Raw genomic sequence first — 209,557 nt, forward strand, 5'->3', positions numbered from 1 at the left:
GCTTAAGCAACCACTCTCCATTCTCTAGCCTCATTTTATATCCTGGTAAACTATATTCTGGATTTTATGCCCATGAGTTTACAGTTGCTAATTAGTATATATCAGTGAGATCATACAATATTTGTCCTTTTGTGTATGACTTATTTCACTTAACATAATGTTGTCATGTGGCTCAGGACTTCATTCCTTCTTGCTGCTGAATAATTTTCCATTGTATGCATATACCACATTTTGTTTATCCACTCATTGGTTTATGGACACTTGCGTTGTGTCCATCTTTTGGCAAGTGTGAATAATGCTGCTATGAACTTGAATCCCTTTTTAAAATGCCAATTTGAAGCAGAACTGTTCATTAAACCAAACAATTCACTGAAGACTTCCCCTCACCTATTCTAATAAAGATACCCAAAATGACTAGGTTTCTGGGGTATAAGAGGTTTCACAGATAAATTTCACTTCCACAACTTTATTGGATTGGCAAATGAGCAATATCTTGGAGCCAAATATAAATCTGGATGGTGAGTGGCTAGTCCTTGGTCACCATCGAGAAACCTGATGAAAGAACTTGTATGCCAGAGCTCAAATAAGTGGCTTGGAGTTAAGCTTTCGCTAAATATCAGGCCTCAAAGTTTCATTGGATGAAAATATCAATGACCACCATGTTTCTGGCCTTTTAAATAATTTAATTAATTATAGTAATAAATTGAAAGTCATTGAAATGTCCAATGTGCTCTACAAAAGCTAGGTGGGGTGTTTCCTTTCTAATTAAAAAGAAATTTACAGTTTTTTGACCTTTGGTATGGGAACGTCAAGGACTGTCAGCCTCATGGGTATATCCCTTGTGCATTCAAACAAAGCCTCACAGTTGGTTTAATGCTTTGCTATTGACATCTTGAAGTTCATAATAATTTTTGAACACGAGACTCCTCACTTTCATTTTGCACTGGGACTCTTAAATTATGTCACTGTTCCTGACATCACGTACCATGACACCACCCTATGAATTAAACCCATGCGTATAGAAGCGTACAATAATCAGAGGCAACTACTAAGACTAAAGGTCAAATGTCTCTTTGAGAACACTTTATAATAGTTCATATTTGAGTTCAACACTCCACACACACACTCAAATTGTCAAATGTCTTCATTTTAATGAATCAATCACTGCCCAGAAAAGGAGTGTCTTTATACAGGTGAGTGAAGAGGAAATACCTTTCTGGGACTGCCAGTTAACAGGCACCCTCCAGCCTGCACAGCATGACAAGTCCTAGAATGTCCTCATAGGCACTCAGGCACTTCAGGTCTGATGTAAGCTGGCTGATTTGGCCAATACAAATCACGGCCTAGAGGAAGGAAAAACCAGTTGAGAGGAAGGAAAAACCCAGGTTCCTGGGCTCCTCTTGCTTCACAGCAGGATTTTAGAGGTGTGGCTTCCAAAGAAGTCCGTGTACTTTCAGAGGAAACTTTCTGGCCCCAGGAAAGGAAGTAAACAAAGGAAATTATAGCAAAAGGCTAAAGGACTTGGGGAGGGGAAGGTAGGTATGGAGACAGCTAAACACTATAATGTCCTGCTCCACTATGTGCATTTAGGATGTGGGTGACTAATTTCTATTGGATACTTGATGCTTTACAAAGAATACACACTTGATTTTTACAACTTTCCTGATAGCAAAGTATGATTCCCACTTTGCAGATGAGGAAACTGAGGCTTAAAGTTGAAAATCAGTGAGGATCAGCTGAATATCTTTCTTATTCAGAGATTGTAGTCTTATTATGTATAAAACATGGTGCATGATCAAGCAATGTCCTCAAAGCAAGGAAATGCCCAACACTGAATGGAAAGGTAAAGATTTGGAGGCATATTGATGTACATATTACTTTAATGTTAGCCTGTGCCTCCTGGACATCTACCAAATGCCCACCCTACCACTGCAGGGGCTGACCACCACTCTCTGACTCCCACTTGGTCTAGGGATCCCAACTTTCCCCCTTTTAGTAGATAGAAATGACTTTAAAATTACCTTCAGATCCATATTTTCATACCTGAAACAAAGGCACCTGAGCAACACTCCCACAATCCCTGGACTCCTGATTTTTGTTTTTGACAGTTTTATCCAGTCCATCCTGCTGCTGCTTGCCACTGCAAAGTCTTTCCAAAAAGGATATAAAGATTGATTAAATCTTTGATGTTAAAATTCCAAGACCCGGTATCTTTGAAATTAGAAAATTCTAAAAATGTCAGTGTCCCTCTAACAGTAGTACCCACCATGTATAAGAGGAACACAAGTAAGGATTGGAAAAAAAGTCACCACCTATTTAAAGGACTAGGTTGTAAAAACAGGGTCTCAACCATGGAGTTAGTCAGCAGTGCCCAGGGAGTGCCCCGAATGGCAGTTCCTATTTCTAGAGACTCAGGGCAGGAGTTCTGACACCCTCTTCAACAATGCCACAGCTGACAAGAGGAGGGTGCTGCCCTCTATTTAATACCTGTCCCCTCACACAACATAAGGATAACCTTATTCACCTAGATGGTATTGACAATTGGTTCCAATTGAATTATTTTCATGTTAGAGGCCCACAGGCTGACCAGTAGTTGACTGTTTCCATCACAGGTCCTGAAGGAGATGAAGAGTATACAAATCTGCAAGGAGACTTGCCAGGGGGCAGAGACCCTAGAACCACTGCAGGAAAAGCACATAATTTGGAAACTCATATAAGGTGGGTGGCTGGGGAAAACTTCCTTTCCTTTATCCAGAAGAACTTCTGAAATTGTTGGTGTAGTCATGGCACCCAATCATGCAGCTTGGGCAAGGTAGGCCAAAAGAGTGAAAGATAATGGAATACAGGGACTGCATGAATCACACACACCACAGGATCAGAAAAGACTGCTACTCAAAGGCTTGACTGAACCTTCAAAATGAATCACAGTTCATTCTGCTTTAATTGATTATCATAGGGGAATTAATAAATATTACACTGAGAGGCATTGCCACTTATTTGCTAAAAGGGGAATTTCAAAGAAATCTGTGTTTTTCTCTTTGGTAACAAGGCAACTGACTCATATAAAACTATTTTTAGCAAACTTTGGAATAGGCTTTGTTTTCTCCTTCCTGCTACCCACTACTGACACCAATATGGCATGAATTTCACATAAAAAACTGGATTTTATGGTATATTAGTCTCAGTAATCGGTAACATAGTACATTGGAAACATCAAAAACAAGCTAATAACATTCAGAACAATTTCATGAAGGATTCTATATGTTAAATGGCATTGCTACCATCTGACAAGGAGCATCAGGTCTTGGAGGAGAAAACAATGGATGAAATTTGACAGCTGCTAATATAATATTGGATTTGTAGAATTTGCTCTTAATTAGCAAATATGCACCTAGGATTCATGGGCAAGGAGGATGGAGTAAAAGTGCCTTCAGACCTGATGTCTGGAACTAAATTCCACAGTTAGAAACTACTCAGGGTTTAGGGCACTGGCTGAAAAGTCAGGACTTGTGAAGCTAGACAATATCCCAATCCCTAAAATTCAGGTAATATGGATTACCAAGGACACAGGTAATTTACAATCTAGGTATACCAGCAATCCAACTTTTTATCTTCTAACTGTAATCCAAGAGGGTGATATTTGGAGAACACCAATGTTTCTTCAATAAAGAACTCATTGAGTCATTCTGACATGACATAATATATATAAAGCAAGTCAATATCAATAACAACCAGACAATAGACTAATAGGCAAACTCAAATAGCACAATTATAAAAGAGAATAATTTTTCTTTCATCTTAAAGCAAGTGTCAGGTTACTGTGAGTGATTATGATGACCAGGAGTTTGAAAGAAACAACTGGGAGTTTTCCTTCATTTTTATTTTCCCCTTGACTACACAATAGTTGTTGCACAATGGAGGCATGAATATACATAAGCTGGTACTGCTAATTTCTTATAGCAATATACTTATGCTTGAGGCCTTATGGCACAGTAAGCATTAGTTGCCAAAGGGACAGGCAACACACTCTGTGATATAGGAGGGGAGTGTATTTCCGCCAACTTGTCCTGACCAGCCTGACCTTGGACCACTCCTGTCCTTCTTGTTTATAAATAGAAACTTTCACACATCACTATGACCCATTAAATTTTACTCAACTTTGACCACAAGAAATAAAATAAAATTCCTTTTCTGTGAACCTTCTACAACTTTCTACATCTAGTCAGGATTTGTCCTGCGTTTCCTCTTTCATATTCTGTACCAACCAGTCATTTTATTTTAGGACAAAACTACACTTTTCCTTAATAAAAACACGTCCCGTATACCTTACATACTCTAGTTACCAAAATGATTCAAGCTGACATCACACAAAATACAATTACTGTCAAAATAAAACTTGTTAGAATAATGACTCTATTTGGTTAAATGTAAATTTATGTATATATATTTACACACACACACACACACATATACATATATTCTGTACCGAACATTGATAATTCAGAAGGCATAATTTTCTCTTAAATTAACAATTTTAAATTAGTATATAAAGGACTTGACAAAATACAAAGATATAAAATTCACTCATTTATGTAAAAGGGCTGACTTTCTGTCCCTGCCCCACTTTATATTTTCATTTTAAATATTTAGTAGATATAATACCAGCTTATTTGATTAGTAAATGTTCTGGTTTGCTAATGCTGCCGTTTCTCAAAACACCAGAAATAGATTGGCTTTTATAAAGGGGGTTTATTTGGTTACAAAGTTACAGTCTTAAGGCCAAGATAAGGCCTCAGCAATAGGGTACCTCCACTGAAGGATGGCCATTAGAGCCTGGAAAACCTCTGTTACCTTGGAAGGCACGTGACTTGTGTCTGCTTGCTCCCAGGTTGCGTTTTAAAATGGCATTCTCCAAAATGTTGCTGTTGGGGCGGTTTGTCCTCTCTTAGCTGCAGCTCCTCTTCAAAATGTCACTCTCAGTTGCTCTGAGGTCCTTCTGTCTGTGAACTCCTTTATAGGATTCCAGTGGTCCAATTAACACCCACCCTGAATGGGTGGGGTAACACCTCCATGGAAATTATCCAATCAAATGTTTCACTCACAGTTGATTGAGTCACATCTCCACGGAAACACTCAAAGGATTCCAATCTAATCAACACTAATACATCAGCCCCCACAAGACTGCATCAAAGAACATGGCATTTTGGGGGACATAATACATCCAAACTGGCACAATAAACTTGTATAAGTTAAAGAAGAACATTTCTAAAAATGCAAGCTTTTTACCAAAAAAGGATAATTTCATTTTTAATGTCCCTCTTGCTTGCAATATAAACAGTTATTGTCTTTTATATTTTTTTCCCTTGGAAGTGCCTCTATTTTTGTATGTATTGTTATTAAAAGGAGCCATTGAGAACTCTTTTTTCTTTTTTATTTTTTTGGGCTCTGCATATTTTTTTCCTTGTTTTTTTTTTAACTTTTTTTTTAAATCAACTGTATAAAAAATAAAAAAAATAAAAAAAAAATTTTAAAAACATACAATAAAAGAACATTTCAAAGAGACCATAACAAGGGGGTAAGAAAAAGACAACTAACCTAAGATAACTACTTTACTTCCAACATGTTCCTACTCTACCCCAAGAAAGTAACCTAATACAGCAACATTTCTGTGAACTTGTTCCTACTATACCCATCAGAAATTAACAGACCATAGTGATTCCTGGGCATGCCCAGAATGTTAAATTTACCCACAATAGCTTATCTGTTCTTATTGGATTATTGTTCCCCTTTCCTTAATTGCTCTCTATCGCTAGTTCCCCTGCATTCTACATTATAAACCATTTGTTTTACATTTTTTCAAAGTTCACATTAGTGGTAGCATATAATATTTCTCTTTTTGTGCCTGGCTTATTTCGCTCAGCATTATGTCTTCAAGGTTCATCCATGTTGTCATATGTTTCACGAGATCGTTCCTTCTTACTGCCGCGTAGTATTCCATCGTGTGTATATATCACATTTTATTTATCCACTCATCTGTTGAAGGACATTTGGGTTGTTTCCATCTCTTGGCAATTGTGAATAATGCTGCTATGAACATTGGCATACAGATATCTGTTCGTGTCACTGCTTTCAGATCTTCCGGGTATATAACAAGAAGTGCAATCGCTGGATCGAAGGGTAACTCTGTATCTAGTTTTCTAAGGAACTGCCAGACTGACTTCCAGAGTGGCTGAACCATTATACAGTCCCACCAACAATGAATAAGAGTTCCAATTTCTCCACATCCCCTCCAGCATTTGTAGTTTCCTGTTTGTTTAATGGCAGCCATTCTAATCGGTGTTAGAAGGTATATCATTGTGGTCTTAATTTGCATCTCTCTAATAGCTAGTGAAGCTGAACATTTTTTCCTGGGTTTCTTGGCCATTTGTATTTCCTCTTCAGAGAACTGTCTTTTCATATCTTTTGCCCATTTTATAATTGGGCTGTCTGTACTACTGTCATTGAGTTGTAGGATTTCTTTATATATGCAAGATATCAGTCTTTTGTCAGATACATGGTTTCCAAAAATTTTTTCCCATTGAGTTGGCTGCCTCTTTACCTTTTTGACAAATTCCTTTGAGGTACATGAGAACTGTTTTACAATTTTTATTTCACCCTTTTGGAGTTGCTGTAATTGTAAAGCTATGATTTTATTTGTTTAAAATTTTTTTTTATCTTGATTTAGAGTTCTCAGCTAGTTTAAAAAGTTTATTTAAAGGAGTGGCTTTCCACTCAAGTCTATGTGGTTTTTTTAACTAACTTTCCAAGATTAGGTTTAAGGTCATTGACAAACAAGGAGGGCAGTGTCCCTTTAAATAAGTCAGCAGACGATGAAAGACCTGAACAAGCACCAAAGGTCTGAGACAATTTTTTTTTAATTCAGATTGATTATCTTTTTGTTTGTTTATACATTTGGATTATTGACTGATCAGTTTTGGTTTTGGTTTTGGTTTTTTGAAGAAAAGCCTTTGGTATGGTACTTAATAAATCCTTAGCAATTTGGCATGCCTTTTTGGGAGCATCCCTACCTGTAACATTTGTAAAGCCCCTTGTATAAGTTATCTGTAAGGAATTTTTTAAGGAAGCAATTTTGGAATTCAATATTCTTTTGGCTGATTTGACATGTCAATTAAAGAATGCATTCCACTGTGTGCTGGTTTGGATGTATTGTGTCCCCCAAAACACAGTGTTCTTTGATGCAGTCTTGTGGGGGCAGACATATCAGTGTTGATTAGGTTGGAACCTATTGACTGAGTGTTTCCATGGTGATGTGACGCAATCAACTGTGGGCAAGACCTTTGATTGGATAATTTCCATGGAGGTGTTACCACACCCATTCGAGGTGGGTCTTAATTAAATCACTGGAGCTATATAAAAGAACTGACAAACAGAAGGAACTTAGTGCTGCAGCTGAGAGACACATTTTGAAGATGGCCATTGAAAGCTGGCACTGACATTTTGGAGGGCACCAGTTTGAAATGCAACCTGGGAGCAAGCAGATGCCAGATATGTGTCCTCCAAGCTAACAGAGGTTTTCTGGATGCCATTGGCCCATCCTTCAGTGGAGGTACCCTATTGTTGATGCCTTACCTTGGACACTTTAGGGCCTTAAGACTGTAACTTTGTAACCAAATAAACCCCCTTTATAAAAGCCAATCCATTTCTGGTGTTTTGCATAATGGCAGCATTAGGAAACCATAACACTGTTTCTGGGGGATCCTCAGTAGGGATTTCCTTAGTTATGGCTTTTAGCTTAGCTTCAGTGCAAGGAGTATAGGTGATAAACGCAGTTTTTGAGCCTCTTCTATTAGGTTTGAGTTTAAAAGGGACTAAGAGTGGTGGGTTGAAGGAACTTCAGGGCCCTCTTGGCAATGCCAAGAGGTTAAGATGAATAGGAGGACAGGAAGGCAGAGGAGGAACTGAGGCAGCCTCGGAAAATTTAGAGGTTTCAGACAGTTTTTCAAGTTTAATTATGTGTTTAGATAACTCTTTGTTTTGTTAATTTGGTAGTTGTTTTTTGAAGAGAGGTTATTTTGGAGTTTTTATTGCATTTGGAAGCTTTTAAGTATCAATTAAAGAGGTATCCTGTTCAGGTTTTTGATCTTATAGCCCCTATTCTCTGTGCACCCAAATACATTAATTTAGTTGTATTAAAAGAGCTTTACTATGGCCACTGTAATTTACGATCGTTTCTAGTATGCCAGATTCAGCGAGACAAGGATTTGCATGAGGCAGGATCATCATTTTTGTACATGAAACCAGCTGGTGTCTAGATATCAGTGCACCATTAGAATTTTTTTTTGAAGAATTAGAACCCATTGTTTCTGACTGACAGCAATCCTGAAGCGTAAAAACCTGACAGGATATGTTTTAGGGTTGGGTTAATGAGATATTTGACAATATGCTTTATATGGGATTCTTTTTTAAACTGCTTGGCAGCCTGTGCTTCTGGTTGTCTGATCTGTGATCAGGTGACCCTAGCTGCATGGAAATTGTCTTGAGGGTGGCAGGTGACCTATCGTCAATTTTGCCCATAATTTCTCTCAGTGATTTCTCTCAGTCAGGACAAAGGTCAATTAAAATGTTCAGGAGGCATCCCTTCATATAATATCAGAGAAAGAGAGAAGAGTCCAAATATTTGAGTACTCCCCAAACAGGAGAAATTCCTGTAAACCAAAAGGGCAACCGGAAGTACTGCTACCAGCAGTCCAAAACAAAAGCACAAAGTTCAAAATGCCCTTAACTAGGAGACACCCAAAGGCCAGAACCTTAACCAAAGGAACCACCAACAGAAACCTGGGGCCATTGAGGAGAAGATAGGGTACAATGGGCTCTAGCAGGTAAAATGCTCGAATCCAACGACATCCAATTCCTCCGGAGTTGAGGCAGCAGGCACTTTGAATTTCACTTCTCACACCATGTAATGTTGACCAAGAAATAACAAACTGAGCTGTAAAGCAATGAAATAATTTATTTGGGGTCGAAGAACTGCAATTCGGGAAGCCCAGTTTCAGGTGGCAATCTAAATTGTGTGTAAAGTTGGGGGCTGTCAGGCAAGTGTTCTTAAAAGAAAAAAGAGAAAGAAAAAAAAGAAGTTGGTTAGGGCAAGGTTCTTAGAATTAGGTGTCGGTTGCGGTCGCAGTTGATTCGTCTGGGGGGGGGGGTGGCGGCCGGTTGCTAAATCCTAGGCTCTCAGGATTGCTTGGAGGGTACCGGCAGCGGGGGCTCTTTCCCGGAGGCGAGGGCGAGGCGGGGGACTTGGCCAGGTCCCCGGCGGGGTGGCGTGCAAAGTATGGAGGGCGGCGAGAAAGGAACAGGCGGGACACGATTCTTTTAGGGTGAAGAAACCAAGAGAGAGAGAGTTTATTAGGGGAGAGTACAAGCTTATATCGGGCGTTTAGAGGGCGGGGTAGCTGTAGAGGTTAAAGGCTTGGATTGGTTCTGAGAGGGCGCGGAGGTTGATTGAAAAGGGGCGAGAGTTGCTCCGGTAACGGTGTCTGGCAACAATGTATGCGCACTGGTGGTAATGGGAGTTGCACTGGCAACGGGGAGTGTCCGGGCAAGATAAGGGGGTGGGGAAAAGGCGGTTCCCTCCGGCAAGCCTCCCCTAACAGTGTTATTTTGGGTGAGGAAATGGGGCCTGCCTCCGGCCTCACTTTCCCAGGCCCGGGGGGCTGCGGAGGGCGCTGTCGCCCGTGCCCACCACCCTCCCCAGGGGCTGATCAGGTCCCCCAGCCCAGGCCCGCCAAGTTGAAGCACGTAATCAGTGTCCCGCATTTCCCCCTTCTTTTCTAATTATAGGAAGAAGCTTACCGGAGAGGCCCGCTAAGGGATGAGGGAAGGGGGAGGCCGGGGAGGGGAAAAAGGGGTTGACGGTGGCTCAGCGAGGCTGGAGCTCGGCGTTGGTGTGGCGCCCGGGCGCTCGACAGGGGCCTTGCTGCTTGCGGGATGGACGAGGGTGGGGGGTTTAAAGTTGGAGGTTCAGAGAAGCTGGAGCTCGAGGTTGGTGCGATGTTCAGGCGATCGAGAAGGGCCTCGCGGTCGGCGGGTTGACCGGTGGCGGTGAGGTCGCGGAGGGTTGGTTGTCATCTCGGAGTAGGGAGCGTCAGAGGTGGCGAGTCGCTGGTACTGGACTTGCACGAACGAGGAGAAAATAGCATCCGTTTGTTTCCTTACAAGCTGGACAATTCTTTCGAGCGCAGGTTTCTTCGACTCTGGAGACAAAGGTGGCGAAAGGCTTACTCGGCTCCTGGAAGAGCTTGGTGAATTTATTAGGCCGACAGGCAGAGCAGTTGGCAAACGCTCGTAAGGCGATTCCCCAAAGGATAGGCCAAAAGGTGGCAGGCGCATTAATATAGGCGGATGCATTTATAAACGCTCCCGTGCCCAGATAGGCTTCGGGGTGATGATAGACTCCAGTGGCTGCGTCTTGCTCACTTTGCTTAGCTGCTTTCGCCTGGAAGTGAGCACGCCAATCAACAAACTGGCCGGGGTTAAGAATGGAACGGGCAAGCGAGGCCCAGTCTTGGGGGATGCAAAAGTCCATGCTGAGATCCTGCAGTATTTGGGAAGCGTATGGGCTACCTAACCCGTCCTCCTTGACGGCCCTGCGAAGCTGCTTAATAGTATCAGAGTCAATGGGATACCAGTCGTACGGTTTCTGTGGTGTGGGGGTAAGGTTAAGAGGAAAGCAGCGAAAAGCACGAGAGAAAGGAGGACGCGCTTGCAGAGGGCTTGGCGCGGGAGTGGGGGTAGGGGGAGCGTTGTCCCAAGGGTTGCCTTGAGGTGTAGAAGGCAGCCAGGGGTTGTTAGTCGGCAGGGTGGGAGGAGCGGCGGCAGCTGCCGGTAGCGGCTCCGAGGGGGAGCTCGCCGGAGGGGGAGGCGGAAGTGGGAGGCCCCAAGCGTCGCAAGACGGCGGCGCGGTGGGAGTGGCTAAGGCATAAGATGGTGGACTAGCTCCGCCCTGTGAAAGGGTGGGGTAAAGCGCTTGCGGTTTCCGGCCCAGCTTAGGGCTGACGTCATCGCCGGAGCACTTCCTCCCCTCGATGGAAGAAGAAGGAGGAGGAGGAAGTTCGCCATCTTGGCGAGGCTCAGTGTTATTTTGTTTTTTGGGAGTCACTTCGAGCGCGTTGTTAATCTGCTCGACTAAGGACTCTGTGTCCGAATCGTGGTCTACATTAGTATCGCTGTCTGAATCTGTTGACTGGGTTGATAGGGCCTCCTTGGATTTAATGGGGCCTCGATCAGGGGGGAGGGAGCCTTGAAGGCAGGAGCGGACGGTTATTAAGGTGGGGAGCAAGCCGGGAGGGAAGCGCTTGCTCTCATGTTCCATGGCGTTGGTGACCCGATCAATAAGGCGATCATAAGTAACAGGGTCCCAAAGATGGCAAGTGGTGAGCCATGGGTTAAAGGGCAGCAGGAGGTCCCAGTATACTTGCAGCTGCCGGACAGATACCTTACAGCGATGTGTGTCTAGGAGACCAGCCAGAGCACGAACTTGGGGTGCTTGGCGTGCAGATAGACGATTACCCATAGCGGAGTGAGAAAAGAAAAAGGGGAGTTGATTATTGAGTAAAGAAAATGAGGTAAACCGTGGTCGCGAGGCCGAAGGAGACGGCGAGAATAGAAGGCAGGAGCCTCTAGTAGCCAGAGCAGTTTGGGGGGGGCGGTCGCAAAGAGGCACACCGCGCGAAACAAAGAAACAAAGACACAAAGGACCACAGCAAAGTAATGGAGGGGAAGAGGGAAAGCTACTGGAGGAAGAGTGTTAGGAGTAATGGGGGGGACATAGGAAGAGAAGACGAAAGGTAGTCGGGGGCAAGAGCCAGGTTAATGCGGGAAAGGAAGAGCGGCCCGGGCGCGGAGCGGCGTGGGAGAGGCGGCTCCGGACGTGGAGCGGCGAGGGAGAGGCGGCTCCGCGGGGCGGCGAGGGAGAGGCGGCCCTTACCTTGCAGGCGAGGAGAAGGGGAGTGGGAGAGGCGTCCGGGCGAGCGGGTGGTTTTACTGGACCACTGCGTGGAGAGGACTTTTAATCCCAGGGTCGTGGGTTCGAGCCCCACGTTGGGCGCCAGTTGCGGTCGCAGTTGATTCATCTGGGGGGGGGGGGTGGCGGCCGGTTGCTAAATCCTAGGCTCTCAGGATTGCTTGGAGGGTACCGGCGGCGGGGGCTCTTTCCCGGAGGCGAGGGCGAGGCAGGGGACTTGGCCAGGTCCCCGGCGGGGTGGCGTGCAAAGTATGGAGGGCGGCGAGAAAGGAACAGGCGGGACACGATTCTTTTAGGGTGAAGAAACCAAGAGAGAGAGAGTTTATTAGGGGAGAGTACAAGCTTATATCGGGCGTTTAGAGGGCGGGGTAGCTGTAGAGGTTAAAGGCTTGGATTGGTTCTGAGAGGGCGTGGAGGTTGATTGAAAAGGGGCGAGAGTTGCTCCGGTAACGGTGTCTGGCAACAATGTATGCGCACTGGTGGTAATGGGAGTTGCACTGGCAACGGGGAGTGTCCGGGCAAGATAAGGGGGTGGGGAAAAGGCGGTTCCCTCCGGCAAGCCTCCCCTAACAGTGTTATTTTGGGTGAGGAAATGGGGCCTGCCTCCGGCCTCACTTTCCCAGGCCCGGGGGGCTGCGGAGGGCGCTGTCGCCCGTGCCCACCACCCTCCCCAGGGGCTGATCAGGTCCCCCAGCCCAGGCCCGCCAAGTTGAAGCACGTAATCAGTGTCCCGCAGTCGGTTTTTCTGAAAGGGAATGGTTTTATTAGCTGCTTAGGTTGCGCTTCTAACAGCCAGTTTTGGGGTTTCAGTGTGGTGTAAGGGCCTTTCTGTATGCACTGCTCTCTAACTCCATTTTAAGTCTCTTAGCCTGTTATTTCATTTCATTTTATTTCCTTTCACAAAAGATTTCTATTTCTTTACAGTCACTAGTAATATCTCTGCTCTCATTTCTTATTTTGGCAAATTGAGTCTTCTCACTTTTTTCTTAGTCAATCTAGCTAAAAGTTTGTCAATTTTGTTGATCATTTTCAAAGAATGAACTTTTGGTTTCATTGATTCTCTCTATTGTCTTTCTAGTCTCTATTTCATTTATCTCCACTCTAAAATTTATGATTTCCTTCTGCTGTCTTTGGATTTAATTTGCTCTTTTTTTCCAGTTTCTTAAGGCATGTAATATAATTTTCCTTTAGATGCTAATTGCCCTGAGGCCATGTACCTGATAACTCGGGACAGCCCATATAGCCCAATCCCACTGAAAATTTTCAAATGAGCCAATCCACAGCCCTCAAAACCTAGTAAACCTCACTTCATTTTACCATGCTTAAGCTACCTCCTCACGTTACCTGCTGTTACCCTGTCCCTGGCTACAATTCCCTTTGTGGTCTTCCTTGGCAGCCTTCTCTCATTTATAAGGGAGAATGGACATGGTGAAGTTCTGGTTTGGGGTTGGTCTTTGAATATAGGACCATCCTTTAAGCATTTTTGTCCTTTTGGCAGGGTTTCGGTTCTGAGTCTTCTGTCCTTTACATGCCCAAAGCTAACTACTACTTAAACTTGCAATAGGGAAATATTTGGGAATGTGAGTCCAATATCATCTTTACCATAATCATTATAGCTGTCCATGAGGCCTCCCCCCATTGAAGCTGAGGCATAGACTTTTACAGAAGAATGGTGGAAAACAGCTTCCAGTCAAAGTGAGGCTTCGGATTTCTGAAATAGGATCTGAAAGCCCACTGCATAGACTGAGAAAAGGAAGGCTTTCATTTGCAGAAGCAAGGCTTTATCAAAAGAAAAAAGCCCAAGGGGATCTTAGGGAGTCAAAGCTTGGAGGTCTGAGTCTGGACATTTGCATTTTAAGCAATAGATAAGGAGGAGGCCAGATAGGACACAAGTGCTGATTTCTGATCTGTAGAAGGTAATAGGGCTCTTCTAGAGCTGTGCAAAGGGAAGCAAGAGAGGGGCTGGACACAGGGTCAATATGTATGGTTATGCAGGCTATGCACTACACAACTCCAAGGTGCATCACATGTTAGTGGATCACCTCCAGTTGCAGACTGCACAACCTGTTCAACTGTATGCAGTGACCCTGGAGGAAAAAGGGGGAGCTTTGCGAGGTTTGGAAAGGAAGGTGAAGGTATTGAGACAGAAATCATGAACAGAGACCCAAGAAAGGCTGGGAATCCCAGAGCAGAATGGCACCTGGCTCTACATCCTATCTGGACCACTGAGAGGGAGACCTCTTCTCAGTGCCCCATACTAACAGGAGAAAGTAACAGAAGGTCAGAAATGACAGCTTGGCATTCCTAAAAGAGAGGTCCTCTGGTTTCCCATGGCTTATTTGTGGCATGGATGAGTTTCAGCTGCAGGACCCAGTGGGCGACTCCATGTGAGTGCTGAGGGGGCTGGTAAACAAGGCAAGGACTGGTACTTGGAAGAGGATGGCCCAGAGTGTGCAGATATCCTGATTGCGGCCATGGCATGAGCTTTGTCTTACTCCAATCCCTCATCTATGGAGATGGGAGGGAGAGAAGGAGTATATCCCCACTGGGGAGGTGAATTTCAAAGGGACTAAATATATATCCAACAGAGATTGTTAAAGCAGAAGAGGTTTGCTGAGATGGCCACAGTGATAAATTCTAAGATCATCTTAGCACTCGTTCCCTGTATGCCAATTACTGTTCTGAGTGTTTTAGTAGTGTCGTCTCATTTAATTTTCACAAACACCCACAAGGGGAAGTGCTATCATTATCCTCACTTTATGGGGGAGGGGAATGCTGAGGATCAGAGAGGTTAAGGGACTTGCCTAATGTCACACAGAGCTGGGATTGGAAACCAGACAGCTTGTCTCTTTACCCTGTGCTCCTAATTACTTCCATATGCAACATTATTTTACTAAGTTGCACAAATGACAGTCCCCCGCACCACCATTACCCAGTGGAGCTGGGGTTCATCAAGTCAATTTATTCTGTGATGGCAGAAAAGGATGCTACATTATTGTATTAGTTAGGGTTCTCTAGGAAAACAGAACCAACAGAAGATATCTGTAAATATGAGATTTATAAAAATGTGTCATGCAACTGTGGAGATGCATGAGTCCAAATTCTGTAGGGCAAGATGCACGAGTCCAAATTCCGTAGAGTAGGCTGTGAGCTAACAACTCTGATGAAAGTATTTGATGAACTCCCCAGGAGAGGCTGTCTGTCTGAAGAGGAAGTGAAAGTTCTCTCTTCTCCCTTAAAAGTCTTCAACTGATTGGATTAAATTCAACTGATTGTATTCTCTCATTGTGTAAGACACTCCCTTAGTTAATCATAGATGTAATCAGTCACAGATGCAATCAATTGACTGATGATTTAATAAGGCAGCCTTCCTCTTTATTAACCAGCCATGAAATGTCCTTGCAGTAATGTTTAGGCCAATGTTTGCTCGACCAGATAACTGAGCACCATCACCTGGCCAAGTTGACACATGAACCTAACCTTCAACATTTATCTAGTTGTATCTGAATGTTTTACCCCCCAAATCACTGGAGTTACTTTGAGCATCCACAATTCCTGTAGGATTAGTGATTGGTCTGGAAGAGAGAGCAATGAGGAAGTGGAAAAATTCCCTCCCTTCCTGTGTCCTTCTCGCTTTCCCTTAGTCCCAGGGCCCTACTGATTAAACACCAAGAGGAATCACGGTGACTCATAATGGTCCTCAGAACCTTGTGGCCACACTGAAGGTGATATCCCAACACTGAACACCACCTCCTGGGTTGCTTCTAGTTTGGGGCTAAATAAGGTGAGTGGGAAGTGCTGGAAGATATGGTAGATATTACACATGGATAAGTACCATCTCCTTAGCTGTTTCCTGGACACTCATCTGTCTTTTCCTTAGAGCTCTTTGGTGTCTTGCGCAAAATCCCTCTACTAAAACATCTCCTGTTGAAGGAGTTACCAAATGTCTTAACCATGTCCATTATATTTCAACAGGTCCACTGGGCAAAGGTCAACAATTTTGGCCTCAAGAGCTAATCACTCAGAGAAAGCTGCAAAGGAACTCAGTTCCAGGTAGGATTCTCTAATTCTCCCTCAATTTCTCTATCCAGTTGTGGCCATGGCTCTGAACTTATTACTCTTATTACTTTTTATTCCTTTCCATGTCAGTACGCAGAGAACCCTTCATCTTTTTCAATAGCTGCCTTCTATTTCATATTGACATACCAAAATGTATTAACATAAGGAAGTTGGAAAATATTGCCTTTGTCTTCCTAAGTGATAGTCTTTTTAGTAAAACCAAGTCAATCACTTAGATATTTGACAAAAAAGTAAAATGGATACAGGGTAAAGACATGGAAGAAGATATTGGATACCTCTCTAATAATAAATTATGAAATAGTAGAAATAATATATCCAGTTCACTGGCCACAAAACACATATGAATACGAATTTTAAAAATAGAGGAAAATACACATGAAACTTTTCATGAGTTTCCTGTTTCAACACTAAAAATACCATTTTTTTTCTGGGCAGTAAAATTAATTGTTCTAATTGTATCAATTCTTCCCCAAATTAATCTTTGAATTCAGTGCAATCTCAGTTATGAACCTCAATGGGATTTTGTCATGAAACAAAATGAGCTGCTTATTCAGTTAATCAGAAGAGAACATATTTGGGCATTTACATGGGAGGGAGTTTTTGCCACAAGGTATGAAAACCTACACCCTATATTTATCAATTGAAACATACTGAAAATAATGGAACGGAGAAGAGATTCTAGACATACACCCATGTATATGACAGAATCTAAGAAATGATGATGTTGGCATTTCAGATCAGCTGATGCCCCAAAACAGACTCTTCAGACTACTGCTGGTAACAAGTGTGTGTGTGTGTGTGTGTGTGTGTGTGTGTGTGTGTGTAATAGGGGTGTGGAATGGGGAAGAGGCACCTGGGTCCATCTGATTATCTGGGTTTCATCCTATTTTTCAGATTTTCTTTGATGTGCTGTCTTCCTGAAGCCTTCTGTGAAGTCATCCATTAATGAGTAAAAGACGCTCTGAAGTCAATCCCAGCACATCCACACCAGGCATGAAGAGGAAGGCAGATGAATAGTTAAAACCCAACCTGGGCTCTAAAAACATACTAAACTTTTTACTTGGTAGGCAACTGGGGAGTCACAGAAATGATGTCAACCTGAAAAATTGGCTGTGGGCACTAACACAAGAAGCACCAGGGTGGAGTTGGGTTTTACCAAAGCATCATGTGTCTTACCTGCTTATGCCTGCCCAGAATTATGAACAAGCCAAAAAAGGGGGTTTATAACAACAAACTCCTCTTCTGTTTGAATCATTAATATAGAAGCTGAACTCTCACTCCTTTTGGTTTGGTATGTTTTTGTTGATAGAGCCTTGTTACATTACACCAGACAGGGGATTCTATTCATTCTAAGCATTCTATGCAGGAGCTCTCGGATACACAAGAGATGGTGGGATCATGCTGCATGTCAGAACTCATCCAACGTGAACCTGGAAAAAGTGTGAGGGAATAGTTCTGTCATACATGGCCATTCAAGGACCCCAAACTCCTCTCTCTAGCATTTGGAGAAACATCCCATTGTATTCCCCTCTAAAACCTAACTGCTTTCCCTGGTTAAAGGACATTGTTTAAGAAAGAGCAGGCCATGAGGTAGGTGGGGAATTTAGGATACCTTGTTATGTTGATGACACAGAAAGCACCATCCAGAAGCTACAGAGTTGTGTCTTTGTTGGCTGCATTTAATATAAAAAAAAAATCAGAATACAAGGCATTTTAATATCGGGGATATCATGCCCCTAGAGCATTCTAAAAGTAATTGCTCTGCTCATTTCCCCAAAATGTGGACTGTCCAGGTCATCATTTTTTTCTGCATGTGAAATCAACCTATTCAGGCCACTGTTGATGGAACAGAATTCACTTGACTGAAGTGATGTCAGCCTGTTGGCCAACAAGACCAATAGACTCCCACTAAAAAAGCTCCCCAAAGGAAAGTGCTGGGAAAGTCAGATACTCACTCCAAGAAATTTGAACTGGGAACTGTGTAGAAAATTGGACATTCAGTAGAGAGAATTAAAGCTGAATCGAAGAATAGAGTCAAGGGTCAGGACCTGAAGGGATATGAGCAAGCTAACGTTTATGAGTAAAAGTAAGTTAAAATAAGATGAAATATTGACAACAGTCATAAATTCCAATTATTACTCTTATCCTTTAAAGGGACTTCCAAAATGAAACTCCCAGGAATCCTTCTCTTATTCCCTTTCCTCTCCTTCTCAATTTCCTGTAAGCATACACCTTCTAGAGCATTTCTCCTACACCATTCCTGTCTTTCCTTCTCCGCTTCCATCTAAGGAGCTATTACTCTCTCCCCCCTTAGCCCAGTCTTTTCCAGCTCTTTATTATGTAGAACTATCTAACTCATCTATGTGCTTTTCCTCCTCCTCTGTTTCCTTTGTTGTCCATGCTAAGATTGAGAATTGCTTAAATACACTGGTCTTCTCTCAAAGGATGCAGATGGGCTGTAAGATGGTGTGGGAAGGGCTGAGAAGATCTATCAGGTAGAGGGTTCTCCTTGGTGGGCTGTTTGACGGAAATGTGGCTGAACACTCTTAGGTTGATTACTATTATCTTGCCATACGTGATCAAACAGAGGCTGTGAGATAGAGAAAAGGTGTACTGCTGAGGCTGAAGCAGCAGCATGTAGGGCAAGAAGGATACATACCCACAGGAGCAGAAACTGATATATCCAACTTCCTACAGTCCTTTGCCATAAAAGGAAAGAGCTAAAATTAAGGAAGTAGAGCTACATGTACCAACATGAATAAATCTCACAGCCATAATACTGAGTGAAGAAGGCAAGTTGCAGAGAAGTGGGTTCCAAATGGTAACTAAAAGGTGCCAGGCATTACTTGGATATATACCTAGATTGTACAGATACTCAAGACAGCATGGCAGGATGGTCAAGTGGAACTCTATATAGTCTCAGACTTGTCTGATGCTCCAGAACAATCAGTGCTGACTACTCAGTATCTCATGGGGAGCTTCCTGATAATCCATAGATGACTGGTAAAGAAGGCAATCACAAAAAAATGATGTAAATTCTGACGACTCATCCTCCTAATGGTGTGTACCGACATTGGGGGGTGATATGCAAACTAGAGAGGTTGGATGGTGTGCTGAGTTTAACAAAAGGAAAATCCCTTACACCTCAGACTTACTGCAGGGATGGAGCCTCAAATGAGCCACCAGGAGTTAATTGAACTCCTCCAAAAGCATGCAGTCCTCCTCTCCCTCAGTCCAAGCCACAGTACCTGAGCAGATGAGATAAGAGTACTCCATTCTTCTGCATCTCTTGGGGAAGGGGTCATGAAGGAAGGGACATGGCACCCTGTTCTCTCACCTGTGGATCTCAGGATCCTTCTAGCAGCCACCATCAAAGGATCAAAATTGCATCCACTTTCCCAAATACTTCCTCTAGGGATGTGATGTCTAACATAGTAAGCACTAGCCATAAAGTAGCTATTTAAATTTAACATACTTAAAATTAAATTAAATTAAAAATTCAGTTCCTCAGTTGCACTAGATACATTTCAAGTTCTCAGTCGTGACATGCGCGAGTGAAAAGATCCATGAAAAATTTAGTTTTATATATATATATAGCAAATGTTGTATAGTAATGGACATCTGAAGTGAAGGGAGCTAATATTAGTGGTGGGGCAGGCAGGGGACAGACATGCTTTCCTGGATCCTTACATAGGGTGAAATCCTAATTTTATAGTGTATAGAAAGTGAATCCCAGATTGACCAAAATTTTTATACATAAATATAAATATATGTGTGCCTATATATATATATATATATCTCAGATATATTCCAGTGTTGGTTAAGGATGAGTTTAGAGAGTTTAAAGATGGTTAAGCAGTGTACTCTCATACAATAGTTGTGGGACTAAAACTTAGCACAGCCTTTTTGGAGGGCAATTTCACAGTATCTATTACTATTGACAATGCACTTTCCCTTGTTTATAGCAATTCTACTTCCAGATTTCTGTAACAGTCAGGATAGACTGGGTTATTCTGTTAATACCACCCAGTGTATTTTTTTTTTTTTTTTTTTTTTTTTTTTTCATTTCAGATGTTTTCATCTCTGAAAGTTCAATTTGGGTCTTTAAAAAAATATTCTGTCTTCCATGTCAAAAGTATCTCAATAACGCTGACAGCAGGTTACTGAGGTCTCTGAGTGATGTATCTTAGGGGGAAAACGGGTAGTAGGTGGTCAGAGTGGTCTGGAGGAAAGGTATCTGGAGACAAGGGACTCTGGGAACCAGCTGGGAAGACATCCTTGAAATGGAGGACGAGGAAGGAATGTTGCAGAGTCTGGGCTTCAGAGGATGGGGATCACAGATAGGCAAGTGCTCTCATCCCCAGGACACCTCCAAGGGTCTGGAACCTCCGCCAGACAGGGCTTCCCAGAGACAGGGCCTAAGCTGTGCCCAAAGGTGGTTGGTGATTGGTAGGACTCGATACGCAGAAGGCAAACTATGGTTTGGGAAATTGCCTGGGGTGCAAGGTCGGGGTGCCAGTGAGTAAAAGGGACAGCGAGGCTGATTCAGAGGTCTGTCTTAGATTCCAAGAATATGGGGAGCCTTGACAGGCCAAGGTCTCATTGAAAGAATAATTTGCCCTTAATTGTCTGTTTGGGGGTGTTGATGAAGTGGGTTCCCTGGCTGTAACAGCATTTCTCTACTTTGAGGGCACATTGGAGTCACACCAGAGAGTGTCATGTCAATGGCCGCTAGTGTGACCTGAATTGAACATGGGGATTCTTAAAGCTACATAAATGTTTTAGAAACAGATTTTTGGTAAGTGGTTCATTAAAGACAACCAAATTCATCATTTAATGTCCTTATTGTGACCAGGTTTGCAAACAGAAGGCTCAAGTCCCAGAAGTAAACACGTCACACAGTCTAAACTCCCCACTGGTGCTGCATCACCTGTTCCCCTCTATACCTTCATCTCCAGATCAATTTGATGAAGAAATGCCTATTTTGACTTGGCTTAGATAAGTCATTCTTAACTCAGGACCACAAGGAATGCTTTGCTATAAAGTCACAGTAGGCCTGTGCTTCCAAGCAGAACTAGGCCCACCCAGCCTGTGTTTTGAGGCCACAGCAGATGTGAAAGCTTGGCTTTTCCATAATATCTATGGTAGCATCTAACACTACACAGAAATCCCTTACTTAGAGCTATCTGCACTGAACTCTCTGCGCTGGGGAGCGGAGTGCTCTGAGTTAAAGAGGGAAAAAAGGACACTGAGGCAGTGAGGTGTGGGGGCTGAACACCTGGGACCACGGGCTTGGCCCTGTTTCCCGCCATGGGGCTGGTTGCTGACCCCTTCTCTTCCAGGCCAGGTACCCAGTCCTCCTGGCAAACCCCAAAGAAGGGCACCTGTACCCCCAGACGGGCACACAAGAGTTTCTACTGGAAGAAGTTTCCTGGGAACCACCGCATTTCAGCCCTCGACTGTAGTGGGAGGAACTACGACGTCCCGCCCACCAACTCACGGCGCCTCAGTGGCCGCTGCTGCATGCACTTCACTCCTATTGGCTGGACAGTGCCGGGAGGCAGGCGTAAGCGCAGGTACGCACACAGGGGCAGGCAACACACCCCAGTTCCTCGGGTAGTCCCGCGGCGGCTCTTGTGAGGGCTGCTGACTAGCCGTTGAACTGTGAAGAAGCCAAAGCGAAGAAGTAGGAGGAACTGTCCCTGAGGGACTGTTGTGATCAGAGGGCGGCCGGGAGCGGCTGCTGTGACTGAGGCGGTCTCGCACCTCGTCTCCGTCTCGCGCAGTGCCCTGGCCGGCCTTGACAACGCACCATGTTGCGCTGTTTGACTAGGGCTCTGGCCTTCTTAAGGAAGAGGGTTGGCACCTTGCAGGAGGCACCATGACAGCCAAGTCTCTCAGAAGGTACCCACTGCATCCTCTTTCTGCCTCCAGGCGCCTTCCTGTAGGAGTGCTCCCTACTCTGGGTCAGGCCATGAGGGCTAGGAGAGGTCCCGAGGGCTGGGCCGGGGCGGGCGCCATTTTGATGTCGCGAGTGGGGCGGCGCCATTTTGTGATGAGGTGGGGCGTCCCCTAGTCACCGAGTTCCCCAGAGGTCAGCTGCATGAAGCCACTCCTTGAACTCTCCTGTCCAAAGTGGCAATGCCGTCGGTGCCCCACCCCTGCTTTTCTCCAGATGCCTTTGGAGCGTAACTGGTGCAGATGTCAGGCAAATGTGTAAAAGATGCCTTTTTATATTTCCGGTAGCAGTGGATCTTCCTGAATTGAGGGTGAATTTGATTTTGTTTCTGAAATGGGCAGGTCTTTTGCAGTCGAGTGGGCGAGTGGTGTACCTGTCGCCCAGCAACAACCAGCAGCCAGGTTTAACTTGCTCACCTTGGTATCCTGAAAGCCTCCCCCAGAATCTGGCTGGTACCGAACGGATGCTCGGTGGCTACTTGTGAAGGCATGCGTTTTGTTGGCGGGAGTCCGTCAAAACATGACGAGGTTTTCTCGAATGGATCATTTCCCTGCATTGAATAACACTAATGTCTGATATGTGTTGAGTGCTTCCGGTTGCCAAGCACTGAGCCAAGGGCCTTATGGGCATGCGTGTCATTTAATCCTCACAAAACAGCCAACGAAGGCTGTGGTAGTATTGTAAAGTTCATTTTACAGCCAAACCAGGGAGAATCCGCCAGGTTAACGAGGGCACACAGCTAGTATGTGACTGTCCCGGCCCGCGGGAATGTATCCGAAGACAGCACCAGGCACAGATTGAAACATGAATTTTATTCGGGGGAACTTAACTACAGGAGAAATCAAACAGTTCAGAGAGTAGGAGAAGCGCACCGCGGTTAAGCAGGGGTCAGCAGGGCCAATTATAGAGGCCCCCAAAACAGACATTGTAGCGAGTCTTGCAGCATTTAGATTAGCTACATGCTAAGAAGGGAGTAACAATTTCGGTTCCCGAAACTGGTGGACCTTGGACAAGTTTAATTAATATGTCACAGAATGGAGAATTGAATATCTGCACGAGCTGGTTACATTTTGATTAACTGCCCTGGTCACATAGGCTGCTGCCTGCTTAAGTTTCACAGAATCTTAGGGAGAGGCCCGGGCCCTGGGCTTCCACAGTGGCGGAGCAGAATTCATATTCTTAACCTCTATTCTCCCCCAGCCTCTGGAGGCAGTTCTTTTTATGAGAATAAATTTGCAGTGAATTCAGAATGGCACTTTAGAAGTGACTTTTGGTCAACATTTCAGCAGGGGCATCTGCTTGCCTGGTGCATGAATCTCCCTGCAGGTTCTCTTCTAGCCAGTTAAAACCCTCTCCAAAGCTGTCTAAATCTTAGCTCAACTTCGTCTTAGAAGGCTGTTGAGGTTTTAGCTGAAATCTCTCATTATAGCATCTATTAACCAGCCCAATTTTTACAAAGGGAGCCCACAGAAGAGTCTTTGACAGGTTTTCATGTGTCTGAGTGACAGCTCTCTTCCTTGTCCCTTACATTTTCTTCTGTGATATGATTTCAACTGACACATTTTATCCATTTTTTCACTTTGGCAAGATTTTCTTAGTTTCTGATTCCATAATATGATATAATCAAGATTTCTGTCAGCCATCCTGTCAATTCACTCAAGTTTTGGGGGAGGCAATTTTGGCATTGAGGTTCAGGCAAGCTGCCTTGGTTCAGATCTCAGACTGTCCCTTATTAGCTGTGCTTGTTTAGAAGCAAAACTTCCCTGTGTGATTCTGATGTGGTTTGGGTCTAGACTTACCCCCCCCACACCCCCAGATCTCTTTTAGAGCTTTGGTAGATGTTTAAGAATCTCCAGATGTTGCTGCTGATGACGATAATATAGTAATATAACAACACTGGATACTTAAAGACTCTCCACATGCAGATAGGTTGATAACAACAGCAAGGAACATTTTCACTCTAACCTGTGTAAAACACTTGCAGTTCCAAACAGTTCACAAGTATGTCAGTTAATTTTCATAGCAACCCTATTAGGCAGACATTGTTATTGTCCCTGGTTTTATGGATGAAAAAGGTTCAGCGAGTTTAAGAAATATGCCCATGGTTACACATTTGGTAATTGGAAGAGCTATGATTCAAACCCAGGCAGTCTGACTCCAGACTCAGTGCTCTTAACCACATTACTCCACTGCTTTGGGCATGGAGCCACTGTGTTATAAAGAGAAATGGTAGAAACAGTATTTGAACCTGGGCTTTCTGCCTCCAGAGTCCTGCACACTTAACCACTATGCTATCCGATAAGTGTCATCTGTGTCTCAAATCCAGCCCATTTATTTCAGATTTAGATCATTGTCTACCATATCTTCCTGTCCTAGGGCTTATTTGTAGTGTGTTTGCTTTTGAGATTAATTAATGTAACTTTTTGTTTACCCATCTCATAGGTGCTGCCCAGTTGAAAACTGTCCATGGAGTTGTGACAAGGTTCTGTGGTGATTATGGCTTGATTAATGAGTTGATCTACTTTAGTAGTGATGTTGTGACTGGCAATTTGCTTCTGAAAGTTGGACAAAAAGTGACTGCACTTGTGGAAGAAGACAAAACATTGCACAGAATGAAAGCAGTCAAAGTAAGGTTTGCATGAATTTGGGGACAGTCAGTATTTGTGGTGGGGTTCAAGCCTTGCTTTTCTGGTATTCATTCATCCTCTCTGATGTGACCTGGTATAGTGGGCATAGAGTGGAACGTGAAGTCCCACTTGCTTGATAGTGCAGTGCTTTTGTTGTTATAACTGTAGTCTTTTCTGTTAATAAAAGTATAAAATTTATATCTTTCCTTCTAGCATTTAAGATATGGTTAACTATAATTATTGGACTCTACTGTCTTACAAATTCCTTTTCCACATAAAAAATGAATTTCTGTGGTATGCATTCATAGAAGTGGAAATGGTAGGTCAAAGGGTATGTATTTATGTGTTTCGAGCATTTTTTTAAAACAGCTTTACTGACATACATACCACAAAATTCTCCTGGTTTAAGAGTGCAATTCAGTGACTTCTGTAAATTTACAGGGCTGTGCAACCGTCACGTCAGTCCAGACATTTACCATTTGAATGGGTATCAACAAATTATCTTTTAGCTGTGTTATACTTATTTATACTTTCAGCAGCAAGTTGTGAGACTGCCTGTTTGCTCATATTGGCAAAGATGTATGTATTGATTGTCTTGAAATCTTTGCCAATCTGAAAAATGAAAAGCGGTCACATAATTTTATTTTGCATTTCTTTAAATGTTAGTGAAAGTAGAGAAACTTTTTTTTTATTAGAGCATTTCATATATTCGGGACATTAGAAATAAAATTAGTTCTTTTTAAGGGAAATTATCATATGAAAGTGTTTCCAAATATTTCCTCCAAGACAGTCTTTTGACTGTTTTATGAGTGCAAATTTATATACTACAGTTATATTCATTTTGTTTATGTGGCTTTTGGGTTCAGTAAGATTCCTTAGAGAGGCTTATTCTACTTTATAATTCACACAAATATTCACTTAGGTTTTCCTCTGAAAGATGCTTATTCACATCTAATCATTCAGTCTGTCTGGAATTGATTTAGATGTACAGACTGACCAAAGGATCCAGAGCTTGTTTTGCTAATGGCTACCAAGTGTTCCCCATATGCTTAATTGAATAATACACCACCCCTGCTGAGTCTAAATGGCATCTCTATCAAACACTATATTATCACTCAAAAGCATTTTCATTTATTGGGACTCCCTGTTGTGTTCCATTGATTGTCTTGCTTTGGTGATATAATCAAAAGGTTTGAGTTTGAATTACTGAAGCATAATGACACATTTCAGTGTTTTGTAGCCTAGTATTCCCTCTCAAATTGTTTTGTTACTTAACTTTTTGGCATTTTCCTGGCCATTCTCACATATTGGTTTTTCTTGAATGAATTTTAGAATCATTCTGTTAAGTCTGTCTCCCCCAGAAATAACAAAACTTGTTGAGATTTTATATTGGAATGACAGTGAGTTCAGAGATTTAATTTAGAGAGAATTGATATATTGGCAACAATCTTTCCGCAACAAAGCATACCTCTCCTCTTATATCCTTCTGAACTGTTTTATAGTTTTCTTCAGTGGTTCTGTACATTTCTTGTTAAGTTTATTTCCTATAGTTATTGGACTCTATTGTCTTACAAATGTTTTTTTAATGTTTTTGTTCCATTATAATAATGTTGCTCTGTATTTTCAGACTAGTTTTTCCTTTCTATATAGAAAAATATTGATTTTTGTTATATAATTTGATAAATGGCAAAATTCTACTTTTGTAAATGGTTGAAAAGTATTATTATTTAGATAGCATTTGTCAACTGAATGCTTAATATCAACTTTCTTTTAAAAGTTATCTACCATAAAACTTTATATATAAATATCATACATAAAATCATACATAAATAATTCAAACTCTAGAAAGTTATAAAATTTAAGTAAAAAATCTCCCTCCCTGTCCTCCATCCTAACTTTCATTCTTAAGACATGGTAGTTTTCATGGTTTCTATTTTACCTCTTCTGGTAGGCACCTGGGTAACTTGAGTAATATGTTTATACCTTTCTTAAGTCAGCAATATTAGACAGTGTTTATTGACTTTGCATCATGAAAGAAGTGGAATTTGGCTCAATTACATTACCTTCTTTTCTTTTCCCATTTATCAGCATTGTATTAATTTATACATGCACATGCACAATCTTTGTAGTTCTTCTATACGTTGCTTTTGTAGCTTCAAAATAAATGATTGCCAATTTTTTTGACATGTAGTATAATAAATATCATGATTTCCAAGTCTTAAAAGGGGGTCTTAGAATCTGCAAAATACAGTATTTATGCTTATTCCACACTGACTTACCTTTCAGAACATTTTCTCCTCAGTTCAACACTCCCAACAATTTCAAGGCACACCGTTAATTTAATAATGAAAATCTAAAGTATACATAGCTTATGATTATCATTTTTATTTCATAAATGTTAAAATGTGAAAAGCAGTAACAGTAGGCATGTTGAATTACAAGAAAGACTGGTTAGGAACCTTATCCGGTTCCTGTTTTTTTGGAAATGCATAATACTGGCACTTGTTTAGAAATACCTGTGTTGGTTATGGTAATGAAATGTTTGTACCATGTTACTAGATTTTTTTTTTTTTAAGTTCAGTTTTATTGAAATATATTCACATACCATACAATCATCCATGGTATACAATCAACTGTTCACAGTATGATCATATAGTTATGCGTTCATCACCACAATCTATTTCTGAACATTTTCCTTACATCAGAAAGAATCAGAATAAGAATAAAAAATAAAAGTGAAAAAAGAACACCCAAACCATCCCCCCATCCTACCCTATTTGTCATTTAGTTTTTATCCCCATTTTTCTACTCATCCATCCATACACTAGATAAAGGGGGTGTGATCCACAAGGTCTTCACAATCACACTGTCACCCCTTGTAATCTACATTATTATATAATTGTCTTCAGGAGTCCAGACTGCTGGGTTGGAGTTTGGTAGTTTCAGGTATTTACCTCTAGCTATTCCAATACATTAAAACCTAAGAGGTGTTATCTATATAATGCATAAGAATGTCCACCCGAGTGACCTCTCAACTCCATTTGAAATCTCTCAGCCACTGAAACTATTTCATCTCATTTTGCATCCCCCTTTTGGTCAAGAAGATACTCTCAGTCCCACGATGCCGGGTCCACATTCATCCCCGGGAGTCATATCCTGCATTGCCAGGGAGATTTACACCCCTGGGAGTCGGGTCCCACGTAGCGGGGAGGGCAGTGGCTCAGTTAGAGAGAGAGAGGGCCACATCTGAGCAACAAAGAGGTACTCAGGGGGAGACTCTTAGGCACAATTATATGCAAGTTTAGCCTCTCCTTTGCAGTAACGAGCTTCATAAGGGCAAGTCCCATGATTGAGGGCTCAGCACATCAAACCACCAGTCCCAATGTTTGTGACAACATCAACACCAGTCCAGGTGAGGAAGTCCAACACTTCTGCACCTTCCCCCAGCTCCTCGGGGCTGGTGGGGGGAGGCTGTAAATATATTCTTTATTATCTGCCCAAATTACTTTGGGATGTATCGCTATTTCACTCTAGCCTATACTAACCTACCGTATCTCACTTCCTATTCAAAGTTCCATGTAATTGTGGTGTTTGAACAAACGAACTGTAGAGTTGTACTGTTTAGAAAATACAGATCCTGTACCAAATAGACATCTCTTCCCTTGGTCTCATATGGAAGTTGAAGTTTTAAAACACAGTCAGTTTCAGCCTTTACCCTTTGGCCCGGTTTGCCCTGGTCTTAACCAGACCTGCTTCATTCATATCACTAATTGAAGTCTGGGCTCTTTTTCAGCTTTTTTTTCTTTTTTTAACAGTGGCTGTATGCACTAATACTGACATTCATATCTGCCGAGCTCCAGCTCTGAGTTTCAGGTGTCTCAGAGATACGCATTGTTCCAGAGACCAATCAGGTTATACGCTAAGGGATCAGCATCTCAAAGTTTAGAGATAGGCATTACAATTCAGGAATAGAGTTAACTGCTGTAAGAGCTTACAATCTAGGGACTATTAAAATAATTATGTCCATGTTAGGCTATGTTCTAAGATTCAATTCTGAGTTTACACATTGTAGTTAGTCCATATTGGTGAGGCATTAAAGTGTTTGCCTTTATTTCTGGTGTACTTCACTCAAATACTGTGTACAGGATCCATTCACCTCATTGTGTGTCTCACAGCTTCACTCTTTCTTGTAGTTGCTCAGTGTTCCACTGTATGTGTACACCACAATACACCATTCCGTTCTTCAGTCAGTGTACCCTTAGGTCATCTCCACCCTTTGCAAATCATGATTACTGCCTCCATGAACACCAGTTTGCAAATGTCCATTCATGTCTCTGCTCTCAGATCTTCAAATGACATACCCCATAATGAGGTTGCAGGACCTTATGGTCCCCACATACTTAACTTTTTGTGGAACAACCACACTGACCTTCAGAAAGGCTACACCATTCTACCTGTTCATCAACAGTAGATAGGTACATCCCTCTCACCATGTTTTCTCCAACACTTTTACTCCTATATATATATATTTTCCTACAGTTTTATAGAGTTATATTCACATACCATACAGTTATCCACAGTGTACAATCAGTTGTTCATGGTATCATCATAAAGTTGTGCATTTATCACCACAATCAGCACTTGAACATATTGATTACTACAAGAAAAAAAATTTTTTTTTTAGCAATAATGAATGATAAAAAGAAAAATAACATGTCTTACAATGCAATATAATAGTAAGGACAGCAAATAACACCACTACCAAGAATCCCATATTCCTCCCCTATATCCCCCTCTCATATACACTTAGCATTGGCATATTGCCTTTGTTACATTTAATGGAGGTATATTACAATGTTACTGTTAACCATAGACTCCAGTTTGCTTTGATTATGTTTTTTCCCAAATACCATCCCTTTTTCAACTCTCTACATGGTTGACATTCATTTGCTTTCCCACATGCAAAAACATTCCAGTTTTTGCCAAGTTATACTAGATTTTTAAAAAATCAGACATGATGGACTTTTCAAATGTTTTTCAGCATCCTCAAGATCTTAATTCTTCATGCAGTTTTTTTCTTTAAACTATTTAATATGAAGAAAAATATGAGTCATTATCCTAATGTTGAGCCATTCTTACTTTGTGGAAATGATCCCCATTTGGTTATGATGTGCAGTTCTTCCAAAGTACTGTTGGATTTGTTTGCTTGTTTTTTAATTTAGATGTTTTTGCATCTCTATAAATGGAATCAGTCTACTGTTGTCTTTATGCTTGCTTTGTCAGTTTTTTAATGCAGTTTTGTTGAGATATATTCACATAACATACAATCATCCAAAGTGTACAATCAGTTGTTCACAGTATCATCATATAGTTGTGCATTCATGACCACAATTTTTGAACATTTTCATTACTCCAAAAAATAAAAATAAAAATAAGAATAAAAATAAAAGTAAAAAAAGAATACCCAAAATATCCCACACACCCCTATTATTCATTTACTTTTTGTCCCTATTTTTCTATTCATCTGTCCATACACTGGATTAAGGGAGGTTGAGCCACAAGGTTTTCACAATCACATGGTCACACCATATAAGCTATATAGTTATATGATTGTCTTCAAGAATCAAGGATACTGGATTGCAGTTCAACAGTTCCAGGTATTTCCTTCTAGCTGTTCTAATACACCAAAAACTGAAAGGAATATCTATATAATGTATAAGAATAACCTCCAGAATAATCTCTCGACTCCATTTGAAATCTCTTAGCCACTGAAACTTTAATTTGTTTCATTTCTCTTCCCCCTTCTGGTTCAGAAGGCTTTCTCATTCCTACAATGCTGGGTCCAGGCTTATCTCTGGGAGTTGTGTCTCACGTTGCCAGGGAGATTTGCACCCCTGGGAGTCATGTCCCACATAGGGGGATGGCAGCAAGTCCACCTGCCGAGTTGGCTTAAAGAGATAAGAGGTTCTCTGGGGGTGACTCTTAGTCGATTATAAGTAGGCTTAGCCTCTCCTTTGCAGTAACAAGCTTCATAAAGGCCAGACCCAAAATTGAGGGCTGGTCCTACTAAACTGGTAGTCCCCAATGCTTGTGAGAATATCAGGAATTCCCCAGGTGGGGACATTTAATATTTCCACATTTTTCCCCAGTCCCTCAAGGGGACTTTGTAAATACTTTTTATTCTCTGCTCAAATTACTCTGGGATGTATCGGGGATTCATACTAACCCGTACAAACCAACCAGATCTCACTCCCTATTCAAGGTTCAATATAATTATGGCACTTGAATAAACTCACCATACAAGTTAAATCATGTAGTGTGCTGCAAAAAATACAGATTTTGCACCAAATAAACATCTCTTCCTTTGGTCTCACACAGAAGCTGAAGTTTTAAAACACAGTCAATATTGTCCTTTACCCTTTAGTCTGATTTACCTTAGTCCTAACCAAGTCCATTTCGTTCATATCTCTAAGTGAACTCTGATCTCTTTTTCAGCTTTTTTAACAGTTACTGTATGGGGTAATGCTGACATTCATAGCTGCAAACTCTGGCTTTGAGTCTCAGGTGTAACACAGATACCTGAAGATCCAGAGACCGACCAGGTTATACACAAACAGCTCAGCCTCTCAATTTAGAAATAACTGTAACAACTCAGGAGTAGATGTAACTGCTGTAAGAGCTTACAATCTAGGAATCTTTACAATATGCCTTCCTCTGATAACCCATGCGCTCAGATTCAATTCTCAGAGTTTGCACATTAGAGTTAGTCCATATAAGTGAGGTGTTATAATGTTTGTCTTTTTGTTTCTGGCTTGTTTCACTCAACATACTGTCCTCAAGGTCCATTCACCTAGTTGCATATCTCACAACTTCATTCCTCCTTGCTGCCATTCAATATTCCATTGCATGTATACACCGCAGTTCGCCATTCCATTTATTAGTTGATGTAGCCTTAGGCCACCTCCATCCATTGAAAATCATGAATACTGCCGTCATAAACATCAGTGTGCAAACATCCATTCATGTCCCTGCTCTCAGTTCTTCCCAGTATATGCCTAATAACAGGGTTGGAGGACTATATGGCAACCCTATACTTAGCTTCCTGTGGAAACACCCCACTGCCCTCCAGATGGGCTGCACCATTCTACTTCTCCACCAACAGTGCATAGGTACATCCCTCAATCCACATTTTCTCTAGCACTTGTATCCCTCTGTTTATTTTTTAAACATTTTATTCACATACCATGCAATCCATCCTAAGTAAACAATCAGTGATTCTGGTATAATCACATAGTTATGCATCCCCTACCACAATCTATATGAGGACATTTCCATTTCTTCTGCAAAGAGGAAGAGGAGGAAAAAAACGAAGAATAAAAAAAAGATAGAAGAAAAATAAAGATAAAATAAAATACAATGAAAAGATCAGACAACAACAACAATACCAAGAATCCCCTACCCCTCTGTTATATCCCCTTCTTATAGACATTTAGCTTTGGTATATTGCCTTTTTACAATTAATGGAAGCATATTACAGTGTTACTGTTAACTATAGACTCTGATTTGCATTGCTTGTATTTTTCCCCTATGCCATCCAATTTTCAGCACCTTGCAATGTTGACAAGCATTTATTCTCCCTTATGTAAAAACATTCTTATATTTGTACATTTAATCACCATCATTGACCACTCGAGGTTTTGCTATGTTATAAAATCCCAGTCTTTATCTTCTATCTTTCCTTTTGGTGTCCCACATTCCCCTAGCCTTCCTCTTTCAACTGTACTCACAGTCATCTTGGTTCAGAGTACTTACAGTATTGTGCTACCATCACACAGTGTTGTGCTGTCCTTTTTTGGATCTATACAGTCAATCCTGTGGAACATTCTGTACTCCTTCAGCATCAAATGCCTGATCTTTATCCTCTTTCTATCTCCTGATAACCTGTGTTCTCAACTTTAGCTCGCAAAGTTGGCTCATTAATGATAGTTCACATTAGTGAGACCATGCAGTGTTTGTCCTTTTGTTTCTGGCTAATTTCACTCAATGTAATGTCTACTGTCTATCATTTGTCTTTTGGATTTTATATATCATATCTTATTTTATTTTTATTTTTCTCTCTCTCTTTACTCTTATTGATAGTCTTCATTTCTACACTCTTCTCCAAACCTCTCTCACCTGTCTATTCCTATCTACCTGTAGTGCTCCCTTTAGTATTTTTTGTAGGGCAGGTATCTTGTTCACAATCTCTCTCAGTGTCTATTTGTCTGAAAATATTTTTAACTCTCCCTCATTTTCAGAATTACTTATGACTTTATTTGGGGTGGGTAATCATCTAATATTAACTTTATATTCACCATTATTAGTGATTCATTGGTTTTGAAGTACACTTTTTAAAAATTTGTCTATTATTGGCTTATTACCAAGACTTGAACCTTTTAACTTTCTACTTCTTCTCAAGCGCTGTACAGAAATAAATACTCACTTTAAAGATTTTAAGATGAGTGCCCATGACAAAGCAGTTCCTATTTCAGACAGTTTTACTGTGGGTTAATCTTTCATCTGATGAGGTACTTTGTCCTGGTTAATCTAAATAGAATATTACTATATTAATAAACAAATCAGTCAAATCAAGACATTGGATAAATTTGTTTTGAGCCTTTTAATTTACAAAATGAGGTAAAAGGAAAATCAGTTCTCCTTAACCAACATTTTACACAGCTGTAGTAAAATATTTTAGTCTTTAGGGATTTGTAAGGGATTTGTACATTTCTCAAAAGTTGGGGACCAACTAAAGAAGTTTAACTCCTTGAGTTTTCCTGTTGGCTCTTCCCTTATACACAATAGCAGCCAGCTCGAACTTAATTACGTAAATTTCTTCAAGGCCAAGTTTCATCATTGCTGATGTTTTTATGTTTGAAGCATTGATATTTCAATTAATATCCACTAATGCACTTCAAAAATGAGTTTTGCATTTGGTGGAATTTTGGCATCAGGCTGTCCTTTCTTTCCATGAGCCCATTCTGGTTCAATCTCCAATCGAGCGTTTTCTCCTTTAGTCAGTCAAGAGTGCTTCATCCCATCCTCTGATAACTTTGCCTACTCCAACCTTAAAACTTAAGGGCTTGCAGACTTCAATTAGAGATATGAATGAAGCAGATCTGGTTAAGACTAGGGCAAATCGGGCCAAAGGGTAAAGGTCGAAACTGACTGTGTTTTAAAACTTCAACTTCCATGTGAGACCAAGGGAAGAGATGTTATTTGGTGCAGGATCTATTTTTTCTAAACAATGTAATTTCTACAGTCAGTTTGTTCAAACACCATAATTACATGGAACTTTGAATAGGAAGTGAGATATGGTAGATTTGTATAGGTTAGAGTGAAATAGCAACATATCCCAAAGAAATTTGGGCAGAGAATAAAAATATTTATGCAGGGCCACCCTGAGGAACTGGGGGAAGATGCAGAAGTGTTGGGCTTCCTCACCTGGATTGTTGCTAATGTTCTCACAAACATTGAGGACTGGTGGTTTGATGTGCTGACCCCTGTATCTTGGGGCTTGCCCTTATGAAGCTCGTTACTGTAAAGGAGAGGCTAAACCTGCTTATAATTGTACCTAAGAGTCTCCCTCTGTGTACGTCTTTGTTGCTCAGATGTGGCCCTCTCTCTCTAGCTAAGCCACCTTGGCAGGTGATCACTGCCCTCCCCGCTACGTGGGACCTGACTCCCAGGGTTGTAAATCTCCCTGACCACGCAGGATATGACTCCCAGGGATGAATCTGGACCCAGCATCATGGGATTGAGAACATCTTCTTGACCAAAAGGGGGATGTGAAATGAAATAAAGTTTCACTGGCTGAGAGATTCCAAATGGAGTTGAGAGGTCACTCTCGTGGACATTCTTAACGCACTATATAGATAACCATGTTAGGTTTTCATGTATTAGAATAGCTAGAAGTAAATACCTGAAACCATCAAACTCCAACCCAGTAGCTTTGATTCTTGAAGATGATTGTGTAGCAATGTAGCTTACAATGGGTGACAGTGTGATTGTGAAAACCTTGTGGATCACACTCCCTTTATCCATTGTATGGATGGATGAGTAGAAAAATGGGGACAAAAACTAAATGAAAAATAGGGTGGGATGGGGGGGATGATTTGAGTGTTCTTTTTTACTTTTATTTTTTATTCTTTCTGGTGTAAGAAAAATGTTCAAAAATAGATGGGGGTGATGAATGCATAACTATATGATGGTACTATGAACAGTTGATTGTACACCATGGATGATTGTATGGTATGTGAACATATCTCAATAAAATTGAATTTAATTTAAAAAAAACTTAAGGGCTTGACATTTTTCGTCGTCTTTGAACTTGTTTGAATATTAGTATCAAAAACAGCCCCATCCTGTAGTGTTCCTGTATACCAGCAGTCAACAACATCTGCCTTTTTGGGAAAGTTGGTTTTAGCTCTCTTTTTAAGAACAGGTTTTGTGTATTTTGGTGGACCCTCATCCAGAGTCCCTTCATACTTGGTTTCTTTGGGTTTGTCTTCATTAAGCTTCACATTTTTCACCTGCTCTGACACTTTGCTTATACTTTTGGTACCTTTGAAACGCTTACTTTCAAAAAGATGATTATAGGCTGTAACCAAATGGTCCTTGTTAGCAGTTTTGGCCACATTTTTAATGTTTCCTAATAGTTTATGTTCTGTAAGAAATGAATCTGAACCTTTGTCCTGCAGAAACTTGATAATGTCCTTGGAGAGCTGATCACCACGCTGCTGCTCCACGGTCCACAGCTGTTGCCATCTTTTCCCCCTGCACTCCCTCATTTTTGAAGGACAGTTTTGCCAGATACAGAATTCTTGATTGGCAGTTTTTCTCTTTCAGTATCTTAAATATATCATCCCACTGCCTTCTCACTTCACTGGTTTCTACTGAGACATCTGCACATGGTCTTATCGAGTTTCCCTTGTATGTGATGGAGATTAGAGAACTTACTTATCAAACTGTCTTAAGTGTGTCTTTCCTTGGAGGCAGGTGTTGGGTGGATTGGGGTAGTTTTTCATTTCTACCCAAAACTATTAATTTTTAGGTCTTTGCTTGTTTTAACAACAAAGCCTGAAAATATACCCATGTCTTCACCTAGCCTCTCCTCCTGCCCTCCCCTTAGAACGGAAAAGTTATCCTTCTTCCTAAGGCTAACCCTCTGCACTTGTGTTTTGGATCCCATTCCCTTTGCTTCTCAGAACCCTTTCTCACACTACTGTCTCTTTTCTTTCTGTCTCCTTAGCTTCTCTCCCTTTAAGGGGTAATATCCGTCAGTGTTTGAACATGCCCAAATCTTAGCTCATGAAAAACAACTCCTAGCCTTCAAAATTGCTTTTCCCTCCAGTTGTCTACCTTCCCTTTGTAGGCAGGCAACTGGAAAGAGTTGTCTGTCTCCATTGCGTTTCCTTCCAGTCATGTGTTGTCCCTCTGGTGCATGACTTCTCCATCTACCTACGTACCATGAGCCCCAAATTATCCTTGACTCAGGTATTCCTAAATCATTTTTCAGGAAATGTGAAAGCTGAGTCTCAGGCTTTGCCTATTTTTACCCCACTGTAGCTCCTTACACAGAGGAGTATGCCAGAGGCTGCTCCTCAGTCCACCTTGGATGGCTTGTTCTCCTGTGTCTGAGTGTCAAGTCAGGGCTCTTGGATGCAGGGGATGTGGTTTTGACATCAGAGTTAGATTTTAGGCATATTGAAAAGAATAGGATGCCACCCTATTGTAGATAAATTAAAGCCCTAATTTTACTTGTCTTTTTAGAACCCTTCCCATTTTGAGATTATTTTTCCAAGTTTATCTCATGCTTCTGTCCTCCCAGAGTTCTGATCATGAGCCTTAATTTGAGATTATTTTCCCAACTTTGTCTCATGCCTCTGTTCCCCCAGAGTTCTGATTGTGAGCCTTAATGGTTTTTCTCCCTCTTCCTCTGACTTGTATTTTGCCTCCTCCCTGTCTCCCTGCCTCCGCCCCCTCCCCATCCCACTCCCATTGCCAGTTAAAAAAGCCTTCTCTTGTTTCACAGCCCGTGTCAAATCCCACTGGCTCTGAGAAATTTCCCTATAGTTCTTCATTCTGAAATTCTCTCCCTCCTGGGATTCCTAGAAGCCAATTTTGAAATTTTGTTTTATATTATTTATCACAGCTTACTTTTCATTAGTTTGTTTTGGCTGTTGCCCCCATGTAGTTGTGAATTCTTAGAGGGCAGAGGCAGTATATCTTTTGTCTTTGAATCTAATACTATCAGGGCATAAAACTTGGTGTACAATTGATGTTTTTAGACACATAAGAATATATGAAGTTCAGGCATAAAATTTCCCATTATCTCATGTCTATGATGTATTTGTCATCTAAGATATAGTCACTATTTTGAGTATAAATAATTTGTTGAACAATAGTGACTTAAATGTTTTCCCATTTTTAAACTTTAATGTTTGAAGTAACTGCTTCATTATTTTATAGGTGGATGCTTTCTCTGGTAGTCGTGATGATGATGGACAGGCAGACTCCGGTGCCAGCCTTTTATTTGATTGTGTTACTTCTGTAATGAAAGATGGTGGCTATATTGATAAAACAATTTACTTCTCTCTAGACATTGTTTGTAAAGGTATGTTTTATGTTTTTTAAAATTAAAAAATGGTTTTTTAACCTATCCTTAAAATTATACAAAACTTTACAAATGCCAGATGATTACAGACATTATTTCTAGAGTCAAATTAGGGCATGCTTAATTTTTTGAGAGGACTGTAGTACTAGAATTACTTCTAAAATGTACTCTGCTTCACTTAGTGGCTCTTTATGTTTGAGGTGGACCTTTGCATTTGAAGATAATTTACAGCATAGGGGCAAGCACAATGTTTTTAAAGACTCATGCTGTCATTAAATTTATTGTATATTCATTTGTTGAATGTAGTCACTAATATCCATATAATTATATATTGTACACAATTTTGTTTATTCTATTTGAGTTTAATTTGGCCATCATGTAGCTTGAGTACAAAAGGAGAGATTAGGTCATCCTGAGCAGTCTGGTTGCTATTTTATGTTTCATGGATGTAAAAGCCATGTCTCTGACATAATTATCTTTTAAAATGTTCAGTCTGCCTGCTTTGTTGAGATGAGACCGTATGGGACAAGGGTGGAATCAGGAAGACCACTTAGGAGTTCGTTGTGTAGTCCTGGTGAGAGATAATGAAGACTTGGATGAGGGTAGTAGAGGTGGAGGCTGTAAGGAGTGGTTTGATTCTGGGTATAATTTGAAGGTAAAGATGAATGTATTGGCTGATAGATTGGACCTTTGGTATGAAGTAAGGAGGTATAAAAGATTACTCCAAAGTTTTGATTTGAGCAATGATATGAGTGGAGCTGCAAATTTTGAGATGCAGAAAACTGTAAGGAACAAAATTGGGTGCATGGGAAGAAGAGCAAGAGTTCAACTTTAGACATGTTTAGTGTGAGGAGGCAACTGGATATGTGAATCTAATGTTGTTTAGAGCTGGAGAGCTGGAGGTATGTGCATTTTGGGGTTATCACCTATGAATATTATATAAGTCCACAACAATTAAGTATACAGAGGAGAAAGAGTGGGAAAAGGTTGAAAACCTGTGGCTTGTGTCATTCTAAAATTTGGTTGTAATGAAATGAGGAGGAACAAAGAAAAGACTGTGAAGGACTAGGAAATGCTGGGTTATAGGGTAAAAAAAAATGTTTAAATTTAGCAGATAGTGCCAGTTTCCTGAAGTGGTTGTACCAATTTGTACTTCCACTTGCAGTGTTTGAGATTTCTAGTTGTTCCAAATCCATGCTAATACCGTTGTATTCTGTGACTTACTTTTTTTTCTTTTTTTAATTCAATTTTATTGAGATATATTCGCATACCCATACAGTCATCCAAACTGTACAATCAGTTGTTCACTGTACCATCATATAGTTGTGCATTCATCACCCCAATCTATTTTTTGAACATTTTCCTTGTAGCAGAAAAAGTGAAAATAAGAATAAAAAATAGAAGTAAAGAAGAACATCCAAAACACCCCCACCCCATTTTTCTGCTCATCCATCCATACACTGGATAAAGGGAGTGTGATCCATAAGGCTTTCACAATCACACTGTCGCCTCTTGTAGTCTACATTGCTATACAGTCATCTTCAAGAGTCAAGGCTACTGGGTTGCAGATTGATAGTTTTAGGTATTTACTTCTAGCTATTCCAATACATTAAAATCTAAAAAAGGTTATCTATATAGTGCCCACCAGAGTGACCTCTTGACTCCATTTGGAATCTCTCAGCCAGTGAAACTTTATTTTATTTCATTTCGCATCCCCCTTTTGGTCAAGAAGATGTTCTCAATCCCATGATGCCGGGTCCAGATTCATCCCCTAGAGTCTTATCCTGCGTTGCCAGGGAGATTTACGCACCTGGGAGTCAGATCCCAGTAGTGGGGAGGGCATTGTGTTGCCGGGGGCGATGCAGAAATTAAGATTAGAGACAAAAATATCTCTTGGAGACTGGGAGCAGGGGACACACTGCCTGTCGGGCGAGTGTGTGAGTCCCGTTTCCAAGACCCTTATTTATTATGCTTTTAGGGTAGAGTAATGCTTTACTGTGCACGTAGACGTTTTCCCCTGGTTGTTTACATCTGTCTGCAAAATGGGTCTTATCTTATTTTCAAGGGCAATAACAGAAGAACAGTTCCCCAGCCACATTCTCAGGTCCACACATACTTTAACGAGGTGTGCCTCGATAGTGTTCCATCTCAGCAGGGGCCTAGTGTTCCAGGCCCCCACCTCAAGCATGCGGGAAGGAGAGGAGAAACTTCAGGCCCTGTTTCCCACACAGTGAGTTCACCTGCAGAGTTGGCTTAGCTAGAGACAGAGGGCCACATCTGAGCAACCGAGGTACCCAGGGGGAGACTCTTAGATACAATTATAAGCAGGTTTAGCGTCTCCTTTGCAGTAATGAGCTTCATAAGGGCAAGTCCTGTGATAGAGAGCTCAGCACATCAAACCGCCAGTCCTCAATGTTTGTGAGAACATCAGCAACAATCCAGGTGAGGAAGCCCAACACCTCTGCATTTTTCCCCAGCTCCTCAGGGCGGCCATGCATAAATATTTTTATTTTCTGTCCAGATTACTTTGGGATGTGTTGCTATTTCACACTAACCTATGCAAACCTACCAGGTCTCATTTCCTATTAAAAGTTCCATGTAATTATGGTATTTGAATGAACTGTGTGAGTTAAATTGTTTAGGAAATATAGATCTTGCACCAACTAAACATCTCTTCCCTTGGTCTCACATGGAATTTGAAGTTTTAAAATGCAGTCAGTATTGTCCTTTACCCTTTGGCCCGATTTGCCCTACTCCTAACCACATCTGCTTCATTCTTATCTCTAGTTGAAGTCTGGATTCTTTTTCAGCTTTTTTAACCGTTGTTATATGTACTAATACTGACATTCATATCTGCCAAGTTCTAGCTCTGAGTTTCAGGTGTTACACAGATACCCAAAGTTCCAGGGATTTATCAGGTTATGCACAAAGGGAACAGCCTCTTGGAATCTGGAGATAGCCATTACAATTTAGGAATAGATGTGGCTGCTGTAAGAACTTACAATCTGGGGACCGTTATAATAAGCATTCCTCTGATAAACTGTGCTCTAAGGTTCAATTCTGAGTTTACACATTGTAGTTAATCCTTATTGGTGAGGCGTTATAGTGTTTGCCTTTGTTTCTGGCATATGATCACTCAAAATACTGTCTACAGGTTCCATTCACCTCGTTGCATGTCTCACAGCTTCACTCCTTCTCACAGTAGTTCAGTATTTCATTGTATGTGCACACCACAGTTCATCATTCTGTTCCTCAGTCGATGTACCCTTAGCCACCTCCACCTATTGCAAATCATGCATACTTTCTCCATAAACACCAGTGTGCAAATGTCCATTCACATGCCTGCTCGCAGATCCTACAAGTAAATGCCCCCTAATGAGGTTGCAGGACCTTATGGCACCCACATGCTTAGCTTCGTGTGAAACTACCCCACTGTCCTCCAGAAAGGCTATACAATTCTGCCTCCTAACCAATAGTCAATACGTAAATCCCTCTCTCCATGATTTCTCCAGCACTTTTATCCCTGTTTACGTTTTTCCACACACTTTTATAGAGCTATATTCACATGCCATATAATTATCCACAGTGTACAATCAGTTTTTCATGGTATCATCATAGAGCTGTGCATTTATCACCACAAGTCAGCACTTGAACATAATTGATTACTGTGAAAAAAAAGTTTTTTTTAATGAATAATAAAAAAGAATAAAAAGAAAAATAAAATATCATACAGTACAATATAATAGTAGGGTCAGACAACACCACTACCAAGAATCCCATATTCCTCCCTTATATCCCCCTTTCATATTTATTTAGCTTTGGTATATTGCCTTTGTTACATTTAATGGAAGCATATTACAATGTTACTGTTGACCATAGACTCCAGGTTGCTTTGATATTTTTTCCCCAATACTCTTTCCAGTACTCGGCATGATTGACATTCATTTGTTCTCCCACATGCAAGAACAGTTTTATATTTGTACATTTAGTCACAATCATTGACCACTCCATTTTTTGCTAGGTTAAGCAGTCCCAGTCTTTATCTTCTATTTTTACTTCAGGTGTCGTACATGCTCCTAGCCCACCTCTTTCAGCTTTACTCATGGACATTTTTGTTCAGTATAGTTACAATATTGTGCCACCATCACACAGTATTATGCTATCTATTTCTGGGTCTATACAGTGAAGCCTGCTGAACATTCTGTAGTCCTTCGGCATCAAATGCCCAATCTCTACCCTCTTTCTATCTCCTGATAGCCTGTGTTATATCAACTTTCAACTCTCAAAGTTTGCTCATTAATGTTAGTTCATAGAAGTGAGACTATACAGTATTTGTCCTTTTGTTTCTGGCTAACTTCACTCAACATAATGTCCTCAGGATTCATCCATGTTATTATATGTTCCGTGTCTTTGTCTGTCTTACAGCTACATAATATTCCATCGTGTGTATGTACCAAAGTTTGTTGATCCACTCGTCCATTGATGGACATTTGACTGTTTCCATCTCTTGGCTATTGTGAATAATGCCATGATAAACATTCATCTACAAATGTCTGTTTGTGTCTTAACTTTCAGTTCCTCTGAGTAATTACCTAGTAATGGAATAGCTGGGTCATATGGAAAATCTATACTTAGCTTCCTGAGGAACTGCCACACTGTCTTCCAGAGTGGTTGTGCCATTCTACATTCCCACCAATAGTGAATAAGTGTGCCTCTTTCTCCACATCCTCTCCAGCACTTGTAATTTTCTGCTTTTTGATAATGGCCATTCTGGTAGGTATGAGATGATATCTCATTGTGGTTTTGATTTGCATTTCCCTAATAGCCAGTGAAGTTGAGCGTTTTTTCATATGTTTTTGAGCCATTTGTATTTCCTCTTCAGAAAAGTGTCTGTCTGTCCGTGTCTTTTGCCCATTTTTTGATTGGGTTGTTTGTCTTTCTGTTGTTGAGTTGTAGGATTACTTTATATATTCGGGACATTAAACCCTTATCGGAAATGTAGTTTCCAAATATTGTCTTCCATTGTGTAGGATGCCTTTTTACTCTTCTGACAAAGTCCTTTGATGTACAAAAGTATTTGATTTTGAGGAGGTCCCATTTGTCTGTTTGTTCTTTGGTTGCTTGCGCTTCGGGTGTAAGGTCTAGGAAACCACCTCCTATCACAAGATCTTTTTTGCCCTACATTTTCTTCTAAGATTCTTAGGGTCTTAGCACTAATGTTTAGGTCTTTGATCCATTTTGAGTTAATTTTTATATAAGGTGTGAGAGAGGGGTCTTCTTTTATTCTTTTGGAAATGGATATCCAGTTCTCCAAACACCATTTGTTGAAGAGGCTGCTCTGTCCCAGTTGCTTTGGCTTGACTGCCTTATCAAAGATCAATTGTCCGTAGATGTGAGAGTTATTTCTGAACACTCAATTCAATTCCATTGGTCAGTGTATCTGTCCTTATGCCAGTACCATGGTTTTTTTGAGCACGGTAGCTTTGTAATATGCTTCAGAGTCAGGTAGTGTGAGACCTTTCAGTTCGTTCTTCTTTCTCAAGATATTTTTGGCTACTCAGGACACCTTGCCCTTCCAAATTTGGTTATTGGTTTTTCTTTTCCTGCAAAGTAAGTTGTTGGGATTTTAATTGATATTGCATTGAATCTATAAATCAGTTTAGGTAGAATTGACATCTCAATTATATTTAGTCTTCCAATCCATGAACACAGGAGGTTCTTCCATTTTTTTAGATCTTGTTCAATTTCTTTTATCAGTTTCTTGTAGTTTTCTTTGTATAGGTCTTTTGTGGCCTTCGTTAATTTTATTCCTAAATACTTGATGCTTTTGGTTGTTGTTGTAAATGAAATTTTTTTCTTGATTTCTTCCTCTTGTTGCACATTACTTGTGTGTAAGAACACTACAGATTTTTGCGTGTTGGTCATGTAGCCTGCCACTTTGCCGTATTCATTGATTAGTTTTAATAGATTTGCTGTAGATTTTTCTGGATTCTCTACATATAGAATCATGTCATCTGCAAAGAGTGAAAGTTTTGCTTCTTCCTCTCCAGTTTGGATGTCCTTTATTTCTCTTTCTTGCCTGATTGCTCTAGCTAGAACTTCCAGCAAAGTGTTGAATAACAATGGTTACAGTGGGCATCCCTGTCTTTTTCCTGATCTTAGAGGGAAAGCTTTCAGTCTCTCCCCATTGAGTATGATGTTAGCTGTGGGTTTTTCATATATTGCCTTTATTATATTGGAAAAATTCCCTTCTATTCCTATCCTTTGAAATGTTTTCATCAAGAAAGGATGTTGAATTTTTTCAAATGCCTTTTCTGCATCGATCGAGATGATCATGTGGTTCTTCTGCTTTGATTTATTGATGTGATATTTTACAATTGATTTTCTTGTGTTGAACCAGCCTTGCATACCTGGAATAAACCCCACTTGGTTGTGGTGTATAATTCTTTTAATATGCTGCTGGATTTGATTTGCAAGTATTTTGTTGAGGATTTTTGCATGTGTATTCATTAAAGAGATTGGTCTATAATTTTCTGTTTTTGTAGTGTCTCGGTCTGATTTTGGTATTAGGGTGATGCTGGCTTCATAGAATATGTTGGGTAGCTTTCCCTCCTCTTCATTTTTTTGGAGAGTTTGAGCAGGACTGGTATTAATTCTTTCTTGAATGCTTGGTAGAATTCACCTGTGAAGCCTTCTGGTCCTGGGCTTTTCTTTTTGGGAGCTTTTTGATGACTGACTCAATCTCTTTACTTGTGATTGTTTTGCTGAGGTCGTCTATTTTTTCTTGGGTCAATGTTGGTTGTTTATGCTTTCCTAGGAAGTTGTCCATTTCGTGTAAATTGTCTAGTTTATTAGCATATAGTTGCTTATAGTATCTTCTCATTATCTCCTTTATTTCTGCAGGATTGGTAGTTATGTTTCCTTTCTTGTTTCTGATTGCATTTATTTGCATCCGTTCTCTCTCTCTCTCACTTCTTTTTTTTTTTTGTTAGCCTAGCTAGGGGTCCATCAATTTTGTTGATTTTCTCAAGGAACCAACTTCTGGTTTTGTTGATTCTCTCTATTGTTTTCCTGTTCTCAATTTCATTTATTTCTACTCTAATCTGTGTTATTTTTTTCCTTCTGTTTGCTTTGGGGTTAGTTTGCTGTTCTTTCTCTAGTTCCTCCAGGTGAACAGTTAATTCCTCAATTTTTGCGCTCTCTTCTCTTTTAATAAAGGTGTTTAGGGCAATAAATTTTCCTCTCAGCACTACCTTTGCTGCATCCCATAAGTTTTGATATTTTATATTTTCATTGTCATTTTCCTCAAGGTATTTACTAATTTCTCTTGTAATTTATTCCTTTACCCACTGGTTTTCTGAGAGTGTGTTGTTTAACCTCCATATATTTGTGAATTTTACAATCTTTTGCCTGTTATTTATTTCCAACTTCATTCCTTTATGATCCCAGAAAGTGTTTTTTATAATATCAGTATTTTAAAATTTGTTGAGATTTGCTTTGTGACCCAACATGTGGTCTATCCTAGAGACTGTTCCATGAGCATTTGAGAAAAATGTGTATCCTGCTGTTGTGGGGTGTAATGTTCTATAAATGTCTGTCAAGTCCAGTTCATTTATCATACAATTCAACATCTCTGTGTCCTTATTGATCGTCTGTCTAGGTGTTCTATCCATTGATGAAAGTGGTGTACTGAAGCCTCCAGCTATTATTGTAGAGATATCTATGTCTCCTTTCAGTGTTCTCAGTGTTTGCCTCATGAATTTTGGGGCACTCTGGCTTGGTGCATAAATATTTACAATTGTTATTTCTTCTTGATGAATTGACCCTTTTATTAATATATAGTGTCCTCCTTTGTCTCTTGTAATTGTTTTACTTTCGAAGTCTAATTTGTGTGATATTAAAATAGCTTCTCCCACTTTTTTCTGATTGCCGTTTGCATGAAATACCTTTTTCCCAACCTTTCACTTTCAGCCTATTTTTGTCCTTGTGTCTAAACTGAGTTTCTTGTAGACAGCATATAGATGGGTCCTGTTTTTTTAATCCATTCTGCCAGTCTGCGTCTTTTTACTGGGGAATTTAATCCATTAACATTTAGTGTTATTACTCAAAGGGCAGTACTTTCTTCTACCATTTTGCCTTTTGGATTTTATTTGACACGTCTTATTTTTTCCTCTCTCTCCTTTTACCCTTCCTGATAATCTTCATTTCTACACTCTTCTCCAAACCTCTCTCTAGTGTATTTTCCTATCAGCCTGTAGCACTTGTAGCGCTGGTCTATTATTCACAAACTCAGTGTCTCTTTGTCTGAAAATATTTTAATCTCCCCCTCATTTTTGAAGGACATTTTTGCCAGATATAGAATTCTGGTTGGCAGTTCTCTTTCAGTATCTTAAATATATCATGCCACTGCCTTCTTGCAGCCATGATTTCTGCGGAGAAATCTGTACGTAGTCTTATTGAGCTTCCCTTGTATATGATGGATTGCATTTCTCTTGCTGCTTTCAGAATTCTCTCTTTGTCTTTGACATTGGACAATGTGATCAGTAAGTGTCTTGGAGTAGGTCTGTTGGGATATGTTCTGTTTGGGGTAAGCTGTCCTTCTTGAATCTGTAATTTTCTGTCTTTCATAAGAGTTGGGAAATTTTCAGTGACTATTTCTTCTATTATTCTTTCTGCCTCTTTTCCCCTCTCTTCTCCCTCTGGGACACTCATAACATATACTCGTGTGCTTCATGTTGTCACTTAGCTCCCTAAGACTCTGCTTGTATTTTTCCATTCTTTTCACCGTCTGTTCTTTTGTGTGTATGAATTCAAATGTCCTGTCTTCCAATTCACTGATCCTTTCTTCTGCCTGTTCAAATCTACTATTGTATCCCTCCATTGTCTTTTTAATCTCTTCCATTATGCCCTTCATTCCCATAAGTTCTGCCATTTGTTTTTTCAAGTTTATGAATTCTTCATGTTCATCCAGTGTCTTCCTTATATCCTTCATCTCTTTTGCTATATCTTCCCTCAGTTCATTGACTTGATTTTTGTATTGAGTTAGGAGATTTGTTTGAACATCTTTAATTAGTTCTTCCTTCAGTTCATTGAATTGATTTAGCATTAGTTGCCTCAACTCCTGTATCTCGGTTGAACTATTAGTTTGTTTCCTTGGTTGGTGCATATTTTTGTGTTTCCTAGTATGGCTCATTATTTTAAGCTGTCTAGGCATCTGACTTTCTTGTTTAGTTTATTCTGGAGCTTGTTTTCACTCTTTGACCTAGGATTTTCTTGTTGGTTGGCTTTGTTCTCTAACCTTTATTGTTTAGTTCAGCTTATTCTAGGCCTCTAACTTAGGTTCTATTTAGTTGATTGGAGTTTTTCACCTCTTGTTTTTCTGTTTCTTGCCCTGCCTCTATGTAGCCTTTTTGTGTGAGGGTCTCCTCAGATATGGTCAACCCCAGTCAGGATTTCCCAGTCCACAGAAGCCCAGGTCTCGGGAGGAAGGTATGGCATTTCCTTGAGAATCATATCCTCCTGTGAGTCCTTTAGACTCTGTGCTTTTCCTAGGCTGTCCAGCAGGTGGCACTTGCCAACCCGCAGCGCCCCGCCCCGCCCCCCCCCCCCATGTGTGGACGTATGGAGCCTTTAGTTCTCCTGGTGACCTTGACCCTGTTGTGGGCACGGCTGACCGAAGCTGGTTTCTGAATTCCAGCCCCTATGGTCTGAGTTCCCCAAAGGAGGGCTCGGTGGAGCTGGGCCACACCCTCCTTTTCTTGGGGATGTTATAGTCGTTAGCAAATTTTCTCCACCACTAGACTTGTTGCTTTGTCTCACTGAGCTGTCTTAGCTCTGCTCTTGCCTGGGCCCAAATTGCAAGTGTTTGAGGCTTTCTGTAATGGGCTACTTAGAATAGTTATTAAAAAAAAAAAAGAGAGAGAGAGAAAGATAAAAAATAGAAAAAAGAAAAAGAAGGGCCCAGTATAGACTATTTAAAGAAAAGCACTTTGACTCAGTCCTTGCAGTTCTGATGGGCTACTGAAATACAAAAAGACAAGGAGTTGGAAGCAATTGAGGAACAATCAAGAAACCAGAAAAACCAACTTTTCAGAGAAGGGCCCTGGCCTCCTGGGTTTGCATATGTGCCTGATTCTGTTTGAGCCCATCCCTTCTCTGTATTATGTTCACCCCCAACTCCATAAGTCTCTGTTTTTATTTTTGTTTTGTATTTTTTTTTTTTTTTTTTTTTTTTTTTGCTGTTTTTGCTAGCCCTGTCTCCTCTCTGCCAGGCTGGCTGCTCCCAGATTCTCCAGTGTCTGTTCTCAGTTTATCTATGGTTGGAGTTTTGTTCAGCAGTCTGAGTTTGTTAATCAGTTCTGTAACTGCAGCTTTCCCTCCTGGTTCCCAGCACCAACAGCCCCTCCTCCCTTGGGATTGTGCCTGGCAGGGAGGGGCGTGGGCCCCCTGACTACGAGAACTTATAGATTTCGCTGATCTCAGCTGCTCCATGCACTTAAGAGTGTTGTATGACGTGTGTCCAAACTCAAATTCATCTGCGGTGTCCAGTCCGCACAGTTCCTGGCTATCTACCAGCTTCCCCAGAGGAGTAACTAAAACCCATACCTCACCACTCTGCCATCTTGCCCCTCCACCCCTCTGTGACTTCATTTTAACTTACTTTGAAAGCCTGTGTGTACTACTTGTTCACAACTGTAAAATGTAAGATTTATATCTTGGAGGTTATCAGCTAACTAAAAAGACGGGGGAGATTGATTCATTATTACAATAACAAAGTATCCTACTGCTATTGCTCCACTAATAGCAATCAACATTTATTTGATAGTAGTTATAATTATGTGCCAGGGACTATTCTATGAGTTTTACATGTATTGATTACTTATCCCCACAACTCTATGTGGTAAGTACTGTTATTGTACTTCTTGTTTTATAAAGAAACCAAGTCACAGAAAGGTTAAGTATTTTGACCAGGGTTGCAAACCACATGACCATGTCAAGATTTGAATGCAGGAATCCAGGTTCAAACTTGAACTCTTACTTATGTGCTTTACTGCCTTTCCTGAAGGAGTTGTGAATGTGAACAAAGTTTTATGAAATCCTGTGCTACTCCCAAAATGATTTGCCTGTGAATATTAAGGTGCCATGTTCTGCTTTTTTTGATTCTGTTAAATCAGTAGAGGACAACCAATGCCTACAGGATTATAAACTTTCTTTCTGACAGAAACACTTATAAGATACATTTTTAAATATTCAAAATATATCTTATACCTAGCAGAAACTATTTTAATGTATTGCAGCTTCAGAGTAACTTGTGAAATATACTGCCAGAATTAACAGAATTACAACTGAGTTTTTTCCATGACTGTTTTAGGTTTCGAGCCTTATAAGGGAGACTGGGTGGAAGCTGAGTATTCTGTCCAGCCAGACACATCAAACATTAATATAATGTCAGTGAAGCCTGTGAACTGTAAGCACATGGATGAGGTAATTCATTTATACATTGCACTTGTTATTTGTTTCTACTAAACCGTACATTGGTGATAATTTTCACTGCCCAGGATTCTGTTGGGTCTGCTGGGAAATCTAGAAAAGTAAGAGGTAATACATTTTTTTGCCAAAGAGGAGCCTAATCTTGTTGAAAAGCCTGTACTTATGAAAGGAAACAATTAGAGAATAATATAGAACACACATATAATTAAGTTCTAAATTATGTAGTATATTTGGCAAGTATTAGAATGTTCTGAGAAGAACAGGGATAAAACAATTCATGTGGCAGAGAGTAGTTGGGGAGGAATGAATTAAATGTGTCATGGGACTTGAGCATACCAGTAAAAGCTGGGTATGATTTGGGTAGTGGTGACTGAAAATACGTAGAAAATTCAGTTTGCACAAAGAGTCCATATGAAGGAGTGAGCATGGAATGTGACAGAGGAAGTAGGGAAGAAATTATGGTTAACTTACTACCACATTCCGTTCTTTCTTAACCCCTTTCATTCTCTCAACTTTAGCATTAGAGGTTAATGAACATTTCATGTAATATTTAGAGAACTTTTTCTTATCTAAGATCAGGGTCTCATCTGATTTAATTGGTCTGAGATGGGGTCTGGCATGGGTATTTTACAAAGCACCCCTGGTATTTCGCAAAGCATCCCTGATATTTCAAATATGCCACTCAGGTTTGGAATCACTGCTTTGAAGTGATCTTCAGGGTGAGTAGGTGCATACTTTGTAACGATATATGCTTTTAAATAAATATTTTCATTTCTTATATTTCCAGGTCTGCGTTACTAGCCTCTGTGGAAAAAATGGGGTGATAGATGATAGTATCTTTTTCACATTGGATTCTCTGAAACTTCCTGATGGATATGAACCTCAAAGATCTGATGTCGTCAGTGTGGTTGTGGTGGAAAGCACACAGTCATGCTATATTTGGAGAGCGATTTCTATGACCCTAGTGAAAAGGTAGTAATAAGAAAACAACACTTTTATTCCCTGTGCAGCATTTTTCTTATGGTGTGCAAGGGCCCGGTTTAAATGTGTTTTGAAAAACTTTAAAACTAAACAATTATTTCTAAAAAGAGTGTTATGTGGAGGCTGTTAACAGTTTTCATGGTGGATTAATGAGATTGTCCCCTGAATCCTTTCTAATAATCTTAGTTTGGTGCTTTTCACATTTTAGCGGATCCTTTTTAAAATTAATATTCGTTCTTTGATTTTTTTTCTATTGGAATATGTTTAGAACACATAGTACATCATAGGTTCTTAAAATTCTTGGATTTCCTTTATCAGTATTAGTTTTCTCGGGGCCTAAGTGAGAAACTACTTCCTGCACAGGTGTTTTAAAACCATTATCAAACATTCTCTGGCAATTGCATTTAACATTGCTTTCCTTCAACCCTGCTGCTCATTGTGTCTGCTGCTTTATTTTTTCTTCCTAGCACTTAACACCATCTAGTTTATTATATATTTTCCTTAGTTATTTTCTTTTTTCTATCTCTCTTCTCATGATAATGTAAGTTCCATGAGGGAAAGAACTTTCTTTCTCTTGTCTCCTGTTGTATTTCTATGCCTGGCATGTGGTAAGCCAATATAACTTAAATGATTAGTATGTGTCAAGAGCAGTGAGTAACAAACAATATGTTTGCTTATTTATCCCTGTTTTATAGGTGAGAAAACTGAGAGTCAAAGGGCTCAATTAGCTAGTTCAGTGTTATAGAAGGGTATGGGTGTGGGTGGGCACCAGAAGTAGTTAGGTATTGCTGAAGCATAAAGTACTTGACAGAAAAAGGTGTGCTGGAGTCTTTCATGCTAGAATATTCAAATTTATATTGTTGTAATAGAATATTGTGTTTCTTTGGCCACCCAGCATCCGTTTCCTAGTTAGACCCTCATTTCACATTGGGAATCCCCTATGCCCATGACATAGTCATGGAGTCACACTAAATTGTAGTAGTCAGATACTTTCTTTCACCATACTAGTTCATCCAAGAGCTAAGCATGTGATCTATTTTCAGCCTACTCACATTTCCTCTAGGACTTTGATTTACAAATGTAGTGATACAAGAATGGAAGACACTGCTAGAATTTATTTATACCAGTATCTGTACCACAGCAGTTGAGTAGCTCCTCTTTGAATTAAGTCTGGCTCTCTAGGCTTCATGTCAATTTTTTGTAAGCTCCCCAGGAGACTGAAAGCTGAGTTTCTTTGATTATAACCAAGAATCCTAATTGATGAAGAGATTGGTATGCTAGGGTTGGTTGTAAGCCACAGCCCCTCAGGAAAAAGGTAAAATTGGCTGTCTAGGAGACGTGGGGCAGAAAGCTGTAAAGTTCCCATTCCTAGTAAGACAGGCGTGGCAATTTGTGGCCCTTGGGCTAAATATAGCCTGCTGGGATTTTTTTTTTCTTTTTAACAGTTTTACTGAGTTATAATTCACATAGCATGCAGTTCACCCATTTAAAGTGTGCAATTCAATGTTTTTTAGTATATTCACAATGCTATGCAACCATCACCACAGGTAGAACTTTTGTTCCATGTAAAAGAAACCCACTACTCCATTAACTGTCACTCCCCATTCCTTTTGCCTGTTTTGTAAAGAAACTTTATTGTTAAACAGCTATGCTCATTTGCCAATGGCTTCATTAGCACTACAATGGCAAACTGAGTAATGGCAACAGAGGCCATAGGGCTTGCAAATCTGAAAAGATTTATTATCTGGCCATTTACAGAGAGAGTTTGTCAATCCCTACTCTTGAGCAGTGCTCTGCAGACTTTAACATGTATATAAATCACTTGGGGATCTTGTTAAACTGAAGATTCTGTTTTGGTAGGTCTGGGATGGGGACCCAGACTCTGCATTTCTAACAAATTCCATGTCGATGAGTAAGCTGTCATTTACAGAGCATACCTTGTGCAGCAGTGGTCTAGACTTGGGAGTAATTGTTTGTAGGGGTGTATTATTTTACTAAGGTGGTCAAGGATGGCTTTTTTGACAAGGTTAACATTAGAGCTGAGACGTAGTAATGTCAAGGAGACAGTTTTGTGAAGATTTGGAGGAAGAATGTTCCAGGCCTAGAGAATAACTGGAGCGAAGGATAGGTAATGACAACTTGATTTCTGCCTGCTCAAGTTTTAATTATGCAGTAATTTTCCAACTCTATGGAACATTTCTTGATGAACAATTATTTACCTGTGAGACCCATTTTGGACTTCTGACCTCCAGAACTATAAGACAATAACATTTTGTTGTTTTAAACCACAGAGTTTGTGGTAATTTGTTATAGCTACAATAGCAAACTAATGCAGCCTTCTTTGCAAAATTCTTCCCACCTTCTTTGGTCTTTAAATGTTGGAGCATTCCAGGCCTCTTCTCCATATGTGCTTATTTACTAGGTGAACTGATCCAGTCTCGTGGCTTTAAATACCACCTCTGTGCTAATGACTCCAAACTTTTTGTTTCTAGTTTGTGAACTCTTTTTATTTCTAGCCTGGGACTAAATATATCACTGCCTATTTGATAATCCACTTGAATATCTAAAAATTAATATTAAAATGTTCAAAACTGAGCTTCTCCCCACATCCAACTCTTCCTACAGCCTTCCTCATTTGGATAAATGGCAACTCCATTCTTTAAGTGACTTATGGCAAAAACGCGGGGGTCATTCTTGACTCCTTTCTTTCTTTTATATCCTCAACCCATCCATCAGCAAATGCTGTTGTCTGTCTGCAAAATATATCCAAATATGCAAAATGTGACTGCTTCCTCTACTTCTCCTGATGCTGCCACCCTGGCCTAAGTAGGGAAAATGCAGCATTGAAGTGTGCAGAGGAGTGATTGGGAGGGGAGAAATGGAGATCATTTTGTTGAAAGTTTTAGCTGAGAAGGGAAAAGTGGTAAATACTTGGAAGAGGGAAGGTGTTTTTAAGACAGGAAGAATTTGAATATGTAGAGTATGGGCAGGAGCTGGTTGAGAAGGGGGATGGTTAAACTTCAGGGTATAGGAGAGGTGAGGTTGAGAATGTCAATATGTTTTTGGACAGGGAGCCAGGATTTTTTTTTTCTTTTTTTACAATAGCCACTATTTTATTACTGTAGCTAACTTCTTTTTTTACATTTTTTATTGTGAAATATAACATATATACAGAAAAGTGATAACTTTGAAAGTACGATTTAACAAGTAGTTAGCAAATTTCAAAGAATGTTATGGGTTATAATTCCACAATTTCAGGTATTTCCTTATTGTGAAGTATAACATATATACAGAAATGTGATAACTTTCCAAGTATGGTTTAGCTATAGAGAAAATTTCAAAGCATGTTATATGTTACGGTTCCACCATGTCAGTTATTTCCTTCTAGTGTTCTAGTACTCTAGAAACTAAAAAAGTACACATTTATATAAAGATTCAGTATTTGTAATCCTTTGTTAAATCCTATTTTGTCAGTTGCCACCCCTCTCTCTCTGGTTTGATCGCTTTCTCAATCTACAGAGATATTGGGGCAGTGAACACCCAAACATGTTCATATTAAAAAGGGATGTGGATATTATGGGGAAGGGAGATGTATCTGGTTGATGTTCTTGGAGAGGCTGTTGCCTCTGGTATTTGGGACTTATCTGGCATAGGAACAGTCTGAGGGATTTAAGTTTCTGAAAAGTAAACTTAGTGAAACTTTTATAAAGAGAGTCTCAGATAGGGAAGGTATTCTTTAGTATTTTTGGACTACTGTTGATTAGGGCTTGGCATACTGTGGGCATTTGGAATATCTAGCTGGAGCTTGGATAAGAGTAACCTCCATGATAGCCTCTTGACTGTATTTGAAATCTCTTAGCCACCAAAACCTTATTTTGTTACCTTTCTTTTCCCCCTTTTGGTCAAAAAGGCATTCTCAGTCCCTCTATGCCAGGGCCAGGCTCATTCCTAGGAGTCGTGTTCCACATCGCCAGAGGGATTCACTCCCCTGGAAGTCATGTTCCACCATAGCGGGGAGGGTAATGAATTTATTTGAAGAGTTAGGCTTAGAGAGAGGGGAGCCAGGAGTTTAAGGGAGCTTGTTTGTTGAACGCCCCTATTTTCTTAGTGCTGTTGGAGGGCGGTCTGTTTCTGTTTAATGAAGTGGAGGCGTATGACCTGATCAGATTACTTTTTGGAAGGATCTCTATGGATAGGTGGTGAGTAGAATAAAACCTCTGTTTTCATCGGTCACCTGCTACAGTAATAGAACAGTAATATTAATAGAATATTGAGAAATAGGCAGAACTGTTGTGAGCAGAGAACAACATTTTCTTTTTTTTTTTTCAAAAGAAAAACTCGTCATGCAATTTTGAAATATTTTTAAGCAGCAAAACTGTCCCTTCAAATGAAACCTTCAGTGGAACACCAATATACAGAGAGATAATTGGAGATAACTGTTTTTGACATATTCCCAGTTGGCCTTATACCTCTAACTGTTATTTATCCTTTGAGGCAGCCATAGAGAATATAGTCTGCAAACCACTGCTATGACATTTCTCCTGAGAAATGGAGATTATCTTACCTCATTCTCATATTATGAATGTCTTTTCAGGAAAACTCCCAACTTGTGGAGACAAGTCCAGCTAATGTTCTCCAATCAGCACCTCTTTTGAGATGTCATCAGTGTGTCACATCCTTTTCTTTTGATTTTATGGAATTTTAATTTTTTTACTTTAGATGACTTGCAGGAATTTTTATAATATCTGAAATTGTTTGGAAACCTGTGGTTATTTACTCATATCTAAGGGGGCTTGTTGTTGTTTTATAATCCAAAACATCTAGCACATTGCCATGTCCCTCAGTTTTGTAGATGAAGAAAAGAGTGGAAGTCTAAGGAAGTAGTATTGCCATAGGAATGTTTTTACTAAAATAATAATATACTTTATTTGGTTGCTTTCCTCAGAGACCCTTCTACCTTTACTGAACACGTTGATGAATCATTTGGAACCCTGTTACTGGAAAACAAAGGCAATATTGAAGTTACAAGGATGACAAATTTTGGAACCTTAAGTGAAGGAGAAAGTAAAACTATAGTTATCTGGATTGAGTAAGTTTGCCACAAAAAAAATTTCAAATAGAATTACATCAATAGTTTATTAAACCACGATTAAAAAATTTTTACACAAGTAAGTTTACTTTGCCCATTTACTGTTTTTCCGCTTTGTTGAAATGCTTTCATTATTTTAATCCCAAAGTAGCCTTTTCCCCTCTATTTATATAAGCATTTCAGATCACCATTCATTAGAGTTCTATGCCTTATGCCCCTAATTCATGGTAATTAAATGCATTAGAGTTAAAAATACTATCTGTATTCATTATTAATTCTCATTTTCCAGGAATAAAGGAAAATTTCCTCAAAACTTAGTCAAATGCCAATTTGCCAACTGGGAAAAAACTAAACAATTCAAATTTCAAATGTCTGAAGAAAGCCAAAAGCACTCTGCATTATCTCATGTTCTTGCTGGTCCTAGGAAGGAGAAGCAATTTTTAAAAGGGAATATTAGTTCATTAAATTGCAACAGAAAAGACATAACCTCTCAAGCATTGGTGGACAACAGAGAATTCTTTCCAGGTATGCATTGAAACTATTACCATATTATTTACAATTGAGTTTTGGTTTGATGCCTGTCTCAGTTTCCCAGGGCTGCTGAAACAAAGTACCTCAGACTAGTTGTTTTCAGCAACAGAAATCTATTGTTTCATAGTTCTGGAGGTAGAAGTCCAAAATCAAAGGTCATGCTTCCTCTTAAAAGGGACAGTATATTCCATGCCTCTCTCCTGGCTTCTTGTCGATGACCAGCAAGCCATGGCATTCGTTAAGTTGTGGTAAAAGTCATTCTCTGCCTGTGTCACATGGCTGTTTCTCTCCTGTTAATTATGTCCAAATTTCGTCTCCGTAAGACACCAGCTATGTGAGATTAAGGTCTCACCCTAATCAAGTTTGGTGTCTATATCTAATAACACATTCAAATATGCTAAATAAGTTCACATTCTGAGGTACTAGGGATTTGTACTTGGACATATCTTTTTGGGGTTCACAACTCGATCCATAACGATGCTTGTACCCCTGTAAGACTTCAGTTTAGTTTGTTCTCTTAAATAGAACAAAAGCTCCTTATCTTCAGTTTGTGTTTGGGAAGAAGTATGTAGCTGTGTGCCGGATGAAGCCCAGCTATTGCTCTTTATGCTCTGTACTGTTTCTGAAGACCCATTATTCTTGCCCTACTCCTTTTAATGTTTTCAGGAGCTTGACCCCTACCAAGAATTGCTTCTGATTTTGACAGCCTTAAGAGAGTGCTTCTAACTGAGAAAAGGCTGCCAAGGAGTGTTCCAGGTTGTCATCATGTTGTCATTGTTCCTTCTCCCCCAGTGATGTGGGAGATTTTTATAGTTATATCTCTGTTCCTGTTTCTTATTGACATATTTTAATGGGCTACCATCCTGATGCTGTAGTCAGTTTTTTTTTGTATCTGATAAATGTGTATATAAGTGTGGGTATTTGTTTCTATTAAGCATGTGACCACTGTTGAAATCCTTTTGGTCTAATTTGGAACTTAAACTTCATTGGATTAGATGAAAGTACCTCTCAAGGAGAAAACACTGTCTCCTGGAGTCAGGTTACAGAGGCTGAACCTAGTGAACAAGGATTAATCCCTCCAGGTGGAAAAACCTTTATTACAGTTACCTGTGACGCCAGGTATGTGACTTGGGGGATTTGGAATGAGTTTATTTTGGGGGCATATGTACATTTTTCTTTTTAAGTTTCAGCTGTGATACCTTTAGGCTATATGTTATTAAAGGCATTCACAGACTGTTTCGATGTGACAAAATTATATGAAAAAGCATTGGTCCAGATACTCCCTTAAGTATTTGGCTAATATAAATTTTACCTACTTGAGGCAGTGGATCCTCAAGATTTTAACAACTTCTAACACTACATGTTTCATTCTCAGCAGCTGATCTAAGTTCCTCCTTTATAAAGAAAATATATATTCAGGTTTGACCTCTGCATTTCTTTTGCATTCCATTTTTGAAATTACTTGCCTCTATCCATTTTCACTGCTCCCTTATGTTTTTTTATAGCTCATTGATGACTAACTCATTCCTGATACCTTTATCCCATCCACCCACATACCCATCCATCTGTCCAGCCATCCAACCATCCACTCATACATGCATGCATCCAATCATCCAGCCATCTAACTGAGAAACAAATAAGCAGACCTTTATGATTACAGTGTGATAAAGGCTATGATTAGGGAAGTGTGGAGACCCAGGATTGGGGCATCTAGGTCCTGCTTTATTATTCCTTGATACTTTACATATGTTTTTGTCATGGCACTGTGAGTTCCTTGATCACAGGAGTGGTGTACTGTTTGCATGTATACCCCTGACATTGTACAGAGTACCTGGTTGGGAAGCATGAATGGACTTATAGAGTGAGAGGAAGGGGAGCTTGCAAATGCATGAGGTAACAGATATTTAGAGCATGATTCCAACAAGATTCCCATGAAGTCAATGGAGAAAGCTTCGGGTCATAGGATTCTCACTTATCTACTAAAAACCAGACCCTGAGACATAGCTGGAGAGCATAGGTCCAATCTTCCAGGAGCTCTTAGGGGGCAGGGGATGCAGACTGGTAAATCAGCAGTTCCTGTCCAGCTTGGCATGAGGATAAAGGGGCTCCTGGGGGATTTAATAAGTAAATGATATTTTTAAAACATTTATGACAGCATAAAAACATACTTTTTGAAGTAAGTGAAAAAGAAAAACAAATTGTAACAAATTGTTTATATTGTATGGTCACAGTTAAAGCAAAAGCAAGAAATCACGAAATATTTAAAACAGCTTGTATTTTTTTGTCATGCTACATGCGTCTACTTTAGACTTGGGGATATTAAAGCTCTCTTTTGTTCATAAGTTTTGAATTACAGAAAAGACAACTTTAGGTGCCTAATTTTATCTTGGGGAAATATCAGTTACTTATTTAGGAAAATCTGTATTTCACCTGTAAAATGAATGACCAAATGCTGCTCATAATCACTGTTTGTAAGCTATGTGACTTTTCCTGTATGTTCCTATGTGAAATTATGTTGACTCTATTTTATTTATGATTAAAGATAAATTTTATTCCTTTGCTTTTCCAAGAAATCTTGGCCACTGCAAGGAGCTTCTTTTGCTTCATTTTTCTAATTTCACAATTGGGCGATACGTTGAAGTAAATGTAGTAAGTGCTGAAGAATCACTTATAGCTGTCGCAGAACCATATTCTTGGAAAAGGTATGAAAGTTCCCAGGCATTACTTCCCATAAAATCTATTGTACTTGGAACCAGACCAAGAAGGTATTGTAACTAAAATAAGACAGTAAATGTAAATTAAGAGTGTATCTTTCTTGGTATGTCATCTGTATGCATGGCTGTTTTCTTTGTTATAAAGAAACTGACCTGTAATGAGCATTTGCCCCATGGTGGGCAGTGAACTCTGCCTTCACCCATTATTACCCAACACACTCCTGGGGAGTGGGATATATGGTTAAAAAGCTTAGCACCTGAGGGCTAAAACATGGTGGAGCTGGGATTTGAGTCTTTTCTGTTATTGCTCACTTTTTCCTGGTGTATATTTTTTGACATATAATTTATTAAGTGCCCATATCTGCCAGGCACTGTTAGAGATTGTGTAGAGAATAAGACAGTCCTATGGGCTGGTTGTTAAAATATTGTGATGAAGCTGAAATTAGAATGGGTCCTGGACTACACCTCTTGCTTGTCAAATTTTAGTGTGATTGGCTAGTACAAGTGTTGATATCTCTAGGGACTAGAGGGATAAAATCTGACACCTGTCCTCTCTTGCTTCACCCATTCGTGCACTCTACAGCTAGCTTATCTTCTCTGAGAGAAGGGGCTAGCTCTAACCTGTCTTTGTATCTCATCTAACGAAGTGCCTCACACACAGTAGAAACCAAATAAATGTTGGATGCGTGATATGCTACAGCTTTGTCTTTAGTGATCAGATGAGACATTTTTAGTGCAGCTTTTGTTCAGAACAAGAGCAAGATAACTTGGTTGTTGAAGGCTATTTGAAGATTTGTTTACCCATTAAGAATATAATTTTTTAAAACCACATTTATCCATTAAAAATGAAAACTTTTTTAAAGGTACAATTATTTTAGGTAAAATCTGTCAGTGCTGTGACTAAATCAGTGGCTTGGGAATTTGGAGGCCATCTAGATTTTTCTTGGGATGTAAACACAAGACAGTTCACTTTTCCTGAAATACAAATTAAAGAAAACTTTCCCAATGTCACACTGCTAACTAGTGGAAGCACTGTGGGATTCGAACTGCAAAGCTTTACTCTAAACCAGGACAAAATCCATTCCTTCAGACTGGAACTGAATACGGGTCAATAAGCCCTTATCCAAACCACTGGGGAAAGACATGTTATGGCATCCAGAAAAGTAGTACATAACTCTCTCTACATGGGACCTTGGGCACAATTCCACACTCAAACGTATCAATATTAATACAACCAATGCATGGATTTTCTCACACTAAATGGGATAAATCATGTGTACAGGCACCCTCAAATCCTGTCATATAAGTGTTCTTTTTTTTTTTTTCCAGGTGCAGAACCAGAACTGCTCTGGTTCTGCTTAGGTGGCACACTGAGCAACTCCTAGTTTCCACGTGGCTTACATAGAGGGAGGGAGAATATACAGATCAGCAACCACAAGTATTTTATTCCCTATTGTCAGTCATTTCCCTTTGATGATTAATGCAGTGTCACTCTATAGGTGTGTCTGTGAAAGAAGAGATATTGGCTTCCTGCCAATCCATATCTTGACCCAAAGTACCTGATCCTAGTTTCCTCAGAGTATACATAAATCACAGAATTTCTTGACCTTCCAAGCCAAGATTCTGGACTTTGGTGATCTAAGCATGTTGGCAATGCAACCATGGTTCAACCCTTGGTGGGTCCTGATATTTCAACCATCTATCCCTAATCAACCACGTTTCTCAGTCCTTGTTCCCTTCTTCTAAAAATGTGTTTGTTTACTCAATTAGCAGATATTTACTGAGCACCCTCCTTATGCTAGAACCCGAGTCAGCTGTCCTAAGCCACAAGCAATGAGACATGTTTCAGTAAGATAATTGGGTTATCTGTATTTTTTAAAGACCACACGGTAAGGTTGGATTTTCAGGCCAGCTAACCAAATGTGTGTGGAAGTCGTCATTGTTTGCCTTTATTCCTGTTGTGCCCTCCGCTTTTCACATATGCTTTATATATGCTAACAATCCTTCAGCACAAGCCTAAGCAGTGGATATCGGCATTTTCTCCCATTTTTCAGGTAAATAGGTTCAGAGAGTTTGGATAGACCTTTCCCCGTGCTGCTACATAGTGGAATTGGGGTTCATCCCAGATATTTCTGGCCGCAAAGCCTTTTCTGTATTCAGTTTTCTTATTCAAAGATGGAATAAAGGAACCCAGCTCTCTCCGTTGTCTCCCAAATATGAGATGACAATTTATGGTATAAGGATATTGGGAAAAAACACTTTCTCCTCATTCCCATTTAGAGATAAAAGTAGAAGGAGGAGTTAGAAGGGAATAAGGGAACACGGTCACATACTTTTCTTCATGTTGCTTGATTTAGCTGCAGACAGTCTCTAACTCTAGACCACTGGAAGGGTTGTTTGCCAGACCTCACTCTTTGGTGGTTTTTAACCTCCTTTTTTTCCACACCCTCTTTTCTCCCAATTTTTCATTTTCCCAAAACTCTTATTGATACATTAGAGTTGCCTATAGTAACTTATGATAATCTCTATCTCGCTGATAGCAAAGATGTTGCAGATTTCTCACATAATCCTTTCTAGGGATGGCCCAGATTCTTGCGTTTGAAACTCGTCAGCCTTCCCAGAGAATTGCAGGATGACAAGCAAAAGGGAAGGCAAGGCCCATGCAGAGAAAACTTTACTAAATGTGTTCTTGTTTGCTGTGACAACAACATGGATATAATTTCTGATCTTCATCTATCATTGTTAAAAATACTGTGCTAAGAATTTAGTTAATTAACAGCTTGAAGACAGTTGTTTTCCAACTCATGAGGTGCCTAGAGATTCCAGCCCTTTTCTCCTATTTATTGCCACCACCTTTATCTTCTTTATATAGTATTAGAGAACCAAATAAGATCTTGTTTGAAAGGTTTTTTTGCCAGACTAAAATAAAAGTTCCAGTAGTACTGAGTTATATCAGCAGTTGATACATATGAGTTGCTTTGTGGTTAGTGAATAAAATTGGGACTTTAAAATATGGGAAAGATGTTTAAATAAATTGTCTGGTATGAAACAATAGTTCTTGACAATTCAGAATTTCTTTGAAGTTCTCTTTGTTTGTTTGTTTTTTAAAGGCATTCAAGACGAGCACTTCCAAATTTCCTTCCACATTATCCCATCCCAGAGACACTTAAAAAGTGCGTGGAACAAAACTTTGACATACTGACTTTTCAGCCATTACTTGCAGAGGTAGGGAAATTGTGTGTTATTGCATGTGAATAAAACATTTGACTTCTCTTTTTAAGTCTTGTTTTCTGATCTGTCAAAAGTAGGGATGCCTGCCTTCTCAGACTGAGATCTTATTTGGTTTATTTTTATGATAGTTAACTAGGAACTGGAAGAAAAAGGTAAAAACTGGCAAAAGGAGTTTGTTTATGCCTTTGAAATTACATGCTCATGTATTTTTCACACTACTCTAGCCTGAAGACATACCAGGAAGTGTATGTCATCAGTGACCTTCACTGGGTCTTTTGAAGGCTGGTGATACAGGGAAAGAGTAGGAGGTACCTTTTGCCTTTAACCTAGTCACTCTCAGCTAGACCAGAGAGTCATTTAAGCTTTTTTGAGATATAAATTACATATCATTAAATTCACCCATATAAGGTGGGCAATTTTTTTTTTAGTAAATTTTCAGAGCATGCACCTATCTCCGCAATCCTGTTTTAGAACCTTTCCATTACCCCAGTAATATCCTTCATGGCCATTTATTCAATCTGTGTTCTTGCCCTTAGCTCCAGAAAACCAGTAATATGCTTTCTATCTCTATAGATTTGCCTTTTGTGGACATTTTGTATAAGAGGAATTATATAATATGTAGTCTTTTGTGCCTGACTTCTTTGACTTAGCATAAAGTTTTTGAGGTTCATCCATGTTGTAGCATTTAGTTTGTTTCTTTTTATTTTATGCCCAATTTTATTTATCCATTGATCAGTTGATCTGTATGTAGGTTGTTTCCACTTTTGGGTTATTATGGATAATGCTGTTAAAATCACTCATGTACAAGTCTTTGTGCCCATATGTTTTCATTTCTTCTGGGCAGATACCAAGGAGTGGAATTGCTCAGCTGCATGAAAAATTTATGTTTAACTCTTGAAGAAACTGCCAAATTGTTTACCCAAGTAGCCGCAAAATTTTACATTCCCACCGGTAATGTATGAGTGTTCCAGTTTCTTCACATCCTGACAAACACTTGTTACAGTCCGTCTTGTTGATGATAGCCATTCTAGTAGGTTAGAAGTAGTATCTTCTAGTGGATTTAATTTGCATTTCCATAATAATTAATAATATTGAGCACCTGTCCATGTGCTTATTAACCATGTGTGTATCTTCTTTGGAGAAATGTCTATGCAGATCTTTTGTCTTTTTAGAAAAATTGGTTGTTTGCCTTTTTATAATTGAGTTGTAATAGTTCTTTATTTGTTCTTCATATGTTCTGGATGTAAGTCCTTCAATCTGTCTGTTTTTTTCTTTTGTGCATTGTGCTTTTGGATGTCATGTCTTGGAAACAATTGCCTAATCCAAGGTCATGAAGATTTATGCCTATGATTTTTTTCCCAAGAGTTTTATAGTTTTAGCACTTACGTTTAGGTCTGTCATCCATTTTGAATTAATTTATGTGTATGGTGTAAGCAAGGTATCCAGTTTCATTCTTTTTTGGATGAGTATCCAGTTGTCCCAGCACCATTTGTTAAAAATCCTATTAACTTGTCTTGGCAGGTTTGTTGAAAATCATTTATAATGTAACCATTTTTTGTGGACTCTTATTTCTGTTTCTATATATCTATTCTTATGTCAGCACCACCCTCTCTTAATTACTTTAGCTTTGTGGTAAGTTTTGAAATCAAGAAGTATAAGTTCTCCAGTTTGATTCTTCTTTTTCAAGATTGTTTTGGCTATTCTGGGCCATTTGCCTTTCCATATGAATGTTATGCTCAGCCTTTGGTGCAAAATAGCCTTCTGGTATTTTGATAGGGATTGCATTGAATGAATTAGGCAGCCACTTTTGAGTGGGAAGTGTTCTGAGCCCTCAGTTGCTCCCCTCAGGACAGGTGCTATCCTGTCATTGCTCTTAGTTCATTGAGGGGAAGTATAATATGGTCAAACACCTAACAATTCCTTACTCTCCTCATCACAATACCTTGGGGGAAGGTTTTTTCTATTCCTAAGTAGACGTTAAAAGTTAAGGAGCTCCACAATAATTGTGGGAGACTTCAACACATCACTCTCTCCTATAGATAGATCAACCAGTCAGAAGACCAACAAGGAAATTGAAAACCTAAACAATCTGATAAATGAATTGGATTTAACAAACATATATAGAACATTACATCCCAAATTACCAGGATACACATTCTTCTCTAGTGCTCACGGAACTTTCTCCAGAATAGATCATATGCTGGGACATAAAACAAGCCTCAGTAAATTAAAAAAATAATTGAAATTATTCAAAGCACATTCTCTGACCACAATGGAATACAATTACAAGTCAATAACCATTGGAGACTTAGAAAATTCACAAATACCTGGAAATTAAACAACACACTCCTGACCAATCAGTGGGTTAAAGAATAAATAGCAAGAGAAATAGCTAATTATATAGAGATGAATGAAAATGAGAACATAACATATCAAAACTTATGGGATGCAGCAAAAGCGGTACTGAGGGGGAAGTTTATAGCACTAAACACATATATTGAAAAGGAAGAAAGAAGTAAAATCAGAGAACTAATGGAGCAACTGAAGAAGCTAGAAAATGAACAGCAAACCAATCCTAAACCAAGTAGAAGAAAAGAAATAAAAAGGATTAAAGCAGAAATAAATGACATAGAGAACAAAAAAAAATTGAATAAATAACGCCAAAAGTTGGTTCTTTGAGAAGATCAACAAGATTGACAAGCCCCTAGGTAGACTGACAAAATAAAAAAGAGAGAAGACCCATATAAACAAAATAATGAATGAGAAAGGTGACATTATTACGGATCCTGAAGAAATTAAAAAAAAATTATAAGAGGAAACTATGAACAACTGTATGCCAACAAACTGGATAATGTAGAGGAAATGGACAACGTCCTGGAAACATATGAACAACGTAGACTGACCAGAGAAGAAATAGAAGACCTCAACCAACCAATCACAAGCAAAGAGATCCAATCAGTCATCAAAAATCTTCCCACAAATAAATGCCCAGGGCCAGATTGCTTCACAGGGGAATTTAACCAAACTTCCCAAAAAGAACTGACACCAATCTTACTTAAACTCTTTCAAAACATCAAAGAAAATGGAACACTATCTAACTCATTTTATGAAGCTAACATCAATCTAATACCAAAACCAGGCAAAGATGCTATAAAAAAGGAAAACTATAGGCCAATCTCCCTAATGAATATAGATGCAAAAATCCTCAACAAAATACTTGCAAATAGAATCCAAAGACACATTAAAAAAGTCATACACCATGACCAAGTGGGGTTCATTCCAGGCATGCAAGGATGGTTCAATGTAAGAAAATCAATCAATGTACTACAGCACATTAACAAAACAAAACAAAAAAAATCAAATGGTCATCTCAGTAGATGCTGAAAAAGCATTCAACAAAATCCAACATCCCTTTTTGATAAAAACCCTTCAAAAGGTAGGAATTGAAGGAAACTTCCTCAATATGATAAAGAGCATATATGAAAAACCCACAGCCAGCATAGTACTCAATGGTGAGAGACTGAAAGCCTTCCCTCTAAGATCAGGAACAAGACAAGGATGCCCGCTATCACCACTGTTATTCAACATTGTGCTGGAAGTGCTAGCCAGGGCAATCTGGCAAGACAAAGAAATAAAAGGCATCCAAATTGGAAAGGAAGAAGTAAAACTGTCATTATTTGCAGATGATATGATCTTATATCTGGAAAACCCTGAGGAATTGACGATACAGCTACTAGAGCTATTAAACAAATTAAGCAAAGTAGCGGGGTACAAAAGTAATGCACATAAGTCAATAGTATTTCTATATACTAGAAATGAACAAAGTGAAAAGACACTCAAGAAAAAGATACCGTTTTCAATAGCAACTAAAAAATCAAGTACCTAGGAATAAATTTAACCAAAGATGTAAAAGTCCTATACAAAGAAAACTACATAACTCTACTAAAAGAAATAGAAGGGGACCTTAAAAGATGGAAAAATATTCCATGTTCATGGATAAGAAGGCTAAATGTCATTATTAAGATGTCAATTCTACCCAACCTCATCTACAGATTCAATGCAATCCCAATCAAAATTCCAACAACCTACTTTGCAGACTTGGAAAAGCTAGTTATCAAATTTATTTGGAAAGGGAAGATGCCTCGAATTGCTAAAAACACTGTAAAAAGAAAAACGAAGTGGGAGGACTTATACTGCCTGACTTTGAACCTTGTTATAAAGCCACAGTAGTCAAAACAGCATGGTACTGGCACAAAGATAGACATATTGATCGATGGAACTGAATTGAGAATTTGGAGATAGACCCCCAGATCTACGGCTGACTGATCTTTGATAAGGCCCCCAAAGCCACCGAACTGGGACATAACAGTCTTTTCAACTAATGGGGCTGGGAGAGTTGGGTATCCATATCCAAAAGAATGAAAGAGGGCCCCTACCTCACACCCCACGCAAAAATTAACTCAGGGATCTCAATATAAAAGACAGTGCCATAAAACTCCTAGAAGATAATGTAGGAAAACATCTTCAAGACCTTGTATTAGGTGGCCACTTCCTAGACCTTACACCCAAAGCACAAGCAACAAAAGGAAAAATAGATAAATGGGAACTCCTCAAGCTTAGAAGTTTCTGTACCTCAAAGGAATTTGTCAAAAAGGTGAAGACGCAGCCAACTCAACGGGAAAAAAAATTTTGGAAACCATGTATCTGACAAAAGACTGATATCTTGCATATATAAAGAAATCCTACAACTCAATGACAGTAGTACAGACAGCCCAATTATAAAATGGGCAAAAGATATGAAAAGACAGTTCTCTGAAGAGGAAATACAAATGGCCAAGAAACACATGAAAAAATGTTCAGCTTCACTAGCTATTAGAGAGATGCAAATTAAGACCACAATGAGATACCATCTCACACCAATTAGAATGGCTGCCATTAAACAGACAGGAAGCTACAAATGCTGAGGAGGATGTGGAGAAATTGGATCTCTTATTCACTGTTGGTGGGAGTGTATAATGGTTTAGCCACTCTGGAAGTCAGTCTGACAGTTCCTTAGAAAACTAGATACAGAGTTACCTTTTGATCCAGCGATTGTACTTCTCGGTATATACCCGGAAGATCTGAAAGCAGTGACACGAACAGATATCTGCACGCCAATGTTCAGAGCGGCATTATTCACAATTGCCAAGGGATAGAAACAACCCAAATGTCCTTCAACAGGTAAGTGGATAAATAAAATGTGGTACATACACACGGATGGAATACTACACGGCAGTAAGAAGGAACGATGTCGTGAAACATATGACAACATGGATGAACCTTGAAGATATAATGCTGAGCGAAATAAGCCAGGCACCAAAAGAGAAATATTATATGCTACCACTAATGTGAACATTGAAAAATGTAAAATAAATGGTTTCTAATGTAGAATGTAGGGGAACTAGCAATAGAGAGCAATTAATGGAGGGGAAATGATAACCCAATAAGAACAGATAAGCCATCGTGGGTGAATTTAACATTCTGGGAATGCCCAGAGATGACTATGGTTCAATTTCTGATGGGTATGGTGGGAACGAGTTCACAGAAATGTTGCTATATTAGTTTACTTTCATGGAGTAGAGTAGGAACATGTTGGAAGTAAAGTAGTTATTTTAGGTTAGTTGTCTTTTTCTTACTCCCTTGTTATGTTATGGTTTGTTTGAAATGTTTTTTTACTGGTTGTTTTTTTTAAAAATTTTTGGTATAGTTAATTTAAAAAAAAAGGTTAATTAAAAAATAAAAATGAAAAAAATATGTAGAGCCCCCTTGCGGAGCTGGTGGAGAATGCACGGGTGTTGGGCTTCCCCACCTCGATGGTTGCTGATGTGCTCGCAGACATAGGGGACTGGTGGTTTAATGGGCTGAGCCCTCTACCACAGGACTTGCCCTTGGCAAGACTGTTGCTGCAACGGAGAGGCTAGGCCTCCCTATAATTGTGCCTAAGAGCCTCCTCCCGAATGCCTCTTTGTTGCTGAGATGTGGCCCTCTCTCTCTAGCTAAGCCAACTTGGCAGGTGAAATCACTGCCTGCCCCCCTATGTGGGATCTGACACCCAGGGGAGTGATTCTCCCTGGCAACATGGAATATGACTCCTGGGGAAGAATCTAGACCCAGCATCATGGGATGAACTTCTTCTTGACCAAAAGGGGGATGTGAAATGAAATGAATTAAGGTTCAGTGGCTGAGAGATTCCAAAAGGAGCCGAGAGGTCACTCGGGTGGGCACTCTTATGCACAATATAGACAACCCTGTTTAGGTTCTAATGAACTGGAATAGCTAGCAGTAAATACCTGAAACTATCAAACTACAACCCAGAACCCTTGAATCTTGAAGACGATTGTATAAAAATGTAGCTTATGAGGGGTGACAATGTGATTGGGAAAGCCATATGGACCACACTCCCCTTTCTCCAGTGTATGGATGAATGAGTAGAAAAATGGGGGAAAAAAAGGCACCCAGTGTTCTTTTTTACTTTAATTGTTCTTTTTGACTTTAATTTTTATTCTTATTATTTTTGTGTGTGTGGTAATGAAAATGTTCAAAAATTAATTTTGGTGATGAACGCACAACTATATAATGGTACCGTGAACAATTGAACGTACGCTTTGTATGACTGCATGGTATGTGAATATATCTCAGTAAAAATGAATTAAAGAAAAAAAGTCTGCCCTCCACAGAGTTCCTGACACACAGTAGGTACACATAAGTATTTGTTGAATTAATGCTGGAATGAATGGGTTATTGGATATATTGTAATCTTTTGACCTAGACATAGGAAGAGAATATTTTGGACAGACTATTGGGGTAAAAGGAATTCCAAATAGAGTGGATGTACTCCAGAGCCCTGATCTTGGGGACTAGGAGAAAGTGCTTAGGACTGTACATCTGGTGAAGCTTGCTGGCCTCAGTAACCCATTGCTTACAGGGACATGGAAAATATCTTTAAAAGTATCGCTGCAACCTCTCCAAAGACAGGCAAGTTGAGTATCAAAATGTCAAGACACTGTAGTCATGTTAGAAAAATAACAGCAGAGGCACACGCCTGATTTTCAGTTCCACTTGCATAATAAGAAAGAAAGGAAAGAAGAAAGGAAGGAAGGAAAGGAGGGAAGGAGAGAGGGATGGAGGGAAGAAGGGGGAAAAGAAGCTTTTACTTTTCATAAGGTTATTTTCTGCTTTTCAAATTCCTGACATATGTAAAATATGGACTGGAACTGTTTGCTCAGTCTGATGCTAAATTTTAACTGAAATTCTATTTGGTTCTTTATGAAAAACCATCACAGATAAATAAAATGTAAAAAAATTTGTAAAAAAAATATTATCTCACATTTCTATACGAAGGTATAATTTAAAATGGTATTTTAAATAAACATATTAAGATTATTTAAGGTCTTATATTAGACACTTGCATATCTAATCTGATGAAAGAATAAAATACAAGTTAGCATTTTGTTCAAATTCATTTTAGATTAGTCAGATACTATACTATATTTTTATATAAATTAGAATCCCCAAAATTTATCTTAGAGTGGAAGTTGAAGAATTAGGGGTAATTCTTTAAACCAGCCAACTTTATACTTCGTTATGTGAAGTCAGGCAGTGGTAAGAAAGTGGAACAATCCTTGAGATGCCAAGCTGGCCCATTTGCCACCAAACCTAGACTTTTACCTAGAAGAATTACATGCTTATACATGTTGCTATTGAGACCATGCTAAACATTCACCTCTAGAAAAACTTCAGTGCAAAAGACATACAAGAGTTTGAAAACTCACTGCTGAACAAATCAATTTCTTCCTTTTCCTTCTTTCTCTAAGGATATCCCAAATGAATGTATGCTTAATACCAAACCAATTTTTAAATACACATTACTTACAGAAATAGTTTTAAGATTTGGTCAAATAATTCATATGTGATTAGACTCCCCAGTTACAGTAAACCATTTCTGCTTGTTAGTTGTGACTTTTGAACCCCTGCTCTTGACTTGTAGAGTAAAGAAGACCCTGGAAATGGTTTTGAAGAGGTGGTACCCTAAACTGTCACTCATCCTATTGATAATCTTATGGCCTTTCAAATAATTTTCTTGGGGTAACCAGAAAATGCAGCTTTGCCAGAAAGACTATTTGCCTTTTGTGCTGGTTTGCATGTATTATGTCCCACAGAAAAAGCCATGTTCTTTAATGCAATCTTGTGGGGACAGACTGATTAATCTTTTTGATTATGGTGTGACCTTTTGATTGGATGTTTCCATGGAGAGTTGACCCCGCCCATTCAGGATAGGTCTAGATTAGTTTACTGTAGTCCTTTAAAGAGAGCTTTCACAGAGCAGCTGAGAGGGACATTGTGGAGAGAAGCTAAGAGCTGACACTGATGCTGACGCTTAGAAGTGCTTGGAGATGCAGACAGAAGGACGTTTAGCTAAGAGATGAAGCCCAGAGTTTGCCCTGGGATATGCTAAGGCAGGACACCCAGGCGCTTAGAAAGAAACATCCTGGGAGAAAGAACCAAGAACACGCTGCAGCTGAGAGAGACATTTTGGAGACAGCCATTGAAAGCAGACTTCTGTTGACTCTTTGGACATGCTAGCCCAGAATTTGCTCGGGAGAAGCTAAGAGAGGACTAAACACCCCAAGAGCAACATTTTGAAGACTGTGCAGGAGCTGAGATTGGAGCTAGAACACAACCTGGGATCAGCAGTTGCCAGACACATGCCTTCCCAGCTAACAGAGGTTTTCTGGATGCCATTGGCCTTCCTTTGGTGAAGGTATTACTTATGTTGATGCCTTAATTTGGACATTTTCATGGCCTTCAGACTGTAAATTTGTAACCGAATAAACCCCCTTTATAAAAGCCAGTCCATTTCTGGTATTTTGCATAACAGCAGCATTAGCAAACCGGAACACCTTCCAATAAATCTTCACGTTAAAATTGCAATGATGTCTTTTCCACCAGTGACATTTGTTTGCTTACTTATCTAGTGTAATGGATCAGCAGAAGCTAAAACGAGTTGGAGTCTTTTGTGGTTTTGGATGTTGTATGTTGTAGTTGTAACTGATGTTTTATTTTGTTTAACCTTTACCACTATCATTCTTGTCAAAATAATATATTTTCAAGTTTAAACAATCAAGTTGCTTGAGATGTTCATAATGAGAAACAGCAGTTTGATACATCTGCCCTCCTTCAAGTAGCAGTTCTGCTCACCAGTGAAAACAACATTCAGCTGCTTGGGCTCTTCTGGACTTTACCTTCCATTTTCATTCTTGATTTTTCTCAATTTTATAAATTATTAGTAACCCACTTTATGAAACATGAGGATTTAATTCTCTTATGCCACCATAATTTATATGGTCAAATGACTATTTTTAGAGACATCAGTTAACTCTGTTTATATGAAGATGATTATACATTATTATTCACAGAAATGCCAAGTGATATACTCGGATTTCTTCCTTTTATTTTCTTTTAACTGGTATTACTAAATTCCTCATTTCTCCACTTTATATAGTCCTGTGTAAGACTATATAAATGATCTTAATTTTTACCCTATACTCCACCAAATCTACACTCCCTGTCCTAGTTTGCTAATGCTGCAGAATGCAAAACACCAGAGATGGATAGGCTTTTATAAAACGGGGGTTTATTTCACTACACAGTTACAGTCTTAAGGCCACAAAGTGTCCAAGGTAACACCCCGGCAATCGGGTACCTTCACCGGAGGATGGCCAATGGCGTCCGGAAAACCTCTGTTAGCTGGGAAGGCAGCTGGCGTCTGCTCCAAAGCTCCGGCCTCAAAACGGCTTTCTCCTAGGACGTTCCTCTCTAGCAAGCTTGCTCCTCTTCAAAACATCACTCCCAGCTGCACTCAGTCCCCCCCCCCCCCCCCCCCCCCCCCCCCCCCCCCCCCCCCCCCCCCCGTCAGCTCATTTATATAGTTCCACCGATCAAGGCCCACCCTGAATGGGCGGGGCCACACCTCCATGGGAACATCTCATCAGAATCATTACCCACAGCTGGGTGGGGCACATTCCAAGCAAATCCAACCATCACCAAAAGGTCTGCCCCACAAAACTACAAAGACAGTGGCATTTGGGGGACACAATACATTCAAACCGGCACACTCCCTTTGTCCTAACTTCTTTTTTAGCTAAATGGTCTACCATAACAGATCAGATTATTGTGTCACCTTTTTCCTCCTAGAAACCTTTCCCTAGAACTCTTCTATCCACTAGCTCCCTAGGCCTTGTTTGAGCTGCCTTCCAAAGATTTCCCTTTTACCTCTCTCTTGAGATGGATTTACTGTTTCCTAGACACCACAAATTCCTCTTTCTTTATTCCCTATTTGCTACTTTTCCGGCAGCATTTTCTCCATACAATACTAGGAAAAGGTACATGAAAAGAAACTTTTTGTGACCTTGCATGGATATGACTTCATTCTATACTTATATTTGGTTGGTGGCTTATTTGCATATGGCATCCAACATTGAAAATACTTTTCCCTCCAAATTGTAAAGATATGTTGCCTTTATCTTTTGTTGCTGTAGAGAAGTATGATACCATTATGATTCTTGATATTTTATGTATGACTTCCTTGTTTGTTATCAGTTTATTTCTCTTTAAAAGCTTTTATGATTTACTCTATTTCTGAGGGTTCTGAATTTTTATTCCGATGTTCCTTGATATGAGTCTTTCTGGGAAATGTTATCATATTATTTATTTTACCATATCATCCCCTCAAAAATTCTGTTCTCTTTTTGTGGAACTCATATTAATAAGATAGTGGACTTTCAAAAAAAAAAAAGTTAAGGAGCATACTTTCTAGACAAAGGAACTTCTCACAGGAAATTCAGATTCTTCTTTTGTTGCCCATATGTAGTCTGTCTGCTGGGAGGACACACGCAGATTTCCTGAGAGAGAGAAATTTGAGCCTTTTATAGGGAGGGGGGTTGCTGATGGCATGAGTGAGTAGAGGGAGAAGTTAAAATACAACAGAGAAAAGGAAGAAGGCTCAGAAGGAAACTGAAGTAGAAGGGTATCTAGCACTGTCAGAGTATTGTCTTTAAACCTGCTGAGGGGTATGCACCTCACTCTGTGCAAATGATAGTGATGTCTGTGTGTGCAGCTTTTCCCAGCTGCTAAGTACTGGGGTTACAGAGATGGATGACTGAGAGCCAGCACTGGATCCAAAGGGACATTGGAGGAGGATGGGAATATGATGCTGTACATTGTGGTAGGTTCTGTAATAGCAGAGATTGAAGGAATAAAGGAGGGGGATGGTCAACTCCCCAAGGCTTGTTGACATTCTTGAAGAAGAGTAAAAGTTGGCCAGTGAGACTAAGACGGGAGACTATGTTGCATGCAAAGGGAATATCATGTACAGATAAAGAGAGAGGTGTTGAGGGGCATGACATTTTGGGGAACTAGAAGTAGTGTGTTGTTGGATTTGGACTCAAGTGTAAAATCATAGACCTGGAAGGATGTGAGACTGAAAAGATGGAGGCAACCAAATCTTTAAAGAGCCTGGAAACAGTGCAAAGGAGTTTGAATGTGTTTCAGATGCTTCATCTCCTAGGATAGTAACACTGTCAGGTTTTTATGGTGGAAGAATCGCTGTGGGGGAAGGCAGCAGTGAGGAGAAATTATAGGGAAGGGTCTGGCACATCTCATGGCAGGGAGATGTGATAATTGTTCTTCCGGTAGTCTTGAGGAGTGATTTTAGATCCTGATCTGAGATCACAACAAAAGACTGTTAGTAAATAACTCCAAGACCAATGATGTCTCATTTTCCTCACCTGTAAAATGGGGACGATCATACTTACCCCGAGTTAACATGTGTCTGGCCCTCAGTAAGCACTCAGTAAATGTTAACTACTATAATAATGATAAAGATGATGATGATGATGATGTCACCTGGAAGATCTTTCCTCATGAATGTAGAAATCACTGAGGTCTGATACTGGTAGAATTAACTGGAAGAAATAAACATAGTCCTTGCCTGGCAGTAATGCTGATGATATTTTTTTTTACATTTTTTTATTTTGAATTATAACATATATACAGAAAAGTGATAACTTTTCAGAATACAATTTAACAAGTAGTTAGAAAGCAACTTTCAAAGAATGCTATGGTTTATGGTTCCAAAATTTCAGTTATTTATTTATTGTGAAGTATAGCATATATACAGAAATGTGATAACTTTCAAAGTACGATTTAACAAGTAGCTATAGAGAAAATTTCAAAGCATATTATATGTTACAGTTCCACCATGTCAGTTATTTCCTTCTAGCTATTCTAGTACCCTGCAAACCAAAAAAAAAAAAATATTTATATAAAGATTCAGTATTTGTAATCCTTTGTTAAATCCTATCTTGTCAGTTGCGACCCCTCTCTCTGGTTTGATCACTGTCTCAATCTTCAGGGATATCTGAGCAGTGACCACCCTAACAAGTTCAAATTGAAAAGAGGTGTTAACGTTATGGTGGAAGAGAGATGCATCTGGTTGATGTTCTTGGAGAGGCTGTTGCCTCTGGGTTTTAGGATTTATCTGGCATAGGAACAGTCTGGGGGATTCAAGTTTCTGAAAAGTAAACTTAGTGAAACTTTTATAGAGTCTCAGATAGGGATCTAGGTATTCTTTAGTATTTTCATGACTACTATTGATTAGGGCTTAGCATACTGTGGGCATTTAGATTATCTAGCTGGATCTTGAATAAGAGTAACCTCCAGGATAGCCTCTCAACTCTATTTGAACTCTCTTAGCCACTAAAACCTTATTTTATTGCCTTTCTTTTCCCCCTTGTTGGTCAAAAAGGCACTTTCAATCCCTCGATGCCAGGGGCAGGCTCATTCCTGGAATCCATGTCCCACATCGCCGGGAAGGCTCATTCATCTTGGGGGTCCTGTCCCATGTCGGGGAGAGGGTGATGAATTTATTTGCAGAGTTAAGCTTAGAGAGAGAAAGTCCACATTTAAGCAACAAAAGAGGTTCTCTGGAGGTGACTCCTAGGCATAATTATGGGTAGGCTTAGCCTCTCTTTTAAAACCGCAAGTTTCATCCGAGCAAGCCTCAATATTGAGGGCTTAACTTATAAAGCAGGGGGTTCCTAAGTTCACATAGCATATGTTATGTCCATGATAATCCATTCATATCTCACATTATTATCACTTAGCTGTACAATCCTCATCACTCTCCATTTTAAACAATTCTCATGACACAAAACATCTCATAGCTCTTGTCAGCCCTCAATTATTTGTCCCTAGTATTTGCATAATATTAGTATGGTATTCTTATCAATTATAGTCCCTACTATGCAATATGTATATTTTTCCCATATACCCTTCTGTTGTCAACTCTCTGCACTAGTGTCATACCTTAGAAGTATATGATGCAAGCACCTATCTATATTTGTGGTGCTGATTGTGGGAAACATGCCTTTAAACAGCCCCTTTCAATCCTATTCGCCTTCAATACAGCTCTGATACTTATAATCCCATTAACAAACAATCCTCACCCCTATCCATTCCCATACCTTTGAATTCACCATCATTAACATATCTGAACATATTAGATTATCATTCCCCCCTCATGAGCTACTATCACTAGTTCCCCAATATTCTACATTGTAAGACATTGATTTACATTGTTCATGGAGTTCATAGAAGTGGTAACATACAATATCTCTCCTTGTTGCGTCTTACTGCTGCATAGCATTCCATCGTGTGTATATACCACATTTTGTTGAGCCACTCATCTGTTGATGGACACTTGGATTGTTTCCATCTCTTGGCAGTTGTGAACAATGCTGCTATGAACATCAGTGTACAAATGTCTGTTCGTGTCACTGCTTTCAAATATTCTGGGTATATATCAAGAAGTGGAATTTCTAGATCATAGGTTGACTTGATATGTAGTTTCTGATAAACCGCCAAACTGTCTTCCAGAGTGGCTGTACCATTGTACAGTCCCACCAGAAATGAGTAAGAGTTCCAATTTCTCCACATCCTCTCCAGCATTTGTAGTTTCCTGTTTGTTTAATGGCAGCCATTCTTATTGGTGTGAGATGATATCTAATTTTGATCTTGATTTGCATCTCCCTAATACCTAATGAAGATAAGCATTTGTATTTCCTCTTTGGAGAAATGTCTTTTCATAACTTTTGCCCACTTTATAATTGGGCTGTTTGTACTATTGTCTGAGTTGTTGGATTTCTTTATATATACAATATATTAGTCTCTTATCAGATACATGTTTTCCAAAAATTTTCTCCCGTTGCGTTGGCTGCCTCATCACCTTATTGAAAAATTCTTTTGAGGTACGGAAGCTTTTGATTTTGAGGAATTCCCATTTATCTGTTTTTTCTTTTGTATCTTGTGTTTTGGCTGTAAGGTCTGAAAAGTGACCTCCTTATACTAGGTCTTGAAGGTGTTTCCCTACATTATTCTAGGAATTTTATTGTGCTGTCTCTTATATTAAGGTCTTTGATCGACTTGGAGTTGATTTTTGTATAGGGTGTGAGGTAGAGGTCCTCTTTCATTCTTTTTGTTATGGCTATTCAGTTCTCCCAGCCCCATTTGTGGAACAGACTGTTCTGTCCCAGTTCAGTGGATTTGGGGACCTTATCAAATATCATTCCACCATAGATCTGGGGGTCTCGTTCCAAACTCTAGATTTGATTCCATTGATCAATATTTCTAACTTTGTGCCAGTACCATGCTGTTTTGACCTTGACCACTGTTGCTAAATAGTAGACTTTAAAGACAGGAAGTTCAGTCCTCCCACTTTGTTCTTTTTTAGAATGTTTTGTGCAATTTGAGGCCCCTGTCCCTTCCAAACAAATTTGATAACTAGCTTTTCCAAGTCTGCAAAGTATGTTGTTGTAATTTTCATTGAAATTGTGTTGAATCTGTAGAACGGTTTGGGTAGAACTGACATCTTAATGACATTTAGCCATCTTATCCATGGACAGGGAATATCTTTCCACTTATTTAGGTCCTCTTTGGTTTCTTTTAGTAAAATTTTGTAATTTTCTGTGTAGAGGTCTCTTATGGCCTTGGTTAAGTTTATTCCTAGGTACTTGACTTTTTTAGTTGCCATTGTGAATGGAATTTTTTTCTTGAGTGTCTCTTCAGTTAGGTCATTTCTAATATAAAGGAACATTACTAACTTTTATTCATTAATCTTGTATCCCTCCACTTTGCTGAATATTGTGTTAGCTCAAGTGGTTTTACTGTTGATTTCTTGGGATTTTCCAAATATAACACTGTATCATCTGTAAATAATGACAGTTTTACTTCTTTCCAATTTAGATGCCTTTTTTTTCTTTGAATTTTTTTTTTATTAAATTCAGTTTTATTGAAATACATTCACACACCATACAATCATCCATGGTATACAATCCACTGTCCACAGTATGATAACATAGTTATGCGTTCATCACCACAATCTATCTCTGAACATTTCCCTTACGTCAGAAAGAACCAGAGCAAGAATAAAAAATAAAAGTGAAAAAAGAACACCCAAATCATCCCCCCATCCCACCCCATTTGTCCTTTAGTTTTTATCCCCATTTTTCTACTCATCCATGCACTAGATAAAGGGGGTGTGATCCACAAGGTCTTCACAATCACACTGTCACCCCTTGTAAGCTACATTATTATATAATTGTCTTCAGGAGTCCAGACTGCTGGGTTGGAGTTTGGTAGTTTCAGGTATTTACTTCTAGCTATTCCAATACATTAAAACCTAAGAGGTGTTATCTATATAGTGCATAAGAATGTCCACCAGAGTGACCCCTCGACTCCATTTGAAATCTCTCAGCCACTGAAACTATTTCATCTCATTTTGCATCCCCCTTTTGGTCAAGAAGATACTCTCAGTCCCACGATGCCGGGTCCACATTCATCCCCGGGAGTCATATTCTGCATTGCCAGGGAGATTTACACCCCTGGGAGTCGGGTCCCACGTAGTGGGGAGGGCAGTGAGTTCACCTGTCGAGATGGCTCAGTTAGAGAGAGAGGGCCACATCTGAGCACCAAAGAGGTACTCAGGGGGAGACTCTTAGGCACAATTACATGCAAGTTTAGACTCTCCTTTACAGTAACGAGCTTCATAGGGGCAAGTCCCATGATCGAGGGCTCAGCACGTCAAACCACCAGTCCCAATGTTTGTGACAACGTCAACACCAGTCCAGGTGAGGATGTCCAACACATCCGCACCTTCCCCGAGATCCTCGGGGCTGGGGAGGGGGAGGCTGTAAATATATTTTTTATTATCTGCCCAAATTACTCTGGGATGTGTCACTATTTCACTCCAGCCTATACTAACCTACCGTATCTCACTTCCTATTCAAAGTTCCGTGAAATTGTGGTGTTTGAACAAATCGACTGTAGAGTTTTACCGTTTAGAAAATTTAGATCCTGTACCAAATAGATATCTCTTCCCTTGGTCTCATATGGAAGTTGAAGTTTTAAAACACAATCAGTTTCAACCTTTACCCTTTGGCCTGGCTTGCCCTGGTCTTAACCGGACCTGCTTCATTCATATCACTAATTGAAGTCTGGGCTCTTTTTCAGTTTTTTTTTTTTTTTTTTTTGACTGTGGCTGTATGCACTAATACTGACATTCATATCTGCCAAGCTCTAGCTCTGAGTTTCAGGTGTCTCAGAGATATGCATTCTTCCAGAGACCAATCAGGTTATACGCCAGGGGATCAGCATCTCAAAGTTTAGAGATAGGCCTTACAATACAGGGATAGAGTTAACTGCTGTAAGAGCTTACAATCTAGGGACTATCACAATTATTATGTCCACGTTAGACTATGTTCTAAGATTCAATTCTGAGTTTACACATTGTAGTTAGTCCATATTGGTGAGGCATCATCCCTCTCACCATGTTTTCTGCAACACTTTTACTCCTATATATATATTTTCCTACAATTTTATGGAATTATATTCACATACCATACATTTATCCACAGTGTACAATCAGTTGTTCATGGTATCATCATAAAGTTGTACATTTATCACCACAATCAGCACTTGAACATATTGAGTACTACAAGAAAAAATGTTTTTTTTTTAGCAATAAGAAGAAAAATGATGAAAAGAAAAATAACATCATACAATACAATATACTACTAAGGACAGCAAATAACACCACTACCAAGAATCCCATATTCCTCCCCTGTATCCCCCTCTCATATACATTTAGCATTGGCATATTGCCTTTGTTACATTTAATGGAGGTATATTACAATGTTACTGTTGACCATAGACTCCAGTTTGCTTAGATTATGGTTTTTCCTGAATACCATCCCTTTTTCAAATTTCTACATGGTTGACATTCATTTGCTTTCCCACATGCAAAAACATTTTTATATTTGTATATTTAGTAACAGTCATTGGCCTCTCCAGTTTTTGCCACGTTATACAGTCCCAGTCTTTATCATCTATCTTTACCTCTGGTGTCATACATTCTCCCATCCCACCTCTTTCAGCTTTACTCACAGACATCTTTGTTCAGTGTACTTACAATACCGTGCTACCATCACACAGTATTATGCTATCTATTTCTGGTTCTATGCAATCAATCCTAAACATTCTGTAGTCCTTCAGCATCAAATGGCTGATCTCTGCCCTCTTTCTATCTCCTGGTCACCTGTGTTGTCAGCTTTTAACTCCCAAAGTTTGTTCATTAATGTCTGTTCATATTAGTGAGACCATACAGAATCTGTCCTTTTGTTTCTGGCTAACTTCACTCAACATAATGTCCTCAAGGTTCATCCACATTATTACATGATCCATGTCTTTGTTCTGTCTTACAGCTGCATAATATTCCATCATGTGTATATACCACAGTTTGTTTATCCACTCGTCCTTTGATGGACATTTGGGCTGTTTCCATCTCTTGGCAATTGTGAATAATGCTGCAATAAACATTGGTTTACAAATGTCTGTTTGTGTCTCAAGTTTCAGTTCCTCTGAGTATATACCTAGCAATGGAATAGCTGGGTCATATGGCAAATCTATATTTAGCTTCCTGAGGAACCTGCACACTGTCTTCCAGAGTGGTTGCACCATTCTACATTCCCACCAACAATGAATAAGTGTGCCTCTTTCTCCATATCCTCTCTAGCACTTGTCATTTTCTGTTTTTTTGGATAATGGCCATTCTCATAGGTGTGAGATGATATCTCATTGTGGTTTTGATTTGCATTTCCTTAATAGCCAGTGAAGTTGAGCATTTTTTCATGTTTTTGAGCCATTTGTATTTCCTCTTCAGAAAAATGTCTGTTCATGTCTTTTGCCCATTTTTTAATTGGATTGTTTGTCTTTCTGTTATTGAGATGCAGGATTCCTTTATATATTTGGGATATTAAACCCTTATCTGATATGTGGTTTCCAAATATCATCTCCCATTGTGTAGGTTGCCTTTTTACTTTTCTGACAAAGTCCTTTGATGTACAAAAGTGTTTAATTTCGAGGAGATCCCATTTGTCTATTTGTTCTTTGGTTGCTCGCGCCTTGGGTGTGAGGTCTAAGAAACCACCTCCTATCACAAGATCTTTAAGATATTGCCCAACGTTTTCTTCTAAGAGTTTTATGGTCTTGGTGCTAATGTTTAGGTCTTTGATCCACTTTGAGTTAATTTTGGTATAAGGTGTGAGATGGACATACTCTTTCATTCTTTTGGAAATGGATATCCAGTTCTCCAAACACCGTTTATTGAACAGGCTGCTCTTTCCCAGTTGCTTCAGCTTCACTGCCTTATCAAAGATCAGTTTTCCGCAGAGGCGAGGGTCTGCTTCTGAACACTCAATTCGATTCCATTGATCAGTATATCTGTCCTTATGCCTGTACCATGCTGTTTTGAGCACTGTAGCTTTGTAATATGCTTCAAAGTCAGGTAGTGTGAGACCACCCACTTCATTCCTCTTTCTCAAGATATTTTTGGCTATTCGGGGCACCTTACCCTTCCAAATAAATTTAGTTATTGGTTTTTCTCTTTCTGTAAAGTAAGTTGTTGGGATTTGAATTGGTATTGCATTGAATCTGTAAATCAGTTTAGGTAAAATTGCCATCTTAACTATATTTAGTCTTCCAATCCATGAACATGGTATGTTCTTCCATTTTTTCAGGTCTTGTTCAATTTCTTTTAGCAGTTTCTTATAGTTTTCTATGTAAAGGTCTTTTGTGTCCTTGGTTAAGTTTATTCCTAAATACTTGATTCTTTTGGTTGCTATTGTAAATGGGATTTTTTTCTTGATTTCCTCCTCTTGTTGCACATTACTTGTTTATAGGAACACTACAGATTTTTGCGTGTTGATCTTGTAGCCTGCTACTTTGCTGTATTCATTGACTAGTTCTAGTAGCTTTGCTGTAGATTTTTCTGGATTTCCTACATATAGAATCATGTCATCTGCAAATAGTGAAAGTTTTATTTCTTCCTCTCCAATTTGGGTGCCTTTTATTTCTTTTTCTTGCCTAATTGCTCTAGCTAGAGCTTCCAGCACAATGTTGAATAACAATGGTGATAGTGGGCATCCCTGTCTTGTTCCTGATCTTAGAGGAAAAGCTTTCAGTCTCTCCCCATTGAGTGTGATGTTAGCTGTGGGTTTTTCATATATTGCCTTGATCATATTGAAAAAGTTCCCTTCTATTCCTATCCTTTGAAGTGTTTTCATCAGGAAAGGATGTTGAATTTTGTCAAATGCCTTTTCTGCATCAATCGAGATGATCATGTGGTTCTTCTGCTTTGATTTATTGATGTGATATTTTACAATTGATTTTCTTGTGTTGAACCAGCCTTGCATACCTGGAATAAACCCCACTTGGTTGTGGTATATAATTCTTTTAATGTGCTGCTGGATTCGATTTCCGAGTATTTTGTTGAGGATTTTTGCGTCTATATTCATTAAAGAAATTGGTCTATAATTTTTTTTTTTTGTAGTATCTTTGGTTTTGGTATTAGGGTGATGTTGGCTTCATAGAAAGAGTTAGGTAGCTTTCCCTCTTCTTCAGTTTTTTTTGAAGAGTTTGAGCAGGATTGGTACTAATTCATTCTTGAATGCTTGGTAGAATTCACATGTGAAACCATCTGGTCCTGGGCTTTTCCTTTTTGGGAGCCTTTTGATGACTGACTCAATCTCTTTACTTGTGATTGGTTTGTTGAGGTCATCTATTTCTTCTTGAGTTAATGTTGGTTGTTTATGCTTTTCTAGGAAGTTGGCCATTTCATCTAAGTTGTCTAGTTTATTAGCATATAATTGCTCATAGTATCTTCTCATTATCTCCTTAATTTCTGCAGGGTCGGTAGTTATATTTCCTTTCCCATTTCTGATTGCGTTTATTTGCATCTGCTCTCTCTTTTTTTTTTATTAGTCTAGCCAGTGGTCCATCGATTTTATTGATTTTCTCAAAGAACCAACTTCTGGTTTTGTTGATTCTCTCTATTGTTTTCCTGTTCTCAATTGCATTTATTTCTGCTCTAATCTTTGTTATTTCTTCCCTTCTGCTTGCTTTGGGGTTAGTTTGCTGTTCTTACTCTAATTCCTCCAGGTGAGCAGTTAACTCTTCAGTTTTTGCTCTCTCTTCTCTTTTAATATGGGCATTTAGGGCAATAAATTTCCCTCAGCACCGCCAGGCATTTAGGGCAATAAATTTCCCACAGCACCGCCTTTGCTGCATCCCATAAGTTTTGATAAGTTGTGTTTTCATTGTCATTTGCCTCGAGGTATTTACTAATTTCTCTTGTAATTTCTTCCTTTACCCACTGGTTTTCTAAGAGGGTGTTGTTTAGCCTCCATATGTTTGTGAATTTTATGACCTTCTGCCTTTTATTTATTTCCAACTTCATTCCGTTGTGGTCTGAGAAAGTGTTTTGTATAATATCAGTATTTTTAAATTTGTTGAGACTTGCTTTGTGACCCAACATGTGGTCTATCCTAGAGAATATTCCATGAGCAATTGAGAAAAAAGTGTATCCTGCTGTTGTTGGATGTAGTGTTCTATAAATGTCTGTCAAGTCTAGTTCATTTGTCATACAATTCAACATCTCTGTTTCTTTAGTGATCCTCTGTCTAGATGTTCTATCCATTGATGAGAGTGGTGTATTGAAGTCTCCAACTATTATTGTAGAGGTATCTGTTTCTCCTTTCAGTGATCGCAGTGTTTGCCTCATGAATTTTGGGGCATTCTGGTTTGGTGCATAAATATTTATGACTGTTATGTTTTCTTGATGAATTGACCCTTTTGTTAATACATAGTGTCCTTCTTTGTCTCTTTTAATTGGTTCGCTTTTGAAGTCTAACTTGTCTGATATTAATATAGCTACTCCCGCTTTTTTCTGGTTGTTGTTTGCATGAAATATCTTTTTCCAACCTTTCACTTTCAGTCTATGTTTGTCCTTGTGTCTAAAGTGAGTTTCTTGTAGACAGCATATAGATGGGTCCTGTTTTTTAATCCATTCTGCCAGTCTGTGTCTTTTTATTCGGGAGTTTAATCCATTTACATTTAGTGTTATTACTGTAAGGGCAGTACTTTCTACTACCATTTTCTTTTTTGGAATTTATATGTCATATCTTATTTTTATCTCTCCTTTTACCTTTCCTGATAATCTTCATTTCTGCACTCTTCTCCAACTCTCTCTCTCCTGTCTTTTCCTATCAGCCTGTAGCACTCCCTTTAGTATTTCTTGTAGTGCCGGTCTCTTTTTCACAAACTCTCTCAGTGTCTGTTTGTCTGAAAATGTTTTAATCTCTCCCTCATTTTTGAAGGAAAGTTTTCCTGGATATAGAATTCTTGGTTGGCAATTTTTCTCTTTCAGTATCTTAAATATATCATGCCACTGTCTTCTTGCCTCCATGGTTTCGGCAGAGAAATCTGTACATAGTCTTATTGACCTTCCCTTGTATGTGATGGATCGCTTTTCTCTTGCTGTTTTCAGAATCCTCTCTTTGTCTTTGACATTGGACAATCTGACCAGTAAGTGTCTTGGAGTAGGTCTATTGGGATCTATTCTATTTGGGGTACGTTGTACTTCTTGAATCTCTAATTTTCTGTCTTTTATAAGAGTTGGGAAATTTTCAGTGAATATGTGTTGTATTACTCTTTCTGCCCCTTTTCCCCTCTCTTCTCCTTCTGGGATACCCATAACACGTATATTTGTGCGTTTCATGTTGTCACTCAGCTCCCTAAGACCCTGCTCATATTTTTCCATTTTTTTCACCATCTGTTCTTTTTTATGTATGAATTCGAATGACCTGTCTTCCAGTTCACTGATCCTTTCTTCTGCCCGTTGAAATCTACTGTTGTGTCCCTCCATTGTGTTTTTCATCTCCTCCATTGTGGCCTTCATTCCCATGAGTTCTGCCATTTGTTTTTTTAAGTTTATGAATTCTTCTTTGTGGTCATCCAGTGTCTTCTTTATATCCTTCAGCTCTTTTGCTATATCTTCCTTCATTTCATCCAATTTATTTAGCATTAGTTGCCTCCACTCCTGTGTCTCAGCTGAGCTATTAGTTTGTTCCTTTGGCTGGTCCATGTTTTCATGTTTCCTGGTATGGCTTGTTATCTTAAGTTGTCTAGGCATCTGATTTTCTTGGTTAGTTTATTTTGGAGCTTGTTTTCTGTCTTTTACCTAGTGGTTTTCTTGTTGGTTGGCTTTGTTCTCTGGCCTCTGTTATCCAGTTCAACTTATTCTAGACCTCTAACTTAGGTTCTATTTAGTTGATCAGAATTTTTCCCCTCTTGTTTTTTCTGTTTCTTGCTCTGCCTCTATGTAACCTTTTTGTGAGTGGGTCTCCTCAGATATGGTCGACCCTAGTCAGATTTTCCCAGTCTAGTGAGGCCCAGGTCTCATTGGGAGAGTATGGAGTTTTCCTGAGAATGAGACCCTCCTATTTGGCCTTTAGAATTGGTGCTTTTCCTCTCCTGTCCAGCAGGTGGTGCTTGCCAGCCCACAGCTCCCCCACCAGTGTAAGGAGGTATGTAGACTTTAGTTCTCCTGGTGACTCTGATCCTGTCGGGGGCGTGGCTGACTGAAGCCGGAATCTGAATTCCAGCCCCTGGGGTCTGAGTTCCCAGAAGGAGGCCTGCCAGTTGAGCTGGACCTCCCTCCACTCTCCCAATCCTCAGAACTCCAGTTGTCTCTCAGGGGCACTATTCCCTTCTCCCCTCTCCTCTTTGGGGCCTCTCCAGGTAGATTCCTTGGTCAGCAATGTTCGCTGCGATCTCAGCTTTTCCTCCAATTCCAAACTTGCGTCCGATGTGTGACTGGTTACTAGAGACCCCGAAAACACTGTTTCATATAGTTCTTGGGTAATTGCCAGCTGCTCTAGGGGAGAGACGAAATTCTGCTCCTCACCACTCCGCCATCTTGCCCCACCCTCTAGATGCCTTTTATTTCTTTGTCTTGCTGGATTGCTCTGGCCAGAACTTCTAACACAGTGTTGAATAATAGTGGTGATAGTGGGCATCCTTGTCTCATTCCTGCTCTTAGAGGGAAGGCTTGCAGTCTCTCACCATTGAGTAGTATGCTGGCTGTGGGTTTTTCATATATGTCCTTTATCATATTGAAGAGTTTTCCTTCAATTCCTACCTTTTGAAGTGATTTCATCAAAAAAGGAAGCTGAATTTTGTAGAATGCTTTTTCAGCATCTATTAAGATGACCACTTAATTTTTCCCTTTTGATTTTTTAATGTGTTGTATTACATTGATTGATTTCCTTTTGTGGAACCACAGTTGCATGCCTGGAATGAACCCCACTTGGTCGTGGTGTGTGATTCTTTCTGTGTGTCTTTCGATTCACTTTGCAAGTATTTTGTTGAGAATTTTTGTATATGTATTCATTAGGAAGAGTGGCCTATAGTTTTCCCTTTTTTATAGTGTCTTTATCTAGTTTTGGTATCAGAGTGATATTAGTTTCATAAAATGAGTTAGGTAATGTTCCTTTTTCTTCAATTTTTTTAAATAGTTTGAACAGGAATGGTGTCACTTCTTTTTGGAAAGCTTGGTAAAATTCCCCTGTGAAGGAAGCTTTTTATGGCCAATTGGATCTCTTGTTATTGGTTTGTTCAGGTCTTCTGTTTCTTCTTGGGTCACCATAGGTTGTTCATTTGTTTTCAGGAAATTATCCATTTCCTCTATAAATTTTCTAGTTTGTTGGTGTACAGTTGTTCATGGTATCCGCTTATGATTTTTTAAATTTCGGGATCCACAGTAATGTCCTCCCTCTCATTTCTGATTTTGTTTATTTGGGTCTTCTCTCTTTTTACCTTTATCAGTCTAGCTAAAGGTTTGTCATTCTTGTTGATCTTCTCAAAGAACCAACTTTTGGTGTTGTGTATTCTCTCTATTGTTTTTGTTGTTGTTCTTGTCCTCCATATCACTTATTTCTGCTTTAATCCTTGTTCTTTCTTTCCTTCTACTTGCTTTAGGGTTAGTTTGCTGATCATTCTCTAGCTTCTTCAGTTGTTCAGTTAGGTCTTTGGTTGGAGCTCTTTCTTCCTTTTTGATGTACACATTTAGCGGTATAAACTTCCCCCTCAGCACCACCTTCGCTGCATCCCATAGGTTTTGATACGTTGTGTTTTTTTTTCTCATTTGTCTCTAGATATTTACTGATTTCTTTTGCAATTTCTTCTTTGACCCACTGATTGTTTAGGAGTGTGTTGTTTAACCACCACATATTTGTGAATGTTCTGGTTTTTTAGTGGTTATTGATTTCTGGTTGCATTTCATTATTCCCAGAGAATGTGCTTTGAATAATTTCAATCTTTTTAAGTTTATTGAGGCTTGTTTTACGCCCCAGCATATGATCTATCCTGCAGAATGTTCCATGAGTGCTAGAGAAGAATGTATATCTTGGTAATTTGGAACATAACACTCTATATTTGTCTGTTAAGTCTAATTCATTTATCACATTGTTAAGGTTCTCAGTTTCCTTATTGGTCCTCTGTCTGGATGTTCTTTCTATAGAAGAAAGTGGGGTATTGAGGTTTCCCACTATTACTGTAGAAACATCTATTGCTCCCTTTAGTTTTGACAATTTTTGTTTCATGTACTTTGAAGCACCTTGATTGGGTGCATAAACATTTATGATTGTTATTTCTTCTTAGTGAATTGTCCCTTTTATTAATATATAGTACACTTCTTTGTCTCTTTTGGCATCTTTGCATTTGAAGTCTATTTTATCTGATACTAGTATTGCTACTTCTGCTTTCTTTTGGCTGCAGCTTGCATGGAATATTTCTTTCACCTTAAACCTCTTTGAGTTGCTGGGTCTCAGATGAGTCTCTTGTAAACAACATATTGATGGATCATATTTTTTAATCCATTCTTCAAATATGTATCTTTTAATTGGCAAGCTTAATCTATTCACATACACATTCAGCATTATTACTGTGAAGGCAACTCTTGAACCAACCAACTTTTCCTTTGGTTTTATTTTGTCAGATCTATTCCCCCCTCCTTTTTTTTTTCCTTTGAAATACCCTTATTATTACTCTTCAGTTCTGTGCCCTTCTCCATACCTCTCTCTCCTTTCTTTTTTCTCAGCCAGTATAACTCCCTTTAATATTTCCTGCAGGGCAGGTCTCTTATTAACAGATTCTCTCAGTATTTGTTTGTCTGTGAAAATTTTAAGCTCTCCCTCAATTTTGTAGGAGAGCTTTGCTGGATAAAGATTTCTTGGCTGGTAATTTTTCCCTTTCAGAATCTTAAATATGTCATACCACTGCCTTCTTGCCTCCATGGTGCCTGCTGAGTAGTCAATACTTAGTCCTATGTGGTTTCCCTTGTATGTAGTGAATTGCTTCTCTCTTTCTGCTTTCAGAATTTTCTCTTTCTCTTCAGCATTTAACATTCTGATTTGTATATGTCTTGGAGTGGGTTTATTTGGACTTATTCTATTTGGAGTCTGTTGGGCATCTTTGATTTGCATATTTATGTCATTTAGAATGGTTGGGAAGTTTTCCCTAACTGTGTCTTAAAGTACGCTTCCTAACCCTTTACTCTTCTCCTATTGGGACACTAATGATTCTTATCTTTGTGCGCTTCATGTTGTCCATCATTTCCCTGAGATCCATTCAAAATTTTTCAATGTTTTTCATCATTTGTTCTTTTGTGTGTTTGCATTCAATTGCCTTGTCCTCTAGTACATTTATTCTTTCTTCTGCTTCTTCACATCTGCTGTTGTGTGTCTCTAGTATATTTTATTTTGATCAGCAGTACCTTTCATTTCCATAAAGATCTGCTATTTTTTATTTACTGTTTCAAATTCTTCTTTATGCTCTTCTTTAGTTTTCTTGATGTCCTTTATGTCTTTAGCCAATCTGTTGAAGTTGTTTTGGAGATTTGAGTGTATTTCTTTTGTTAAATTGCTCAAAATTCTGCATCTCCTCCGGATTTTTATTTGGTTGTTTGGCTTGTCCAGATCTTCGTGAGTTTTTATGTGCTTTGTGATTTTCTGTTGACTTCAGGGCATTTGCTTATCTTGATAAGTTTTTTGGGGGGAATCGTAAGATTATATGAACATTTATATTTATATATATATTTGGCAGAGCCACAGCTTGCTGGAGTGCATTTTCCCTGTCTTTCCAGCAGATGGAGCTCTTGAGCCACCTCTCACCCTCAAGTCAGCTTTACCCCACCTTTGCCTGTGTGCCGGGCAGTGTCCAATCCAAGTGGAAATCCAATCAGTGCACCAGTTTTCCATGTATACTTGGGACTGCCACCCTGGTGGTGCAGTGTTGGCCCTGTGTAGTTTGACAGGGAGTCCACTTAAGGGCACCATGGGTCTGGTGATTCCCGGGCCTCTGAGTGGATCACTCTCAGGCTGTGGGGCTACACGTCTCACCCTCCAGCTCAAATGTGCCCTGCTCCCTGCCTGCTGTGCGCCCACGAACGAGCCTGTGGGGTGTGGGAGAGGCTCCTGGTGCTTCCGTGTGGTACCCTTGCCTATCCCCACGTCTCCCATGCACACCATGGATCTCTGTGGAGGGAGAGTAAATGCGGTGAAGGTCCGCTATTTCCCGGGTTCCCTCATGGGAGCTCCTGACCTTGTTGCTGCAGAAAATTATCTCCACAGCTAATTGTTGAGATGGTTGCATGGGAGTGGATAGCTGCTCCCTCCCCTGCTCAGTAGCCATCTCACCACTCCCAGCCCCTGTCAGTGGTCCTGACTGAATAATCTCACCCTGTCCTTTGAGACACAGTTTCTTTGCTTTTTCATCCAAGTCCCCACCATGTATTGTAGAAGTCCCTCTCTGACTGCCTGTACCCTGAAACCACTGTCCTGGGTGTTCTCTGCCTTTTCTCTAGTTTCTTCCATGGAGGAGAAGTTTGTTCTGCTTCACCTATTCCACCGTCTTCTAAGAAGTTGCTGATGATATTTAAAAAACAACTTAATGTTAGTATAAAACTCAAGATTCCAAAGTATGTCCTCCTTTGTTACTCATTTAATTCACATAACTAGCCTGTGAGGTATACAGGTCATGTGGTACTGTCCTTTTTATGGATGCTTTTAAAAGTGAAGCTTTCCCCTTCCTGACTGAGCTTGGACAACCAGAATAAAAAACAAAATAGTAAGGACAGTGTAGTATAGGGACCGGTGATATAGATAAAGGCATGGCTGGCCATTTAAGGTTAGGGAAAATATAAACCTCCCAGCTTGAGGAATATGGGGCACTTTTTGCAAATAAGGCAGAGTTCGTATACCCCCACAGCTCCTGGCACCATTGAATTATGGCATAATAGAGAAATTTTGATATTGAGCACATAAATGATGATGTTAATTTGCCTAAATGGTGCTGGTGATTGGGATTATGTATAGCAAATGAAATAAGTTAAAATTTCTTTATTTAGAACTGCCTACTCCATAAATTTGGCACATCATTGACATGTTATTCTACTTTCACTGACTTCCTAATGTTATGTTTTCAGCTTTTGAACATGTTAAACTACAAAGAGAGATTTTCAACATTGCTGTGGCTTGAGGAGATTCATGAAGAAATGGAAATGAAACAGTTCAGTATGAGTGGAGTTATTTTAAAAAAGAATGGGAATTTCTTGGTTTTGGAGATCCCAGGATTGTCTGAGAATAGGCTATCTCTGCATCCAGGTTTGTTTGTTACTTCACGTGTTAACTTAGTAGATAGAATATCAGAAATTATATTACAGGCATGAAAATTAAGTTTTTTCTTTTATTTAGTTAGATTCACACTTAACATTTTTTCAGCATATTTCTCTTGTCACATTTGTATTTAAGCAGTTGATCCCAAGAAAATTTTTGTCTGATTTCCAGTCCTTCAAAACATTTGATTTTATAGTACAATAGCAGGATCTGAGATTCTGCAGTAATTTTATATGTGGTGATTTTTTTAACTAGGTGATAAAGCAATTTTAAGAAGTCAGGCGTACAGCGAACATGTGGTTGAGTACAATGTCTGTGTTCATGAGGTAAGCGGATATTCTATTAATAATTTAGTTATATTTAGTGAATCAGGATAATCAAAAGGTGAGAAATCATGTTAACTGTTCTTTCTGTTGAAAGTTGCAAGATATGGGGGAAAATTTTGCTAGTTTTTTATGTCTAGGCATACAGACATAGATAAGTGAGCTCCCATTAGGCATTTGCCTCTTTTAGAAAATTTTGGTATAAAGTGAAATTTTGAATAATTTTCATGCATAAAGGGAATTTGATATCTAAGAAATCCTATAAAACAGATTCATATTTGTTAAATATTGATATATAATTGAAGTACAATAAATTGCTCATATTTAAAATGTACGATGTGATCAGTTTTGACATGTGTATACCCATAAAACAATCCCTACAGATTCCTTGTATCCCTTTGAAATATTTCCCTCTCTCCACTCCTATTCCCAGGGAATCACTGATCTACTTTCTGTTGCTATAGATTACATTACATTTTCTAGAATTTTATATAAATAAAATTCTAATGTATGTACTTTGTTATGATTTTGAGATTCATCAATGTTGTATATGTATCAATAATTCAATTATTTTTATTGCTGAGTGGTGTCCCATAGATAGATATACCACAATTTACTTACCTATTCACTTGTTCATGGGCATTCGTTTGTTTTATTTTTTGGCTATTCAAAATTAAGCTTCCATGAATATTTGTGTACAGGCCTTTGTGAGGACAAATGATTTCATTTAATTTCTGTAAATACCTGGGAGAAAGATGGCTGATTTGGACTTATTTTCACAGTTTGTCTGCTTATATACTGGCAAGGAGGAGGACAGATTATTTTAATGCAATTTTGTTGAGATATATTCACATACCAGATAATCATCAAAACTGTACAAAAGTTCACAGTATCATCATATAGTTGTGCACTCATCACCACAATCAATTTTTGAACATTTTTATTACTCCAAAAAGAAATTAAAATAAGAATGAAAATAAAAGTTAAGAAGAAGACCCAAAACACCCCATACCCCTTAACCCCCCTATTATTTATTTATTTATTGACTTTATTTTCTTACTCATCTGTCCGTACACTGGATCAAGGGAGTGTCAGTCACACAGTTTTCACAATTGCAAAGTAAACCGTAAAAGCTATATAGTTAATACAATCATCTTCAAGAACCAAGACTACTGGGTTGCAGTTCAACAGTTTCAGGTATTTCCTTCTAGCGATTGTAATACACTAAAAACTAAAAAGGGATATCTATATAACTCATAAAATTAACCTCCAGAATGACCTCTCAACTCTATTTGAAATCTCTCAGCCACTGAAACTTTGTTCCATTTCTCTTCCCCCTTTTGGTCCAGGAATGCTTTCTCAATCCCACAATGCCAGGGCCAGGCTCATCCCTGGGAGTCATGCCACACATTGCCAGGGAGATTTACACCCCTGGAAGTCATAACCCACATAGTGGGGGAGGGCAGTAAGTTTACCTGCAGAGTTGGCTTAGAGAGAGAGGCCACATCTAAGCAACAGAAGAAGTTCTCTGGGGGTGACTCTTAGGCATAATTATAAGTAGGCTTAGCTTCTCCTTTGCAGGAATATATTTCATAAGGGCAAACCCCAAGATGGAGGGCTTGGCCTATTTAATCGGTATTCCCCAATGCTTGTGAGAATACCAGCAGTTCCCCAGGCGGGGGAGGTTAATATTTCCACATTTTTCTCCAGTCCCTCAAGGGGGCCTTGCAAATACTTTTATATTCTGTGCCCAGATTACTCTGGGATGTGTCCAGACATCACATTAACCTGTACAAATCAACGAGCTCTCACTCCCTATTCAAGCTTTCATATAATTATGGTGTATGAATAAACTAACCATACAAGTTAAATTACATGGTGTGCTGCAGAAAATGTAGATTTTGCACAAAATAAACATCTTCCTTTGGTGTCACACAGAAGTTGAAGTTTAAAGCACAGTCAGTATTTTCCTTTACCCTTTAGTCTGATTTGCCTTAGTCCTAACCAGATCAACTTCATTCATATCTCTAATTGAAGTCTGATCTCTTTTTCAGCTTTTTAAACAGTTGCTGTATGGTGTAATGCTGACTTTCATAGCTGCAGAACTCTAGCTCTGAGTCTCAAGTTGTCTGGCACCTGAAGTTCCAGACAACAACCAGGTTATACTAAAAGAGGTTGGCATCTCAGAATTTAGAAATAACTGTAACGAATCAGGAATAACTTTGAATGCTGTAATAGCTTACCATCTAGGTACATATAAGACCTCCCCCGATAACCTGTGCTCTCAAATTAATTCTCAGAATTTGCACATTATATTTAGTCCATATTAGTGAGGCATTATAATGTTTGTCTTTTTGTTTCTGGTTTATTTCACTCATCATACTGTCCTAACGTTTCATTCACCCAGCTGCATGCCTCACAACTTCATTCCTTCTTGCACCCACTCAATATTCCATTGTATGTATACACCACAGTTCGCCCTTCTGTTCATCAGTTGATGTACCCTTAGGCCACCTCCGTCCATTGCAAATCATGAATACTGCTGCCACAAACACCAGTGTACAAATGTCCATTCATGTGCCTGCTTTAAAGTTCTTCTAAGTATGTACTTAAAAACGAGGTTGCAGGATCATATGACAATCCTATACTTAGCCTCCTGTGGAACCACCACACTGCCCTTCAGAGGGGCTGCACCATTCTACTTCCCCACCAACAGTAAATAGGTACATCCCTCTCTCTACATTTTCTCCAACAGTTGTATATTTCTGTTTATTTTCTAAACAGTTTTATTCACACACCATACAGTCCATCATAAGTAAACAATTAATGGTTCCTGGTATAATCACATAGTTATGCATTCACCATGACAATCTATATGAGGACATTTTCATTTCTTTTGCAAAGGAAGAAGAAGAGGGAAAAAAAGAATAGAAAATTAAAAACAAAATGAAATAAAATAAAAAGAAACAATACTAATGTCAATAATCCCATACCCCTCTCTTATATCCCCTCTTATTAATGTTTAGCTTTTTGTTACATTTTATGGAAGTATATTACAATGCTACTGTTAACTATAGACTCTAATTTGCATTGATTGTGTTTTCCAAATAGCATCCCATTTTCAACACATGCAATATTGACATTCATTTGTTCTCTTTCATGTAAAAACATTCTTATATTTGTTCATTTAGTCACCATCATTGTCCACTCTAGATTTCGTGTTATACATTCCTAGTCCTTATTTTCTGTCTTTCCTTTTGTGCTCATACATGCCCCTAGCCTTCTTCTTTCATCCATCCTCACACTCAGTTTTGTTCAATATACTTACAATATTGTGCTACCATCAGGTAGTACTGTGCTATCCATTTGTGTATCTTTACAATCAATCCTGTTGAACGTTCTTTACTCCTTCAGCATGAAATGCAAAATCTCTACCCTCTTTCTATATCCTGGTAACCTGTGTTCTCAACTTTAACTCTCAAAGTTCAGTCATTAATGACAGTTCATATTAGTGAGACCACACAGTATTTCTCCTTTTGTTTCTGGACATTATTTCAACATAATGTCCTCAAGTTTTATCCACATTGTTATATACTTCATGACTTTCTTCCGTCTTACAGCTTCGCAATATTCCATCGTATGTATATATCACAGTTTGTTCATCTACTCATCCACTGATGGATATTTGAGCTGTTTCCATCTTTTGGCAATCATGAATAATGCCAATATAAACATGGATGTGCAAATATCCTTTTGTGTCCCTGCCTACAGTTCCTCTGAATATATACCCTAGTAATGGGATTGCTGAATCATATGGCAAATCTGTACTTAGCTTCCTGAGGAACCACCACACTGCCTTCCAGAGTGGTTGCACCATTTTTCATTCCCACCAACAGTGAATAAGTGTGCCTCTTTCTCCACATCCTCTCCAGCACTTGTAGTTTTCTGTTTTTTTTTTTTATAATGGCCATTCTACTAGATGTGAGATGATATCACATTGTGGTTTTGATTTGCATCCCTAATAGTGAAGTTGAGCATCTTTTCATATGTTTTTGAACCATTTGTATTCCTCTTTAGAAAAATGTCTGTCCATGTCTTTTGCCCATTTTTTAATTGGGTTGTTTGTGTTTTTGTTGTTGACTTGTAGGATCTCTCTATATATTCTGGATACTAAACCCTTATCTGATATATGGTTTCCAAATATTGCCCCCCATTGCATGGGCTTCCTTTTTCCTTTTCTAACAAAGACCTTTGATGTACAAAAGTGTTCAATTTTGAGGAGATCCCATTTATCTGTTTATTCTTTCACTGCTCGTGCTTTGGGTACACCTCCTATCACAAGATCCTTAAGATATTTCCCTACATTTTCTTCTAAAACTTTTATGTTTGTAGCTCTAAAGTTTAGGTCTTTGATCCATTTTGAGTTAATTTTTGGGTAAGGTGTGAGATAGGGGTCGTCTTTCATTCTTTAGGATATGGATATCCAGTTCTCCAAGCACCATTTGTTGAAGAGGCTGCTCTGTTCCAGTTGAGTTGACTTGATTGCCTTATCAAAGAACAATTGTCTGTAGATGAGAGGGTCTACTTCTGAACACTCAATTCTATTCCAAAGTTCAGTACATCTATCTTTATGCCAATACCATGCTGTTTTGACCACTGTAGCTTTGCAATATGCTTTAAAGTCAGCTTTTGTGAGACTTCCCACTTTATTCTCTTTCTCAAGATACTTTTAGCTATTTGGGGCACCCTGCCCTTCCAAATAAATTTGGTTATTGGTTTTTCTATTTCTGCAGAATAAGTTGTTGGGATTTTGATTGATATTGCATGAATCTATAAATCAATTTGGGTAGAATGGACAACTATGGCCTTCCAATCCATGTGCATTGCATATCATTCCATTTATTTAGGTCTTCTTTGATTTCTTTTAGCATTTATTTTTTGTAGTTTTCTGTGTATAGTTCTTTTGTGGCCGTGGTTAAATTTATTTCTAAGTATTTAATTCTTTTGGTTGCTATTGTAAGTGGAATTTTTTTCTTTATTTTCTCCTCAGATTGCTCTATACTAGTGTTTAGAAACACTACTGATTTTTGCATGTTGCTCTTGTGCACTGCCACTTTGCTGGACTCATTTACAATTAGCACTAGTAGCTTTTCTGTAGGTTTTTTTTTGGATTTTCTACATAGGATCATGTCATCTGCAAACAGTGAAAGTTTAATTCTCCCTTTCCAATTTGGATGCCTTTTATTTCTTTTTCTTACCTAGTTGCTCTAGTTAGAACTCCCAGCACAATGTTGAATAACAGTGGTGAAAATGGGCATCCTTGTCTTGTTCCTGATCTTAGAGGGAAAGACTTAAGTATTTCTCCATTGAGTATGATGTTAGTTGTGGGTTTTTCATATATTCCATTTATCATGTTGAGGAAGTTCCCTTCTAATTCCTATCCTTTGAAGTGTCTTCATCAAGAAAGGATGTTGAATTTTGTCAAATGCTTTTTCTGTATCAATCGAGATGATCATGTGCTTTTTCACCTTTGATGTATTGATGTGATATATTGCATTAACTGGTTTTCTTCTGTTGAACCAGCCTTGCATACCTGGAATAAATCCCACTTGGTCATGGTGTATAATTCTTTTAATGTGCTTTGCAAATATTTTGTTGAGAATTTTTGCATCTATATTCATTAAAGAGATTGGTCTGTCATTTTCTTTTCTTGTAGTATCCTTGTCTGGCTTTGGTATTAGAGTGATGTTGGCTTCATAGAATAAGTTAGGTAGCTTTCTGTCCTCTTCAATTATTTTGAGGAGTTTGAGCAGGATTGGTACTAACTCTTGAGTGCTTGGTGGAATTCACATGTGAAGCCTTTGGTCCTGGACTTTTCTTTTCTGACATCTTTTTGATAACTGTGATTGATTTTTTGAGGTCATCTATATCTTCTCGAATCATTGTTGGTTGTTCATGCTTCTCTAGGAAGTTGTCCATTTCATCTTCCTTGTCTAGTTTATTAGCATATAGTTGCTCATAGTATCCTCTCATTATTTCTTTTATTTCTGCAGGGTCAGTAGTTATGTCCCCTCTCCTATTTCTGATTTTATTTATTTGCATCCCCTCTCTTTTTTTGTTAGCCTAGCTAAGGGTCCATAGATTTTATTGTTTCTCAAAGAACCAACTTCTTATTTTGTTGATTCTCTCTATTGTTTTCTTGTTCTCAATTTCACTTATTTCTGCTTTAATCTTTGTTATTTCTTTCCTTCTGTTTGCTTTGGGGTTAGTTTGCTGTGCTTTCTCTGGTTCTTCCAGGTGAAGAGTTAATTCCTTGATTTTTGCTCTTCTCTTTTAATACAGGCATTTAGGGCAATAAATTTCCCTCTCAGCACTGCCTATGCTGCATCACATCAGTTTTTATATGTTGTGTTCTCATTTTCATTTGCCTCGAGATATTTACTGATTTCTCTTGTAATTTCTTCCTTAACTAACTAAATTGCCATCTAACTAATTGCCATCTTGCCCCCTAATGTAGGGCAGGTTGGATTGAATCTGTGCAAATAACCATCTTGCCATGAAAATCATGAAACACAGTAAAAATATTTGTTTCAGAATTCTGAGGGATCAGAGAGAATTAGATACCACTTAAAACCTTTCATTTCAAGTTACGTAAGCATAGTAAACTAAATTGTGGATTAGAGGTGTAATAAGAAGAAAGAACAAGGACTTCCTCATACACTCTTCAGAAAATAAGTTCAAAAAGCAGTAGCAACAATATTCCAAAATAAATGACTTCAATTAAATTTCTCTCAGCAATTCATTCAGTCCTGTTATTATTGTCTATTTTGTTGAGTTTCACGTCAATTGTCTGCTTGTTCCAGTTTGCTAATGCTGCCAGAATGCAAAATACCAGAAATGGATTGGCTTTTATAAAGGAGTTGATTTGGTTACAAATTTAGTCTTAAGGCCATAAAAGTGTCCAAGCTAAGGCATCAACCATAGAGTACCTTCACAGAAGAATGGCCAATGGTGTCTAGAAAACCTCTGTTGGCTCAGAAGGCACCTGGCTCGCACCGCTTGCTCTTAGGTTGCATTTCAAAATGACATTCTCCAAAATGTTGCTCTTGGGACATTTTGTCCTCTCTTAGCTGCAGCTCCTCTTCAAAATGTCACTCTCAGTTGCTCTGAGGTCCTTCTGTCTGTGAATTCCTTTATACGACTCCAGTGATCCAATTAACACCCACCATGAATGGGCAGGGTAACACCTCCATGGAAATTACCCAATCAAACGTTTCATAGTTGATTGAGTCACGTCTCCATGGGAACACTCAATCAAAGGTTCCAACTTAATCAACACTAATACGTTTGCCCCCACAAGATTGCATCAAAGAACATGGCTTTTTCTGGGGGACATAATATATACAAACTGGCACACTGCTTTCATGAAGAGTCTTAGAAATTCTGATTCAGTCCACTTTTTAACAGTTTGGCAGTTGTCTAAGTGTTGTCTGTTTTAAGCTCTGAACCCTGTACTTACAGGTCTAGTACTTGGAATATCAGTAGTTAACAGTATCTGGTATAGTGCTTTCCACAAGACTCTGACAATGTCCCCATTTTTGGAGCCTGTGAACAGTGAATGGTTGTAGCTTAACTATATATTGATGAAAATGAAAATTCAGTCTTTTAAAGTACACATAGAAGAGGGTAATACAATTGTCTTAACTCTTTGAGAAGTGAGGAACTTTTCTTGTTTGTTTTCAACAATCAACATCGTAACAGAGTCAGCACAAAGTATAGAAAGATATAGCATAATAGACTTGGCCAGAAACAAAATTTGGGGCCTTGTTGTTTAGTTGCATATATATTATAATTGTTATATCTTCATGTTGAATTGACCATTTTACCAATACATAATGCCTTTCTTTGTCTCTTGTAACAATTTTTAACTTACAGTCCATTTTGTCTGGTATTAGCATAACCACATCAGCTCACATTTGGTTACTATTTTCATGGATATATTTTTCCATCCTTTCACTTTAAACCTTTTTGTAACTGAATCTAAAGTGAGACTCTTGTAGACAGTTCATAGTTGGATCATGTTTTATTTTCCATTCTATCTCTGCCTTTTAATTAGAAAGTTTATTCCTTTTACATTTAATTATCTTAATTGATATACATATAAGGTAATTATTGTTGTGGAAGCTATTTTGCTGTTTGTTCTCTGTAGGTCTTATATTTTCTTTGTTACTCATTTTTTACATTATTGATTATTGCCTTCTTTTTCTTTGCATTTCATTATTTATTTAGATGTTTAAGCTCTCGCACTGGGTTTTTCACAAGCTGGTGAACAATGACAAATTATTTCTCCCACAGAACTATAACCATACATTCCCAGACAGTATAACTATATAGTTGAACTAACATTAATACACATCACCATTTTATCAATTACATAGTAAATTATCAAGTATCAAAATATTAAGTTACACAGCTCAGAAGGCATATAAAATATTAGATGTCTGCTGAATCATTAGCAGAAACATTCTTTTTTTGCAAGAGAGGTTGGGCCGAGAAGAAAAAAAAAATCACACTTCTTCGAACAAAAATAATGGTTGGTAAACAACTTCTAATAGATATGGAGAAAATTATAAGAATTTCAGAAATTTTGATTAAGAATTATTGTAGCTACCCTAACAAAGCATCTCTGCCTTTTAAGAAAACATTTACTAAATTAAATTGCACATTCTACATGTTCTGCACAAGAAAAAAGCAGCATTTTACTAAAATATTTAATAGCCCCCCTCCCATTCATTTGTCAGGCCCTCCCCGTTGAGTTGTACCCCAAAGTGCAAACATTAAATTAACTATAAGGCTTTTTTGTCTGGTGACATTGAAGACATATGCTTCTCTACATTATAGATTTTCAAAATGGAGATTTTCTCTAATGTCACAAAATGAGATTTATAGATAAGACATTAAAATCCAACAAAATTCAATGGATGAGCAAACTGGTGTATACTGGTACGAATGTGGGAGATGTGAACAAAGTGACCAGGCAAATAACTACATAGGCCCTACTTTCATGTTTGAAATGACTGAAGGAATAAACCACATAAGGTCTAGAGTGTTCATAGTTCCTGGGATTTTAAGTTCTGTATGATACTAAAAATATAATACAAGTATTGTGCTGGGTATTTTGGCACCTAATCTTTCTAAATTTCATATATATTGATAAGATTCTGGCATGGGAAGAGATTTAAAGAAGACTTATAACTCAAATACTGCATGATTTCAGGAAAGGTCAATTGTTGCAAATGATCAGCCCATTTTAAATTCTGACCAGCAAGAATCTTTTGCTAAGTGTCCAAATGGGCTGATTGTAACCCGAATATAGAGGTTGCAATTCTGTCAAACTTGTAGCATGGTAAAACTGCTTTTCAGTACTTCTATGGAAGCTTCATTAGACTTATTCACCAACATGTTGGCTAATACGTATGACAAATTAGATCCATCCTCTCTCAAGTTTCACTTCCAAGGCAATAGCATCAGGCACCCTAGTTTTATTGAATGGAACAGTTGTTTCTGTGACCATTGGAGTCTTTGAAGCACAGCCACATTTTAGGACGATACTTCTCCAAATACAAAAGTTGCTTGCTGTTAAAAACTCCACACCACTTTTGTCTTATGAACTGTACTGCATCTTCATATTTCATTCCACCTTCAATCAGTGCTAGGGCAACAAGCACTGGAGCTCTTCCAAGACCTGCAACACAATGAAAAGCAATGCAGCAACCAGATTCTTCATGAAACTTGATTTTTACAAGATTTAACCAATCATTAACTATCTGATTGGATGGTGGTGCACTATCATCCAAAGGCCCATCAAGAACCTGGATGCCTTCTTTCTCCACAAGAGCAGTGTTGTAAGTTGCTTCACATACTGTTACTATTGTGGTAACTCCATACTTCTTAAGTTCCTCTATAAATTTGCTTAAGGTTCATTGGTTGGATTGTGTGTAATAAGAAATCTCATGTTCTTGTATGTGACTTTCACAGGAGGTGGGGAGTTCATTTGAGCCATGTTAATTTAGTTAAAAAAAAAAACACTCGAAAGGATTATGAAAGAATTTTAAAAATTGAATGCAGAAATGATGTAAAGAAACTGAAGTCTACTTCAGTATATTCCACTTCAAGTTCTCAGTGCTTTGAGTATGAAGTTGGGAGTAATGGGAAATGAAATGAACTTCCCAACAAGAAGCAGTGATTCTTCAATCCCGGAATACTGAGGCAATATAAAGAAGTGCACAGAGGCTTACCCCATCCAGGTCAGAACTCTTGTAAAACGCTCTGCGGATTTCAATGCAACACTTCTGTGTCCAGGTTAACCACTCTTATGGGAGTTTCTTGGTGGAGTAATAATGAGTTGCTGCAGTTCACTTGCCTGCAGAGAGGTCGTGCTGTGCCTGGCAGTAATCTCCACAGCCCTTCAGAAACTCCATAAATGTGTGACCAAGAACATCACAGAACTGAGGAATATGTTAACTCACTGAAGACTGTGGCCTAATCATACTGCCGGTCCCAAGGCAGCAGCAAAACATGTGGCGGTGGTGGCAATGGCTACAGGGCAGGGGGCGGTGGTGGTCGTCGCAAGGCAATGGCAAAGCAGGAGGCGGCAGTGGCACCAGGCTCTATCATGCAGTGAGCTGCTCCAAGCAAACGTGTCGCTGAGCTGGCCCTCAGCCGAGGGAGCCAGTACATGCGCTGAGGCCTATTGCCTTCTTTTTGACAGTGTTTTTACTTTTTATTTTGAAGTACTTTTGAAATGTACAGTTACAAAAATAATACAAACCCCATATATAGAACTCCATCATATCCCTCAGATACCTAGATATACCAGTTTTAACATGTTTGCCACATTTACCATGTCATTCCATCTATCCATTCATCTATCTATAAGTCCATTTTCTGAACACTTGAGTGTAGGTTGAATATATCGTGCTTTTTGAACACTTAATACTGCCTTGCACATATCTTAAGAAAAAGGATATTCACTTATGTAACTAACTACCTTAAGAGCAGTTATCAAGTTCAAGAAATTTAACATTGATATAAAACTTAGTCTATATACCAATTTTTTCGTATATCCCATTAAAGTCCCTTCGAGCCTTTTCTACTCCCTTGCTTAATTCCATCAGGATCATGTATTGCATTTAATTGTCATTTAATAGTTGCTTCTTCCTGTTTTTCTGATTGTGGGAACATATATACAGCATAAACTTTCCCATCTCAACCACTCCTAAGCATCACATTCAGTGGGATTAATCACACTCACAGTATAGTGGTACCCTCACCACCTCCCAAATCTAAAAGTTACCCTTCTCCCCAAACAGAAACCCTACACCAATTATGCATTAACTCCCCATTTTCCCTGCTTCCCTTCCTTTGGCAAGGTCTACTCAAATTTGTCTCTATGAACTTGCATGTTCTCTGTTATTTTCTTTGTACTTTCTATGGGATTTGAATTTAATATCCTAAATCTGTAACAGTCTTGTTTGGTTTGATAACAACTTAACTTCAAAAGCATGCCAAACTATGTTCCTCTGACCCTCTGCCCCCCCCCCACATTTATTATAGTTCTTGTCACAATTTACATGTTTATACATTATGAGTCTCAAACCACTGATTTATCATTACAGTTTATGCATTTGCCTTTTAGATCCTGTAGGAAGTAAAAATTGGAGTTATAATCCAAAAATACAGTACTGGCATTTATATTACCCATGTCATTTTCCTCTCTTGAAATCTTTATTTCTTAATGCAGTTCCAATCTATTGTCTATTGTCCTTTCCTTTCACCTTGTAGAACTCTTTAGCATTTCTTGTAGGGCCAGTGTAGTGGTGATGAATTCCCTCAACTTTTGTTTCTGTGACTGTCTTAATTTCTCTCTTGTTTTTGAAAGACAGTTTTGCTGGATATAGAATTCTTGGTTGGCAATATTTTGAAATCAGCACTTTAAATATATCATCCCACTTCCTCTTGCCTCCATGGTTGCTAGTGAAAAATTGTTACTGAATCTTACTGAGGATCGCTTGTACAGGGCATGTTGCTTCTGTCTTGTGGCTTGCAGAGTTCTCTCTTTATCTTTGACATTCCACACTTTGATTATAATATGCTGTGACATTGTTCTATTTGGGTTTACTCTGCATGGAGTTCAGTGAGTATCTTGGATGTGTATTCATGTCTTTCATTAAATTTGGGAAATTTTCAGCCATTATTTCTTAGAATATTCTCTCTGCCCCTTTCTCTCTTTTTTCTCCTTCTGGGACTCCCACAATGCATATATTGGTATGCTTGATGGTGTACCACAGTTTCCTCAGGCTGTGTTCACTTTTCTTCATTCTTTCTTGTTTCTGCTCCTCAGACTGAAAGATTTCAGTTGTCTTTGTTTCAAGTTCTCAGATTCTTTCTTCTGCTACCTCCAATCTGCTGTTGAACCATCCAAGGAATTTTAATTTCTGTTATTGTGGTCTTCAACTCTGTTTGGTTCCTTTTCCTGATTCCGTCTCTCTATTGATAGTCTCTTTGTATTCATTTATCATTTTCCTGAATTCTTTTAGTTCTTTGTTGATGTTATCCTTTATCTTTTGAGCATATTTAGGACCATTTTTTTAAGTCATAGGTATGTCTCAGATCTGGTCCACCTCACTGGTGGTTTCTAATGCTTTAATCTTTTCCTTTGCCTGAACCATCACTTCTTGTTTTATTGTATGTTTTGTGGTCTTTTGTTGAAACTGAGGATTTTGATATTGAATTATTATCTTTGGAATTTAGACTCTGAGGCATCTGTTCCTTAAGCTTGTATCCAGCTTGTGTTATGACAGCGCTTTCCGTGAATGCCAGGATCTAACAACAAAAAAAAAAAGGTGAAAAGAAAACACCTCTTCCAGTCTTCGCGGGTTGTCCTGTGCAAGTGCTCTCCTTCAGGGCTCATTCATGCAATATGTTTGGAGAATAGCTCCAGGCCAAAGCATCAGGCGTCCCTGATTCTTTCTTGCAGGCTTCTTGTCTTGGGCATGCTTGCGTGGCCCTAAGAATTCCCCCTTTTCACAATTACAGATGCCCTCTCTTCCCTAGGAAACAGTTTACTCACAGTCCCAGGCACTACACTCTATGTTCTGTAGCCAGCAATCCCTTCCCCTCAGCAGCCACTTGACTGCTGTCCAATAGCATTCTGAAGGAGAGCTCAGCGAGCCACCTTCTACGCACAGGGCAAGTTCTGGTACAGCAAATCCCTCCCTCATGCCACCACCAGACAGATTGGGCCAGACATACATGCTCCCAAAATGTACATCAGGGTCACTGTGCTCCTTCTAGACCTGGGACCAGGCATCCTTGCACTGGAAGCATGGGCCAACTCCATAATGAACTGGCGAAGTGTGGAGGAGGGGCAGCCAGGCACCAGGAGATTCCTACCACTTTTAAAAAGTGTAATTTTCTTAATTTGGCACTTGCCCTATTACTGTAGTCCTTTAAATGTTTTCTAGAGCTTCAGGAAAGATGTTTCTGTGAGCTCTTGCTGGTTGTTCAAAGCTCCCATGGGGGGACAGAGATCTGAATCATCTCACTCTGTTATCTTGTTTGGGGCAAGCACTGTTTATTTTTTAGCTATTCTGTTTGTGGTTACTCTGGGGATTATATTTAACCTTTTAAACATATAACAATCTAGTTTGAATTGATACCAATTTAGCTTCAGTTATATATAATGCCATCTCTCTTACATAGCCCTGTTCTTCTTACCTTATGTTGTTATTTTCACAACTTACATCTGAAACATTATGTATCTACCAACATAGATTTACCATTACTCTTTTATGCATTTGACTTTTAAATCATACGAAAAAAGAGGAGTTAACAAACCAAAACTTCAGTTATACTGGCTTCTGTATTTACCGTTGTATTTGGTCACTTTTGCCAGTGTTCTTTATTTCTTTTTATGGCTTTAAGTTATTGTTAAGTTACTGTTTTTTGTCTTAAGGACTCCTGTTATGACTTCTCATTTATCACATCTAATAGCAAGAAAATCACTCAGCTTTCATCTGTGAATGTCTTAATTTCACCTTCATTTTTGAAGGATAGTTTTGCCAGATACAGAAATCTTGTTTAGCAGTTATTTTTCTTTCAGCACTTTAAATATGTCATCCCACTGCCTTCTGGTTTTTGATGAGAAATTGGCTCTTAATATTGATGGTCTTATATATGTGACAAGTCACTTCTCTTACTATATGCAAGATTCTCTGTCTTTGTTTTTTGACTTTTTGATTATAAGTGTCTCAGTGTGGACCTATTTGACTTTATTCTACTTCAAGTTTGTTGAGCTTCTTAGATCTGTAGATTCATGTCTTTCATAAAATTTGGGAAGTTTTCACCAATATTCCCTAAAAATATTCTTTCTGCCCCTTTCCCTCTTCACTCTCTTCTGGGAATTGCATTATGTGTATGTTCATATGCTTCATGGTGCCTCATTCAATTTTCTCTCTGTTCTTTGGATTGCATAATCTCTATCAATATCTCCAAGTTTGGGTTCATTCTCCTTGCTGTTAAACCCTTCTAGTGAATTTTTCATTTCTGTTATTGTATTTGTTTTCTAAAAAATAATTTCCATCTCTTTATTGATAGTCTCTATTTGGTGAAACATGGTTACCCTGTTTCCTTTAGTTCCTTTGTCCATGGTTTCTTTTATCTCTTTTAGCATATTTAAGATAGTTGATTTAAAGTTTTCTCTAGAGAATTCGATATTAGGGATTCCTCATGAATGATGTATATTAATTTCTTTTTTTACTCTGAATGGGCTATACATACTTGTTTCTTTGCATACTCATAATTTTTTGTTGAAAAATGGACATTTTGAATATTATAATGTAACTCTGGAAACCATATTCTTTTTCTTCCTCAGGGTTTGTGGATGCTTGCTGTGGGTTGTAATTGCTTTTGGTTTAGTGACGTTTCTCACTATTTTTAAAGACTGTTGTGGTGAATTATATTGTGTACTCCAATTTAGACATGTTCTCGGTCTTGACCTACATTCCTGTGGGTGTGAACCCATTGTAAATAGGATCTCTTGAAGATGCTATTTTTAGTTAAGGTGTGGCCCAACTGAATGAGAATGGGTCTTAGTGAGATTACTGGAGATAGCCAAGGGACAAGCTGGAAGTGGCAAGTCAGCAGAACCCAGAAGAGAAAGGAGAAAACATCACTATGTGACATGAAGCAGGGATTCAAGCCAGGAAACTGCAAGGATTGTGACAAGCCAGCACCAGAAGTCTACTAACCCAGGGAGGAAGCAAGCCTTCTTGCCTCAAAACTGTGAGCCAATAAATTCCTGTTGTTTAAGCCAACCTTTGTTTGGTATTTGCTTCATTGTGTGTGGTCTCTGAAGTCTGTTCCTTTAGCTTGTAGTCAGCGTGTAGTTTGGAAGAGATTTCCTTAAACATCTGGAGCCAAAAACAACCAAAGAAAAGAAAATACTCTCCCAAGTTTTGCATATAGGCTCTTAGTGGGGCACTCCTTAAACATTAACCAGTCCATTTAAAACTCTTCCTCAGCCTTCACTTTCTGTTTGCACTTAAATTAGAAATCAGCCATGGGTGAAATCTTAGGGACTTCTTGGGTATTTTCTGAGCATGTGTCCTGCTTGAGGCATGTACATGACTTTCAAAACCCTTATTCCCCAAAGTAGCTTTTCCTCCTAAGCTTTTGGTATGTCTCTTGTTGGCCCAACTATAATCTTTTGCCCCAGGTGCAGCAGCTTATTCATTTCAGTATTTTCAAGGAATGCCCTCCATTTAACTGCTTTTCCTCCCTGAGGGAGTTCTGAGCTAGGCAAAAGAAAGGCAAGTGGCTTGTGTCAGTGAACGCCTAAATAAGTCAAAACAGACAAGCACAGTTATTTGTGAATGAGGTCAGCTATTCTCCCTCTGGAATCGTGGCCCACCCTGGGACTGTGGGCAGCCATCTAAAAAACCACTGCCTTGCCAGGAGCAGGTGGGTGGGACAAAGCTATATGAAAATGCTATAATGTTCAATGCTCTCCTATAAAGTTTGTCACCTTTTTCTTGAATCAGCATTTGATTCATTGCTGTCAGCCTTTGACTATTTTCCAGAATTCCAACAAAGCTGATTATGACAGTTTTTGCTTATTTTTTTTTTCAATGTTTATGTGGAGGAATGGGTCCTTAGATCTCACTACTTTGCCTTTTTCATTGATGCCAGTCTGTGATCCATTTTGAATTATTATTGTGTAAGATGTGAGATTTAGTTTCCCAGCACTGTCTTGGTTTGGTTTTGGTAGCAGGGTAATACTGGTCTGATAAAATGATTGGGTAGTGTTCTCTCCTAATTTTCCTTAAGAGAATTGTGTATAATTTGTGTTAATTTGTCTTTAAATTGTTTGTTAGAGTTCTAGGAAAACATTTTAGCCTGAAGATTTCTTTTTTAGGAGTTTCTATTACGATGTATTTTGTGATTTTCAAGAAATTAGGCCATTTCATCTAAGTTTTCCCTTATTGTCTTTTCAATATCTGCACTGTATATGGTCATTTTAGGCAGTGTCTTGTGCTTGCTTATTTTGTCATTCAGTCTTTGATTTCTTTTAAGCATTGCTTACATTGTTATTTTATTTTCCAAAATGATCATTTCAGTATGATATTCTTGGGAACTAAGCGTGTTTATGTTTAACTGTACTGACTCTCATTCCTTGTGATTTTTTTGGTATGTTTTGTCTTTTTTCTGATTATGACTTCATTTTAATTGTTCTTAATCCCTGGGCAACCCAAGAGTCTATATTGAACGTTCTTTTTTTGTTTGTTTGTTTGTTTGTTTGTTTTTTGAAGGATCTGAATTTCCTTCTCTGGGAAAAAGTAAAAAGTAGGCTTTCACTGCCTTGGGACAACCCCAATACTTTCCTAGTCCATTTGTTGATCCAGTAGTCTCAGTTTCAGCTGCCTTTTCTTACAACCTGTTTAACTCACACTTTCTTGGTCTATTTCTTATAAAGGCACCTGACGTCCAGGAAACCCTTCTTGAATGTATGTGTTCACTGCTTTAAATTTCAGCTCAGTTTTCGCAGAGTTTTCTGCTTCCTTGGTACCTACTTTTCTTCCAAAGTGCACTCACAAATTTCCTTTCCTTCCTGCTAGTCCAGGAAAAGAACAAAAATTAGATCTAATTATAGCTGGATGGCTTCCTAGAATATTTAGTCTCCTGTACCGCTAGAAGGGGAAGTCTACTAATGACCTCTATATCTAGGCTTTAACATAGCATGTATCATTTTGTATTGTAATTATGTTTTTATACATCTCTCAGGGTCAGTAGTCTATCTCTTCCTCGCCTGGCCTGGTAAACAGAAGTTCAGCAAGTATTTGTCAGGAAGGATGGCTACATTGACCAAGTCCTCCTATTTGTTTAATCTAATGGTGTAATGATTTATTCTTTTCATTTATTTTTGCACATATCTAAAAAATAAATTTTAGCTCATGTATGTAGAATGAAATCTGTGATGTGTTGCTGTATACATTAAATCAATTAATTGGTATTAATGAACATTAGATTGTGTATTGCTTTTTCAGATTTATGAAGAAGATGTAACTTTTCCAATAAATTCAGGATTTCATGAAGCATATAACTTTGAACCTATGGATGTAGAATTTGTATTTAATAGGTAATACTTCTAATGAATTTCATAAAACTTGTCTTTATTATTGGTTAGTGCCAGTCTTCTGTTTAGGATTTAAGGTAAATCCTTTGACATTCCAGTAATGTTGTCAGACATGTGTTGGAAGATTTTATGCTTTGGGAGTTCTATGTTGGATCTTTAAACCAATTTCCATATTCTAGATATTTATAGCTTCGTTAATAATCCTTTTTGTTTAGTGTTAATCAGCTTTATTTGAGGTATAATTGACAGTATAAACTGCACATATGTAAAGTGTAGAATTAGATCATTTTTGTTATATTATACATGGTGAAACCATCACCACAATCAAGTTAATGAAGATACATAAAACCCCCCAAAGATTCCTCTTGCTACTTTGTAATTCATTCCTCCTAACCCTCCTTGCTCCTCCCCCCATTTCCAGGCAAACACTTACTTCCTTTCTATCATCCGAGATTACTTACTTCAGTGTTTGTTCCAAAGTAAAAATGAGGATATTTATCACTGGTTATGTCTACTGTTATATTCTTACATTTTTGATAGTGTAGTTGGAGTGTGTTGAGTGTGAATGTATTGTCAAGAAAGAGACATAGTGAATGTTGATGAATCTTTTTCAAGATGTTCAGTAAAAGGTGAAAGAGGGGGAGAAAGTAAAATGGAACAGTGAATGGATATATGGGAGGTTTTCTGTTTGTTTCTTTGTTTTCTATGATAAGACTAGAGTAGTGGTTCCCAAAGCCTAGTGCTCAGACCAGTGTCATCAGTGTTGCCTGGAAACATGCTTTTAATGCAGATTCTTGGGCCTCATGCCAGACTTAATGAATTAAACATCCTTCTGTTTTTTGGATTAACCTAGTTTAGGAATTTTCTATCAATACCCATTCCATTAAGATTATTATTTAAAGGTCTAGATGTTGCATTTTCATTCAGTGCCATTCAGAATTTATTGAGATAATCATTTTCTTCTTTGACCTATTAAAAATATTTAACTACATAACATTAAACCTGCCTTGTATACCTAGAATGAAAAACTTGGTATTCTTTGATTTTTGGGTATTTTAATGTGCTTCCGGAACTCATTGAGTAATATTTTATTCATATTTTTAATCAATATTTGGCAGTAAATTAGTGGTCTGCAGGTTGATTGTTTTATTTCTCAGAATCTTTTCCAAGTTGTGGTGTCTTTGTTATTATACCTTTGCAAAAAATGGAAGTTTCCTGCCTTTCTCATGCCTGTGGAAGAGTTTAAATGACATCAGATTATCCATTTATTGAGGACTTGAGACTGTACTTGTGAAAGTATCTGGGCTGGAAGTATTTAAGTCAACCTGATTGCTTGGCACTTGCTCTAAATTTTTTCTTTCTTTTCAAGTCAATTTTATAAGTCCCGGGATGGTTCCTTTTTGCTTATTATTCATCTTTGAATGAAGTTCATGGTATCCAATTCAACTCCTTGTTAAAGCATAAAATTGAGAGGAAAGAGTGGGTCTGCCATTTGCATCATTCCTTTAAAACGCCTTATGTAAAGTTCTCTTGGGGAGTGGGTTTGGAAGTGGGGTGTGTCTAACAGAGCTGGGTGCTGGAGACTTAGTCATGTAATAGCAGGTAATAATTATCCTTATTGCTTCTAAGAAACACACTGGCATATAGTACAGAGGGCTTGTCCAGGTGATTTTTTTCTAAGTAAACACACACGCATGCACGTGCATATACACGCACATACACACACACTGTTCTGTATTATAGAATTGGTAATGTCTTGGCTTCTGTGTCTATGCCCTTTGTGTTCAATATTCTTATTGAAGAATTGTTAGATGGGCCTTTTAGGTCCTCAAATCTGGGTTTTAGAGAAATCTGTATATGTCCCCAGTTTTTAGTATGTGTCAGTTCTTGCATCCTTGCTTGTTTCATCCCAGATATTCTTTCTAGTTTCTGTTGTGGAGTTTTTATCATGCCTTGTTTGTTAAAGATGGGGTTTTATTCTCTACTGATTCTCATTCTCAGTTAATTTTAAATGACTGGTCATTTCACAATCAAAATGACTTCAGTTGACTCAGAGTGTCCATAGGACAATTTTTCTTCTTTTGCAATTTATACATTAAAACAGAAATACTCCATGAATTTAAGAGGATGTCTATGCTCTACTTATGTCGTGGATAATTGTGTTATAAGAAGAGTTTACACATATACATATAGTAAACCGATCCCTTAGTCCTTCAGATTTCCCAGAGGAGCCTTTGGAACTTAAAGATTATATACTCAGATTCCCAGGACCTTTTTACATCTTAACTTTTTTGTTAACTTAAAGTGCATTATTTTCTGTTCTCTTTTTGACAGGACTCCAAGCAGACATTGTCACTTTGCAGTTGAACAAGCCAGATATTTAGGTGCAAAAGGTATTGTTGTGAAAGTTTATGAAGTTCCATTTTCTAGGGTATAGTTATAAAATCTTAATGTAACATGGTAAGTAAAGCATAATTTTTTGAATAGTACATTGAAATTAAGCTAAAAAATGTCCAAATATTTTGAACTTTGTATTGAGAGGCTTTTGCGCTTTCTGCTATTTCTGAAAAGACATTCTTTACATTTGCTTTCCCCTCTTAATTTAATGTGTTTTCTTTTTTAATTTTTGCTTATAAGCAGAAAATTAAATGGCTTTGATGCAAAGAATATATGGTACTTGGGTCCATGTTATAATTTGGAAACATTGCAGAAAGGGTGGAGGAGGGAAGCAAGTAGAGTATCTGTCACTTTTGGTAGAGATGGTCATAAAACTGGAGGTTGCTTCATTATCCTTGTTCAGCAATATCTCTCATCTTCTCTCATTTTAAAGTATTATTTCCAGATCCTATAATTTTAAAGTCTCCTCAAGTTGAAGAGAGTTGTAACCATGCACAAGATAACACTTATGGTGAACAGTCTCTCACTATGGTAAGATTTTAATGACTTGGATATATTTAGATAGATAATGATTGTGAAATCATTTCAGATATAGTAGCTCCCAAATTATTGGAGTATAGGGGACAGTAAGTCACCAGAAACCCAAACCACAATTAAATTAAAACCAGTTCAAATATACCATAAAATAGATTTATTGTAAATTTTACCTAAAATTTAAGCAGTGCTAACAGCGGTATAATATATTGAGGAAACGATACAAATCTGTAGAAATTTATACTTTTTTAAAACTTTTTATTTTGAAATAATTCTAGATTTAAAGGAAATTGCAAAGATAATACAGAGAGGTCCCATATACCCTTTACCTAGTTTATCCCTTTGATATCTTCTGTAACTAGAGTACAATATAAAAATTGGTAATTTGGCATTAATATAAAGTGTATGTATAGTTCTGTGCCCTTTTATCACTTGTGTAGATTCCTAAAATCACCACCTCATTCGAGATGCAGAACTATTCCATCACCATCAAGATCTCCCTTGTGCTACCTCCTTTTAAGTTATGCCCACCCCTGTAACTCCACCATCCCTAACCCCCAGCACCCAACTAATCTGTATTCTATTACTATTATTTCATCATTCCAAGAAAGCTATAAAACTGTAATCATACACAAATCAAAACTACAATCAGATATCATTTCATACCCACTAGAATGGCTATTATTAAAAAAAACAGAAAATTACAAGTATTGGAGAGGATGTGGAAAAACAGGAACACTCAGTTCATTGTTGGTGGAAATGTAAAATGGTGCAGCTGTGGAAGACAGTTTGGCAGTTCCTCAGGAAGCTAAATATAGAATTACCATACAGGCTACTAGGTATATACCCAGGATAATTGAAATCAGGGACTCGAACAGATATTTACACACCAGTGTTCATTGCGGCATTATTCACAGTTGCCAAAAGATAGAAGCAACCCAAGTGTCCATCAGCTGATGAATGGACAAACAAAATGTGATATATACGTACAATGGAATATTATTCAGCTGTAAAAGGGAATAAACATGGATGAACCTTGAGGACATTATGCTGAGTGAAATAAGCCAGACATAAAAGGACAACTATTGTACGATCTTACTGATATGAACTAATTATAATAAGCAAACCCATAGAGTTAGAACCCAGAATGTAAGTTACCATGGGATAGACTGGGGGTAGAGAATGGAGGATGGTGCTTAATTTATACACAGTTTCTACTTAGGTTGATTGTAAATGTTTGAAACTTGATAGAGGTTGTGAGTATAATTAACAGCGTTGAGTTGTATGTGTGAATGTGGATGAAAGGAGTGGTTTGAGGTCATGTATGCTACTAGAAGGAAAGCCAGAGGATAAAACATGGGACTGTATAACATAGTGAAACCTGTGGTGGACAATGTCTGTGGTGAATAGTACAAATGTAAGAGTATTCCTTCATGAACTATAAAAATGTACATCACTATTACAAGTTGTCAGTAATAAAGTGGTATGTGGGAAAAATACACCTAATATAAACTGTGGTCTGTAGGTAATAGTACTATTTTAATATTCTTTCAACACTTGTAACAAATGTACCACAGTAATGCAGAGTGTCAACAGTAGGGAGGTATATGAGAATGCTGTACTTTTTACATAACTTTTATGTAAACCTACAACTTCTCTAATTAAAAAAATAATAATAATTAACATGCTAAGTGAAAGAAACCAGACACAAAGTAAAAAAAAATTGTAATGATACAGTATGAGACCATTTTTAGATTTTTTCTCACTCAGGATAATACCCTCAAGGTCCATCCAAGTTTTTAATGTATCAGTGATTTGTTCCTTTTTGTTCCTAAGTATTATTCTGGTGTATGGATGTGCCACAGTATGTTTAACCTTTCACCTTTCCATTCACAAAATATTCACATTTTGGTTGTTTCTAGTTTGGTGCTGTTCCAAATATATCAGTTATGAACAGTGGTGTAAACGAGTTTAAACAAATTTTCATTTCTCTGGAATAAAGGCACAGAAATGTTATTGTTGGGTTGTATGGTAAGTATCTGTTTAGTTTTTTAAGGAACTACATGCAGAGTGGCTGTACCACTTTACATTTCCACCAGCAATGTGTGAGGTATCTGGTTTCTCCACATTCTTTCTAGGTATTTGATATTATCACTATTTTTTATTTCAGCTTTTCAAATAGGTATACAGAGATACCTCATTGTGGATTTAATTTGAATTTCCGTACTTGAGCATGTTTTCATGTGCTTATTTGCCATTTATACATCCTTTTTGGTGAGATATATCTTCATTCCCTTTGCCTAGTTTCTAATTGGATTTTTGTTTTGCCTTTTACTGTTGACTTTTGAGTTCATTATGTATCCAGATATGTCCTTGTCAGATGTGAGATTTCCAAGTATTTTCTCACAGTTTGTAGATTGTTTTTTTCATCCTTTTAATAAGGTGTTTTACAGAGAAAAAGTTTTTAATTTTGATTACATCCAATTTATCAGCTTTTCTTTTATGTATTGTGGTTTTTCTGTCATGTCTAAGAACTCTTCACAAAGCTGTAAATATGAGGATTTTCAGGATTTTCTTCTAGATTTTTTATCCTTTTATCCTTTATTTTTAAACCTATGATTCATTTTGAACCAATTGTCTTAAATTCACAGCTGCTAAAACAAATATACCACATAATGGTTTTTATTAACAAAAGGACTTTTTAAACTCACAGATTCAGAGGCTAAAAGGTTTGCTTTCTCCAAGGGTTGGTAGTGTGCTGGCTGGCTGGCTGGCAGGCAGTCCTTGGCTTCATTGGTTTTCCTGTCACATGGTGATGTCCTCTCCTTTCTCTTCCCAGTTCTTTTGTTTATCACTTTTTTATTTCAGCTTTTTGCTCTTCCTTGTGGCTTTTTTCTGTAAAGCATCCAGTAATAGGATTAAGACCTATCCAGATTCAGTTGGTCACACCTTAACTATAACTATGGATTCACACCCACAGAAATGTGATGAGTATTAAGAATGCGGTTTTAATTCTGGGTACCTAATTCAACCTATCAAAATTATTTTGTAAGGTTTGAGGTTTAGGTTGAGGCTCCATATTGTTGAAAGTCTGTTTTTCTCCCTTGAATTTCTTTTGCACTTTTGTCAAAAATCTGTTGACCATCTTGTGTGGGTCGATATATGGAGTCTCTTATTCTGTTCCTTTGATGTATGTGTTTGTCCTGCCAACAGCATACAGTCTTGATTACTGTTGCTATATAATAAGCCTTAAAATAGGGTAGAGTGATTCTCCCTGCTTTGTTCTTATTTTTCAGAATTGTTTAAGCTATTCTACTTCATTTGATTTTCCACATAAATTTTAGAATAATCTTGTCTATATATACACTAAATCTTGCTGGGATTTTGATAGGCATTGTGTTAAACTATATAATAGTTTGGGAAGAATTAACATAGTTACTATGTTGAGTCTTCCAATCCATGAACATTTACTTAGGTCTTCTTTGAGTTCTTTTAGCAGTGTTTTGTAGTTTTCTGAATAAAGGTTCTTTAGTTAAGTTTATTCCTAGATATCTGATTCTTTTAGTTGCCATTGCAAGTGGAATTTTTTTCTTGATTTCCTCCTCAGATAGCTCTTTACTAGTGTAAAGAAACATAACTGGTTTTTGCATGTTGATCTTGTATCCTGCCACATTGCTGAACTCATTTGTTAGCTCTAGTAGCTTTGTCATGGATTTTTTGGGACTTTCTAAATATAGGATTATGTCATCTGCAAATAGTGAAAGTTTTACTTCTTCCTTTCATATTTGGGTGCCTTTTATTTCTTTTTCTTGCCTAATTGCTCTAGCTAGAACTTCTAGCACAACATTGAAAAACAGTGGTAACAGTTGGCATCCTTGTCTTGATACCAGTCTTAGGGGGAAAGCTTTAAATCTCTCACCATTGAGTATGATGTTAGTTGTGGGCTTTTCATATATGCCCCTTATCATTTTGAGGAAGTTTCCTTCAATTCCTATCTTTTAAAGTGCTTTTTTGAAGAAAGGATGCTGGATTTTGTCAAATGCCTTTTCTGCATCAATCAAGATGATCATGTGGTTTTTCCCCTTTGATTTGTTAATGTAGTGTATTAGATTAATTTATTTGCTTGTGTTGACCCACCCTTGCATACCTGGAATGAAGCCCACTTGATCATGGTGTATAATTCTTTTAATGTGCAATTGGATTCTATTTGAAAGTGTTTTGTTGAGGATTTTTGCATCGATATTCATTAGAGAGATTGGTCTGAAAATTTCCTTTCTTGTAGTATCTTTATCTGGCTTTGATATTAGGGTGATGTTGGCTTCATAGAATGATTTAGGTAATGTTCCCTCTTCTTCACTTTTTTGGAAGAGTTTGAGTAGAATTGGTATAAATTATTCTTGGAAAGATTGGTAGAATTCACCTGTGAAGCCGTTTGGTCCTGGGCTATTCTTTGTTGGGAAGTTTTTGATGACTGATTCAATCTCTTTATTTGTGGCTGGTTGGTTATGGTTTTCTGTTTCTTCTCGAGTCAGAGGAGGTTGTTCATGTGTTTCTAGGAAATTGTCCATTTCATCTACGCTAAATTGTTTAGCATACAGTTGTTCATAGTATCCTTTGATGATCTTTTTTACTCCTATGGAGTCAGTGATAATGACCTCCCTCTCATTTCTGATTTTATTTTGCATCTTCTTTCTTTTTTCTTTGTCAGTCTAGATAAGGGTCTGTCAATTTTATTAATCTTCTCAAAGAATCAACTTTTGGTTTTATTGATTCTGTTTTTTGTTCTCAATTTCATTTTTTTTCTGCTCTAATCTTTGTTATTTCTTTCCTTCTGCTCACTTTGAGATTAGTTTGCTGTTCTTTCTCTAGTTGTTCTGTTAGGTCTTTGGTTTTAGCTCTTCCTTCCTTCTTAATGTAGGCATTTAGGGCTATAAATTTCCTCTCAGCACTGCCTTCACTGCATCCCATAAGTTATGATATGTTGTGTTCTTGTTTTCATTCATCTTCAGATATTTTCTGATTTCTCTTGCAATTTGTACTTTGACTCACTGATTGTTTAAGAGCATGTTTTTTAATCGCCATATATTTGTGAATTTTCCAGTTCTCCAGCTGTTATTGATTTCCAGCTTCATTCCATTATGATCAGAGGACGTGCTCTGTATAATTTCAGTCTTTTTAAATTTATTAAGGCCTGTTTTGTGCCCAAACATGTGGTCTATCCTGGAGAATGATCCATGAGAACTTGAGAAGAATGTATATCATGCTGTTTCAGGGTGCAATATATGTCTGCTGGGCCTAATTCATTTATCATATTATTTAGGTTCTCTGTTTCCTTGTTGATCCTCTGTTTAGTTGTTCTATCTATTGATGAGAGTGGTGTGTCGAAGTCTCCCACTATTATTGTAGTGGTGTCTACTACTCCCTTCAGTTTTGCCTATGTTTGCCTCATGTAATTTGAAGCACCTTGGTTAAGTGCATGGATATTTATGATTGTTATTTCTTCTTGATTATTTGCTCCTTTTATTAATATACAACGTCCTTCTTTGTCTCTTATAACATTTTTACATTTAAAGGATTTTTTGTCTGATATTATTATAGCTGCCCCAGGGTTTTTTGGTTTTGTTTTGTTTTTTTTTGGTGTTACTTTTTGTATGGAGTATCTTTTTTCAGCCTTTCACTTTCAACCTATTTGTGTCCTTGGGTCTAAGGTGTGTCTCTTGTAGGCAGTATATAGTTGGATCATGCTTTTTTATTCATTTTACCAAACCGTGTCTTTTGATTGGGGAGTTTGATCCATTAACATTCAATGTTATTACTGTAAAGGGCCAGTACTTACTTCAACCATTTTATCCTTTGGCTTTTATTTGTCATATCTTATTTTTTCTCCCTCTTTTTATCATTTTAGTTACCCATACTGATAATCTTCATTTCTGCCCTCTCCTCCAGGCCTCTGTCTCCTGTCTTTTCTTTTCAGTCTCCAGAACTTCCTTTAGTATTTCTTGTAGGGCAGGTTTCTTGTTAACAAATTCTCTCAGCTTCTGTTTATCTCTGAGTATTTTAAACTCCCACTCATTTTTGGAGAACAGTTTTGCCAGATAAAGAATTCTTGACTGGCAATTTTTATCTTTCAGTATGTTAAATATATTGTACCACTGCCTTCTTGCTCCCTGGTGTCTGATGAGAAATCAGCACTTTGGTCTTATTTGGCTTCCCTTTGTAGGTGATAAATCGCTTTTCTCTTGCTGCTTTCAGAATTCTCTCTTTATCTTTGGCATTTGACAGTCTGATTAGTATGGGTCTTGTAGTAGGCCTATTAGGATTTATTCTGTTCAGAGTGCATTGTACTTCTTGGATATGCATATTTATGTATTTCCTAAGAGTTGGAAAATTTTCAGCCATATTTTCCTCAAATATTCTTTCTGGCCCTATTCCCTTCTCTTCTCCTTCTGGGACACCCATGAAGCATGTGTTTTTGTGCCTCGTCTTATCAGTCATTTCCCTGAGACCCTGCTCAGAGTTTTTCTATTCTTTTTTCCATCTCTTCTTTTGTCTGTTTGAATTTGCTTGCTCTGTCTTCTAGCTCACTGATTCTTTCTTCTGCCTCTTCACTCTGCTTTTGTGTGCCTCTAGCATATTTTTAATGTCATCTTTTGTGTCTTTCATTCCCATAAGATCTGGTATTTTCTTTTTATGCTTTCAAATTCTTCTTTATGCTCACACAGTGTCTTCTTAATATCCTTTATCTCTTTAGTCATCTCCTTGAGTTGATTTAAGAGATCTGTTTGAATATCTTTGATTAGTTGTTCCAAATTCTATATCTCTTCCGACTTTTTAATTTGTTCCTTTGACTGGGCTGTATCTTCCTCAGTCTTAGTATGCCTTGTGATTTTTTGCTCATATCCTGGCATCTTGATGGGTTTATTCTGAAGGTTGGTTTTTCTCTCTTGTTTAGGATTTTGTTGGGTTTGTGTTAAGGCTCTTCTTTGACAGTTGGTTCATCAGTATTTCCCAGCCAAAACAGGGCTAGCTACCCTTGCATTGGGCACAGACCAGATCCATAGGGCAATGGGAGAAGGTTAGGAGAGACTTCAAAAAGCCTTTTTTCCTCCCTTCCATGTTACCAGGTTGCACTTTCCAGCATGCCCAGCAGATGGCATTCTTCAGGACCTATTCCCTTCAGCCTTACAAAGGAAAGCTGTTACAGCCCTTTTCTGGTTCGACCTCTGACACAGTCTAAACAGTGGCATCTGGTGATGTCTGACCGGGATGGGCTATAATAGCAGGGTCCCATGTTCTAAATTCTCTGACCAATATCTGACTCAGTATTGGGCTGTATCCCCTCTGTACACTTGGGGCAGAGGAATCCTGTGGCCAACCCTGTCTGCAGCAGCCCCCCAGGCAGGAATAAGACCATCTGTCACTGCTTCCCTCCAGGATGGGGGATGGGCACCAGGAGCCGTGGACAGAATTAGTCACGGTCTCTGACCACGGTTTCTCAGTCTTTTTGTTCTGCACTTCCCTGGATGTTGTACAGAACTCCCCTGGTCTCCCGAGCCCAGAACAGTTGATTCAGGCTCTGTCTACTCGCTGCTTTTGAGAGAGGGGTAGGTTCTTCAGCTTTCTCCCTATTCCTCCATTTTCCCAGAACTTTGATATATTTTGAAGAATATATTTCTTCAAATATATTTTCTGGTGGACTGGATGTGGGTCAGATACAAGAGAGAGAGGTGTCAGCAGTGACACTCTAATATTTTACCTGAGCAACTGAAAGAATGGTGTTGGTGTTAATTGAGATGAGGAAAGCTATGAGTAGAGGAAATTTATAGGGTAGGAAAGATCAGGAGTTTAGTCTTCAAGATTAAGTGGTGATGTCAATTAGCAGTTGTTATACACATATGTAATTTAAGTGAAAGGTTGGTGCAGGAGTTCTGCATTTATACATTTTGAGCTATTAGTATACTGTTCATATTTAAATCCCAGTGATTGTTTGAGATAGCCTAGAAAGTGAGGTCCAAGGACTGAGCTCTTGGGCACTTGACTTTGAAATTGGGTTGAAAAGGAGAAACCAGAAAAGGAGATTGAGTAGGAACAGAGAGTGGAGCATCCTGGAAGTCAAATGAAAGAAGTGCTTTTAGGAAGAAGGGGTGACTAAATATATCAAATGTTCAGATAGATTAAGTAAGATGAGGCCTGCTAGAGTGTAATGTCTTTCAAGACAGGAAATACAGGTATGTTTTTGGTTTGTTTGTTTTGATTCATGTAACCCTAATCTCTCATACTATTTCTGGTCCCTAGAAGGTTTTCATATTTGTTGGTCCAAAATTCATGTACTTTGTTCTTGAAATATAATGGGTATACCACTATGTGTCTGACCAGGGTATTAGGAACTTTTTGAGAATAACTCTATGACCTCTATCACACTGTATCTCTTTCCCCTTGATCTCTCATTCCTGCACGTAACATTTTTTTTTTTTTTTTTTTTTCTCCAAATACTTTATTCATTAGCCAATGTGCTTATTCAGAACAATACTAGTTGTGGTAGGCACTACACAGTAGAAGGTAAAACTAAGTCTTTGTTTCCCAGATGCTTGAAATGGACATGGGGATGCAAAGCTAATTAAGGTACCAATAGAAAAGAACCAAGGCAGGTTGAATGCTAAGGCTGAGTGGCATAGTTCAGACAAAGCCGTGGAGTTGCTTGATTGGTTGTTGCCTCTGTATATTTTTGGATTTCCAGAGGCACTGGACAATATGCAACTGCTCTCTCAATAGGGCAATGAATTAGACAATGAGGGTAATTCTGGATGTCATAACAAGCAGTTCTCAAATTGCAGTGGTATAATCCGATGAACGTTCATTTCTCATGTATATTCCAGTCCAGCATGGATCAGCTGGGGTTGGTGCGGAAGGGTGTTCTGCTCCATGCTGTCATTCAGGGACCCAATCTCTTACTCTCTAGCGGCTCTACTATCCCTTCAGACCTCAGGCCTGGCCAAGGAATGGAGAGAGAGTGCTGCACGTAACATTTTTAGTTGTCTTGCTTCCCTTCAGCTGTTTTTCCAAACATGATGCCATCTCTTACTGCCTGACACCATGTCTTTCTAGGGCCTGGATATTTTATAATATATCCTATTTCTCAGTCAACTCTGCTTATCCCAACCCCTCATAAAATCAAATAAACTTGAAATAAAATAGGAATTACACTTATTTAGAAATTAAACAAATGTAGAGACTGTTTGAATTTTCAGTTTCAGTTTGGTACACTAAGCTCACAAAAAGAGAAAGTGACATCAATGGACATTTCTTTCATTCCATACCTCAAAATAGATAAGCATTTTCAGCACTGACCTTGATCACGATCCTTGAGAAGTAGAAGGATTTACTGAGTTAATACATATTTTAGTCAAATTAAATTTAATTCTTTATCTGGGTTCCAATATTTCATCATCATGAAATTTAGTGTGTTTGTATTTATTTTAAAAAGGGAATCAAAAAAAGAAGCATAAACCTTTTAAATACTGTTTTGTCATGTTTTATTCTGTATTAGCATTATGTTTTAAAAGTTCTGGCCTGTGAATCTAGCAAAGGAGATATTAATTTAATAAGTAGAACATTGCAAAATGTATTAAACTGTAAACTAAGCCAGTATGAACACAAGGATGGTCTTTCTCAGCATTTTTCCCCTCTGAGTCTTTTCCGTATGATTTTTTTGTAGACTAGTGAAACAGTGAAGGCCCAAACTGAACATGTGTCAAAAGAGAGGAGTGGCAGCACCTTGGATGTGCTGGACATGGTGACCTTTGCTGCAGAGACAAGTAATGTGGGAGTGTGTTTGTAAAGGGTTTGGGAAATTAAGGTTTGCAGTAGAGCAACTGAGATGATTCTTGTCTGGAAACTAGGTACAGGAGAAATGCTCTTAGGAAGAAAGAGAAAAGATTGGGACTTTTTTTAAACTATGAAAATTGCATTATCCAGAATGAGTAACATTTATCTTTTTTTTAACTGAACTCTGGTAAAGTATAAATATTCTAGATTAGGGTTTTTTAAAAATGCTTATAATTATGCTTTATTCTTGATGTGATGTTTTAAGTTCTCATACCTATTTTAAAATCATGACTCTAATATTTTTGGTGCTATATAAGCAGAAGTATGGATTGTGTGGCTAAGTTTTTCTCCTTTTTAAATACTAGGTTAATATTCCAGGCTATGCTTAATGATGGCACAGACACCTTCTTAGAGGAAGTTTGTTTGTTCTATTGTTTTAAAAGTGGTTAAAATAGTTTTTCCTTCATGGCTTCAGTTTTATTTTAGCTTTCATGGAAATCTGCACTTTTAACACCTTATCTAAATAATAATAGTCTCCACTGATATTCCAAGTTTTTTATTTGCAACTTTACCTTTGTGTTTCCACATTGAATATCTAAAGCAAGAATTAAGGAATTTTTCAATCCATTGCTGAATGAAAATCAGAAATTAGCAGTTAGAAGGATACTGAATGGAGCATGCCGACCAATACCGTATATCCTTTTTGGCCCTCCTGGAACTGGAAAGACGGTTACGTTAATAGAAACTATTTTACAGGTAATGATAACTGGCACACTGTGAGACATTAGATATAGCACATTTCTCAAGTTCTAAATATGTTGTTCTGAATGAAGTTCTAGAAGTGGAATTTTAGATATGTGGAATAATATCTAATATTATATGGAATGGGACTATCTTAACTATTGTTAAATGGTTAATAAACTGGAGTCCTATAGTCTTTATTCCTTCATTGTGTTTAATTCATCAAGAATTGTTAGTTTCCATTACAGGATCACAAAAGTTGTGAGGAGCTTAAGAATTCTCAACTATTTCAAACTATTGAGTTTTATTTGTCTTGTATGAACAAGTAAAATTTAATAAGCTTTGTTCATAGGGCTAGGAAAAAAGCTTCTTTGTCATGAAAGTTTGCTGCAGAAAAGATGTTACCGGGAAACTGGAGTAAAAACCACCATTCTGCAGGAGACTCTGATGTCACCATTTATATTTAGAGTCAAATTAAAAAGACATTGTGTATTTAGTATTGTGTCATTCAGTGGTTCAGATCAGCAAACATTTATTGAGCACTTACTATTATCCTAGTATATATAGTACTGCATGCTGGGTGCATAGAAATAAATGTGAAATAATTCCTGTGTTTGAAGAGTCATTTGTCCTCCTAAAGAGCGCAAAGAAATTTCACAAGATTCTCTTGCCTTTTTAGCATTTTGAAAAGGCAGAGAAATTATTTCTATTTTGCATTTGCCCTGAGTCTCAGAGAGGTTAAGTGATTTATATTGAAGCCCATTTGAAAAGATGGAATAAATCAAAGTATAAAATCCACTTACCTTTGTCATAACCATTCCCTGTCCTCTAGACTAAATCTAGGTTAAATCCATTTAAATGAATATAATGCAAATTATTATGTGGTACCATATTAGTCTTTTTTATATCTTTGACAAAGGTGCATACTGTTTTGCCTGACAGTCGGATTTTAATCTGTGCACCATCCAACAGTGCAACGGACCTCATATGTTTGCGACTGCACGAGACCAAGGTGCTGACACCTGGGACTATGGTCCGACTGAATGCTACTTGCAGATGTGAGGAGGTGAGCAACAGGGTGCTCAGCAAGGACCAAAGAAGGGTGCTCTCATGAGATATGAGGAGACAGGAAATTTTTTAAGTGGGATGGGGGCAGTACGGCTGACGGTCATCCAGAGAAAATTCATAGCCAAGAATTTCCTCTTGTTTATGATATAACTTATTAAATATGATACCTTTAATTCTTAATATTTAATTATATTTTATTACTTTTCTATGAATTATCAATCTTATTATGGTCATTATTCATTTTATGGGATTCTAAATGCTCCTCTTTCATTATTCCCAAATATTGTCTCTTTTTAGTTCTATTTTATTGTTTTCCTTATAAGTATACCTTTGGAAAATGATAAGTTCCTCATTTCCTTATACAATAAAGTAGTGTAAAAAAGAATTGGTAATCTAGGAATGAATTAAAAAGATAGTGTTGGGGAGGGATATACAGGATCATATGTCATATCTATTGCTCTCGAGTCCTCAAAACATGAAATGAGCTTATTTTAAGATGTAAAATATTTTTCTAGGAGAAAATTCCAGCAGTGGCAACTGAACAAGATTTCCTTTTAGAATTTCTTTCAGCTGTGTGATTCTGTCCAATTTAAATACATGCTTAATAATTTGAAAAATTAACTGGTTTTTCCCACAGACAATCAATGATACAGTTAAGCCATATTGCAGAGATGGAGAAGACCTTCAGAAAGCCTCACACTTCAAGATAATACTTACAACATGTAGCACTGCGGGGCTTTTTTACCAATTAGGAATAAGGTATTTCAAATGAGTACTAGGCATTGTTCGGGGCACTGGGAGCCAGTGATGAACCACTTAGGTAAAGGTCTCTGCACTCTTGAAAACTTGTATTTGTGGAGAGGCTGACAATAAGCAGGAAATTAACAAGCAAAGTAATTACAGAATGTGTAATTGCTCCAGCATGCCCAGGGTCGTGTGATAAAAAGGAACTTGAGTGAGGATAGGCAGATACTTGTATAGTGTGGTCAGGTCTCTAAGGAAGCGACATTTGAGCTGAGACCTTAAAGAGGACATAGACCCAACACCAGGAAGGCCACAGAGAAGATATTCCTGGGTAGATGGAATAGTGTGTGCAAAGATCCTGAGGTCAGAAGGATCTTGGCATGTTAAAGAACACAAAAGAGGCCATTTTGGCTGGAGCAGAGTAAGAAAGGGAAAGAATGGCATGAGGTGAGGTTGGAGAGAAAAACCATCTCACATAGGGCCTAGTAGTAAAAGTGAATTTCAGCTCTAGTTTACTGGGAGAGGACCCTCTAAGGTGAGCTGGGTTAGTAAATGAGCAGGGTGTCTGTCCTATTGTCAGACTCTACAAAGACAAGTAACCCATTTCATGGCATGTATGTGTAGTACTGTGGTGAACTGTGGGACCCTAACCCCTTTGTGTTGGAGGATACAGGCATGCACAGGAAAGCAGGTTGTAGGGTATGTTGTGGAGGACCTATGGAGGCTTCCCAAAGTATACACATCCTGACAGTATCTTGAATATGGAAATGGGTGATTTATTCATCTTTCATTGGGAGGGTTCTGAAGGATCCTTTATGGAGTCGATAGCTTAAGAGATCCATGCATGCTTTTTGAGATAACAAACCAATGCCCAGTACAATTTGAAATGAGTTTGGAAACAACAACAAACTTCCATTTCATGAGCACTACATGTACAGAGACTCTAAGGTGCTTTGAACTCCCTAAGAAACCGATCACAATAGTTGTCTTTCTTTTTCTTGTTGAAAAACCGAGGCTCTTTCCAGTGTAAGGAGTCAGGGTGGGGGAATAAAATCACTGATGAAGAGCTCAGAATCTACAGTCAGACAGACCTGGGGTTTAGTCTAGCTCTTGTCACTTATTAGCTTTGTGACATGGGTGAGTGATTTATCTGCTCCAAATCTGAGTTTCTTTATATGTTAGAATGGGGTATTATGATACCTACTTTATGGGATCATTATGGGTATTAAATGAGAACACATGAAAAATGTTTAGCACAGTGCCTGGTACTAACAAATGTTCAAAAATGAATTATTATTATATCACAACATTTTCAAGTCTATTGATGTCACTGAACCTCAATTTCTATTGTGACAATGAGGTAATACCCTATGGCTAACTCAGAGACCTAAGATAAAGCAAAAACAATAGAATAGGTAACATTTTTTTGAACCCTTGCTATGTGTCAGGCTCTTTTAAAGTGCTTCATGTTTATTAACTCATTTCATTCTCACCCATACCTTATAAAGGAGGAGATAATATTGTTACACCCATATTACAGATGAACAAACTGAAGTACAATGAGGTTAGGTGTCCTGCCCAGGGACACATAGCCAGTAAGTGGGGGAAATCGGAATTCAAACTCATTTTGACATACTTAATCACCAGGAGTCATATATAGAGGGTAACAAATGCAAGATATAAAATAAGAACTTTGTAGCACTTTGCTCGCATATAGTAGCCATCCAATAATTTATTCATTATCACTCTTTTCCCCCCTTGTGTCTATTTAATGAACACTTATATGTCATTGATAATTGTCCCAATACTGTTTTGAGCTTTCTAATGATATGAATCATTTAATATTCATAACAGCCCAATCAGTGTGGTTACTATTATTGACCAAACCACACTAAAAATCCATGTTACTGACCAATATTCTCTTTTATCTCTATTATGATCCTACATTGGTGATCACTTGTTCTTTTGGGCAAAATTCAAAATGGGAAACCAATGTATAAAAAGTGATCGATTGCCTAAGATATTTTGACAGTTAATGCTTTCCCCAATATTAAAATGTAAAAATATTTGACTTTAGAACTGGACATTTTACACATGTATTTGTGGATGAAGCAGGACAAGCACGTGAGCCAGAATGTCTTATTCCTCTGGGCTTTGTTTCAGATTCCAAAGGCCAGGTAAAGCTTGTTTGCATTTTAATCTTTTGTTTATTTTTGGTTTTATTATTGGCATATTTTTTCAGTTTTTTTTAAAATTAAGGTATTATTTTCCTACTCAAAATTCACCTCTTTTTTCCATTGTACAATTCTGACATTTTCCAGAATGCATTTGAAAAATGCCAATAGTCATATAACTGCCACCACAGTCAGGATATAGAACTGTTCCATCATTCCCCAAAATACCCTCTTGCTGTCTGTTTCTACTCATCCTGCCTCCTTCCACTTCTAGTCCCTGTCATCATAGTTTAACCTTTTTCAGAATGTCATAAGAACAGGGTAATACATTATATAGCATTTTTGAGTCTCTCTTTCATCCATGTTGTTGTGTGTATCGATAGTTCATCCTTTTTACTTCTGAGTAGTATTCTATTATGTGGATGTACCACAGTTTATCTGTTCACCAATTGAAGGACATTTGGGTTGCTTTCAGTTGGGGACTGTTCTAGTTTGCTAATCCTGCCAGAATGCAAAACACCAGAAATGGATTGGCTTTTATAAACAAGGGTTTATTTGGTTACAAGGCTATAGTCTTAAGACCATAAAGTGTCCATTAACAAAGGGTACCTTCACTGGAGAAAGGCCGTTGGCATCCAGAAAACCTCTCTCAGCTGGGAAGGCACATGGCTGGCGTCTGCTTGCCCCCAGGTTGCATTTCAAAATGGTGTTCTCCAAAATGTCTGCATCAGCTTCCAACAGCTGTCTTCAAAATGTCTCTCTCTGCTCCAGCTAGCTATGAGCTCCTTTCTGAGCTTATATAGTGCTCCAGTAAACTAAACAAGGCCCATGCTGAATGGGCAGGGCCATGCCTCCATGAAAATTATCCAATCAGAGTTATCACCTACAGTTGGATGGGTCACATCTCCATGGACACTGAACCAATAGGTTCCAACCCAATCCACACTAATATGTCTGCCCCCACAAGAATGCATTAAAGAATATAGCTTTTTCTGGGGGATATAAATATACAAACTGGCACAGGGACAATCACAAAGCCTCTATAAATGCTCATGTACAGGTTTTTGTATGAACATAAGTTTTCATTTCACTTAGATAAAAACTTAGCACTACAGTTGCTGGATTGTATGGTAAGTGTATTTTTTAACAGTATGAGAAACTTCCTTGCTAGGCTATAAAATGCTCCCACAGAAGACATCCAATCTCTGAACCTGTGGCTATAATCTTAACATTTCTGAAAAGGTTCTTTGCAGATGTGATTAAGTTAAGGATCTTGAGATGGGGAAATTATCCTGTGTTACCCAGTAGGCCCAGCATAAACACAAGGGTCCTTATAAGAGGGAGGCAAGAAGGTCAAAGGCAGGAGAAGGCAGTGTGACAAAGGAAGCAGAGATTGGAATGATGAGGCCACAAGCCAAGGAATGTTGGTAGCCAACAGAAGCTGGAAGAGGCAATGAATGGATGCTTCCCTGGTGCCTCTGGAGGGAGCATGGCCCTGCTACTCCTTGATTTTGGCACAGTGAAATTTATTTTAGACTTCTGGCCCCCAGAACTTCCAGAGAATAAATTTCTGTTGTGTTAAGCCACCAAGTTTGTGGTCATTTGTTAGAGCAGCCACAGGAATCTATTATACTGCCCAACATTATTCCGAAGTGGTTGTACTACTGCTATGTGTTCCCACTATCATTTTATTATATTCTAGTTGTTCTGCATTCTCACCAGCACTTGGTATTGCTTTTGTGTTGTTGTCATTTGTTTGCTTTTAATTTTTGTCATTAACCGACCGATTTTCTGGTGTTTTATTGTTTCTTTTGTAAAATGCTTTACTGTGGTGTAATTAACATAATATAAAATACAGATATTCAAAGTATAGAATTAGACAAGCTTTGTCATCTGTGTATGTCGATAAAATCATCACCAAAATCAGTATAATGAAGACATCCATCATGCCAAAAAGATTCCTCACATCCCTTTGTAATCAATGATCCTTTCTGCATCTACTTGTCCCAACCCCCACCCATGCCCAGGCAAACACTGATCTACTTTCTGTGACTATAATTTAGTTTCATTTTTCAGGACCTTTTATATAAATGAATTATGTAGTATGTACTCTTTTTTGTCTTGTTTCTTTTAGCATAATTATTTTGAAACTCATCCATGGTGTTCTGTATTTCAATAGTCCGTTTCTTTTTGTTGTTGTTGTTGGGTAGTATTCCATTTTGTGGATATACCATGATTTCTTTTTTCATTCACCTATTTATGGATGTTTGGCTTATTTCCAGTTTTTGCCTATTACTGTCAACATTCATGTACAAGTCTTTGTATAGACATGGACTTTCCTTTATCTTGGAAAATGAATACCTAGGTCACATGGTAGTTGTTTGCTTTAGCTTTTTTTTTTAATTAATTAATTAATTTATTTATTCTATTGAGATTGTTCAGATACCATACAACTGTCCAAAGATCCAAAGTGTACAATCAGTTGCCCACGGTACCACCATACAGCTGTGCATCCATCAACACAATTATTTTTTTTCAATTTTTAAAACATTTTCACTACTCCAGAAGAGAAACAAAGACAAAAAAAAGGAAACTCACATCCTCCCATACTGCTAACCATGCCCCGCCTCCATTATTGATTCATAGTTTTGGTATAGTACATTTGTTACTGCTGATGAAAGAATGTTAAAATACTACTAACTGTAGTATATAGTTTGCAATAGGTATATATTTTTTCCCTATATGCCTCTCTATTATTAACCTCTAGTTATAGTGACATACATTTGTTCTAGTTTGTGACAGAGATTTCTAATATTTGTATAGTTAATCACAGACATTGTCCACCACAAGATTCACTGTTTTACACATTCCCATCTTTTAACCTCCAGCTTTCCTTCTGGTGACATGCGTGACTCTGAGCTTACCCTTTCCACCACCTTCACACACCTTTTAGCACTGTTAGTTATTCTCATTACATGGTACCATCACCCCTGTCCATTTCCAAATATTTAAGTTCACCCTAGTTGAACATTCTGCTCATAATAAGCAACCGCTCCCCATTCTTTAGCCTCATTCTATATCCTGGTAACTTGTATTTCATGTCTATGAGTTTACATATTATAATTATGTAATTATGTTCATATCAGTGAGACCCTGCAATATTTGCCTTTATGTGTCTGTCTTATTGCACTCAATATAGTGCCCTCAAGGTTTCTTCATCAACCCATTTCTTTTAAGATGGTTTTGTTCAAACACTATACATTCCGTCCTAAGTAAACAATCGTTGGTTCCCCATATAGTCACATATTTATGTATTGAGCACCATCGCCACTCTCTATATAAGGACATTTCTTCCACAAAGATGGAGGAAGAGTCAAAGAAGGCAGAGAGGCAAAAGAAAAAGGCAAGAGAGAGCGAAAAACAAACAAACAAAAAAACTTGATAGCTAGAAGGTGACGAAAGGAAAGATAGCATTAACCTAAAGTAGAATAAAGAGTCAGACAATATCACCAGTGCCTGGAGTCCCATACCCTTCCCCTATTCCCCACCCCCCCCATATGCATTTAGCTTCAGTATATTGCTTTTGTTACATTAAAGGAAGCATAATACGATGTTTCTGTTAATTCTAGCCTCTAGTTTGCATTGATTGTATTTTCCCCCCAGTCCCATCCTATTTTTAACACCTTGCAATGTTGACACTCATTTGTTCTACCTCATGTAAAAACGTATTTGTACCTTTTATTACAATCGCTGAGCATCCGAGGTTTCCCTGAGTTACACAGTCCCAGTCTTTATCGTTCGTCTTTTATTCTGGTGTCCCACATGATCCCAGCCTTCCTCTTTCAACCATACTCACAGTCATCTTTGTTCAGTGTACTTCATTGCTGTGCTACTATCTCCCAAAATTGTTTTCCAAACCTCTCACTCCTGTCTTTTCCTTTCTGTCTGCAGAGCTTCCTTTAGTGTTTCCTGTAGAGCAGGTTTCTTGTTCACAAACTCAGTCATTGTTTGTCAGAGAGTATTTTAAGCTTTCCCTCATATCTGAAGGATAGTTTTGCTGGATATAGGATTCTTGGTTCATGGTTTTTCTCTTTAAGTATCTTAAATATATCACCCCACTTCCTTCTTGCCTCCATGGTTTCTGTTGAGAAATCCACACATAGTCTTATCAAGCTTCCTTTGTATGTGATAGATCGCTTCTCTCTTGCTGCTTTCCGGAGTCTCTCTTTATCTTTGATGTTTGATAATCTGATTATTAAGTGTCTTGGCATAGGCCTATTGAGATCTATTCTGTTTGGGGTACGCTGCGCTTCTTGGATGCGTAATTTTATGTCTTTCATAAGAGATGGGAAATTTTCATTGATTATTTCCTCTATTACTGCTTCTGCCCCTTTTCCCTTCTTTTATCCTTCTGGGACACCAATGACACGTAAATTCTTGCTTTTCATTTTGTCTTTAAGTTCCCGGAAACATAGCTCGTATTTTTCCATTCTTTTCTCTATCTGTTCTTTTGTGTTTAGGCTTTCAGGTGCCTTGTTCTCCAGTTCCTGAGTGTTTTCTTCTGCCTCTTGAGATCTGCTGTTGTATGTTTCCAGTGTGTCTTTCATCTCTTGTGTTGTGCCTTTCATTTCCATAAATTCCACCAGTTGGGTTTTTGAACTTTCAATTTCTACCTTATGTATGTCCTGTGTTTTTATTATATGGTTCATCTCTTTTGCCATATCTTCCCTAAACTTTTTGAATTGACTTATTATTAGTTGTTTCAATTCCTGCATCACAGTTGAAGTGCAAGTTTGTTCCCCTGACCGGGCCATAACCTCATTTTTCTTGGTGTAGGTTGTAGTTTTCTGTTGTCTAGGCATGGTTTCCTTGGTTACCCCAATCAGGCCTCCCCAGACCAGAATGGGCTAAGGTCCCAGAAGGAAGAAATATTCAGTATCCGGTTTCCTTGAGGGTGTGTCTTAGAAAATTGGTACACCCTGTGATGTCTCAGGTCACTGTGCTTTTCTGCCCAGTAGGTGGTGCCTGTTAGCCTATAATTCTTGACTGGTGTAAGGAGGTGTGGCTCTTTTTCCCCAAGTTCTGAAAGAAAGGCAGGTAGTAGAGCTGGGCCCCACCCCTTTCCTCTTAGAGAAGATAGGTGCCCTAAGGTGAGGTCATTAGCATTTCAGTGGTCTCTCTCTGCCTGTGCTATACCCTTGTCTGGGTCACAGAACTGGGAACTGAAAATGGCTGAGGCTTTCTCCACTGAGTCAAAAAAGGAACAGAGCTAGTCCAAGGCGACCCTCCAGCTCTCCAAGGTCAGTCGTCACCCAAAGCCTCTGTTTACTTGTTGGGGATTCGTACCTCGCAGTGAGCAGCTCACACTCGCTAATTAAAACCCCAGTTGGAGCTCAGCTGAGCTATATTCGCTTGCTGGGAGAAAGCTTCTCTCTGGCACCATGAGGCTTTGTAGCTCAGGCTGTGGGGGAGGGGTCTCCCGATTTGGATTCGCAGTTTTTGCTTACAGATTTTATGCTGTGATCTGGAGCATTCCTCCCAATTCAGGTTGGTGTATGATGAGTGGACGGTCACGTTTGTCCCCCTGCATTTATTCCGGATTATTTACTAGTTGTTTCTGTTTTTTTTTTAGTTGTTCCGGGGGGACTACTTAGCTTCCACTCCTCTGTATGCCGCCATCTTAGATCCTCTCTTGTTTGCTTTAGCTTTTAAGAAACTGCTAAATAGTTTTCCAAAGTGCTTGTACATTTCCACTAGCAGTATATGAGAGTTCCAGTTTCTCTTCATCCTTGTCAGAATGGGTATGATCAGAATTTTGATTTCAGCCAGCCATTCTGAGAAGTGTGAACTTACATCTCATTATAGCTGTTATTTGCATTTTGGTAATAGCTAGCCATGTTGAGCATCTTTTCATGTGCTCATTTGCCATCTGTGTATCTTTTGTTGTGAAGGGTCTGTTCAAATATTTTGCCCATTTTTAAATTGGATTGCTTATTTTCTTATTATTTAGTTTTGAGAGATGTTTTTGTATTCTGGATCAAAGACCTCTATCATATATGTGATTTGGAAATATTTTTTCCAGTATGTGGTTTGTCTTTTCATTCTCTTCGTAATGTCTTCTAAAGAGCACAAGTTGTTAATTTTCATGGTGACCAATTTATTTATTTTTCTTCTATGGAACTTGCTTTTGATGTATCTACAAAATAATTGCCTATCCCAGGGTCACAAAGATTTTCTCCTCTCTTTTTTTCTGGAAGTTGTATGGTTTTCATGTTTACGTTCAGGACTGTGATCCATTTTGAGTTAAATTTTGTATGTGGCATGGGATATGGATTAAAGTTCATTTGTTTGCATTTGGATGTCCACTTTTTCAGCCGGCACCAATTGTTGAAAAGACTTGTTTCTCAACAGATTCATGTATGCACCTTTGTAAAAAGTGAGTTGACCATATGTATGTGTACCTGGACTCTCTTCTGTGTCATTGATCTGTTTATCTTTATGCCAATAACACACTCTTTTCATAACGTAGCTTTACAATAAAATCTTGAAAACGGGGTATTAGTCCTCAACTTTGTTCTTCCATTGCAAAGTTGTTCTGGATATTCTAAGAGCTTTGCATTTCCATATGAAATTTTGAACCAAATTTTCAATTTCTGCCAAGAAAACCTACAAGAATTTTGATTGGAACTGCATTGAGTCCATAGTTCATTTTGTGGGGAGTTGGTATCTTAATGGTATTGAGTCTTCTGGTTCATGAACACTCCATATCTCTCACTTGTTTAAGTCTTCTTTAATTTCTCTTAAAAATGTTTAGAAGTTTTCAAAGTACAGGTCTTATATATCTCTTGTCAGATGTATTCCAATATATTTCTTATTGATGCTACTGTAAATGGCATTGATTTTTTTCAGCTTTTTGTTTGTTGCTAATATATAGAAATGCAATTGATTTTAGTATATTGATCTTGCATCCTGTAACCTTACTAAACTCAAGTTATTAGTTCTGTTAGCTGTTTTGTAGATTCCTTAGGTTTGTCTGCATAAGCAATTATGTTGATTAGGAATAAATATAGTTTGCTTCATCCTTTCCAATTGAATATCTTTTATTTCTTTTTCTTGCCTTACTTCAATGAGGAGACTTGAGATCTTGAAAGTGCTGAGTGTTCTAGTTCTATGAATGTGGTATACATCTACATCTAATTAGTTTTTCTTTGATTTGTTTTTTAAGTATTTTGTAGTTTTCCTGTATAGATCTTATGCATAGTTTGTAGATTTTCTACATATATCAGGGGTTTTTTGGTGCTATTGTAAATGACACTGTTTTTAAAAAATCCACATTCTAATTGTGCATTGCTCATATATAATATTATGACTTTTTAATGTATTTATTCTGTATCCTACAGTGTTGTGAAACTCACTTCCTAGTTCTAGTAGTGTTTTAAAATTTTTCTTTACAATCCAGTTGTTTGTGAATAAAAAGCTTTATTTCTTCTTTTCCAAGCTGTATACCTTTTATTTCTTTTTCTGGGCTCATACCACTGACTGTGACATCCAGGATGTGGTGAATAGGAGTAGTCAGAGCAGATATACTTCTCTTGTTCCCAGTCTTATGGCTGGGACCATTATTCAGCCAACCACAAACCATTTGGCCCAGACGTCTAAAATATTTACTGTTTGGCTTTTGAAGAGATAATTTGTAAGACCCCCAGTTTTATAATATGCATCGAATTTACCACAGTCTGCCTTCAGTAATATTATCCCTATTTCCATATAGTTTAGGAATTTAAAAACAATATACTTCCATTTTGTTTATACAAGTCTTTTGCCATTTTTGTCATACATTTTTTATATTCTTTATACATCGCACAATATGTTATCATTTTTGCTTTAAACAATCAATTATCTTCTATGTGATTAAAACATAGGAAACAATTTTGCGTTCATCCACATATTTACCATATCCAGTGTCATAGCTATCAAAAATTTTTGTGTGCTGCCTTGATATCCGTCTTAGTTTGGCTAAACCTCTTCCCTCAACACTGACCTTTGGCCTAGGTAATCAGCAGCTTTCCATCCCTGGGCCATAAACTCTCCCAGAGTCCCAATCTACATCTACAGCCACCACCCAAACACCTCACCCAAAACCCATAGTTGGTCCCAAATGAGAAGCTAACCATCCGCACCCCCCTCAGATCCCCAGTCCCTGGGATAGAGCCTAAGGCTTTTGTACTCCCCACCTGCTGGTTGAGCCACCTAAGCAGATCCCACATCCCACTGACCCCTCATGGCACCTCTCTCTATAGGACCTGTCAATAACACACTATTTTTTCTCCTGCATTATGGCCTTGGTTTCCCATCAGGTCGCCTGACCCCTCCAACTGGACCCAAGTATAAAATACAACTTAACTAATTTGAAACATCCAGTGTTCTTCATTCCTTTGTGTAGATTCAGATTTCCATCTAGTATCATTTTCCTTCTGCCTGACTTTTTAAAATATTTCTCATAGGGCATTCTGCTGGTGATATATTATATCAGCTTTGAAAGGGCTTTATTTTAGCATTTGTTTTTAAAATATATTTTCACTGACAATAGAATTCAAGGTTAATGATTTGTTTCTTTTCTTACTGTAAACATATTACACTGATATTTTCTGAATAACGATTTTTCAAGAGGCCTGCTTGTAATCTTTCTGTTATGTCATGTGTACATTTTTCCTGTGGCTGCTTTTAAGATTTCCTCTTTGACTCTGATTTAAAGCAATTTAATTATGATGTATCTTTTTTTATTATTTTTATTGTCAAATATAATATATATACATAGAAGTGATAACTTTCTGAATGCAATTTAGCAAGTAGTTAAAGAGAAAATTTCCAAAAATATTATAGGTTACAATTACAGAGTTTCAGTTATTTTCTTGTTATGAAATATAACATATATACAAAGGTAATATCTTTCAAAGTATGATTTAACTAGTAGATATATAGGAAATTTCCAAAGTTGTTATGAGTTATAGGACCCTAGTTTCAGTTATTTCCTGATTGTGAAATATAACATACATACAAAAAGGTGAAGCTTTCAAATTACAATTTAACAAGTAGCTATAGAACAAATTTCAAAGGATGCTATGTGTTAAAGTTCCACCATTTCAGTTTTTTCCGTCTAGCTATTCTAGTACCCTAGCAACTAAGAAAAAGAAAAATATTATAGAAAAATTCAGTGTTCATAATCCTTTGTTAAATCCCATCTTGTCTGTTGCTACCCCTTCCTCTAGTTTAATCACTTTCTCGATCATCAGGGATGTCTAGGCAGTGACCACCCTAACCTGTTCATTTTGAAAAGGGGTGTCAACTTTATGAGCAAAGGGGACACATCTAGTTGATGTTCTTGAAGAGGCTATTGCCTCTGGGTTTGGGACTTAGCTGGCATAGGAGCACTCTAAAGGATTTAAATCTCTGAAGAATAAGCTTAGTGAGTGAAACTTTTATAGAGTCGCATATAGGGATCCAGGTATTCTTTAAGGTTTTCAGGACTGCTGTTGACTTGGGCTTGTCATATTGTGGTCATTTGGCATATCTAGGTGAAGCTTGCATTGGAGTGACCTGCAGAACAGGCTCTTGACTCTATTTGAACTCTCTTAGCCACTAAAAATTTAAATTGCCTTTCTTTTCCCCCTTGTTGGTCAAAAAGGCACTCTCAATCCCTCGATGCCAGGGTCGGGCTCATTCCCAGAATCCATGTCCCACGTCACCAGAAAGGCTCATTCATCTTGGGGGTCCTGTCCCATGTTGGGGGGAGGGTGATGAATTTATTTGCAGAGTTAGGCTTAGAGAAAGAAAGTCCAGATTTGAGCAACAAGAAAGGTTCTCTGGAGGTGACTCCTAGGCATAATTATGGGTGGGCTTAGCCTCCCTTTTACACTCATAAGTTTCGCGCGAACAAACCTCAATATCAAGGGATTGACTTATAAAGCAGGGGGTTCCTAAGTTCACATAGCATATGTTATGTCCACGATAATCCAGCCATATCTCACACTATAGTGACTTAGCTGTACAGTCCTCAACTCTTTCCATTTTAAACAATTCTCATTACACAAAACATCTTGTAGTGCCTGTCAGCCCTGAATTATTTTCCCTAGTATTTGTGTAATACTAGTATGGTATTCCTATTAATTATACTCCCTATTATGCAATATGTAGATTTTTCCCATATACCCTTCTGTTGGCAACTCTCTGCGCCAGTTTCATACCATAGAAGTATATCTTGCAAGCACCTATCTATATTTGTGGTGCTGATCTGTGGGAAACTTGCCTTTAAACAACCACTTTCAATCCTATTCACCTTTACTACAGCTCTAATATTTATAATCCCATTAACAAACAATCATCACCCCTATCCATTACCATATTTTTGAATTCACCATCATTAACATATCTGAACATATTAGCTTATCATTCCCCATCACCAGCTACTGTCTATCACTAGGTCCCCTATATTCCACATTATAAGACATTGATTTTACATTGTTCAGATTGTTCATAGAAGTGGTAACATACAGTATCTCTCCTTTTGTGTCAGACTTATTTCACTCAGCATTATATCTTCAAGGTTCATCCGTGTTGCCATATGTTTTAGGACCTTGTTGCTTCTTACTGCTGCATAGTATTCCATCGTATGTATATATCACATTTTGTTTATCCATTTTTCTGTTGAAGGACGCTTAGATTGTTTCCATCTCTTGGCAATTGTGAACAATGCTGCTATGAACATCGGTATACAAATGTCTGTTCATGTCACTGCTTTCAAATCTTTTAGGTATATACCGAGAAGTAGAATTGCCGGATCATAGGGTAATTCAACATCTAGTTTTCTGAGAAACCACCAAACAGACTTCCAGATTGGCTGTACCATTATACAGTCCCACCAGCAATGAATAAGTGTTCCAATTTCTCCACATCCTCTCCAGCATGTGTAGTTTCCTGTTTGATTGATGGCAGCCATTCTTATTGGTGTGAGATGATATCTCATTTTGGTCTTGATTTGCATCTCCCTAATAGCTAGTGAAGATGAACATTTTTTCATGTGTTTTTTAGCCATTTATATTTCCTCTTGGGAGAAATGTCTTCTCATATCTATTGCCCATTTTGTAATTGGGCTGTTTGTACTATTGTCTTCGAGTTGTAGGATTTCTTTATATATCAGTCTCTTATCATATACACGGTTTCCAAAAATTTTCTCCCATTGGGTTGGCTGCCTCTTCACCTTTTTGACAAATTTCTTTGAGGTACAGAAGCTTTTGATTTTGAGGAGTTTCCATTTATCTATTTTTTTTTTCTTTCATTTGGTTAAAGGTCTAAGAAACAACAACCTCCTAATACTAGGTCTTGAAGATGTTTCCCTACATTATCTTCTAGGAGTTCTATGGTACTGTCTCTTATATTGAGGTCTTTGTTCCACTTTGAATTAATTTTTGTATAAGGTGTGAGGTAGGGGTCCTCTTTCATTCTTTTGGATTTAGATATCCAGTTCTCCCAGCCCCATTTGTTGAAGAGACTGTTATGGCCCAGTTCCGTGGATTTGGGGACCTTATCAAAAATGAGTCAACCTTATTCCTGGGGGTCTATTTCTAAACTCTCAACTCAATTCCGTCATTCAATATTTCTGTCTTTATGCCAATACCATACTAGTTTTTTTTTTCATTTTTTTATTGTGAACTTTAACATATATACATAACAGTGATAACTTTCAATGTACGATTTCACAGGTAGTTACAGAGCAAATCTCAAAGAATATCATGGGTCACAGTTATACAACTTCAGCTATTTCCATTACTGTAAAATATAACATGCATACTGAAAGGTGTCATCCCTCAATGTACAGCTGAACAAGCATTCATACAGGTAATTTAAAAAATTGTTATGGGTTACAGTTCCACAATTTCAGTTCTTTCCTTGTTATGCAATACAAGGTATATACAGAAAGGTGAAGACCTTCAAGGCACAATTCAATGAGCAGCTATAGAGAAAATCCTTATGAATGCTATAGGCTACAGTTCTACCATGTCATTTACCTCCTTCCAGGCATTCCAACACCCCAGCATCATATATATATATATATAATTTCAGTATTCATAGACCTTTGTTGAATCTTACCTTGTTTGTTGCTACTCCTTCCTCTCATTTAATCTCTTTCCCCATCTTCAGGGGTATGTAGGCAGTGCGCACCCTAATTTGTTCATATTAGAAGGGGGTGTCGACAGTATGGGGAACAGGGCCACATCTGATAGTTGATCTTAAAGAGGCTGTTGCCTCTGGGTTTTAGGACTTGTCTGGTATAGGAACACTCTAGTGGATTTAAGTTTCTGAAAGATAAAACTTAGTGAGTGCATCTTTTATAGAATATCAGGTAGGGACCTAGGTATTTGGGGACTACTTTTGTGAGGGCATGGCATGCTGTGGCCAATTAGGATGTCTAGCTGAAGCTTGCATAAGAGAAACCTCCAGGATAGCCTCTTGACTCTGTTTGGGATCTCTCAGCCTCCTTGACCTCGGTTTGTTACCTCCCCCCTGCCTTTTGGTCAAGTAGGCATTTTCAATCCCTTGCTGCCAGGGCCAGGCTCATTCCTGGGAATCATATCCCATGTTGCCAGGGAGATTTATTCCCCTGGGAGTCATGTCCCTCATGGAGCGGGGGGGTGGGGGGGGGGTGGGGGGGTGGGGGGCGGAGGGTTGGTTAATGAATTTAGTTGCCAAGTTGGGCTTAGAGAGAGAAAAGTTACATCTGAGCACAAAGAGGTTACCTGAAGGCACCTCTTAAGCATAATTATAGGAGGGCTCAGCCTCCTATTTACAACCCTAAATTTCACAAGAGCAATTCTCAAGTCAAGGGCTTGATTTATTAAGTAGTGGGTTCCTAACTTGATTTAATATATATTCTATCCCAAGATAAACAGTCAGTTCCTTGCATTATCTTCACTTAGTTGTACAATCATCATCACTCTCAACTTTAAACAATTATCTTAACATAATACATCCCAGAACTCTTATCAGCTGCTAATTATTCATCCCTAGTATTAGTGTAGAGTTGGTAAGATATTCCTGTTAAATATAGTCATTAATACCTAATGGGTAGTTTTTCCATACACTTATTGATAACCCTTTGCAGCAGTGTCATACCTTATAAGTATATTACGTTACCACTCATTTAGGTTTGTGGTGCTACTCTGTGGATTACTTGCCTTTAAACAACCATTTATGAACATGTTCACCTTCAGTGCGTCACTGATACTTATAATCCCATTAATGAACCATAGTCACTCCTGACCATTCTAAACCATTAAGATCACACTCAGTATCACATCTGTACATATTAGATTATTGCTCCCCCTTCATGAGGTACTGACTATCTCTAGGTCCCCTATATTCTACATTTAAGACACTTATTTTACATTTTTCACAGAGTTCATATTAGTGGTAACAAATAATATCTCTCCCTTTATGTCTGGCTTATTTCACACAGCATTATGTCTTCAAGGTTCATCCATGTTGTCATATCTTTCACGACCTCATTCCTTCTTACTGCTGCGTAGTATTCCATCATGTATATATACCACATTTTGTTTATCCACTCATCTGTTGAAGGACATTTGGATTGTTTCCATCTCTCGGCAATTGTGAACAATGTCACTATGAACATCAGTTTGCAAATATCTGTTCATGTCACTGCTTTCAGATCTTCTGAGTATATACCGAGAAGTGAAATTGCTGGATCATAGGGTAACTTGATATCTAGTTTTCTGAGGAACTGCCAAACTGTCCTCCAGAGTGGCTGTAGCATTATACAGTCCCACCAGCAATGAATAAGTGTTCCAGTTTCTCCACATCCTCTCCAGCATGTGTAGTTTCCTGTTTGATGGAAACCAGTCTAATTGGTGTGAGATAGTATCTCATTGTGGTCTTGATTTGCATCTCCCTAATAGCTAGTGAAGATGAACATTTTTTTCATGTGTATTTTTAGCCGTTTGTATTTTCTCTTCAGAGAACTCTTTTCATATCTTTTGCCCATTTTATAATTGGACTGTTTGTACTGTTGTCTTTGAGTTGTAGGATTTCTTTATATATGCAGGATATCAATATCTTCTCAGATACATGGTTTCCAAATATTTTTCCCACTCAGTTGGCTGCCTCTTTAACTTTTTGACAAATTCCTTTGAGGTGCAGAAGCTTTTATGTTTGAAGAGTTCCCATCTATTTTTTTTTTTTCCTTGCTTCTGTGCTTTGGGTGTAAGGTCTAAGAAGCGACCTCCTAATACTAGGTCTTGAAGATGTTTCCCTACATTATCTTCTAGGAATTTTGTGGTACTGTCTTGAGGTCTTTGATCCACTTTGAGTTAAATTTTGTATAGGGTGTGAGGTAGGGGTCCTCTTTCATTCTTTTGGATATGGATATCCAGTTCTCCCAGCCCCATTTGTTGAAGAGACTGTTATATCCCAGTTCTGTGGATTTGGGGGCCTGATGAAAAATCAGTCATCCTTATACCTGGGGTCTAAATGTGTCTTTGGATTCTATTTGCAAGTATTTTGTTGAGAATTTTTTTGCATCTATGTTCATTAGGGAGATTTGCCTGTAGTTTTCCTTTCTTGTAGCATCTTTATCTGGTTTTTATATTAGATTGATGTTGGCTTCATAAAATGAGTAAGGTAGTGTTCCATTTTCTTCAGTTTTTTGAAAGTGTTTAAGTAGGATTGGTGTCAGTTCTTTTGGAAAGTTTGGTTGAATTCCCCTGTGAAGCCATCTTCTGGCCCTGGCTTTAATTGTAGGAAGCTTTTTGATGACTGGCTCTGTTTGCTTGTGACTGGTTTGTTGAGGTCTTCTGTTTCTTCTCTGGTCAGTCTAGGTTGTTCATATGTTTCCAGAAAATTATCCATTTCCTCTAAATTATCTAGTTTGTTGGCATACAGTTGTTCATAGTATCCTCTTATGATTTTTTAAAATTTCTTTTGGATCCACAGTAATGTCCTCTCTCTCATTTATTATTTTGCTTATTTGGGTCTTCTCTCTTTTGGACTTTGTCATTCTAGCTATGGGCTTGTCAACTTTGTTGATCTTCTCAAAGAACCAAGTTTTGGTTTTATTTATTTTCTCTATTGTTGTTTTGTTTTCCATATAATTTACTTCTTTTTAATCCTTATTTCTTTTCTTCTTCTTGCTTTATGATTAGTTTGCTGTTCATTTTCTAACTTCTTCAGTTGTTCCATTAGTTCTTTGATTTTAGCTCTTTCTTCCTTTTTAATGTATGCATTTAGAGCTATAAATTTCCCACCTCCATGGTGCTCGCTGTGTAGTCAGTACTTAGTCTTATGTTGTATCCCTTGTATGTTGTGAATCACTTCTGTCTTGCAGCTTTTGGAAGTTTCTCCTCTTCAGCATTTGACAATCTAATCAGTATATGTCTTGGAGTAGGTTTATTTGGATTTATTCTATTTGGAGTTCATTGGACATCCTTGATTTTAATATTTATGTCATTGGGAAGGTTTGGGAAGTTTTCCTCAACTATGTCTTGAAACACTTTTCATAGCCCTTTACCCTTCTCTTCTCCTTCTTGGACACCAATGATTTTTATTTGTTCACTTCATATTGTCCATCATTTCTCTGAGATCCATTTCAAATTTTTCAATTTTTGTTCCATTTATTCTTTCATATGCTCACATTCAGTTACTCTGTCCTCAAGTTCACTTGTCCTTTCTTCTGCAGTTTCCCAATCCTACCAGCAGGTGGCACTCTTGACACAGCTTGCTGGAGTGCAGTTTCCCTAACCTATCAGCAGGTGGTGCTCTCAAGTAGTTCTTCCTGGAACTTCTCCTGTGTGGTAGGCGGAGTCCACTCTGGGTGGGGAAGCAATCAGATTACTGTTCTCTGTGTGCATTGGGGAATGCCTGTCCTAGGGCTGCCATGCAAGCCCTTAGCAGGTAGGCAGGGAGTCCAATCAAGGGCACCACACAGATGGAGTGTGGGTCTTACCTGCCAGTTCTGTGCCTGCCTTGCACCTGCAAGTCTCTGGGGTGTGTGAAGGGCTCCTGATCGCTGGCATGGCACCTCTCCCTTTCCCGCTTCTCATTGTTGCACCCCAACAGACTTCCTTGGCAGGGAGAGCAAACACTGCTCCCCAGGTTCTCTCACAAAGCTCCCCAGTGTCTCGCTGTGGAGATCACCCTCCAGCAACCTGTCAAGGTAGGTGCACAGGAGTGGAGAGGTGTTGCTCGCTCCCTTGCCTGGCAGTGGTTTTGCTGCTGCCAGCCTTGGGGGTGGGGGGCAAGTCCAGAGGTGGAACAAACTCACCGTATCCCTCTAGCTGCTCTCTCTCCTCTGTTTTTTGTCAGTGTTCCCTCCACATACTGTGGGGGACCCTCTATGGCTGGTCACACCCCAAAAACACGGTCCCTTGTGTCCTCCGGCCCCTTTCTACTTAGTTTCACAGAGGAGGAAAAGCCTGTTCCGCCTCACCTACTCCGCCATCTTCCTGGAAGTTCTGTTGTATCTTTTTTAACAGCTTTATTGAGATATGATTCACCCATCCAGAGTGTACAATTCTGTGTTTTTAGTATACTGATAGATATATGCAACCAATACCACAGTCAATTTTAGAACATTTTTATCACCTCAAACAGAAATGATGTGTCTTGAAGGAGATTTCTTCCTCTACCTTTTGCTTCGGGGCTCATAGAGTTTCTTGCATCTGTGAATACGTATTTTTTTATCAAATTTTATATCTCCCATGTCTTTCCTTACCATGCTTATGTTTTCTTCAACCTTCTTGAACATGCAAATGATAGTTATAATAGCTATTTTAATGTCCTTGTCTACAAAATATTTCATCTGTGCATTTTTTCTCTTGGTCTCTGTTAATTTTCTGCCTTGTTATGGGTGATATTTTATTCTTTGCATGTTTGGTAATTTTTTATTGATGTCAGAGATCATTAATTTTACTATGTTCAATGAGAAACCTTTTATGTTTTTTAAAAATATTGTCATGCTTTATTCTAGGACATAGTTAAAAGTTTCTTACAGTTTGATCCTTTCAAGACCTATCTTTTAGTTTTATCAGGTGGATCCAAAAAACTATACTATGACTAATTTTTCCTTCTCCTTAGAGAATACCTTTTTTAATATTCTACTTGTTACTTCTTGAATTATGAAGTTTCCACTCTGGCTGGTGGGAATATGTACTACTACTGGCTCTGTGTATGTGTCGGGGATTGTGCGCTCTGCTCCTTTCATGTGGTTCTTCTCCTAACCTCGGGTAGAAGACTTGGAGTTGAGTCCCTCTGTTGACTTCTGGCAGCAGCTCTTTGTGCTCTCTTTTTTGTGGAAATCTTCCCTGTAAACTCTAACTGCCTTGGTCTTCCAGGACTCTCAGCTTCAAGTCCTCACTGTGTAACATTAAGCTAAAAAATTAATGCAAAACCATATATGTTTGGCAAAAGAGAGTACATATACCTCTAAATAACCCATGGGTCAAAGATAAAAAAATCACAATTGAAATTAAAAATATTTTAAATGAGTGATAAAGGAAGTACTACATATTGTAATTTGTGGAATTAAGCTAAAGCCATGCTTAGGGATAATTTATAGCCTTTAAATACTTTAGCAAAAAGAAAACCTTAAAATCTATGAGCTAAGCAGCATCTAAAGAAGTTCAGAATAGATCAGTGTATTAAGGCAAAAGAATGTAGAAGCAAGGAAATAATAAGACTAAGAGTCTAATTTAATGAAGTAAAACAATACTACAACACAAAGGAATAATAAAGCCAGAAGCTGGTTTATTGAAAAGACTAATGATCTATTTATAATCTAATTAACAGTTTAACATATCCATATTCAAGATCCAGCAAGACTACTCCTAAGTATATCCGAACAGAAATATATTCCTGAGTGGTCTGACAGCTATCTATAGTAACATTATCTGTAACAGCCAAAACTTGAAAATAACCCAAATGTCAACAACAAAATAAAACCAAATTGTAGCATATTCATACAGCAGAACACAATACATCATTGAAAACAAACTATAGCACAATGTCACAACATGGATGAACCTCATCAATATCATATGGAGACAAAGAAGCCAGCACAAAAGAATACATGTGGTTTTATCAATTTATATAAAGTCAACAAACAGTCTTAATAAACTATAGCAAAAGAAGTAAGGATTTTGGTTACCATTGTGGAGGAAGATGGATATGGCATTGGGGTCATTTCTGGGGTACTTGGAATGTTTTCATTTCTTGACCTAGGTGACAGTTACGTGAATGTTTGCCTTGTAATAATTCATTGAGCTGTAAATTTGTGTGCTGTGCATTTTTCTCTATGAGTTTTATCCCCCAATGAAAAGGTTTGGAAGAAAAGAAAGAAGAAAAAAGAAAAAACAGGGGAAAATAAAGTTAGGTAAACATAGAGATGTGTGCCTTGGACAATAGCAAAAGGGATGGAGATGAGAGAGGCAGGATGGTATTGATTATTCTAAAGGTTGAGGAGCTTGATGAGACTTGCAATATGCAGTGGATTTATTTATGGGGTGCTGAGCACGGTGGCTAGCACATAGGATACAATCAGTAAATGTCAGGGAAATCACATTAAGGAAAACATGCAGCTTTAGAGCCAGACAAACCTAGGTTCAAGTCCTGCCTGTGCCATATTCTAGCTAAATAATCAAACCATGACCATCTGAATCTCAGTTTCTTCATCTTTATTTTAGAGATGGTAGGGCCTACCTCTTCGGAATGTCCTGAAGATTTAACGAAATAATACATGCAAAGTTCCTAGCAAGGCTACCATAACATTTTGCCTATCCAGTGAACACAACTCAAGCTTCTGTGGTAAACTAAGCTATATTTCTGTTTGTGCCTTCTCTGTGGTAACTTAATGTTTTATGTATGTGCACGTAAAATATGTTTGAGAGGGAAAATGTTCAGTTGTTGGTTTTCTTTGCGTGTGTATGTGTGCTATAGATTGTGCTTGTTGGAGACCCCATGCAGCTTGGACCAGTCGTTAAATCCAGACTTGCTGTAGCTTATGGGCTGAATGTGTCCATGTTGGAAAGATTGATGTCTCGACCAGCATATCAAAGAGATGAAAATGCTTTTGGTGATTCTGGTGCATACAATCCTTTGTTAGTAAGTTAATGTATTCACCTTTTGGTTGGTTCAACTTAAAGGGTAAGTGAAATTGTATTATAACAAATAATAACCACACAGATGTGTATGGATTTTCCTTGCCTTATAAGTTAATGATTCTGTGTCAAACCTAATAACAGTGTATTATGATTTACATCTAATTATTTCTTTGTCGAACCAAAGTCACACTCCACAGTGACAGTTTTTGGTAGTGCCAATAAAGAAAAGAGTTGATGATTCCAGCCATCAGGTAGCAAATGACCTTCAATTCCTCTCACCCCTTTCTACTTTAAGAAGCCCAAATACTCTTACGTGAGAAAACTCATCATTCAAGAGCGTGACAGCAGAAACTCTGTGGGGAATGCCAACCCTTACTCATTTACACTCACCACTGACTGAACTTGCTCTTTGGTCACAGAGACACTGAACTTTGTTTCATTAGAGTCCCCTGACATGTTACCAGGGAATTTCAAACATTCTGTTGACAGTGGATTCGTGTATTGGGTTGATAATAGAAAAATAATGGTAGGCTGTCTTACTCTGTTAACATAGGAAAAGCTGAAAATAACATATAACTAACCCTAAAAAAAAAAAAAAGTAAACAGCCAAAGAAAGAAGCTAACACATTGCTTTCTTTATGGTTGCATCAGAATTACCTGAGGTGCTTATTAAAATGCAGATTCCTGGGATATCAGCAGACCTCAGTCAGAATCTGGGCAATGGGCTTTGGAATATGAATTTTTAAGAAGCTCCCTAGAATGCTAATGTTTGAGAACCCTGAATCTGTAACGTTGATCCTTAGTACTAGCCAAGTAACATTAATCTTTAAACTGGTACAGTAAAAAATTACTTTGCTCTGAACCAATATTGCTATGCTGCTCTTGTTTGACACACTGGTGATGTTATCAACCTCATCATTATTAATTCCCTCAATACAGTTACAACTAGATCCTCTCAAGGTTGGCTGGAGAGGAAGAACTCTCACAACCACCATTTACTTACCATGCTCTAGGTTTTCATCATCTCCATAACCACCCTGGCTTTAGTAGCCCTGAATCCCTTACCTCTGCAGCAGAGCTGAGAAAAGGCTTAAATTGGGCCTCATTTCAAGGCTATGGGGTTACAGGGCAGTCAATCAGACATGTATCTGACTTATATATAAAATATTTGGTTCCATATGGTAGAAGCTACCTCTCCCCTCCTAACAGAAACCTTGACCCCTCCCTCAGCTGTGTCTAGACATCCTGAAGTTCTATTTTGCCAATATTCAGCTCTGTTTATTTCTGTAAGCCAAACTGATATTACAAATGGACTATACATTCAAGTAAGTCATTTGAGGAGCTTAGTGTGGAAGTAAGGGTTCCTCCTAAACATCCGTTTTCATTTTGAGATGAAGAAAGCATGCAAGTGCTCACCGAAGAGGGGAATTTGCACAGTAGGGGTAGAACTTGATCTGGCTCTTGGCATTTGTCACGTAGACATTTTGTTCTGTTGACAAAAACTGTATGTTGTATGTTGTCTGTAGATCACCCTATCAAATTGTCCCATTTTGTCTCCTGGTAGGTTACAAAGCTTGTGAAGAACTACAGATCTCACGCCACTTTGCTTGAATTGCCATCTAAACTCTTTTATCAAAAAGAACTCGAAGTGTGTGCAGACCCTAAAATAGTGAACTCTTTGCTCAGCTGGGAGAAATTGCCTAAGAAAGGTTTTCCTCTCATTTTTCATGGAGTGAGGGTGCGTTTTTACATTTTGAACCCATGTATTTTTTTTGTGTCAATTTAGACTAGTATATTAGGAAATCAGTCATTTCAGGTGACTACAGAATAAGAAGATGACCACACTATTTTACTTAAATGGATTGTTTTATGTGTGTTCTATGTGTATATTTGGTATGATTTGGTTATTCATTGACTATTTAATGAGTGCCTGCTATGTGGCAGATACTATGCTACTCCCTGGGAATTAGAAAAATAAGAAAGGGTCTTTCTTCCCTTAGGTAAACAGATGATTACTTCTCAGATTAAATGAATTAATACATATACAGGGTTGAGAAAATGGCCTGGTACATAATAGGCACTCAGATATTCTCTGTAGTTAGAATGTTTGTATCAGACAGATTTGCTGGTGATGAGCAATAGAAACAGACTGGTTAAACTATGCTATAAAATAATTTATTAGAAGAATATTGAAGAACTACAGAATTGACTAGAAGACTGAGAAACAGGCAGAATGAAAGCGAACTGGGAACAGGACACCCCCTGCCACCACCACAAATATTTTCTCAACTCTGCTCATCCTCAGGGTGATTCAACAGGGAGTGATTGACCCCCTGAACTTCCATAGTAGAAACAGAGCTTTTGCTCTCACCAGGTTGTCTCCCAGTGAGGAATGTCCTCAAGTAGGAATAGAGTTTAAGTACTCAGTACCTGAAACAATTACAACTATCCACTAAAGTAATGTAGTTGTATTAGGACTTTAGTTGCTAGAAACAATACTCACCTTGGATTGTGTTGCACTCACCCCCAACAGAATGGAGAGGAACAAGCTTTTTTAAGGTTATTCATGGGATCTATAGGCAGGGATTCAGCTATACCTCAGGAGAGGAATGGAAACATGACCTAGAAATACTGGTGCCTAGGCTTTCCTTTACTTACGTTTGTTGCTCTCAGAGCATCTGCTCCATTCTTCACTCTGAAGCCTGGTTTTCAGGGTGCTTCGGTTCAGATGAGAGCACCTGGCTGCCATAAGACCAGTGAACTTACATGTTAGGTCTAGCCACATACTACCAGGGAGGTGTGATTGAGAGGAGGTGGGGTCATAAAGGCCAGTAATATTTGAGATTCAACCGGAATGAGAGGATTCAACCTCATAAGGGCCTGGGCAGTAAGCATTCCAGACAGAGGGCTTTAGTGGTACAAAGAACAAGGAGAAGCTGTCATATTCCAAAAATAGAAATAATGTTCCTGGAAGGTAATGAACAAAGAGGAAAGTGATAGGCAGAGAGAATGGTGAGGTAGGCCAGGGCAGGTTACTCCAGAATTTCACAATCAGGACTGGAGGAAAAGCAGAGAGAGATCAAAGAATTTTCAACCAGACCATGGCTGCTTTTGTAAATCCTGAACTGACCTAAAAAAGTCACCGGAATGAATAGAGAGAAATGAAACCCAGGAGTAGATTAAGTTGCCTGCACTTGGCAGAATGGAGACAGGGAAATTTCAGGGATTATGTTCCACTATAGAAAAGAAAGGTAATTCCATTTACGCATATAACTAAGTTGACTGTAAAGTTTATACTTGCTAGATATGAAGGTACTTAGTAAAAATGTCTAGAAATATGTACAAGCTGATAATGACTACTTGCAGAATTGGATGGGTAAAGGTAGGCCCCAAAAGGAAATCTAAGCCTTATCCATAAAGCTTTCAGTTTTTACAACCAGAATGTGTTGTTTTACTTGTGTAACTAAAAATCAAATTTAAAATGTGGGTGATGACAACTGTTGCATCAGAGATGCTGCCTTTTAAAATCTCATGAAAGGGTTTACTTCGAAGTGGAGCAGAGAAAGAGTAGCTTCTAGAGGAAATTTATGAGTCGTATAAGGAGACTGTAAAATTTATTTAAACTCTAAGGTAACCCCTGATAATACTGAGCATGGAGAAAAATTTATAGCCCTTAGGTTTCTCCGTGCTCACCTAATCCTCTGTAGGCATTAGTATGCATTTCACACAGGCATTAAACTTCGATTTTTAATTGTTTGTTTTACAGAAGAGCATCTTGATATTCTCATTCAAAAATAGGTGGATTCACATCCAGTTGTAAGAAATAATACAAAGATTTCCTTTACCCAGTTGACCTCAATGACAGTATCTTGCAGAAGTATCACAACCAGGATATTGACATTGAAACACTCCACCAGTCTTGTTCAGATTTCCACACTTTTGCTTGAATTTATTTGTGTGTGCTTGTGTGCGTTTAGTTCTATGCAGTATTGTCTCTGGTGAGGGTCCTTGTAGCCACTGTCGCAATATACAGAACAGTTCCATCAAAACAAAGATCCTGTGTGTTTCCCTTTTATGAACACATCCACTACTCTCTACCCTATCCACACATCCCTAATCCCTGGCAACCACTAACCTACTCCCTGTTGTTTCTTTCTTTTTAAAATGTTATATGAATGGAACCATTTGGCATATAGTCACTCCCCCATTTCACCCTAACTTTCCCAGCCTAGACAATGAACAGTTTACTTTCTGTCTCTATGGATTTTCATATTTGGACTATTTCACATAAATAGAATAAAAAATGTGTGATCCTTTATAACTGGCTTCTTTGACTTAGCATAGTATTTCCAAAGTTCACCCATGCTGTTAGCAAGTGTCAGACTTCATTTTTTTTCCTTGAAGAATAATATTCTACTGTATGGATATACCACCTTTTATTTATCCATTCACCAGTTGATGGACATTTGGGTTGTTTCCACTTTTTGGCTATTAGGAATAATACAGCTATGAACATTTATGTGCAAGTTTTTATATGGACATATGTTTTAATTTCTTTTAGTTATGTACCTTGGAGTGGAATTGGTGGGTCATATGATATTAAAAGCTGCACCAGGCAGCTTGATCAGAAACCTGTCTTGCTGTCGTTCTTCGTGTCTCTTGTCCCATACCATTCCTCCCTCACAGGACTCGGAGCCTCCGTTGATCGTCCCGCGGGCCGGGACAACTGGCGCCCAACGTGGGGCTCAGAGTTCTGTGAGAGACGGAACGCCGCACTCAAGGAGAGAGGCCTCTCACCCTCACCGCACCCGGGATCGCCGCGAGGAAGCGCGCTCGCGAGACAGATCCGTTCACCAGTCGATCAGTGCCGGCGAAAGGAAGAAACGGAAAGAAGAAAAGAAAGCAACAAAAGTTACTCCTCCAGGAAAGTAGGTAAAAAGCCAGGAACTGCGTGGACTGGACACCACAGAGCAATCTGTCTTTGGGCATACTTCATACAACACTCATGAAAACGTGGAACTGCTGAGATCAGCGAAATCTGTAAGTTTTTGCGGCCAGGGGACCCGCGCCCCTCCCTGCCAGGCTCAGTCCCGGGGGAGGAGGGGCTGTCAGCTCCAGGAAGGAGAAGGGAGAATTGCAGTGGCTGCTCTTATCGGAAACTCATTCTACTGATTCAAACTCCAACCATAGATAGACTGAGACCAGACACCAGAGACTCTGAGAGCAGCCAGCCCAGCAGAGAGGAGACAGGCATAGAAAAAAAACAACACGAAAAACTCCAAAATAAAAGCAGAGGATTTTTGGAGTTCTGGTGAACACAGAAAGGGGAAGGGCGGAGATCAGGCCTTGAGGCGCATATGCAAATCCCGAAGCAAGGCTGATCTCTCTGCCCTGTGCACCTTTCCTTAATGGCCCTGGTTGCTTTGTCTATTAGCATTTCAATAACCCATTAGATCTCTGAGGAGGGCCTTTTTTTTTTTTTTTTTTTTTTTTTTTAAATCCTTTTTGCTTTTTCTAAAACAATTACTCTAAGAAGCTCAATACAGAAAGCTTCAAAGAATTGAAATTTGGGCACGTCAAGTCAAGAGCAGAACTAAGAGAGCTCTGAGACAAAAGGCAATAATCCAGTGGCTGAGAAAATTCACTAAACAACACAACTTCCCAAGAAAAGGGGGGTGTCCGCTCACAGCCACCATCCTGGTGGACAGGAAACACTCCTGCCCATCGCCAGCCCCATAGCCCAGAGCTGCCCCAGACAACCCAGTGTGACGGAAGTGCTTCAAATAACAGGCACACACCACAAAACTGGGCGTGGACATTAGCCTTCCCTGCAACCTCAGCTGAATGTCCCAGAGCTGGGAAGGGGGAGCAGTATGAATTAACAGAGCACCATTCAGCCATCATTTGAGCAGACTGGGAGCCTCCCAACACAGCCCAGCAGCCCAGAACTGCCCTGGGGGGACGGCACTCACCTGTGACATAGCACAGTCATCCCTCAACAGAGGACCCGGGGTGCACAGCCTGGAAGAGGGGCCCACTTGCAAGTCTCAGGAGCCATACGCCAATACCAAAGACTTGTGGGTCAGTGGCAGAGACAAACTGTGGCAGGACTGAACTGAAGGATTAGACTATTGCAGTAGCTTTAAAACTCTAGGATCATCAGGGAGATTTGATTGTTAGGGCCACCCCCCCTCCCCGACTGCCCAGAAACACGCCCCACATACAGGGCAGGCAACACCAACTACACACGCAAGCTTGGTACACCAATTGGGCCCCACAAGACTCACTCCCCCACTCACCAAAAAGGCTAAGCAGGGGAGATCTGGCTTGTGGAGAACAGGTGGCTCGTGGACGCCACCTGCTGGTTAGTTAGAGAAAGTGTACTCCACGAAGCTGTAGATCTGATAAATTAGAGATAAGGACTTCAACTGGTCTACAAACCCTAAAAGAACCCTATCAAGTTCAGCAAATGCCACGAGGCCAAAAACAACAGAAAATTATAAAGCATATGAAAAAACCAGACGATATGGATAACCCAAGCCCAAGCACCCAAATCAAAAGACCAGAAGAGACACACCTAGAGCAGCTACTCAAAGAACTAAAGATGAACAATGAGACCATAGTACGGGATATGAAGGAAATCAAGAAGACCCTAGAAGAGCATAAAGAAGACATTGCAAGACTAAATAAAAAAATGGATGATCTTATGGAAATTAAAGAAACTGTTGACCAAATTAAAAATATTCTGGACACTCATAGTACAAGACTAGAGGAAGTTGAACAACGAATCAGTGACCTGGAAGATGACAGAATGGAAAATGAAAGCATAAAAGAAAGAATGGGGAAAAAAATTGAAAAACTCGAAATGGACCTCAGGGATATGATAGATAATATGAAACGTCCGAATATAAGACTCATTGGTGTCCCAGAAGGGGAAGAAAAGGGTAAAGGTCTAGGAAGAGTATTCAAAGAAATTGTTGGGGAAAACTTCCCAAATCTTCTAAACAACATAAATACACAAATCATAAATGCTCAGCGAACTCCAAATAGAATAAATCCAAAAAAACCCACTCCGAGACATATACTGATCACACTGTCAAACATAGAAGAGAAGGAGCAAGTTCTGAAAGCAGCAAGAGAAAAGCAATTCACCACATACAAAGGAAACAGCATAAGACTAAGTAGTGACTACTAAGCAGCCACCATGGAGGTGAGAAGGCAGTGGCACGATATATTTAAAATTCTGAGTGAGAGGAATTTCCAGCCAAGAATACTTTATCCAGCAAAGCTCTCCTTCAAATTTGAGGGAGAGCTTAAATTTTTCACAGACAAAGAAATGCTGAGAGAATTTGCTAACAAGAGACCTGCCCTACTGGAGATACTAAAGGGAGCCCTACAGACAGAGAAACAAAGACAGGACAGAGAGACTTGGAGAAAGGTTCAGTACTAAAGAGATTCGGTATGGGTACAATAAAGGATATTAATAGAGAGAGGGAAAAATATGGCAAACATAATCCAAAGGATAAGATGGCCGATTCAAGAAATGCCTTCACGGTTTTAACGTTGAATGTAAATGGATTAAACTCCCCAATTAAAAGATATAGATTCGCAGAATGGATCAAAAAAAATGAACCATCAATATGTTGCATACAAGAGACTCATCTTAGACACAGGGACACAAAGAAACTGAAAGTGAAAGGATGGAAAAAAATATTTCATGCAAGCTACAGCCAAAAGAAAGCAGGTGTAGCAATATTAATCTCAGATAAAATAGACTTCAAATGCAGGGATGTTTTGAGAGACAAAGAAGGCCACTACATACTAATAAAAGGGGCAATTCAGCAAGAAGAAATAACAATCGTAAATGTCTATGCACCCAATCAAGGTGCCACAAAATACATGAGAGAAACATTGGCAAAACTAAAGGAAGCAATTGATGTTTCCACAATAATTGTGGGAGACTTCAACACATCACTCTCTCCTATAGATAGATCAACCAGACAGAAGACCAATAAGGAAATTGAAAACCTAAACAATCTGATAAATGAATTAGATTTAACAGACATCTACAGGACATTACATCCCAAATCACCAGGATACACATACTTTTCTAGTGCTCACGGAACTTTCTCCAGAATAGATCATATGCTGGGACATAAAACAAGCCTCAATAAATTTAAAAAGATTGAAATTATTCAAAGCACATTCTCTGACCACAATGGAATACAATTAGAAGTCAATAACCATCAGAGACTTAGAAAATTCACAAATACCTGGAGGTTAAACAACACACTCCTAAACAATCAGTGGGTTAAAGAAGAAATAGCAAGAGAAATTGCTAAATATATAGAGACGAATGAAAATGAGAACACAACATACCAAAACCTATGGGACGCAGCAAAAGCAGTGCTAAGGGGGAAATTTATAGCACTAAACGCATATATTAAAAAGGAAGAAAGAGCCAAAATCAAAGAACTAATGGATCAACTGAAGAAGCTAGAAAATGAACAGCAAACCAATCCTAAACCAAGTACAAGAAAAGAAATAACAAGGATTAAAGCAGAAATAAATGACATAGAGAACAAAAAAACAATAGAAAGGATAAATATCACCAAAAGTTGGTTCTTTGAGAAGATCAACAAGATTGACAAGCCCCTAGCTAGACTGACAAAATCAAAAAGAGAGAAGACCCATATAAACAAAATAATGAATGAAAAAGGTGACATAACTGCAGATCCTGAAGAAATTAAAAAAATTATAAGAGGATATTATGAACAACTGTATGGCAACAAACTGGATAATGTAGAAGAAATGGACAATTTCCTGGAAACATATGAACAACCTAGACTGACCAGAGAAGAAATAGAAGACCTCAACCAACCCATCACAAGCAAAGAGATCCAATCAGTCATCAAAAATCTTCCCACAAATAAATGCCCAGGGCCAGATGGCTTCACAGGGGAATTCTACCAAACTTTCCAGAAAGAACTGACACCAATCTTACTCAAACTCTTTCAAAACATTGAAAAAAATGGAACACTACCTAACTCATTTTATGAAGCTAACATCAATCTAATACCAAAACCAGGCAAAGATGCTACAAAAAAGGAAAACTACCGGCCAATCTCCCTAATGAATATAGATGCAAAAATCCTCAACAAAATACTTGCAAATCGAATCCAAAGACACATTAAAAAAATCATACACCATGACCAAGTGGGGTTCATTCCAGGCATGCAAGGATGGTTCAACATAAGAAAAACAATCAATGTATTACAACACATTAAAAACTCGAAAGGGAAAAATCAATTGATCATCTCAATAGATGCTGAAAAAGCATTTGACAAAATCCAACATCCCTTTTTGATAAAAACACTTCAAAAGGTAGGAATTGAAGGAAACTTCCTCAACATGATAAAGAGCATATATGAAAAACCCACAGCCAGCATAGTACTCAATGGTGAGAGACTGAAAGCCTTCCCTCTAAGATCAGGAACAAGACAAGGATGCCCGCTGTCACCACTGTTATTCAACATTGTGCTGGAAGTGCTAGCCAGGGCAATCCGGCAAGACAAAGAAATAAAAGGCATCCAAAAAAAAAAAAAAAAAAAAAAGCTGCACCATTTTACATTCGCACCAGCAACGTGTGAGGGCTTCAGTTTCTCCACATTTTCACCAGCATTTGTTATTGTCTTTTTTTCATTATTATTATAGTTATCCTTGTGCATGTGAAGTGGTATCTCACTGGTTTACTTTCTTTTTCCCTAACGACTAATCAGGTTGAGCATGTTTTCATGTGCATATTTGTCATTTTGGAGAAATGTCTAAATCCTTTGCCAATTTTTAAATTACTTTATTTCTCTTTTTTATTGAGTAGTGAGAATTCTTTTTATGTTCTGGATACATTTGCAAATATTTTCTCCCACTCTGTGGGTTGCCTTTTCACTTTCTTGATGGTATCATTTACAGCACAAAAGTTATTAATATCATTGTAGTCAGGTTTATTTTTTCTTTTCTGATTTTGCTTTTGGTGTGCATTTAAGAATCCTTTGCCAACCCCAAGGTCGTGAAGTTTTACGCTGGAGTTTCCTTTTAAGAGTTTTGTAGTTTTGTCTATTTACGTGCATGATCTGTTTTGACTAAATTTTGGTGCACTGTGAAAAGTATGGATCAGATCTCATCCATTTGTTCCACATCATTTTTTGAAAAGACTGACTGTTTTTTTCCCATCAACTGACTGTTCTTTTCCACATTTCCCCTTGTCAAAAACCATTTAGCCATAACTGTGTTTATTTCTAGTCTCTCAATTCTATGATCTATGAGCTATATGTCTCTCCTTACACCAGTACCACACTGTTTTGTATAATGGTATATTCCAGCTTTGTTTTCAAAGATTGTTTTGGCTATTCTGAGTTTCATGTATTTCCATATGAATTTTAGGACTATTTTATCAATTTCTGCAAACATTCACCTAGGATTTTAATAGGGAATGTGTTCAATCTGTAGATCAATTGTGGGATTATTGACATTTTAACAGTATTAAATTCTGTTTAATCAATATGGGATGCCTTTCTGTGTATTTAGGAATTCTTTAATTTCTTTCAACAATATTTTGTTGTTTTTAATGTAGAAGTATCGCCCTTCTTTTAAGTTTTTAACTAAATATTCTTTTTGATGCTAATTTAAATGGAATGGCTTTCTTAATGTCATTTTTGTAATGTTCATTGCTAGTTTATAGAAATAAAGTTGATTTTTTTTTATTGAGATTGTTGACATACCATGCAACTCTCCAAAGATCCAGAGTGTACAATCAGTTGCCCATGGTACCATCACACAGCTACGCATCCATCACCACAATTAATTTTTTTTCAATTCTTAGAACATTTTCATTACTCCAGAAAAGAAACCAAGACAAAAAAAGGAAGCTCCAATCCTCCCATACCCCTAACCAATCCCCCTCCATTATTGATTCATAGTTTTGGTATAGTACATTTGTTGCTGTTGATGAAAGAATGTTAAAATACTACTAACTGTAGTATATAGTTTGCAATAGGTATATATTTTTTCATGTATGGCCCTCTATTATTAACTTCTAGTTATAGTGTCATACATTTGTTCTAGTTCATGAGAGGGATTTCTAATATTTGTATAGTTAATCGCGGACAAAATTCACTGTTTTATACATTCCCATCTTTTAACCTCTGACTTTCCTTCTGGTGACATAAGTGACTCTGAGCTTACCCTTCCCACCACCTTCACGCACCATTCAGCACTGTTAGTTATTCTCACAACATGCTACCATTACCTCTGTCCATTTCCAAACATTTAAGTTCACCCTAGTTGAACATTCTGCTCATAATAAGCAACCGCTCCCCATTCTTTAGACTCCTTCTATATCTTGGTAACTTATATTTCATGTCTATGAGTTTACATATTGTAATTAGTTCATATCAGTGAGACCCTGCAATATTTGTCCTTATGTGTCTGTCTTATTTCACTCAATATAGTGCCCTCAAGTTTTCTTCATCAACCCATTTTTTAAGACAGTTTTGTTCACACACCATACATTCCATCCTAAGTAAACAATCATTGGTTCCCTGTATAGTCATGTATTTATGTATTCATCACCATCACCACTATCTATATAAAGACATCTCCATTTCTTCCACAAAGAAGGAGGAAGAGTCAGAGAAGGTAGAGAGACAAAAGAAAAAGGAAAAAGAAAGAGAGAAAAAAACATAACAGCTAGAAAGCAACAGAAGGAAATACAGCATTAAACTAAAGTAGAATAAAGAGTAAGACAACATCACCAATGCCAGGAGTCCCATACCCTTCCCCTGTCCCCCCCCCCCCCATATGCATTTAGCTTTGGTATATTGCCTTTGTTATATTAAAGGAAGCATAATACAATGTTTCTGTTAATTATAGTCTCTAGTTTGCATTGATTGTATTTTCCCCCCAATCCCACCCTATTTTTAACACCTTGCAATATTGACGTTCATTTGTTCTACCTCAATGATTTATTATAATCGTTGAGCACCCTAGGTTTCACTGAGTTATCCAGTCCCAGTCTTTATCTTTCGTCTTTCATTCTGGTGTCCCACATGGTCCTAACCTTCCTCTTTCAACCGTACTCACAGTCATCTTTGTTCAGTGTACTTACATTGCTGTGCTACTATCTCCCCAAATTGTTTTCCAAACCTCTCACTCCTGTCTTTTCCTTTCAGTCTGTAGTGCTCCCTTTAGTGTTTCCTGTAGAGCAGATATCTTGTTCACAAACTCTGTCATTGTCTGTTTGTCAGAGAATATTTTAAGCTCTTCCTCATATTTGAAGGACAGTTTTGCTGGATATAGGATTCTTGGTCGGTGGTTTTTCTCTTTCAGTATCTTAAATATATCACCACACTTCCTTCTTGCCTCCATGGTTTCTATTGAGAAATCCGCACATAGTCTTATCAAGCTTTATTGTATGTGATGGATCGCTTTTCTCTTGCTGCCTTCAGGATTCTCTCTTTATCTTTGACGTTTGATAATCTTAATATCAAGTGTCTTGGCATAGGTCTATTCAGATCTGTTCTGTTAGGTGTACGCTGCAAGCCTTGGATCTGTAATTTTACATCTTTCATAAGAGATGGGAAATTTTCATTGATTATTTCTTCTATTATTGCTTCTACCCCTTTTCCCTTCTCTTCTCCTTCTGGGACACCCATGACACGTACATTCCTGCGTTTTGTTTTGTCCTTAAGTTCCTGGAGATGTTGCTTTCGGGTGTCTTGTTCTCCAGTTCCTGAGTATTTTCTTCTGCCTCTTGAGATCTGCTGTAGTACGTTTCCAGTGTGTCTTTCATCTCTTGTGTTGTGCCTTTCATTTCCATAGATTCTGCCAATTGTTTTTTTGAACTTTCAATTCCTATCTTATGTACGCCCAGTGTTTTCAGTATATGCTTCATCTCTTTTGCCATATCTTCCCTAAACTTTTGGAATTGATTTAGTATTAGTTGTTTAAATTCCTGTATCTCATTTGAAGTGTAAGTTTGTTCCTTTGACTGGGCCATAACTTCATTTTTCTTAGTGTAGGTTGTAGTTTTCTGTTGTCTAGGCATCTGATTTCCTTGGTTACCCCAATCAGCTTTTCCCAGACCAGAACAGGCTCAGGTCTCAGCAGGAGGCAATAGTATCACGTCTCCCTGAGGGTTTGTCTTAGAAGATTGGTATACCCTGTGAGGCCTCAAGTCACTGTGCTTTTCCACCCAGCACGTGGCGCCTATCAGCCTGTAGCTCCCGACTGGTGCAAGGAGGTGTGGCCCGTGGCTGTTTTCCGCCAGGCTCTGGGGTCTGGTTCTGAATGGAAGGCAGATAGTAGAGCTTGGCACCACTTTCTTCCTCTTAGGGAAAATATACCCCCTAGGGAGGGATCATTTACATTTGAATAGACTCTCTGCCTGTGCTGTCTCCACCCTTGTCTGGGTCAGAGAGCTGGGAACTGAAAATGGCTGAGGCTTTCTCCACTGAGCCAAAAAAGAGACAGAAAGTCCCCTTCAGGGCCAGTCCGCGGCCACCCTCCGGCTCTCCAAGGTCAGTCGTCACCAAAAGCCTCTGTCTGCTTGTTGGGGATTCATAGCTTGTATCGAGCAGTCCATGTTTGTTAATTAAAACCCCAGTTGGAGCTCAGCTGAGCTATGTTCACTTGCTCGGAGAGTGCTGCTCTCTAGCACCGCGAGGCTTTGCAGTTCGGGCTGTAGGGAGTGGGGCTCCCAGCTTGGATCCACAGTTTTTACTTACAGATTTTGTGATGCGATCTCAGCCATTCCTCCCAATTCAGGTTGGTGTATGATAAGTGGACGGTCACATTTGTCCCCCCACAGTTATTCTAGATTATATACTAGTTGTTCCTGGTTGTTTATTAGTTGTTCCAGGGGGACAAACTAGCTTCCACTCCTCTCTATGCTGCCATCTTCTTCCATCTCCTTCACAATTGATAGTTGTATAATAATCTTATATCCTGCCATATTTCTGAAATTATTCCTTAATTCTAATAGTTTATCTGTGGATTTCTTAGTTTTTTCCTAGTACAAGATAATGCCATCTTCAAATTGAAATAGTTTTATTTTTTTTCTTTTCCAGTCTAGATGCTTTTTATTTCTTTTTCTTGCCTAATTGCACTGGCTAGAACCTCCAATAAGATGTTTAATAGAAGCAGTGAGCATAGACATCTTTGCCTTGTTCCTGATCTTAAGGGGAAAGAATTCAGTCTTTCCCTGTTAAATATAATATTAGCTCTGGTCTTATCATAGATTCTATTATCAAGTTGAGGAAGTTCCCTTCTATGCCTAGTTTGTTGATTGTATTTATCATAAAATGTTTTTTCTATATCTATTGATATGATCATAAGGTTTTTGTCTTTATTGATACAGTATGCTACATTAGTTGACTTGGGCTTTTGTAAACTAACATTACATTCCTGGGATAAATCCCACTTTTTCATGATGTATAATCCTTTTAAAATGTTCCTGGATTCCATTTCCTAGTACTTTATTGAAGATGCATGTGTGTTCATATAAATATGGGATATTGGTATAGAATTTTCTTTGGTGTGATGTCTTTCTTTTTGTTATCAAGGTAATCCTGGCTTCATACAATGAGTTGGGAAGTATTTTTGTAAGAATTTGTCAAGGATTGATAGCAATTATTTTTTAAACACGTGATTGAATTTGCTTAAGGTATGTGGGCCTGAGCTTTTCTTTGTGGAAAATTTTTAAATTACTAATTCAATGTCTTTACTTTTTATAGGCCCATTCAGATTTTCTATTTCATCTTGATCCAGATTTGTATTTTGTGAATTTCTAGATATCTGTCCATTTCATTTGTTATCTAATTTTTTGGCCACAGTTTTTAATCATATTCCCTTATAGTTCTTTTAATTTCTGTATGGTCGGTAGTAATATCCCCTCTTTCATTCTTGATTTTAGTAATTTGAGTCTTTTTTCTCTTTTCTTGATTAGTCTAGATAAATATATGTTAATTTTGTGATCTCGTCAAAGAACCAAGTTTGGTTCATTGGTTTTCTCTTTTGGTTTTCTTTTCTCTATTCCATTTAGTTTTGTTCAAGTCTTTATTATTTCCCTTGATTCTGCTTCCTTTGGGTTTATTTCACTCTTTGTCTTCAATTAAGATAAAATGTTAGGTAATTGATTTGAGGTGTTTCTTTTTTAATACAGGCGATTAAAGCTCTAAATTTCCCTTTGAGCACATTTTTAGTTTCATCCCTTGATTTTTTGTATGCTGTGTGTTCTCGTTTGCTAATGCTGCCAGGATGCAAAACACCAGAAACAGATCGGCTTTTATAAAGGGGGTTTATTTGGTTACAAAGTTAGAGTCTTAAGGCCATAAAGTGTTCAAGGTAAGTCATCAACAATTGGGTACCTTCACTGGAGAATGGCCAGTGGTGTCCAGAAAACCTCTGTTAGCTGGGAAGGCACATGGCTGGCGTCTGCTCCAAAGTTCTGGTTTCAAAATGGCTTTCTCCCAGGACTTTCCTCTCTAGGCTGCAGTTCCTCAAAAATGTCACTCTTAGTTGCTCTTGGGGTGTTTGTCCTCTCTTAGCTTCTCCAGAGCAAGAGTCTGCTTTCAACGGCCATCTTCAAACTGTCTCTCATCTACAGCTACTCTCTCAGCTTCTATGCATTCTTCAAAGTGTCCCTCTTGGCTGTGGCAAGCTCGCTCCTTCTGTCTGAGCTTATATAGTGCTCCAGTAATCAAGGCCCATGCTCAGTGGGCAGGGCCACACCTCCATGGAAATTATCTCATCAGAGTTATCACCTACAGTTGGGTGGGTCACATCTCCATGGAAACATTCAAAGGATTCCAATCTAATCAGCACTAAAACATCTGTCCCACAAGATTGCAGCAAAGAACATGGCTTTTTTCTGGGGGACTAATATATTCAAACCAGCACACTGTGTTTTTGTTTTCATTTATCTCAAAATATTTTCTAATGTCCTTTGTTTATTAGGGTGTCCAGAGAAACAGAACAAATGGGATATATGTATGTATACATACACACACACACACATATATATATATATGTAACTATTCCGATATTTATTATAGGAATGGGGTCTCACGACTGTGGGGATAGGCAAGTCTGAATTTCATAGGGCAGGCTGCAAGTTGGAAACTGATGACGGTTTCGGTTAATTCCCCAGGAGAAGCTGGCTGACTGAAGTAGAGATAGAAATTCTTCTTTATGACAGCTGAAATCATTAGTTCTCCTTTTAAGGCCTTCAGCTAACTGGATGAGACTTTTCTCATTGCTGAAAGCAGTCTCCTTTGATGATTGTAAATGTAATCAGCCATAGATACAATCAACTGAGTAATAATTTAAATCTACAAAATAACCTCACAGTAATTACTAACCAGGCCAGTGATTGCTTGACCAAATAACTGGGGACCATAACTTGGCCAAGTTGACACATGAACTTAACCATAACACTTTATGATTTCTTCTTTGAGCCTTTGGTTTATTTAGGATTGTGTTGTTTAATTGTCACTTATTTCTGATTTTTCCAAATTTCCTTTTGTTATTATTTATAATTTAATCCTATAGTTTTCAGAAAACCTAATTTGTATGATCTCAATGCTTTTAATTCATTGAGGCTGTTTTATGGCCTAATGTGGTTTATCCTGGAGAATGGTCTATATGTACTTGAAAATAATGTGTGTATTTGCTGTTATGTATGGGGTGTACACACATGCACACATCTCTTATGTCTAATTTGTTTATGGTGTTATTTTTATATTCTATTTTCTTGTTGATTTTTTGCTTAGTTCTCTCTATTATTAGAAGCAGGGTAGGTAAGTCTCCAACTATTATTGTTGAATTGTCTGTTTCTCCCTTGAATTCTGTCATTTTTTGCTTCATACGATTGGGGCTCTGTTGTTAGTTATATACTTGTCTGTAATTATATCTTCCTGATTTATTGACCCTTTTACCATTGTGAAATGTCCCACTTCATCTCTCATCACTGTTTTTGTTTTATCATCTATTTTGTCTTGTTATTAGTATAACCACTCCAGTTCTTATGTGGTTGTTGTTTACATGGTATATCTTTTCCATCCTTTTACTTCTAACCTATTTGTATCTTTAAATATAAAGCATGTCTTCTGTAGATAACATGTAGTTGGGTCTTATGTTTTTATCCAAGCTGACAATCTCTGCCTTTTGATTGAATTGTTTATTCCGTACATATTTAATGTCATTGATATAGTTGGATTTACATATGACATTTTGCTTTTTGTTTTCTAGGTGTCTCGTGTACTTTTTGTTCCTCTAGTTTTCCTTTATTGCCTTCTTCTTACTAAATTTTAAGTATATTTTGACTTATTTTCTTAGTGATTTGCTCTAGTACTTACAAAATACATCTTATTAGTATCTACTTCAGATTTATAATTAATTCATCAGATTAATTCCAGTGAATTATATAAACATGACTTCTTTATAGTTCCAGTCTTTCCCATGTTAAATCTATATATATATACATATTAGATTTATATATGGTATAAACCCACAATACATTGTTATAATTATTACTTTATATAATCTTAAATTTTAAAGCAGCTAAGAAAAGAAAAGAGAGCAAGTATATTTTTATAGTTTGTTATATTGACCTTCTTATATACCCTTTCTGGTTCTCTTCATTTTGTTCCTGTGAATTTGAATTACCATCTGGTGTCATTTCCTTTTTCAAATGCAACTTTGTTCCCAACCCCCCCCCCCCACACCCACACACACTTTATGCTGTCTTTGCCAAAGATATTACATATTGTATGTTAATTGCTAACAATACAATTATATGCATATTGTTTTATGCATCGCATTTAAAATCTGTAAAGTGTAGAAAGAACATGTATGCAATTATACTCTTTTGAAATTACCTATGTAATTACCCTTACCAACATTCTTTGTTTTTCTGTGTGCCTTCAAATTTGGAGTCTGGAGTCACTTGCTTTCAGTACTTCGAATATGTTGTCCCACTGCCTTCTCTCCTCCATTGTTTCTGATGAGAATTTAGGAGTTAATCTTCTTGGGCTTCCCTTGTATGTGATGAGTTTTTTTTTTTTCTCTTGCTACTTTCTAGATTTTCTATTTGTCTTTGGACATTTTGACTATGATGTTTCTGAGTGTGAAACTCTGTATTTATCCTACTTGGGGATCACTGAACTCCTTGAATGTTTAGATCTCTGTTTTTCATCAAATCTGGATTTTTATTTAATCCAATGTAAGAATCTCTGTTGTAATGATATGATTCAGCTCACTCTGTATTTATTTAATCTTATTCTTTAATCTTTGCTCTTATTAATTTATTATTTCCACTTTAGCTTTTTTCTTGATTTTGACAGTTTTATCAGTTACTATTTAATGATTTTTTTCTCATCAGTTGAGAAGCCCTACTATAATTTTCCATTCCACTAATAATTAAGAGATGGTTTTCTCAAGATGAGAAATATTATAGCATGTTTTCTCTTCTGATAGCACTGATTCGAGAGATTGAATGGTATAGCTGTTGACAAGGAGATGGCTGAAATAGAGCAAATTTCTTGAGATGGAGAGAAGGGACTGATGAGTCAGTGGGTAGGGATCGACTGGCCTGTGATAGTCCCCATTGCTGCCTACATAGACTGAAACAGAGTGATTCCTGCCTATCTCCGCAGTGTCATCATTTCTATTCTTGCCCTTGCTTTCTGAGATTTTTAGCCACATTAGCCTTCTTTTACTTTTCTTAATGTGCCGTGAGCCTTTCCACATTAGGGAGTGTGTGCATGCTGTTCCCAAAATCATTAACCCTATTCTTCTACCATCTTTGCAGTTGAATCCCTACTTACTTTTCAAAGTCAGCTCCTATCCCTTTCATAAAGGAATCCCTCCCTCACCACCCCACCACTTCCATTCTGATACTGTCACGTCTCCAAATTATGTACTCCTGTAATACCTGTCTTTCTCCTCTGTAGCACTTAGTACAGTTGTTATTAATTATGTAGTTAATGGCGATCTTCCCTGCTGTGGTGTGAAATCGATGCGAGTAGGCTCTTTTCTTTCTTATATATTGTTGTATTCCTCGTACCTAACCCAGTTCCTTATAGATGGGCCCTTAATAAACACTTATTGAGTGAATGAAGTTCTAGTAATTTATGCTCCATTCTTGTTTCTCTTCTCCTTAATATAGGGCAGTGAAATGCTTGAAGGAAGGAGCACCTCATGGTTCAATCCAGCAGAAGCTGTCCAAGTCATGCGCTATTGCTGCCTTCTTACCAAGTGTGTCACAGGTGAGGTGTCAGTGAGTGATATTGGTGTGATCACCCCCTACCGGAAGCAGGTATGGAGCTGCTTTACTGAGAACCTCATTTTATGGTGTCATTGCAACCCTGTGTCTTTGGCCATTCATAGAGTGCTATGGGTGACAGAAGTAAGCTAATTTTATGTGAAAAAACAGTGTTTCTCAAAGGGGTCACTATTGTTATTTTGGATGGGAAAATTGTTCACCTGTGGTGCTCTTCCATTTGATTATAGGGCATTAAGAGCCCCTGGACCCCAGGTTCTAAGACCAAGTACATGTTACTATGCCATGAATTAATACTAAGGCTGCAAAAGACATTATATTATTTTACTCTACAGATTTTCTCTATGCATTAGGTACATAGTTCTCTTATTTATAAAGAGGAGATTATAAAGCTTTAAGAAATGAAAGTATTTTGCTAAGCATCTGTGAAGTTTAGGTTCAATCATCAACTTGGCCAGGTAATGGTGCCCAGATGTCTGGTCAAGCAAGCACTAGCCTAACCATTACTGCAAGGAAATTTGTGGCTGGTTTATTAACTGGTTATTAAATCATCAGTCAATTGATTGCATCTGTGGCTGATCACATCAACAAAGGGAGTGTCTTCCACAATGAGAGAATTCAATCAGCTGGATTTAACTCAAAAAGTGTGCAATCAGTTGTTCACAGTATCGTCATATAGTTGTGCATTCATTGCCACAACCTTTGAACATTTTCATTACTCCAAAAAATAAAAGAAAAATTAAAATGAGTTTCCAAAACAACCCCTTTCCCTCCTTCCCCCCATTTTTCATTTCCTCTTTTAATACAGTTTTATTGAGATATAATTCACCCACCCTAAATCATCCACAGTGTACAATCGATTATTCACAGCACCATCATACATTTGTGCGTTCATCACCAGAATCAATTTTTGAACCTTTTCCTTACTCCAAGATAAAAATAAAAGCAAAAAAGAACACCTAGATCTTTCCATTCCCTGCATCGCACCCTATTCTTCATCTAATTTTTGTCCCCATTTTTCCACTCATCTGTCCATACACTGAATAAAGGGAGTGCAAGCCATGAGGTTTTCACAATCACACAGTCACACTGTGCAAGCTACAAAGTTATATGATCGTCTTCAAGAATCAGGTTCACTTGGTTGCAGTTCAACAGCTTCAGGTATTTCCCTCTAGCCATTCCAACACAACTAAAAACTAAAAGTTGATATCTGTATAGCACATAAGAATACCCTCCAGAGTTACCTCTTTACTCCATTTGAAATCTCTCAGCCACTGGAACCTTATTTTGTTTCACCTCTCTTCCCTCTTTTGGTCAAGAAGATCCTCTCTGTCCCACAGTGCTGAGTTCACACTCATCCCCAGGAATCGTTTCCTGGGTTGTCAGGGGGATTTACGCCCCTAGGTGTCATGTCCCACGTAGGGGGGTGGGTAGTGAGTTCATCTGACAAGTGACCTTAGAGAGGGGGGGGCTACATCTGAGCAACACAGACGCTCTCTGGGGGGGGGGGGGATTCTGAGGCATAATTATAAGTAGGCTTAGCTTCTCCCTTGCAGCAAGTAGCCTCACAAGGGACAGCCCTCAGATCAAGGGCTTGGTCCACTAAATTGGCAGTCCTCAAGGTTTGCGGTAAAATCTGCAACGACCCAGGAGGGGAAGTCCAACATTTCCCCATTTCTCCCCAGTTCCTCAGGGGGCCCCGCAAATACACTTTTACTCTCTGCCCATATCACTCTGGGATGTATTGGGATTTTACCCCAGCCTGTACAAACTCATCAAGCCCCACTTTCCTTTCACAGCTCCATGCACCTACGGTGTTCAAACAAACTGATCATACAGGTTAAATTATCTAGTGTGCTACAGAAAATATAGATACTGCACCAAATAAATATCTCCTCCCTTGGTCTTGCACAAAAGTTGTAGTTTTAAAACCCAGTCAGTATCGTCCTTTACCTTTGAGCCTGATTTGCCTTAATTCTAACCATATCCGCTTAGTTCATATCTCTAATTGAAGGCTGAACTCTTTTTCAGCTCTCTCAACAGTTGCCTTATGGGGTAATATTCATAGCTGCCAAGCTCTAGTTCCAAGTCTTGGATGTCACACAGATACCCAAAGTTCCAGAGATTGACAAGGTTATACACAAAGGAGCTCAGCATCTCAGGATTTAGAGATAACCGTTACATCTCAGGAACAGATGTGACTCCTATAAGAGCTTACAATCTAGGGACCATTACAGTAAGCATTCCCCTGATAAAGTGTGCCCTAAGACCCAGTTCTCAGAGTTTACACATTGTTGTTAGTCCGTATTAGTGAGGCATTACAATGTTTGTCCTCTCGTTTCTGGCGTGCTTCACTTAAAATGCTCTACTCAAGATCCATTCACCTAGTTGCATGTCTCACAGCTTCATTCCTTCTTGCAGCTGCTCAGTATTCCATTGTATGCATACACCACAGTTCACCGTTCTGTTCATCAGTCAGTGTACACCTAGACTACTCCATCCATTGCAAGTCGTGAATACTACCACCATAAACACCAGTGTGCAAATGTCCATTCATGTCCCTGCTGTCAGATCTTCCAAGCATGTACCCCATGGTAGGGTTGCAGGACCTTGTGACACCCACATACCTAACTTCTTGTGGAACTACCACACTGTCCTCCAGAGGGTCTACACCATTCTGCTTCCCCACCAACGGTGAATGCAGACATCTCTCTCTCCAAATTCTCTCTGGCACTTGTGTCCCTCTGTTTATTTTTTTCCCTACAATTGTATAAGGATATATTCAAATATCATACAGTCATCCACAGTGTACAATGTTGTTTACAGTATCATCATATAGTGTGAGACACTTTCATAAATCTCATATTTACAGATATCTCCAGTTGATTTTGTTTCCCTAGAGAACCCTGACTAATACAGCATCATACAGCCAGTTAGAGTTGGAAACAGAATTCAAAGTCAGAGTCCTGTCTCTTAACCATTATGTTTTATGACCATATGCCACGCTACTAAGCCAGATTAATGAGTACCAAAATATTTGCTCTGTACAATGTAAGCTGTAGAATAATTATCCAATAGTTTTTCTTCATATGCACCAGTATAGGCTCTGAGAGACTCTGAGTTTAAATACATTCAAGACCATCACTTATTTGGGTCTTATGTCTCATTGTTTCTCAAATTAATTTTCCATATTTTAGCATTTCTCAAAGTGCCCAATCCATCCCTCCTCCTTGCTTCTCTTACTCCTTTTCTGTAGATCATAAACATTATCAAAACTCTTTTCAGTTGAAACTAACTTATGGTAGAAAATATTCTAAGCCTCTGGGGTAAAACAAACAAAATCCAGAAACCCACCTCATATTTGGTTTAAACCATCATTGACATACCTTTCAATGTATTGAAGATGACAGTAATGGATAAGGTGCGTATTGTGAAGCCTGCGTTGTTACTCCTCAAGGTTGGAAGGTTACCTAGAAGGCTGGCCCAGTGGCTCACTGCAAGATGGTATTACCTTGGTGAATGTGCCACTTCCCAGAGCAGGGACTGTAAACCTGAGGTGATCCCATGCTTTTGGGGAGCATTTGGAAATAGATGGGTCCATCAGGTTGTCCATACATACAAAACCAAGGAGCACTTTTGGCATTTAGTAGGCAGGGACAGGGGCACTAAACATCCTGAAATGCATGGGACAGTCATGCACAATGAATAAATGACCTGCTGGAAAAAAAAATGCCATTTGCACTTCCATAGAGAAACTCGCGTATGGCCTTCACTTTAAAGGCCAAGAACCTCGGTCTGCTCTGCATTCTGACTTGATTGTATTGGTGATGTTTACTCACACAGATTCAGATTCAGTGTAGAGATCAGAATCATGCTTTTCTACTTTAACATGAGAACCATGACTATCAGGTGGACCAACAAAGGGAAGGGAGGGGATGAGCTAACTATGGAAGTGTATGAGTCCATGTGTTCATCTCAAGTAGGAACACATCGACATCCATGATGGGCAGCAGATGCTTCCCCCAGGAGTACTAAGGGGAGGGTAGAAGCTGTAACTCATCTTCCTGATGCTTCTCTGATTAGGAGTCCATGCCAAGACCACCTCCCTATTGTGTGATACTTTCTGTGCTTAATGATTTTGTTGCCTTCGGTCAAGCCAGAGCCCAAGCTCACTACCCTCAGAGACTAGAGGTCTCTGCTGAGAACCATTACATGTTAATCTTGTATTTTATCTTCAGAGGGCTGCCTCCTTCCCTTTGCTTTTCACATTCTTGGAACAGCTTGCAGTAGGCCACTTCCAGCTTGCAGTTGGATGAAAGTGTTTTGAAAAGAATAGCCAGACTAGATATCACTCTTAAATGTATTATTTTCACCTATCAAGTAATGTTTCTGGAAATTTATCTTTCTAATTCCTTCCCAGACCAGTTATCATTCTTCAGAACTTTCTTTGTGTTCCTGTAGAACCCATATTTGAATTGACAGATGAGTTCTGTGCATCTTCCTAATAGACTGTAAGGCTTAAAAGGTCTGGTCCTGTGCCTATTGCCAACACCTAGCACAGAGTAGCAGGCAATAAATATTTGCGGAATGAATGAGAGATTAAGAAGGGAGTAATTATAGAATTGGCTCTTGGAAGGGCCAGATTCAGGAATACAGGTCGAGTCTGGAAGGCAGGTTGAAAGCACTGTTTTAAAAATGACTTATTCATTAAAAATAATATCGGATACTTGCCATGTGCCAGATAATGGACTGTGTCCCTGGGTCTGCATAGTCAACAGGCACAAAGACCAGCTTTGGGGAACTCAGAAGCAATGGTACTGGGTAGAAAGTACCTTTAGGGAGACTTAGAACCCAACAGCATTCTGACCAGGAGACTCAGGGAAGACTTCTTGGAAGAGGTGATACTGGAACCAAAAATTGAAAGATTAGTAATACTTTTCAGGCACAAGGGACAGCATGTGGAGAGGCACAACCTCATGAAACATGCGGTGGAACTTAGATGGAGCTGGACAGTCACAGTGGGAGAGAATTAGAGTGGCTACCTTGTACTGAATAAGTGCCAGGTACTCTGCTAGCTGCTGGGTTTGATTCTGGACAGGCTGAGTTCAGAGTTGCCTTTCCTAAGGATGCCATCCTATGGGAAAATTTTTGCAGACATATGGAGATTTGGTTTATTTTTTAAAAGCTTTATAAAAGTATTGTGTCATACAAATAATGTTTTCTTCATTATGTCAAAGTTAGAAAATATAATTCATTTTAAACAAAATTCCACAATCCTGAGACACCTACTTTTAATGAAATACGATATGCTTTTAGAGACTTGTGGGTGTGTGTGTATAAGCTGCCTTACTTTTTCCCCACAGAGATAACTGTTTTTTCTATTTTTTTATTAATCATATTTTTTATTGCAGAATGTAATATATATACATAAAGGAGATAACTTTCCAAGTGTATTTTAACAAGTTGTTAGCAAATTTCAAAGAATGTTATGGGTAACATTTCCACAGTCTCAGTTATTTTCTTATTCTGAAATATAACATACGGGCAAAAGTAATAATTGACAAAGTATACTTTAACAAGTAGTTATATAGGAAATTTCCAAAAATGTTATAAGTTACAGTACTATAGTTTCAGTTATTTCCTTATTGTGAAATATATATACAAAAAGGCGATAACTTTCAAAGTACAATTTAACAAGTAGCTATAGAACAAATTTCAAAGGATGCTTTGAGTTACCATTCCAACCATTTCAATTGTTTCCTTATAGCTATTCTAATACCCTAGTAACTAAGAAGAAAAAACTATATATATTGATTCAGTATCCATAATCCTTTGTTAAATTCCATCTTGTCTGTTGCTACCCCTTCCTCTAATTTAATCACTTTGCCGATCTTCAGGGATGTCTAGGCAGTGACCACACCAAATTTTTCATGTTGAAAATGGGTGCTGACAGCTTCCGGGAGGCGGGGCAAGATGGCAGACTGGTGAGCTGTATGTTTTAGTTACTCCTCCAGGAAAGTAGGTAGAAAGCCAGGAACTGCGTGGACTGGACACCACAGAGCAATCTGACTTTGGGCATACTTCATACAACACTCATGAAAACGTGGAACTGCTGAGATCAGCGAAATCTGTAAGTTTTTGCGGCCAGGGGACCCGCGCCCCTCCCTGCCAGGCTCAGTCATGGGGGAGGAGGGGCTGTCAGCTCCGGGAAGGAGAAGGGAGAACTGCAGTGGCAGCCCTTATCGGAAACTCATTCTACTGATTCAAACTCCTACCATAGATAGACTGAGACCAGACACCAGAGAATCTGAGAGCAGCCAGCCCAGCAGAGAGGAGACAGGCATAGAAAAAAAAACAACACGAAAAACTCCAAAATAAAAGCGGAGGATTTTTGGAGTTCTGGTGAACATAGAAAGGGGAAGGGCCCTGAGGCGCATATGCAAATCCCGAAGAAAAGCTGATCTCTCTGCCCTGTGGACCTTTCCTTAATGGCCCTGGTTGCTTTGTCTCTTAGCATTTCAATAACCCATTAGATCTCTGAGGAGGGCCCGTTTTTTTTTTTTTTTTTTTTTTTTAATCCTTTTTTCTTTTTCTAAAACAATTACTCTAAGAAGCCCAATACAGAAAGCTTCAAAGACTTGCTATTTGGGCAGGTCAAGTCAAGAGCAGAACTAGGAGAGCTCTGAGACAAAACGCAATAATCCAGTGGCTGAGAAAATTCACTAAACACCACAACTTCCCAAGAAAAGGCGGGTGTCTGCTCACAGCCATCATCCTGGTGGACAGGAAACACTCCTGCCCATCGCCAGCCCCATAGCCCAGAACTGCCCCAGACAACCCAGTGTGACGGAAGTGCTTCAAATAACAGGCACACACCACAAAACTGGGCGTGGACATTAGCCTTCCCTGCAACCTCAGCTGATTGTCCCAGAGTTGGGAAGGTGGAGCAGTGTGAATTAACAAAGCCCCATTCAGCCATCATTTCAGCAGACTGGGAGCCTCCCTACACAGCCCAGCAGCCCAGAACTGCCCTGGGGGGACGGCACTCACCTGTGACATAGCACAGTCATCCCTCAACAGAGGACCCGGGGTGCACGGCCTGGAAGAGGGGCCCACTTGCAAGTCTCAGGAGCCATACGCCAATACCAAGGACTTGTGGGTCAGTGGCAGAGACAAACTGTGGCAGGACTAAACTGAAGGATTAGACTATTGCAGCAGCTTTAAAACTCTAGGATCACCAGGGAGATTTGATTGTTAGAGCCACCCCCCCCCCTGACTGCCCAGAAACACGCCCCATATACAGGGCAGGCAACACCAACTACACACGCAAGCTTGGTACACCAATTGGACCCCACAAGACTCACTCCCCCACTCACCACAAAGGCTAAGCAGGGGAGAACTGGCTTGTGGAGAATAGGTGGCTCGTGGACGCCACCTGCTGGTTAGTTAGAGAAAGTGTACTCCACGAAGCTGTAGATCTGATAAATTAGAGATAAGGACTTCAGTTGGTCTACAAATCCTAAAAGAACCCTATCAAGTTCAGCAAATGCCACGAGGCCAAAAACAACAGAAAATTATAAAGCATATGAAAAAACCAGACGATATGGATAACCCAAGTCCAAGCACCCAAATCAAAAGACCAGAAGAGACACAGCACCTAGAGCAGCTACTCAAAGAACTAAAGATGAACAATGAGACCATAGTACGGGAGATAAAGGAAATCAAGAAGACCCTAGAAGAGCATAAAGAAGACATTGCAAGACTAAATAAAAAAATGGATGATCTTATGGAAATTAAAGAAACTGTTGACCAAATTAAAAAGATTCTGGACACTCATAGTACAAGACTAGAGGAAGTTGAACAACGAATCAGTGACCTCGAAGATGACAGAATGGAAAATGAAAGCATAAAAGAAAGAATGGGGAAAAAAATTGAAAAAATCGAAATGGACCTCAGGGATATGATAGATAATATGAAACGTCCGAATATAAGACTCATTGGTGTCCCAGAAGGGGAAGAAAAGGGTAAAGGTCTAGGAAGAGTATTCAAAGAAATTGTTGGGGAAAACTTCCCAAATCTTCTAAACAACATAAATACACAAATCATAAATGCTCAGCGAACTCCAAATAGAATAAATCCAAATAAACCCACTCTGAGACATATACTGATCACACTATCAAACACAGAAGAGAAGGAGCAAGTTCTGAAAGCAGCAAGAGAAAAGCAATTCACCACATACAAAGGAAACAGCATAAGACTAAGTAGTGACTACTCAGCAGCCACCATGGAGGCAAGAAGGCAGTGGCACGATATATTTAAAATTCTGAGTGAGAAAAATTTAAAGCCAAGAATACTTTATCCAGCAAAGCTCTCCTTCAAATTTGAGGGAGAGCTTAAATTTTTCACAGACAAACAAATGCTGAGAGAATTTGCTAACAAGAGACCTGCCCTACTGGAGATACTCAAGGGAGCCCTACAGACAGAGAAACAAAGAAAGGACAGAGAGACTTGGAGAAAGGTTCAGTACTAAAGAGATTCGGTATGGGTACAATAAAGGATATTAATAGGCAGAGGGGAAAAATATGACAAACATAAACCAAAGGATAAGATGGCTGATTCAAGAAATGCCTTCACGGTTATAACGTTGAATGTAAATGGATTAAACTCCCCAATTAAAAGATATAGATTCGCAGAATGGATCAAAAAAAATGAACCATCAATATGTTGCATACAAGAGACTCATCTTAGACACAGGGACACAAAGAAACTGAAAGTGAAAGGATGGAAAAAAATATTTCATGCAAGCTACAGCCAAAAGAAAGCAGGTGTAGCAATATTAATCTCAGATAAAATAGACTTCAAATGCAGGGATGTTTTGAGAGACAAAGAAGGCCACTACGTACTAATAAAAGGGGCAATTCAGCAAGAAGAAATAACAATCGTAAATGTCTATGCACCCAACCAAGGTGCCACAAAATACATGAGAGAAACACTGGCAAAACTAAAGGAAGCAATTGATGTTTCCACAATAATTGTGGGAGACTTCAACACATCACTCTCTCCTATAGATAGATCAACCAGACAGAAGACCAATAAGGAAACTGAAAACCTAAACAATCTGATAAATGAATTAGATTTAACAGACATATACAGGACATTACATCCCAAATCACCAGGATACACACACTTTTCTAGTGCTCGTGGAACTTTCTCCAGAATAGATCATATGCTGGGACATAAAACAAGCCTCAATAAATTTAAAAAGATTGAAATTATTCAAAGCACATTCTCTGACCACAATGGAATACAATTAGAAGTCAATAATCATCAGAGACTTAGAAAATTCACAAATACCTGGAGGTTAAACAACACACTCCTAAACAATCAGTGGGTTAAAGAAGAAATAGCAAGAGAAATTGCGAAATATATAGAGACGAATGAAAATGAGAACACAACATACCAAAACCTATGGGATGCAGCAAAAGCAGTGCTAAGGGGGAAATTTATAGCACTAAACACATATATTAAAAAGGAAGAAAGAGCCAAAATCAAAGAACTAATGGATCAACTGAAGAAGCTAGAAAATGAACAGCAAACCAATCCTAAACCAAGTACAAGAAAAGAAATAACAAGGATTAAAGCAGAAATAAATGACATAGAGAACAAAAAAACAATAGAGAGGATAAATATCACCAAAAGTTGGTTCTTTGAGAAGATCAACAAGATTGACAAGCCCCTAGCTAGACTGACAAAATCAAAAAGAGAGAAGACCCATATAAACAAAATAATGAATGAAAAAGGTGACATAACTGCAGATCCTGAAGAAATTAAAAAAATTATAAGAGGATACTATGAACAACTGTATGGGAACAAACTGGATAATGTAGAGGAAATGGACAATTTCCTGGAAACATATGAACAACCTAGACTGAACAGAGAAGAAATAGAAGACCTCAACCAACCCATCACAAGCAAAGAGATCCAATCAGTCATCAAAAATCTTCCCACAAATAAATGCCCAGGGCCAGATGGCTTCACAGGGGAATTCTACCAAACTTTCCAGAAAGAACTGACACCAATCTTACTCAAACTCTTTCAAAACATTGAAGAAAATGGAACACTACCTAACTCATTTTATGAAGCTAACATCAATCTAATACCAAAACCAGGCAAAGATGTTACTAAAAAGGAAAACTACCGGCCAATCTCCCTAATGAATATAGATGCAAAAATCCTCAACAAAATACTTGCAAATCGAATCCAAAGACACATTAAAAAAATCATACACCATGACCAAGTGGGGTTCATTCCAGGCATGCAAGGATGGTTCAATATAAGAAAATCAATCAATGTATTACAACACATTAACAAGTCAAAAGGGAAAAATCAATTGATCATCTCAATAGATGCTGAAAAAGCATTTGACAAAATCCAACATCCCTTTTTGATAAAAACACTTCAAAAGGTAGGAATTGAAGGAAACTTCCTCAACATGATAAAGAGCATATATGAAAAACCCACAGCCAGCATAGTACTCAATGGTGAGAGACTGAAAGCCTTCCCTCTAAGATCAGGAACAAGACAAGGATGCCCGCTGTCACCACTGTTATTCAACATTGTGCTGGAAGTGCTAGCCAGGGCAATCCGGCAAGACAAAGAAATAAAAGGCATCCAAATTGGAAAAGAAGAAGTAAAACTGTCATTGTTTGCAGATGATATGATCTTATATCTAGAAAACCCTGAGAAATCGACGATACAGCTACTAGAGCTAATAAACAAATTTAGCAAAGTAGCGGGATACAAGGTTAATGCACATAAGTCAGTAATGTTTCTATATGCTAGAAATGAACAAACTGAAGAGACACTCAAGAAAAAGATACCATTTTCAATAGCAACTAAAAAAATCAAGTACCTAGGAATAAACTTAACCAAAGATGTAAAAGACCTATACAAAGAAAACTACATAACTCTACTAAAAGAAATAGAAGGGGACCTTAAAAGATGGAAAAATATTCCATGTTCATGGATAGGAAGACTAAATGTCATTAAGATGTCAATTCTACCCAAACTCATCTACAGATTCAATGCAATCCCAATCAAAATTCCAACAACCTACTTAGCAGACTTGGAAAAGCTAGTTATCAAATTTATTTGGAAAGGGAAGATGCCTCGAATTGCTAAAGACACTCTAAAAAAGAAAAACGAAGTGGGAGGACTTACACTCCCTGACTTTGAAGCTTATTATAAAGCCACAGTTGCCAAAACAGCATGGTACTAGCACAAAGATAGACATATAGATCAATGGAATCGAATTGAGAATTCGGAGATAGACCCTCAGATCTATGGCCGACTGATCTTTGATAAGGCCCCCAAAGTCACTGAACTGAGTCATAATGGTCTTTTCAACAAATGGGGCTGGGAGAGTTGGATATCCATATCCAAAAGAATGAAAGAGGACCCCTACCTCACCCCCTACACAAAAATTAACTCAAAATGGACCAAAGATCTCAATATAAAAGAAAGTACCATAAAACTCCTAGAAGATAATGTAGGAAAACATCTTCAAGACCTTGTAATAGGCGGCCACTTCCTAGACTTTACACCCAAACCACAAGCAACAAAAGAGAAAATAGATAAATGGGAACTCCTCAAGCTTAGAAGTTTCTGCACCTCAAAGGAATTTCTCAAAAAGGTAAAGAGGCAGCCAACTCAATGGGAAAAAATTTTTGGAAACCATGTATCTGACAAAAGACTGATATCTTGCATATATAAAGAAATCCTACAACTCAATGACAATAGTACAGTCGGCCCAATTATAAAATGGGCAAAAGATATGAAAAGACAGTTCTCTGAAGAGGAAATACAAATGACCAAGAAACACATGAAAAAATGTTCAGCTTCACTAGCTATTAGAGAGATGCAAATTAAGACCACAATGAGATACCATCTAACACCGGTTATAATGGCTGCCATTAAACAAACAGGAAACTACAAATGCTGGAGGGGATGTGGAGAAATTGGAACTCTTATTCACTGTTGGTGGGACTGTATAATGGTTCAGCCACTCTGGAAGTCAGTCTGGCAGTTCCTTAGAAAACTAGATATAGAGTTACCATTCGATCCAGCAATTGCACTTCTCGGTATATACCCGGAAGATCGGAAAGCAGTGACACGAACAGATATCTGCACGCCAATGTTCATAGCAGCATTATTCACAATTGCCAAGAGATGGAAACAACCCAAATGTCCTTCAACAGATGAGTGGATAAATAAAATGTGGTATATACCCACGATGGAATACTACGCGGCAGTAAGAAGGAACGATCTCGTGAAACATATGACAACATGGATGAACCTTGAAGACATAATGCTAAGCGAAATAAGCCAGGCACAAAAAGAGAAATATTATATGCTACCACTAATGTGAACTTTGAAAAATATAAAACAAATGGCTTATAATGTAGAATGTAGGGGAACTAGCAATAGAGAGCAATTAAGGAAGGGGGAACAATAATCCAAGAAGAACAGATAAGCTATTTAACGTTCTGGGGATGCCCAGGAATGACTATGGTCTGTTAATTTCTGATGGATATAGTAGGAGCAAGTTCACAGAAATGTTGCTATATTAGGTAACTTTCTTGGGGTAAAGTAGGAACATGTTGGAAGTTAAGCAGTTATCTTAGGTTAGTTGTCTTTTTCTTACTCCCTTGTTATGGTCTCTTTAAAATGTTCTTTTATTGTATGTTTGTTTTCTTTTTAACTTTTTTTTCATACAGTTGATTTAAAAAAGAAGGGAAAGTTAAAAAAAACAAGGAAAAAAAAAAGATGCAGTGCCCCCTTGAGGAGCCTGTGGAGAATGCAGGGGTATTCGCCTACCCCACCTCCACGGTTGCTAACATGACCACAGACATAGGGGACTGGTGGTTTGATGGGTTGAGCCCTCTACCACAGGTTTTACCCTTGGGAAGACGGTTGCTGCAAAGGAGAGGCTAGGCCTCCCTATGGTTGTGCCTAAGAGCCTCCTCCCGAATGCCTCTTTGTTGCTCAGATGTGGCCCTGTCTCTCTAGCTAAGCCAACTTGAAAGGTGAAATCACTGCCCTCCCCCCTACATGGGATCAGACACCCAGGGGAGTGAATCTCCCTGGCAACGTGGAATATGACTCCCGGGGAGGAATGTAGACCTGGCATCGTGGGACGGAGAACATCTTCTTGACCAAAAGGGGGATGTGAAAGGAAATGAAATAAGCTTCAGTGGCAGAGAGAATCCAAAAGGAGCTGAGAGGTCACTCTGGTGGGCACTCTTACGCACACTTTAGACAACCCTTTTTAGGTTCTAAAGAATTGGGGGTAGCTGGTGGTGGATACCTGAAACTATCAAACTACAACCCAGAACCCATGAATCTCGAAGACAGTTGTATAAAAATGTAGCTTATGAGGGGTGACAAGGGGATTGGGAAAGCCATAAGGACCACACTCCACTTTGTCTAGTTTATGGATGGATGAGTAGAAAAATAGGGGAAGGAAACAAACAGACAAAGGTACCCAGTGTTCTTTTTTACTTCAATTGCTCTTTTTCACTCTAATTATTATTCTTGTTATTCTTGTGTGTGTGCTAATGAAGGTGTCAGGGATTGATTTGGGTGATGAATGTACAACTATGTAATGGTACTGTGAACAATCGAAAGTACGATTTGTTTTGTATGACTGCGTGGTATATGAATATATCTCAATAAAATGAAGATTAAAAAAAAAAAAAAAAAAAAGACATAATGCTGAGCAAAATAAGCCAGGCACAAAAAGAGAGATATTGTATGTTACCACTAATGTGAATTCTGTGAAAAATGTACAATGTTTTATACTGTAGAATGTAGGGGACCTAGAGATACCAATTAGTGGAGGGGGAATGATAATCTAATAAGAACAGATAAACTATGGAGGGTAATCTCAATGTTATGGGAATGCTCAGGAATGATTATGGTTTGTAAACTTTCTTGGATATAGTAAGATCATGTTGGAAGCAATAGAGTTATTTTAGGTTTTTTTTTTTCTTTTCTCTTATTCCTTTGTTTTCTTAGGGGTTGTTAATTTTCTTGGGGTATGGTAGGAACATGTTGGAAGCAATGTAGTTATTTTAGATTATTTGTTTTTCTTACTCCTCTGTTTGGACATGGTTTATTAATTTTCTTGGGGTATGGTAGGAACATATTGGAAGCAAAGTAGTTATTTTAGGTTATTTGTTTTCCTTAATCCATTGCTTTGTTTGAAATGTGGGGTTTTTTTGGTTGTTGTTTGCCTGTTTGTTTTTAATTTTTTGATAAACAAAGTTAAAAAATTGAAAAAAAATCAGTAGAAAAATGGGAGTAAAAACTAAATGACAAATAGGGTGGGATGGGGGGATGGTTTGGGTATTCTCTTTTCACTTTTATTTTTTATTCTTATTCTGATTCTTTCTGATGTAAGGAAAATGTTCAGAAATAGATTGTGGTGATGAACGCATAACTATATGATCATACTGTGAACAGTTGATTGTATACCATGGATGACTGTATGGTTTGTGAATATATTTCAATAAAACTGAATTAAAAAAAAAAAAAAAAGAAAATGGGTGCTGACATTATGGGAAAAGGGGACACATCTAGCTAAAGTTCTTGAAGAGGCTATTGCCTCTGGATTTTGAGACTTAGCTTGCATAAGAGTTCTCTGTAGGATTTAAGTTTCTGAAGAATAAACTTAGTGACACTTTTATAGAATCTCCAGTAGGGACCTGAGTATTCTTTAGGGTTTTTGTGACTACTGTTGACTTGGGCTTATCATACTGTGGCCATTTGGCAAATCTAGCTGAAGCTTGCATAGGAGTAACCTCCAGTACAGCCTCTTGACTCTGTTTGAATTCTCTTAGCCACTGAAACCTTATTTTGTTACCTTTATTTCCCCCCTTTTGGTCAAAAAAGGCATTCTTAACCCCTCAATGCCTGGGTGAGGCTCATTCCTGGAATATGTGTCCCATGCTGCCAGGGAGACTCATTTGTCTGAGGGAACCTGTCTCACGTCAGGGGGAGGGTGATGAATTTATTTGCAGAGTTGGGCTTAGAGAAAAAGTCCACATTTGAGCAACAAAAGAGGTTGTCTGGAGGTGACTCCTAGGCATAAATATAGGTGGGCTTATCCTTCCCTTTACAACCATAAGCTTCTCTAGAGCAAGCCTCAAGATCAAGGGCTTGACTTATAAAGTAGGGGGTTCCTAAGTTCACATAGCATGTGGTATGTCCACAATAATCCTATCCATATCTCACATTATCGTCACTGAATTGTACAATCCTCATCACTCTCCATTTTAAACAATTCTCATGACCCAAAACACCTCATAGCTCTTTTCATCCCTTAATTATTTGTCCCTAGTATTTGTGTGATACTAGTATGGTATTCCTATTAATTATAGTCCTTAGTATGCCATAGGTAGATTTTTCCCATATACCTTTCTGTTGTCAACATTCTGTACTAGTGTCATACCTTAGAAGTATATCATGCAAGCACCTATCTATATTTGTAGTACTGATCTGTGGGATATATACCTTTAAATAACCCCTTTGAATCCTATTTGCCTTCAGTACTGCTCTGATACTTACAATCCCATTAACAAACAATCATCACCCCTATCCATTCCCATACCTTTGAATTCACCATCATTTACGTATCTGAACATATTAGATTATTATTCCCCCTCACTAGCTTCTGTTTATCATTAGGTCCCCAATATTCTACATTGTAAGACGTTCATTTTACATTGTTCATGGAGTTCATAGACGTGGTAATATACAATATCTCTCCTTTTGTGTCTGACTTATTTCACTTAGCATTATATCTTCAAGGTTCATCCAGGTTGGCATATGTTTCAGGACCTTGTTCCTTCTTACTGCTACATAGTTAGTATTCCATCGTATATATATACCACATTTTGTTTATCCACTCGTCTGTTGAAGGACACTTGGATTGTTTCCATCTCTTAGAAATTGTGAACAATGCTGCTATGAACATTGGTATACAAATGTCTTCATGTCACTGCTTTCAAACTTCTGGGTATATACCAAAAAGTGGAATTGCTGGGTTGTAGGGTAATTCAATATCTAGTTTTCTGAGAAACCACCAAAGTGTCTTCCACAGTGGCTGAACTATTATACATTCCCACCAGCAATGAATAAGAGTTTCAATTTCCCACATCCTCTCCAACGTTTATTGTTTCCTGTTTGTTTAATGGCAGCCATTCTTATTGGTGTGAGATGCTTTCTCATTGGGGTTTTTACCTGCATTTCCCTGACAACTATTTTTTATTTGACAAGGTGTGGGTTTACAGAACAATCATGCATAAAATAAAAGATTCCCATACATCACCCTACCAACAACAACTTCCGTTGGTGTAGAACATTTGTTACAATTGATAATAGAACTTTTTATTGTTATAGTAGTTACCTTTGTTACACTTGACAAAGGATTATTAAAATAGTACTATTAACTATCATCCATAGTTTTCATTAAATGTTGCTTTTCCCATATACCACCCTATTATTAACACCTTTTATTAGTGTTGTACATTTGTTAAAATTCATGAAGGAACCATCTTGTACTATTAACCATAGTCCATGAGACAACTTATTTTTATTTCAGAGTTTCAATCCTACAGAAAAGTCACATGAATTCTTATATACCTTTCACCCAGAGAACTCCTTTAATTTGGACCAGAACATGTTTTATAGCTAAGGATCTGATTCAGGATCATGCATTTCACCGAGTTGTCGTATTTGTCTAGCCTCTTTGCATATGGAACAATTCCTTAGCCTTTCCTTAACTTTCATGACCTTGATATTTATCTATGTGGTCAAGCTCTCTGTGCCGGTTTGAATGTATTGTGTCCCCCAAATGCCATTATCTTTGTGGTCTTGTGGGACAGATGTTTTTGGTGCTGGTTGGATTTGCTTGGAATGTGCCCCACCCAGCTGTGGGAGATGATTCTGATGAGATGTTCCCATGGAGGTGTGGCCCCGCCCATTCAGGGTGGGCCTTGATCGGTGGAGCTATATAAATGAGCTGACTCAAAGAGAGGAAAGAGAGTGCAGCTGGGAGTGATGTTTTGAAGAGGCGCAAGCTTGCTAGAGAGGAACGTCCTGGGAGAAATCCGTTTTGAGGCCGGAGCTTTGGAGCAGACGCCAGCTGCCTTCCTAGCTAGCAGAGGTTTTCCGGAGGCCATTGGCCATCCTCCGGTGAAAGTACCCGATTGCTGGTGTGTTACCTTGGACGTTTTGTGGCCTTAAGACTGTAACTGTGTAGTGAAATAAACCCCCGTTTTATAAAAGCCTATCCATCTCTGGTGTTTTGCATTCTGCAGCATTAGCAAACTAGGACACTCTCAAACCCACCAGTCTGCTACCTGATTCATGCACAGGCCAGAAACTCCTGCTTGGGTTTGCCTTCCTACCCCGCTCTGTCATAGTCTGCCCTCATACGCTGGCCTTGATCCCCCTTCTTCCCACTAAGACTTTCCTGTGTTACCTGTATGCCTAGCTCATTTAGGGAAGGGGTTGGATATTGTTTTAACTGAGAGGCTTTCAACTGCACATGACAGAAATCCAACTGACACTAGCTTATGTAAACTGCCTCACATAGTGAGAAAACCTAGGAAGGGAGCTGGCTTTAAACAGTATTGCCCTGTTTTGCCATGCTTCCATCTCCCCATGCTTTAAGACTCACATAAAATTCTGAAATCTTTGCTGATCCTTATGTGCTTATCTTTTAATGTTTTCTCACTAAACTGTGGTTTTTGTTGAGTAGTGGGACTCTGCCATATTCACTTGTCTATCCCAACACATACCATATTATCTAGCACTTAATAGACCCTCAGAGATTATTAATGAGTGAAATACAGTGAGCCAAGATTGAGAGTTTAACAAAGTGTTAAGAGGATGATGGGATCGAAAGTGCTAGTGAATTAAAAAGGGCAACCATGGACCTGTAAGTCAGGAAAACAGGGAACTGAAATTCAGATGGCACGCATTTCTTTCTATGACCTGCTCCCTCAGTCGCCCAACCTCACGTGCTCAGGACTCAGATCTGTGTATCGCACCCACCCCCATATCCAGTCAGTCATTGAGTTCTGCACATTCTGCCTCCTGAGTTGCTCTCAAATATTCCCTTCGTCTCCATCTACACAACCTGATCTCAGCCCACTTTGTGTCTCATCTGTAGTAGCCTCCTCACTGGTCTTCGTGCCTCCCATTTCATCTCCTCTAATCTCTGACCAGAAATCCAAGTGATATTTTGAAAATGCCTATCTCGCTCTTCCTTTTCCACGAAAAAGTCTTTATTGGCTTCCCCTTGCTGCAGGAGGGGGCTCCAGCTCCTTCATATGATTACCCAGCCCTTCATTATCTGGTGTCTACCCAGCACTCTAGATTTCCCCCCAGCCACTCTGTGTTCCTCTCTTCAGGCCTTGGGATCAGACTGTCTGGAGTGCCTTTTATAATCACTTCCTCTGCTTCATGTAACAGGCTGTTAAAATGGGCCAGCCAGTTTTGGTTAAGGCCAAAAGGTCAAGAGCAAGTCAATGAGAGGCAAGTATCCTTCTGTTCTACAGTGAGGTTCTCCTCCACCTCTGTAGGATGCTCAAATGGGCAGGTGTCTTATAGCTTGTTTATCCAGTCTTACCCATTCAACCACTGTAAGATATCGAGGATTGCACTGGCAGAGGTGAAGGGAGAGAATTTCTTTGGACAGGGTGGTTAGTGTGCAGTGCATTTCCCCGCCCCAACCCCAGGAATTTATTCCCCTCACCTCCAGTCTTGTGAAAGTACCTCTATCAGGCTTTATATTTGTCCCTGGAGTGTGAGCAGCAAAGGAAATGGTATTTGACCCTTGCCTGTGAAAACTGTTGGTAAAAGGCAGTAGCTGGAAGCTACCTAGCTGGCATCAAAACAAAGGTGAAAGCCATGTTTTTGCTGCTTATGAGGGAGTAGACTGGTTTCCAGAGGACCTCAAGACAAGGGAAACCTCTCCAAGAGTGCATCCTGCCAGGGATACATTGACCTCGCCAGAAAGAAGCAGAGGGAGGCCATTAGCAACAGAAGCCAGGGGCTGGCTGGGGCAGGGTGTTCGCCTACGCCGGTGGTTCTGAGACACATGGTCTCAATGAGGGAATCTCTACAGACCCACAGAGGCCTCAGGGGAGCAAAATCTTTGCTTGTTTGCCAGGTGCAGGAGCACCAGGGCCAGTCCCCACCATAGGGACTAGTCCAACAGGACCTTTCTCTTCCATCACCTCTTCTCTCCTCTCCACTTCTACCTTAGCCCAGCTCTAAACCTGGAGAAGTGAGAAAGAGACTGCAGCACAAGGGAGCTGTGGAACAGGATGGTGGTGGAAGAGGAGAGAAACATAAAGAGGGGGAATACAAATCACCCAAACTCCTGTCCCTTCTGAAAGGTTCCCCATCACTGAACCGGAAGTGGGGGTAGCTTAAGTTTTACTGAAGGTTGACGTCTGATTACTTGGCTGAGACCGAGGTAGAGGCTAAAAGTGATCAGAAGTCGTTTATTTTATCTAACGGGCTAAGTTTTGGGACCTGTCCAAGGTTTCTTCTATGGGGTAGTGAAGAAAGAGCCTCCTGCACAAGATGAAAGCGGCCATGTGGAGGAAATTAAGAGAGGGCTTGTTGATGTTTTTAGCATTTTTATCTCTCTGCAACCTGTGGAGTACGTTTCTCTCAGCTTTTGGTTAGAGATATGTCTTCCAGGCACTTTAAGAACCCTGTGAGGTCAGCAGTATTACTGCTCTCAACTTACAGATTATTGATATGATGTTTATTAAATACCTGCTATGTATAAGATGCTGTGCTGTGATGGGGATACAATGGTGTCCATGTTGGAGCCCAAGATGAGGCTTAGAGATGGTCAGGGGCTTGGCCACAGCCACACATTCGGTGAATTAGAAAACCTGGCTGTGCCCATGTTTCGTTCTTTATTGTCTGACTCCCCCATCCAGAATGTAATCTCAGCGAGAGCAGGGATTTTGTCTTGGTCACTTGTATGGCCACAGCACCAAGAGCAAAGATCTGGAATATAGGAGGCATTTGTTGGATGGATGGACAGTTCCTTCAGATCTCAGTCTAGGCTTCCATTTTTTCCTGACCCGGTTCTTCTGTTTGGCCCTGCTCTTTTGTGCTCCTTCTGTCCTAACACTTATTCCATCCCATTATGTCTGTTTCCTTATACGTCTCTGCATATCTGTCTCATTCTCCATTGTGTCCCCAGCATATAGCACAGACCCTGACCCACAGTACCTGCTTAGAAAATATGCATCGGGTTAAATTGTTGAATTGGAATGAACTCAGAGGCGTGTGGAAAATCAAAAAGTGTTAGTAATGAGAGAATAATGCCTTTTTCATGGTAGGTTATTTACAAGTTTTTGTTGAATTGATTTCGCTTTCAAAGGTCAGTTTAATATAATCGGAACATTTCAGGTGAATTTTAAGTTACCTTCATACCCCTCCTCAATCCCATTCACCTCCTTTCCTCCGTAGAAGCAACCACTGTCATGACATGGCTTCAGGTCATAATTTTGTACTTTTACTTCAAAAAATGTTAGCCAGAAACAATAGGCTTGTTTTTAGTGTGGAACCTGTGGAAACTGCCACAGGAAAACAAGTGACTCCATGACCACCGTCAGCAGCAGAAACAACAGAAACTCAGTCTCTTCTGCCTCTCACCATCCCTTCCTCTCCTCCTGTGCATGAACCTAGCTCGGGTCTCTGCTCCAAGATCTTCTGGATCTGCATTTCTGGCCATAATAATTACTTTTATTTCTGAACCTAGCAGACTGTGGCTTCAGCTCCCCCTTTCCTCTGTCCAGATCCCTACTGGGCTATGGAGATAGTTACCTCAGCTTTAGGCAGGGATGCTTCTTGTTTTCTTCTTTATAACTTGTAACTCCTCTATCATTGCTTTGGACTTGGGTGGATGAAATATTTTTTCCCATGAGATCTTACTATCTTGATATGCATTGACGCTTTCCTCTTCAAAGTAACATATCCGAAATTAGGATTTGTATTACAATAAATAACATTTTAGATTTGATGAAGTGTGGTATAGAATTATTAAATAATATGGCATAATTGTTAAAGACATTATCTGTAATGTCTTTTGGTTTTGTTTTGTTTTTTTCATGTTCTAAAGGTGGAGAAAATCAGAATTCTTTTGCGAAGCATTGATCTGATGGATATAAAAGTTGGATCAGTAGAGGAGTTTCAAGGACAAGAATATATGGCTATCATCATTTCAACTGTATGCAATCCTGTTTTTCATAGAGATAAATGCAGGGTTTTGAAGTCATTTTGAGTTTTATTGATTGTGTTCTCATTACATTCAACTACACAAATCAGAGACTTAACAGTAACCCAGAAAAGTAGTTTGGGCTTATTTCAGTAGCAGTATGGAGACTCCTAAAGCAGAAATTACAGAAGTTTTATTTTTAATAAAGTTCAGAATAAAGGGAAGGGGAAGGGGATTCAGGAAAAGGTGGTAAATGTACTAGAGAAGGAGGTACAATGTTGTTAGAAAAGGCAACTAGCCTCTTTCCATAGAGACGGAAAGAGCTAGAAATCAAAGGGGAAGAAAGTTAAATACCAGCAGTGGACCTTGTAAGTTCTTTCTATAAAACTCATAGCAGATGTTAATTGCGTGCAAGTTTAAAATTTCTGATAAGAGGAAAACAAAAGTCATCACTAACCCTGCCAAGTCGAGTAACTGCTAGCATTTTGGGATGTTTCTTCCTGGACATTTTTCTCTTGGTGTATATATAAATCAGTTATATAGTTTTGTTTTTGCTGTTGTTTCTCTCAAAATGACATTACAATGATTCATGGCATTTCTAAACTGTTTCATATATTGAGAACTTCTTCCCTTGCCAACAAAAATCTATAAAATTATTTTTTTCAGTTGTTTTTATTTATTTATTTACTTATTGAAATTTTTAGGTACGATCAAGTGAAAGTAGTCTTCAAGATAATAGGAATTTTTTGGGGTTCTTGGCCAGCTCAAAAAGATTCAATGTTGCAATCACCAGAACCAAAGCTTTGCTGATTGTGGTGGGAAACCCTCATGTTCTCATCCAAGTAAGCTTTCATGATGTAAGCCATTGAGAAGAGAGGGTTTCAGAGGAAAATATCACCATAAAATAACTGCTGTGTAAGTCTTGTCCAGTTAGCTTGGCCTGAGCTCTCTGTGTCTTGGGTCACTCTGGACTTGAGGCCTGAGCCCAAGAAGAAATACAATGGGAGAATCCCTGCAGAATAGACTGAGCCCCCAGCCTCTACATCATAGGGACATTGTCATATTACCTTGGGCCTGGGGCCTCCTGACTCACAGGCCTTGTCTTTGCATTGCCTTCTCTTACAAGCAATCATGATGACACATACCAGAGTATCTGGGCATGGGCATGGGCATGTGCAGATCCCTTTTTCTTACTTTAACCTCGGGTGCTTTTGTGTCATTTGCAGCCATCCTTTTTTTCTCTTCTTTCTTTTCATTTTCTTTCCTTTTCTTTTTAAACAGGAACCCTCTTTTAGGGCTCTTTTGGAATATAGTATTATAAATGTGTTTACATAGGATGTGATTTACCTCCTGAACTGCAGTCCTTGCAAAAAGTGAGTGTTCCTTTTTCTGTCTTCCTAAAGGATGGGCAGGTTTTAGAAGTTATGACAAAACAGACCTCAAACACGAAGTTTCACAGCCTTGTCCCCTCCCTAGTGATTTGTGCAAAAAAAAGGGAAGAGTGATTGTGTGTGGTGTGTGTGTGCGTGCGTGCGTGCGTGTGTGCGTGCGTGTGTGTGTGTGTGGTGCTGCTTCACCCTCTTACTTGAAACACATCTTCAGCCTCATGTTGAAAAGCAGGGCCAGGCCTTGGCACCTGAACCAGTCTAGTTTCAGGACAGGTGGCCCTGATCTCGATTACTTAACATTTCCTGTTTCCTGGGCTTTAGTTGCTCTTTTTGGCATTAGTCCCAGCAGTTCTTTCCTATAAATTCTTATATTGTCTGATACCGTCTTTTCTTTGCATACCAAAAATACGTAATTGTAACTGCAACTTGAAAAACAACATTAGGAAAAGAAATACTCATCATCCCTGCTAAATTTGCTCCTGTTAGTATTAGCCTTTAGACTCCTCCTTTAGAGGAGACACTAACTCACCTCTTTTGTTTTGCTTATTCCAGATGCATCTGTAGCTAGATAATCGGTGGCTCTGTCTATTCCTACCCAGCACTGTACCATGATCCAACTGAATCCTCAAAAGATGAATGCAGTCTTTCCAAGTTGAAAATGTTTGCACCATTGGAATTTTATAACTGGTTGAATTGGTTTTTTGTAATTGTTGATTTTTTCCCTTTCTGTTGGACAATAAACCTTCTAAGGTCAAAGATCTTGTATGTTTTGCTCATGTTTTACTTCTAGTGCCTGACACACAGTAGGTACTCAGCAATTATTTGTTAGTAGAGAGACTTGGATTTTTCTGACACAGAGGGATGTCTATTGAAAATTTGACTTTCCAACATGGAGAGGCTTTCTCTGCAAAATTAATCCAGGTGAGGTCAAGCTATGAGAAAAAAAATTGTACACAATTGCTGCCAGTTTCCACATTCCTCTCCTATCCCTTTCCTTCCTTGTTATTCTCAACAGGAAGAAAAATCACAAGTAACTCATCCTTGCTACAGCAACACATGTTGAACTCTTCTTTGGGATAGTTCAATCATATAAAATACTATTTGTCAAAGAGAAGAACTCACTAAGCTCAGTGGTTGTTAGATTATCTCCTAACATAATGCAGGAAAGTATGCAGTCTACATCATGACATTTTTTTTTTTTTGAGAAGGAAAAGAGGGTTTCTTTACATGGATGGGAGGATAGGGGGAGCTTTCCCAAATCAGCCTCCTACTTCATTACATTTTACAAATATAGTAATTAGGTGAAAACGCTAACTCCTCTACAAAATCATAATAGTGATAGAAATTATAACCTCTCATATTTGTAAACTGATTAATAATTAAATGTAACTTCATAGCCATCTTATTTAATCCTAGAAGCAATTCTGTGAAGGTAGCAGGACTAATATGATTATCTTACCTCAGAGATACAGAAACCAAGACTCATTGGAGTAAAATGACTCACTCAAGATCTTGCAGTGAGCAGGAAAAATGGACACCTTGTGCTTGTGCTCTGACATATTGACTCTCATTCCAGCACCCTTTCCAGATGGTCATATCACATTTTAGCACTTAACGATGGAAGAAGTGGTAACCACAAAGGGTTTCCTAAGATACCCTGTTCATACTGTTCGTAATGTCATAGTTTAGAGACAGAATCAACTCTTATCTGGCTGCCTGAAGCTCCTAAGATGTGCCTTCACTTGCATCTGAGAGACATGAAGATGCCATGACTTTCCTGCATCAGGACTCTTGATTTCTGACTCCCATTTAGATGTCCTTGCTTTCTAACTTGAATTCAGGGGAAGTGGCAGCAGTAAGACAAACCACCTCCAACTGACTAGATGGAAAGAAAAGAGAGTAGGAGAGTAAGAGGATAAATGTGAAAGCAGAGGCTCTGAAGAGGTGCAAAGGAGATGGGTCCCAAGTTACTAACAAAAACAAAAAGAGAAACATTCTCAGCTCTGTTACAAAGAGGTGAGAAATTAGAAAAACATGGACGTGTATTTATCCAATAATCATTCACTTTTTGCGTGCCAGAGATTGGCTGCGGAGCAATGAATTAAGTGTGATCCCTAAGTTCTGGGACCTCACAATAGACTGAGGTTCCAGCAAATGAATAATCAATATAATTCAATTTCTTGAGTGCTTCAATATTACTGTCACCTATTAATCATCCAGTTTGAATTAAGTAGCAACATGTAAAAAGTTTCATAAAATTAAACCTAAAAATATAGTGGCCTCCATGAAGAGGTTTTTAAAGCATAGAAGGAACAATTTATCATTTTGGACTAATGGTAGAGGAGTTTGAGAAGTGCTAAGTGTTAAGATCTTTAAAGCATTTTCCAGTTTCCCACAATAAGGCAGATTTTGGCCAAGTGCTAAGGGTGCAGACATTGAATAGAACATAGTTACTGACTACAAATAAGCATACAGTAAAATGGTGGCAGATATATAAACTAGCAAATACAGTTTGAAAAACATGTTATTAGGCAGTTTACCATGGAATGCTATTAGAGAAGACAAGACATTTAATTCACACTTGGCAGAAGGAGAGAGCATTCCAGAAAATATGACCCTTAAACTGAGTTTCAAGGGTGAAAAGGATTTTACTAGGTTTAATAAAAGTGAGTGAGAGATGAGAGGAAGCATTCTAGAAGAAAGAATAGTACTTGAACAAGATAGTGTGTTAAATACATTGATATGTCTAAAAGGTATGCATGTGGGTAAGTGAAATAAGATGTTAGAAAAGCAGGCAGAGGCCAGATCAGGAGGACCTTGTGTCCTAAACTAAGGCATCTGAACTTCATGCTGAAAGCACTGGGAAGCTCCTGAAGGATTTTAAATAAAGAAATTTTTCATAACCACAGCTTGTTCTCCTCTAAACACAGTGTATAAGATAGATTGAAAAGGACCAGACTGGAGGAAAGGAAGTCAGGAGGCTATAGTGGGCACGAATTCTTTGCTCAAAATCTTAGTCCTCAAAGTAACAACTCTCTCACCTTCTACTATCCTGCTTATTCCACATGACTTAGGTGGGGCTCATGTGCCCGCCTCCAATCCCAAGGGTGGTCAAGTGACCCATGGTCCAGACAATCAGAAACCTACTCTTCATCTCCACCCCCACTCAACTTGAGCCACGGTGACAGGTTTTTTTAAATCATATTTTTATTGTCAAATATAACATATATAGAACTGATAACTTTCCAAGTGCAATTTAACAAGCAGTTAGCAAACCTCAAAAAATATTATAGGCTACAGTTCCACGGTTTCAGCTATTTCCCCATTATGAAATGTAACACATATACAAAAAGGTAATATCCTTCAAAGTATGATTTAACAAGTAGATATATAGGAAAATTTCCAAAGTTGTTAATGAGTTATAGTACCATAGTTTCAGTTATTTCCTTATTGTGCAATATAACATATATACAAACAGGTGATAACGTTCACATTACAATTTAGCAAGTAGCTATAGAACAAATTCCAAAGGATGCTGTGTGCTACAGTTCAACACTTTCAGTTCTTTCCTTCTAGCTATTTTAGTACCCTAGCAATTAAGAAAAAGATAGTTATATAAAGATTCAGTATTCATACTCCTTTGTTAAATCCCATCTTGTCTGTTGCTTCCCCTTCCTCTAGTTTAATCACTTTCCCGATCATCAGGGATGTCTAGGCAGTGACCACCCTAACCTGTTCATGTTGAAAAGGGGTGTCAATTTTATGAGCAAAGGGGACACATCTAGTTGATGTTCTTGAAGAGGCTATTGCCTCTGGGTTTAGGAACTTGGCTGGCATGGGAGCACTCTGAAGGATTTAAGTCTCTGAAGAATAAACTTAGTGAGTGAAACTTTTACAGAGTCCTAGATAGGAATCCGGGTATTCTTTAAGGTTTTCAGGACTACTGTTGAATTTGGCTTATCATATTGTGGTCATTTGGCATATCTAGGTGAAGCTTGCATAAGAGTAACTCCCAGGATAGCCTCTAGACTGTATTTGAACTCTCTTAGCCACTAAACCCTCATTTTCTTGCCTGCCTTTTCCCCCTTTCGGTCAAAAAGGCACTCTCAATCCCTCGATGCCAGGGTCAGGCTCATTCGCGGAATCCATGTCCCACATCGCCAGGAAGGCTCATTCATCTTGGGGGTCCTGTCCCATGTTGAGGGGAGGGTGATAAATTTATTTGCAGAGTTCGGCTTAGAGAGAGAAAGTCCACATTTGAGCAAGAAAAGAGGTTCTCTGGAGGTGACTCCTAGGCATAATTATAGGTGGACTTAGCCTCCCCTTCAAAACCATAAGTTTCACCTGAGCAAGCCTCCAAATCAAGGGCTTGACTTGAGCAGGGGGTTCCTGAGTTCACATAGCATATATTATGTCCACAGTAATCCATCGTTATCTTACATTATCATCACTTAGCTGTACAATCCTCATCACTCTCCATTTTAAACAATTATCATTACACAAAATATCTCATAGCTCCTGTCAGCCCTCAATTATTTGTCCCTAGTATTTGTGTAATACTAGTATGGTATTCCTATTAATTATAGTCCCCAGTATGCAATATGTATATTTTTCCCATATACCCTTCTGTTGTCAACTCTCTGCGCTAGTGTCATACCTTAGAAGTATATGATGCAAGCACCTGTCTATATTTGTGGTGCTGATCTGTGGGAAACATGCCTTTAAACAACCCCTTTCAATCCTATTCACCTTCAATACAGCTCTGATACTTATAATCCCATTAACAAATAATTGTCACCCCTATCCATTACCAGACCTTTAAATTCACCATCAACATATCTGAGCATATTAGATTATCATTCCCCCTCACAAATTACTGTCTATCACTAGGTCCCCAATAGTCTACATTATAAGATATTGATTTTACATTGTTCAGATAGTTCATAGAAGTGGTAATATACAATATCTCTCCTTTTGTGTCAGACTTATTTCACTCAGCATTATATCTTCAAGGTTCATCCATGTTGCCATATGTTTTAGGACCCTGTTGCTTCTTACAGCTGCATAGTATTCCATCGTATGTATATATCACATTTTGTTTATTCACTCATCTACTATGGACCCTTGGATTGTTTCCATCTCTTGGCAATTGTGAACAATGCTGCTATGAACATCGTTGTACAAATGTCTGTTCATGTCACTGCTTTCAAATCTTCTGGGTAAGAAGTGGAATTGCCACATCATAGGATAATTCAATATCTAGTTTTCTGAGAAACTGCCTTCTAGAGTGGCTGTACCATTATACAGTTCCACCAACAATGAATAAGAGGTCCAATTTCTCCACATCCTCTCCAGCATTTGTAGTTTCCTGTTTGTTTGATAGCAGCCATTCTTATTGGTGTGAGACGGTATCTCATTTTGGTCTTGACTTGCATCTCCCTAATAGCTAGTGAAGATGAACATTTTTTCATGTGGTTTTTAGCCATTTGTATTTCCTCTTCAGAGAAATGTCTTCTCATATCTTTTGCCCATTTTATAATTGGGCTGTTTGCACCATTGTCTTCGAGTTGTAGGATTTCTTTATATATCAGTCTCTTATCATATACACGGTTTCCAAAAATTTTCTCCCATTGCGTTGGCTGCCTCTTCACCTTTTTGACAAATTCCTTTGAAGTACAGAAGTTTTTGGTTTTAAGGAGTTCCCATTTATCTATTTTTTCTTTCACTGCTTGTGCTTTGGGTGTAAGGTCTAAGAAGCAACCTCCAATACTAGGTCTTGATGATGTTTCCCTACATTATCTTCCAGGAATTTTCTGGTATTGTCTCTTATATTGAGGTCTTTGATCCACTATGAGTTAATTTTTGTATAGGGTGTGAGGTAGGGGTCCTTTTTCATTCTTTCTGTTATGGCTATCCAGGTCTCACAGCCCCATTTGTTGAAGAGACTGTTATGTCCCAGTTCCGTGGATTTGGGGGCCTTATCAAAAATCAGTCGACTATATATCTGGGGGTCATTTCCAAACTCTCAATTTGATTCCATTGATCAATATTTCTATCTTTATGCCAATACCATGCTGTTTTGACAACTGCAGCTTTATAGTAGGCTTCAAAGTCTGGAAGTGTAAGTCCTCCCACTTCGTTTTTCTTTTTTAGGATGCCTTTAGCAATTTGAGGCATCTTTCCCTTCCAAATAAATTTAATAACTAACTTTTCCAATTCTGTAAAGTAGGTTGTTGGAATTTTTTTTTTTAATTTTTATTGGGATTGTTCAGATACCAAACAATTATCCAAAGATCCAAAGTGTATAATCAGTTGCCCCTGGTACCCTCATACAGCTGTGCATCCATCACCACACTTAATTTTTGTTCAATTTTTAGAACCTTTTCATTACTCCAGACAAGAAATAAAGTGAAAGACGTAAAAAGAAAAAAAAGGAAAGGAAATTCGAATCCTCCCATATCCCTAACCAATCCCCCTCAATTGTTGACTTGTAGTGTTGGTATAGTACATCTGTTACTGTTTATGAAAGAATGTTGAAATACCGCTAACTGTAGTATATAGTTTGCAATAGGTATATATTTCTTCCCTATATGCCCCTCTATTATTAACTTCTAGTTGTATTGTCATACATTTGTTCTGGTTCATGGAAGAGTTTTCTAATATTTGTACAGTTAATCATGGACATTGCCCACCATAGGATTCAGTTTTATACATTCCCATCTTTTGACCTCCAACTTTCCTTCTGGTGACATATATGACCCTTTCCACCTCATTCACATGCCATTCGGCACTGTTAGTTATTCTCACGTCTTGCTACTGACACCTCTGTTCATTACCAAACATTTAAGTTCATCCTAGTTGAACATTCTGCTCATACTAAGCAACCACTTCCCATTCTTAAGCCTCATCCTATATCTTGGTACCTTATATTTCATGTCTATGAGTTTACATATTATAATTAGTACTTATCAGTGAGACCCTGCAATATTTGTCCTTATGTGTCTGGCTTATTTCACTCAGTATATTGCCCTTGAGGTTTTGTCATTAACCCATTTTTTTTAAGATGGTTTTGTTCACACACCATACATTCCATCCTAAGTAAACAATCAATGGTTCTCTGTATGGTCACATATTTATGTGTGTGCCGGTTTGAATGTATTATGTCCCCCAGAAAAAGCCATATTCTTTGATGCAATCTTGTGGGGCAGACATAATAGTGGGGATTAAGTTGGAATGTTTGGATTAGGTTGTTTGCATGGAGATGTGCCTCACCCAACTGTAGATGATAACTGATGGGATATTTCCATGGAGGCGTGGCCCCACCCATTCAGGGGGGGCCTTGATCAGTGGAGCCATATAAATGAGCTGACTCAAAGAGAAGGAACTGAGTGCAGCTGTGAGTGACGTTCTGAAGAGGAGCAAGCTTGCTAGAGAGGAACGTCCTGGGAGAAAGCCATTTTGAAACCAGAACTTTGGAGCAGACGCCAGCCACATGCCTTCCCAGCTAACAGAGGTTTTCCGGACGCCATTGGCCATCCTCCAGTGAAGGTACCCAATTACTCATGTGTTACCTTGGACACTTTATGGCCTTAAGACTGTAACTGTGTAGCCAAATAAACCCCCTTTTTATAAAAGCCAATCCATCTCTGGTGTTTTGCATTCCACAGCATTAGCAAACTAGAACAATGTGTTCACCACCTTCACCACTATCTATATAAGGACATCTACATTTCTTCCACAAGGCAGGAGGGAGAGTCAAAGGTAGAGAGGCAAAAGAAAGAGGGGGAAAAAATGACAGCTAGGAAGTAGCAAAAGGAAAAGTAACCTTAAATCAAAGTAGAGTAAAAAGTCAGACAACACCACCAACGTCAAGTGTCTAACATGCCCCCCATCCCCCCCCCCGCTTATCTGCATTTACCTTGGTATATAGCCTTTGTTACATTAAAGGAAGCATAAGACAATGATTCTGTTAGTTACAGTCTCTAGTTTATGTTGATTGCATCCCTCCCCCAATGCCTCCCCATTTTTAATACCTTGCAAGGTTGACATTTGCTTGTTCTCCCTCGTAAAAGCACATATTTGTACATTTTATCACAATTGTTGAACACTCTAGATTTCTCCAAGTTACACAGTCCCATTCTTTATCTTTCCTCCTTTATTCTGGTGTCTCACATGCTCCCAACCTTCCTCTCTCAACCGTATCTATAGCTATCTTTGTTCAGTGTACTTACATTGCTGTGCTACCATCTCCCAAAATTGTGTTCCAGACCTCTCACTCCTGTCTTCTCCTATCACTCTGTAGTGCTCTCTTTAGTATTTCCTGTAGGCCGGGTGTCTTGTCCACGAAGTCTCTCATTGTCTGTTTGTCAGAAAATATTTTGAGCTCTCCCTCATATTTGAAGGACAGCTTTGCTGGATATAGGATTCTTGGTTGGCGGTTTTTCTCTTACAGTATCTTAAATATATCACACCACTTCCTTCTTGCCTCCATGGTTTCTGCTGAGGGATCCGCACGTAGTCTTATCAAGCTTCCTTTGTATGTGATGGATTGCTTTTCTCTTGCTACTTTCAGGATTCTCTCTGTCTTTGACATTTGATAATCTGATTATTATGTGTCTTGGCATAGGCCTAGTCAGATCTATTCTGTTTGGAGTACACTGCGCTTCTTGGATCCATAATTTTATGTCTTTCATAAGAGATGGGAAATTTTCATTGATTATTTCCTCTATTATTGCCTCTGCCCCTTTTCCCTTCTCTTCTCCTTCTGGGACACCAATGATATGTACATTCTTGTACTTTGTTTCATCTTTAAGTTCCCAGAGACGTTGCTCATATTTTTTCATTCTTTTCTCCATCTGCTCCTTTGTGTGTAGGCTTTCAGGTGTTTTGTTCTCCAGTTCCTGAGTGTTTTCTTCTGCCTCTTGAGATCTGCTGTTGTATGTTTCCATTGTGTCTTTTGTCTCTTGTGCTGTGCCTTTCATTTCCATAGATTCTACCGGTTCTTTTTTTGAACTTTCGATTTCTGCCTTATGTATGCCCAGTGTTTTCTTTACAGCCTCTATCTCTTTTGTGAAATATTCTCTAAACTTTTTGAATTGATTTGGCATTAGTTGTATCTCAGTTGAAGTGTACGTTTGTTCCTTTGACTGGGACATAACTTCGTTTTTCTTAGTGTAGGTTGTAGTTTTCTGTTGTCTAGGCATCTGACCTCTTAGGCCACCCCAATCAGGTTTTCCCTGACGAGAACAGACTCAGGTCACAGAAGGAGGAAATATTCAGTATCTGCTTTCCCTGATGGTCTTTCTTAGAGGATTAATACACCTGTGCTTTTCTGCCTGGCAGGTGCACCTGTCAGCCTGTCACTGCCTGTGTAAGAGGGTGTGGCCTGTGGCTCTCCTCCCCCAGGCTTTGGGGTCTGGTTCCAGAAAGGTGGGCAGTAGAGCTGGGCCCCTCCTTTTCCTCTTGGGAAGCTATGCCCCCTCCAGAGAGGCATCTGCATATCAATAAGTTCTTTGTTTCTCTGACTCTGCTGATCAAAGTGTTTTGATTTTAAAATGGCTGAGGCTGTCTTTACTGCAAAGCGCTGTGGGCTGAAAACGGCTGAGGTTTTCTCCACAGAGAGAGAAAGGGACAGAAAAGCTCCCAGGTTCACCCATCAGCCAGAGACAGCAACCGATCCTCTGGGCTCCCTGTCCTGAGACAGATATGGTCCCTGACTCACCCAAGGTCAGTTTTCACCAAAAGCCTCTGTCTGCTTGTTGAGGATTTGCTGTCTGTATTGAGCAGTTAACATTAAAACCCCATTTGGAGCTGGGCTGAGAAAGTGCTGTTCTCTAGTACCTCGAGGCTTCCATGAGGGAGGGGCTCTCGGCTCTCAGCGCAGGTCCACAGTTTTACTTACAGATTGTATGCTGTGATCTTGGGCGTTCCTCCCAATTCAGGTTGGTGGATGATGTGTGGACAGTCACGTTTGTCTCCCCACAGTTATTCCAGGTTATTTACTAGTTTTTTGGTCATTTATGAATTGTTCCGGGGGGGACTAGCAGTCTTCCACTCTTCTCTATGCCGCCATCTTAGCTCAAGAGGTTGTTGGAATTTTGATTGGAATTGCATTGAATTTGTAGATCAGTTTGGGTAGAGTTGACATCTTAACAATATTTACTATTCCTATCCATGAGCATGGAATATTTTTCTATCTATTGAGTTCCTTTTTTGTTTCTTTTAGTAAAATTTTGTAGTTCTCTATGTAGAAGTCTTTTATGTCCTTGGTTAAGTTTATTTCTTGGTATTTCATTTTTTTTAGTTGCTATTGTGAATGGAATTTTTTTTATTGCTTCTTCAATTAGGTCATTACTAATGTTTAGGAACATTACTGACTTATGTGTATTAATCTTATATCCCACCACTCTGCTAAATTTGTTTATTAGCTCAAGTAGCTTTGTGGTCGAATTCTCAGGATTTTTCAAATATAAGATCATATCATCTGCAAATAATGACAGTTTTACTTCTTCCTTTCCAATTTGGATAGTTTTTTTATCTTTGTCTTGGCAAATTGCTCTGGCTAGAACTTCTAGCACAATGTTGACTAATAGGGGTGACAGTGGGCATCCTTGTCTCATTCCCGATCTTAGGGGGAAGGCTTTCAACCTCTCACCATTGAGTATTATGCTGGCTGTGTATTTTTCATATATGCTCTTTATTATATTGAGGAAGGTTCCTTCAATTCTTACCTTTTGAAGTGTTTTTATCAAAAAGGGATATTGAATTGTGTCAAATGCCTTTTCAGAGTCTCCTGAGATGATCATGTGATTTTTCCCTTTTGATTTGTTAATGTGTTGAATTACATTAATTGATTTTCTTATGTTGAACCACCCTTGCATGCCAGGAATGAACCCCACTTGGCTGTGGTGTATAATTCTTTTAATTTGCCTTTGGATTCAATTTGCAAGTATTTTGTTTAGGATTTTTGCATCAGTATTCATTAGGGAGATTGGCCTATAGTTCTCCTTTCTTGTAGTTTCTTTATCAGGTTTTGGTATCAGAGTGATATTAGCTTCATAAAATGAGTTAAGTAGTGTTCCTTTTTCTTCAATTTTTTGAAAGAGTTTGATCAGGAATGGTATCAATTCTTTTTGGAAAGTTTGGTAAAATTCCCCTGTGAAATTTTATTTGTAAATAAAATTCCCCTGTGGGCTTTTATTTGTAGGTAGATTTTTGATGAGTGATTGGATCTCTTTGCTTGTGATTGGTTTGTTTAAGTCTTCCGTTTCCTCTTGGGTCAGTCCAGGATGTTCATGTGTTTCCAGGAAATTGGCCATTTCCTCTAAATTGTCTATCTTGTTGGCATACAGTTGTTTATAGTTGTTTATAGTATCCTTATGTTTTTGTTTTTGTTTTTTTCCCTCAAGATCTGTAGTAATTATCCCCCTCTCATTTCTGATTCTGCTTGTTTGGATCTTCTCTCTTTTTGACTTTGTCAGTCTAGCTAAGGGTTTGTCAATCTTCTTGATCTTCTCAAAGAACTAACTTTTAATTTTATTTATTCTATTTTTTTTTTGTTCTCCATTTCATTTATTTCTGCTTTAATCCTTGTTATTTTTTCTTCTACTTGCTTTAGGGTTAGTTTGCTGATCATTTTCTAGATTCTTCAGTTGTTCCATTAGTTCTTTGATTTTACCTCTTTCTTCCTTTGTAATGTATGCATTTAGAGCTATAAATTTCCCTCTCAGCACTGTCTTCACTGCATCCCACAGGTTTTTTTTATGTTGTGTTCTCATTTTCATTCGTCTCTAGATATTTACCAATTTCTCTTGCAATTTCTTCTTTGACCCACTGGTTGTTTAGGAGTGTGTAGTTTAACCTCCACATATTTGTGAAAGACCTGGTTCTTTGGTGGTTGTTGACTTCTAGTTGCATTCCATTGTGGTCAGAGAATGTGCTTTGAATAATTTCAATCTTTTTAAATTTATGAAGATGTGTTTTGTGCCCCAGCATGTGATCTATCCTGGAAAACATTCCATGGGCACTAGAGAAGAATGTATATCCTGGTACATTGGGATTTAATGATCTATATATGTCTGTGTTCTAGTTTGCTAATGCTGCTAGAATGCAAAACACCAGAAATGGACCTGCTTTTATAAAAGGGGGTGTATATGGTTACACAGTTGCAGTCTTAAGGCCATAAAGTGTCCATTAACAAAGGGTACCTTCACTGGAGGATGGCCAATGGCATCCAGAAAACCTCTGTTAGCTGTGAAAGCATGTGGCTGGCATCTGCTTGATCCCAGGTTGCGTTTCAAAATGGCGTTCTCCAAAATGTCTGCATCAGCTTCCAATGGCCATCTTCAAAATGTCTGTCTCAGCTCCAGCTCGTTGTGAGCTCCTTCTGTCTGAGCTTATATAATGCTCCAGTAAACTAAACAAGGCCCATGCTGAATGGGTGCAGTCACACCTCCATGGAAATTATCCAATTAGAGTTATCAACTACAGTTGGGTGGGTCACATCTCCATGGACACTGAACCAATAGATTCCAACCCAATCCACACTAATACATCTGTCCCCACAAGAATGCATTAAAGAATATGGCTTTTTCTGAGGGACATAAATATACAAACTGGCACAGTCTGTTAAGTCTAATTCATTTATAATATTGTTTAGATACTCAATTTCATTACTGGTCCTCTCTCTAGTTGTTCTATCTATAGAATAGTGGTGTATTGAAGTCTCCCACTATTATTGTAGATGTGTCTATTGCTCCCTTCAGTTTAGCCAATGTTTGTCTCATGTATTTTGGAGCGCCTTGATTGGGTGCACATACACATATAATTGTTGTTTCATCTTAGTGGATTATCCCTTTTATTAATATATAATGTCCTTCTTTGTCTCTTATGACATCTTTCCATTTAAAGTCTATTTTATCTGATCTTAGTATACCTACCCCAGCTTTCTTTTGATTGCAGTTTGCGGAGAATTTTTTTCCCATCCTTTCACTTTCAGTCTCTTTGTATAACAGGGTGTAAGATGAGTCTTGTGTTAACAGCATATCACTGGGTCATATTTTTTAATCAATTGTCCCAGTATGTATCATTTTATTGGAGAGTTTAATCCATTCACATTCGAAGTTACTACTGTGAAGGGAGTTCTTGAACCAGCCATCTTATCCTTTGGTTTTTATTTGTAGATCTATTTTTCCCTCTCTCTTTTTTTCCTTAAGTTACCCTTATTAATATCTCTTCAGTTCTGTGCTCTTCTCCAGACATCTCGCTCCTTTCTTTTATTCTCAGCTGGTAGAGCTCCCTTTTTAGTATTCTTGCAGGGCAGGTCTCTTGTAATAAATTATCTCAGCATTTGTTTGTCTGTGGAAATTATAAACTCCCCCACAGTTTTGAAGGAGAGCTTTGCTGGATAAAGAATTCTTGGCTGGAAGTTTTTCTCTTCAGAATCTTAAATATGTCATACCACTGCCTTCTCACCCTCCACAGTGCCCACTGAGTAGTCCAGTACTTAGTCTATCTTGTATCCCTTAGTATGTGGTGAATCAATTCTCTCTTGCTGCTTTCAGAAGTTTCTCCTCTTCAGCATTTGGCAATCTATTCAGTATATGTCTTGGAGTAGCAATTATTTGGATTTATTCTATTTGGAGTTGTTGGGCATCCTTGATTTTCATATTTATGTCATTTGGATGGATTGGGAAGTTTCCCTCAACTATGTCTTGAAACATCTTCCTAGCCCTTTACCTTTCTCTTCTTCTGGGACATCAATGATTCTTATATTTGTTAGCTTCATATTGTCCATCATTTCTCTGCGATCCATTTCAAATTTTTCAATTTTTGTCCCATTTATTCTTTTGTGTGCTCACATTCAATTACTCTGTCCTCAAGTTCACTTATCTATTCTTCTGCCTCTTCAAATCTGCTATTGTATGTCTCTAGTATATTTTAATTTGAGCCAGTGTCTCTTATTTCCATAAGGCCTGCTATTTTTTATTTACTCTTTCAAATTCTTCTTTTGCTCTTGTAGAGTCTTCTTGATTTCCTTTATATCTTTAGCCATCTCATTGAAGTTGTTTTGGAATTTGTTGTACTTCTTTTATTAATTGCTCCAAATTTTGTGTCTCTTGCAGCTTTTTAATTTGTTCATTTGGCTTGTCCATATTTTCTAGATCCTTCAAATGCTTTGTAATTTTCTGTTGACTTTGGGGCATTTGCTTGTCTTGATAGAGTTATTTTGGGAAGTGCAGAATTATTTGAGCATTTATATATAATTTGGTTTGCTGGAATGCAGTTTCTCAATTCTACTACTAGGTGGCACTCTTGAGTCACAGCTTGCTGGAGTGCAGTTCCCTAACCTGCCAGCAGGTGGCAACTCTTGAGTATAATTTGCTGGAGTGCAGTTTTCCTAAGCTATCAGCAGGTGGCACTCTCAAGTAGGTCTTTCCTGAACTTCTCCTGTGGGTGGAGTCCACACCAGGTTGGGAACCAATCAATGCACCAGATCTTCATGTACACTGGGGAACACCTGTCCTGGGGCTGTGATGTGGACCCTGAGCAGGTAGGCAGGGAGTCTGATCAAAGGCACCCCAGAGATTGAAACATGGGGCCCTGCCTGCCGGTTCTCTGCTTGCCTTGCTCCCGTGAGTCTCTGTGGTGTGGAGGGGCTTTCCATCGCTGGTATGGTGCCTCTCCCTTTCCCCCCTTCTCACAGTTGGAACACCCCCCCCCACGATTTCTGTGGTGGGAAGAAAGAGCAATCGCTACCCACTGGGTTCCCTCACAGGAGCTCCCCGCTGTCAAAATTTGGGGGATCTCCCTACAGCAGACTGTGAAGGTAGGTGCATGGGAGTGGAGAGCCACTGCTCACTCCCTTGCCTGACATTGGTTTTGCTGCTGCCTGCCTTGGCAGGGGTCAGTCTGGATGGGAAAACAAATTCAGTGTGTCCCTCCAGTTGTCATCTCTGCTCCATTTTTTGTCGTGTCCCCTCCACATACTGTGGGGGACCCCCTATGGCTGGTAACACCCCGAAACCACAGTCCCTGGTGTCATCCAGCCCCTTTCTTGTTATTTTCACAGAGGAGAAGCCCATTCTGCCTCATCTACTCCACCATCTTCCCAGATGTCCACAGTGATAGGTTTATAGCATTTGCTTAAAGCTATCAAGAAAGATGCCTGGCTCTTTTATGGAATTACTAGTTAAAGGGTTTGTTTAAGCACAGGGCTTCCAGTGGCCAACTTCCACATGAGAAGCTGCCCATTTGAGCCAAAGGGTGGAGAAGCAGAGTGCTGGTGATACCATATGAACCTTTGCATCCAAAGAGGCCTGAAATCAATTCCATTCTCAGTTATATGAGGTAATAAATCATTCATCTTCCTCTCTCTGTTGTGTTTTCTCTCTCTCTCCCTCTCCTTGTCTCTCTCTCTCTCTCTCTCTCTCTCCTCTCCAGTTCTCTCTCTCTCTCTCTCTCTCTCTCTCTCTCTCTCTCTCTCAGCTTAACTTAGTTGGAGTTGGATTTCTTACAGTGAAAATGCAGAGTTCAGATTAATATGATGTCTATTGCAAGAATACAGTAGAAAATGCAGCAAAGTCCTAAACTAAAATAGTGCCAATGCTGTAAAAGAGATACAAGAAAAACTATGGCATCAGAATCTACAGGATGTGATGGTTGACTATATGGGATGAGTAGAAGGAGGAATCTTTGAAGACATTATGATTTTGGTTTTGGATGCTTAGTATAAAGTCTCATCAAAACTGATTATGGGTGCTCTGTCCTGGGGCACAATTCCTCTGTCTGTGGACCTATGAAGCCTAGAGAGAAGTTATCTGCTTCTGATACACAATGGAGAGACAGGCATAGGATAAATTTCCCATTCCCATAGGGAGAAATTGGAAGGGAAACGGGTCACAGTTCCCAAACAATTCCAAAACCCTGCAGGGCACACTCCATTAGATTTAAAGGCCAGAGAGTCATCTATGGAACGATGTTATGTCCTTCCAGGCCTGATGAAATGGCAGCCCCACCCCTTCCAAGCACTTGCCCAGCATACAGGTTCTCCCTGAACACTGGGGAGAAGGCTCCAGCTTCTCCAAATACCTGGATGTAAGCCAGGTTCTCCATGAACATTAGGGCACAGGCTCCACCCTCTCAGAGCATTGGGGTGGTGCCCAGACTCTCCACAATCCCCAGGTCACAGGCTCCATCCTCTCAGAACACTGGGGTGGCAGCACTCTTCCTGAACAATGGGGCAGAAGGCCCTTCCTCTCCAGCGCTGGGGCACTCACCCTTTCCACATGTATGGGTAGGCCTGCTCTCTTGGCCAGAGAAGATGTCTTTGGTCCAGCCTCAGGTTCCATGTTTCTGCCCTTGAGGTGATTTTCCCTTCCATCTGTCCCTCTTAGTCCAGGCTTGAAGTGGTTCTATTCATACAGACCTCGAAAAACTTGTCAGATTTGCATGTAGTGCTCAGGGTTTCAAACTATCAGACTAAAGAACTTTCCACAAATCTTTCCTGGATAACTGCACTTCCAATCCTGACTTCCATGGAAATTGCTGACTATGGTTTCAGGTTCAGTTAATAAACCTTCACATGGAGCACTATTTCCAGAAGCTCGGAATTTTCCAAACCAACAATTTTGGTTTCTCTGTGCCCAGGAGTTTGATTCTCAGCTTATCTCCTTCCTCTTGCATTTTACTATAAGCTGAAAGAAGAAACCAGGCTGCACTTTCCACATTTAGTTTGGAAATCACCTCAGCTACATATCCAAGTTCATCGCTTTCAAGTTCTGCCTTCCATCCGACATCAGAACTCAATTTTGTCAAGTTCCCTGCAATTTTAAAACAAGGAGCACCTTTCCTCCTTTTTCCAATAACATATTCATCATTTCCACCTAAGCCCTCAGCAGAGGTATATTTGGCATCCACATTTCTACCAACAGTCTCTTAAAAGCAATCTAGGCTCTTTCTATCAAGCACCTCACAATTCTTCCAGCCTCTACCCATTACCCAATTCTAAAGCCATTTCCATTTTTGGTATTTGCAACAGCAGCAGCCACCCTCCTGCTGCCAAAATCTGTTTTAGTTTCGTAAGCTGCTCAAAGCAAATAGCATGAAATGGTTTTGCTTAAACAATGGCGATTTATTAGCTTAAGGTGTTGAGGCTGGGAAAATGTCCATATCAAGGCATTGTCAAGGTGATGCTTTCTCCCCAAGACTGTCGTGTTCTGGGGCTGGCCTGCTGGTGGCCCTTGGTTCTTAGCTTGTCATATGGCAAAGCACATGGTGGCATCTCCTAGTCTCTTTCTTCTCCTCCAGGTTCTCTTTCAGTTTCTCGCTTCCTGTGGCTTTCTGTGTGTCTGAATTTCATTCTCTTATAAAGAATAATAGTATTAAGACCCATCATGTCTGAGGTGGGTCACACCCTGTGGTAGGTTGAAGCTATTATGTACCCCAGAAAGGATTATGTCCTTTAATCCATTCCTGTGGTTGCAGACCTATTGTAGGTGGGACCTTTTGATTAGGTTGTTTCAGTTGAGGCATACCCCAGGGTGGGCCTTAATCCTCTGACTGGAGTCCTTTATAAGAGGACAAAACACATGCACAGAAGCTAAGAGATGAAATCAGGAGAAGCTCATGAAAAATGCCCCAGAGAAGCTGAGAGAAAAGGGTGCACCCACAGAAGCTGAGGGAGGAAGCCACTGAAGACAGAAGCTGGAAACAATGAAACCCAGGAGAAAAGGACCAGGAGATGTCACCATGGGCCTGGCCATGTGACAGAGAATTTCAGATCACCAGCAGCCTTTCTTCAGAGAACGTATCATCCTGCTGATGCCTTAATTGGGACATTTTCATGGCCTTAGAACTGTAAACTTGGAAGCTAATAAATCCCCACTGTTAAAAGCAGTCCATTTCATCAGCTTTAGCAAATCAAAATACACCTTAACTGAAGTAACCTCATTAGAAGTTCTACTCACAATGTGTTCACAAGCACAGGAATGGATTAGATTTAAGAACATGCTTTTCTGGGGCACATACAGCTTCAAACCACCATAGGTGCTGTTTTGGTTTGCTAAAGCAGCCAGAATGCAATATACCAGAAATGGGTTGGCTTTTACAATAGGGATTTATTAGTTTACCGGTTTACAGTTCTAAGGCCATGAAAATGTCCAAATTAAGGCCTCAAGTGGAAGATGCTTTCTGAAGACAGGCTGCCAGCATCCAGGACACCTGTGTCATATGAGAAGGCACATGGCTGGCATCTGCTGGTCCTTCATCCTCAGGTCTCATTGCTTTCAGATTCTGGCTTTAGTGGCCTTCTCTCTGAACTTCTGTGGGTCCTCTCTCAGCTTCTCCAGGAGCTTTTTGCTCTCTCCAAACTTCTCAGGGTGTTTCTCTCTCTGAGTTTTCTCTGCCTTTTCTGTTCTTTTTCCTCTGATAAGGGACTCCAGTAAAAAGGATTAAGACCCACCTTGAATGGGCTGGGTCACATCTCAATTGAAATAACCTAATCAAAACACCCCATCTACAACAGGTCTGCACCCACAGGAATGGATTAAAAGAACATGGCCTTTTCTGGGGTACATAACAGCTTCAAACCAGCACAGGTGCCATCCAATAGTAAAGTGAATTTAGGTGAGGAAAGGAAGTTCAATTTTTGGACATACTTATGAAGATAACAGTTGAGACTTAGGAAAAGAATCTAGATTTCAGAGTGGTAGGTAGAGAGAGAACTGTGTGTTCAACAAGACTGAATGAGAGTGAAAAGATCAGAATATTAATGACAAATCCCCAGTGAACAACTAATACACGAGGGCAAGTAGAGGAAGAGGAATCACAAAGGAGATTGGGAAGGAGACACTGGAGAGTTGTGTGAAAACCAGATTATGCACCACAGGAATTCAGGGAGAAGAGAGTTTCAAGAATGACGCACTACCCAACACAATCAATGCAATAAAAAATAAATAAAAGACTCTTAGTTTTAAGATTCAACATGTAAAGGCTTGGAAGTCCTCACTCTTGTCCTTACAACAAGATAAAAACAGAACAAACTGAAAATCAATGATTTTTCTTGGATCTTTCAGAGAATTGAATTCGCAAGGCAAACTGTCACCCCAAAATCCAGAGAGGAAGACAAATACAGAGATTCACAACTGACATAGTTTACCGGGAACAGAAGCTGCTGGAGCCATAAACTGATAGGAACACTTAAATGGTAACTTTGATGAATTGCTGGAGGCAGAGTGTGGACAAGCATGAGAGTCACAGACTCCTGGGGGCTGCCATTAGGGAATGCTTACACTTTCATGGGTTTCATAACCAGGAACCCCACCAGGTTTTCATCATAAACAGCCAAGTAAAAGCTCTCATGTTTCTGGTTGGGGGCGGGGGGTGGGGGGAGTTAACCATTTAAGAATAATCCTAGAGCTTTCTCCATAGCAAAAGCCTACTCAGCAGGGAAAAAGACTTTACAGATACTTATCCTACCTGAACTACAGGAAATTATTCAGATCCAGCTCCTCTAGCCTTTCATTCTCACCTAAAGGGAAAAGAGCTGAGAAACACTTGTATAGGTCATAGCCCAAGGACACAGCCACACCACAAGACTGAAATTAATCCTAGAATTATAGAATGTACCCCTTCCACCACTCCTTACTGCCACATCAAGGTATCTCTAGTTCAAGAACAGTGGATCACAACTGAAGGAGCTGCAAAGCCCAGATTTGAGTTAAGAAGCCTTTGGCACTTACAGCTACAACAAACATTAAACAACGCAAGTCCTAGCCAGATTAATATAAAACCTCACATTAAAAGCCTATTGAGCATAACTATGTGATTATATCAAGAGCCACTGATTGTACACTTAGGATGGATTATATGGTATATGAATAAAACTGTTTTTTAAAAAAAGCCTTATTGACCTCAGTTCCTATTATCCAATATAGAATGTCTGCCTTTCAACCAAAAATTACAAACCATCCTGTCTTAGTTTGCCAGGATGCTATGGGAAATACCATACAAAGGGTTGACTTAAACAACAGGACCTTATTATCTCATGATTTCAGAGGCTGGAAGGCTTGCCTCCTCCCAGGGCCAGTAGTCTTCTGGTGCTGGCTTGCTGCAATCCTTGGGGTTCCTTGGTTTGAATCTCTGCCTCACATCACATTCCTCATCTTCCTCTTCCAAGTTCCTGTTTCTGGCTCCTCCATATGGTTTTCTCTGATTCTGGCTTCTGGTTTCTTTCTCTTTGTAAGGCCTGCAGTAATCCAGATTAAGGCCCAACCTCATTCAGTTGGGCTACACCTTAACTTAAAATAATACCTTCAAGATATTCTACTTGCAATGGGTTCACACCTAAAAGAATGTGGATTAAGATTAAGAACACATCTAAATTGGGGCACATAACTCAATCTACCACACATTCTAAAAGGAAGAAAGACACAGTCTAAAGAGACAAAGCAAGCAGCAAGAAGACTCACGCTAAGATAATGGCACAGATTTTGAAATTATCAGACAGGACATTTAAAATAACTGTGATTAATATGCTAAGAATCTAATGGAAAAAGTAGACAACATGAAAAAACAGATAAGTAATATAATCAGAGACATGAAAACTCTAAGAAAATAAAGGAAATGCACTGCAACAGAAATGAAGCATGCCTTTGATGAGCTCCTTAATAAACTTGGCACATCCATGAAAAGAATGTCAATAGAAACTTCCCAAACTGAAATTCAAAAGGAAAAAAGAATGAAAAATCATAACAATATCCAAGAACTGTAGAACAGTTTCAAAATCTGTAACATGTGTAATTGGAATACCAGGAGAAAAATCAGAACAGAGCAGAAGACATATTTGAAGTAATAATTGCCAATGATTTTCCAGAATTAACGACAGACACTGAACCATAGATCTAGGATGCTCAGAGAACACCAAACACGATAAATACCAAAAATATACCCCTAGGCATGTCATATTTAAACTGCAGAGAATCAAAGAAAAAGAGAAAATCTTGGAAAAAGCAAAAGGGGGAAAATATCTTCCTATAGAGGAACAAGGATAAGACTTACATCAGACTTCTCATCAGAAACCTTGTTAGAAGAGACTGAAATATTTAAAATGTTGAAAGAAACAAACCACCTACCTAAAATTCTGTATGCAGTAAAATTATATTTCAAAAGTGAAGGAGAAATAAAAACTTTCTCAGACAAACAAAGAAATGAAGGAATTCATTACCAACAGACCTTCCCTGCAAGAAATGTCAAAAGAAATTCTTCAGGGAGAAGGAAAATTATATAGGTCAGAAACTCAGATCTCTATAAAGAGAGTAAAAGTGTCAGAGAAATAATAAATGAAGGTAAAATAAAATATTTTATTTTTTTAATTCATAATTGATCTAATAGATAATGTTTTTAAAGTAATAATAGTAACAATGCATTGGATGATAATAGTATATGGAAAAGTGAAATGAATGACAACAATTTTATAAAGGACAAGAGAAAGGAATTGAGAATATTGTGTTATAAGGTGCTTGTGCTACTCTTAAAGTGGTACGGTGTTATTTGAAAATGGACTCAGAGACTAGAAGGCTTGCTCCTTCCTGGGGTTGCTATCTTCTGGCTGGCTGGCAATCTTTGGGGTTCCTTGAATTTTCTGTCACATGGCAATGCACATGGTGGGATCTTCTTTCTCTTCAGGGTTCCATTGACTTCTAGGTTCTGGATACTTCCTGTGGCTTTCTCCTGTGGTCTTCTCTATAAGGCCTCCAGTAACAGTATTAAGACCCATCCTGATTCAGTTGGACCACACCTTAACTGAAGTAAATTCATCAAAAGGTCCTATTTACAATCAGTTCATGACAATAGGAATGGATTAAGATTAAAAACATGTTTTCTGGGGTACGTAACTCCAAGCCACCACAATAAGGAAGAAATAAAACTGCGTTTGTTTGCAGATGATATGATTCGTAGAAAATACCAAAGAATTAACAAAAAAACTTTAGGAACTAGTAATTACAGAAAAGTAGCAGGATATGAGGTTAATATACAAAAGTTATTTGCTTTCCTTTATACCACAAAGAAACGATTGGAATCTGAAATTAAAAACACAAAACTATTTACATTTGCACAAAATTGTGGCATTTGAACCAAGACTGCTTCCTTCCTCCCCACTCTGAGCTCAGTAATGCAGAGTCCACTCCAGAGAGCTTTAGTCAGGAACACTGTGTCCCCTCTCTTCTCAGTTCCAAGAAGGAGCGCTGTATTCCAAGGACAGGACTTCAACATTTCTCATACTTCCCCCAGCTAGTTGTTGCTTAGGCTAAGTTATAACTGAGTGTGGTATAGAGGTGAGGATTCCATTCTTCCATTCAGCCCCCACTAACCTCCTCCCAATTTCCTTTCACCACAATGTCCACTGTTCTCATGAACATCCTTAGGTTTAAATGTGGAACAGAAGGTCGACCTTTGGTCTGGTGCACCAAGAATACAGAGGCCCGGATGGTCCTGGACCCAGCACCTGAGGTGTTCGTCCACACAAGGAAAGGCATAGCTGAGAGGATCTCAGGTTGCTACTACCCCCCACTGAGGGCTCAGCTCCTAGAGTAGGGCTGCCACTCAGAAATAAGTGTCATTGTCCCCACTCCAGCTCCAAAGCCCTGGCTCAGAGATTTTGCATGGGGGGAAAGCAGATGTAAAACCAAGAGGTCCTAATCTCTTCCCCAAAGAACTGACTTCATTTGCAAATTAGTGTGGAAACATTTAAACCTAATGGTAATGTAATCTTTGTGGGGGCAGATGTATTAGTGTTGATTAGATTGTAATTCTTTGAGTGTTTCCATGGAGATGTGACCCACCCAACTGTGGGTGATAACTAAGACTGGATAATTTCCATGGAGGTGTGGCCCCACCCATTCAGCATGGGCCTTGATTAGTTTACTAGAGCACTATATAAGCTCAGACAGAAGGAGCGAGCTTACTACAGCCAAGAGGGACACTTTGAAGAAAGCACAGGAGCTGCAGATGAGAGACAGTTTGAAGATGGCCATTGAAAGCAGACTCTGCTCCAGAGAAGCTAAGAGAGGACATACACCCCAAGAGCAACTAAGAGTGACATTTTTAAGGAACTGCAGCCTAGAGAGGAATGTCCTCGGAGAAAGCCATTTTGAAACCAGAACTTTGGAGCAGATGCCAGCCATGTGCCTTCCCAGCTAACAGAAGTTTTCCGGACACCATTGGCCATCCTCCAGTGAAGGTACCCGATTGCTGATATGTTACCTTGGACACTTTATGGCCTTAAGACTGTAACTTTGTAACCAAATAAACT

The 209,557-nt window shown here is 38.8% G+C and overlaps 1 protein-coding gene and 1 pseudogene across 1 annotated transcript; one reads left to right on the forward strand and one right to left on the reverse strand.

The window, feature by feature from the left end:
- The first annotated feature begins 22,205 nt into the window (after positions 1 to 22,205).
- LOC119522469 (RNA helicase Mov10l1-like) lies at positions 22,206 to 187,309 on the forward strand. The gene is given in 29 exon segments (XM_037820922.1): positions 22,206 to 22,290; positions 22,403 to 22,513; positions 24,504 to 24,688; positions 37,199 to 37,343; positions 48,715 to 48,827; positions 49,621 to 49,805; positions 54,760 to 54,903; positions 55,193 to 55,428; positions 56,430 to 56,553; positions 58,005 to 58,199; positions 61,259 to 61,373; positions 89,353 to 89,530; positions 89,798 to 89,868; positions 107,472 to 107,563; positions 109,895 to 109,953; positions 110,391 to 110,488; positions 120,207 to 120,306; positions 120,918 to 121,072; positions 121,977 to 122,123; positions 122,763 to 122,884; positions 124,947 to 125,046; positions 144,046 to 144,210; positions 145,774 to 145,947; positions 163,432 to 163,581; positions 184,763 to 184,870; positions 185,563 to 185,700; positions 186,140 to 186,179; positions 186,182 to 186,231; positions 187,262 to 187,309. Coding segments are annotated over 29 exon segments (3,633 nt in total).
- Positions 99,408 to 99,928, reverse strand: LOC119523060 (annotated as a pseudogene).
- Positions 187,310 to 209,557: the final 22,248 nt, after the last annotated feature.

Source organism: Choloepus didactylus, chromosome X (assembly GCF_015220235.1).
Source record: "Choloepus didactylus isolate mChoDid1 chromosome X, mChoDid1.pri, whole genome shotgun sequence".
In the NCBI taxonomy this organism is placed as follows: Eukaryota; Metazoa; Chordata; class Mammalia; order Pilosa; family Megalonychidae; genus Choloepus; species Choloepus didactylus.